At 35.3% G+C, this 288,358-nt stretch overlaps 2 protein-coding genes across 2 annotated transcripts; one reads left to right on the top strand and one right to left on the bottom strand.

Moving 5' to 3' along the window:
- The first annotated feature begins 40,066 nt into the window (after nucleotides 1-40,066).
- Nucleotides 40,067-41,191, top strand: LOC129242374 (lysosomal aspartic protease-like). Its single transcript, XM_054878980.1, has one exon. The coding sequence runs from the start codon at nucleotides 40,067-40,069 to the stop codon at nucleotides 41,189-41,191; it is 1,125 nt and encodes a 374-aa protein (XP_054734955.1).
- A 27,899-nt stretch (nucleotides 41,192-69,090) lies between these two features.
- Nucleotides 69,091-267,750, bottom strand: LOC129240710 (serine-rich adhesin for platelets). Its single transcript, XM_054876668.1, has 5 exons — nucleotides 267,513-267,750; nucleotides 113,087-114,304; nucleotides 112,785-112,964; nucleotides 82,559-82,624; nucleotides 69,091-75,326 (listed from the first exon to the last, which is right to left on the bottom strand). Exons 1-5 carry the CDS (start codon nucleotides 267,748-267,750, stop codon nucleotides 70,405-70,407), a joined length of 6,624 nt encoding a protein of 2,207 aa, XP_054732643.1. The 3' UTR covers nucleotides 69,091-70,404.
- Nucleotides 267,751-288,358: the final 20,608 nt, after the last annotated feature.

Below are 288,358 nucleotides of genomic sequence, written 5' to 3'. Positions count from 1 at the left end.
TCAAAAATCTATAGCATACAATTCTGTGGCAGAGAATTTTTTCGAAGGGGCGGAACTTCGGCGCTAACCTATATTTTATCAGACATTTTGAGCCCTGCAATCTCAGATACTAACAAACAAACTCGATGAGGAATTGTACAGCCTGTCTTTTATGCGCTGGATTCAAGGAAATGCCATTTTGTTGAGCTGGAACCAGAACATTAATGTTATAACGGCAACGATCAGCGAATTTAGGCTCTACTTTACCAGAACCTTTTCGCTTGCTTACCAAAGCTCACAGAAAGAAAGTCATCAAAGACTAGGAAGTCGGGCTCATTCATACGGTGGAGACTGGTTAAACAATTGGTCCTTCCTTTCAGAAGCTCATAAAATAGGCTCCTAACCCTAGATTGAGAAGGCTTATGAACTCTTACGCAGACTGTACATTGTGGTCGTGATTGTTGCAGGAAACTATTATAGAACTAGTAGAAACAAGTCCTACCATTTTGCGAACCGAATAATTTAGATCCAGAGCATAACCCCTGAGAAAGTACAGCTTTCGCAAAATGAATAGCCCTGCACCTAGGTGGCGTAACTATAAATCCATTGGTGATATGGAGCAAAAAGCCTGAGGAGGCGCACGGGTAAACATAATAGACCACATTAGTGGCCGTAGTGCTGCATGGTCCTATAATAATAATAATAATAATACCTATTTATCAATTCGCAACTTTTCGATAAATAGTTGTTGCGTGACTTTCTGCTCAGCAGAGGTATTCCAAATCACAATATCTACATCTTAACGAAAGCTATTAAATGGACGCTTACATTACACCACTCGGCCTTGAACCATTTATAGTGAACTCCTCAAGTCGCATTACAATTGCCTTTGTGGACAGATGGATGGCGGCAAATATTTCCACCCGCTCAGACAGTATTTCCCTTTGCATTTAGGCCCTTAGATAGGCCTGAGTCTTACGGAGCTTATTACTGAAAGCACTGATCTACTCGACTGGTGCTTACAGTCCTTTTTAGGTTCTTTGACCGTGTACCTCTTCTAATTTATGCTGTGCGTCTTGACAAATGGAGGGACCTACAGTTTTATGCAGCTCTCGAAAAGAAGATGGTTATTTTTCATGCAGAGCGTTTTCATGGCCGAAGTACCCTAGGACGTTGCCATTTCCGAGGAGCCAACGCTATTAGAAAAAAAACATTTTTTATTACTTTGCTGTTTCACAGCGGGATCCGAACCTGCACACAACCAACTGGTAGTCACACACTAAACCGTTCGGCTACGGTGGCTCCCACTATACGTGGCTCTAAAATTGGTTCCACATATGTTCAAGATCTCTCCGCCTTGCATTACAGTTTAGCTTAACTTGTATTCCTTAACAATTTTTGAAGAGGTTCAGATGGCTTCTTCGAAACAACTCAATTGTCCAGTCCACTAATTCAAGTATTAAAGATACTTCCAAGAAAGTAAAGTAATAATAGCATCTGTAGTTACTGTCCAAATGCCATCCCGTCCAGGGCAAATTTTCCCTTGTAAAAAAATGAACGACATGTTTCCTTCCAAAAGATGTTTTTGGTATCAGTTTGTCATTAGATACCAAAAATAGAGGCTATCGCTCTGACAACTAATTAAACCACTATCTGTGTCCGAAACTCCGATCGTCATACACCAATCCTTAAGAATGCAGTTGGCACATCATTTTGAATCGCTAAGTCCAGGTGTAACAAATTTATCAAGGCAGATTGGCCGGATGACAATGCACGTCTATTAACCGTGTAAGTTTGGTTAGGGAGTTTACTACTAAAGATGATAGATTACCGGTTTGGCCATCCGTAGCAGACTTGTGAGGGTAACTTCGGCTGTCACATCACCGGGCACTCGGCAGCAGAACTTTGCTCGCTCATTTCACACATAAGAATTGGAATTATTTGTCATAGAGCAAAGCTAGCATTGTCTAAAGCCCCACCAATATCATTTAAGTTTCCCAATGTGTACTTACTTGCTTTCAACACCGATTCGACCCTTATCACAAGGTCACGTAAAGCTGATTCGCTGCACTTACCGCTTTCGAATGCATGAGACTGCCCATCAAAGCTCTTGATCGAATCTGTTTTCGAGCGCGTGCTACAGATCCTTCACTGATTAGTCTCAAGCTTTTTGCAAACGCATAACCATTCTTCCTCTGCTTCAGAGTGAAGACTTTCCTAACTTTCTCGCACGAAAATTTCAATCAAACATTCGAGTTACTCGATACACGAGTTTTAATTCAATTCTTCGAAAGATGGAAAGTAGTTAAAACGGATGTCTAATCGAATCAAAACTTAGTTTTCTCAGTTGAAATAAACCTGTGGGTAAACCTCATAGAAAAAGGGTGGTTGGAATGTCTGAGAAGTTCGCAGTGAAATGTTTGCTGGAAACCCTCTCTCTAAGAAGAGATAAGCATAGTCTTACCACACTGATTTCAGTTATTACGGGGCACTGCCTGATCGGTTGACACTTCGCTGTCACTGTCCTGCTCTATCGAGACGTAGACTCGCCATTTGGGGTAGACAATCCTTTAATGAATTGGAAGATCTCCGCTCTGTCGAAACTAAGGATCTTAGAAAATTTTTGAAAAGTACACATTGGTTTTGTGGAGGGATAAGGGCTAGCTCCGTATGCGATATCACAATAGGTCATGAGCCTGAGTGTGTTCCACAGAGGGCAACCGCTTCAACCTAACCTAAACCGTCAGCGGACTACTATTTGCGTTAGTCAAGGTAAAATTTTTCTTTAAATACCTATCCATGGCCAACTCATTGTATATTTAATTGGTTTAAGTAGTGATTCATCCAGAATTCAATTAGGGCTTCGGCATCATTTTGTTGGCCCATCCTCGCTACCAACTTCTTCAAGGGTTATCATTATTTTACTATATCCAGTGTGTGCGGCTTAAGAACCTTATTAGGTTGTTGTCATCCTAGACGTCCAGACAGTTGTTCGAGACTCTCGCAAAGTGCTCAATTTGAAAATAACTTAAACAAAGCGTCTACCTTCGAGATGCAGCGGTTTGTAACTGACTAAAGTTCCAAGAAGGAGAGAGATGCCTGTAGTAAAAAACCTTAGGAGCATTTTGTTGATAGACCTGCACGAGTTTCCTATAGTTTTCAAATCCAGACATAAAAATTTCTAGAAAATATAATTTCAAGAGCGGTCCCTCCTAAGTTAATAATATTTGGCATTTTCTTAAGATCCACCGATTTTTTTGAGAGAGGATGCATCATACCATTACCCTTTGTAAAAGCAAACATCTAATTCCTTTCGAATTTGGATTCCACATTTATTTATAAAAAATAATAACCTTTCATTTTTCGAAGATTTCTTTTATTATTGTTTTTTTTTTTTAATCTGTACCTTCTTACTGTATGAAATGCCTCAAGCACTTTCAATTTCAACATTTTAACCAACTCTCTTAGGGCACTTCCGCTGAGCAAAAACTACAAATTTTGAGCATAAAATCATCCAACCGCAAAAATAGGAGAGAGTACTCGTAAATATGGAAAACGATTGCGAAATGCGCAACAGGGGCATTAAAATCATACGTACGTTTGCAAAAAGTAAAACCGTCGTCACAACAATTGCAAACAGAGCAAAAACTTATATACAGAAAAAGCAAACAAACAGGGAGTCAGAGAGAAGGATAGTAGGACAGAGAGTTTCGCAAGCATAAATAAGAGCAAAACGGGATAAATGAGCGTAATCTAAGAAGAGAATTTCATTCATGGACATAAAATGTATGTGAGTAAAGTTGCGGAGTGCGCGCCTAAAAGCGCGCTACAGCTGCTGCGTTAAATGAAAACAAAAACAGCGCACATACTAACACATACCTACATATACATATATGTAGCAATATTCAACTGGTTGGCGTGCGAGTGTGAGAGAATGTGAGTGGTTTTTTGCTGAAACCCTGCCACCTAAACTAACACCACTGCCAAGCCTGCTGGCAATGAAAATATATGAGTAGATGCCTAACATTGTAACCTCGATACGCCACAATATGTGAAAGGCTCACCACTGCGCTGCTAACGCTACAGGGATAGTAGGATTTATACAAAATCCGAGCATGTGAGAGTATTAGTAAGCGGACGGGGTGGCGTCTGGTACTGTTGAAGGGCACTCGATATTCGTTTGCATGGACTAACACTATCAGGTTGAGACTTTTGGGTGTTGCGTGACTTAGTGAATTTAAGTAAGAAAATGTGGATGGCACACTAAATATGTATTCGCCTATGCGCTGGAAGTCGTCACAGCAAGCAACAGGAGAAACTGGAAAACTTCGCAAAAACTCAACAAAAATGCCGTTAGTGGAAGCCCAAGAAGCTAGCGAAAGTGCTTGATGATTATGAACTCGTGCACATATACGCGTATATGTATGTGTGTGTATGCTTGCGCTTTGTTTTTTGTTTTTTGCAAGAAATATTTTAAAATTATTTAAACTCGAAGTATTGTAGTATGTTGGCGAATCGCTACAGTTCGTTTAAAGCTACCTTATATGTGGTCATTGTGTATATTACAAATATAAATGAGGGAAAAGTTCTGTAGGGAGAAAATGAGTGGGGCAAAATATTTTATAGCAACAAAAACTGATTACTAAGGTAGTAAATATGTCCGAAAAAAGTGGCGCAGCCGAAGAAATCCCGCTAATTGGGACAATAACTTCGCTGAAGACTATTTTTTTAGGCCAGTAGTTGCTTCCTATATAAATAAAAGAAAATTCTGCGAAAATTGCTTTTGTAAAACAAAGCACAATCAAATTGGTAGGGAGTTAAAAAGTTCACTACAGCCCTCTGCAAAGCCATAAGAAGGGAATGACTTGATTTCATTATACTAAGAACAGTAAAGGAGATTTGATTAAATTGAGACCTAATATTACCCCTTTACCGAAGGGTAGTTAAATTTCAAAGGCCGATGTTGAATGTGAACCAACACATAAACGTCAAGTTTTTTTATGCATTTCATTTGACACTTTTCAATCTCAAGCTAACTCAATTTGAATCATGGAAAGATACACAATCGAGCAACGCGTTAAAGTTATTCAGGCTTATTATGAAAACGGGCGTTCATATCAAAATGCATATCGCGCACTTCATCTTCAGTGATGAGGCACATTTTCACCTCAGTGCATACGTTAATAAGCAGAATTGCCGCATTTGGGCGAATGATAATCCAAGAGTGATTGCCGAAAAAGCAATGCACCCACAAAGAGTGACTGTTTGGTGCAGTTTATGGGCCGGCGGCATCATTGGGCCGTGTTTTACTTAAATAGTGTTCGCTATCGTGAGGAGATAACGAATTTTTTATGGACCAAATTGGAAGATATGGATGTGGACGATATATGATTTCAAAAGGACGGTGCCACTTGTCACACAGCTAACGAAACAATGGTTCTTTTGCGCGAAAAATTTTATGGCCGAATAATCTCACATCGCGGCGATGTTAATTGGCCGCCAAGATAATGTGATTTGACACCGTTGGACTTCTTTCTTTGAGGTTATTTGAAATAAAAGGTGTACGTCGATAAGCCAGCAACAATTCAAGAGCTAAAGGATGAGATAATTCGGCACATTAACGGCATAGAACCTCAATTATGCCTTAGCGTCATCGAAAATTTGGAGCATCGGATGGAAGTGTGCCGCGGCGGCCACTTGGCCAATATTTTGTTCTATACGTAATTGAGCTACCCCAATATTATCATAATAAAGAGGAATGACAATCATTTTTTAATACAATTGTATTTTATTTGCAATCAACACCGGCCCTTAAAACTTAACCACCCTTTAGATCTTTAAATCCTCGTACACTTAAAGGTGCAAGTTAAAACACTTTACCGGTATATTAGAAAGCAAGTATAACAGCTTAGGTATTTGGAAATCTTTTTAAAGTTTGGTTTATAAATTGTTTTATGTCAGACGTTGGACGTTATTTAAGGCAGAAAAAATTGAGCTTCAAGGTGCTATTACTATTAGATAACGCTCTATGCCACCCGCGATATTTGAATCATTCCAACGTCAAAATACTGTTCCTACCACCTAGCACTACTTCGTTGCTCCAACTATTGGATCAAGGCATTATTTATACCTTTAAAACGTATTACACAAGAAGGGCTTTGCAGTGGATTTTAGACGTAATCGCTGAAAGAACTGCAAACATCAACGTTAAATGCGTGTTGGAAGAAAATATGGCTCTCTTCAGTTGAAATAGAAAACTTGCCTGAATCTTCAGATTAGAACTTACTTTGTGGATATGGCTGTTGAGGACGTTCAGGATTTATTGGTGGAAGCAGAAGTTGCCGTATCATGTTTCTACTTGACTTTAGCGAAATTTAAAAAAAAAAATTGATAATTGTAAAAGTTATCGCTGATTGTGTGGAGCCCGTTTCTCCAGAAGTCCCTTGCGGGGATCATCACAAGTCCTTGGAGATTCATCCAAAATCAATCGGACAAGAGAAATTAGTTTTATTAATATATGATCTTATGCCCGATCGAAGCTTTTTTTTTCAAAATTAACAATATGGCGGCCTCAGGAAATATTTTTCAGATTTTCGAGAAAAAAAACCGATTTAAAAAAAAACAATTCTTCGATCAGGCACGAGTTTTTTATGTTTTTCAAAAGCGGAATACATTTTATTGAAATCTACCAAGCGGTTTTTAAATTACAATGATCACCAGTTCAAAAAATATTTTTTGAGAAAAATGTATTTAAAGTTTTGCTATCGAGCTCCGGAGTGCCTGAGTGCCCTTTGTTAATTGTTGAATAACTCGGAAAGTGTTTTCAATATTTTTATTCAAATCAATATTTTTAATATATTATTCTTGCAATGCAAGTCCAAGCACTCAGTCAGGAGATTATTGTACTACACCCGCATAGATTTCAGTAGAAAATGGGTGGTAATACGGATAAATTAGTTTTAGGTCACTCTTCCACAAATCTCTTGGATTCATTGATGAATCTTAAGAGATCCGGAAGAAGAAGAGTATGAACTTTATCCATACTCACTATGTCGCAACTCAATACGCTAAGTCTGATTCTGAAAAACACCGGGCTACAGAGAAAATGGGCGCCCTGGCGTTGTGCCTTGTGATTACACCCACTAGTATTCTCAGGTTCTTCCTGCTGTGTTTTAGGAGAAAGGTGACTGTTTTCCTGTTTGGTTCTTGCAAAAGGCACTTGGCTACTCTACACGATTTCAACTCACACCAACGACCTCTGTGGGTAGACCTCATGGATTCGTCAATCCATAGTTGAATCGATGCGAAATTTACACCTAGAAAGGGTTCAAGGCCTATTGGCATACTTGCAGAGCCTTCGTTTGCCAATTTATCAGCTAACTCGTTCCCTGCAATACCACAATGTCCAGGCACCCAAATAAGACTAACTTTGTTGTGTTTTGCAACACTGTTCAGTTTTGTCTTACATTCACCGACTAACTTCGAAGAGCAGCGTGGGTTAGCAAGGGCTTTCAGTGCAGCTTGACTGTCATTACAAATTCCAATACTGTTGCCCCGCCATTTTTTCTCAATTAGCCAGTACGCCATATTCAAGCTGGCATAGACTTCCGTAAGGAATACCGTGGCCGTCTGTTCTGTGGTATAGGAGTACTTTGTGTCTACGTCTAAGTACCATCCAGATCCGCTTCACACACTGGTTTTGGATTCGTCGGTGTAGAAAGTGTGCTGATATCCCCTTAATATGTTTTCTGGACTTAACCATTGATGTCTATCTGGGATCAAAACATCATACTTCCTACCGAAGCTAACGACAGACACCCCTACATTTATACGTTCTGGATCAGTGACTCCTTTCTTGATGCGAGAGTTTCGAGAACTTCAAAACATTCCCAGACCAACCTTGATTGAAATGAGAAGCTATCTAGCAATTTTTTTTTCTTTTTTGGAGTCGATATATTCAACTTTCTAGGCGGATAATAACTTTGCCGCTGTTCAACTGTTTTGTATACTTTACAACCAATTTTTAAATGTGTTTCCGTAGAAAATAAAAACAAAAACTTTGAAACTTGTTTAATTATTTGCCTTTTAATATATCTTACTGATAATTCAATAAAGCTATTTCCAGCGGGAAGCAATTTTTATTCAGCGCTTTTTTAATAGAAAAGTGATCACCTAATCCAGTGAAACTATATTTTTAATGCGGCGCTTAAAAATCGAATAGATGCTGCTATACAACAGGCAATTCCGAAATCCGAAAACTCAAAAGCTCACACAATTTCTATTGTATTTTTGCACACCGAAAATTTATGTCGGAATTAATTTTAAGATTGCGTTGGCTATTTTAGTGTATATTAAAAAAAAAAAATAAACCACAGAGTTGAATTGAAATTGTAATTTATTTACTAAACGAATTTTTAAAGTTTTTAGAAGCCCTCAATTCGAGTGTTTTAAGTAATATCTTTGCAGCTTGGAAATAGAAATTAGTTTGAGAAAAAATTGTAACCTCACTAAATCTAACTTCACAAATCTAAATCATCACTCATTTCGCGGAGAGTGTAGTTCTTTTTCCACTTTTGTACGACCTCTTCTAATCGCCTACCCACATAATGACAAAAAACTCAAATGTGAACTCAGTGGTACAAAACAAGTGTGTACGTCACAATTAAACGGCCACTGAAAACTACACTAGTGCCTCGGGGACGGGTCTGGTGTAATGCTGCCTGAGCAATTTTAGGCAAATTATATCCTAAACAACCTTCAAAACTACCAAAATTCTGGGAACAATAGTTTTGCAATTGAAAGTGGTTTCAGCAACTTCACTAGAGCTTGGCACATTTTCCTCTAAATTTCAGTTAAATTCACAAAATATACAGCCATACACGTGGTTTTACTTGTTTTCACTTGTATTCAGAATATTTCAATGAAAATTATATGGAAATTCATGTATCAATATCATCACTTTCCAATTTTAAACGAGAATAGCAGTTCATTGAAATTGACAGACATATTGCGTTGCTGGATGCACGCAAATGAAAATAAAAATACGCACAAAAATGAAGTATTTCAGTTTGGTGTTGGTGACGGGCACGTGGCAGATGTTATTTTTTACCTTCTACGCGAAAAGGAATGATGTGAGTGTTCACTACTGCGCGTGCGCTAAATGCCTACGGCCACCAGCTGTTTAACGTGAAGTCTTCTTTTACGAACGCAGCACCTCTCGCTTCTGTAAACAGAAAAACTCAATTAAAACTTGAAAAAAAGGAATTTCACATGCATTGCCCACTGGAAAACAAATTCAGCTGGACCTAATGATTCAAACTGTAAATGACGACGTCAACCCGCAACAGAAAATTAACAGGAAGAAAAGACTGCAGTAATATCGTTCTCACGACAGCCAGTTATACGTAACCCGAACGATCCGGATTTATATCTGGCCAAGGACGGTCCCTTCAGCAGGATTCCCCGAATATGTATGGGCAATGCTGCAACAACACCACAACAACAACTGCAGTGATATACATTTGTTTGCTACGAGGAGGATTGACTTTTATAGTTTGCGCCCAATAATGCAACCACAGTAAAATAATTCCTATTCCTCTGCTCCCAAAAGCTGGTACCGCATCACATACCTTCAGAGCCGGAGCGTTTGTATCCATTCGGACGACAAGACGCAGCCAACGAAACCGCCGGGGTTTTATTCACTGCGCAATGTCTATTAAGCTCATTACATTAGATTCTTTATGAGGTTTGCACTTCGACCTCAAGCCTCTTGTGCACTCTACTCATCACAGTACCTCATCCAAACCCAGTTCCTTTACTAAACTCAGGATAGAGCTGGATTGGATGTGCCTTTCATCTGGTGGCGAATGGGCTGCATTTCGCGCTATAGGGTTGCATTCCAGGAGAATGCTCTGTCTGAAACCTCATTTGATATCAAACGGCTCGGAGAGGTTCTTCCTAATTCTGATGGCGCTGCTGGTATTGAACAACGTCGTCTTGCATATCCATATTAGTTTGTGGGGATACCAAATTCAAACATTGCGGCACACAAGTAACTCCTTTTCGTACTGTCGAATGCAGCTTTGAAGTCGACAAAAAGATGGTGTGTATTGGTTCTTCTTTCATGGATCTTTTCCAAGACTCGGTGTATCATGAACATCTGGTCGATGATGGATTTTCTAGGTCTAAACCCACACTGATAACGTCCAATCAGTTGGTTGACGGTGGGCTTCAGCCTTTCACACAATACGCTCACTACGATCTTATAGGCGATATTAAGAAGACTAATCCCGCGGTAATTGGCGCAGATTGCAAGATCGTCCTTCTTATGGATTGGGCAGAGCACACTTAAATTCCAATGGGCAGGCATGCTTTCATCCGACCATATTTTGCATAGAACCTGATGCATGCACCTTACCAGCTCCTCGCCGCCATGTTTGAATAGCTCAGCCGGCAGTCCGTCGACGCCCGCGGCTGTGTTGTTCTTTAGCCGCGTTATCGCTATTCTCACCTCGTCATGATCGGGTAGCGAAACGACAATTCCGTCATCAACGATTTGGGTATCGGGATCTTCACAATATCGGTGACATGCGCAGCTGTCACTGTTTAATAGTTTCGAGAAGTGTTTCCTCCATAATTTAAGATTATTCTGTACGTCAGTCACCAGATCGCCGTCTTTGTTCTTACAGGAAAACGCCCCGATCTTAAAACCTTCTGTAAGCCGCCGAACTTTCTGGTAGAATTTTCGGGCGTTGTTCCTGTCAGTCAGCAGTATTTTCGGCCTCTCGTTTCTTCATTCAGATAATACGTCTCTCTTCCTTTCTTAGCTTCCGGAAGTGATCATACATAGCTCGCCGCTCCGCCCGATCTTAGCGTGGCTCTAAAGGCAGCATCTTTTATTTCTACGGCAGGATGACATTCTTCGTCGTACCAACTGTTTTTTCGGGCTCGCCGGTATCCGATTTCTTCTTCGGCGGCGGTACATAGAGAGCTAGAAATATTGCTCCATTGATTGCTAGTGCATGCCGGTTTGCTCGGCAGTACTCTCTGAGAGTAAGAGTGAGAGTCGAGTGGCGAATCTTCGGGCTGTCTGTTGTGGTTGCAGCTTTTCGATGTCGAACATTCTTTACGTAAGTAGATATACGTTTTTCGCTGCACAGAGGCGTGTACGTGTTTGGCTGCAACAAGGTAGTGATCCGAGTCGATGTTGGGTCCTCGGATCGTACGTACATCTAAAACACTGAGAGTGTATCTTCCACCTATTACAATATGATCGATCTGGTTTCGCGTTTTTTCGATCAGGGGACAGCCACGTAGCTTGGTGTATTTTCTTATGCTGGAATCTGGTTCTGCAGACTACCATGTTTCGGGCCCGGGCAAAGTTGATCTGCCTCTGTCCGTTACCGGATGTTTCGTTGTGCAGGCTGAATTTTCCGACTGTGGGACCAAAAATTTCCTCCTTGCCCACCATGGTGCTGAAGGGGCCAAGCACAATTTTTATGTCATGGTGGGGGCAGGGTTCATAGGAACATTCCAAGCGCTCATAGAAGGAATCTTTGCGCGAATCGTTCTTCTCTTTCGTAGGGGCGTGGGCGCAAATGCGCGAGACGTTGAAAAATCGCGCTTTGATGCGGATTATTGCGAGACGCTCATCCACCGGAGTGAACGACAGTACTTGGCGACGAAGTCCTTCTCCCACAACTAATCCAACACCGAATTTGCGCTCCTTTACATGGCAGCTGTAGTAGACTTAGTAGACTTCGCATGGTCCTAAGTTTTCCTGCCTTGCCCCGTCCATCGCATCTCTTGAATGATAGTGATGTCAGCCTTTACTCTCACGAGAGCATCAACCAGCCGGGCAGAGGCACTTTCCCCTTTTAAGGGGCCGGGAATTTCAGGTGCCTGCCTTCAAATCGTTATCCTCAGTTCGTTTGCAGGAGTCGTCATCAGTATAGGAAGTTTTTGTCTGAGGCATAGTGAAACTAATAGAAATAAAAAAAGTCGGCTGCAGCTAAACGAAGAAAATAAATATAAGCGCAGTTAGTACGAAAATTCACTACACATTTGTTACTCTGCTATCCCTTATCCATGTATGTCCCAACTGAATCCTCCTTCCAACATCACAATCTTCAGCAGTGGCTTATCGCCAGGTATGCAGCATTCACTTGAAAACGTTTAGGCTCACCATATACTTCATCTACTCATCACCCCCGTCAAGTGGCATCAATCAAATTCAAAACAAAGAAAAGTAAACAAAAAATGTGTTGAAAAAAAAAAAATGGGAAAACACATTTAGACGCTCTGAAGCCGCAACAACCGCATCTTCACTTGAATCCATTTAAATCACTCGCTGCAGCTACGTTCTTATGTACTTGGGGCGCTACGCTTGCCGTACGTAGTTGACTCGTGGCCCAAGGGGAGAAATGTGTGGCTGGCAGACCGACTCTGTTTGTTTTTAATACTTTTTTGCTATTATTGCTCGATGTTTTCGCATAAGATGTTTATCTCTGGACGCCAGCACTCAACAGCTAACCTGTCTAATGTAGTTATTTTATTTATTTTTTTCCATTTGCTTAAGTTATATATTTTGAATCTTTTCTCTAACCTTTTTATACTAATTCATTTTTTTTTTTTTTTTGGATTCTTAGCATCAACAAAATGCCCCAATTTGTTTTCTTTATTCAAGTTATTATTGTAGCAGTTGTAGCGAAGTCATTTCCCACAATTCTACTCTATGGTCAACTGAAATTTGTATAATCTAAGGTGAATTGGAGCAATTGATTTTTTTCTTTTTTTAACTTCAAGAACTGGAAAGATATGTATAAGTTGCGTGGATAAACATGGGGAAATCAATTTGTATTTCATTTTATATTTCATTCGAACGGGTTCAGGCGAGTTGGGGTTCAACATTTTCAACCACACATCTTGACATTTTTAACAAAACGACATTTTAAATTTTGTAAGAATGGCACAACAGTCTGTTTTTTACTGTCACCCCATTTATAGATATTAGAATCAAATTCTATAAGAAATACACATAAACTAATTGGACACGGTATTTGAGGATATGCATGCATGTGGCTATAACTTCCGAAGAAAAAAATTTTCTGCGTGCGTGCAAATCACACCGATTTAGAAATCTCTAATTTCTTCCACGTCCGTTTATTTGTACATAAGGGTCACCGTGAATTGGATCAGGCATCAGGCGGTGAAGTGGAATCTGTTGCAAAACGCAAAAAACATGAGGAACGTTCTGATACTATCCGATCTGCAGAATTTATTCAACAAGTGCAAGCGATCATTAACGACGACCATCCAAAATCTCTTGTTCTTGCGAGAGAGCTTAATGTTTCTGAGAGTCTTACCTGTCGAGTTGTCTTTGAATATCTTCGGTATAAATTCTACTTTATGCACAAAAGACAGTTTATGTCGAAGGAAACACGAGAACAGCGAGCTATCCGAACGAAACACCTTCTAAACAGAATTAAACACCCTGAAGCGCCTCAGATGTTATAGTTTTTTTTCACTAAAAAATTTCTGATCAAGACTTAAAGACCAACTTTTCTGCGCTTTACAATTATTTCGCGGGAAAGCGCAGAAAAGATGGAGCTCCATTTCTTCATGTGCTATTTTGAAAAGCCTTTGGCCCCAGTACAATATACGAAGGAATCAGAAAGTCCTTTAGACACCTCGCCATGCAATTTCCGAACTCGTTGATGTGTTTACCGGTCACTGGACGATCGGCACACACGCGGAAAAGCCATTTAATCGCCATTGCAGAAGATGTGGGGACCTTTCAGAAGAATAAGAAGTGTTCCTTTCTTCGACAGCCTGGGGCAGTGCGCCTACCTAAATTCCATCAATCTTCTTCATTATATCATCAACTCTGGCTGGCTGTAGATATATGGCTGTTGGAGGTCTCATAATGGTATCAAAACGGCGCTTCAATGGCACTTGAGGAGTGCCATACTGGCACTTAAACCATTTCAACTACCTATCTAAAGACCAACCGCAGAAAGAACTGGAATTACCAATTCTGCAGAGGTTACTGTTGTCATGCACATGAAGTTTCCAACCACTGTTATGGTTTTAAATGTTGTGTGCACCAACATCCCACGCCACCACCTTTCCTTACTCAAGGATTCTGCTGCTGCTTTATCGAAGTTCTAGACGCAGTAGTAAAACCTTGGACTGTTAGTGTACGCGGTGACAGCCCACACGTCTTTCAGCATGACTCTGCTTCTTCACACAATACGAAGGCGACACAAGATTGGATGGCTGAAAATGTTCATTACCACATAACACCGAACTTATGGCCGCCTAACTCATTAGATCTCAATCTCCCAGATTACCACGTACGGGCCGCAGTTGAACGTGAAACCAGTAAGCATCCTCATTAATTTTTCTACTCCAAAGCCGGGAATTAATACCGTTATGGTCAATAAGTAACACTTGATTCGGGCATACAATCGTTTCCTGACCCGGATCGAAGCGGTTATTGCAGCTAATACATAGAAATTGCATTGTATGATTTTATAGATGTACAAGGTGATGTCCAAATAAACAAGACTGAGCTAAAATAGAAACGATAGGAACTTTGTTCTGATAACTTCGAATTTATTTATTCAAAATAGTCCCTTCTGGCCTCGATACACTGTTTTGCGTGATCTAAAAGCTTTTTGAAAGAGTGTTTAAGGCCATTCTCCCGGATGCCCTTCAGGATGTCGGTGAAAAGCTTTTGGATGGCTTCTACGGACGCAAAATGTTTTCCTTTCATGACGAAGTGATATTTTCCGAATAGGTAGAAGTCACAGGGAGCCATATCAGGCGAATACGGTGAGTGGTTGATGGTTGAAATGCGATTTCTAGTCAAAAAATCAGTCACAAGAGTGGATCGATGAGATGGTGCATTATCATGCAATAAGCGCCAGCTTCCTCCTTCCCGGTATTCAGGGCAAATTCGACGAATGCGATGCGACAAACGCTTCAAAACGCCAAGATGGAAATTGCGTTGACGGTTTGGGTACTGACGGACTGGTACTAACTCCTTGTGGACAATTCTCTTGGAGTCGTAAAAACAAATGAGCATCGACTTGATTTTTGACTTCTCTAAACGCGATTTTTTGGACGGTGGCTCGTCTGGGGCCTTCCATTCGGCACTTTGACGCTTAGTTTAAAGTTCATGTTGGAAACACCACGTTTCATCACCAGTTACAAGGTTGTAAAGGAAGTTCTCGTCTGTTCTAGCCTCTTTAATGAGGTCTCCCGAATTTTGAATTCTAAGCAATTTTTGGTTCTCAGTTAACTTGTGCGGAATGAAACGTGCACACACCTTTCGTAAGGCTGAATGATTATTTAAAATTTTTGGAGACGCATAAACAGCAAACAGTTGATATTCAACTCCGATTCCATGAATTTCAACGATGATTTCGGTTCATTTTTGATAAGCTTACGAATAATTTCAAAGGAGTCTTCGGAGATTACTGATTTTGGATGGCTCGTATGTTCATTGTTCCTCACAACCATCTCTGAAACGTGTAAACCACTCATGAACTCTGGCACGAGATATACTATCATCGCCATAAACTTTCTTCATCAATTCAAATGTTTTACCGATTTTAAAACAAAATTTGATATTAGCTCTTTGTTTGAAACTCATTTTTGTACCGAGGACACAAACATACTGACACTTTAGACGCAATAACTTCGCTTCCACTGGCAAATTGTTCGACGGTAAGCGCATTGAGTCGAATGCAGAGGTCATCGATGAGACGCTTATATTGAAGACCTCGAGAAATCTTATTATTAGGAGGGCATCACCAAATTCAACTAGCATTGGATCAAGTATACGGAGCAAAGAGGGGACCGTTTTTTAAGAAAATATTATGACATTGTGACGCCGAATTAAGTTTTTCTTCTAATTTAATCTTTCCCGCACTCATTAGCTCACCCGCTACACAATGAAATTGAATGCGAAATAAGGTAGGTGAGGGTCACATTATTCGAAATAAATTAGGTAATGTAAAACCACGAAACCTTCTAAGCGCGTGTATGATGTTGAAATTAAATTTAATACGAAGTAAATATAATTTTAACTGGAATTTCCTATGCAGAAATAAAACACAGATGAAAAATGTATACAAGTTCTTCCATATTTACGCATATCCGCCCAAGTAACTAAGCGCAAATAAGTAAAAAGTGTTGATGAGCTTAATTTTGGTTACGTGTGAATGTAACCTAAATGTGTATGTGTATAATCACATTTATGAATATATATATGTATATACAAATACTAAAGTTCCGGGGTAGAACAAAAGGCCATACGTGTATTGCAATTAAACCAAGCATGCCCTGCAGGAAAAATCACTAGTAACAAATTGGTTATCATTCAGTGAATTTAACCCCAGTTATAGAGGAACCTGGTGGCGGCCGCCGTAGCCGAATGGGTTGGTGCGTGATCACCATTCGGAATTCACTGAGAGGTCGTTGGTTCGAATCTCGGTGAAAGCAAAATTAATAAAAACATTTTTCTAATAGCGGTCGCCCCTCGGCAGGCAATGGCAAACCTCCGAGTGTATTTCTGCCATGAAAAAGCTCCTCATAAAAATATCTGCCGTTCGGAGTCGGCTTAAAACTGTAGGTCCCTCCATTTGTGGAACAACACCAAGACGCACACCACAAATAGGAGGAGGAGCTCGGCCAAACACCTAACAGAAGTGTACGCGCCAATTATTTATTTTTTATTTTTTTTATAGAGGAACCTGGTGGATGAAACTCCAAAAAGAAAGAAAAAGTTGTTTCTAAAAGCGGATGCTCCTCGGCAGGCAATGGCAAACCTCAAAGTGTATTTATGTCGCGAAAAAGCTCCTCATAAAAAATAATCTGCCGTTCGGAGGAGGCACAAAAATGCAGATCTCTCCGTTTGTTGAAAAACTAAAAGCCCCACATCACAAATAGCAGGAAAAGATGGGCAAGCACCAAGGTAAGCGCCAATTATACTTATAAATTTATATGAGCGAAAGTACCGCATCTCAATAAAATACATAGTTCACATTTATCCAATTTATTTGGGTTAAAAAATCTGCATATCAAGAAGATGGCAACCATGAGTGCATTTATGTAAACCAAGCGAGATTAAACGAAGAAAAAACCTTACGGTCATGCTAGTCCATTATTGTGGTAAACTCAGTACACATCGGAGGATTGACTGCACCATCTTTAGGGAAGCCAGGTCCTTCTCCACCTGATCTTTTCAACTTAAAAGAGGCCTTCCTTTTCCTCTGCTACTACCAGCCGGTACCGCTTTGAATACTTTCAAATACTTTCAGAGCCGTAGCGTTTGTATTCATTTGGGCGGCATGACCAAGCCAACGAAGGCGCTGAATCTTTATTCGCTGCGCTATGTTTATGTCGTCGTAAATCTTATACAGCTCATTGTTCCATAGCTTACGATACTCGTCGTCACCAAGGTAAAAAGGTCCAAAAATATTCCGCAGAATCTTTCTCCCAAACACTCCAAAGGAGGCCTCATTGGATGTTGTCATCGTCCAAGTTTCTGTGTCATACGATAGGACGGGCATAATGGAAGCCTTATAACTATTTTCTTCATGGTGGCCACCACAATTAACCACCTTAATTTGAATGTACGATTGAAAACAGCGCCAGCTTACGGAAACGTTGTGTATTTTTGCAATAATTTGACTTTTTCAAAGTGGTTAGCAGAGGTAGCCACCGCTCGGTAAGTAGCTAAACTTTGCGCGAATTTTAGTGAAATACAATATAGAACAAAAATTTTGGGTTTTTAGAGAAAATGGCCACGAAGGAGTTATCTGATCGTGAAATTGAAAACTTATTGATATATGAAGATATACCTTCAGCTACTGATAGCTGTGCGGGTGGAGATGGATCTGATGAAGACGAACCAGGTATCGCAGACGTTCCCCTTGACTCGCAACAGTTTTCACTTGGTGAAAATATTTTTCCATCTGATGAGGGGTTTGACTCTGACTATAAAGCTCCGCTATCCCATCTGCATGGACGTAATCAGCCCTCTACACAAGGTATTCCGCTACTAGCCCTTGGTGTGGACCCTCCAAAATGGCAAAAAAACTTATACAATTTTAGCTCCTGAAAACTTTGCAACTTCAAACCATTTGCCGGACGAAACAACCAGTCTAGCTGCACACCAACAGTTTAAAGGAAGAAGCTGTTTGAAGCAGTACAGGGTTGGCCATATTAAACTGACCCATTGAGTAACCCTATAACTTTTTACTGTAATTTGAAATCTAAGGTTTACGTCAACAAGCCAAAGACACTAGGCGCACTTAAGGCCAATATCCGACGGGAAATAGCCGCCATATCGGCCGAGACGCTGGCCAAAACTACGCTGGCCAAACGCCGAAAAACGGGCACATTACGCTATACGAGCTAAGGGCGACCACTTGCGCGATATCATATTCAAAAAGTGATGTAAACGAATCTCCTTGAACTAAATTAAATGTTTTTCACAATGAAACACAAAAAAATGTTTCTTTTTCCATATTTTTTTAATAATCACATGGGTCAGTTTAATATGGCCAACCCTGTACATATCCAAATACGTACTAAGGGCGACCACTTGCGCGATATCATATTCAAAAAGTGATGTAAACGAATCTCCTTGAACTAAATTAAATGTTTTTCACAATGAAACACAAAAAAATGTTTCTTTTTCCATATTTTTTTAATAATTACATGGGTCAGTTTAATATGGCCAACCCTGTACATACCGAAAAAACCAACAAAGAGGGGTACAAGGGGTACAAAGTGTGGGCAAAATGCGCTTCGACTGGATACTGTTTAGATTTCGAGATATATTCAGGAAAAGTCGAAAACATGGTGGAAACCAATTTAGGGGGTAAGGTTGTCAGAAAATTATGTGAGGGATTGGAAAATAAAAACCATAAGGTGTACTTTACTAATCATTTTAACAGCTATGAACTCCAGGTCAATTTACATCAGAAAAAAGTCTATGCATGTGGGACAGTAAATGCGTAAACATCTCCCTAATTTGAAAACCGATAAGGAATTGAAGCGCGGGGAATACGATTATAGAGTCAGTGACAATCAAATGGTTTCCTTTGTGAAACGGAAAGATAAACGTTTCATTTTCATTTTGAGTAACTTTCATGATCCCAGAGATCTGGTTCATGTACGAAGCACGAAAAATATGACTGTGCGTACTGTATGGAGCTGAAAAATATGCAAAGTACCTCTTTGCTACCGGGAAGGAAAAGAGTGTTTTAATTAATTATCACCATGAACATTTATAATACTAGTTTTGAATAAATAAAAAAAAACTCCTAAATTGTGTATACTTATTTCACAATAGTTACCTCAGCTAACCACCATAAAACTTACGCCCCTGCTGATCTATTAAAAAAAAAATGCATTCAAGGCAAGATTATATTGAAATTTACGATTCTACCATTATCAACGAAAAACTGTGCCGGAAAGAGATAAAGGTTTAGTTTTGTTCGTCGAGAGAGAACTTATATTCCAAATGCCTACTTAGTCGAAAGTAGCACATGTTGGCAAGAGAGATTCTACGTTTAGTTTAATTGAACCATATGTTCAAAAGAGGAATGTTTGTGTTTTTTAAGGGCAATATCACTGTTATTTATGAAACGAAGATATGACTGCAGACTCACGGCAGTGCTAACTGGCTTCTGTCTCATAGGAGAGCAATAGACTTATATACTGTCATAGTTGAAAACCCCGAAGAGCTGGCTGGTATAGACCCAAACAACCTCATAGGGTTTCTCAGTCTCACAGACTGGATATAGTCGTGAAGGAATAACCCGTATAACTTGTTGATACGGAAGATGTGGCAACAAAATTTTGCAAAAGTGCTCATTGGATTCTTGCAGAATCACCACTTTAACGAACCAACCAAACGGGTTCAAACATTAATTAATTTCTAAAGTTTAAAATTCTTACTATGGTATAGTTCCTCACGTGGCAAAGTGCGAATTTTAAAGCACAGATTATATTGGCTGATATTAGGAAAGGAACATAGATTAGAAAGTGATAGCAAATCGAGCCATGCAGTGTTGCATAGTTCAAAGTTTGTGGGGAATGCGGCAATGTTGCCATATTTTCCTAAGCAGCACCTTTACTATCATAATTTGAGTTCAATATTTTTCGCATGCAAGTAGCTGGTGATAGTTCGATAATTCGGATCTAGTAGCAAGTTTGAAAGATCAGAACTAGTGTGCTTAGCACCCTTTTACGATAGTTTCGAATCAATGTTTAACTCAACAAATTATGTATCTATTTGTGAACGTATCCTGTAATCACAACTCGCATTTGGTCAATAACTTAAATTCATTGCAATTGAGAAAACCATGCCACATTGCATATAGACTGAAACCAACAACTCATTGTGTAAAGTCGATTATCATAAATGTTGCCACAGTCGTAATGCAAGAAAATAATACAATAAATGTTTGAAAATAACTTCTAGTTTACAGCAAAATAGTCGGTTGGGGTAGTGAGGTGAGTGTGTGCATTTGATTTTCTGCTTTCACGCTATTAGACTCTGAAAATATTTACCGCTACTCGTACTAGTTTGGAGCCCATCTTCTGATTCACCTGTCCACCAGGGCACTTCTAAACAATACAAGTATTTCACATATGTACCTATATCTAGTAGCTCCAAGCGCAACACGTGCAGCCACCTAGATATTTGGTTTTACGTTAAATAGGGGGGACTGTTATTGCAATAAAAACTAATTGGTTTTATTTAATTAATATATTTACTAGGTAATGCATTAAATGGCAGAAGCAAAATTTGAAATGCTTCCTTATTTATTAAAACAAAAACAAATTATTTAACATGTGGCAATTTTCAACGCAAAAGCCAAACTCGTACAGTGTTAATTTATCAGGCAACAGTGGTTGCAATCACACATAAGTTCATGTTATTTTTAAAGTGGAGTTCCAGGAAGTACGAAACATTAAGCGTTTATATACAGTTAGAATTTTCAAAACATCGACTTTTTTTATTTTATTTTTGAATGTACATATATTTAAGAATGCACACAGAAAATTTAATATCGTTCCGGTGAATATTTTCGAAGTTACACGCAAATTTGAAAAGACGTTTCAGAGTGCTTGAAAGTACAAGGCCGGAGCGGCAGCGCGTTTTTCTCAAAATGGTGTTTTCAAAGTTGGTGACCAACATTACCCGAAAACGGCTTAACCGGTTTGTCTGAAATTTTAACACGAGTAATTGATCCAAGATTTTTTCTCACCGATAAATATTTTTTTAAAGACAACTAGCTGTACCCGGCGCGCGTTGCTACGCCAACAACTAAAATAAATTTAAGAAAAATAACTTTAAAGAAAAATCAGTACACAAATATTCAATTCATTCTAAACCATTTTATTGCTTTTGTTTATTTCGTACAAATTGTGACATTACAAAGTTTAGTTTCAATTCGATGTTTATTGAAGTGCTGTGGGATACACAAAATTTATTGTTTTTCCATTTCCTGCATAGACGAATAAATCAAAAGGTTTTCCGACACGTGAGCAAGCCACATAGAGCTGTCCATGTGAGAAGTATGGATTCTACAAATTTAATCCACACACTTGTAACGATTGTCTTTGTGCTTTGTTAATAGTCTTTGCGAAAGCGAGTCGCACCGGGAACTGTAAACATTTGAATTCGAATGGCATATCTGTCGAGATCTTTGGGATACGTGGCAACAGTACTACTTCACCTTTGAATTTTCCAGTCAAAATTGTTGCCTCGATAACATTGTTTATCATTTTCTTGACTGAGAGTCTGGTTGCGTTGCAAAGTCGTGGTGGTTTTATGTTTCGAAGAAGAGTACATTGGCTACGCCAATTTTCAATGTAAGACCGTGCGCCGGCATGCCTGGCAAATCAAGCAAATTCAAGAATTCAGTTGGATAGTTGACAACCTCGTCTTGATTCTCGATTTATATCTATGGACTTATATGCTGTCGTTTCACTGGGTATTTCATGCTGAATGGTGAAGTTGATGGTATTGACATCGATGTTTTTGGCTGCTAATACAGCACGCGTACTGAGCCACTGATAGTTTTTGTTGGTTTGTGCAATGTTTGGGAAAACTTTTTGCACCAATTCGTCGATGTTTTCTGTGATCTTACAGAAGTTTGCTGGCAGGGTGACACATTGTGTAGCTTCATCAATTTCCATTCGCCCATTTCGCATATCTAATAATTGTTTTGCAAAATTTCCAGCCGATGCATCCCGTTGTAGTTGGACACGCATGTTAGTTTTCGATTAATTTCTGAAATGCATTCAATTCAAATTCAATTTCTGTAAATGACGCCATAGAACTGATGATTTAAGACATGCATTAAGTTCATCAGCGGGTGTTGAACGTGGTATAATGGGCAGTGTTTGTCAAATATCACCAGACAATAAAATGAGTGCGCCACCGAAGATCCGTCTGTTTCCTCTAAAATCTGGCAGTGTACGATGAAGCGCTTCCAATACTTTCTTGAGAGACATTGGACATTCATCCCATATGATAATTTGGCACGTTTGGAGTACTTTTCCCATTCCAGAGTGTTTGCCAATGTTGCATGTTGGTGCCTCCTGGTGGCAAGTTACATCTATGAATATGTCATATTCGTTTCCTCTGTGTATAAGTAAATGGTCATACTAATTTTTGTGATAATCGGTTGAACGGGGCAGAAGTTGCTACTCTGCAACCTGGTGGCGAGTGGCAGCAATGAACTTATTCTATTAACCTTCGGCGTAAAAAAATACATGTATACTTACCAATTTTTATAATAATCGGTCCAGTAGTTTTTGAGTTCATCGATGACATACAGACAAACATTCATTTTTATATATAAAGAAGAATTTAAGGCCGAAATTTTGGTCAAAATCGATTTTTTTTTTTTTTTTTGAGAAACCGCCAGTTTGTCAAAAAAATTTATTTTGCTTATTCCTTCGACTAATTACTAGATCAAACATTACGACTGTTACGAAATCTGTTTGGTTTTTTAATTTCAGAGGATCCAGTTCAGAGATATAGTGGTCACCGCAAAACGTCTTTTTTGAGAGGAGCTCCCGGAGATCAGCTGCAGCTCCTTTCTAAATAAATATGTTTACTAATAGTAAGCCTTAAAATACAGTTAAAAGATAACTTAGTATGTATAAAAATTTTAAAATACATATTTTTAATTAACATCGGAAAAAAATCTGGAAAATTCGCTTTTTTCGGCCTTCTAACCCCTTGAACTTCTTTGCAATATGTTGAATATTGTGTCATTTGCTAATAAAGGGTAATGTTTCGTTCCCGGTAAGCTTTTGCTAATAAATACAAAAGAAATAAGCAACCCTTACATCTGTGGTTATTTAACGTTTATTCACTGAAATAAATTCAAATATTCATATGAAGTTTACAAAATAAATTTATAAATTATCTAACACTTTACATTTTTATACCGGCAAGATTCGCTTACAAATGATAGTTAACAATTCAAATTTGACGTTTGATAAAATGAAAGAAACAAAGACAGTAAATTCAGGGTTGCCTTTGAAGTATCTACAAGTGTGGCACCAGCCATGTTATAATTGATTCGTAGGGTAATGCGTTTGCAACAGATAATAAAATAGTTAAATGGGCAGTCGAAGAGAACAAACCAGTGTTGAAGTGCGAAAATTAGAAATTCTTCATTACGAAAACCAAAAATCGCTTCGGGAAATATCTGAAATTGTAATCGGTACAGAGAGGATAGAAGTGTTAAAAATAGATTAAAAATTGCAAATAACAAAATTTTCTCTCCGAGTGATGAACAATTAATTCTACGGCAAGTCAGAAAGGATTAATTTTTAAGTGCACCGAAACTCGCAATAACCGCCGAAAATGATTGCCCACACACAATTAGGAATATACTCAATAAGGCTGATATCAACGGCACAAGAGCAAGGCATAACCCCCATATCAACGAAGGTAATCGTAAAGCAGTGCTGCGATTTGCCAAGGAACATCAATCAAAAGATTTCTCATTTTGACAAAACATACTCTTCACTGATGAAAGCAAGTTCAACCTTTTTGGCTCAGATTCCAGGCCCTATGTATGGAGGCGATCAAATGAAGCGTTACTTGGCACCTACAGTAAAGTACGGTGGTGGGTCACTAATGGTGTCGGGTTCATTTTCTGCATCTGGGCCAGGAGAATTCCATTTTATTGGAGGTATTATGAATCAGCCTGTGTATCTTAACACTTCAAAAGAAAAATTGCCACTTTGTATAGAAAAATTTGGTCAAGGGAAAGATTTGCATTTTTATCAGGACAATGGCCCGTATAATGTGCGATCGTGGTTGCTATATACAGTCTGTGTCAGTAAAAAGGAACCGCAATTTTAAATGAAGTAAAGGGTGTTTTTTTAGAGGTTAGGTTTTCAAGTTGGCACTACTTTTTTCGTAGATGGTCTTTTTCACAGCTGTCACTTGATTTATGCTCAGTTTGGTTTGCTATTTCATAATGAATAGACTTACACCTGAACAACGTTTGCAAATCGTGCAAATTTATTACGAAAATAATGGTTCGGTTTGCGCGACGCAACACAAGAAAATTTTGTTCAGCGATGAAGCTCACTTTTGGTTGAATGGGTATGTCAATAAGCAAAATTGTCGCATTTGGAGTGAACATAATCCACAAGCCATTGCTGAGACGCCGTTACATCCTCAAAAAGTCACTGTTTGGTGTGCTCTATGGGCAGAGGGAATCATTGGTCCATATTTCTTTAAAAATGAAGCCGGCCATAATGTTACAGTCAATGGAGAGCGCTATAGAGCCATGATTAATGACTTTTTCGTGCCTGAATTGGACGATGTTGATGTGGACGACCTTTGGTTCCAACAAGACGGCGCTACATGCCATACAGCCAACGCAATAATCGATTTATTGAAGGAAACTTTTGGTGAGCGCATTATCTCGCGCCGTGGACCTGTGGCGTGGCCTCCAAGATCGTGCGATATAACACCGCTGGACTATTTCTTGTGGGGCTATGTGAAGTCGCTTGTCTACGCAGATAAGCCCGAGACGATTGACGTCTTGGAAGAGAATATTCGGCGCGTTATTGCTGACATACGGCCCCAATTGCTGCAAAAAGTGGTCGAAAATTGGGCCTCTCGGCTGGAATTTATTCGAGCCAGCCGCGGCGGCCACTTGCCCGAAATAATTTTTTTAACATAATGGCAAACCCTTATCTTTATAATAAACATTAAATTATATACGTTTTATTTCATCTTGAAAACCTAACCTCTAAAAAAAACACCCTTTATAAAAGATATATATTTAAATATATTTTTTACCAGAAAGTATGTACAAAACTACGAGTCGCAATTACTCAATAAGTGTAGTCTTCATCGTTGTCGAGTATAACCTAGCATCTTCTTCATGCTTTGAACTAGCTTTTCTGCGTAGCTCGTCGAGAAAGAGGACCAGATTTTGCGAACTTGAGGCACGAGTTGCTTTAAATCAAGGATTGGCCTTCCGGCAAAATGCATTTAAAATGCGTTTTCATAATTCCGCACACATTTTCAATGGAGTTGGCGTCTGGGGATTGGGAAGGCCAGTCCAATACTGTGACGCCATTTTCTTGTTTTCTTATTCCTCAATGTGTTTTTCTGAGAGCAGTGGTTTTGATGATATAGGACGTTAGGATATGTTCGCCTCCTTCAGTCGACGTTCGATGGTGTTGATACTCACATCTATTCCCTTTTTAGCAAGAGCTGATCGTGCTTGAAAATCCACGTTTGATGCACGAAAATATTGTGATCGAAGTGTTTATGAGTCGCGTATTCTCCCGTTTTGGCGATTTGGTATGACCAGAAAGTTCGCCCGATTTAACAATCGCTGACTTACTTCTTTGGGCCTATGATTATGAAGTAACGGGCTTAAGCCAACAGAGCTCAGGCAATCGCAGGCCTAAAGCAGAATATTCGAAAGGAATGCGAACATTTAGCGAAGACAATCCTGCGAAAAGTCATAGAAAATGCGATAAAACGGACGTAAATGTGTATCAACCCCGGCGGCAGCCATTTGCCGGATATCAATTTTTCCACTTGAAAGAAAAAATTATGAAGGTCAAATGTGAAGTTCAAAAGATTTCCATTACTCAAAGTAATAATTGATTTTGCATCAATTGCGAAATTTAACATAACATAACATAATATTTTTATTTCTTTTTTTTTGTAGATTTTTAGAATTAATTAAATGCCAAGTTCATGCGCTGCCTGAAATGGAATCTGGCATTACACATTCATACATACTTACAATTCAGCTTCCATGCATAAGTCGTCGCCATCGTAACCCCTTAGTTCATTTGCAAACACTTCTCTTCACTTCCTACCACCTTTACTCCCTGTAGCCCATCAACACTAGCGCCTGATGGCCATCATCTTTATAATTAAATCGCAACCTCGCCACTCCGTCACGCAACAGGCATAAAAGATTAGAACAGTGTCCCTTAATTGCTTTGTCGCGAAGAAAAGAGGCAAACAGAAATTAGATAAAGGCTGATAAAAAAATTGCAATACCCCTGAATGTATGGAACGCAACAACAGCATCACGCAATTAAACAAACCGTCTACGCACTCCATTCGGTGTTTACTAATCATCAAGACTTTGCAATGCAGTTCGCCTCATCGCGAGCGGATGCACTTTCATCCGCTTATGCATTTCAAAGATTATTCGTAGTATTTCTTTTTTTATTTCTCGTTGTAATTGTGATTGCGTTGTGGCCTTGTTGTGGGAGTGGCAGAGCTGGCAACTGAGTAGAGCTCTGCAGGTTGTGGTTGTGCAACAATAGCGGAAATTAAATTGGTTAATCTGTATTTATTGCCTATTACCGGATGCTACTGGCTTTGCATTCCTATCTTTGACATTCACATACAAATCCTTAGACATCAGAGAGCTGGACTGAGAGGTAAGATCTTTCTTACATCATATTTTCCGGTAAATAAGAAGCGATGAACTAAATCTGTATTGGAAATTATACTTTTAGATATTTACTAAATAACCAAATTTCAAGTTGGGTGCCAGTGAGGCGATGTTGCGACATATTAACTGGAGAATTTTTTGGTAATGAGACGCATTGAGTTATTTTGCTCCCAGTGCCATTTTGCTTTCAGTTCCTGCGCTGCTATGATTAGTATTTGTGTGGTTCCATATCAAGTGTTTCAAGTACTTTAGACATTGACTACTATTTTTCGTAAAATTCGTTTTCTGTGGGCTTGTATATAATAAGAAGTAAACTGGAAAGGTTTCGAAAACAAAAAAACTGTAATAATTTCGAGATTCATTGAATGCTGTAAATTTTATACACATGCGGCTCCGGTGGTCCAGCGTAAGTGCACTAGCCTGCCATCCCAGAGATTGTGAGTTCGAATCCTACGTGTAACACGGTTCTCGCGCTTTTCCAAATTCACCTACTTTCCCTCTTTCTCAAATAAACAAAAAAAATGCATTCCTCTACCCCAAAACCTTATCCTTCCCATCCTTACTCCCGCACAATAGTCAGCGCATTATTTGCATTGTGGCTGCTAAACCAAGCAAAAAGAAATAAAATCACACAGCTACACATTGCATCAGTGGCGCTCGCAAGCGAAGCGGGCAACCGCTGTAATAGCGCAAATACAGCAATTTAGCGAAATCCTCAACCATCTGTGCGATCCTTCTGGCAGAAAAATGTGAAACACAGGTGGCGCTCCAAACAGTAAGACAGGTGGGTATTCCAGCTATTTAGCACTGTTAGCGGCAGGCTAATCACCTACCCGGTCAGAAATAAAGATAGATTAACGAAACCAACGGAAGACTGAGTCTAGCCGAGGACCGAGATGAGTGAACAAGGAACAAAAAATTTGGTATAGAACTTTTTACAGTGAAATATCTTCGGTTCTTTTTGGCATACTAATATTTTTTGGAAATTTTTTTAAGTATTTTAGAAAACGTGTATTCTTTTGGCAAAAATTTCTAGGAGAAAGAAAAAAATTAAACAAATGAAGAGTTCTCTGAAATTTTTTATTATTTGCCAATAAAAGCTAAGACTAAAAGCCAATTTACACGATGACTTTTCACCCTCGATGGAGCTTGGGATGCGAGTCGAGATCGTGGCAAAAAGTGTAGAGAAGTCAACGAGGGAGGCACGCATGCACGATCACCGAGGGGTTTTTGACATTTTGCTTTAAACCTATTCACATTTTCGTATATTTATTCAAGCGCACTTTGCCCTCGCGCTCGGCGAACGAATGGCCAACGAAAAGTATACACTTGAACGTCAAAAACACGCAAGGAAAACCGCAAACGAAAAATCTTCGTGTAAATGCACGCAGATTTTCGAAAAGAATGTGCAGAAACGCAGAGTGAAAAGCCAGCGTGTAACACATGGACGAAAAAGTTCCGAGGGTAACAAAGAAAATAGATTTTTTTTGTTCAAAATTGGCTTTATTCATCAACGTAATTTCCATCAATAACAACGGAATCATTCTAACGCCGCTCTACCCTTTCAATACTACTTTTGTAGAACGATTTACTTTTGCCTCAAAATAGGTCTCAGTTTCAGCGATAACCTCTTCATTCGAGCGAAATTTCTTACCGGCGCTCATTTTTTAGGTCTGCGAACAACCATTATTCATGCATTATAGTTTTGCCATTGATTTGATTGACTTGTGACACGGTGCGTTGTCTTGATGAAACAAAATTTTTTTCTTTCCCATATGCTGACGTTTCTTTGCAATTTCACTGTTGATGAAATTCCACTTTTCAAGATAGTCGATGAATATTATACCACACATATCCCAAAATACCGAGGCCATAACCTTTCCTGCCGATTTTCATGCTTTCAGGCGCTTTTGACGACGACATCCAGATGATGAACGCTTTGATTCCTGAGTGAAGTGATAGATCCATGCTTGGTCGAAAGCGGTCTATTTCCGAACATTATGTTTTCTGACGAGAAATTTTTTCAAATAGAGCAATTCGTAAACTCCCAAACCGATAGGGTTTATTTGACCGTCCGTTCATACGAGAATTTAAGTCATCGAGTGCTACCTGGAAGCAGCACTCGCCACAGGTAATGGTTTTGGCCGCTGTAACCTCAGATGGGCGCTCTCCAATCGTATACATCGACCTTGGCGTCAAGGTAAATGCGAAATATTACCGCGAAAGTATTTTGGAGGTTGCTTTGAAGCCGTGGGCGAATAAACATTTCGGTGGCAAAACATGAACTTTTCAGCATCGGCATCGTCTCACAAAGCTCAAGTGAACCAAAGTCCAACTTCATAACGCCCACACAATGGCTCTCAAACTCAACAGACACGAATCTGATGGATTACTCACTTTGGAACTTTTGGAGAGCAAGGTCCGAGCTAAAAAATTCACCAGTCGCGGGGCGCTGAAAAAGCCATTGTCCGCGAGTGAGCCAAAATACCTGCAAGCCACATTCGGGCAACTTGCGATTCGTTTCTGGACCGTCTGAAGGCAAAAGTCAAGGTAAAAGGTGGTCATATCGAGCAAAAGTAAATTGATTCTTAATTTTGTTTTATTTTCACACATTTTTTACTTTGAAATGAATAAAAGGAATGTTCCTTACTAAATTTATGGTTGTTGTTGTTGTTGTAGCAGCATAAACATTCCCCATACTTACATACGGGGAATGCTGCTGAAGTGACAGTCCTTGGCCGGATATAAATCCGGGTCGTTTTGGTAACGTAGAACCGACTGTCGTGAAAACGCTAAATTTATGGTCTTTTTAATTGGTTGCACTTCGAGTGCTGGACCCTGTAAAGCACCGTCACTCTCAGAACAATAACTCACGAGCCAATGAATAGAATATCATGTAATTATAACAATGGAGAATGCAATAAAACTTACGCCATTAGGACCGAAACTTTTCAACCCACGTGTTATTTTTAAAATTATACCAAAATGCATGTAAACCAATTCGGGATTTTCGAAACTTCAACAATATGTACAGTTATCGGGATCCCAATAGTACGAGATTACGGAATTTCAGGATTACCGCATTGTCGGTACCTCTTGATTGACATCCCCAATACCCACTCACAATTCTTTGCTAAATGTAGCTCAAAATAATAAATGACCTCTTTAAAATCCATGCAGTTATCTAAGTGATTCTATGAACTTATTCCGCATTCACTACCTCCCAACTAAGCTGATTAAAAACCGATCTTCAAGTGATGCTCATTGGCATTAATGTTGTCTAATTGACAAGTGAAAAGGCTTAATACTCTGAAATTATGACCACACACTTCATAAATGGTTATGGATATTGAAGAGAAAATTACTAAATTAATACACAAACAAAGCCTCAATAACAAGTCGAATATGGGTAGAAGTGGTTCAGTCCCACGGGCGTTCATTTGTACAGTCGTAAGCTGTGGGCTTAATTTGCCACTTGAAGCGTTTACATAAAAGTGTATTTGATATGCAAAGCTTATTAGACGTCAAACAAATTAATATGCATTCATACACTTACGTACGTATATACATACATTTAGTAGGTATAGCATATGAAATTTGGTGTGGCTGTTCGCCTGTTGGCCTGCTCAGGCATGCAGGAAATGCGTGTCTGATTAACATCCGTCGTTTTATATACTTTCATATTCATTTACATACTTCTATGTATAAGTATATATATGTAGGTATGTATATGTATATGTCTAGTACTCGTATATAGAATTTACATTAAGCCTTTCAAATTAATTGAAGTCATATCAAATATATGCACGGCATAAGATTTCGCGGCTTTTGCGCACACACATTCATGCATGTTTGTATACATGTGCATATCCCTATTTGCCACACCCATCCAATTAGCATAAAATACTCGTAAGTACTATGTTTCAAACATTTCCATTTATTGGCAACCGTGAGCTTAACTGCGGTTATGTCAGAACACTGTTTTTCAACTCAGTTTGTTGCCGAAAATATAGGGTTTTCCAATAACAGTTGTTATTGGTGAATGGATTGCGCTATCGAGAGATGATTAACGACCTTTTATGGCCGGAATTGGATGGTATTGATCTGGACAACGTTTATTTTCAACAGGACGGCGCTACGTACCACACAAGCAACGAAACCATTGATCTTTTACGGGAAAAGTTTCCGGACCGTGTCATCTCTCGAAGGGATGATTACAATTTTTTTCTTCGGGGCCACGTGAAAGAGAAGGTCTACGCTAACAGCCCAGGGTCGATTCAAGACCTTAAAGATGGAATTCGTGAGGTTATCGAGGGCAAAATGAAGTAACAATGAAATCCATATATTTTCTTTCCTTGTTCACTTCTCTCGGGAGCATAAGGCTTCGGCAAGACTCTTGAATCGCACACAGTTCTGTGTATGTGATGTCGGCATCTACTAGTTCACGCAACATCGACCTTCTCCAAGTGTGTTTTGGTCGACCTCTGCTCCCTTGTGGGTTCCAGTCCAGTGACATTCTCGTGATGCTATCTCGTGATTTTCTCAATGTGTAACCTATCCATCGCCCCTTTCTGCTCTTTATTTGCCTAAGGATAGATTCCCCATTCGTTAATCTGTACAATGCGTCGTTACTGATTGTGTTTGGCTAGAATATTCTGCAGATGATGCGGAGGCATTGGTTGACGAAAGAATGTAGCCTCTGTGTGAAGGTGTTAGAAACCAGCCATGTTTCGCTTCCGTACAACAATACGAACTTCCCACATGAGCTGGATATTCGCAGTTTAGATCGCCTGGAGATTTATCATACTATATTTATTTATCATACTATATGCATTCGCCAGAACGTCACTCTTGCTTTGTTTAGCCTGCAGTTGACTTCTTTATCTACTCCACCATCTCCCGTGAAGATGCAGCCGAGGAATCAGAAGCTTTAGACAAATACCACCAGGCATCCTTCAACCAATATCTGCCTTGCGTTATTGTGATTAACTCTCATAGCCTTGGTCTTGGTGATGCTGACCTCCAGTCCGACAGTGCGTGCCAGCGCCACTAGACTGTTCGCCTTCGCTTGCGTGTCTGAGAATTTGTAAGAAAGGAGGCAGATGTCATCGGCGAAGTTCAGGTCCTCAAGATGTCTGGTGAAACTCCATGCGATGCCTTTTTTGCAGGGTCAGTTGGCTCATGACGTCATCAAGGACGATGGCGAAGGGAGATAACCTTGGCTTACGCCTGCGTTGGTAAAGAATGGATCGCTGATATCGCCTTTGTGAAGCACTGCCAGTTCGTAGTTCTCATGGAGGGCTTTGATGAAGTGAATTATCTTGGCGGGAGCTCCATTTCTACTCAGAATCCAAATGCCTTCGGGTTGCTCTTCAGCCCCAATATCGCAATTTTGCTTATTGACGTAGCCATTAAGGGGTTATATACTCTGTGAGCCCAAAAAAATGGGCGATTGTCATAATTTTTTTTTTAAATATGTTTTAGAACTTTTATTCAAATGAGGCATATATCATACTGAAGGGTAACTCTTGAAGAGTACATTTTGGTGTTTTTATTTAAAAAAATGTTATTATTTATTGTTGATATCGCCCCTCCCATGAAACGCCGTTTTTTAGAAGAGGCTTGCGGTGATCACGATAGCGCATGAGCAGCTCAACTGAAATCAAAAAAGTTAAATGATGTTTATTTACCCAAAAAATTTTTTTCTCGATATGAAAACTGCTTTGCACCAAAAAAACGATTTTTGAGGGATTGAAAAATTAAAAAAAAAAACTAATTCCAGCGAAATAGGCAAATATTTATAAGAAGTGAACCGTTCAGGCTCACGAAGTTGCAACTTCGAATAAGTAAAAAAAGGTTTATGCAAATCGGTCAAATAGTTTTTGATAAATAATGATCACCGCGACGGTAATTTTTAAAAAACAAGACTTCGAGATAGTCGCGTCTAAAGTTTTGCGTGCACTTCTCATTCCAAGAAAGGTCGCGCGCTTCCACGGTCTGTAACTCTCGTTCTAGTACTCCGATCTTTATGATTTTTTGAATTTATATTTTTAAGACGATGTACCTACTTTTAGAGTATGCCATAAAACAATTATCGATTTTTTAATCCAACACACGGTATATAACCCCTTAAGCCTAAAATGGGCCTCATCGCTGAACACCAAAAGCTGGCCTGGGCGCGCGATGAACACTTTTCACAGAGCGTCGATTTTCCTACTTAAATTGTATAACTTGTCAACGTTGTTGAATCTTTTCATGAATACTGAGCAAAATTATATATTTAATTTGCCAGTAGTCGCGCGTGATCTGTCAAAAAAAAACCCCCTATTGGAAAAAGTGCCTCCAAACCAATTGATATAAATTTCAGCATTGATTTCGTTTTCATGCATTAAACAAATTAATTCTTTTGTTTCCAGAGGGAGTTAAATTCTTTTATTGCTTGTAAATATTTGCATTTTTTGCACTTTCTTTCTTTCTCTTCCAATTCTTTAGCAGTCACATTTGAATAGCAGTAGAAGGTTAGCCAACGGAATCTTATTAAAATTTCTCTTTCCTTGTGTCAGCAACTTTTAATTGCGTTCATCACCTCTCTAAGTGGAGTTTGTGAAATTATCTTTTTTGCCCTTTCAATTTTTATGCTCGAAATCACTTAGGAACTAGCAAAGAAAAGAGTGGGCATGTAAAAACGCAAATTGGTATTCACTATGGGTTTCGATAAGTTGAAATTTTAAACTTAAATTTGTTTCAATTTGCTTCAGAAATTTACTAAAGTATTTATTCTGATACATACAGAGAGTTATAGCAAGCACACAAAAGAAAGTAGGTTTTCATACAAATATTTGACATTGGTCTTTACTCACAACTGAATGAGCAATTTTTTAGCTGGCCTTCAATTAAAGTAAAAAAGCGAGAAATTATAGTTGAAGAATAAAGAATGGGTATAAGGTTATAATGGAACCTCAATTAAAATTATGACATATTTCAGCTTGTAGGTTGGCAAATATTCCCCACTGAGCCTTGCCCGAGGGTGTGGCTGGTAATAGGTACCACATTACTCAAAGTATCTTTAACATGGTCGTTGGTAAGGGGTTGGATCAAGATAGCTTTACCTATGCAGATCGAAGCTATTTAAAGGTGGACATTCTTTCTCCGAAAAAATTGTCTCTCCAAATAAGAAACAAAATCCAAAAGAGGCCAGTGCTCTGCATAACAAACCGATAAGAACGACAAGTTCCTTCGAGCTACAGTCTCACCGAGCTCTTTCAAAACCTCTTATATCGGATCGGCAATCTTGGCGGAACATTAAAACATACAACTGACAAAGCGAAAGCGAAAGCTTGCTACAGGCCCAAGCGCAAGCAAAAGCGCGTTAACCTCCCAGTCTTCTGTGATCCGGCCTGCAAAGTTTGTCCCGGCTGGTAATATAGCTACGGCTAGTTCCAGTATCGAAAAATGGTCGGCTCTGAGATTGGTAGACCCAGCTAAAGCAGTCTGCCAAGATAGCCGAAGTGCTGCCAGGCTTTTACGAAAAATACGTACTAATCCACCAGAGGAGCAAGAACTAACAGCTGAGTTAAATGAGTCAATTAACAGAACAAAAGTGAGCATTCCCATATTTAACCCTGACTTCCAACAAACGCAGTTCACTTCAAGACGGCAAAGCTCTTTGGAAGAAACTAAACTAGCTGCCAAAAGGCCCAAAATTTTAGGTGGCACACCGAAAAACTCATTCGAAAAAACTGCAAAAGATCGCATAATAATAGGTGTTCTAAATGAAAGTCAGCCAAAAGGTATAATTCGAAAATCCTAACGAAAATGTGTGGAGGCGACGTTAACGAAAGTGGTGCTAAAGGTAATCCTGGAAAATCCGGGAACCCCGCCTGCATGCGCAAATTTAGGCTGGCAACTAGTATAAGGCAGACTAGTATAAGACAGTCGATGAGATATACCCAAATGTCAAGCTCGTGGTTGTCGAAAAAAAGAACGTTCCGTCCAGCGCATGGATATCGGCAATCCTAGATGATCCTGTAGAGATTCTGAAGCTCATACGAATCACGAAGCCAAAAATTCCCTTGAGCTGCCTTTGCGTTGTAAGATTTGCCGAGAATTCGTTTTCTATAAAATGATTTTGCTCCGACACTAAATTAGCAAAATGACTTTACATTGATTGAGTGGGGACAGAATGTACAGTTTCGACTGTCAGTAATCCATACGAGTTAGAAGTGGACTGTTAATCAAGCACCAATCAGTTTTTCCGATATCATCAAACGATATGTAATTAATAAAAAAAGCAAAAACAAAAATTCAGAAATCAAAATTTTTCTGAGTAATAGTATAAATAGTGCCAACTACAAAATTCTTCAATATCCTCCTAAAAGTGCCCAAAAATCAGCACCAGTAGTAGAGAAATATTTCGGGAAAAAGCTGGTCCTGAAATAACAAAAAAAGTGCTAAGAAAATATGACTGTAAGGTATCGCTAAGCGAAAAAAAGTTTGTGAGCAAGATCAACATTCGAAAGTGAAATTAACTTCCTAACAACTTATTTGAGTAAAGAAGATGTTTCCTTCTGGGAAAATGTAATATTCCGCAACGAAATAAATTTAACATTCTTCTACAAGGTTCGCTATCATGGGCTAATGAAAAGTTTCAAAATATCCATCTGAATCTAATGGTATATCACGGATAAGGCTTAGAATGGTATAGCGTGCAATATCCACCGCTAAACCAAGTAATGCATATGAAGGAAGGAAATGTACAACTCAAGCCTTTTGAACGTAAATGTAAACGAGATGGGTCGAAAATTCAAATGGGAAGAAGATTTTATCTTTTACCAGCAGAAGAATCCGAAGGGTAAAACACATATTCAGCATAGTTTGAAGCTTCATAATTCTTCTCACGGGCATGGTACTCCAACGCCATCACCGGACACGGCTGCTTCCTTGAATATCTACACCGTTTCCAGCTGGCCGACAGCCCTTTTTGCCCGAGTTGCTCGAATACAGTCGAGAGCGTGGGCTTTCACTGCAGACGTTTCAGTGAAGAATGAGCAATGCTGGCGAAGGTATTCGAACACCCGCCATCCCACGTAAGATTTGTCCAGGATATGTGCTCGACCATCACTAAAAGGGGCGCCGCAAAAACATTCGCGGCTACAGTCGTGACGAGGCTCAAGCGCATTGACTGGGACAGGAAAGTCCAGAAACGACAGCAGCAGTTGCTAGTGCAGCAACAACAGCGGTAGCAGAAGTAGAAGCAGAAAAATAGACTCAGTATTCAATACTATTAAGATATTAAATTAATTAGGTAGCTAGACGAGCTAGATTATTTCTTATACAATGTACTTAATCCAGCTAAGTCATAATTCGACAGTTCTTAGGAGAAAAGGAAGGGGAAAAAATACCAAACAACCTTATAAATATAAAGACTATTCGTTGATTACAAAGTTTTTGGTACCTTTGCTAGCAGGTGGACTGTGGAGATAAACTGTTTTAGACAAACCGAAAAAAAGCAAATAAAAAATAGTTTAAAAAAACTAAAAAACACGCTTTTATTGCTAATCGAACTAAAAAGAAGAAAATAAATTTTAATGACAAAGGGATCTATAATGAAGTAATAGCAAATCGAACGATCAGTCATAGTCAACTACCTCAGAACAGAATTATAACAAAAATTAAGATACAAATAGAGTAATTCAAATTAGAGTTTGAGCATGTCTATCTCATCTCAATCGATTTTCAGGTGTAGGAAAATTTAGAAACATGAAAATTTCAAAATGCGATATCTCAGCGAAAAAAAAAATGATATTAAAGCAAACTCAACGCCATTTGAAAAAAGAAGGTTTGTACTTAAAGATGTCATCCTTTAATTTTGTTGAAAGAAAACATCTGCAAGGCTACATAACCTCAAATATGGGCAAAAACGGTGTTTTTTGCACGTTTAGGTTAGGATATCTCGAAAACCAGAGCTGATAGAGCAATTCTGAGGCCAGATTTGGATTCAGCACATCATATACATTCGGAAATATATAGTCTGGTTTCTGGGTCTGAGATGCTGTCGGCCTGTGTTATTTTTTAATATGAGCTCATCACATTTCATCATCACACAATACATTTTTAAATCATTTGACGCAAATACAAAATCTGGAATTAGATCTGAGATTATTCGAGAGTAGTGTACTAACCACTAAAAAATCGATATCTGACTTAAGATTGGTAGGCAACAGATTGTTACTATGCTATAACCAGCATGATATGTAATACAAATATAGCTCATTCCGCAACAAATATCATTTCAAAGATTCTTAAAAACTCAATATATTCACATCAAAATTGCAAACTTTTTAAAAAGAATTAAAAAAAAAGAATAGTGTACACAGTTTTATAACCATTTGATTTCCTGTAGTGTAGTGAATGTTTACTGCCCATTTCTTCCATAAAAAAATTTCGACTTTTCTTATGTTAAAAAATTATCAAAAATCAACGAGCAGTTAAAAACACTTCACACTCACGCTTATTATGCAAACTTTATTGGGCTGTAAAACTGCATAGCCAATTGATATTTTTTTATTTTTTTCTTATAATTGTTTGCATATTCAGGGGAACTTTTTAGAGATTGTGAAAGTTTAAAATTTTCATGTATGCAATTGGTACTTGATGTAGAACAAGCTAACAAACAGAAAAGTTGTCACGTGACGTGCCTGTGAACAATTAGTGAAAATTTTGTGTTTTTTCTTCAAAAACTCGCATTTAAACTTAAAAAAAAAATATGACATAAGAAAAATACATCTTCATGTAAAATGCTTGTTTTGCTTAAAGCAATTACAATAAAACTCTCAAGTAGAAAAGCGTAGCCAAAATACTTTTAGTGAATCCTTTCTTAACACCCAATCAAATGCCCCTTAATATGAAATTCAGCCACAGAAAAAAGCAGGAAGTTAAGACATAAGGATATTAGCTAAATAAAAAATGCAACTTCAACTCGAGCAAAACTAAAAAATACATACAACTCACCCCAAAGTAAACATATCGAATTCGATCTGAAGTTGCACTGTTGCAAGCTAAGTAATAAAAAGCACCCACAATTTTAGACTTTTTAAAATCCATTATTAAAAAATTTAAAGAATCCATTCAGGAGTATTTAGGCGATAGCCGACACTCACACACACCTTTTCGATAGAAGCCTTACTAATACCAGCAAATATCAGAGCATTACAATAACAAGCTATCAAAGGTGATGGTGATTGCAACTCCAAACGAAACTCATCTTACCCTACCAGGTGTATACCTATGAAATGAGACTTTTTTCAATTTCAAACGTTTATTTACAAAAAATAGCTACAAAATTAATCTTCAAAATAATAGCCATCGCTAGCGACACATTTTTCCCATCTCTCAGGCAATTTGTGGATGCCGCGCCAAAAAAATTGGCCGTCTTTGGCCGCAAAGCAATCATCGAGCCATTTTTTGGCTTCTTCGTGAGAATTGAAGCGCTGCTGGGAAAGTGCGAGGCCCATCGATGCAAACAAATGATAATCGGAAGGCGCCAAGTCTAGTGAGTTAGTCGCATGCACCAGCCGTTCCCAATCGTACGTCTTCACCAATTCCTGTGGCGGTGCATGTCATCAAGAAAAGTTACTTTGTAACGCCGATCGGCATATTCTGGGCGTTTTCGGTGTATAGCGCTGTTCAAATCGGCCAATTGTCGTTGGTAGCGTGCACCGTCAACTGTTTCACCTGGTTTTAATAGCTCGTACCAAATCATACCACACTGATCCCAGAAAACACACAGCATTGCCTTGCGGCCGAAGCGATTTGGCTTGGCCGTAGTTTTTGGCTTGTGGCCGGGCGCACCACGCGTTCGTTTACATTTGGGATTGGAGAAATACACCCATTTTTCATCACCCGTAAAGATTCGATGCAAAAAAGACTTTCGCTTGAACCGGGAGAGCAGCTTTTCATAAGTGGTTTCACGATGTCCGCAAATCGTCGTTTGAAGGCACGAAATTCAACATTTTTAAGAGCGACAAAAATGCATTGTGGTATGAAACGTAACAAACAATGAACTGAATATTGTTGACAAATGACAGACGCAAAAAACAAGACATTTGGAAAGGTTTAAAAATACTGCTAGCGACATCTATGGATTAATAGCTGAAAGTCTCACTTCATAGGTACTATATATACCTGGTATTACTGAAACCCATTCAACCCAAAACCATCGTTCGATGGCAGTTGAACGTTTTCTTGTCAAGTTAAAAACAAACAACTTTTAATTATAATTATTATTTTTTAATTAAATTAAACAAAAAAAAACATTTTGAAGCAAACATTTTTTTTTATTTATTTTTTATTTTTATTTTCCCTTTAATTTTTTTATTCTTATTTTTATTTTATTATTTTTTCTCATTTTTACTCTCCTTAAATGTTCTTTCAATTAAATTTTCAAAACAAAAAAATTATCTTAAATTTTTAAAAATTAAATTTTAAAAAAATTTTCAAATTTCTTACACTTTAATATAATTAATTTATACAAAAACTTTTTTTTCTGCCTTGAATTTTTAATTGCCTTGAAAGCTATGGTTTCATTTCAGCTAAAAACTTACGAAAAATTGTACTCCACCACTTAACAATTTAACAGAGCCATCAAATATTATAGACTCATTGACGCCCACATAAAATTGAAACGTACCTCCATAAAACGTAATCATGGGAATCCCGACATATTTGCTAGTTTCACTTTAAAAAAGAAAAATTGCTTATCAAAAAGATATTCGACCAAAACATTCAATTGTTTCAAACGCGAAAGCAACCAAAACCCGCTGAAATCCATGTATACATAATATTTTGCTTGACTAATTACTTCCAGTGATAAGAAACATTTGATTTCGTATAGCCACCAAGATACGACACCGTATTTCGACTATAAAAGCGATGTGCAAAAAATTTTTAGCATAGATCTATATCATCATCTGGTGCTGTACGACTGTTACACAATCCTCAAAGGTAAGAAATTTCTATTTCTCCATTATATTTAACAAGCCACTGGCATAACTACTTAATAAGGCATTTCTCTTCTCATTCCAAACAGCAAAATGTTCAAGTTCTTGGTATTCCTCAGCATTTGCGCCGCGTTGGTCTCAGCTGATTTGGTGCGCGTGCCCATCTACAAGAACCCCAACTATCGTAGGAGTCGCGCATCTATTAATTCCCAAATCGTTGCATTGCGTTCCAAATACAATCTTCCCAGTGCACGCAGTACCTCCGAATCGTTGGAGAATGACTATAATTTTGCTTACTACGGGGAGATTACCATTGGCACACCAGCACAGGACTTCTTGGTGCTCTTCGATACAGGTTCCTCAAACTTGTGGGTGCCTTCATCCACCTGCCCCACCAGCAACACAGCTTGTCAAGATCACAACAAATACAACTCCAGCGCTTCCAGCACTTATGTTGCTAATGGCGAGACCTTCTCCATCGCTTATGGCTCCGGTAGTTTGTCTGGTTACCTGTCGCAGGATACAGTTTCAGTAGCCGGTCTCAGCATTTCAAACCAAGTATTCGCTGAAGCTACGGACGAACCTGGCACCACTTTCGTCTACGAACCCTTCGATGGTATTATGGGTATGGGTTACCAATCTATCGCTGTTGACAATGTTGTGCCACCGTTCTACAACTTGTATTCTCAAGGATTGGTTAGCACTGACGTATTCTCCTTCTACTTGGCCCGCGCTGGTACCTCCGATCAAGGTGGTGAAATGATTTTGGGTGGTTCCGATTCCAGCTACTATACGGGTGATCTCACCTACACATCTATCACCGAACAAGGCTACTGGCAATTCAGTTTGGATGGCGCCACCATTGACGGAAAAACAATGTGCAGCAGCGGTTGCCAAGCCATCGCCGATACAGGCACCTCCCTCATTGTTGCCCCATACAGTGCTTACAGTGTCTACATGAGTGTTGTTGATCCCGATGATGATGGTGAAATCGATTGCTCACTCATGGACTCTCTGCCTGATATGGAATTCGCTATTGCTGGAACGAATTTCTCCGTACCAGCTTCGCAGTATATTCTCGAAGAAAATGGTGAGTGCTCACCTGCTGTCAGCTACATAGGAGTTGACTTCTGGATCTTGGGTGATATCTTCATTGGATTGTACTACACTGAATTCGATTTGGGCAACAACCCTATTGGGTTTGCACCAGTTGCCTAAATTCGTGTATTTAACTAAGGATACGCTTAGGTAAAAAAATTATAAATAAAAAACTCGGAAAAGAATAGATTTATTTTTATCTTCAACGTGGTTGTTTTCCGACTCAATGCTTGTTTTTGACATTATCTGCTATTCGCTATTTGCTTGACTTGCGAAATGATGTTAAGCTCGAAACGACCCGGTAAAAGTATTACTTTCAATTAGGAAGGTCTGTCTGCAGTCTGTAAATTAACTGAGGTTACTAAAGCCAGTACTTATTTCTAGATATGGTTCATTATACGGTTTACATTTCAATTGTGTTAAATGTTTCTGCTTCTCTGGGGTTATCAAATTTCATAGATTTACAATATAATTTTGGTTAGGTTTAGTTAATTGTTGCGGAGGATCCTAATTCGAGACTAATTGCGTGGTGACTTGGTAGGTGTATTTGTGATTCCACAGGTTTGAGAGTGCAACCCTTGGCTGACAATTTTCATTCCTGGTTTAATATCTAATCTAATTTGTAGCTTGAGTCCCCAGTTGTTCGTAAGCAATTCGGGAATGTCTGACAATTTATAGTTGTAGAGTATAGTTTAGTAGAGAAGGTGAAGCACTGTAAGCCCAATTATGTGGAGTGAATAATGGCATCGTAGATTTTTCTTTTTCTTCTATCACCAACACAGTCTCACTTTTGTCGTAAACAAACCGTCGTCACGTCCCAAGAGACGTCAGCAAATTAGTTGATTACTTTCAAGTTTACTGAGCTGTTGAACGATCTGATGCTCGCTACACCTTCTGAGTTGTTTTCTCCATGGCTTTTATTACTGTCGAATCAATGCGACAAAGGGAGTTTTCGAAGGGAGTTTTCCCGTCGACTACGAGTACAGAGCAGCATTTTTGGGAGTTTCTAAGAAATCGCAACATGGAGTATTTAAAGAACTAAAGTATTACCCAGTTCATAAAGTATACCCAGCTTCGTGGCAAATTTCGCTTCTTAACAATGAGTGGGAAGCTAAGGGAAATAGCATTGCAGTGATTGCATTACAGAAGTGGGGCAAAAGTACAAGTGAGATTTACGAATTGCTGAAAGAACTTAAAATTTCGAGAATGTCAAACGTCTGAAGTGACAGACAGATACAGAAGAGGTGGTGCCTGCATGGTTGGCTGAACTGGTCACCTTTTGACAACGCGCTTGAACAGAATTAGATTCAACAGATTCAAGCAGCTTTTTCGGTGGCACGCTGACAATGGTCATGAGAAAAATTTCACTGTTGAAGAAGTTTTTAATAAGCAAAACGACAAAATCTATGCTAAAACTTCTAAAGACTCAAAAAATGTTATTCCAAGGGTTCAGCGTGGCCTGGTAAATGCGTTAAATCTCTTCATTTCTGTGAAAAAGGAATGAAGGTCTTAGCAAAAGTGTACCAAGAGAATGTCTTAGAAGGCATGGTAAAGCAGTTGAGCCGTACTCTCTTAAATGGAGAGCGTTGGATGTTCCAGCAAGATTCCGCTTCAGCCCATAAGGCAGCGTGACGTTTAGTTTGCAGAGTAAGCAGTCAGGTCGTTTCTAGATATGTAAGTATATGGGAGATCCTCTCAATTCGGTAAGTTTAGAAATATACGAAAAAACGACTGGGGAGTTTGCAATAATAAACTAAAAACTTTACTGCCAAAGATAGCCCCCAAAGAGCCCTCTGCATGTGGGAGATGGATAAATTGGTTAATCAAGTAACTAAAGCAATGAATATCTCTTTAGCAGCTAGCTGCCCGGCTGTCAGGCCCAGAGAAAAGTTCAAACCACCTTGGTGGACCAAGCAACTAACCCCGCTTCAAAATAACCATAGAACGTTATTCAATCTCGCCAAGGCCACGATAAGGTCAGAGGACTGGCAAGCCTATAAGGCCGAACTAAAAAAGTATAAGAAAGCAGTCAGAACTGCGTAACGTGAATCCCGGCAAATTTATTGCAAAGGAATTGAAGAAACTTCAGAAGCGGCCAGATTAAGAAATTTTTTTTCAAAGACGCCATGTAACCTAGGCTATCTACAAGGTCAAGGGAATACATGGACTACGTCAAGTGAGGAATCATTAGGTCTTCTACTAGACACAAACTTCCGAGGAAACAAGCCGGTGGAACAAAACGATTCTGCTAATCATAAAAGGCAACCCAACTTAGGAAGTCTACTAGTGACAAGCACAAAGATTAAAAGGGCTATCAACACTTTTGGTCCTTATAAATCACCTGGACGGTAACTGGAAACGGTATCTATCCTGTGGAATTGCAGAAATCACGGGATATTGCCTCACCGTTTATTAAAATTATCATTAGAAGTTGTCTTAACATGGGCTACATTCCGCTAGGATGGAGAGAGGCAAAAGTCTCTTTCATACCCAAGACAGGCAGGTCCTCACACACTAACCCCAATGACTTCAGACCAATTAGCCTTACGTCTTTCCTCCTCAAAATTCTAGAGAGTGGGCGAGTACATAGGGGGCGCTATACCAATAAATAAGTTCTCCTCGGCGCAGTGTGCCTACACTAAGTGGAAATCTACAGAAACCACCTTACACTCACTTGTCGGGTTTGTGGAAAAATGTTTATCAGATAAAGAGTTTGCCATGGTTGCCTTCATAGGCGAGCGCTAAAGTAGATACTTTGGCAGACTTTGGAGTTGAACCACACGTTGTTGCCCTGATAGAAGCAATACTCGTCAGAAGTAAGGTAACGGCAAATTTAGGCAGCACTACTCTAAGTAGACAGGTCTGCAGACAGGTGGTATCCTCTCCTCTGGATTTTGGCCGTCAACTCGCCATTGCTAACCCTGGAGAGAGGGGGTTGCTACGTCACTGCATACGCCGATGACCTAGTAATTGCTGTTAAAGGCAGATATCCTAACACCCTCATGGACATTCTGCGCTCTAACATGGCTGGACTGAGAGTAGGGGACTTGCTATAAATCCCCCAAAAACTGAAATATTTCTCTTTACAAAGAAACATAGGCTTCCTATAATCTCCCCGCTGGTTTTCAAGGGCGTGGAAATTCCTTTGAGAGAGAATGTCAAGTACTTAGGACTCATATTAGATAGGAAACTAATATTGAGGAAAAAGTAGAAAAGGCAAACGTTCATTATATACTTGCAAAAGAGCGGCCGGTATTAAATGAGGACTAACTAACTGTAGTTAGACCAATCTTAATATATGGAATACTTGTATGGTGGCCATCTGCTCAAAAGGTGAGTTACGCTAAAATCATGAATAAGGTCCAAAGAACAGCTTTTTTATGCATCTCTGGCGCTTTAAGGACTACCCCAAACAAAGCGCTAGAAGTGCTAATCAATCAACGGCCGCCTCGGCTAAATCGAATTATAAGACGTTATCAAGTCAAAAAACAATATTACCCAAGAGGCCAATTGGTCATGGGAAGATGAAGATACATGCGTAACAGCCAGGCTACTATGGCCGCTAATAAACAAGAAAAGGACAAAGGAATTGCTTAGCCTCTCAAGAGAAGACATCTCGGAGGTCGTGGCTTGTGTCACCGGCCACTGGTTATCTGGAAGGCATTCCTTGAGCCTAGGAGTATTCTCCCTTGAATATTGTAGAAACTGTAGAGATGAGGAGGAGGAAGAAACAGTAGAGCACTTCCTTTGAAGTTGTCCAGCCTTAGCTAAAATCAGAGCACATTGTCTAGGTAAACACTTTTTCAATTCTCTTACAGAACTATCTGGCGCGGGGATTAGGATTAGGATTCATGAAAGTAAATAAACAAGGTTCCCGTGTCGCACAGTTGTATCACAACGGACCTGTGAGGTCTAAGTGAGTTGGTCATACGGACCGACTACCACCATAACCTAACCTAACCTAAGTATCTACATATATGGGGAAAGTATTATCACAAATTAGTTAAGCGTAAAGCCCTTTCAAATGAGCTACAGGTGAAATCGCTCGCTTTTTTACTTTACTGAAAACACTTCAAACAATACAGTCGTTTTTTTTTGCATAATTGCCTTTATTTAGCTAAAATTTTCGATTTTATTTCCGAAGAATTTATTTCCTCAATATTTTTACCATAGTTCAGTCGTACTAACCAATGCGCAAATAACAATAATAATTTCATATATTTAATACATTTGTAGGCACACATTCAACTAAAGGGATTATTTTTATCAATAAACCAAATAATCTTATTCCATAGTAGCGTCGTTCTATTTTCTTTTATTTGAAAAGAAAAAACAAAAACAGAAGGCAGAACACAAGCAACAACTCAATCGCTCGAATCAGATAAATAAGATTTATTAAAAAAAAAATATGCGAGTAAACGCTGTCCCCAGGGTTAAGTGGGTTAGCCTGCTTGCGGTATGGTAGGGGTGGTTTCTAGGGGTTAGGGCTGTGTGTGACTCGGTACCCAAAGGTTAGATAGTTTAGGGGTATGGTGAGTCAGCACACTTATGGTGTGAGACAAAATTTTAAGAAAAATAAGACTCAATTCAAGAAAATTAGTAATCGACTATATCATGTCTATGTCATCTCAATCGATTTTCAGGTGCAGGAAAATTTAGAAACATGAAAATTTCAAAATTCGATATCTCAGCGAAAAAAAAATGATATTTGAGCAAACTCAACGCCGTTTGAAAAAAGAAGGCTTGTATTTAAAGATGCCATCGTTTAATTTTGGTCAAAGAAAACATCTGCAAGGCTACCTAACCTCAAATATGGGCAAAAACGGTGTTTTTTGCACTTTTAGGTTAGGATATCTCGAAAACCAGAGCTGATAGAGCAATTCTGAGGCCAGATTTGGATTCAGCGCATCATAAATCTTCGGAAATATATAGTCTGATTTCTGGGTCTGAATATTGGTTAAATTTTGTCGGCCTGTAATTTGTATTACTCTTTCATTTGGAATTCTATAATTTTGATACTAACGTAGATATCCAATCTCAGTAAAGTGAATCATGCGACACTTCACGCGTTTCCCAGTGAAACTGTTGGGATTTTTTTGGACTCTTGCAACAATACCATTAATTCCTATGAGATTATTTGTCGAAAACGCCCATTTGCGGTATCCAACTGGGTCCCATTGAAGCGAGTCGAGTTGCGCAATGCCTTAATACAATATTCTCGAATTTGAAAAAATCGAAAAAACAAAGCCTTCAAGACTTTCCAATCAAGCAAACATGAAATCGATCACTTATACTTTTGAAGTTGAGGGCAGAACTTGTGGAGGCTACAACCTTTTCTTCAAACTGTATATGCTTTCTGTAGAAACGAAGCTAGAATCTAATCCCAAAAGTTTTTACCATTTCACTAATTGCAGAAGAAAATCAATGGTTTTCCTACCTGTTTGGAGTATGATAATAAGACTTCCAACAATAACTAGCACTCTTGTGACTTATTTGCAAGTTTCTTTCAGAAAGTGTTTGAAAAGGATGACTCTAGGCGGAGAGAGGCAGCAGATGAACAAAACTGATGTTATCTATCATGTCCGACCGACTGTCACAAATCCTTCTGTCATTAAGCAGAAAGGACGGCAAACAGCTGGTTGGACTGATGACGAGCCAATTTCTGTGGACGAAGCTCAGGGAAAAGGTAGGCATCTCAGACAGTGTTTTCTACCCAGCATGTATAGAGGGGGACGAGGCGGCGAACTATGTTCTGTGCGACTGCCCCGCTTTCGCTCGAATCAGGCTTGGGGTCTTTCTCACTGATGTGTTAAGAAGATACCACTTTAGCTCCTTGGCATCACAAGATCTACTCAAATTTCTTCGGAAATCGAGTAAATTTAATGAAAATAAAAAGGGAATCCGAGTGCAGTACATTAGACTTAATTGTGTCTGAGTGCTGTACTTGCTAGTTGTCTAGAACAGACAGCGAAGGCTATCTACAAATAGGGTAACCGAAGCAGTGTACTAAAGCAAACATATTCGGCTCGATTATTTACGTGAAGTTATTCAGACTTTGCAGAGGCGTTTGACAAAGTTGATCAGTCAGTTCCACAAGCTCGAGCTTTATGGAATCAGGGAAAAACTATTTGAATTCTTCGTCAGGGTCCGGCACGAAGCGTAACCAATTAAAAGGGCATACATTTAGTTTGGTTACTTGTGTTCTATTCAACGTAAAAAATGTGTGAAAATAATACAAAATTAAGAATCAATTAACATGTGCTTGAAATGACCACCTTTTGCCTTGACTATGGCCTCGAAACGGTCCACAAACGAATCGCTAGCTGCCCAAATGTGACTTGCAGGTATTTCGGCCCACTTGCGGACAATGGCTTTTTCCAGTGCCTCGAGACTGGTGAATCTTTTAGTTCGGACCTTGCTCTCCAAAATGTTCCGAAGTGAATAATCTTTTTGAATTGAGTCTGGTGAATTTGAGAGCTATTTTGTGGACGTTATGAAGTTCGGAATGTTGCTTTTTAGCCATTTTTGGTTCACTTGAGCTTTGTGAGACGTTGCCGAGTCCTGTTGAAAATTTCATGGTCTGGCACCGAAATGTTTGTCTGCCCACGACCCCAAGGCAACCTCCATAGTACCTTTCCGATAATATTTCGCATTTACTTTGACGTCAGGCTCGATGTATTTTTAATAAACTCAAAATTACTTTGATTCTGAATATTTTTTAATTTAATAACTTTTTTTTTGTTCGTTTGTGGAAATATTTTGATAATAAATACTAATATTTTTAGTAAATGTATTTATTCTAAAAATAGTTCTAAAATGTTATGTTGTTTTTTAAATACATTTTTTTTAATGGAAAAATTTTACAAATAGAAAAATCGTTGAACAATTTCTAACCAATATTTTTTTAATAAATAAAATATTCTAAAACTATGGGAAAGTAGTTTTTTTGTAATAAATTTTTTTTATTAAATGTGAAAGTTAAACATAACCTCAATTTTAAAATGTTTTTTGAACCAATATATATATATTTTTTTATGTAAATATTTCAAAAATACTTCTGATTGTAAAATTAAATTTTTTTTTATAAAAAAGATTTTCTTAGTAATATTAGATATTGTAAAAATAAGTTTGACCTTAAGGTGTTTTGATTTTATGTAATATTTCTTTTTTTATATAAATATTTTTATGCTTGAAAGTTTGTCCAAAGATTATTCCTCTAACCTTATCTGCATACCATAAATACATATCACTCATGCGCACCGGTGCCCTAAAACATTGCCAGGTACCAACTACGCACATAGCTAATCAAAGTAATTAATTTTCTTCTTTTTTCATGCAATTCTTATTTTTATTTTGCTACATTTTATTTTCATTGCTAGTAAAAGCATTTAGATAAGCTTGATTCACCATTCGTTTTAATTGTCTTGTCTTGCTTCTTCGCTTTATAGCCGATTTTGTCTGAAGCAAAAGGCAAAAAGCAAGAAATGATGCTGTCAACGCTTTTACACTACCAGGCCACAAAACTCAATGGCGGCATTGAAAATTTACTTATTCACTGCTTATATATCCGCATTTATATCGGTTTTAGCATTGAATGGCGTGGATGTTTACCACTACATATAAATTTTTACATATATACTTGTATGTACATAACTAAGTATGTTTGCATGTAATAAGGCCGCTATCTAGCTTGTGTGTGTCTCGCCTCTACTTATACATTCGCAGCCTTTGCTATGTGGTAGATGCTTTGCTTTGTCTGCCTGCCTGCTCTCGCCTTGATCAACTTGTTGCTACTCGCCATTCATCGCCTTTATACTTGCATACTACGTTTGTCCTTGACTTCCTGCAGCGCTTGTGACATTCATACAGCCGGCACACTATACCATCTCTTCCCCCATCTTCACCAAGCTGACTTTTTTGAAATTGTTTACTCAAATTTCCTTTACGTGCTTTCGTTACTTTGCTTGGAATTGTGAGCCCATTCGATTCTTCGTTCCCACACATTCATCGCAATTAAATGAAGTCAACATTCGCACTCACGCCAGACACACGCATCACTAAGCTAGGTCCACTATGTTCTGTACTCAATTGAAGTGTATGTGTAGGAGTATTTACCCTCCAGTACGAGTGATAGCGATTGTAAATAGTATCTCAAATGTGCTGTAGTCAATCGCCACTGTTGCATTATATGTAGATATAGCGCAGCTTCTGAAATAGAGGTTGTACGGAAGTCCAAGTTTCTCCGCATGAGTTCCGACCACCCGCTGACCGGTAATTGCCGCCATTGGAAATTTAAGACCGAAGGATCGCCGGTACTTTAAGCATCTTGCTTGGAGACAAAGAAAGAAATTGTGCCCTTTCCCTTCAACAACGGTCAAAGAGACAAGGTTGACTGAAATGGTTACAACTAATATCAGTTCTTCAACCCCTTTTTGGCAAGCTCATCGATAATTTTATATCACTCTTTGTTTTTATGCTCTGGAACCCAGAAAGGAGAAATGTGCCTTGCACGTTCGACATGTTTACTTTCATCTTTAAAGAAGTTGACCAGAAGAGAGCTGCAACTTAGCGACTACAGAGTATGGATCGCAGTTTGACTATTGGGAAAGGTATTTATATGTCCCTCCCAACAGCGATGCCTAAGCATTTTGCACGCCTGCAGGATCGCAAAGACTTCTGCCTGAAAAACAGTAGCAGTATTCGGCAATTTTAAAGAGACTGAAATATTAGCTGGTTTAGACAAAACTCTCGCGCCAACTCCAGATTCCATCTTGGATCCGTCGGAGGAAACAGAGGTACCTATATCCGTGTGGAATATCCCTTTTTCCAATCCAGCCTGCATGCTAGCGCAACCCTCATAATCCAATTTGCGGATGCAAAGATCTGTACAAAGTACAGAAGAGGAACAAGAAATCTTCCTCAAATTTCTGTCATTTCCTACAGGAGATTGCCTCCCGCTTTCAACTTAATAACGCTCTGAGAATCAATGGATTGAACTTGAAGATCAATAGAAGATAAGTGCAGAATGGCATTAAGGCGGCAGTGGTGCATGTTTTAAACTAGGCAACAAAATAGGCGGACCCACCAAATTGTACAACCGAGTACGACAGTTGGCTTCAAACCCAATTTTTTGCCGAAATTAGATTTACAGGAGCAGTCAGCTATACTGGAGAGCGTTAGAAACTGGTTGCTTAATCTAGGAACCCTAAAAGGCGAAGGTTTGTATTTTCTCGGGAATTACATCAACTCCCTTTGTCAGACTTGACTCAAAGACCGCAACTCGCAGTCCATCGACTGAGTACAACCAATGCTCCTTCCAAAATTTCAGGGTGTCAGGAAGAGTCCTGAAACCAGTAAGATCAAGTCATCGGCACATGCCTTCACCTTTACGCCACATCTGTTTAAACGAGTTAGAACTTCCTTAATAGATACCAGTCAAAGGAGAGGCGAGAGGACACCACCCTGCGGTGTACGCCAGTAAATAAATTTGGGGACAACGCTAATGTCACTCAAGAATAAGTGTAGTAAGGTATCCTTTTTTTTAATTTCATAAGTTCTAATAGAATTATAAGCTTTTGGTTTCAGAGTCTTTCGTCTTTGCAGAATCATTCCGGGAACAAGTTGTATTTTTGTTTACAAATAAGTAAAAATAATTCCTGTTTTTTATAGCCCAGCTAGGATAAAAGACTTGTTGAATATATTTCCATAAAAAATAGTAAATTATAAAAAATATAATTACTGTACTTCCGAATGTATTCAACTACATCCGAAGGGAAAAGTGTACGAAATGTAGTGCAGAGGTGGCGATTGTCCCTCTGCACATATTTTGCTACCTACAGGCAATCTTGCGATGGCAGTGAAGTTATAGTTGAAGACTAAAAACCAGATATTGAATAGCTCATTGAATAAAAGGTTATATATCGGAAAAATGGCAGAACTAGCCATAATATTTTATTGAAACTGAAGCACGTAATATATTCTCAAGTATATTAGTTTTTAAATTTTTTATTAATTATTAAACTCAATGGGGCAGGAACCTGTTGCAATGCAGGTGTCCAACTTAGACAGATGGCAGCACAAGTCGATATTAAATTTGTATTACTTCACCGCCGAATTGCCGAATTTTATTTTGAAATTGTTGGATATTTTATGATGCCTAATTAGAAAAAACTTTTTCTATCATTTTGGTGTTTGAAATAATAGTCACACACCAACCCATTTGACCATTTTCATGTCCAAGCATATGCAGACGATGTCTGTGCGCTAACATCGGATAAATCCCTAAGAAGGCTTTGCACGAAAGTGCAGAAGATTTTTGACAAAATCGATGACTGGTGCATGAGTCAAGGTCTTTCCGTTAATCCGAACAAAAGAATCATAGTCTTGTTTACGAGAAAACGGAAATTGGACGGTCTCAGTCTTCCAACACTGAAAGGTGTGACACTTGGTCTTTCCAACGAAGTCAAATATCTAGGAGTAATCTTGGATGAGAAGCTGACTTGGGAGACACTCGTTTCACTAAAGGAGAATCGCGCATTATGGATTTTTTAGCAATGCCGCAGAGCCTTTGGGGTCTGAAACCTGCTGTTGTCCTATGGATATACACAGCACTTATCAGACCAATCATCACTTATGCCTCTGTGGTATGGTGGCGACGGAGCATGGTTAAGTCCACAATCCGGATACAGGCTGCAAAGAAGTGTATATTTATTCATTATGGATGCCATGAGTACAACCTCTGGAGATGCCCTAAATGCTATGCTTGATTTACGCCGCCTGGATCTTAAGATACAGCAGGAAGCAATAAAAGCAATGTGTCGACTCCATAAATATGGCTTCTAGCACGAAAACCAAACTTCGGGACACAGAGAAATCTTTAAGTTGCTATATGAGCAGTATCCACTGTTATTGGCACCTAAAGACGACTTGATACCCACACTTTCATTTGGAAGGAAATTTGATGTCAGATTTGCGTGAGCAATGGAGCAATCCAAAATGCATGCAGGGAGGTTTGACGGATATTTTCTTTGCCGAGGGGTCCAACCATGAAATAGGGTCTCGAGCCGGATCGTACTTAAACGATAGCAATAAGTATCACTATGCTATGGGGGAAATGGCAGCTGTTTTCCAAACAGAAGTTTTTGCCATCCTGAAAGTAACCGAATGAATAATCGAGAGGAGATGAGCGGGAAACAGATTGTAGTTTTCAGTGACAGTCAGGCTGCCCTGAAGACCCTGGAGAACGCGAAGCAAACCTCAACGATTGTTCAAGAATGTAAAAATAAGCTCAATTCTGTCGCAATACAGAACAGGCTTGTACTTATAGCGGTGCCCCCAGTGGCCAGTGCCAGTGCCAATAATCGGAATCAGTTCCGCAGGAATCATGAATTGGATCAGCGATTATGTAGGCAATCTACATAAAAAGCGATAGTCTGGTCTAGAACACTTCAAAGCTGCAAAGTGTTTTGTGACAAGTCCAAAGAGAAAATTGTCAAACTTTCTGCTAAAACTTAGAAGGAAAGACGTTCGGTTGATGGTCGGTATCATTACAGGACACAACCCATGGGGTCAGCATATGACCACCATTGGAATCATTGAGGACCCAGTGAGACTGTCGTGCTTGGAGGAGGCGAATAGCACTGAGCACTTTCTCTGTGAGTGTCCTGCTTTTACTAGAGCACGGCTACGAGTTTTGGGTTCCGATGTCATGAGAATGAGTAATATTCGTTCTCTAAAACTGGAAAATATTTACAGATTTGCCAAAGAATCTGGAAAATTCTCACAAATTCTCTGTCTCTATTCTTTCCTTTCTCTTTCTCTGATACTTTTCTCCTTCCCTCCTTGACTATCAACCCCCTTTCCAAAGCTTTAAATACAATGGGCTTTTTAGCATGAGTGTTTTAGGAGCCACCAAATCTCCTGGTGCTCCTTGGCTCGACCTTTTCAAATTACAAATTTCAACCCATTTGACTACGGCTGCCGATTTTTGAAGTAGAATAAACTCAACTTTAATAAAAAAAAAATTATTATATTAGAATTAAAAAAAGAATCAAATTAATTATCACAATTTGTCAAGAAACCTCTGTGCTATAATACTAAAAGTACCCGGGATTTCTCATTCAAGCGAACCACTCAGCCGCCATAACCGAATGGCTTGCTGCGTGACTATCAATCGAAAGTGTCTCGAGACGAAACCTCGGTCACGAAACATCAACTGATTTAGAAAGTTTTTTTCAAATAGTGGGGTCGCCCGTTTGTTAGGCAATGGCAAAGTTCCAATGTTTTTCTGTCGTTCAAAATATTCTCATAAAAGACCATCTGCCGTTCAGAGTCAGCATAAAAATGTAGGAGGAAGGGTCAATCAGTTGTTTAAATTCCACTTTTGCGCTGTAATATGATAAATAGTGTAGGAGTATGCGCAAAGAAGTAATAGTTCAGTGTATTCTGTTCATTTTTTTTTTACGATTGAGGTTTTAAAAATAGAACCCGCAGTGAAACATACAGGTCGTCCCAAAAATGTTATTCCCAAATCAGTGAAAAGTAGTTTGATGAATATAATAAGCTTTGGAATATTTGTATACCTTGTATTTGTATTGGTTACCATGGAGGCTACTCATAATAGCACATAATAAATAGCAATGAATGATGAAACCCTTTCCATTTTACTGACCAATTTCTGACACTTTTCGACCGGAAATTATGTATGTATGTATGTGTGTAATTGCATTGCGGTGCTGCCACTCGTTGCGCTACTTACAAAGTAAGTGGTATGATGAGAGGGTGATGCATGCGCCATCTACTCTACGGCTTACGCACAATCGCAGAACTGGTAGAACTCAAACAATGAAACCTGGCATTCATTCACACATGAACACAATTAAAGGAGATTTTGCGTGCCTTCATACATACATTCTGTATGTAAAGGGATGTATATAAGAGTGTGTGTGTGTGTATGTGTGGGCACATGAACATACGCACCTACATATATTTGTATGTGCTGGAATGGCCGAATGCAAACAACTGTTGCTGCGCGCCATGTAATTGTCGTAATTTGTTTATATCAGTTTCCTTCGGGCACTTTTATGTACTTTGATGCTTAGCGTGTGCGCAGCTCCCTGATGCTGATCTAATTTTAGCATTTAATTCAAGGAAACCAAAGTATATAAATACAGTTGGAATACATTTATTTTTGTTTTTGCCAAACCTTGTGCATGAAGTACGTCCTAAATGGCTGGGGAGGTTGCAGCTTAAAAGACTATTTAAATATTTACATATATGGCTGCAAGCATTTACGTAGCATTTTTCTCAAGTCCAGATTATGCGCATTATTTGAGTCCAAAGTCAATCCGTCTTTACTTTTGTAAGGAGATTTATTTTAAAAACTGTTAATAATTATTTGCTTTTTATTGCCGGAAAAATTTGATTGCAAGATAAACAATTTTTTTTTTTTAATTTTAATAATTTTTTTTTATAATAATACATTTTTTATAAATTAAAATATTTTCATGCTTGAAACTTTATGTTTTAAGTGCATACACAGGGTGAACGATTTGAAGTGTTACCTATTCAAAACGCCATAATTTTTTTGTGTGAAACTAGTGTTTATTGTTCAAAAATGATTACAATTTTAACATATATTCACTTTAGCTCGATGTGACCACCTTTTGCCTTGACTATTCCTTGCCTTCCAATGGTCCAAAAATGAGTTACGTGCAACATGTAACTGTGCTCTTGAGGTATTTTGGCCCATTCTCGTATAATCGCTTTTTTCAGCGCATCCATACTGGCATATTTGTTAGTCCTCACCTTGCTCTCCAAAATGGACCAGATGGAATAGTCCATCGGATTTGCGTCTGGCGAATTCGAAAGCCATTGTGTGAACGAAATGAAGTGTAGAACATGATTTTTTAACCATGCTTGGTTCACACGAGCTTTATGAGACGGTGCAGAGTCCTGTCTACGACCGAAATGTTTGCGTGTCCACAGCTCTAAAGCAGCTTCTAAAAGATTTTCCCGATAATAAGTCGCATTCACTTTGACACCAGGCTCGATAAAAACGATTGGAGAGAGTCCATCAGCGGTCACTGCGGCCCAAGCCATTACTTGCGGTGGGGAATTGCTTCGAGTGGCCATACTTAGGCTAAAATTCTCGTATGAGCGTTCGGTCAAGTAAACACAATCGTTTTGAGTGTTTATGAACTGCTCAATTGGGAAATTTTTTTCATCAGAAAACACAATGTTAGGAAATTCGCCACGTTCGTGCAAGCGCAACTACTCCTTTGCTATTTCTCACCGAATTTTTTTTTGCTGCGGTGAAAGATCGTGTGCTTTTTGGAACTTGTACGCCTTGACCTTGAGCTCAGTTTTCAATATGCGTCGAATGCTGTCTTGCGATATTTTGAATTCTTTGGTCATTTTTCTTCCACTTCGAAGTGGACTTCGTTAAAGTCGAGCCTTCACTTTCCGAACCATTTCTGGCGTTGTTGGGGTTTTCTTTGGTCTACCTCCATAGCGTTTTGCAATGCTCCCAGTATCATTGCAACGTTTTCTAGTGCGATACACAAACATTTTATTCACTTTGAGGTGACTGAGCTCATGAACAATAGCTGGTTGTGATTTTCCAGCCAAATATAACGAAATCACACTATTACGTTTGAATTCCAAAGAAAAAAATAAAGGAAACAAAACTGAGACGCAAATGCTTTTGATGGCTTATAAACAATATATCAACTGTCATTGGAACAATTTTGGCGTGGATGTCATGAGCTGTTTTACAGATACAAGCAGTGCGAAGTTGATAACACTTCATATCGTTCACCCTGTATACTATATAAATACATATATAGGGTTTTTCAGTAAGAGCGCTTCAACTTTTGAACTTTTTTGAATAAAACACAAACGGTTTGACTTTTTTAACTAATTTTTTTTTTATTATCGAGTTTGGACATATATATTTAAGTATGAAATTCGTTTTTATTTGCATGACCACCGCGTGCACGTTTTACGAAGCCCAATCGTTGAACCCAATTTTCGACCACTCTTTTGCATAAATCGGCCGAAATTCCAGCAATTTCGCGTTCAATATTGGCTCTGAGCTCACAAATCGTCGCCGGCTTGTTAGCACACCTATTGAATAACCCTATACATACATATAAATTGACTCCGAACGGCAGATATTTTTGTATGAGGAGCTTTTTCATGGCAGAAATACACTCAGAGGACTGCCATTGCCTGCCGAGGGGCGAACGCTATTAGAAAAATGTTTTTCTTAATGTGTTTCACCGAGATGCGAACCCACGTTCTCTCTGTGAATTCCGAATGGTAATCACGCACTAACCCGTTCGGCTACGGCGGCCGCATACCACAAACAAATATCACTCATACGCACCGGTACTTCAAAAACAATAGCAGGTACCAAACATGCTACGTACACAGCTAATCAAAGTAATTAATTTCCTACTTTTTCCATGCAATTTTCATTTCCAAGACTGGTGGGAAATGGATAGGCTCACAACTAAAGTTGTTTTGCTGACTTTGATTAATGATTTTTGCTCTTTTTTTCCTTGCAAGAAAGAAATGAATATTTAAGTTGTCGTAAAGTGTTCTGAATGTTTGTTGCTATGTAGACGCCTTTAGTGAGTGATATCTCACTACAAATTAGTGTTGTAAATCCCGTAATTCCGGGATACCGGTCGCTTGTAAGTCCTGAAAATTCCGGAATTCTTGGCAAATATTTTGGGTTTTGTAATTTCTTACAAAGCAAATGAAATGGCAGTAGAAATATCCCCTTTAATAGCAAAAACAAGCACTGATTTTATCTTTTGAGCACTTATAAATATGTTTGAAATTTTTTTGTTTTGTGTTTTCTTTTTAATTTTAAAACGCAATAAAAATTTCATTAACTTACTTGATTTTTCACTTAAACATAATTTAAAAATATTTTAAAGCCAACTAATTTTCGCTCGTTTCGCCAATAATGTACGAGATTAGAAAATATACGAACTTCTTTCTTAAATTTTTTTCGGCATATTTTCTATCATTTTATCAGATATGTGCATGCTAAAGTAAAGGGTGATCAATTTAGAGGTATCGGATTTTAAATTGAAATAAAACAACGCAACGGATTGAGGAATCTTTATTATTTTTGTGTAGAACCATTCATGACATTTATTTTTTAAAGATAATCACTTTGGAATATTTGCTGCGAGAAGTGGCGTAATTAGACCAAAAGTAAACAGCAATTTCGAATGACTCACTGGAGGATTTCGGGCGGGATCTCGCGAATAATTTTAGTACAGTTATCTTCCAATGCCTCAATGAAATCTGGTTTATACACCAAATAATTAGACTTTACATACCACCACAAGTAAAAGTCAAAAGGTCCGAGGCGAGAGGTAAGTTGGTCACCGACACGACAACGCAGTAAATTCATTGCTTTACGGGCTGTATGGCAAGTACCGTCGTCTTGTTGCTACGAAATGTTGTGGAGATCCCGGGCTTCAATTTCCAGCATCAAAAAGTCGTTTATCGTGGCGCGAGAGCGTTCGCCAGTCATAGTTACATTGGCGCCATCCTCGTTATTGAAAAAATGTGAGCCCATGATTCCTCCAGCCGCACCAAACGGTTTCTTTTAGTGCCGCATGATCTGTCAAAGAAACCCTATTGCAAAAAGTACCTCCAATCTGATCATTCTTTATTACTGAAAGCACATAAGTTTAACTGTTATTTTTTGTTATGTTCCTAATGAATTAATTTTCATTTTAATGACTTACTCGGGAAATAACGTAGATGGTTGGTTGGTTTAAGTGGTGATTCTTCCAGCTAGCGCTTCCGCACCTTTTTGTTGCCACATCCTCGTTACCAACTTGTTTGCCAGTTATTTATAGCATGACTTTATCCAGTCTGTGCGGTTCAGGAACCTTATCAGGTTTTTGACATCTAAGCCAGACAGCTGTTCCAGACTCTCGAACAACGGTTTACCCAGGGTTAACATTCTGTCCTTCCATAGGGCATGGCATTCGCAAAGGAAATGGAAGATTGTTTCCTTTTTCTCCAGTTGTTTAGAACTGTGACAGTATGTGTTGTGAGGGATGTTGTGGATCTCCCACAGACCAAAAGCCAGTTATGACTGCCGTCAGTCTCCAGGCGTCCCATCGTTTCATGTTCATCAATGTTGACGATTGCTTAAAGTTGTAAGTGGGCCATAACGTTTTGCTTATTTTGCATTTTGTCTGGTCTCTCCATCTACAATCTGCGATTCGGAGGTATTTTAGGGAAATCGCACTCTTGACTGCACCTAGTGGTGTGAATACCGATTCTGCAAGAGCGTTATTCATGGCAGATCCCGCTCTTGCCAGTTCATCAGCTTTTTCATTACCTTCGATGCTCCGATGTCCCGGGACTCAGATTAAGGAAACTTTATGGTTTTCGCTCAATGTAGTGAGATTATTCCTGCTTAGCCCCACCACTTTAGAGGTTGTTGTAGCTGAACCCAGTGCCTGGATTGCAGCTTGGCTATCCGAAAATATATACGTAGTTGTCGGCAACAAAAAAAAACTAAGCGAACTAAAGCAGCCGGAGTTGTTCTGTACTGCTACACAGGCCAATCGAAGACACAGACAAGCAGCCGGGGTCGATGAACAACGCTCGGAATAACCTTCAAGCGGTGGTGTTTACCATCAGTGCAGATTCGGAGATCAATCTGCAGAGAAACTACGGCAGTGAAAAAGTTGCTATTTAATTTTTAATTTTTTACATTGATTTATTAAATTAGTTGAACAATAAAATCACAAAAATCCTCGTAAATAATACACTTTATTATTTTTTAAATTTTGTAATTATATTTTTTTTGGTAGATTCCTCACAAAATCTGTTAAACTCTTCAGCGGCGCACATTTGCATTCATCTGCTATGGTTGACGGGTCTCAATGACATCAGCGGGAAGGACCCAGCTGATAGATTAGGTGAGAGGTTGCGGCAACTACACCAATTGCACTTAGCTCTTTGTGGTCATGAGGTAACACACCATCAAGAGATGCTCAAAGGAGGAGATGGTAGTTACGAAACCTGCACTGGCACCACACCATGGAGCTATTGACAGTTGAAAGGCACCATTTCTTACTGGGAAGGCATCATTTCTAAAGGCGTCGAATTGTTCAAGGTTAGCCTCTTCAGATTTCCAAAAGTGCGAAGAGCTTCATAAAAAATAGTTATTCTGATGAAGTTAAAACGGCAGTTTCTGTAAGTATGAAGAACTGGTAAACAATTTTTTTTGAATGGCCTAAATAAACTTTATAACAAAACTGAGTAATTTATTAGGGCTTTACATACAAACTCAATATAATGTTAAATGTATCTTTAGTGCTACTTTGGACTAAGTAGACAATTGAATGGCGCATGAAGCATCCTTTGGAGTGCTCAAGAAAAAGATTCTCTAGAAGATTTTTGAAACTTCTGCCCTTAGCGACGGCGAGTATCGTAGGGGATGGAAAACGAGCTGTATGAGCTTTACGACGACACAAACATAGCGCAGCGAATAAAGATAGTTGGCTAGGTTATTCGATGTGGTACCAGCTGGTGGCAACAGAGAAAGAGGAGGCAGCAGAAGCTTCCCCATCTGATCTTTCCAATGCAGAGAAAAAAGAGGCAACAGAGTCTTCCCCTTTCGGTCGACAGATCAGATGGAGAAGGACTGGACTTCACTTGGTGTGTCCAACTCGCGCCGGTTAGAAATAAACGACTTGCGCTTTTTGTTAAACACGCGTAAACGGTTATCGCGCCAATCAAGAAGTGCTACATCGTTAAAGAAAATAGTTTCTTATACAATTTCCATTATTCTCTTAACTTCGCGACATTTTTATTACTCTTCTCATCAACAATGGCAACACTTTCACGAAAATGGGAAAGTTGTTGGTATAAGTCCAAGCTCTCTAACCTTCTAAATTGATTTTGTTTCTGCTAATTGCAAGCAGTCTATGCAGGTTGCATTTTCGAAATTGTTAGAAGAAAGTTCAAAATAACTTTCTAATATTCTAAAAGGGATATGGGAAAGTAAAAATGTTCGCCACCGAAATCAACGCAATATCCTCGTCATCCTTATTACCCGCAACCACAACTAAATGCAGCTTTCTCCAATCCCACAATGTTTAACTGCATTCAAGCATCAATCACTTTTTCTTTCCTTCCCCGAGATTACTTTTTGTTCCTAGCAAAAAGCACATTTCAAGCACTTAAATATTCACACACACACACACATACGAGTACGCTGATCTAGAAACAGCCTGTTGCTGATGGCTGCGATTATTACTTTTTTATTGCTTCGGCGCTTGCAGCTGCCAGCTGGCAGCTATTTATATGACTTAGATATGAATGGGGGGATTTTGAGTTTTTACTTTTGATAGAAACAACTCCCCCCCATTGGCGCCTGATGATGTTCCGTAATTATTTGGCATTATTATTCTGTGCATCAACAGGCAGCTCATAATTTTATATAGCAATGCTTTAGCTTCCCTCTGAGCTTTATATATTACGCCCTCTATTATTACATATGTACGTAAATACAGTGTTGTATGTGTGGATGTGCAGCTCATTGAGCTGAGCTAAAAATATCTCCATAGCTATTCAAGATGGTGTTCAAAATAGTATTGTCTTCAGTAGCGTCAGTTGTGAAGTGTTGGAGAGTATGTGAGTAGAATATGAGTGTTGCCATAAATGAGAGAAGAACAAAACCACTTCACGTACGTGTATACTCGTACAATACTCAGTTAGCTGTTGGCTGTAAAAGCTGCTCTTTGACTTTTAGGTAGGCGGTGAGATGTGTTCGCAAATGAGTGTAATTCTGAAATATAATCAATATAATGATTACTTTTTTACGAACAAGGATGTTTATCCATTTTCGAACCTCATTTCCTAAGATGACATTTTTTCGTGATTTGGGTAGGGAGCTCATAAATACATACTAAGTTGTTCAAAACGTTTTGCGGTTCGATTAGAAAAACACAATTTTATGGTTTTAAATATACTTTACAATTCAGTAAAGTCGCCCTGAGCAACAATTCACTTGTTCCAACGAGATTCGAGTTTATGAAGTCCATCCCTGAGCTAAGAATGTGGAAGAGCTGCAAAATATGCATGCACAGCTTTTATGACCTCATCATTTAAAGAAAAACTCTTTAACGCAGGCATTTTTTTAGGTATAGAAACAGATGGAATTCGCTTAGGGCCAAATCTGGTGAATACGGTGGATGCTTCAACAATTCGAACATTAATTCAAGGATTTCAGCCATTGTTAAAATGCTCTTGTGACACGCTGCATTGTCCTGATGGAAAAGAATTTTTGAATTTTTTTCTTTCGCAAACTGGGTCTTTTTTCGAACTTTCAAACTTTTCCCTTCAGTTGGTCTAACGGGTTATAATAATACTCAGAATCCATTGTTTTGACAGTTTGCCGGTAATCCACAAAAAAGCTTCCTCTCTCATAAAAAAAAACAGCTGATGCTAACATCTTCTTCCACGCCTTGAGTAGGAACGAAAGTGCTCCGACACGGAACTCGGAGGACTTAAACTGCGTTGGGGAGGTCACATGAGGCATAACCATGTAGCACTCGGTGTCACCAACTGGCACCAACAAGTAACGAACCGAGCTAGACGGCACAATGTTTTAGATTCGGCCAAAACCGACATACGGTTGCAGTGCCATCAAAGTAAGTAAGTAAAAAAGTTATTTACTAACAAAATTTATGATTAATTTTTGTTTATTTTATTTTTTCTTTTTTGTTTATTTTCATAATCAGACATTCTCTGCGAACTTTTGAAAACAAAGGAAGTCAATCCAAAAAAGAAAGTCAGCCCTGTAATCAAAGGTCAGAGGTTAGATTGCTGATTTTTTTGCATTTCGAACACAGAACAAATTTGGCATCTATTGGTTAGTTGGTTAAAGTGATGATTCATTCAGAATCTACCAACTCGCTACCAACTTGTTTAACAGTTATTTACAGCATAACTATATCTATTCTGTGCGGTTCAAGAACCTTATTAGATGGTTGAGGTCTAAGCCAGACAGTTGTTCGAAACTCTCGCACAGTGGTTTGGCCAGGCTTCACCTTCTCTCCTTTCATAAGGCAGAGCATGCACAGAGGAAATGGAAAATAGTTTACCACTGTGGCAGTTGTGTTGTGAGGGATAACCATTTTGGCTGCTTGTTCCCCGACAGACCAAAAGCCCATTATGACTACCGTAGATCTCCAGGCATCCCGTCATTTCATGTTTGTCAATGTTGACGATTGTTTGAAGTTGTATACCTTTGCCATAACGTTTTGTTAATTTTGCATGTGGTCTGGTCTCTCCATCTACAATCCGCGATTCAAAGGTACTTTGGGGAAAAAAGGATTCTTGATTGCACTCAGTGCTGTGAATACCCATTCTGCCAGATCGGTTTTCATGGCAGATCCCGCTCTTGCCAGTTCATCTGCTTTTTCATAACTTGCAATGTTCCGATGCCCTGGGACCAAGATTAAGATAACATTTTGGTGTTCACTCAAGTTGCCAAAGCTATTCCTTCTTTGTTCCACCAGCTTAGAGGTTGTTGTAGCCGAATCCAGTGCCTGGATTGCAGCTTGGCTATCCGAAAGAATAGCGAAAGATAAAAGAGAAATCTGCGATTAATAACATACTCGTACAAGCTTCCCCAATTGGATGTACTTCCGCCTGCAAGGAACTGCAGGAATTAGGAAGACGTACAGATTTTTCAAATTTAAGTCAATGGGAATATATACTGTTCCTACACCACAATCCATTTTAGAGCCTCACTGTAGTATTGAAGTTCTTCCAGTCGTCCTGAGTGAGAATGAGAGTGACAAAATTTCTGTTGAAAGTAACCATCGGGACTATATAGTCAATCTTCTCTGAGGTATACTGATCTTGCCGCAATAATAAATTGGCGTAACCATAAGTTTTACCTTCCAGCGGCCCGCGCGGTTAACCTAAATGGGAGAGGAGGACCGTTATGAATATATTACTACTCAATCGTCCGTTATTGTCATTATGTTCTGTATATTGTGTTAATGAGCTCTTTCTTGGGATCTACGGGATATTCCCCATATTGAGGGTTCTTCATGATATTTGCGGCCACTGCATATGTCATTTTCCAGTTTTCTTCGCTTTCGCTTATGTGTGGGAAAGGATTATGTTTTCACCAAACGCTCTCTCAAGCATACTTCGCTCATTAATTAAACGCGGGTATTGAAACAAGATATGCCTCGCCGTTTCTTGTTCTTCAAGTTGGAACCTGTGTAGTTACGTTTTGAAGCAACAATGCCCAGTGAACAACTGCGTGATACAAAGATCGATTTCACCGTGTTTTTGCTCATTCCACCTCGCAATTGTTGGGATCAATTCACAGGTCCACCTACCTTTCTCGGATTGATCCCACCATATCTGCCATTCTTCAGTTGTTCGCAACCTTTCCTCTTTCCTAGCCGGTAGGCACCATTCCCACTATTACATGGATTGCGTCATCTGAGACAGTGCGATAGGCACTGGCTACTCTCAAGGCGTGAAGTCTGTATATGGCTTCGTATTTGCCCAGATTAGTACTGCGTACCGAATCACTGAGCTCGTCACTGTTAACAGGAGTTTCCGTATACTTGCGTGAGGGCTTCCAATATTACAATTAGTCTAGATAGCGCGTTATTTATTCTTACGGCTTTTTCACTGACTGACTGTAAATGATGCTTAAATGTAATTTTCGAGTCAATGAGTACTCCCAGGTATTTGATATATGGTTGTGACCTTATGTCATGGTCAGCTACCGTAATTACTAACTCTTCACGTACCCGTCGGGTTGTCAGTAATACGACTTCAGTTTTTTGGTCTACAAGTCTAACTTCACACTTCCTAGCCATCTTCTCATTCTTACAATTGCATCGTTGTATAACGCTTGCAGCACGTTCAGATGATTTCCCACTACCACCAACACAAGGTCGTCCGCGTACCCAATGAAGGTAGGATCTTCAGGAAGCTCAAGCTTAAGGATACCGTCAAACAAAGCATTCTACAGTATTGGGCCAAGCACCGAGCCTTGTGGAACACCGCCAATTACTTTATATATCCCTATGCCGTTATCAGTATCATAAAGCAAGAGCCTGTTATCAAAGTTGTTTGATATGATGTTTGCAGATATGTCGGCACCGCAAAACCTCTCAGTGGACACATAATCAGAGACCAGCTTGCGGAGTTGAACGTATTTTATTTCTAAGGTAACAACAGCGCAGTACTTCTTTGTGCCACCTTTTCATTTCCTGCCCCTAGTGGCCTGGCGAGCAATGTTGATGTTGTTGTTGTTGAAGTGGTTGAGTATTTTCGCAAAAATAATCGTAGTTAATGGTTGAGTATTTGCACTGCAATAATCCTAATTAGTGACCAGCGCCATTTTATTACCACTGCCCTCGTCTGATGATGTCTTTTTTTTCAGTTCCATTTAGTGAGGTCCAAGTATAGCAGCAAATTCTGTATCTCGATGTCTGAGATCTCATTCATTTGCTGTAAGAAAGGCTTACCGAAGGAGCGAAGTCGTGCCCTAGCTAGTCCTGGACATTCACATAAGTGTGGAGTTCCTTCACCCTTTCCGCTTGACAGTTCCTACAGATGGGATTGAATGGGAGGTTGAGTCTGGCTGCATGACCCCCTTCTTTCCAATGTCCTGTAAGTGTTGCAGTGATGCGCGAAATCTTTGGCCGAGAACATCCTAACAGATAATTTGTCCCTTGGATTTGGTACGACGGCCATGTGTTTTTGTTTTAGTACATGTAGTTAATTGCTTTCATCATGTTTCGGCTAAAGCATTATAGTGTGAAGCAATGGATGCTTTTATTGTGTGGACTGGGGTGAAGACACCCACCGCCTCTGCTATGTCTAGTGTCAAAATGTTTCTTCCTAGCTCATCCGCTATCTCATTATTCCTTATGTTGAAATGACCGGGAACCCATATCAGAGTAATTTCAAGCCAATGCCTAAGTAATTCTAGTTCCTCTCTACACTGCAAGACTAGTTCGGATGAAATGGAATTGGAGTCTAAGGCCTTGACAGCTGCTTGATTGCCTGAAAAAATAGCTACTCTTGTATAGTTTTAGAGATTTTCATGCTTCTCTGATCGCTAAAAGCAACGACCAATACTCATTGCAGATTGAATTGCGTCCACGGTTGAACGGCTTTTTCTAAAGCCATATTGGTTTGGGGAAAGCTCTGTTGGTTTCCCTAGAAACTCTTGCATTATGTTATATAAGATGCGCTCTAGTACCTTGCCGTGTGTATCTAGCATAAACAGTGGACGACATGACGATGGATGGTACGACGGCTTTCCCGGTTTGAGTAGCAGCACCAACCTCTGTTTCTTCCACACTTTTGGAAAAACGCTTTCATTGCGACATGAGTTGTACAATTTATCAAAAAGATCTGGGGTTGATTTAATACTTCGCCTGTGGAGTGCCCTTATGTACTCACTTAGTTATGTTGTCTATACTGAGAAACAAATCGTGCCTCGCTTGTATAAAAATGAAACAACTGATTTTTTATTTTTTTATTTAATAATGGAAAAAGATGTTTTATTTAATAAGGTTTATTGTATAGTCTAAATGATGTTTTTCGCTCTTTTTTTTCATTTTGTTTTCATTTATCACTTTGTTATGTATAAGCATGTATGTATGTATGTATACTAGCGTAAAGAGAGTATGTAATAATAATTATGGTATACAATATTGTGTATGTATGTATCTATGTATGTTATGTTTATGTTTATTTAGTAAATGAGCTTAGAAACTTTTTCATTACAAACTATATTAAAATGAGCATAACATAGTAGCACACACACACATTTAAAATGTTCTGCAAGCATTACATGTACATACTATATGTATGTATGTATGTACACAAGTACGAGTATATTTTAATGGTTCATTTGTTGCATAGTTGCGGAGAAAAGTTAACAGTTAACAAAATATGTAGCTATCTTATTATTGTTAAAGTAATTAAACATATTTTTTTTTTTTGTATTTTCGTAAAGTAACAATTTATAAACACACACCGACATATACACATTTTGTTGCATTTACTTTTAAATTGCTTCATAGTGCGGCTGTGGAAACTAACGCTGCTGTGGAAAAGTATTGTTGCTTTTTATTTATTGCATTTCGTTTTTTGTTTTTATGGTTTGCTTCTTCATAGCTCAGCTATGCTAATACATGTCCTTAGTGTGGGTTAATATGTATGTGTGTCCACGTGTATGTGGGAACGATGAGGAAAGTTGCTATTGGAAATTGCTGCACTTTCCGTGGCATTTCACTCGCATTCGCATAGTAACTGCATATGAGTGAATGTAGTATGTGTGTGTGTATGTGTGTATTTGATCAAAATAAACCGTTAGCAAATTTTTTAGCACAGCTTTAAGCCTACATACATATTCCTAAAATGCATACGCTTCAAAAAAACGATCGCCTTAAAAGGCATGCAGCCCTTAATAAGCACTAAGTGTTTGTGTGTATGTATGTGTATACATGTATGTGTATATACATATAAATTATTATATTAAGTAATTTTAGCGCAACGCTGAATTCGTGTCAGACATCATTTGACCACTTTCCATTTCTTTTATGCTAAGCATTTTAATTTACCGTTATTTCGAATAATATGCATTAGTATACATATGTATATGTACATATGTATATATTATTATGCATATTTTTCATTAGTACACGCATGTATCCATATTCGTATGTGGTTACGCTAAGCTTATATTTTACTGAATGTTTTATGAAAAAATTGTGTTAAATATATAAAAATGTATTTTATGCTTGAATACAAGTATTAATATTTTATTTAAGTGCGTGTTTGTTTTTTTTTGTTTTTTTCTTTAGAATGAGCATTTTTTGCGATTTATGCACGCAAAGATGACTCCAATGGTTTTAAGTATGCAGTTGCTTCACTTTTTAATTTTTATTTAATTTTTCTATTGAAGTTTTATATTTAATTCTTTTATTTTATTTTTAATTTCATCTTGTTTTTAATTTTATTTTTTATTGAATTTTTTTATTAAATTTTTTACTGAATTTTTATATTTGGTTGGTTGGTTTAAGAGTGACCCGCATCGGAGTGCCACATAGACCGCAAGTTGGGTCCGTTGTGTTGCCCTAGAGCTCATTATATTTTTATATTTAATTCTTGTATTTTATTTTTTTTTTAATTTTTTTTTTAATTTTATTTTTTTATTTTATTTTTACATTTTTATTTCATTTTTTTATACTGCTTTTTTTATTTTATTTTGTATTTCACTTTTTTATTTTACTTTTTCCACATTTCATTTTATTTTATCTTTTATTTTACTTTTTTATTTTACTTTTTTATTTTAATTTTTTTTATTTCATTTTTTACGTTTTTATTTTATTTCTTATTATTTTATTATTATTTAATTTTTTTAGTTTATTTTTATTTTTTATTTTACTTTTTTATTTTGTTTATATTATTTTTTTTTACTTTTTTATTTTATTTTTTTTTTTTATTTTATTTCTTTTTGTTTCTTTTTATTTTATTTTTTATTTTATTTTTTTATTTCCCTTTTTTATTTTATTATTTTATCTTTTATTTTACTTTTTTTATTTTACTTTTTTATTTTATTTTTGTATTTCATTTTTATTTCATTTTTCATTTTATTTTTTCATTTTATTTTTTTATTTTATTTTTTTGTTTTATTTTTTATTTCACTTTTTCATTTTATTTTTTATTTGACCTTTTTATTTTATTTTAATTTATTATTTTATCTTTTATGTTACTTCTTTTTATTTTTATTTTATTTGTTTATTTTACTTTTTTATTTTATTTTTGTATTTAATTTTTTTATTTTAATATATTTAATTTTTTTATTTTATTTTACTTTTCTATTTAATTTTTTATTTTAAGGTTTTATCTTAGTTTTTATTTTATTTTACGTTTTGATCTTATTTTTTTTTTATTTTACCGCTTCACTTTATTCTTTTATTTCTATTTTCGTAATTTATTTTTATTTTGTGTTTTTATTTTAGTTCTTATTTTATTTTCTTATTTTATTTTCTTATTTTATTACTTATTTTATTTTTTTATTTTACTGTTTTATTTTATTTTTATTTTACCTTTTAATTTTACTTTTTTGTTTTCCTTTTTTATTTTTTTATTTTTTTTTTTATTTTTTATTTTATTATTTTATTATTTTTTATTTTACTTTTTCATTTTATTTTTTTATTTTATTTTCTGATTTCATTTTTTTCTATTCTTTTCTTTGATTTTTTTGTTCTACTTTTTTATTTTTTACTTTCGTTATTAAGCATCGAAAATGTTTCTAAAAATAAATTAAACTAAATTGTCAAAGTGTAAATTTATTTAAATATCATAATATGCATTCAAACATATCTACATTTGTATGTATGTCGAATAAAAAATACTTCATTTATGCATTTTAAAGAAGTGAATAATTAAAACGGAATTATTTTTAAAATTTGCAGGTGTTTTACGCGCCCATTAAATTTCAAATTAATTCTGTGTACGCACAAAATTATGAGAAAATTTTCAAAATTTAAATACATTGGTTATAAACAATTTACAAGTATTGCATCTAAAATCTGTTAAAAGATTTTTTAGCTTATTTTTTTACTTATTTAATTATTTGTTTTTTACAATTTAACTTTTTTTTAATAATTTTTTTTAAATTAATTATTCAATTATTTTTTAACTACTTGGCATTTTAAATGTTTGACATTTAATTTAAATAGAAAATTTATTTTTTTATTTTCCACATCAACATTTTATGCAAAACTTCACTTTTATATTTTTTATTTCTTAAGTTGCGCACTTTCTACACTAAAATTAATATAAATATTCTCATACACTAAATCGAACATGGCCTTGTCATCGTTGAATTAACAATGTAGTTTTTTTTTTGTAATTTAGAAAAATTTTATTAATAATATAGTTTGCAACAAACATGTGTTTGTTACATTAAAAAAAACACTTACATCAAAAAAGGCTTTTTCTTTCCTCAAAGGAAATACTTTTCACATGATTTTATATATTAACCTTTATAAAATGTATGCATATTTGCATTTTTTGTTTTTTGTTTTATATAATATAATATGATATTTTTCGCTTAATTCTTACATGCTTTTTAAGTGTTTATTACAAATGAGCGCTATATAATTAATATAAGTTTGCATATGTATGTAGTTAAGTATTTTTATTCACGCGTTTAGTGGTAAGTATTTTTGTCATTTTTCAATTTTTTTTCTTTTTTTTTTTGTTTATTGTAAATTAACGTAATTATTTTAAAAACTATTTAATTTTTCTTGTTTTTATATCCTTCTGCATAAAAACTTAAATAAAAGAATGTTTCACGACACGCTCTGGGACGTCTGTATGAGCTTGTTTGTATGCACGCGTATAAGTATGTGTTTGTGACAGCTTGGCCGAGCAGCAATTCGAGAAATAACTTTTCGTAAGCTTCTTATTTTCTTTTCTTCTGCAACTGTCCTGCATTTACTTCCCCCCATATTAATTCAGCGCTTTTCAAAAACGCTCTTCATACTCTCCACTGCTCACTTTCGAATTAAATTGTTTTTAATTTTTGGAATGGTCTTGATTACTTGCACTCCCATTACATGCTTTCCAGTTACTTTTTGCTTCTCTTTCAACTACTTTCCCTCCCTCACCACCCACTACTTACGAAATGCCTGCGCACTCGTTCTTTCACTCATTCCAATAATATTTTTCTACACATTATCAGCTGCTTGGCTACAACATGGAAATTTGAGCTTTTTTTCGAAAGCCTCATTTTGTTTTGGTTTTATTTAATTGATTTTAAATGCATTTTTTTCAAAGTGGGGAGCTTCATTTGATAGTACAAATACAATATAAAGTAGTAATAAAAAGGAATAAGTTTGAATGTACGCATATGTTTTGGTGGTTGTGAAGCCAACTTAAGCGCTGATAATGTGTACTAAAACATTTGTTTTGTTTTAGTTGTGGCAACAAAAATACCTCTCACTAATCGAGTGCCCTTTAAAGCTTGCGTATGCGCATAATAATTGCCTAATAAACATGTACACAGCCTTTCCCCTTGCAGCAGTCATTCGACTTAGATTTCTAACGCAACGCAAAGGCTCGGCACAAAGCCGCCCGTGCGCTCATCCCGAGGTCAGCACTATTCAACAGTTAACGGGCCAGTAAATAAACATGTAACACACACTATTCTTCAACCGCACGTTTACTGCTTTACCACACACTTTCTAACTTTCTCTTTCGCTATCTCTAAACCATTTTTACACTGCGAAATCACCCTCACCCCAGGACATCTTATAGTCGTCCATGTTGAACAAATCAAAGATGTCACCAGCAGCCCCAAAGCTATCGCTACCCGTTGCAGTCACTGAGCTCTCCCCCATAACGCCATCGCCGCCGCTGCTACCCAGCATTGCATTGCCTTCGCCAAGGCCATTGGCGATGCCGCAAATGGACATTTGTTCGCCCACACCCATGGCGTTGTTCGCTTGCATGCCACACGTGGCAGATGCTGATGGCGCTGCGCCAACTCCACTCACCATATCGCCACCTAAGCCAAGTCCCATATTGGTTTCACCATTTATGCAACCACCATTCAATATAGCGCTGCTGCTGCTACCATCGCTGCTACCGAACGGATGCGGTGGCGTGTTGATGTTAGAATCTGGCGAGAATGCAGAAAAACTGAAACTGCCCAGCGGATTATCGAAATCATCGCAAACATCCATAGGTGTGGCACTAAAGTGGTTATTGCTACTGCTGTGGCTGTGTCCACGTACATTTGTGAGATGGTCGCCGCTGCTTGATACCTCGCTGCTGTTGCTACTGTGACAATTGTTGTTGTGTGGACTGCTAGCGCTGCCCATGTTGACGAGGCTGCCTCTGCTGCCGTGTTCTCCACCACCAATGCCACCCAATATGCTGCGATTATGCGAAAGATTGTTGTTGTTATTAGCCATACCATCATGGCTGCTCACTTGAGCCAATTGCGCCACAAAGCTTTCTGCATCGAAGTCAACGTCAACAGCGCTCATCACATCACTACTATTGTTATTGTTGTGTTGCAACTGGTGGTACGGTTGTTGATGGCTATGATGGTGCAATTGTTGTTGTATAAGCTCATTGATCGATGGCTGCAAGCTTGGATTCATGTCACGCCGCAGACCGTTCAAATTTTGGGCGCCTACATTGGCCGACGAGTCGACGTTGTTGCCACTCTTGCAATCATCGCTGGAATGATGTAAGTGCTGATGATGATGGGCAGCAGAATTAACGCCAACATCGACGGTCCCTGCGAAATTACTTGTATCGTCACCAATGTCCATCTCCAACTGCTGTGACATCAACTCGAGCAGCTCAAACTCATCAAAGTGATTAAGTTTTGCATCCGGGCTGCCCATATTCCGTGCCATAGATTTCTCTGGCGAACTGGTTGCCTTGCTGAGCATATCGTGATGTGTCGGCGACTGATGTTGATGTTGTTGGTTGTGTGGGTGGTGTTGGTGCAAAGATATGCCTGTAGCCGACGTTTGTGGCGGTGGTGTGGAATGATGTTGCTCCAGGAAGATGCCTAATGACTTAGCCACACTTGCAGCATCAATGTGGGCGTCCGGCTGCATTGGCGAGGCCATATCGATATTCTCAATGAAGCCGCTAGTCAGTGGTGAGTTGATTGATGAAGACGGCACATCACCGTCACTGCTCAACATCTGGAAAACTCTGTCAATGTCGCTCTCCGCTCGCTGCTGTTGTGTCTGCTGCATTTGGCTCTGCTGTTGGCCACATGGTGTTGTGTCCATGGGTTGAGAGACCAGTGTACTATCGGGCATTGGACTGGTTTGTGGCTCCAGCTTAGGCACCAGTGCACCCGAGGCAGCCAAATCGTCAGAGGGACCACTACCCGAAGAGCTTGTGTTAAATATCAAATTGCCACTCATGTCTGTCATTAGCGCATTACCACCTCCCGGTGTTAGAGGTGTCACGGGCGTTATGGGCTCTAGAACGCTTTCAGGTAATTCGCCCTGCTTAACAAGTATGTCCAGCACATCTGTCACCTTCTCTGATTTCACAGCGTTCTTGCGTTTGCTTGTCGTTTGTGTGGTCACTGAATTAATTTGTGTTTGTGGCGTATTGCGGCCGGTATTGGGCTCCTCTTTGATTTTGACCTGCGCCAAATTGGCTTTAGCCGCCAATTTTTTCGTAGCTTCCTCATATTGTGGTGGAGGGGGTGGCGGCGGTGGTAAAGTTTGTGGCTTAATGTCCAATTGTATAATCTGTTGTGTCGGCAGGAAGGTGTGATTATGGTATTGCTGTTGTTGTTGGTGTTGTAGTTGCAACTGCTGTAGCTGTTGCTGTGTAATGACTGGCTTCGCCTCAATCAGTTGCTGCGGCTCATGTCCTTGAGGGGTTGTAATAGGGAGTAGTATACTTGGCAGCGAACTGGTACGCTGATGTCCATTCAAAAGTTTCTTAGTAGCTGGACTCGCATTTGCCAAAGAAATGTTACCAATCGTATGTGCCGTCATGTGCTGATCGTTCAACCCAACCAGAAAAATCGTCTGATTGCCCTCGTTCCATACGAGTCCCAAATTATTATGCGTTTTTGCGGTCAACGGTATTTGATTAGCGAGAATAGTTGTTGTAGTCCCGTTTGTGTTGGAATTGGCATTATTGCCCTTACTATTAGTGTTGATGGAATTCTTTTGCCGCGCTGCTGTGGGCAATTTCTTGTCCTCAATCTTTTGTGTCGCCGTGACTGTTGGAATGAGTAAAGTTTGTGTCTTTTGTGTAGTTGTCAGCAGTCGTAATTGTGCGTGGGCCTGGGCTTGAGCTTGCGCCAGAGCATGAGCCTGCACTTGCTGTACATGTTTCTGTGCCTGTTGTGATGCGGCTGCCGCCGCCGCCGCAGCTGCCGCTTGTTTCTGTTTTTGTATTTTCGCCTCCAATTGTTGCTTCACAACCATTTTCTGGCTCATCGCCTGTGGTGTCACAGTTGTTGTATTATTGGTGTTTGCTTTGTGAGCAGCTGCGTTGGCAGCATTCGCTTTCGTAGCTTGCGATTTTACCGTTGCCTTTGTAGGTAACGTTATGTTTTCCTTTATCTGTGGTAAAACCGTGAGCGGCGCACAATGGGGCCCCGTTGTAGTGGTGATAAGTGTTATTTGCTGAGTTGGCAATGCATTCACCACCTGTGCGGTAACAGTTTGTTTCTGGGGATGCAGAAGTTGCTTTTGTTGCTGGTTAGTTTGCTGTTGCTTTTGTCGCATCTGTTTCAATTCTTGTTGTGAACGCTGCAACTGTCGCTGCAGTTCATCGATTTGCCGCTTCTGTTCCCGCACCAAATCATCATTCGTTAGAATTATGGTGGCCGCTTGTGGTTTCGGTTGTAGAATCGTCTGAAATGGTACCGGGCGTGGGGAATCTGCTTGCTGCACTATGTCCATTTGTTCGGGCTCCAGATTGTGTCGCTCCGGTGACATCGCAACGGTATGCGGTGAATTCACAATCATGGCAACTGGCACATCGGGCACTGCCGAATTAGTAGCATCCATAGCTTCACCCACTGAGCTGGAGATAAGCTCTGAAGAAGCCGTTGACGCTGGCGTGTTTACTATTGTCGAGCATTCGGTTGCATCAAGTGGCAAAAACGGTTTGAGACGCTCGATCAGTTGCGGTTTTGGACCGGACACAGGTAAATTGCGTCGCTTCAGATGCATTTTCAAATCAGAAACTTTCATCTTTTCCAATCGCGAGATGTCTGTGGTGGAGCATGTGGAGTCAGCGTAGCTGGTTGCTGGGCTGGGTGGTATGGAAGATGTCACGGAGAGGGCAGGTGATGGAAGTGGCGGTGGGCGTGGAGTGGAAATCATTGAAAATGTCGAATTGGCTGGCGAGGCTGTGTTGCTTGCACCATCACCTACAGCCGTTATATTGGACAATGGTGTGGCAGGTGCAGGTGAAGGCAGAGCAGTAGACATCTTGGCAGCTGACGATGCTGTTGTTGAAGCCACTGCATTGGACTTAGCCACGGTTGTCACTAATCCACCAACTGTGTTAACATTCGAGCTCGTACTTGCTGTCGCGCCCGTAGTTGCGGGTACTATTGATTGATTTTTATTCAGAGTCTCAAGAAACTTGAGCAAACAATTTTGTTGCTCCAACATTAATTGATATGAAGTCTCCTCAGGTTGGCTACTTTCGCTGCATGACATTTTCTGTGCCGCGTTCGGTGGACCCTTATACTCGTGAAATTTAATTGTGCGCGCCTTACAAGCGGGCTTAGACTTAGACTTCTTTCTATTCTTTTCTTTACCCGGCGCATCAGATTTTCCTAGTGAAAGCTGGCAACTCAATGGTGGAAGTGGAGTTAGGGATTGTGATGGCGAGGCAATCGAGGAAAGGGGGCTCAATGTGGAAGTAGCCGAAGTCAAAGATCCCGGTGAAGATACCATCGGTAGAAAATTTCCACCAGGACTAGCCGTTGGTCCAGCCACAGACTGACATAACTCCTCAAAGAGATTTGCAGTCTCTTGCTTCACTTGTATGTTACACACCATTGGCGCAGGAGGCAGTGGTGGTGGTGGAGGCACTGTTGATATTTTCGTTGCTGGCGTGCTACTTGGCAACAATGGTGCCGATGTCACTACGACCTGCCCACCGCTAGTGGGTATAGTTAAGGCTACCGTAACAATGCCCGCCGAAGCGGCAGCGGCCTGCAACACATCACTCTGGCCACTTGCAGATATCTCGTCTACACGTGGTGGTGTCTGACGTGTATCACTCTCAGAGCTTTGTGAGTCCTCTTCATAAGTCACATAACTATGCGGATGTTGAGGCCGTGTTAGTAGACCTTCGCTTGTGGCTTTGAATGATACCAAACCTTCTTTGACAATCTTCTCGATTGGTTTTTCGGTGTGCAAAATATTCTTTTTGATCAACTCGAGTGGACCAGGTCGGTGCTGTATTTGCGAATTAAGTTGATCGGCTAAGCGTGCTTTCTTCAGCATACGCTGTTTCTCCGCTAAACTCGGATCGATATGACATTCATCCTCCTCCAAAATATGACGACGCTCTAAATCTTCCCGATTTGGTCGCTGTTGTATCTTTGCTTTCAGCAAATCGCTGGTTTTGGCACGTTCCAATTGTTTGCATTGCTCGTGTATGGCGGGTGAAGTTTTTAGGGCTGTAAGGTAAATGCATAGGATATTATTAAAGGCAAAAAAAAAATAAAAAATTAAAAAGCAAATATTCCTAAAAAATTAGCATTTTTAATATTTACAAAACATATTTGAAATGCAAAGTGCAGTGAAAATAAACGTAAATTGAGAGAAGAAAAAGCGACGCCTACTGAATAATGTCTTGTCATGACTTATGCATAACATATTTGTAGGAGTGACGCCTTAAAATATGCCCAAAATATATCAGTGGTAATGCGTACAGCATAAATTTTTCATCAACCGCTTTGCTGTGTACTCGTGAAAGCGTGTTGCTGGTAATTTCAATTCAACTTGACGTCGAATTTCAGTTATGTACACACCTATTTCCTGTGGCAGTACGATTGAATAGCTTTCGCGGTTACGTCTTTTTTTTCCTATTTAAATAAACATTATATGTAAACTTTAAGACATAGCAGCGAGGTATCACGATGAAACGAAGCTGAATGTCGTATCCTCAATATACCAAATGTGTTTATTCGGATTGAAAAGTGCAAAGCTGAGTGGTTCCACTACGCAGAAAAGCAATTTCATGTTAACGGAATCTGTATTAGTGGAGTCAATTGAAGTGAAAGTGTATTTGGAAGACACAATACCAGCTATAGGCATCACATCAGCCACTCGCCAATGTTTTTGACAGTGGACTACAAGAAAAGGTTCACTGTATGTCGCCAAGATACCCATATGGAATTGGATGTTAATAATACACAATCAAGGACTAAAGTCCTCATAGCATACACACAGTGCGTTTAGAAACTATAGCACAGAGACTTATTGACAAGTTTTGACTATTTATTTGTTTCATATTTAATTTCAATAATTTTATTTTTTTTTTTGTTCTTTTTTTAATATAATAAATTTTTTTTTTTTGGAAAATGTAGCTCATTCTGCTACACAAACCTCATAAATTCAAGTTTCAAACAAATTTTCAATAAATTTATTCTTAATCAGAATTTATGAAATTTTAAGAAAAATTTCAAGTTGCTATTTTATACCCCATGGAATTTTGGCTTAAAATGGCTCAAAACTCGTGTTGGTTTTTGACAATTTTCGTTGCTAGCGGTCTTGTGTATTTTCCCTTGTCCACGAATGCTCGCCAAAAATTATGAAAAATAAATAACAAACAAATAATTTGACAAGAGTTGTCAATAAGCCCCTGTGTTATAAAGGGTGATCAGATTGGAGGTACTTTTTCCAATAGGATTTTTCTTGACAGATCACGCTTAACTAATGTCAAATTAAGTACATAATTTTTTCCAGTATTCATTACGGAAAGACTTACAACAACGTTGACAAATCGTAAAAATGTATTACGAAAATAGGCGCTCTGTGAAAAGTGTTCTGCGCGCGCTCAGGCCAACTTATGGTGCTCAGCGATCAGGCTAATTTCTGCCATTAACGTCAATAAGCAAGATTGTCATATTGAGGCTGAAGACCAAACTGAAGCCATGCAAGAATAATGGTTGTTCTCTATTGAAAACAAACGTTTGGTGCGGTCTATAAGCTGGAGGAATCACGCACCCATATTTATTCAAAGACGAGACTGGCGGAAATGTAACAGTGAATGGCGAACGCTATCGTGTCCTGATAAACGACTTTTTGATACCGACAATTTAAGCCCGAGATCTCCACAACTAATTGATTCCAACAAGACGCCGCTACTTGCCATAGAGCCAGTAAAATAACGCATTTATTACGTCGTCGTTTCGGTGAGCAATTTATCTCTCGTCTCGCACGAGTGGATTGGCCACCAAGATCGTGTGATATCACATCTTTGGACTTTTACTTGTGGAGGTATGTAAAGTATAAATGCTTTGTGGATAAACCAGCTTCCATTGAGGCATTGAAAGCCAAAAGCACTGAAGTTATTCAAAAGATACCGATCGAAGTCCTCCAGCGAGTCATTCAAAATTGATTTTTATGGATAGCTGAATTACGACGCGATTCCGGCCAACATTTCAAAGGGACCATCTTTAAAAAATGGTCATGAATGGTTCTACACAAAAATAATAAAGATTCCTGAATCAGTTTGAATTTTAGTTGTTTTATTTCCATTTAAAATCCATAACTCTGAATTGATCACCATTAATAGGTATACATAGTTATTAAACGCACTGTAAGTGCTGTACGTAAATTTTAGTATTATTTACAGCGATTTTCTCTGCCCTGTTGAAACTGCACTAAAACTATATATCAGTGCCGAACTCAATATTTGTGGACAAATTTCTCTTCGAAAAAAACTCGACTTTTTTCCTATTTGGGCATTTGAACTTAAGAGTGAAAGTAGAGGAAGCTTAAAATAGTTTGCAAGGGCTTACTAAAACATTTACCATTCCTATTCTAATTTCTATTCCGTGCAACTATTAAATTAAAAAGACCGAAGGAAGGATACATACCTCGGCGCCTTAATATCCAATGATAACAACTGAAAAGTCACATATACCTCTGTGACTCACCCAAGGGGGTTTGCAATTATGTATACCAAAAATATGTAAAAAAAAAAACATGAGATAATTTAAATTTTCGTTTTTTTCTCTTCTCCTTTTTAAAATTTTGGATCGCTTTCAGGTTACCTATTACCCTTCATTTGTGAAGGGAAGTTACAAGAAGAGATTAAAAGATCGATACGTAAAGATTTTAAATCAAATGAATGGAAAAGTGTATTTTTCCCATGAGAATTCTATGATAAATTTTAAATGGTGAGCGTTGGCGGTCAGTATAAATATTAAAAAACAAAAAAAAAAAAAATTGGTGGCAAATTTTTTTCCATGGAACAAATTTATGAGGTCGCAACAAGAATATTTTTTTGGAATTGATGCCTATAGCCAATCATTTTCTTAATTCATTTGAATTTATAAAAAAAAACTGCAATATGGCTCTTAGTATTACGAACATTTAAAACGAACTGCATGACATAAACGTTAGTGTGCATCCGAGTTCAAACTTTAGAGCATTTATTTTTATTATCAACATTTTCATAAACAAATAATATTTTGCTTATTTATGGTTTTGTTTATTTAGCTAAATGGCTAAACAAATAAATGTAATCGTGCGGTGTGAACGTAGAATATTTGAAAAGCTACCAGTAAGAATGTATGTGTGTGGTTTTTGCGGGAATCATTTTGACTTTTTCACGTCGGGTGCTTTTTGTTTTTATTATTTCTTTCTATTATTCTTTGCTTTACCAAAACATCCACGGAATGTGGCCTACTAAAAGGTTTTCCAATAACAGGTGTTATGAATGAATGGATTGCGCTATCGAGAAATGATTAAGGATTTTTTATGGCCGGAATTGGATGGTATTGATCTGGACAACGTTTATTTTCATCAAGACGGCGCTACGTGCCACGTTTTATGCGAAAAGTTTCCGGGCCGTGCTATCTCTCGAAGAGGTGATCACAATTGACCACCGAGATCTTCTGATTTAACACCTTGTGACTTTTTTCTTTGGGGTCACGTGAAAGAGAAGGTCTACGCCAACAGCTCAGGGTCGTTTCAATACCTCAAAGATGGAATTCGTGACGCTATCGAGGGCATAGGGCAGCCACTTTGCAATTCGGTTATGGAAAATTTCATGAAAAGAATATTGTCCTGTAAGCATGGTCGTGGTGGTCATTTGCCTGATGCTATTTTCCACTTTTAACGACATACCTTCGCTTTTATAATGAAATAAATTTCCGACCATTTATGTAAAAAAAAGCATTTTTAAATTTTAAAAAATGCTTATAAACAAAAAAAAAAGTATTTCTGTGTTTTTTTTTTTACAGTCAAGGCTTTTTAGGTAGCAAACGCATTGTAAGATTGTTTTTACCGCGAAAGTAAAAAAGGTATTAATAATCTAAACAAAATAATTAAAAGGCTTGAATGACAACCGCCACAGAAACATTTAACCAGAAGAGGTATGAAATCATAACATATTCCGACCATGGAAGACTTGGGTTGACCAAAGTCATAGCATCTAAAAACATTTGTAAATACAGCTAGAAGAGGTTCCAATTGATGGGTAACTAGATGATGGAGCCGATTTTGAATAGCTTTCTTCTACATCCAGGACCTACAATTGTTTACCTTTGTTGGGAGATTCTATGGCGAGCAATTTTGAATAGATCTCTTTTTTAATTATTAGTAGTAATTATACCTTTCATTACAACTAAAACGTAAAAAACATCTAGAACTAAAACGTAAAAAACGTCTAGAAATAAAACGTCTGTATATGTGGCTAAAGCCATGCGATGCCTTAGCCTATCGAAATCCAAATTTAAATGGAGTCCAGCTTTGTTATCACTGGAGAGCCTTCCCAAGTCACCTAAATAAATAATTGGCGCATACACTTCTGTTAGGTGTTTGGCAGAGCTCCTTTGCCTATTTGTCGCGTGCGTCTTAATGTTGTTCTGCAAATGGAGAGACCTCCTCGGAGGGATCTCCGAACGGCAAATGTTTTTTACGAGAAGCTTTTTCATGACAGAAATATACTCCTGCCGAGATGCGACCGCTATTAGAAAAAGGTTTCTTCATTTTGCTGTTTTATGTACGGACATGCAACCCATTTGGCACCTATTTTACCTGGTGACACCTTTACTTTACTACGCATTCTGCTACCCTAAGTATTAAGGAACGAAGATTATCGGAATAGGCGGTATTTCATTTATATTGGGTTGGGGAGTAAGTTCAAAGCGTTTTTATATTTTCTTAAACAGCGCTTTTTGTACCAAGTCGTCACAAGAGATGAAAAATGGTGCCTATACATCAATAAGAAGAAAAGAAAGGAGTGGGTGGCTCCAGGAGATACGCCAAAGCTGAGAGTCAAGCCGAAAGAAGGTCATGATATATGTTTAGTGGGACTGGAAGGACATGGTGCACTAGGAAATGCGCGATAAGAATGTCACGGTCAACAAGGAGCTCTTTATTGCCCAGCTGCACAGCGTAAATGAGGTTATTCCACTCCGTCTCGACAACGCCAGGCCCATGTTGCACAAGTCGTCAAAGCCGCACTCCAAGAGCTAGAAAGAGAAGTCCTTCAGCATCCGCCGTATTCTCCAGACATTGCAATGGCCGATTACCATCTTTTCGACTCCCTGCCAAACCATATGAAAGGCGTTACCTTCGGTAAAAAAAAGGTCCTTAAAACCTGGCTCAGCAATTTCTTTGATACCAGACCAGGTGATTGTTGGCGGAACGGTATGAACAAATTGGTCGAGAGATGGGAAGAGATTGTAAACAGCAATGGCGAATTTATAATTGTTTAACTTATTATAATTATTGTTTTTTGTTTAAAAAAGTATTCGGTAAACGCTACGAACCTATTCATCAACCTAATAAATTTATATTGTTTTTAATCAATTTAGTTTTAAGGTGTACACCGACTTAACGGGCTAGGTGTACATAACATTATACCTTTTTCAGTATTTCATTCTCTCACCAGTTCAAGTACAAGTTGATTTTTGAAGTGAAAACTTCTTTAGAATCGTTGGGAGTGATTTGAGAAAAAGTGAAACGAAAAAAGCGACCCTCTTGGCTTCGAAGCGTTATATTATATGTTGATATAAACGTAGCGACGAACTAAATAACTTTTATTTTTTCTTGTGATTCGAACCAAGGATTATGGATCGGAAGCTCACATTGCTAGTCGCTCGGCTACCGCGCCATGCTGTCGGCGCTGGCCTAAAAGTTATTTAGTTACGAAGCGTTATATTATATGTTGATATAAACGTAGCGACGAACTAAATAACTTTTAGGCCAGCGCCGACAGCATGGCGCGGTAGCCGAGCGACTAGCAATGTGAGCTTCCGATCCAAAATCCTTGGTTCGAATCACAAGAAAAAAAATTTTTTTATACAGTTATTTTATTTTATTTTATGATATGTTTATGAGGAGCTTTTTTTCATGGCAGAAATACACTCGGTGTTTTGCCATTGCCTGCTGAGGGGTGAGCGCTATTAGAAAAATAGTTTTCCTTAATTTTGGTGTTTTCACCGAGATTCGAACTGACCTTCTCTCTGTGAATTCTGAATAGTAGTCACGCACCAACCCATTCGGCTACGGCGTTTGTTTAATTTTACTGATGCAAAAATGAGGGAAAATATTTAAATAAGGTTTGCTTACTGTTTACACATTTTCCAAAGGTGACGGAGAACCAAAAAAAAAAGTCGATTTTCAAACAAATACGAGTGCATATGTGTAATTGTGTTAGAGTTTCGGTCACGCCCCAGCAAAACCTGCGTGCATATGTGTTTGTATATTAACATTCAAAAAAATGTAATTGTGTTAGAGTTTCGGTCACGCAGGTTTTGCTGGGGACGCTCATAATAGCAACCGCGTGTGTATTTTTATATTCGTAAATATTTTCATTTTTAAATATTTACCGCAATTATGCCGAAAAATAATGCAGAAAGGTGTCGTGAATATCGACAGAAAAAAAAATCAATAAATAGTATCACGGAATTCATTCACGAAAATTTAATAAAGTATACACCAGAAGTATCGCGGATACTTAGAAAAGATTACGATAAAGTTCCAATGATTTTAAGTGGCGATTTTAACGTAAATTTTGCATTGGACACAGCGGTTCCTTCAATTGACTTTCTCAATACAACATTCAATTTAAAAATGTGTAACAATCGCACTGAATCGACAACACGATCAAAAACAACATTTGACGCGGTATTTCAAAGATATGTTGACAACATCGAAACCAAAGCATTTGTATCATATTTTAGCTATCATAAGCCACTCGTATCATTTGTTGAAATTGAAAACATTGAGGATGAATAATAATAAAATGAAGAAAATAAAATATGAACTTTATAGCAATATTATAATGAACCTATAATTATCCCGCCCCTAATGCTGCTTTCGTCTCATTCTCTCTCAGTTTGTTTTACGGAAGGTTTCACTTCTATCGCGTCTAACCGTTAGACTGGTATTTTTTTTTTTTTTGTGTTTGTTCATGTAATTCCTCGATAGTATAGTGGTTAGTATCTCATTCAAAGCCTTTTCGCACTCCAAGGTGTTCTTCAACACGAAGTGACATTTTCATACATTACAAGAATACAGATTTTCGAAGCACAAATGCAAGACAAATATAAATTACCCCACAAAAAAAAATAGTCAAACCACAACCGTTAGCAAGCAATGCAAACAAAACACTACGTTTGGATGTGTGCAACTACAATAAAAAATCAAATCTACTGTAGATACTTACGTGGTATGATTCCTTGTTCGACGAGCTGTGAATGTGGTCGTCTCACCATTAATTTCACTTTAAGTGCTGCATCGACCAACCAAATCGTAACCACATATCAAAAGATTTGCGTTGTAAGCCACGCCACAAGTGACCGATCAGCATCGTACGATGACAAGCCAACATTTTTCATTTGTTGTATTCGATGTAAGCGAAAGCGGCGGAAAGCAGCACATTAATGAAGAGAAAGAAGAGAGAAAAATAGTAATGTATGAGTAACATAAGCGGATACACAAAAGACCTCTGAAATAACTATTATCTAAAATATAAAGTATATAGACACGAAAAAATGCATATACCAGTAATACATCGAAAAGTCACTGTGAAATAATTGCCCGACTACCAAAAGCTGAATTTCAAGTTACTTAAATTGCAGAAATTGTGATAAAAAAAAGAATTCTCCAGTACATAAAAATAATATTACAGCAGGACGGTGTAAACGTGACAGCACAAAATGAGTTACAAATAAAGTAAACATTGAATTTTGATGCCGGGCCAAACAACTTGTGGATGGAATAAAAGCCCACAAATGAAGGTCGATACATGTTTACATATATACACAAATGCACATGAAAATTTTACTAATGATTGGGGTATGATTTATCAGAGCGCACCGGCTGTGTGGGATGACAACAACCAAAAATTGTGTAAACACAGAGCCACATTGAGCAAAGCAAAAGCAATAGACGAGAACAATAGCCTTAAAAATGTGTACAGGGTGATAAAAAAAGAATGTAAAATATTTCAGGAGGTTATAGTATGGATCAAAAGAAGCAAGTGCAGCAGAAGCAGCTGAACAAGTCCTAGTGAGAGAAGCATAACATCTATGTATGTAGTAGAGTACGATTTCGCACCAGTTTGGAAATGACAATTACAGATTTTAGCCAATTGACAAAGGACCTAATTGTATAAGTATATAACCGATGTTTTTAGCTGCATGAGAACTATCGATATCGCTAATGATCTGTGTTGATATTTCTGTGCAGTAAGTTGGGGCAAGTCATGACGAATCGTTTAGCGCCAGGAGAACGCCTCCAAATTGTAGCATTTTACTTCGAAAAAATAAAAATAAATCTGTTTAAGAAGTGCATAGAGCACTGCCTCATCGGTCCTTATTTCATTCGAAATGGGGAATGGCTGCCGAAACGATGAATAGCGAACGCTATCGATGCATGCTGACTGAATTTTTATTGCCAAAAATTATTCAGCTAAGCAAGTTGTCCTACAGTTTTAAACCGCCGCCGAACGGCAGACAGTTTTTTTATGAGAAGCTTTTCTATAGGAACAGAAATCCACACAGGGGTTCATCCTTGCCTTTCGCTACCAGAAGAAATGTTTCTTTTTATATAAAAAGTAGGCATCGAATGGTAGTTGCGCACAAACCAAAAGGGGGCTAGGTTTAACCACATAGATATGTATATGAGGTATGAGCAAGGATTTTAACGACCCTTTAGCCCATCCGAGCAATTCCACGTCAAGTGATCCAGGCACATCGGCGTAAATAAGTTGAAACTTTGAGTTATTTAATGTTTTGAAATTTTGATATACATTTTTTCAAAATGAAATATCTTTGGTCCTTTTTAACTGTAAAAAAGAAATCAATTGTTTTTTTTTTTTTTAAAGAATAAAGTTTGCAACAAAATTTTTTTTATGAAAGAATAAAAGAAAAAATATCTTTTTTAAGATTAGATATACAGTTAGTTTAAAAAACAAATATTTTTTGAAAGTTTTTTTCATGAAAGAATTAAAATAAATGTTTTTTCTTAAATTTTTTTTTTGTTTTTGTTATTCGGGAAAGTTGGAAAGTTATGAAAGAATGACAAAACAAAAAAACAAAAAAAACCAAAGTTTTTTTTTTATTTTTACTGTTTTTTATTTTTATTGTTTTTTCTTTAAATTTTGCAAATTTTTTCTAAAGTTTGTTTTTTATGAATGAATTGGTGTTTTTTCTTAATTTTTTTTTTCTTTGTTTTGTAATTCGGGGAAGTTGGAAAGTTATGAAAGAATTACGAAACAAAATTTTTTTATTTTTATTGTTTTTTTCTTTAAATTTTACAAATTTTTTCAAAAGTTTTTTTTAAGAATGAATTGCTTTTTTTTTTTTGTAATTCGGGAAAGTTATGAAAGAATTGGAAAACAAAAAATCAAAACTGTTTTTTTTTATTTTTATGGTTTTTTCTTTAAATTTTACAATGTTTTTTTTTTCAAATTTTTTCTTCTTAATTTTTTGTTTGTTTTATTTTTATTTTTTGTTTTATTTTTTTTTTTTTGTTTTTCAGAACAAAAAAACTTCACGAAAAAAAAATTGTTTAAAACTACATTTTATCTTAAAAAAATATTTAGAGAAAAAGTTATTTTTTATAAAGGGTTTTTCAATTGGCGCGGGTCGATTTTGGCGCCCTGTGGCAGCCATTTTGTTTTGGTGACATCTGTCAAATCTTTTGTTTATTATTCAGTTGTTTATGCCAAATCAACATGGCAAGTTACACGATTGAACAGCACGTCAAATGATAAAACTTTTTTATCAAAATAAGTGTTCATTAACGCAAACGTTGCGTGCATTGCGCCCATTTTTCGGTAGACGTGGTGGCCCTTCCAATTTCTTATGGCCCATATTGAACCAGACGTCCAGGAGGACGGCGCTACGTGCTACACAGCAAACGCCATTTTATTCCATTTCAACATCTACCCGCCCTTATTGAAAAACCCTTATATAAAACTTTCATGAAAAAAAAAATATATCCTTGCTAAAAAAAATATATTTTTTTTTTAGTTTCGTTTTTGGGAAACTCTCCTCGCAGGTTTTTTATCTTCTTTTTTATTGATAGCTGAGACTCAGTAATCACTGATTCTCAGTAATCACTGAAAGTTGCTGTTTGGGAATCCCATAACTTTGGGGTTATATTCAAATACGTACAGCGAAAAATTACATGGATCTGCCTCACGTCGACTGATTTGCAAACAGATGCAAACAGATCAGCGCTTCGCTTTTCCACTGATTTTTCAATTTATAGTTATGGGAATCACACTATGAAACTTTCAGGTTACTACGAATAGTCAAAGCTTTTACTGATAAACAAATGAAAAACAAATTTGAAGAACGGTGGTTATCAAGAAAAATTACTAGAAAAAAACTTTTTCACCAAAATTTTTAACAAATAAGTTTTTGTTTAAAGTATATGTTATCCTAAACAAAAAAAAAATTTAACATTTAAGCAAAAATCTAAGATATTGCGCTTTAGTAATCTTCAAAGCAAAATTTGCAACAAAAAATAAATCTCAAAATAATAAATTAAAAATAAAAATAAGAAAAAATCAAAAAACTGTATGAAAATGTCCCGTATACGTCGGTATCTTGGCATGGAATCGCTGCTCTACCATTCACAATTAGTCGTACCTCATCTAAACTTCATAAAAAGTATGTAAATCTGTGCGATGATAGCGAACGTAGATGTCTTAGCTTTAGGTTTGCCAAGCCAATATATTTCTCCCGCCTTCTCGATAAGGCGTCGCAATCTAGAGGTCTATGCTCAGAGATCTGCGTGGCTACATCACAGAATCGAGGTTTGTGGATGTATATCTAGACTATGTATAGAGGTTCTCAGTCTACAGTGGCCTATTTACCTAAATGCCTGTCAGCATTGTTCTTAGAGAGCTTAATGAGTTCTTGAAATATTAAACAATCCTTGCTACTCACTTCTGTGGCAGGGTAGATTCAACTATTCTTTTTTTATTTTTTATTGTTTCTGGGAACCGTATAAAATCAAAATTAGTAGTAGCCAGCACTTGAGCAAAGTACTTCACTTCCCAATACAAGAAAATCTTAGAATCGGTAGGATTTCCTTGCAAGGCACTAAATGAAACTGGCACTAAACAAAAACCTAAGTTTGGCCGGTAGAACCATATTTATAATTATCTCTGCTAAGAAAAATAGTACTTTTGTGAGGATTTACAGCACCACAAAACGAGACAAAATATAATATAAAAAATACGTGGAGGCAGTAAGTAAAATAAACAAAAATTTATAGCGCCTTTCTCAAACGAAGCTTCTGCCAAGCGCTTTGAAATTAACAACTTGTACGCAATGTCAATAAAAAGTATACAATAAAATAACAGATTGTGGAAAATGGGTGCAAAGTTAGAGCAAAAATTAAACCAAAATTAAGGAATTAAAAGACAGTAAAAGAAGCAATAACACACATTTACACAAGCAACAGAAATGAAATGAAAACAAGCAAATGCTACGAAATATTTAAAGCAGGCGTTAATTTTCGAGCCACAGTCAGTGTCAAGTTTTTAATTTATTTATTTAGACTGCGTTAAAATAAATTTAATAGCGCAGAACGAGACAGTTGTGCATACGGAAGGCAAGTTATGAACTTAATAAATTTCTGCATGGGAAGAGAACGAGTAGCAGTCTGTAAGTGCTTATTTTTAGGGCATATTAAAACAGCGTCCCAACGTGGCAGACTTCTAACTTTCTTCTTTTTTAGATTAACAAGGTTGAGGAGCATAAAATAAAATGAACACACACTTTACTTGGTATTTAAGTTTATGAAATTGAAATTTATAAGTATTCGTTTTAGTACGAAGTGTTTTTAGGTGTTTTTGGGCATTTGTGGGCAAATATGAAGTATGCGTATGGGTACTTTTGTTGGGTTTTATTTCTGTATTTGTTTGTTAATTATTTAATTGTTACTTTTACTGGGCGCAATAATTCTCATATAAAACTTGAAATGATACACTAAAGAAATTCATCATACGCCATGTCGCACATCTCCTTTACGTAGCGTCAGCGTCAAAAGAACGTGTGCAACACATATTGATAAATTGTGACTCTTTACTTTCAAATATTATTATTTTTTTTTTTTTTAAATATAATTCATACTACAACAGAAGCTAGCCATATAAACCAAAGTTTCGAACTTTGCATAAAATTTGTACAAATTCAGCAAATTTTCATCATGTTTTATTTTTTTACTTAGACTTTTTTGATGCTGACAGTACCATATATAGTATGCACAATATGGCGTATGGCATTTCATGTTTTTTGTGACATAGCATAACGTGGCACGGAGAAATATTCAAAATTAAAATTGAAAAAAATACAAAAACAAAAACAAAAAAATATATATTTTTTTTAAATACAGAAAAAATTAAAATTAAAGAAACAAAAATTAAAAAAAGAAAAAAACAAGTAAAAAAAAAATTAACAAAATTTTAAGAAAATTTTTAAAAATTAAGCAAAAAAAGTTACAATTAAAAAACTAACAATTAAAAAATTTTAAATTAATAAATAAATTTAAATATTAAAAAAAAATAAAAGAAAATATTAAAGCAATAATTTTTTAAATAAAAAAAAATAAAATAAAATAAAAAGTTAAATAAAAAAACGAAATAAATGCTAAATAAACAAAGGTGGAAGTTAAATAAAAGAAACATTAAATAAATAAAAAACCCGTGTGCTTGACATTAAAACAAAAGGCTAAAATTCTCATCTGTGACGATTTTAGCAAAGAAATATAATGTTGCTAAATCAACACTAAATAAATTTGTAACATTAAAGCGAATGATTTTAAAATGCGTAAACAACACGTATTGTGGACCTGGAATTAGAAAAACACTGCGTTCTTCAGAGTTGCCCAAAATGGAGAGAGCTCTTTATCGTTGGTTTATCCGAACGCGAGATAAAAACTGGCCAGTAAGTGATTTAATGTTGAAAGAAAAGGCAAAAACACTGCATGCAAAATTTAAAGAAAATTAAGCAAACTTCTTTGCTAGTAATGAATGGCTCCCAGGATTCAAGAAGAGGTTCGTCTTCTTAAAGTATCAGGCGAAAAACTGTCTTCGCAACCTCAGCTAGTAGATCCGCTTAAAGAAAAACTTAAAGCTAAAATGGACTGTGCAACAATCAGTTATATAATATAATGCTGATGAGTCGGGGTTATTCTGGAGACTTTTGCCGGAGAAAACGTACGCGTCAAGTTTGGAGAAGAGAGCCCCAGGGGTAAAGTCCGAGAAGCAGCGAATCACGTTTGTATGCTGTTCAAACGCCCCTGGATCCCACAGCTTTTAAGCTTTAATAATTGGTAATTGGCTTTTGGTAATTGGAAAGCCGAAGAATCCAGGCTGCTTTAAAACCTTTCAGTGTCCCACCGACTATAATAGCTCGAAATCCGTCTGGCTGACGTCGGCTATTTTCAAGCAATGGTTTCATGAGTCATTTGTTCCATAGGTGAATATTCCTTTTAAGTTTTGACCGGTTTTTAAGGTTAACTGGTTATTTTTTAAGTTTACATCGTTTTTAAAGGAGAAAGTCTTACCAATTAAAGCTCTCCTCCTAATCAACAACGCTCCGTCTCACCCAAATGAAGCTGAACTGACAACAGAGAATGGCCAAATTTCGGCCACTTAAAAATGTTCATACTTTCAGTGTTTCCATTACTGCGCGTGCACTGTATTTTTTTTAATATCTCAAAAATTTACAATATTCGCACAACTTTCACTTATATACAAATCTGTAAAAATTTAAGGGAATGGACATTTGCCATTTATACGGATGTGTATACGTGTGTGTGTGGGTGTATGTCATATTACCGTACATACATACTTGTGACACTTACGACTTTGTGCGAAACAACAACAAAGCTCTTTTCACTTAAATTCCATGTCAAGACAAAATGAACAAAAATGTCATGAGTACTTAAATTAAAAAAAAAAAATAAAAAAATTACTTAAGTGGGAAACTTAACCACAGGAGGACGCTTTGCATGAGCATAACAGACGTCTCAAGGAGACACAAAACCAAACAATAAAACAAGTATTTGAGGCAAAACAAAACATGAGGCAAACCACATATCACGGGAAGTATGCATCGCTTTGGATAACAGCAAAGAAAAATGGAAAAGACAACAGTTGAATAGGGGGAAACAGACTACTACAATGGGAATATAGAAAAAAAAACCCCCCGGTTGAGGTTCCATCAACATAGAACACGTGTCTAATTTAAACTTGACGTCAATGAATACAGCAAGACTACGAGCGGACAGGTGAACGACGAGTGAGGTGAGTGAAGAGTACAGCACTCGTTTGCCAGTGAGTCAAACAGCATCTGGCGTTCTTTGGATAAAGATGTTGCCTAAGAAAACGCCTGGTGAAATTTTTCGGTGAACAATTTTTTAAAATATTTTAGTCTTCTAACGGCCTCACAAATGTCATTTTATTTAAATATTCCAAAATAAGGATCTAATCGATCTTTTCGTGAGAGAGCTAAGAGGTAAAAATGGTTTACAAAATTATTTCGCGGAAAATTGTACTACTGAATACATTTGCTTCAAAACGGATTTTAACCCTACTTTCCACTTATTCTAAAAGCGCGCAGGCAAAAAATTACAAACTAAATATGGCCATAAACAAACTTTACTGTGAGACTACACACGTCGGCGTTGTGCGGAGCCTAGTAAGGGCAAAGACTGCCGGTTCCCGGTATTCATTCCCATTTTCCTTTTCCTATTCTGAGTTTTCCTCTCCCTTTTCTTTCTGCACTAGGCTAGAATAAGGTGCAATACGACCCTTGCCGAGACTCAACCTGGCTGGAGGCCCAGTTCACCAAATAGCCCAGTCGCAAACGGAGTATGCAGAGGAGCTGGCCTTACTTGCACACAAAAGCGTCTGAGCAAGTAGATCATCTTTTGCTCTACACTCGTGAAACCAAAATGAAATCATTTAAAAACATTAAAAATGCAGAGTCCGGATTTCTTAGGCAACCGCAAGAGGAAACCTCTCTAATCCAGCTTCCGCCAATATTCAATTTCTGAGTTGTGGCGTTGCTAAGGTTTTGGTAGGGCCTGGCCTTGGCACTCCTGAGCAGTCAAAAGCGTTAGGCTTGACTATTTCTGCAAGTAGTCTAAACAAACCGACTACGAGTTCTGCGGTAACAGCGGCAATCGGGGTGGCTTGATTTGATAAACTCAGGCATCCTTTTGAGCAGGGCTACATAAAAAAGCAGCCAGCCGATCACATTCTGCATTCTGCGGCTGTAAACGAGAATTCTTTATTAAATCAGAGAAGTTTCGGCACCACAAATGAGCAAGAGTCTTCGGCCGCACTTCTTAAACTGGTTTGATATTTTAAGGAAGGAGCCTAAAAACTTTTAACCCATACTTCGCAACAATGTGAGCTAAAAGATGCTCAATTCCTTTGAATAGTACGAAATCAACTAAGTTGACTAATCTTGAATTAAATGAATTGCAGCTGCAATTTTCGCGTTACCTCCACACGTTATCTCACCTGTACCAATCCATGCATGTCTTTGAGCATAGACTTGCCAGCTTGGGGCCACTTGTCGTATGAGTAACATTGAAAGAATTAAATTACTACAACAGACACTTAAGTAATATACAAGCAAATTTACCAATATGCAACCGCTGCGCTCATACTGCTAATCGCATCACATTCAAGGAAATGCGGGGCCCATGCGACGTGTTAATGCCATCAAATATTTGCTAATGAACGCCACCTTTAACACAAACAATCAACTAAATTTTCAGTTAAATTTTATGCAAAAGTTCCTACCACTTTATGCGTGTAAACAATAAAAACACAGACAAGCCATATGTTTATGCATATATGAGTCAGGAATGAAAGTTCATAAATGACAGCAATTCCAAAATTTTGTTTTGCACGTGTCAAGAGATATAAAATCAAAATAAGATATATCAACTGCTTGCAGTGAGTAGAATGAGTGCCGTAGGCGGTTTCTATGTGCATGTATGTGTATGACATGTTGGCATATTTTCAGTTCAGCTGAACGCAAGCTCCACATACTGCATGCTTTGATCTACGTTTTGTGAGGGAAAAAAGATTTCGTGCGCCTGAATGAATGAATTTTAATGGAATACACAGCCAAAGCTGCCACCAACTACGCGAGCCTCATAACATTGTGATGTGAAGCTGTCAAAACTGACGCTGATGACAACCAACTGGTAGAGCGCGCAGACATCCAACTACTCAGTGATAAGGCAAAAGTGTAAGAAATGTATTTCTTGATGGATATAGAAATTTAAAAAACGAAAATAGGCAATGAATTTAAGCCAAAAGCTAGGCAAACAAAGTATTAATATGGCGGTACATTTAAAATAGAGCACGCAAATGATAGGTTGCGCGGAAAATGAGTGCGTAAAATATTACGTTTTCGTTTGTGGGCAAAAAAAAAGTAGAACCCAGGGCGGATGAGTAATGAGTCAAGTAAAGAGGATATTTGGGCTCATACTCATACCTGCTGTAATTCGAAACAAAAACTAAACTACTTCTTAACAGATATTTGCACTACTCTGAATTTGAATGAGCATAGCTTGAATTAGGCTTACTCGACTAAGAGACTGGAACAAACTGTCCAACAATTACAATATCTATGGATTTTTAACAAAGCAACAGAAAGTGGCCTGCCAATACAACATTTCATTTATTATAAAAAGTGGTTAAATTTCAAGGGCCGATGTTGAATGTGAATCACACCTAAACGTCAAGGACAGCGTTGGCCTTCTTTCTATGACGTTATTTGAAAGAAAAGGTGTACGTCGACAATTCAAGAGCTAAAGGATGAGATAATTCGGCACATTAACGGTATAGAACCTCAATTATGCCTCAGCGTCATCGAAAATTTGGACCATCGGATGGAAGTGTGCCGCCGAGGCTGCGGCGTCCACTTGGCCGATATTTTGTTCCGTACGTAATTGAGCCATACCAATATTATCATAATAAAGAGAAATGACAATAATTTCTTAAAAAAATTGTATTTTATTCAAAATCAACACCAGCGTTTGAACTTAATCACCCTTTACAAACGCAGCTGTAGCTTAAAAATAGACTCCAGTAAATCAATACCAAAAAATCATAGATATTTCTATGACAGATTTTCCACTACTTATTGAGCCGAAAGCACAAGCAGATAAAGCCATGGATATGGAGCCACAGCTATGGATTTTCTCTTCGGACTTTGTCTCGATTATAATACATATAGAACAAACGTAGCATGCAGACAATTCACTGCTTGAATGCATTGAATACTAATCTATGCAAACATTTCATGAAGAGGGAGTCCATGTCAAATAATCGAACTGTTTTGGGCGTAATTTTTTCTGTAAACTGGTTATCAAAAAAAAGTAAACATAAAAATAAAAAAAACAAAAATTATAATTTTGAAAACTTTGCTTTTGCGTTTTTTAAAGTGAAATCTCAAATACCTCAATTCTTTTTTAACATCTCAATTTTATTTTACTTGAATTTTTTATTATTTTATTATTTTTAAATTTTTTTTAATTTTTGTTATTTATTGTTTCTTTTTAATTTTTTGTTTTTTCAATTTGTTTTTTTTTTTAATTTTTTTTTAATTCTTTTTTAATTTTTTTTCCGTTTTTTTTTTGTTAATTTTTTTTATTAATTTTTTTTTAATTTTTTTTTTTGTAATTTTGTTTTAATTGTTTAACTTTTTTTTTATTTGTTTTTTATGTAAATTTTAAATTTAAATTTTTATTTTAATTTTTTTTTGTTTATCTTATTTCTAAGTTTCAAAAAATGTTTGCACAAAAATATTGTATATCGTTAGAAAAATATTTTAAGAAAAAATTAATTTTTATTATTTTTTGAGATCGGAAATTTGTTCACAAAACCAAAAAAAAAATGTAATTAGTTTTAGTTGTTGAATTTTGAAACGTATTCTCTAAAAATTTAAAATTTTGATATAGAGCTTTTTAACACAAACAATTTATTTATTTTTTTTATTTTTTGAACAAAGCATTGCTTAAAAAAATCTTCTGACAAAAAAAATTTCAATTATTTGGTCACAATCTTTAGGAAACAATTCTTTTTTCACAAAAAAACATGTAATTTATTTTATAAAATATTATCTTTAAATAATTTCTTTTTGGAATAAGGTTTTTTAACATTTAACATTAAGAAAACATTTTTTTTGTTTTTAATTTGTTTACACAAAAATTATATTTATTTGGTCAGAAGTTTTAGGAAAACATGTATTTTTGTCATTTTTGAGACAAAACATTTTTTCACAAAAAACAAACTTGTCATAAATTTTAATTGAGGAGTATAGCTGTAAAAAATTCTTTTTGTATTACTTTGATTAAAATTTTTAGAAAAATATGTATTTTTGTTCAGCAAAAATGTCGCCCTAAAAGTGTTAGTACATTCCCGATGTGCGGCTAATTTTTGAGGCTCTTTAAAAGAGGTATTTTTTTTAATTGCATTTTATTAGAAAATTCTAAAAATTTTACTGTCAATTGATGACACTGAGGCCTGAGAAACTGTAATAATATTTTGCAAAAAAAAATGTATATGGAGAATATTTAATAAGCTATAAAACTGCTGGAACTTCTACTTCAAAGCCGTGGAATTGTGATACAAGTTTGTGAAAATTTTATAATTTTGTACATTATATACTAAATTTGGCGATAATAAGAGTTTTGTTGGGCAACCAGCTATACTTATAGAAAAAAATAAAGAACACTAAACATTTAAGAAAACCAAATATTTTCCCCCCTTTGAATTTTGAAATTTCATGAATTTTCTTCTTTTCAGCGGCAAAAGAAAAGGATAAAAAAGTTTCAATTACAAGAAAATTTTAAGCAGGGTTGCCAAATAACTTATGACTAAAAACAAAAATAGAAAAAAGTTAATTGACTATCAATAAAAAAAATTCTAAAAGCATAGAGACGCTACGCAAGGTGGCGCAAAATTAATCACGCTATCGGAAGATTTATTTTTGCAAATGGCGTCGTACTCCAATCATATTTGACACTCGACAACTGCAGTATTCAAGCGGACAAGCAGTAGAAGGTGTATTGGTTAAAATAAATGATTTCCTACATTTAAACTAAAAAATAAAAATAAAATTAATAAATAAAACAAAATTTAAGAAATAAAAAAAAATTCGAAAACAAAATTGAATGATTAATTTTGCACCTAATAGCTGATGGCTAAAAACAGAAATAATCAAAGAATTAAATGATTAAATGATTGTCAATAAAAAAAAATTCTAAAAAAACAACATTGGATGATTAATTTTGCGCCACCTTGTGTTATTCCGGAAATGACTACTGAAAACGATTGCTACATTTTTAGTAATATTAAAACTTTTTTTTATAATTAAAGCGCAAAAGAAACATTTAAAAGAAATATCAGTGCAAAGACACTTATGGGTTAAATATATGTGTATGTATATAAAGCATTGTATGTATGTATGTATGTTAATTAATCATTACACCCAATAATTTTCTCCAACAAAAATAATCATTTGAATTATAAAGTTCGCTACCTGCTGAGGACAGCCGATTGCTGTCAATATACAGCAAATGCTGCACGCGCACAACAATAGGAAAAGTGTATGCCTTCGTACGCGTCAATGATGCGGAAAACGAAATAAACCATTTTGAGTGAAATGAAGAACTGCCTTTCGATAGTTCCAACTCGCCTTTGTTATAAAATGAATGTATATGTGTACTTGCGTTACACGGAAAAACATGCTTTTATGCCGTTGTAATTTTTTATTTTTTTATTCGTATGGACAGAACACGGCAATAAAATCCACATTAATTACGAGGCGCAGAAAACGAGCATACACACATTGACGCACACAAATATACCATTTGCCCATTTGCCCATTTGCCAATAACGTAATCGATTACGTGATTTACATGACAGCCGAATGGACAAGCAAACAACAACAAGAAAAACCGCTACAAACGAAATGCTCATAAGAAATTACAATAATGCCTCCGATTTCATTGTATTTATTTATTTATTTACAAAATAGTGTATAGGTAATATTAGTGGCACACATATATATTAGGGCGGACCGATTTAAAAATCGCTCATTGCTCTGTGAAAATCGTATTCTAGGGATCAAAAAAGTTTCTTAACTTTACCAAAGGAACCATACCTCTAAAACGAATTCTGATGCCCCCCAATTTGGGTCGAACGAAAAATCCCACTTTGACCCATTTAGAGTGCTCCAATCGAGTCCAAATATATGACCGACCCCCACTAACTTTGGACGGCCGATCCACCCATGCCAGTGGCACACCCCCTGGAACTCCCCTGGGGGGTCCCCACACAATCATTTCAAAATATCACCATTTTTGGCCTTTACATGAGAAAAGAAACTAAAAAGTTCGACCCAAATTGGGGGACATCAGAATTCGTTTTAGAGATATGGTTCCTTCGGCAAAGTTTCTTATTTTGATCCCTAGAATATGATTTTCAATGGGCGATTTTTTGCCTCCCCACAAATCGACCCGGCTTAATATATACGTATATATATATATAAACGCGTGCATGCGTGTGTGTGTTGTGGAAAATCGTAAAACACCAGGAATGCGAAAGCGTCTAAGGTGTGGGAAAACCGGAAATTGATCAATGAAAATTTGCATTTATATGGAATCGCGCGAATTGTAACTGCCACAAATTTTCATTCGCAATTCAGTAATAAGGGAAATGCATGAAAATCTGGCAACAAAAAAGCAAGCACGTATGTATGTATTCCTCGTATTCCAAATATACAGTGGTGGACAAAAGTTTTCGGCCATACAACGTACTAATGGAAGAAAAATGTTCTGAAAAGAACTTAAATGTATTGCCTTTCTTTCTGAATGCTTTGAGAGTTAGTGGAAAATAACTTGCAATTTAAAATTGATGATTATGCGCTTTTAAAAGTTTGGAGCGTCGTGAAAGACGACGTTAGATACATCTTCAGTTTGGTCTATAATTTAAGCATGAATCGTCTTACAAACGAACAATGCTTACCAATCATTGAATTTTATTATAAAAATGAGTGTTCTGTTAAGAAAGTTTATCTCGCGCTTCTTCCATTTTATGGTCAGTTTAATCGACCCACTGAAGCGGCTATTCGAGCTATTGTGACTAAATTTAGAACCAAATTTACATTATTGCACATCAAACCACCAACACGTTTACGTAGAGTGCGAACTGAAGAAAATATCGCAGCTACATCGGTCAGTGTTAATGATGACCATCAATTATCGATTCGTCGCCGTTCGCAGCAATTGGGCCTCTGTTACTCAACAACGTGGAAATTTTACAAAAGGATTTAGGTGTGAAGCCTTTCACAATACAACTGGGCTGGAGGTATCATTGGAATGCACGAGCTTGACTTGCATGACATGTGGTTTCAGCAAGACGGTGCCACATGCTACACGAAACGCGTACCAATGGGCTTTTTGAGAGGCGAGTTCAGTGAACATTTTATTTCACGCTCGAGGCTTGTCAATTGGCCACCCAGATCGTGCGATACAACGCCTTTAGATTATTTTTTGTGGGGATACACATACCTATGTTAAAGCTCATGTCTATTCAGACAAGCCAGCTTCAATTAACGCATTTGAAGACAACATTATATAATATATATATATATAATTGGCGCGTACACCGTTTTTGGGTGTTTGGCCGAACTCCTCCTTCTATTTGTGGTGGAGACGACGCACATGTTGTTCCACAATTGAAGGGAACCTACAGTTTCAAGCCGACTCCGAACGGCAGATATTTTTATGAGGAGCTTTTTCAGGGCAGAAATACATTCGGAGGTTTACCATTGCCTGCCGAGGGGCAACCGCTATTAGAAAAATGTTTTTGTTAATTTTGGTTTCACCGAGATTCGAAGACAACATTAAAGCATTTATATGTGAGATGCCGGCCGAAACATTGGAAAGAGTATGCCAAAATTGGACTAAGCGGATGGACCATTTGAAGCGCAGTCGCGCTCAACATTTGCATGTAATAATATTCAAGCATTGAATTATATGGACTGTACTATCGATTTAAATAAAAATTTCATGCATTTTCCTGAATTCTACGTGTATTTTTTTGAAAAACTTTCCTATAGCTCTTAAAAAATCACCCTTTAGTAAATAAACAAAAGCTGGCAGCACTGAAAATGAGTTGCCAAGAATTACCTTTGCCTGGCAGCACTTAATGAGTATTAGTAAGACCGCGTTCACAACATTTTTTGTTACAATTCGTTACTTCGGATGCTCGGACTCTGTCTGTCCACACACTTTGTGTTCTCGTTCTACCCAATGTTATTGTAGACTAAAACCTAAACCACTGCAAGCAAAGCAGCTTGACGGGCGGAAAAGAGGATTCGCAAAGTTCAACCAAAAAATGTGCCTGTATGAATGCGATCTTATAAAAATTGTTTAATATCAGACAATAGAGTTGGCAGCAGTGAAAATAGTGAGTAGTAGTACCAGGCAGCTAGTGACGAATCTTGTGCATATGCAAATTTTTCGGCAAGCGAGCAGAGCCCCAACATAGCGAACGGAGGAGTGACGAATCGAAGGCACCTATTATCACACAAGTGGTTTACATGTAAGGGAGAAACAATGTTAAAGGGAGCTCGCATATGAGCTTAATTTGATTCGTTTCCAATAAAAATATATAAAATTTCTCAAAAATTAGAAATCCCGCGAAGAAGGATGATGGATATCAGATCGAAAATTATAAGTGTCTTAATAAAAGGCAAATAAAGTAATATTTTAGTCATGAAAACGTTGCTTCTTGATTATAAATTGGATTGCCATATAATTTTTCAGTAGAAAAATTAAAAGGTTTGAATTCAAATATATATTTTAAATAGGATTGTCACATAACCTCAAAAAAATATTTTTTTGCAAATAAAAAGTGTATTTCTAAAAAATAATCGTTTTTCAGTACAAATTAAAAAATTGATTTATAGAAAGCTGTTTTGGTTTTTTTTAATAAATTCAAACTACGTCAATACAAAAACTAATTTATGATAGCAAAGTTTTAATATATAGTCAAAGGTTCCAAATCCGGAAGAAAGTTTTAGATATCAACTCGAGAAATACAAATTTCTTGTCAATGATTGGAAATCTTGTAAATTTTCGTATATACCAACATCAAAGTTGAGAGCTGATAGGAACAGTGATCATCAGATTTTTCGTTGGCGTACATGTAATATATCGGCGTGAAAGAGCCTGCTTTGAAGGTCATATAATGAATGGATATGAATAATAAATACGTATTTAGTGTTTTATTGACTAATTTTCGGTATTTTTTTGCAGATTATTATATATTATATAATTCGTCGTAAAATGTCGACTTCCGGACAGCTGCCATGTCTACCAGTCATATGGGGTGAACTGTGTACCTTAACGCACACGCCGCAACAAAAACTATGACAAATATCTTATCGAATATCCAGGCGGCTATCAAATCAATGGAGGCAGTTATACTAAAATCAAAGGTTGTTCAGGAAGGAGCCTGCCAGCTTTAAATGATATAAGTCAAAGAAAGTCGTGGCTTGTGTCACCGATTAGTGGCAGGCAGGCACTCAGAATACTAAAAGTTGAGTTGCCTTATGCCGTTGAATTATTTTCACTTTAATTTATTTGATATTCGAGTAAAAGAAGTACTGTATTAGTTTTTTTGATATATGATCTCACACTACCCTACAGAAAATAATAATTAATGTCCTTGTTTTATTTTTTTCGACGCTTTTATTCTACATAATACGAAGCAATGTCGAAAACTTTTGTCCCTTACTGTATGTATATACATAAATTGATATGCCCAGTGCAATATTTCACTTGCTATGATTACTCAGCTTTTATATATGTACATGCATACATATTTTATATATGCATGTAAATAAACCCACATCCATTGTTTACTTCAAATTTGTTCACCCAAAACATTAATAAGCTGCCAACTTGCTAGAGGTCCCAGTGTGATTCCCGCATATATGTGTATGTCTATGTGTATGTGATATGCTCATGCATGTTTACGAATTATATGTTTTTGCATACATAAAGTAAATACAGCCCGCGACAAGCAATAGCACCTCACCGAATTTACCTGGTTGGAAAATTTTTTGTTTTTCATTTTTTTTTTTTTTTAGATATGAATGATCTTAATTTCAAACCATTAAACAAACTCCAAAACTTAAAAAAATTCCAAATATTTGAAAAAATCCAAAATTAAAAAATATTATAAATTCTAAAAATTAAAAAAAAAACGAAAAATTAAAAATAAAAATTAAAAAAAAAAATCCAAAAATAAAAATATTACCAAAAATTAAAAAAAATTTCAAAAAATAAAGCAAAATTTCAAAAATAAAAAAAACTCTAACAATTAAAAAAAATCTGAAAAATTACAAAAATTTTTAAAATTAAAAAGAAATTCAAAAATAAAAAGCTCCAAAAATTAAAAATTAAAAAATCTAAAAATTGTAAAAAAATTCAAAAATTAAAAAATAAAAAAATACCATAAATTAAAAAAAAATTTCAAAAATTAAAAAAAATCTAAAAATTATAAAAAAAAATCCAAAAATTAAAACAAATTCAAATATAAAAAACTACCAAAAATTCATAAATTTAAAAACACACAATTTTTTTTAAGAAATCAAACGTACTTCAGTTTTTTCTTGTTTTTTTTTTTTATTTTAATATACATTAAAAAGTAAGCACAAGGCTTTGAGGACAATTTGATAAAAATTAATTTTGTATTTCCTAAGTGCTACATAACCAAACAATATATCCATACGAAATTAATAGTGTAAAAAATACTTGGTGAAGTTGATAAAAGAAAAAAAAACAATTTAAGAAAATTAAAAAAAATTAAAAAAAAATATTAAAAAAATAAAAAAATAAAAAAATTATTGAAAAACAAGAAAAAAAAATTCAAAAAATAACAAAAAAATTAAAATAATAATAAAAAAAAAGTTTTAAATAAATAAAAAAATTAAAAAAAAAATATAAAAAAATTTTAAGAAATAAAAAAAATTAAAAAGGTAAAAGAAAAAAAAAAATAAATAAAAAAAAAATAATAATTTGATAGTATGTGCTGCCCCCACCGCTACAAATAATTAATTTAAGCGATTGGGCATTCATGAAATGAATTTTAGATATATTATACGTAACTTCAATTTTGTGTTACTCTTCCACAATAGTCTTTTTTTATCAATTAGCCGTTCAAATTGCCGTCTGTTTTGGTAAACATAACTAAATAGTAGTACCCAAATATTTTCAATGGGTTTAAATCCAGGTTACATGCTGGCCAATCCACACGGTCGATTTTGCTCTTTCGAAGAAGGCAAGACTCAGTTGGGACAAGGTAATGCGGTTTGAAAATTAATACAAATAGGTGACTTCCAATGATGCCCAAAAGCTGCTCATAAGGGAGCCGCCGCCGAAATTTCGAGCATACCAAGTTGCTCTTTCGCGGCCTGTGTCCATCCGATACTTCATCTTTCCATCTGGCTTGTCCAAGTTGAACTTTTTCTCATCACTAAAAATGACGTTGAGCCACTCTTTTGACCAAAATTTATATTTGTCAGCGAATTGCATTCGAGCGTATTTATGACACGTTTTAACTTAGGTTTATGCAGCTTTGTTTTTCGTATTTGATGTTATCGTCTGTACTCAAAATTTGCTGAATTCGCTGAGGTATTTTGAATTTACAACGAAATTTTTTATTAAAAAAAAATATGGAAAAAAGCAACACATCTGCTAAAAAAATACAAAAGAGATGCCGTTGATTTTTAACAACTTTAAAATTGCACTTTATTACACTAAAATTGAATACATCATAAGACTGCAACTTTGCGTCTGCAAAAATCTTTCAAGAAATTATAATTAAAAAGAACGAAACTGTAATGAAAAGTTTGTGGAAATTTTCCGATTTTTGTACTAAATTTTATATTTGGATTTATATGGATTTTGTTGAGCAGTGAGATGTAAAAAAAAATAGTGAATATTTCAATCAAAATAAAACTAATCAAAACTGGTCCAAATGTGGAGGGGCTATCGTTTTGTCACGGGCTGTATGCGTATACTTGGCTGTTTGGCATTGAAAATTTATATTAACGGAAAACCTCATATGCGTTATAAACAAAAGTATTTTACACTTTACTATAACTCAGGTTTATTATAGTCGTGCATAATTGGAGGTTTATGTTTACGTCAAATTGTCTGAAAATGCCAAAAGGTGGCAGCTTGTACAATAAATAGTTGCGCGCCTCGAAATAAATTAAATACGTTGAAACAGTTTCTATTCATATACACAGACATATGTGCATGTATGTATGTGTGCATGTATATTTCATTTTAAAATGGAATAAAACAATATAAAACCTCTGGCATTAAAAACCATAAACTATACAACACCGCAGTCGAAATGTGAATTGAAGGCGAAAAATGTCAAATAGCAATTTTGAGTAGTGAAAAGCTGATTAAACCAGTGTCAACAGCACCGCCGGCGAACTCAAATGCCTAAAATTGAAAATTCAAAATCCGCACTTGAGGGAAATACGTGGATGCTGGATGATATCCCAAGCCCGGTGAACTACATCAGGAAGCAGACATTTAAAGAAGACATTTAAAATAGAGACTCTCTCGTTCCCGCTCTCTTCTTTATTTTGATTGGCGCGATAACGGCTTACGCGATTTTGGCCGGGTTTAATAAAATGCGCCAGTCATTTCTTTATCGAGCTAACCGGCGCCAGTTGGACACACGTACTGAAGCCAAGTTCTTACTCACCTAATCTTTCTAACGCAGAGGAGGTCTTCCTCTTTCTTTGCTACCCACAGCTGCTACCGCCTTGAATACTTTCAGAACCGGAGTCTCTGCATCCATGTGCTGTTCCATAGCCTACAATGTTCGGCGCCACCAACGTACAAAGGTCCAAAAATTTTCTGCAGAATCTTTTTCTCTTTCTTTCACTCCAAGGATTGACCCATCGGATGTTGTCACGAAAAAAAATTCCAGAAAATTAGGAAATCATCGCCTTTGGTGCTGGAATGATAAACTGATGAGCTCTGCAACAGCTGCTACCGCCTTGAATACTTTCAGAACCGGAGTCTCTGCATCCATGTGCTGTTCCATAGCCTACAATGTTCGGCGCCACCAACGTACAAAGGTCCAAAAATTTTCTGCAGAATCTTTTTCTCTTTCTTTCACTCCAAGGATTGACCCATCGGATGTTGTCACGAAAAAAAATTCCAGAAAATTAGGAAATCATCGCCTTTGGTGCTGGAATGATAAACTGATGAGCTCTGCAACGATACAGGCATAGCTGCAGGTCTAAAAACTCTCCTCGTCCAACTCGAGTCCATTGTTCTTGTCGTCAAACTATTTCTTTAAGAAATGAGGCTGCTCGCGAAGTAGCCCAAAATCGCTTCAGTGGTGGGAGAACCTTTTCAGATGAAGGTCGAGAAATTGGAAACCTTTCAACAATTACTGAATCTGCGGCAGTTAGACCAGAGTACAACTCCACTAAGCCAGATATCGTGAATTTGAGGTAATACGAGCCCACACCTACCGTTACAGAAACGATGAGCCTATGGAATATGGACATATCTGAAACAGAGCCATACGATTCATCGAATAATTATAATTTAGAAAAGAGAAAAAAGAAATCCAACGGGCTTGGAAAAATGGTCAACCTGCAGCTGCGCTATATGAACTATGTAATGAAGCAGTTATCTTGAAGAGCAATTTGCATAAAAACCCCACTTAAAATTTCAAATTATTTTTAATGTCACTTTTTTCAAAGAGGGAAAAAAGTAAGAATTATAATTAAAATCATTAAAACACTAATTGCTGCAATTTTACAAGATAATTTTAACCACAATTTCTGCCAAATCGTAATGGATATGTACATATGTACGTAGTATGTGCTCAAGTGCATACAACTGTGGCATGCCACAACGATGAGTGAGAGTAGAGAAGAATTTTTACGACACAAGTTCAAGTAAATTAAAAGTTTATTTCGATTTTCGCTAATACTTTTCCTGTGCATATTCGCCAGACGTTTGGCTTCCACTAAATATGCACATACAAATATTTGTATTTATGTACGTACACGTGTAGGTATAAAGATTTTTAATTACCGGCAAATGTTTCAATATGCACGAATATAAATTTTCGAAAACTTTCCAGGCAAAATTTAAAGAATAGAACAATCAACTGCATTTGTGCGATTTACATTATAATTCGACTTCCGACCACGAAAATAACGGACTTCTATTTAACTTTTAGGACCTCACTACAAGAACACTATAATGCAGAAATCCACCAAAATCAAGGAGTGCATCTTCTGTGCAAATTATATTATATCATATTGTACAAAAAAGTAAAAAAAAACGATTAATTCTTCTAATAAAGATTATTATTTTTTTTTTTTTATTGAAAATCTGTTTTAAATTTTTTTAATCCTAAATATTTGAGTTACTTTCCAAAAACATGTTAAAAAAATAGAATTTTTGGAACCCTTTGAGAGCCCCTATAAATTGTTTTTGTGGATATATTTTTTGCATAAACTATCAGCAATAAAAGCACACGATTTTACTATCGCTTTTTTCTTTTTGTTAGAAAACTTTTTTAATTTTGATTTTTTTTTTCATTAAAATTGTTTTTGTTTTTATTTTAGTTTTATTTAAAAATTAACAATTTTTGTTCTTAGTTCTTAATTGAAAAAAAATTTATGGTTTTTTTTGTTTTTTTAGTTTTTATTAATTTTTTTTGTTTGCTTTAGTTTTAAACTTAAATTTAAATTTAATTTGAAAACATGTTTTTAATTCTTCAAAAATTCTAAAAAAAAGATCAAACTCTCAAAACTTTATTTGAGGGCCTCTATAAATTGTTTTTATATTTTATTTCCTTTTTTCAGTTTTACTTTTACTTTGCTTTTAAATTTTTAAACTTTTACAATTTTTAAACTTATTTTTAATTTTTTAATTAACTTTTTTTATTTCTAAAAATGTTTAATTAGGTAGGTAGGTAGGTAGACCTTCCGCAGGTCCATTGTGATACCACTGGAGCTCATCCTTACTCTACGTGTTCCTTTTCAAACCATCCGTTTGCTTTAATAAACGAGGAGAGCTTCGTTAGTTTTATAGTAGATGAGCTATATCCGCTACATCGGTTAGAAATGCTGTATCAAGAGTGCGCAGCCTTCTCATAGCTAGGCTTTCACACTCACATAAAAGGTGTCTGACTGTTTCCTCTTCTTCTGTATTTAGACAGCTTCTACAGAAATCGAAGTACGGGAGTCCTAACCTTTTAACGTGGCTGCCTATTAAACAACGACCAGTTAATACACCTATCATTTTTCTTATAGATTCTCTGTTGAATCTTAGCAAGATCTTTGATCGACCGCTGTTCCAGTTCGGCCATGTCTGTCTGCTTAGTTCGCATGTTGTGAGGTTTTGCCAGCTTGTATTTACCTTTTTGATGGTTTCCCTGTCAATAAAATTTACAAGTGGCTATCAGCATGGGTATCAGCGACTTATCCGGTTCGAGATCGAGCGTTGTACCGGTTCTTGCAAGTTCATCCGCCTTACAGTTTCCTGCAATGTTCCTGTGGCCTGGTACCCAGATAAGGTGCACCTTGTAGCACTTAGATACGTAATCTAGTAGTTTAAAACATTCTAGAACTGTTTTTGACGAGTGCGTTTTTGAGTCCAGCGCTTTTATTGCTGCTTGACTGTCCGAGTAAATGAAGACTTCATTTGTGGATAATACTCTCGTTTTTATTTCTTTAAGTCCCTCTTTTATGGCAGTGACTTCCGCCTGAAATACACTGCAATGATCAGGTAAGCGAAATGATTGGCATACTCCGAGTTTGTCGGAGTAGACCCCTCCACCTACTTTGTTGTCTAGTTTTGAGCCATCTGTGTAGATGTTTAAGTCATTTATCTTAACAATGAGCCCGTTATCCCATTCTTCTTTGGAAGGAAATACTGTGAAAAAAGGATTTATTAAAATTGATGTCCTTGGTGCTACAGAAATCCGTTGTGCTGGGAATGCAAGGGAATTGTTCTAAAATTGAGGAGTGTCCTCTTTGGTTCGTTCTGAGTAGGCCGATTTCTCTTAGTCTGAGAGTTCCTTTGGCAGCTGTTTGCTTACCGTATTGCTCTATTGGTAAAATGTTAAGCATAATATTTAGTGCATCTGTGGGTGTGGTTCTGAGGGCCCCGCAGATGCACAGACTGGCCATTCTTTGTACGTGTGCCATGGTTCTTTTAATGTACAATTTATCTAAAGCTGGCCACCATACTAATATGCCGCATGTTAGGATTGGTCTGACAATTGCCGTGTAAAGCCAGTATACGATAGATGGGGAGAGACCCCAACTTAGTCCTATCAGCTGTTTACAAGAGTATAGTGCTATTGTCGCCCTTTTTACTCTATCTTCGACATTTGCCTTCCAAGTTAGCTTTCGGTCTAGTATTAGACCTAAGTAGTGGGCCTCATCACTAAATGACAGTGTCGTTCCACCTAGAGTCGGAGGAGCTATATTAGGAATTTTGTGCTTCCTGGTAAATAGGATGAGTTCAGTTTTGTTGGGGTTGACGCTTAGCCCATTTGCTTTTGACCAGTTTTCAACCATGTTTAGTAAATCTTGCATGACTTCTCTAAGTGTATTGGGAAATTTCCCTCTTACTACCATTGCAACATCGTCCGCATATGCAACGACGTGTTGTCCTCTCTCCTCTAGGCTCTTTAGCAATGAGTTTAGTGCCAGCACCCATAGGAGAGGGGACAGCACACCGCCTTGAGGTGTTCCTCTGCTAACTTTTTTCTTGATCTCTGAGGCCCCTAGGGTTGCGATCAAAAATCTGCTCAAGAGCATGTTTTTGATTAACTCAACTAGAGCGCCAGAGATCCCGAAATCCGTCAGTGCCTTTATTATGGTATCCGGTAGGATGTTGTTGAACGCGCCCTCGATATCTAGAAAGGCTACTAGTGTGAATTCTTTATTATACATTGACTTCTCGATTTCTGTAACAAGTGAGTTAAGTGCTGTTTCAGTTGATTTCCCTTTACAATACGCATGTTGTGAGATACTGAGCTTATTAGGGCTGATGTTAACCCTAATATGCTCTTCTAAAATTCTTTCTAATGTTTTTAGCAGAAAGGAGGATAGGCTAATTGGCCTGAAATCCTTAGGTGTTGTGTGTGAACTTTTTCCCGCTTTAGGGATAAAGACCACTTTTACCTCTTTCCATACTGATGGGACACTTTTAAGTTTCAGAGCAGCCTTAAATATGGCCGTCAACCACTCCATGATGTAGCTGAGTGAATGTTGTATTTGGGCCGGGAATAATCCATCTGGACCCGGTGATTTAAATGGTTTGAACGTGTTCACTGCCCAGGTTATCCTAGTTTCAGTGATTATTTCTTCAATGTCAGAGTTTGGTCTTTCTGTACTATTGTTGATTAATACGTTAGATGATTCGTTGCTGGGAAAGTGTGTGTCTACTAGCATGTTTAATTAAAAAAAATGTATTTTCCAAATTGATTGGTAGGGTTTTTAATTTTTTTTTTCGTATATATATTTATTTGCGGTCTATCAAAAATGAAAATAAAAAAATATTTTTAAACAAAGTTAATTTTTGTTTACTTTTTAGTTTTTAATTAAAAATTTTTTTTAAAGGTTAACTTTTCTTTTATTTTAAGAATTGTAATAGGACTATGAATAAGTTCCTTGCGGTTTTACAACAGATGGCGTAACTTGATTATTATTCCATCGATCCACATTTCCAAACATTCATTGGAGAGCTACTGTCGTAAGGCACAAACGTCAGTATAAGTTTTTTATTTGAAGCGTAAACAACAATATTTTTACCACACTTGAAAATGTCGAATTTCGTGCCAAATAATGTGTTTTTGCGGGGAATTCTTCTTCATTATTTTAATATGAAGAAAAAAGCAGCCGAAAGTCATCGTATCTTGGTGGAAGTTTATGGTGAGCATGCTCTAGCTGAGCGAACGTGCCAGAAGTGGTTTGCACGCTTTAAAAGTGGTGATTTTGGCTTGGAAGACGAAGAACGCGAGGGTGCGCCGCCAAAGTTCATGGATACCGAATTGGAGGAATTGCTCGATCAAGATCCGGCTCAAACGCAAGAAGAGGTTGCAAAAACTTTGGGAGTTGATCAATCAACCATTTCCAAACGTTTAAAAGCCATGGGAATGATCCGAAAGGTAGGCTATTGGGTGCCGTATGAATTGAAGCCAAGAGACGTTGAACGCCGTTTTATGGCATGCGAACAACTGCTTCAACGGCACAAAAGAAAGGGTTTTTTGCATCGAATTGTGACTGGCGATGAAAAGTGGGTCCATTACGACAATCCAAAACGTCGGGCAACGTATGGATACCCTGGCCATGCTTCAACATCGACGTCGGCGCAGAATATTCATGGCCTGAAGGTTATGCTGTGTATCTGGTGGGACCAGCTGGGTGTTGTGTATTATGAGCTACTGAAACCGAATGAAACGATTACGGGGGATGTCTACCGACGACAATTGATGCGTTTGAGCCGAGCACTGCGAGAAAAACGGCCGCAATACGCCGATAGACACGACAAAGTTATTTTGCAACATGACAATGCTCGGCCACATGTTGCACAAGTGGTCAAAACATACTTAGAAACGCTCAAATGGGATGTCCTACCCCACCCGCCGTATAGTCCAGACCTTGCGCCATCCGATTACTATCTCTTCCGATCGATGCAACATGGCCTGGCTGACCAGCACTTCCGTAATTACGATGAAGTCAAAAAATGGATCGATTCGTGGATTGCGGCAAAACCGACCCAATTTTTCACAAAGGGAATCCGTGAATTGCCAGAAAGATGGGAAAAAGTAGTAGCAAGAGATGGACAATACTTTGAATATTAAATTTGTAACCATTTTACGTCAATAAAGTTTCAAATTTCGAAAAAAACCGCACGAACTTAACCATAGTCCTATTATTAAGTTTTCCAAAAATATTAAAGAAAAATTTTTGAGCGCCTCTTTAAATTGTTTTTTATTTTATTTTTTTTTCAGTTGTAGAAACTTTTTTAATTTTTAAACTTTTTTTTTAGACTTATTTTTAGTTTTTCATTAACTTTTTTGACTTTCAAAATTTTTTATTAAACAAATTTAAATTAAATTAAATTTCTTTATATTTTCAAATCTTGTTTAATCTTCAAAACTATTTTCCGTTCTTACATTTTTTTGTAATTCTTACAATTAATTTAATTTTTAGAACTTTTTTAATTTTTAATTTGCTTTTGTTTTTTTTTTTTAATCCTTAAAGTTTTTTTAATGTTTAAAGGTCTTTCTTAATTGTTTAGTTAGCCGTTTTTTTTTTACTTTTTAAAACTTTTTAATTTTTAAAACTTTATTAAGTTTTAAAGCCTCTTTCATTTAAAACAAAAATATTTTAGTTTTCAAAACGTTTCAGCAGGACATTTAATTGTTTTTTTTTTTGTTTTTCATGAAAATATTTATTTGATCAAACTTCACAAAAGCCTTCAGACTTCCAGACCTCTCTAACAATAATTCAGGTTGATAATAAATCAAAATAAAAGTCATGTATGGGACGGTTTATGCTGCTAAAATAACAATATCACGATTATTCACCTACCTTATACTCTACCCGAGGAAAAAGGAATTGCGGGAGCGAGTATTAGGAGGACGTAGAGGACCTAACGTATTCATTACCAAGTATTTAGAGTGCAAATACATTTTTTGAAACGGCTTACAAGCTCTCATCCGCCACTCACTTACTCACCCAACCACCCACTAAGAGCCAACGCCTATGACTCGCCATGACTTAAATATATCGGCCCACATTTCAGTTGCAATTCACAGCAAAATATGTATAAAACGAATATAAACGTACGAGTATACAGCGATTTTAGTTCATAAATTGCATGCAGTGACGTGTACGTGATTCGCAAATCATATTTTAAGGCTATGAATTGCTGAAAATACTTCCTTGCTGACAAAGAGCCGGATGAGTAAATATGCAAACCAAGTACGAGTACATATATACGTATGCATATGTATATGTGTATGTAAATGAGTAAACTTGATTTGTAATGTCTAGAGGAATAGATGCATATGACAAAAATAGGTACATACATGCTTTAAGATATGTGGAATGTACATGTATGTGTGTGTGTGTGGCAATACCAGTATCTGTATGGACTATGTTGCACAGTCCGAATCTGTTGACGGTTAAAATGCCTGATGACACAGATGGTTTACATTTGAGTCCCTTCAAAATTATTAGTTTTTATAAATGAGGCAGCATTTTAGAGGCTTTAGAGAACTATTTTTAGACTAATTTGCAAAAAACGTAAAAAATAATACAAATTCATGTTTGAAATATTAACAAGCATTTCAATTCGAAGCAGTGCGAAAATGTCGGGTTCGTAATATGAAAATAAGCTATTATTAAAGTTATCTATTAGGTTACTTTAGCTAAATTTATACCACAAAGGTTTAGTTGGAATAAACTTTCTGAGGTTCGACGAAATGCTAAATTAACTGATTGATGGAATTTTTCGTAATTTGTATTGATTTATTGAGAGTTTTCCAACAATACCTTCTACTCAAATATGAACGAGACGGTATCAATAAAACGGTCCGCGGACGACATATGGCAAAAATAAATTTTTTGTTTTTTGGTAGGACTGTTATAAGCTTACATGGCGAATTTCAGCGTGATATGTCACATAGTTTGTTTTCTGTGCTACTGTAAACAAGTCAAGCTCGAGCAAGATGTGATGTGTGAGCTGGTGCATTATCGTGATGCAAGAACCATGACTTGTTGTCCCACAATTCCTTCCTTTTAAGACGAATGTTCTCGCGCAAACGCTTTAAAACGTCTAAACAATATTCAGCGTTAACCGATTTTGCGATTTGTGCGATTTTCAAGCACAATTTCCTTTACTTTTCCGATGTTTTCGTCGTTTACTGATGTTGCTGGACGACGTTCATGAGGCAAGTTTTCAACCGATGTACGGCCCTCTTTGAACGATTTGTACCACTGGAAAACACGTGCACGCGATAGAGCAAAGTCCACATAGGTTGTCTGCAACATTTTTAAGGCGTCTGAAGCCGAAATTTTGTTGGAATAACAAAATTTCAAACAAATTTTTTGTTCAACTTGAATTTCCATCGTTAAATTCGAAAAACACACTCGAGCTTGACTTGTTTACAGTAGCACAGAAAACAAACTATGTGACATATCACGCTGAAATTTGCCATGTAAGCTTATAACAGTCCTACCAAAAAACAAAAAATTGATTTTTGCCATATGTCATCCGCGGATCGTATTATTGATACCGTCTCGTTCATATTTGAGCAGAAGGTAGATACAAAAATTTTTGTAATCATGATATGTAAACTTTTATTATTGAAAATACAATAATTAAGCGCTCGAAAATATGAAAAAGCGACATGAAGAAAAATATGTAAACCTATCAGCCTATAAACCTAAAACCTGATAAATGTATACATTTATAAATATACTCAAATATATCGTAAATGGGAACTAAGAATGAAATTTCAAAAAAATTTTAAATTAAGTAAACTTTGATGGAGCACAACCGGTTTCCTTCAAGTAAATAATTTATATTTTTAACTTTGTAATGAGCGGTAGTTCGATATTTTTATCGAAAAGTTTGGTATTTTTTACCAAAAATTTACATATAACATTTTCACTGCCGACCTTTATTTACTCTTCGTTCAGTGAGTTGAAAACTTTATCAGGCCCAAAATATGGAATTTGCTCAAAATTAATTCAGGAATGGATTAATCAACTTACTTCGAATTGAAGCATCATACCTGGCTACTGTAAAAAAAATAAAATGCGCGCTCAATGTGTTTGAAAGTTTGAAGAAGCGTTTGAAGCCTATAAAAACAGCTCACGTGACGAAAGAGCTTTGAAAGGCGAATGTAAAAGTCTATTGACTTCCATGAAGAAAAATTTCCAAAACAAACAAAGCTTTTTCCATTTTCATTTATTAGACTGCCGGCCGAGGAACTATTGATCTCCTAAGTAGTTATAAAGGGTTTTTTAATAAGAAGTGTTATTTTGATATTCAAAGAAAAATGCTATTTCTTAACATAAATGATGGGATGTTTATTTCATTATAAAGAGCAAGGTATGCCGTTAATAGTGAAGAATAACATCAGGCAAATGACCACAACGACCACGCTTACAGGACAATATCCTTTTCATGAAATTTTCCATAACCGAATTGTAAAGCGGCTGCCCTATGTCCTCGATAGCCTCACGAATTCTATCTTTGAGGTCTTGATTCTACCCTGGGCTGTTGGCGTATACCTTCTCTTTCCCGTAGCCCCAAAGAAAAAAGTCACAAGGTGTTAAATCGAGAGATAACACGGTCTGGAGACTTTCCCCATAAAATATCAATGGTTTCGTTGCTTGTGTGGCACGTGGCGCCGTCTTGTTGAAAATAAACGTTGTCCCGATCAATACCATCCACTTCCGGGAATAAAAAATCATGAATCATCTCTCGATAGCGAAAGATAACACCTGCTATTGGATAATTCTTTATAAGTATATACACTGTAGATTTTTTTATATTTTTTATTTTTATTTTTTTATGTCCGACGCGTTGTGTAAATGCAAAAATTATCTATTTTTTATCCATCACACAAAACATCAAAGTTAGTGAGACACCCTCCTTTCTCTGCCTTGTTATTTAACTTAAATAAACTTATTTTCATGAATTAGAAGTTTCCCAAAGGAAAAATAGAGAACGTCAAAAACTTAATAGACCGCAAAAAAGTGCCACTTTTTACTCTACTCCACTGCTTGACGCTTTCCTGTTACGGGCAATATTTCACTGCCTAAAAACTTTGTGCAGATTACGCCCACGCATATCCACATATACATTCATATGAAGAAGCACACGTGTATTTACGTATATACATAATTGTATAGGAAATAAAAATATATGGCCGTTTAAAAAAATGTGAAAAATGTCCAGCATTGTGGACAAGCAAACGTAGAGGAGAAAACTTTTTTAAAGAAGTTGCAAACGAGCAAGTAAACCGATGACTTTGACACTTGACTTATTAAGGAAAGCGAAGGGTTGCGTGTGTATGTAATAAAAAGTTGTTTCTACTAAGTAAAGGAAAAAAATGCGGGCCGAGAAAGAAAAAAAAGAAAAAGATCCAGAAAAAAATCAGCTTAAGGTTATGGAGTAAATACAAATAAAAAACAATCTAAATATATCACAAATCGAAAAGTCGCAATTTACCTCCACTTTCCCTTAATTTAATATATATTTACAGTTTTTTTCTTTTTAATATAAAATGCAATACTTACATTCTTTATTCTTATCCATTGCCGGTTGCAATGGACTGGAATCAACGATCGCCTTCGGCGGTGATTGCCTCGGATCATAAGCATCGGAATTTGTGCCATCATCACTGCTAATACCACCACCGCTACATAGGAATGATGGTGCTGCTGCTGCTGCCGCTACTGCATTCAAGCATTGCTCACCTGTTACAAGAATCGAAGGCAAGAAAGAAAAACAGAGCCGAGAAAAAAAATGTCCGTTATACCCATCACATCTCCCATCAGCATCTGAACCCACTCAATTTTTTTTTTTTTTGTACACTCACCTTCAGACATGTCGTCGTTTGCTTCCTGCAACAGTATAACGTTTTGAAATGTATGCCCGAAGCCCACTTTGCCACCAAATTGAGACTCTGTCAGGAGCGCGTTACACGACGTATCCGATATAATCTCTACAGTGGTTGCAGTCGATCCGGGCGACGAGAATGTTGCGAGTAGTGAAGCGGAGCCGGAGCCGGAACAGCTGCTGAGTGAGTGCAATGAAGCTGATTTCGTAATTGCCTTCGTTGACGACGACGACCCTTTTAAGTTTGCGGTCGCTACTGCTGCTACCGCCACTGTTGAAGACGCTGAAAGCGTTGACGCTGCTGACTTTTCACGCGCTTTCACCACCGACTTGACAGCCGATTTCACAGCTGCTTTTGTCGCTACGCACTTCTTCCCCGTTTCGGCAACCGCGGCGTTCGAGCTTTTGTGATGTACGCCGTTCGCGGCGTTGTTGAATTTCTCAGATGTTGCCTTCACGGATGTGGAAGCGTTCGCAGACGAATTTGTCGAACTAGCTGAAGTGGCAGAGGAAGACGATGATTTCGAGGAAGATGATGATGACGAAGAACTACTGCTACTGCTGCTGCTGCTTTTATGACTCGATATGGATTTCTTCGAGGAGACCGCAGAGCAATTCGATGCTATCGACGAAGCAGGTGAAGCTGATGATGAAGAGGATAAAATAGATGAATAACTGCAACCGTTGAGCTGTGGGGAAGAAATGTTTTTGCCAATGTTGTCGCTGTTGTGTCGCTTTAAGCTGTTGCCGTTGCTGTGATGATGCAAATGGTGATGGTGTAGATATGGCAGTTGTTGATGCAGATGGTTTGTGGTGTCAACAGTGATGGGTGTCGTACAATTGTTACCACTTTTGGCGATGTTGATAATAGTGTTGTTGTGATGAGTATTCGTGTTGCTATTACCGTTACAGTTACCGTCACTGTCGCTCGTATGTTTGCTTATCTCACCGACGGTTTGTTGGTTTACGATTACTGACTTCCCGTTTTCAGTTGGTTCCGTGATTTTTGATCTATAGGGCGTTGTAGCCGGTGTGATTGCTGTTGTTGTTGTCGTTATTGAAGTAGTGGTGGTGATGTCACTGCTGGCGGACGCTTGAAACCAAGTTGGGAAACTACGTTTGAGCGTGTCAATAAGATCCTGATCGAGCGTTAAACGCCACGATACAGGGGCGCCGTCCACGCCGTGCTGCGTAGATTCTGTGAACGAGAAAGGAACGAAAAAAGTATGTGATTATAAGTAAGTGATTCAATATTTTTCAATTATGAAATAAACCATTGTTATTGTTTTTTTTTTTCATTTTATACAAATATATGGATATACTTTCCGAAAATGTGAGAAACAGATTATTGACGACCGCCCAGCCCACATCGCAGTATAGTCTAGGAAACACCTTTCACCGATACTATAGACTTCTCATTGCATATCAGTACCAAAATATAACAAAATGAATTACTTTGCTCTACCTTTCAGAAGGATATTTTCTAATTCATGAAATGCTTTATGGAACTAAAGAAATGTTTGGCCTAAAATAGGCTTTGTATCTGACCAAGAGTAACCAGTCCCCTTTTTCGACTAAGCAAAATAATACCATAAATTATAAATACAGTTGTGCCTGAGAAAAAATTAGTCGGATTGTAGAGGGTGGTGCATATTCTGATTATTTTAATCATGTGCTATTTTGAAAGAAAGCTTGACATCTTGACAGAAAGTCAGTATCATATCTCCGTGTACTGAAATGAATCGCTTTATGCTTGAAAAACGTTTGCAAATATTGCAAACAAAGTCAATTTTGCATAGACCAAACAGCGCGTTTTCAAAGCAAATTAAAATAAACGAAGCTTATTTTCATTCAGCGAAACAAAACTGCGAATCGGGAAACCCGCACGTGATCGTCGAGCAGCTAAGGCATCCTCAGAAACGACAGCTAGGTGCAGATTTTGGAGCGGTGACATTACTGGCCCATTTTCCATTGAAAATACTGCTGGAGTGAGTTAACAGTGAAGTGATAAACGATTTTTTGGGGCAGGAAATTTAAGACAAAGTAATCGAGGCCCCAATTAAATGCCGCTAGGCTTTTTTTATAAGATGCCATGAAGGGCCATGCGGTTGTCGTGAATGTTATGCGAAAAATGTGTTAACCATTCAGGCCCTTAAGGCGAATATTGAGCAAACCCATCCTGAAATAGAGAGGCAGAAACCTTCACAAAAGTTTTGAAAAACTGGGTTACTAAAATGCGTAACTGCCGAAAACCAGCTGAAATAGTCAGATGAATGAAATTGTGTTCCAAAAATAAAGAAAATGTTTACTCTTTCGTCCATGCCACCAAAACGGGCATAACATTAGGATCTGAAGTGCATATCGACAGAAATGACAAGAAATTTTTTTTTTTTTTTGTGAGATACAATGACTGACTGGTCTATGTTGAGGTATAGGCAACCCTTAAAATGGGAACAGTGTCAGAATTTAATGTGCCTACTTATACTGATAGCCAAGCTGCTCTTCAAATACTTTAAAACTAGGCACACCACCACTTTTGGTCGGTCAAAAAATGGGTGAATAGAAACACCCTATCAGTTAATGTACTCTAAATTTATGTAAATCGAAATAAACAAGTGAACAGAAAGTGCTGAATTAGGTCCGGAACGAACTTTATAAGCCTGCGCACTTTTTTCCGCTTTTTTGGAAAATTACTATCTTATGAAGGTGAACGTGGTTATTGATCGATTTTGTCCATTTTCAATGGCAATCTACCTTGCACAAAGAGTAATTTTCGCACTGAGTTTCGTTGAAATATATTAACTTTTTTTAATTTTTGCTCGAGTTATCATACACACGGACGGACAATCACAGCTAAGTCGACTCCTCTCATCATTCAGGGCCCTATGGTGTGTCTATAACAGATGGCGCAAAATGAATCACCCTATCGGAAGATTTATAATTCTGGCAAATGGTGTCGTGCATCAACAATATTTGAACTAGACAGCTGCAGTATACAAACAGACAAACAATGGAGCGCATAAAGGTCCATCACTTTTTTTTTTTTGTAATAAAAAAGTAATTCATAAACAAAATTGGATGAATAATTTCGACCCACTTTGTATATAGTATATCTACATCTGTCTCGATTATTTATGCTGTTATATACAACCGTTATGTCAACAAAATCAGAATACCCCTTTGCACAATTGAGCGCGAGTATAAATGTGTCTGATGCGCTGTGTAACTGAAAAGCAAAAATTTCAAATTCCTGCATGCATTTGCTGGATTGTCTGAATAATTGAAACTATTGTAAAATTCCTTTGAAACCATTATAAATTTGAGCACAAGCGATTAACAACCAAAACTGTGCAAAAAATAAACAACAAAAACAAATAGGTATGTGGCATGAGTAACACGATAAATAATTTCACACAGCCAAAACAAAAAAAAATGTGTGCTTAAAAATCACGCAAAAAAATCGATAAATAAATAAATACTTGAAATATAAATAAAAAAACAAAAACTTTATTTCAATGCGTAAATTTCAGGAACGGCGCATCATTTTTTAATTGAAATAGTTGAAATATTTATAGTTTCATTGTGTCTGTGAGTGAGAAGCAATTGAAAAAATCAGTTCTAACATTGAAAATGTTGACTAAAAATTTTGAGAATTTATTAACGATGCTCATAAAATATTATATAAATTAAAATAATTTTCCCACTGTTAATAGAAAGCAAAAAATTTACTATTGTGTAAAAAAAGGGACTGAATTGGCTTCAGAGACCTTCTACCCAGTCATCCCTTTAACAATTGTTAAAGGGGAACTGCACAGATTATTTCTCAGGAAAGCGCAGAAAGGATGGAGCTCCATTTATTCAAGTGCCATTTCGAAAACCCTTTGGCGCCAGGAAAATAAACGAAGGACTCAGGAAGTCGTTTAGACTCCCCGCCATTAAATTTTCAAACTCGTAGCTTTGTTTACCGGCACTTCAACCATTTCACCTACCTACCTAAAACAAGTAATAGACAAGCAGAGCAAAGTAAAGTCTGATTGGATGGCAGAATAGATTTGGAAAACTTCTCATGACAAAATTCTGTTGAAAATTTGTCTGAGACCAAATTTTATCAAAATGAATATGAACGCAAATGATTTTGTATATTTATTTAGAAATCAAAAATTTTAGATTGTATAATTAGAAAAAAATAATTATATAAAGGGAGTATCGTGTGCGGTAAGGGTGAGCGTGGCGAAAATGCTGCAGAAGTTGCAAGAACTGTGAGGCGGAAGAAGCGATTTTGCACCTCTTCCGTAACTCTGGCTAATTAAGGACAACCAAACTTGGGTTACGGCGAACCTTGACAAAGGTGTAATTAACAATGTAAGTTACTACCGTTTTCTAGTTACACACATGTGTTTCTTGCAAAGTTTTGACTATTTATTAATTAATCTAAAAAAATTATTATTTTTTTTTTATTTAAAAAAAGAAAACTTTTTCCAATTTTGATTTTTATTTGTTTCTTTATTACTTTTTTTTATTTTTTTATTTTTTATTTTTTCTGTTATTTTTTTATTTATTATTAATATTATTATTTTATTATTATTATTTTTCTATTAGTTGGTTGGTTGGTTTAAGGATGACCCCGCATCGGAGTGCCACATAGGCCGCAAGTTGGGTCCGTTGTGTTGCCCTAGAGCTCATTATATGATATGATTTCCCCACCTAACCGAGATTTTTATTATAGATTTTGGTCAAAGATATTAATTCGTTTCGAGAATTTTATGAGAGATTCGATTTTCAAGTCCGAGAGTACTGAAAGATTGTCAATTGTTGGAGAGCCTAGAAGAGCGAGTCGACTTCTGGCTAGACCGGGACAACTGCACAGCAAATGTCTGCTCGATACTTCCTCATCTTCGTCCTCGCAGTATCTGCACAGGTCATTTTGAAGAACCCCGAGCCGACGTGCGTGAGTGCCCAAAAGGCAGTGGCCGGTGAGAGATATTATATGCCTTAGTTCGTCTTTTGAAAGACTTAAAAGGGGTTTTTGTCTGTTTCAGATTGTAAGATGGCCAGATTTGTCTGGTCGTAACGCAAGTAGTTTCCACTCAACACCTCCGATCAGCAATGGTGTGAAATTCTCGATGAATGATTTTATTTATTACTATTATTTTTTGATTATATTATTTTATTACTATTATTTTTTTGTTTTTATTGCATCCCAATAAAGGAGTGATTTACATTAATTGGCGACAGCTTCGCTGCAAGCCAATAATTTATAACAGGTACAAAGATTACAATTAAATTAATGTCTATAAATATTATATAAAATAGTTAAAAATTTTACAAACAAGAAAAACGTTAACTGTAAAAAGTTTCGGACTATTTTTTTTCTTTTTCGACTATTTATTTATTAATTTTTTTTTTATATATATTTTTTTTTAATTTTCAATTTTCGTTTTTGTTTGTTTTTTATTACTTTTTTATGTTCTTTTTAATTTTTTTCTTTATTTTTTTATTATTATTTTTTTATTAAATTTTTTTTTCTTTTTTTTTATTATTTTAGTTTTTTTATAAATATTTCAAATTAAAAAAACCAAAACAAACTTAAAGGTTCAAACTTCGTAAAAAATATTAAAAAAGGCTGAACTCAACAGGCTTTGATTAAAATTTAAAATTTTTCTATCAAAAATTTAATGCGCTATAAGTCGAAATACTCGTGAATTTTCTTGCTTTATAAGTTTTAAATTAAAAAAAAAAAATTTTTAGTATTGCGCAAAGTTTGAAACCTGATTTATATGGTTTTTGTTGTAATATTAAGAAATAAAAAATAAAAAATAATAATGAGCAAAAATAAAATAAAAACAAAAATAAAACTACTACATAAAAATTAAAATGGCAAATTTAAAAATAAAAAATTAAAAACGGAAAAATAAAAGAATTAAAAAAACTTTAAATAGATAAAAGATTAAAAAAGTAAGAAAAATATGTAAGTATAAATTATAAAATATGAAAATTGAAAATTAAAAACACAAAAAATTAAATGATAAAAAATGGTAAATAAATAGCCAACTTCACTCTACAGCACACGACTGGATTTTACACCAAACCAATATTTTTTTACAGATTGAGTCACTAGTAATAATTTAGTATAGTATTACTAATTAGTAATTTCTTTTTTGATAAATTTATTTTTTATAAAAAAAGGTTTTCTTTGTTTAATTTTTTTATACAAAGTATATAGTTATGCATATCAAAGGAAAGAGCATTGAATCCCTTCATAAAACTATATTTCTTTTTAAAATCAGTAAAAAAAATTACATATTTATGGATTATAATTTTTAGAATAGCTGATCTTTGATTACTAAAAGCACCCGTAATAAATTTTTTTTTTTTTTTTTTTGAAAATTTCCTTTTTAAATAGATGGAGTAAGCTGATCACGACCATATTTTTCCTTTTTTATTATAGTTAGTTACACACATTAATTTTAAATAATTTTTTACTAAAGCCCTGATTTCGAACTTCGTAGGTCCAAATTTTAAAAATGGGAGGCTAACTTTGAAAATCGGAGTAATCGTTTTTTTACTTAAGACTTAATATTTAAAAAAAGTTGGTCTGGTCCAATACCCAGAAATAAAAGTTGATTTTGGGGTAATCAAGGTTGTAAGCACTTCAGCGTTGCCTTTCAGTCACAAACATTGGCATCATCTTCATTACAATATTATTTGAGAACTCCTACTGACACATCTTCGCAGCCTCGTTTAATTTTCCAAACAAAAGAAAAAAAATACAAAAAAATGCAACACAAGAATGCATTGCATTTCATTCTATATGGAATTCGAAATGCTAAAATATTCCAACTATTGAGAATTTCGCTCCAGCAATGAGGCAGCAGCAAATTGCTTACATCAACTTAAGCAAACGTTTTTTATAGCTATGAAATTCCAGTAAAACCACAAGCCTCAAATTAAATTGCTACTTTTATATTATAATCTCCAACTTTCACAAAGAGACCACAGACTATGCCAGCGGCTGAAAAGCAAACTAAGCATTCTGAGAAGAAGCAACAAAATAATTTCAACTCACAGAACATTAAATTTATACAATAAAAAAGTTTAACTGCAATTCTGCAGTTCTTAATTTGATGCTGGAATAAATTTTGGTACGCCACGAAATTATTAACAAGACAACTCAGCTAACAAGCCACTGCAGCTCAGGTATTTCTTAGCATCTCCTTGCATTCTAATCAATGTGAACCTGGAATGTCATTTAATTGACCAATTCAACCTCACTATGCACCAAACCAAAACTAGCTATTTCCATTGAGAATTCTTTGCTGTATAAATATAAACATAATTTCTAATTTTAAGTCATCAAGTGACCAATAGTACTCACAGAGCCAGATGGCTAAATAGTGAATGAATTGGTACGAAAAAAAAATTAGAAATAAATAAATAATTGGTAAGGGGAAGCAAGTGTAGCAAATCAAAATATTTTCTTTTACACTAAATCCGAAATCCGTTGAGATTAGGAGCGGCTACTTCAAAGCGCGCTGATGATGCACTCTTCAATTTCGTTTTTAATAAAATAATAAGCAAATTTTATGAACAGGAATGTAACTTAGCACAGGTGGGCAATTAAGCAAATATACTAGACGGAGGTGAGTGTATGTATGTGAAGAAGTACAGCTGAACACGATGATGCTGATGACGTTGAAAAGAAATATTTCTCTCTCTTTACTTTTGCACAAAAATATACAAATATGAATGACACATAAGAGGGTTTCGCCAAGACAGGACCGCCGTAACTTATCAAACTTACACAGCAGACCACTAAATTAATTTTCCATTGAAATTGATGATAGATAATTTGTCAATTACTGTTCACCCATCTGCTAATCAGTTGAGCGATCTGTCAGCAATAACAAGTTTTTTTAAAGCCAACATTAATATTTCGTTTTATCAATTGTCACTACATTAAAGAGTAAATAAAATAGGATATAGGCAAGATAGTCTAGCAGCAAAGTAAAGAGCGGAAACCTATAATTAAATTTCACTGATAACAACCGTGAAAATATTGCTAAATGTAGGCAATAAAAAATACCACTAAATAATTCTCTTTGATAATGATAACGAAAAAGGTTCTGGGGCGAAAGAATTGGAGGCCGACTGGGCAAAAAAAAATTGGATTAAGAACAATACATTTCCTAATATATTTATAACAGAATATACATAGATAATAGATAATAGATAATAGATAATAGATAATAGATAATAGATAATAGATAATAGATAATAGATAATAGATAATAGATAATAGATAATAGATAATAGATAATAGATAATAGATAATAGATAATAGATAATAGATAATAGATAAACAGAACAGTAAATATAATAATTTTTGGAAATATACCAGGAGATTTTCTATTGCGTGACTAACGACGGCCGCTATTAAAATAAACCTTTTCTTTCATTTGGCGTTTCGTGCCAATAAGGCGTTTCGAACCCGGCTCCTACCTACTGTTGGTCACGTGCAAATATGCTCGGCTAGGGCGAACTATAGATAAGAAATAATGGGCATTTCCATTACAATTTAGGGCATCTCCAATTCGATTTCTCTGCTCATGAGTAATGGCGCATAAAAAAAGGCATAAGAGAGACTAGGTCAGTTTAATTTGGATGGTCAAGGGAAACATAGTTTTGTAGGAATAGTTACTAGCTAATTGTAAGATGTAAGATCATAAAATGACCGTTAGCTTAAAATTTTCCAAAAATCTCTGCCTCCTAAGCTTATTGCAACTGCTCGACTAAGACACACAAATTCCTATGCAGGCTTAAGAGGACGCCGAAGAAATGGTCGCCCACCGCAAAAAAGGTTTAAAGATAAATTTATGCGGAAATATTTTTTTTTTTTCTCCAATACAACTCAAATATGTTATGGAGTATAACATTCAAGACAAAACTGTACTGATTAGTCTCACAACGCTTTTACTGACGTCTGGTTGTACATTGCGTATGAGTAACCTTTCTCACTTCACAGCCCTTTGAGCACATTTGTTTATTGATTTGTTGGCACAAATTTTTGTGAAATTCATCAAATTGCAAGACACAGCAGCAACAATAACATCAAACCTTTCTAGAGAGTAAAAAAATACATCTAAAAACAGCAGCAGCAACAAAAATAACAGCCTCACTAACAAAAGCAACAAAAAACAGCGTTAGTGGTGGCACCATGGTCAACCTTGAACGGTTTTGTTGTCGATTTGTGTTCTACCCGCTGGTACCTTTTCTCCGACTACTATCTGCTCTTATTTACTATATTTATACTAAAGCTTTTTTTAGCAAATATTTTTGAACGTTATTTTCATTTTCTTTTTCAGTTTTGTTGTATTAATTTTTTTTGCGCAGGATAGCCATTTTGCCCTCAACATTTTGCAGCCCATTCAGTCGTGCAGTAAGTGGCATGCAATACTTCGCACAAAATACAAAAGCCGAACGTAGATGTGTGTTCAGCTGCCCACTAGCCGCACTACACGTCGCAACATATTGACCACTGCCAACTAACCCACTTTCCCACGGCAACGCGTCCAAACCAATTCAGCCTGTTTGGTCACTTGGCGTGGCGTGCACAGCTCAACGATCCACAGCGTCGAAAAGTGCTTGTATGTCAATATGTATGTAGCCATTTCTCTGTGTGCTGTGATTTGCGGCATGTCTTACAACGTGTGCCATTGCTACGGCATTGCGGCACGTCACACTGTCACGCAGACGATGCACATGTGTCGAACCTATTTTCGTTTTTATTAATTTAGTTTCAACACCTTCGTCGCTGTTCAGCTGCTGCTCCTATTTACGCATTTCAATTTCACTTCCCTTGCCAATAATTTATATTACAGACAAAAACAACTACAAAAATATTCGAGGAAAAACAAAACCGCCAGCGCGATATATGGTAAATACAACTTTTAAGTTTTTCTTCTCATCTCATTTCATAATATTTTTTTAGTTTCGAAGGGTGTGAAAAATAATTAAAAATTTTTAATGAACCATGGTGTAAATATAATTAATTTTGGGCATTCTTACAAAAAGCGTCGCCATCCTTTGGCATCTTTTTGCCAATGCTTTTTATAGTATTTATTGGTATGTGCTGGCATTTTGAACTACACTGAACTGCACTGATAGCTGTTGTGATGAAAAGTAGTTTTTGTGTTTTTTGTACTTTTTGTAAATAATTGAATTTGTATTTATTTAATAGTTTTCTTATATTTTTGTTTTTATAACAAACTCGATGCTTTTTTTGTGTGCTAAGTAACGGTATGTTTCCTAAAATCTATTCATTAATTATTAAAAAAAACACCGGCCTAACAATTCATAAGACCAATTACGGCGATTACATATTTTCACATAATATAATACAAATTAAATAATGTAATTAACTAAAACCCACATGGCACTATTCGCAAAGAAGGTGAGAAAAAAAATACACTCAGCCGCGGTAAATTTTTTAATGAAACATAAATACCAAATGGTGGATACAAGATATAAAGATAAGAGATAAAAGATAAAAGATACAAGATAAAGATACAATATAAAAGATAAAAGATACAAGATAAAAGATAAACGATAAAAGATAATAGATAATAGATAAAAGATAAATATAAAAGATAAAATATAAAATATACAAGATAAAAGATAAGAGATAAGAGATAAAAGATACAAGATACAAGATGAAATATAAAAGATGAAAGATAAAAAATACAAGATACAATATAAAATATGAAAGATAAATATAAAAGATAAAAGATAAAAGATGCAGGATACAAGATACAGGATACAAAATACAAGATTCAGGATACAGGATACATGATACACGCTACAGGATACACGATACAAGATACAAGATACAAGATACAAGATACAGGATACAAGATACAAGATACAAGATACAAGATACAAGATACAAGATACAAGATACAAAATACAAGATACAAGATATAAGAAACAAGATAAAAGATACAAGATAAAAGATAAAAGATACAAGATACAAGATACAAGATTCAAGATACAAGATACAAGATACAAGATACAAGATACAAGATACAAGATACAAGATACAAGATACAAGATACAAGATACAAGATACAAGATACAAGATACAAGATACAAGATACAAGATACAAGATACAAGATACAAGATACAAGATACAAGATACAAGATACAAGATACAAGATACAAGATACAAGATACAAGATACAAGATACAAGATACAAGATACAAGATACAAGATACAAGATACAAGATACAAGATACAAGATACAAGATACAAAATACAAGATACAAGATTCAAGATACAAGACACAAGATACAAGATACAAGATACACCGTACTAAAAGCCAATAACTTCATGTACTATACTTGGCGAGGAATATACATTTTTTTTATTTACAGTATATATTCCAAAGCAAGAAAAACTTCAAACGGTAATAAGAATTTATATTTCTGAAGTAAAAAGAACCTCAAAGTCTCAAATAGATACTTATTCACATATTAGATCCTAATAACTTTACAGCTGGTAAGTAATTCAAATTCACTTGTAACTCAAATTTTAAATAACTTTGCCGAAATCTAAAAGTAAACCTAGACATTTGCCTTTAAAGAGTGTGCCAAGGGATAAGATTATGCTCAAACAGCTTCAAAATTTCCTGGACCTGCAGACTCTACGCTGCTTGGTAATTTCTGTCAAAGTGGAATGCCATCCAAAAAAGGTTCAATCGGGCGGCCGTTTTTGGTCGAACAACAGAATGAAGATTTTGGCTATTTTTTATGAATTCACGCACAACTAAAATTTAGTTCATGCACAACGGAGCGTGATGACCGGCACGGCACAATTACAGTGTTTCCAACCCTTCTTCTTTTCATCCACCTTTTAGTGGCTGAAACCGCTCAAATGTAGGACGAGATAAATCCTTATCACAGTACATTTTGTATATCATTTGAAGCATCTCGGACACCGTTTTACCGAGCCTAAAATAAAATTGAATATTGGTTCAGATCTTATTTCTATACCGTTGATTCAAAAGTACTGTTCTAACTCAGCTGCTATTAAACCAAATTCCATAAATGGATGTAGAATCTTATGCGCAAAAGATAGTGGCATTGGTTACTGAAATATGAACGCAGTCCAGGAACTTTTGCTACAGACCTCTTAGATTAAATGCTGCCAAGCAAATAGGCAAAGATACATCTTGTAAATTGGCTTTTGATGCATTAGAATATATGACATCGTCTAAAATATCAGCTCAATTAATTATACAAAATCAGAAACGCTTTAATACCATACGAAAATAGCGAGAAAAAAAATGTTGGCAAAAATGTTAGAAACAAAAGCTTATATTCGTTCCTCTTCACGCAACGCTAAAAATGCAATTATTTATACTCATATGAAACTAATTAAAAATGCTTGCCAACGACCAACTACCTAATACAAAATGGTTATTCATATATTATTAGGAAATAAATGCAAATAAAATATTTTTATGCAATGGTGATTCATGCAAAAATAACTCTAAAATTCAATAAGAACTTTTTAGACATATTCGGCGGTAGCAAAAAACAACTCACTTTTGAACTTACGCAAGCGCGACAAAATATTCTCGCGTATGTAAGTACACACGATAGTTTTTTCATGCAACACTAACCATTTCCGGCTTGGTTTTCAGTCCATAGCGACTGCACAGCAGCGCATCCTCACTAATTCATCGCTGAGCAGCCACAAATGTGTCGAACTACCTGCAGTATAGCCCGATAAGTGTAAATGTTGTTGCTAAGTGACACAATGGCCGTCCCTTTCAACAAATACTACAATGCAACTAAAAAAAAAGTTGCAACATCATTGGTATGCCAAGCAGCTATGGATGCCAGCAACAACGTCCCTATGCATTTTAATGACAAACATTCAGCTAAGAAATAGGAGGAGGACAGTGGCGGATAGACAACAGACAGCTGGTCGATTGCTGATACTCACTGGGCAGTCTATGTGTATTTTTTAGCCTTTAAGCTGCGCTCGTATCGTTAACACGATCACTAAAAATAAGATATTTCAATTTTTTTTTCATCTCATTCGTTTTTTATTCTTTATTCTGGTGCAGTGCTTTTCTTCAATTTTTAGCAAGGTATAAAATTAAATTGATAGACAGTGCTATATTTGTATTTTGTTTATCCTACAATTGTTGGTGTTGCTATAAGCTAGTGCTTTTGCTTTTCGTTTTGGTAAATGGGTAAGGAATTCGTTGAGAATTTTCCGCACGTAGCGTGCAAAAAGGCTGCAAAATGTGTTTTATTAAATAAAACTAAGCAAATTTAAGATTATTATTTATGTAGATAACAAAATGAAATTGTCAAAATAGTTTCAAGACCAAAATAATATAATAGAATAACATAAAATTAGATTTAATGAAATATTAAATAAAGTAATAATAAAAGAAATAAATATAATACAAACAAAAATAACGACAAAAAATGCGAGAAAATAAAAAAAATAAAAATATAGGAAAATTAAATATTAAAGAAAAATAAAATAAATAAATACAAACAAAAAAATAGAAATAAAAATAAAAATAAAAATACGAGACAAGTATAGAAAAAAATTAAAAATTCAATAAAATAACAAAAACATCAATAAACGAATGAAACAGAAATAGAAAATAAAAAACGAGATAAATAAAAAAAATATAAAATATATGAAATATATCAAAAATTAAATATGAAATAAAATAATAATAAAATAAATAAATAAACACAAATTAAATAGAAAATACAATACGAGAAAAATAAGAAATAAAAAATTTACAGAAAAAAAAAAATATTAAATAAAATAAAAAGAAAATCAATAAGCTAATGCAAAAGAACTAGAAAATAATATACGAGAACGAAAAAAATAAAAATAAAAATCAAAATATAAATATAAATAAATAAAAAAATATAAAGAAACAATAAAAATAGAAATATATAATTTAAATTAAATACTAAAAATAATAAAATAAATATTGAAAAAAAAACATAAATAGAAATAAAAATAATAATAAAAAAACAAATAATAATTTTCACAGCATTGCTGATCGGAGGTGGTGAATGGAAACAGACAAATCTGGCCATCCTACAATTTGAAACAGACAAAAACCCTTATAAGTCTTTCGAAACACGAACTAAGGCATATAATATCTCTTATCACCGGCCACTACCTTTTGGGCACTCACGCACGTCGGCTCGGGGTTCCTCAAAACGACCTGTGCAGATTCTGCGAGGACGAAGATGAGAAAGTATCGAGCAGACATTTGCTGTGCAGTTGTCCCGGTCTAGCCAGAAGTCGACTCGCTCTTCTAGGCTCTCCAACAATTGACAATCTTTCAGTACTCTCGGACCTGAAAATCGAATCTCTCATTAAATTCTCGAAACGAATTAATATCTTTGACCAAAATCTATAATAAAAATCTCGGTTAGGTGGGGAAATAATATAAAATAATGAGCTCTAGGGCAACACAACGGACCCAACTTGCGGTCTATGTGGCACTCCGATGCGGGGTCACCCTTAAACCAACCAACCAACCAACCAACCAAGTAATAATAAATTAAAATAATTTTGGTTTAATAAAAATAAATAAAAAAATAAAAATATAAATATAAATAAATAAAAATATATAAATGAAACTATAAAAATATAAAAAAATGTATGAAAAACTAAGACAAAATAATATTATAATACATGGCATTGTAAAATATAGTTCAACTAAATATTAAGAGAAAATGCAGAAAACAAAATTACATAAAGCAAAATAAAATAAAATACAATTGAGTCAAAATATATATTAGTAAACTAAGAGTTATTATTAAAAAAAAAATTAAATAAAGGGTGGTTAAGTTTCAAGGGCCGGTGTTGATTTTGAATAAAATACAATTTTTTTAGGAAATTATTGTAATTTATCTTTATTATGATAATATTGGATACGTATGGAATTGACGACTTTTGCTTGAGTCTTGGCGACAAAAAAAAGTTTTGACGACAAAAATGATTTAGCGACTTATCTGGTGACTTTTGGAGAGCAAATCAAAATCGCTTTAGACAATAGATACTTTTCTGTCACCTTGATTACCCGTGAATGCGCTTTACCTTCCATACTCCGGAGTAACAATTTACTGACTATAGATAAAATAACGCACTACCTATTGGTGTGTTATCGTCGATCAATTATCGATCGTTGTATTAAGAAATAATAAAATATATTCCAATTCAATTACACCCTGTTTCACACAATTGTAATGAGTAACCAAATTATTTTTACCACTGATCACATAAGAGCAATGCGGTCGGGGAATCCCCGGATTTTATTATGTTCTGTACGGCTCAGTTGATTGTTTACTATCCTCTAGCTTACTTACTTTTTAATTCATTTTAAGTAAATATAAAATATTTAGATCTATCTCGAGGTTGCTTAAATAATGGATTTACCTCTGAAAAAAGCAGTATTTCAGAAGATTGAAACTAACTTCCGTTGATCTCAAATTTCAGTAGACTTGGTATTACTGGTTTGATTATTATTCATCTAAAAATTTTAAGACCGCTGCTGGCCTCTTGTGCACCTCTCAGAATGAAATTTAGGATCCGCCCCTGATGGAGTTAGCGACTTTCTAACGTGTCGTTGACGTTTAGGTGTGGTTCACATTCAACATCGGGCCTTGAATTTTAACCACATTTTATAATAATACTAAATAAAATAAAATATTCTAAATTTAATTCATTTAAATTGAATACAAAACTACACATAAATACAACAAAAATAATTATTAAAACAAAATAAAATAAAATACAAGTAAATAATAAAATAAAATAGAATGAAAATTATTATTTTAAATATTAAAAATATAACACAATAAAACTAAAACAAAGTAAATTAAAATAAACTAATTTATTGTAAAACACAATTAATTTCAATTAAGTACTAAACTACACGTTAATACAAAAAAATTATAATTAAAAAAAATTAAGAAAAGAGATATAACAAAAAAAAAATAAAAAAGTTTAAATAATAATAAAACTAAAATATATATATATATATTTTAATTGCAAACAAAAACGTTTTCAAAATAAAAATAAATAAAACAAAATAAAATAAAATACAATACAATAAAACAATTAAGTATTAAATGAAACAATAATCATATGAGAAAATTTATAAAAAATAATATAAAACAAAATATTGTAAAATAACATTAATTTAAAATAAACATTAACATAAAAATAAATGCAAAAATAAACAAAAAAAAATTAGGGTTGTTTTATTTTACGAGTCTGACGATAAATCGGATATCTTTCACTTTTATATACTCGTAACAACTATAACAAAGCATAATATTTACAGGTTGTATGCGAATTTTCGAACTGGATGTCTTAAAATTTACGCCTCAGTAAGTAGCGATGAAGACAATCTGTGAACCGCATTCGTTTGGATTATGTAAATTTATGAATGAATCAGAGTGAAATTTAAATTTAGTTAATATTATTATTTCTTTTAATTTAATTTATTTTATTGAATTTGTGTATTTCAAATATCAATGCGGATGTGTGTTATTTTTTTTTCTTTTCTCTACATAAATATTTTTAAACATGTACGACGTGCTTGAATGTGCGCTCGTATATGTAATTTTAGTGCGGAAGCGGCACGCGCAAAACAAACACACACTAATCATGAAATAAACAAAAAATATTGAAATGCATATGTAAGTATGTCTGTATGTGTGCGCATGTAAATAGTCAATAGCGCGATAGCCAACACATCCGCCAAAAACGCCAAAGTTGAATTGCAATTGACAAGCGAATGTCAACAAAAAAGTATCACGGCCGCTCGACCACTTCTAAACACTCAGTATTTGCAATGCAGAATTTAGTGAATTCTTTCTTAACAAAAATATAAATTATATTGATTTACAATAAACTTTTTGCAGTGTGTTCGGCCATCCACTTAACAAGCATAAGAAAGAGAGAACATAATTTTTAATTCATTAATGCGCCATCTAACTGCAATCTGTAACTTGATTTCAATCAAGCATCAACCTTTATCAACTACTTTCCCTCTTACACACTACTCTAACAGATTGTTCAAAGATAGAGAGAGAGAGAAAGGGAGAGAGAAATAGAAAAAAATTGATAGAAAGAGAGAGTTTAGCTCTTATATTAGAGAGTGTTAGTTCATATACAATATTTAAAATATGTATGCAACTATATCTTTCGCTTAATATGATAATTGAATGCCCTGTACTTGGCCCTAATATTGTACCAGCTCAGTATTGTGTGGCAATTCCTCGAGATATACAATTTGGGAATTTACTTAAGACCTCAGAAATGATATGAGTATAGGAAAACCACTAGAAAAGAGATTGCATTAAGATATTACATTTTAAGGTTCCTCAAATCTCAGAAATCTGTCGCGGTATAGCCGGCAAAATACAGTATATAGGAGTCTATAAATTTCTTCCTCCAGACAGCAGACACATACAAAGTTACTTATGATAAATAGCTATGATGGCCACGTACTGTCCATATGGATTGCGTTTTATGTACTATTCACAGTTTGATAAGGGATTGTCCGTTCCATCATTGAGAAACACTTAAGTAGTTATTCACCAAGTCTTCAGTTTTATTTTGATCCAATTAACATATCTCCCTAAACTCGGCCTTATATTCAATCTTTTCGCCACTAATATAGAGCCACAGTTTCGTCAATTCGTCAGCTTTCAAAGTGACTATATTAACATACATGGCATAACCAGCAATTTAAGAGTGCTCACTTCACAAGTGTTACTGAATTTCGCTTCACGAAAGCTCGCACAAGACTTGTTATGTAGACTTGTATGTATACAATAATATACATTTGCGTTTACAAATAAAATAACATTTAGTATAATAGTAATAAAAAAAATGAAAATATGAAATTAATATAAATTTCTTTTTACCAAGACGAGAGAGAAACATATCATATTTTTTAAGAAAATCCTTCAAAAAAAGGATATCGTATTTGCAATATTTTACGAAACAAGAACTGGGGCGCCATTTTTTCAATGAGTTAGTGCTTTGGAAGTTACATCCCTAGCTGACTCCAGTGAAAGCTTGGTGACATTCGGTTCAGTGGAAGCGAAGTTAGTGCAGCTAAAGTGTCAGTATGCTTGTGTCATCGGTGCAAAAATGAGTTTCGAACAAAGAACTAATATCAAATTTTGTTTTAAAATCGGTAAAACGTTTGCCGAAACATTTGAATTGATGAAAAAAGTTTATGGCGATGTCTATCTCGTGCCAGAGTTCATGATGGGTTTACTCGTTTCAGAGATGGTTGTGAGGACATAATTGACAATGAACATACGGGGCGCCCAAAATCAGTAATCACGAAAACTCCATCGAAATTATTCGTAAATTTATCAAAAATTAACCGAAATCATCGTTGAAGTTCATGGAATCAGAGTTGAATATATCCAAAATATCGATCATTGGCATTTATGGCACTTGGGCTTACGAAAGGTCTGTGCGCGTCATTCCGCACAAGTTAACTGAGGACCAAAAATTGCTCAGAATTCAACATTCGAAAGACCTCATTAAAGAGGCGAGAAAAACCGGTAACTTCCTTTACAATATTGTAACTGATGATAAAACGTGGTGTTTCCAACATGAACCTGAAACTAAGCGTCAAAGTGGCGAATGGAAGGCCCACCACAAAAATCAAGTCGATGCTCATTTGTTTTTACGAATCCAAGGAAATTGTTCACAAGGAGTTCGTGCCAATGACCCAAACCGTCAATGCAATTTTCTATCTTGGCGTTTTGAAGCGTTTGTCGCATCGCATTTGTCGAACTCGCTCTGAATACCGCGAAGGAGGAAGCTGGCGCTTATTGCGTGATAATCCAGCATCTCATCGATCGACTCTTGTGACTGATTTATTGACCAGAAATCGCAATTTAACCATCAATCACTTACCGTGTTCGCCTGATATGGCTCCCTGTGACTTCGACCTAGTCGAAATACTGCATTTGGCCATAAAAGGAAGACGTTTTGCATCCGTAGAGGCCATCCAAAAGGCTTGTACTGACATCCCTTCGAAAACCTTTTAAAACGCGCAAAACAGTGTATCAAGCCCAGATGGGACTATTGTGAATAAATAAACTTGAAGTATTTTAGCTCAGTCTTGTTTATTTTGGACTTCACCTTGTATGGGCAATTCTGCAGGAGATTGCGAGTTTTCATATACATAGACTGTACTTCCAGGGTTAGTTTCTCTTCTAATTCCATCTTCAAAACTGAGAGTGTAGGATATACGTGCGACGTACTCATCCGGTAGCCTGCCTGAGCAAGCTCATAAACAATGTCAAATTTCAATAGAAACTGGATTAAATTTTTGCCACTTCTTTGGATTCATGTGGTTTTTGTTATATGTATAATTTACGCTAATTAAATAATTTGAAGTACCATTTTTTGGTAACAGGTTACAGGATAAACGGAAAACCCGATTTTCGTCGAAATTTCAGCGTACATAGCTTTCAACCCCACCAGAGTGTTCGTGTCAAAAAATATATTTTTATAACAAGAATAAAAAAAATTAATTTCAAAAAAATAAACACACTTTCCATTGAGCCTCTGGCACTTTGCAAAAGTAATTTCACACATTTTATGAGCAAAACATTAGTAACGGTAAAGTCAAGCATATAGTTTAGTCAAAAAAAGTGCGATATCTGTATAACAATTTTTAATTTTTTAATAAAACCAAGTAACCACAGCAATTGGTTGCTCCATAGCTCAAAGGCAAATTCATAAATGAGAGCTGAAAAATTTTACAGAATTTTTTCGGTCATCACTCGATGTCCACAGCTTTTTCCTAAGGCATACAAAAGATTCCGAGCCAACTGCTATTCGTATTTGAGAAATCTAATTTCCGTTTGATGTAAAATGAACAGCACATAAAAGAGCAAAAATACTAAATAAGCAGTAATAGAAAATAAAAAAAATGTATATGTATGTATATGCGTGCGAAATTGTAAAGAAGTGCGCTGTAGAGGGTAGCAAAATCGATAAATCTTAATAATAACTGATTTTTTTTTTATAATTTCTTTTCTGAAATTCATTTTTATAGCAAAAAATACTACTTGCAATTATATTACAAACACACACACAAAAGAAAAACAGACAACTAAAAAACGGTTGTAAAAGACATTTTCAATGTCCTTGTGCAATCAAATTCCAGTTAAGAAAAATCATTCAATGTTCTGCTGTATCACTCATAGCGTCATGCACAATTTTCTGTAAGGCATAGCAAGTTTGGCGTTGCTGCCATATTGCATGTCAGCCAAGGCATTGCAGCATAGCCATCAATAATACATATAAGGCGGAAATTGACAGGCGCCAAAAAGAATGTTCAAAATGAGTGATGCGAATGTGAATTGTTGCAACAGAATGTCAAAAAATATGTAATCAAGTTTTCCATATACTAAATATGAGTATTCTGCTTGTTACAAATAGCTACCAGCGTTTCGAGGAAGAAAGTAAGAAGACGACTGCTTTAGTTTGCGTATATAAATAACCAAGCCATGTATTGAGAACCAAACCATTCTGGCGCTATTATGCAACATGGCATTTTTATTTTCCCCTTTTCTATTTTAGCCCGTATTTACTTTTATTTTGAGAGGGTGTCTACGGTATGCCAGCACATATTGTATTTATTGGCGACATATAGTGATGCAACATGGCTGCATGAATTACATCAACGGCATGCATGGCGCAAACACACACACACATACACACCACACCAAAAGAATTTGTGTGTATTCAGATGGGTGCGCACTCGCATCAAATGTGGCGTGTTTGGCATTCTAATTTTTTGGCAGCCATTACCCAGCAGGATACCACAACTGTGCCACTTAATTCTTTATTTGAATTTTTTGGTTTATTGCTTTTTTTGGCTCTTTTTTCATTTGCTGCCGCTGCTATGGCACTGATAAACAAATACTTAAAAATGCATTGACGATGTGACTGACGTTAATGGTGTTTGTGGTGGCATGCTACGCTTTGGGCTATAGCATATTTGGGACAAATTTCTTTGTGCGTAAGTACGTAGAAAAAAGGGAACGAAGAGTAGGTAAATGCAGCCTGTTACACTTTGGTTAGCCTAGACCAGGGATCGAGAAGATTTTGAGTAGGAAGAGTCAAAAATTACAATTTACAAAATTTTAAAGTTTTTCAAGATAAATAAATAATACCCGCTTGAATAAAGATTTTAGATAAAAACCAAATCTTTTTTTTTTCATAAGAAAATTCCTGCGCGCTAAAAAACTTGGCATGGACAGAGTTGCTTAACCGGAGTGCTGACCCTAATCTACCTTTCTAATTAAAGGGTTTTCCAAGAACAGGTGTTATGAATGAATGGATTGCGCTATCGAGAGATGATTAACGATTAACGATTACGGCCGGAATTGGACGGTATTGATCTGGACAAAGTTTATTTTCAACAAGACGACGCTACGAGCCACACAAGCAACGAAACCATTGATCTTTTATGGGAAAAGTTTCCGGACCGTGTTATCTCTCGAAGAGGTGATCAGAATTGGCCAACGAGATCTTGTGGTTTAACACCTTTTGAATTTTTTCTTTAGGGCCACGTGAAAAGAGGTATACGCCAACAGCCCAGGATCGATTCAAGACCTCAAAGATGGAATTCGTGAGGCTTCCTCGATAGATAGGGCAACCACTTTGCAACTTGGTTATGGAAAATTTCATGAAAAGGATATTATCCTGTAAGCGTGGTCGTGGTGGTCATTTGCCTGATGCTATTTTCCACTTTTAACGGCATACCTTCGTCTTTATAATGAAATAAACATCCGATAATTTATATTAAAAATTTAGTATCAAAATAACACCTCTTACCCTTTATCAAAACCCTTTAGAAGATGAGCCGATATCGTGATGCTGGCTCGAAAACTGGCTACCCTGAAAGTCGGTAAGTGGAGTTGAAGAGACCGTCTTTATCAGAACGCCTAGTTGCATATTTTCTGTATGCGATGAAATGCTACCATAATTCCGGTGCAGAGGAAACATCCAAACGGGGAAGAGTAGGGATTATTTTAGTGGCAGACCACTCGACGCAGCAGATGATGGTCACTGCAAAATGTAAAGGCATTTTAAACCCTATCTTACCGCCACAAAACAAAAACAAAATCGATATTTTGGTAATCACGTATGCTCCGGTTTTTCTACAGGCAACCCACAAGCCCATAGTTCCGGGCTCTCTCCCAGAGAAAGTCTTAAAATATTAAATTGTTTTTGTATAATTCAGTTGAGAATTACAGACCTGCTAGGCAAATTAAATAAATATAACTATTTTTAAAGAAGGGCAGAAAATTGGAAAAAATTGGGGAGTTTCATTACTCAACCTACGATACTATTTTTTTTTTTTTTTTTTTTTTTTTTTTTTTGTTTTTTTTTTTTTTTTTTTTTTTTTTTTTGAGAAAATTGTAAGAACAGCGTATAAAACCACCTGGAGAATTTATAGCGACTCTCAATGCTAAACGCACACAATTTCTGCTAAGCCAAAATAAGCGCATTCTTAGTACGCTGATTTCCGTTAAAGTCGGACGAAATGGGCACATACGCCCAGCGAAAGGGCATGCAAAACATATTACTTCTGCAGAAGCTGCCTAAATGGGGAAGAGGAAGAGACGATATTGCATCTTCTATGTCACTATTCTGCTCCATCTAGACCCACATTCACCATTTTAGGCAGAAAATTTTTACATTGAATTAGAAGATCTCAGCTATGTCGAAATCAGCGACTTTCTAAGGTTTCTGAACGATTCGCAGTGGTTTTAGGAGAGATAAGGACAAGTTCCCCAATGGGCTATGGAACCACCTAAAAACTTGGAAAAATACTTAAAATGAAAACTTAAAATTAAATTAAATTTATTAACCCTCCTGCCAAACTGAAGGTTTTAAAAAAGTGAGCAACGAAAGGTTAAAATAAGCTCTAGAAACCACATAAAATCACTTTCAAACTTTATAGGAATTTCAAAAAATTATTTCGAAATAGTTAATTGATTAAGCTGTAGATGCGTGAGTGGAACCTTATAGAGCCGTATCAACCTAATTTCCTTTAGAAGTCAATAGAACCTGGGCATGAAATACCAAATGCTAGAAAAGATTCTTTCTACTGCCGATCGTCCCACGGTAAGCAATGAAAACTCTGCGCATAAAAAACCATCTTCGTTCGGAGGCGGCGTAAAACTGTAAGTCCCTCTATTTGTGGAAAACATCAAAACGCATAGCACAAGTAGGAGGAGGTGATCGACCAACTACAAAATTTTATAAAACTTTCTAGAATTCTTATAGAACTTTCTACGATAAAAAATATTTTACAACTGGATAATACTTTCCAGCAAAAACATCGTGAGTTTTTTCACAATAAAAATAAAATGTTGAGGAAAGGAAACGAAGGTATTCTATTTGGGTTCACTGTATTGGGGTTCAGCTTACACTGGCACAATGCATTCTGAAAAATCTACGAGTGGCAGTTTAAACTTGAAACTTATACTTAGTTGGAATTGACTACGACAATCTTAACATACAAATATAAGGGCATCCGTTTGTAGAGGATCTGGCATGCTCCTAATCATATCTTCAATTGCGCTCTCTCTCTCAAACCAAACTAAAATTTTTTCGAGCGTTATTGGCACGACAATTATAAAATATGTAGCTCGTTTTATATCCTCTGCTACTTGACGACAACGATTACATCGTTATAACGAGTATGCAACATTTTTTTTTTTGTCGGGAGCAAATGCGCAACACCGTGAGTGAAAAAAAATTATCAAAAACCAATGAGAATTTTGACCCACTTGAAACTTGCACTTTATTATGCTAAAATTTCATGGATTATAAAAGTGCGTACCCAAATTAAAATTTTTTTTTTTAATAATATTGTAATTAAAAGGTTTTAGATTTTTAAGAAAATTTGTGGTTTTTTTTAGTTTGCACACAATTTGAAGCTTTAATTTGTATGGAATTTGTTGTAGAATGAACTATGTTTTTATAAAAAACTACTTAGATTAGTTCCAAAGACAAGAAAATAGTCAAAACTTATTCAAATGTTGTGGTAACACAGTTTTTCCGCATGCTGCATTGCTCTCAACTACCATTTGAAACCATTGAGGCACATCTTCATGGCCATAAATATTGGAATTTTCCTTCGTTAGTTTTTTTTGTATGCATTTATTATTTTTGTGTAAATATAAAAGGATTTTCCACACAAAACTAGGCAAAGCACAAACTGAGCAATTTAATTAAATCTGAAAATAAAACGTACTCACAGGCTTAACAATAATACCCTAATCAAGGCTAACTAGGTCAAAGCAGCATTGAGAACTACACACACACACACGTATGTGCATACAAATGTACATGAAAAGGACAGCACGTCAAAAAGTAAAGGAAAGAATACATACAAATGAGCAAAAACAAAAAATTCAAGGAGGAAATTCGTACACATTTTGTTGAGACTACTGTCCGAATGTATTCGCAATCAAATAAAGTATTCAACAGAAATTATATTCATATGCTTACGTATATTTACAGAGGGGCATGCCAATTTCCGGTATCCCGAGATGCCGGTGTTTGTTAGATTATGGAAATTCCAGGATCCCGAAAAATTTTTTTACTGCAAAATTGTATTATAAATATACAATAAAAGCTTTTGCATTTCAGAGAAACTTGATTTACAGCCATTGAAAAATACTTAAGAATGATGGGTTTGCAACCATATACGCGCATGTTTTATCGCATGCGGTGCCGTAAGGGTATTGCTTGCGCCTTAATATATTTGCTGCGCTCATTTATCAATTTCTCTTCAACGGTTCGTATTGATTTTTTTTTAGTTTTAGTAGGAACACACACATTTTTGTGAAAAATATACTTAAGAACGATTATGCTAATTGTTTGCTCTTTTATATTCCAACAGTAAGTAAGCAAAAATTAAGTATCTGGATCCGATTTAATATTGTCAAAAGCGAAAAATTGCACCCCAGCTCTTCGAAATTTGTAAAAGACTGGATTATCCTACACACCACAAACACCATCAAACGTCTGGAAAACGATGGTTTTTAATGCTTTATTTTAAATATTTTTCTGAGTATAAAACAGCAGAAAACGGTCCCAGAAAGAAGAAAGCGCGAAAGACTATTACCCCGATTGATAGAATGATGGTTAGATTGTCAAAACAGGATCCCAGAAAGCATGCTGCGGACAACCATCGGGACATTTTCGTTCACCTGGAAAAGCCAAAAACGAAAAGAACTGTTCCGCTTCAATTGGCAGAATAGGAGCTTCACGTTCAACTGGCATGGAAGAAACCATTGGTTACAGCATCGCAACGACAACGCCGAATTGAGTTTGCTCGAGAGCACAACTTTTAGACTAAAAATCAGCGGCGTAATAATTTATTCAGCGATGAAACGTAAATAAATAGAGTTTGTCCAGAGGGTAGGAAGTGCGTGCGGCGGCTGAAACATGTCAATGCGTTCGACCCCAAGTTCGTCACACCGTGGCACGGGAGAAGCTTAATAATGATGTGTGACTGGCAGACTTCAATAAGTCAATAAGGGTCCGAAACACACGTCTCGTGTAGCAAAAAAGTTTTTCGATGACAATTCGATGACTGTTCTGGATTGTTCTGGATCTTCCGAGTGCCGACTTAAATACAGTAGAACATCTTTGGAACGACGTAAAAAATGTGTACGGGGCACACTTTCGGAAGACGAGCTGCTGGCTTCTTGCCTGGACAAAGTGGTCGGATCCAGCACGTTTACTGCTCACCATAGCATTCCACTGCCGAGACCCAGCCATCTACAGCCAATAACTCAACAAACGCAATCCTCTTCTCCCCCGACCTCTGTTAGGGATGCTAAGAAGAAGAAGAAAAAATCCTCTGGGTTGTTGCTCAAAGTGCGCTAGCTGAGAACCAAATTATTCCTGGCTAGGATAACTGAGAATGAATTGGCTGGTAGACCAGGTGATCGCGATGGAGGGGACGAGGTCAGATATGAGGCCGTAGTTTCGGAACCAACCAGCGGCTAAGCGTAACCGATCACAAGATGTGAGCGGGCGTGCTACCAAGAAAATAAAAAAATTTCTCGACTCAAGACTTTGAGGGCCCTACAACAAGTGCAGTGGCTGCGGCTGCAAAGGTTGCTTATAGCGAGTTGGCCAAAGATCACCTCCAAGTTTCCCGCGTTTACGCAAAATCCCATAGTGGTAGGGAGGTGCTGGCCCATTGGTGTGCCTTTAAGGGGCAGCTGTCAGAAATGATTGTCGAATACCTCATGACAAACCAAGGGCAGGTACCTCATTTCGACTGATGAAGTGTGCCGATGAGTTCTCCAAGGATTTTCCGGAGAAGTGCATTGCTGAGCTCAGCAAAATCTGGGAGGGAGTCTTGCTTAAGCTCATCCCAGCTTCGGAGATTCCTAGAAAACCCAAAAGGCGCATTTGAATCACATGATTTTATTAGTTTAAAAAATATATTACGGAACGAATACCAAGACCACGGGGTTTCTTTGAAAAATCCCGAAATTTCGGCATCAAAATTTCCGCTAATATTGGCAACACTAGTGCAAATGTATAAATTACTTTTGTTGTATAATTCCAGCGCACATACTTCATTTCGTGTTTGGCCATGTTTTTACTCCAATTTGTGGTGCATATCATTATTTTGTCCTACAAATGAAAGGACCTACAGTTTTATGCCGCCTGATGCCGGCAGATAGTTTTTAATGAGGAGCTTTTTCAAAGCAGAAATACACACGAATGTTTTCCAATTTTATATAAAAAAAATATTTTCCTTTCATTTAATATTTGTTGTCCGCATCTAGGCTTTCATTGCAAACATTCATACGGCTATTGCGGCCACAAAAATTTATTTCCCATTTAAATATGGTTGGAGACAGCATATAAATATATATACTCACGAGTATGTAGGAGTAATTGGCAATATTTGGGCTTTGCTAGCAAATATACAATAAGTCTATACAAACACTATAACTAAATAATTAGGAAAAGGAGATTATGCTGCAAACTTGAAGAGAAAAAAGAAAACAGGCTGATAGCGAAAGTGTGTAGTCAGTCAGCATACATACATTGAGACACATACACAAGCCTAAGCACTGCCACGCAGCAGGGTATCAAAATTACTGTTCAAAGTAAATGATGGCCCTACTAACTCATTATGCTTACAGCTTTTAATTAGCCAATTGCAGGCTTGAGTTGAGCGAGAAGAAGAAGATATGGTTTTTCAAATTCGCGAACCAACGAAAAATATGGTACTGCAACGAGAATTTTGTATGCCAATTTTCAATAGTTCCTGACTGTCCCATAAGAGACGCCGCAATGATGATACTTCCCTGATCGTCGTTCTGCAAAATTGCTCAATACTCAAACTCACTAGACGCGCACCAATTCGGCACCAGTGCATCTCGCTACAGGGTTAGTATTATACCTATTTGTATACATATACTCGTACATATGTACCTATACTAACATACATATATCAACTATATCATAAGCATTCAAGTAAGCCATGCGTGTACTGCATGAATATAAGTTCTCTCCATCCCTAAGGCGTAAACGGAAATAAATCATAAATGCTTGAACGAGCGCTGCAACATGATGGAATGAGTAACTACTTGCAAGTAAGGAACTAACCGCATAATTGGTTTTGCCATCAAAGAGTCGGCTATCCGCACAATTCCAGGTAGCAAACACAAACACACAAACTTTCCGCCCATACACAACTTTGACCTTTGCTCAATAACAGGCGATAAGAGGTACCATGTTGCCACTACAATGAAATTCTCTTATCCCCGACGGGCATTTTGTATTCTCATACAAAGAAATATACGCACACACGAGTATATATGAAATTATGTTAAAGCAATTACAATGGAAGGTGATTGAACTCATACATCGCTTTAGCCATTACACTAAACGGCAAACACGCAGGCCTAACATGGTCATGTAAATGCCATATTTATTACCCCTCTCTTCATCATGTTTCGAGATTGAGATTTAGTAGCTATAGAGGAAGGCTGCACTGCTACTCCTTCTATGTCATGTATCCTTCCATTCGGCTTAGAATCGATTATGGCAGCAGATAATTCAGTAAATCTGCAAATTCAGCTTTATTCGATCGATTAGGAGCATTTAACACTCGAAGGCGAAGGAAGTGAGAGAAGTGAAACTTCTACGTCTCTACTGTATTTATGTATTACATATGTGTTTCACTATGTATTGCACGGCTGTGGTAGGGCACCACATTTGGCATTGTATGCGTAGCATTGCTGAAGTGCAAAACATACCTTTAAAGTTTCTGTAAAAGGGCATGAAGACATGGGGGTGCGTGAATAGCTACAATCATGCAGAAGCTTAAACAAAATTTTATTACTAGATTTTTATGGCCAGTAGAAACGTGCATCGGATCTGGGGTTCATAACGAATATAGTTATGTACAGGGTGGCTGATGAAAGCCGCTACCAAAAAAAATTGAATAACTTTTTTTCTTTTTAAGTTATCTGTTCCATTTTTGTTTTAATTTGCAGATTGATCTTTAAAATTTATTAAAATGGATAACTGGGACACGCAAACAAGAATTTGGATAGTCCGCCGCTATCACGCACTGGAGTCCGTAGTTTTGGTACAGAGAGAGTACAGGCGGATGTTTGGCGGCGATCCCCCGAGCAGATGGACCATAATGAGACTGGTGAATAATTTTGCTGAGCAAGGAACAGTCGCAAGAAGGCCTTATCATCGAAACCCACCAGTTCGGACGGAGGAAACGATCGCTGCTGTAGCTGCAGCTATACAAAGCAATCCAAGGGTTTCAACAAGAAGCTTATCTGCTCAACTTGGTGTCAGCCGACAGTCTTTGCAAACAATAATGCACAAAGATTTAGACTTATTTCCCTACAAAATTCAAATGGTTAACAAACTGAATGCAGCAGACTTGCCGATTCGCTTGGAATTTTGCCAGAAGATCCTGCAAATGGTGGAAGAAGACCAAAACATGTTAAACTGCCTTTTCATGTCTGATGAGGCCCATTTCGATTTAAACGGCAATGTGAACAAACAAAATTGTCGAATATGGAGTACTTCTAACCCACAGATACTCCACGAAACGGAATTGCATCCTCTTCGCGTGGCAGTGTGGTGTGCGGTTTCTTCACGCTGTATTGTCGGGCCTTATTTTTTTGAAGAAAATGGTCGCACCGTTACGGTTACTGGAGACCGTTATTTGAAAATGCTGAAAGAATTTTTCTATCCAGAACTACGCCGAAAGAGAATTCCTTTCAACTCTGTGTGGTTTCAACAAGATGGGGCAACGTCTCACATAGCCCAGATTGTTATGACAGAGTTGCGACGAAAATTTCCCAATAAACTGATTTCAAGAAACTCCGGATTTCGTTGGCCCCCCAGGTCGCCTGACCTTACTGCACCTGACTTTTTCTTGTGGGGTTTATGTAAACAAGAAGTTTATAAAACAAAGCCAACAAATTTGGATGAACTAAAACAATCCATTCGGGCAACAATTGCGGCTATTCCTGTCGCAACTCTCAAAGCAGCAATGAACAACTTTTTACTAAGATGCCGCACTTGTGTCAACGAGCATGGGGGGCATTTAAATTCAATTATTTTTAAAACTAGTTAAGCTACATTTAATAAAATTTAATGACCTTCAACTTGAAAAAAAATAAATGAATTCCATACACTAAAAAAAAAGTTATTTGAGTTTCTTAATGTAGCAAAATTCATCAGCCACCCTGTATAAAGATTTTTACTTAGGCGGAATGAAGTGAGAATTTATTGCAAAAAAGGAAAGTGCATGAAACGAGTGGTCCATGGGAAATGCAAGGAAGTAAGCTTGCGAAGCTTGCGAAGCTTCTCCTCCTATTTGTGTTACGCGTCTAGATGTTTTTCCATGGCAGATGGTTTTTTATGAGGAGCAAAATAAAATGGGATGAAAATAATATAAATAAATTTTAATTAAATATAATAAATTAAAATTAAATAAAATAGAATAAAATAAAACATAATACGACACGCACAGCAACGTATAAAATATCACAGCATGACACTACATAGGTACATAGTATATTGCAACATAGTTTAACTTGCAACAAAATACAATAAAATATTATAAAAAAATAAAATAATACATAACATAACTTGGTATAGTATATTTGATGATGTATTATGCTATGTTTGTAATGCTATGTTATGTTATGTTATGCTATGTTATGTTGTAACACGTTACGTTAATTTGTATTATGTTATATTGTGATATATTATGTTGCGATATGTTATATTATGCTATGTTATGTTCTGCTATGTAATGTTGTGTTGTGATGTAGTATGTCATTTTATAATAAATTATGCTATGATATTTTATGTTATGTTATAATATACTGCGTTGTGTTATGCCGTGATATTTTATACAGTGACATGTTTCTTACATTGTTTTTTTAACTTTTTTTTATTAAAATTATTATTTAACACACAACATAAAATAGCATAGCAGAATATACCACAGCGTAACGCAACGTAACCAGTTAATCGCATCTGACGTACGAGAATATACAAGATGGCGCAAAAGTAACCTTGCGATGTTTTTTGGCTGTAATTTAAAAAAAAAAGAAAAACTTTGATTCTTCTTGTGGATTATTTTTATTTGGTCTTTTAATTTTTTTTTACAACGAGTCGAGAATATGATGTCATGTAAATGGCCGCCGCCACAGTTGATTGCCATTTGAGCCCTTTTTATGGCATTTTCCATCACTTTAGCCAAAACTTCACATTCTTGACGGATATTGTCTTTAAGAGCTGCAAGAGTCTGAGGCTTGTTGACGTAAACCCGCGACTTCAGAAAGCCCCACAAAAAGAAGTCTGGAGCGGTCAAATCAGGCGATCTTGCTGGCCAGCGCAAATCGCCAAAACGGGAGATTAGACACCCGGGAAATGCATCCTTCAGCATATCGGTTGTGGCACGTGCAGTGTGTGCCGTTGCGCCGTCCTGTTGGAACCACATGTTTTCCAATCCCAATTCATCAAGTTGCTGCAAAGAACTCGCGCACCATTCACAGTAACCGTTTGGCCCGCGACGTGCTCGAAGAAAAAAGGTCCGATGACTCCTCCAGCGAAAACAGCACACCAAAGAGTGACTTTGAGCGGGTGTAATGGCTCTTCGTGGGTTACACGCGGATTTTCAGTGCCCCAGAAGCGCTTATTACGTACCCGCTAAGATAGAAATGGGCCTCATCACTCATGATTATTTTTGATGAAAAATCATCTTCCTCTTGGTGGTGATTAAGGATGGCTTGAGCGTATGTTAGACGCGATTGGCGGTCAGCAGCTAACAGCTGATGACATATTGGAATTTACTGGAGGTGTTTCAATATTCAAAAAAGTGATATTTCATCCTAGCATAAACTTTTCAATTTAATATAAATAAAAAACATATTTAAAATTGTATAGTAGGCCTCTTTTATTCGTCACTTCTCTGCTCGGCTAACTTGACGAAAAATTTGCATGTGAAAGTAGCAACAAAGTTATCGAGCAAAATCCGTCACTAGCGAGTATGGCTATACCTCATAAAACTGGTATAACTCACTCATTTTACAAACAAAATTAGTTTTAGGCAGCTTTATTCCAGCGCAGACATTCTATCTTTATTTATACCAGTTGCTTCGTCTATTCGCCGCTTGCTTCATCTGGAATCAATCCCACTCAATACTCGAACAAACATTTTCATTGAAGGGCAAACAATTATGGCTCCTTGGACTAACTCTGAATGGGTTCCACAATACAGATCCAAAATGGGTAAACTCAGCGCAAATGGGCAGGTCGCTATTTACTGGATATCAGGACATAGAGGAGTAGAAGATAATGAGAGAGCCGAGAGAGAGAGAGAATCGCTAAGGGAAGTATTCGTTTGCCGAGATTGAGCACGTCAGATATGTACCCATCTCTCTCCTTTCTGAAAACAGAACTAAATTCGGAACTAGTTCTGAAAACACACTCGATATGGGAACACTAAAACTCGTACAAAACTGCCAAAATTATGATTTATATTATATATATATATTGAAAGAAATGTAGCAAATATTAACTGAAGCGAAATACCTGGCTAGCCCAGGAAATTTACTGAAATGGAAGCAAACGGCATCAAATACAAAGAAAAGATTCAAATTGTTTCGCATGGAGAGTAGAGGAACCACATCAAATTGAAGGGGCTTACTAAGTAGGAAACCTAGACGAATATGTTGTGCCACAGACCAGCACAAAAGTTAACGAGTTGCGTGCTGCAATATTCTATTCGCTAGCAAAAACGGCCTTAGACTACTCTTAGCACAATACAGGGTGGTGCAGTGGTAATTTGTGTGTAAGTTCACCAAGAAAATACCAACGCCACCCATAAACGAAATCAAGCATCTTACTTAGAATTTAATTTACGTGGGATTTTGTTTGGAGGCTAAGCACATACATACATTCATACATACATACATACATACGTACATACGAGTACCTATAGGAAGCAGCTTTTGTTTACCGTTTGAAACTTTGAGCAAATCGAATTAAAACATCAAATTCGAATGCGAAAATGACTAATTACAATAAAAACGAAAAATTCAGAATTAACAATAACTATCAGGTGTCTAAGTGAGGAAAACAAAAACACCTACAAAAACAACAAACAAACAAAATAATAAAAAACGGGCATTCGTGTAAACATTTTTTGTTTAGACAACAGTTTTTCAATTACCAAATGGACAGCAACAAAATAAACACTCTCTATGCCGAAAATCAGCAATAAAAAATTATAAAAAATAAAATGGAATAGCATATCCGAGCAGCTGTGTTGTACAGATATATCCAACTTGAATATGATATTTGGCAAATTTGTTCTCTTTTATTAATTTTTAGTAAATCCATCAGATCTACGTCTATTCAAGGCTGGCAACAAGAATGATGGCCTATTTCCCAACTATCTACGCTGTCAAAGTGGTTTGAAGATATTATCAAATAAAAGTAAGGCGTTGCATATCCAACTATCAGCAAAGTTTCATGACTGGCAGGTCAACCGTCACTAATCGCGCTGAATTTCCAGAATTTTTCGCATCTACTTTTATTGGCAAACTTCAAGTCGATACAGTCTATGTGGATTCTTCTAGGACTTTTGACAATGTCAACCACTCGAAATTTCATAGTTTTAGCTTTCACTCCTATTGATAATAATTTTAGAAAGCGAAAATACAAATCCAGGTAAGAAGCCATATCTTCTGGCAATAGCGCCTTTGCATTCACGTAAGGTTACTGTTACCTCCCTTATACCTCTCCTCAGTGTTGGGTTTCCACGTTAGCCTTGAAGCACCAAAATGATAGAAAAAGTTGTTTCTAATCGCGGTCGCCCCTCGGCAGGCAATGACCAACATCCGAATGTATTTCTGATATGAAAAAGCCCTTCATAAAAAACCATTTGTCATTCGCAGTCGGCTTGAAACTGTACGTCTCTCCATTTGTGGAATACCATCAAGGCGCACGCCAAATATAAGAGCAGGGCTCGGTTAAACAGAAGTGTAAGCATCAATTAGTCCAACTGTTTGCGTTTCTACGTCCAGTCCGCGAAGACTCCAGCACACCTTATTTTTGAACGTGACGCTACAGCGCGAAAAAAGTTGAGACATCTCGGCCGAAAATGACCGGAAGAAAGATAAATACGCTACGCATAACCAAGCACTATCTAAACCTAAGATAGAGAACTGAGTTTGGTTGGGATGCTGTGATGAGTAGAGGGCACAAAATACCATGTGGTCGAAGGTTAAATCTCGGTTTGATTCATTCATTCAATTCATTAGTGTCACGTCATACATATAAGCAATAATCCCGCAGCTGCTTCTCAACAGCTCCTGCTTCTAGGAGTTGGTAGACAACGGCAGCCCAGAGAAATGATGAGAGAACACCTTCTTGCGAAGTGCCCTTAATCGCCTGCTGGCGGAGCGAGGTGCAGCCCCACTTTATAATGAGCATTCTGTCGCTAGGCATTCTGAAGATAAACCTAATAAGCTCGATTCCGATACCCAGTTTAGCTAGAGACTTAGTGATTGCCTTGGGAAGCATATTATTAAAAGTCCTCCCTTAAAAGCAAAATAAATTCTGTCGTAAACTTTAAGAACGAAGTATCAGAGATAATTCATTGGCCCTTTAAGTATAAGCTGTTGTTCAAAAATCATTAATCCTCTTATGTTTTGTACAGTGAAATCATCAGACTACACCAATAGTAATGGGCAGCTATGAAAAACTAGAAGCGAAAACGATGAAAAAATCATTTTTAAGGTCAACTGTAAACTGGTTCGAAAAACAAATGAACTACGGACGAGACTGCCGTGGCACGAATTAACGCCGGCTTGAATGAATGCGCATAGAGACATCACATTCAGCATCTCTGCTAATAAACTTAACTACTATAATACTCGAAGGCGATAGCTGTTTACTCATGACTGTAAAAAATTAAAATTAAAAATATAAATCGCTCATTTGCTGCAAGAGTGTAATAATTCAAAAAGCGAAAATGTCGAGAATAACAACTTCAAAGTTTTCAATTTACTCTGGCTCCCTAAGTAAGAGACGTATGTATAATATATGCGAAATTGTTAATTGATATCGCCATGAATTTCTTGCACAGCGTAAAATAAGGGCCTGTGTTCATATCTGCATACATATCTTCATTTTTTTTTTTTTAATTTTGTTTTTTTGGATTATGAAGCGCGATTTGTATTAAATCTATCTACTGCCACACGACCAAAGCCAGCTGCGCGCACGTTGTTGCCATTTGCATGGAAAGTAGTTGCCATGCAAAAAGTAGAATTTCCTTTTTGAGAAAACAAGAAAACTTGTGGCTGCAAGCAAACACAAAAGCGACTGAAAAGAAAATAAAACTTAAGAAACACTTGAAACCAGCCAAGTGGTTTTTTAGCTGAACAACAATGGATTTCTAGTAGTCGGCGTCAGAGTGGAGGCTGTGTGCTGCAGGCAATAGACAATGGCTTGGAACAAGTATGAAATTATAAACTAAATAGGAAGATTGAGTTCCTATTTTTCTATTTGTTAAAAATGTGACTACTGGTGAAAAAAAACAACGTAAACAGTGCAAGTAGAAAGGAAAATAAATATCCAAAGATGTGAATAGATAATTATAAAGATCAAGAGGAGTTATGAGATGTCTGAATGGCAAGAAACATTTTACGATTAAGCCAATTAAATAGATGGCTGATACAAACTTAGCAATCCCGAGCCACTTCGTGTTACCAGATGTGTTACTGATAGCGCCAATCTGTATTCAGAGTACGATTGGGTCTAACCAAAAGCACTTCACGCATTGTTTGATGGCTACCAATTCTGAATAATTGCCTGGTTTGAAAAGGCTGGCAGTTCTTGCGCTTTTTTTCTAATAACTGCACAGTAACTACTTTTCTTCTTCTTCTTATTGATTGGCGCAATAACCGCTTAAGCGAATTTGGTCTAGTTTAACAAAGCGCCCCAGTCGTTTCTTTATCGTACTAACCGGCGCCAGTTGGAAGCACCAATCCAATCTCCATCTGATCTTTCCAACATAGAGGCGGTATTTCTCTTCCTCTGCTATCACCAGCTGGTACCGCAACGAATACTTTCAGAGCCGGACTGTTTGTATCCATTCGGACGATATGGCCCCGCTGGATCTTTATTCGCTGCGTTAAGTCCTCGTAAATCTCATACAGCTCATCGTTCCAGCGCCTGCAATATCCGCCGTCGTCAGCGTGCAAAGGTCCAAAAATCTTCCGCATAATCTTTCTTTCAAACACTCATCGGATACTATGTATCATCGTCCAAGCTTCTGCGCCATACAATAGGACGGGAATGATGAGATATATACTCATACACATCTTTTTTTGAAAGTTCTCTGTGCATTCCTAAAAGATTTTTGCACCATCGTTTTCAGCGTTTTCGCCATTTGTGTGATGGTAATTGTTTGGCGGCCGCCGTAGCCGAATGGGTTGGTGCGTGATTACCATTCGGAATTCACAGAGAGGTCGTTGGTTCGAATCTCGGTGAAAGCGAAATGAATAAAAACATTTTTCTAATAGCGGTCGCCCCTCGGCAGGCAATGGCAAACCTCCGAGTGTATTTCTGCCATGAAAAAGCTCCTCATAAAAATATCTGCCGTTCGGAGTCGGCTTGAAACTGTAGGTCCCTCCATTTGTGGAACAACACCAAGGCGCACACCACAAATAGGAGGAGGAGCTCGGCCAAACACCTAACAGAAGTGTACGCGCCAATTATTTATTTATTTATTTAATTGTTTGCAGAACACACAACTACACTCTTCTACTTGGGTGTAACTTCCTTTGGCCACCGACTTCTACACGCTTTTCCACATTTTCCGAGTGCTTGTAATAAATGCATCATGATGACCTTTTGTCTTCTTTCACATTTCCTTTTTGCCAATTTCGTTGAGGTTCATATTTTATGAGTGAAGATTTAGGACAACTGCACTTTTGCCCTTTTAAGATTTGTAAGAAAAGTACGAAAAGTATTTGCATGTGATTTATATACTTGCACAGATTGAATAGAAAACAAAGTCACTTTAGGAGAAATTTATAACATTTCCGCTTTCTATTTCTACGACCATACCTTTTTTATTTGTTTTTTTTTTTCGAAGAGGAAAATTTCATGAGCACTGCTATAATGACGGTATGCACGACTTGTAGCCGCACAGCTACGCCTACGCACTAAACACCTCTTCACTATCTACCAATCCCTTTGCGGAGCTGCCAAAAATGCATTACCTCACTGGGATGGTTAGCTCATGGGCTGTTAGTTATTTTAGTTTTTGTTAGTTATATTTTTTAAATGGGCCTAAATTCTATTCCGGCTGTCAGCTGATTTCCGCATAAAATCAAAAATATTAGTTTAGTGAAAAATAAATCGATTATTTTTATTTTCTACTTTTATTTTACGCAAGTGGTTTAAAACTGTTTTATGGTTGATCTTTAGCTCCTGGGCGATGTTACGACTACTACGTAGCGACATTTCCTTTAGCATCAAACATACCTGAAAGGGTCGACGAAACCAAAATTTCACGTCATCAGCTGCATAGGTGGGCACACTGCATTATAAATTTACTGCATTACAAATAGCAGTAATCAGTAAAATTTTACTGATAATGAAGTTTAATTTGCATTACCAGTAAACTTTTACTGATTACTAAAACAAATTGCAGTAAAAATATTTTTTTACTGATTACTGAAAAAAAATTGCAGTAAAAATATTTTTTTACTGATTACTGAAAAATATTGCAGTAAAAATATATTTTTACTGATTACTGAAAAAAATTGTCTCGGCGGTCTAAATTTCGATGATGGTCCAAATTTTCGATGACGCTGAGGAATAATTTAGATTCTATGCCGTTAATGTGCCGAATTATCTCATCCTTTAGCACTTGAATTGTTGCTGGCTTATCGACCTTTTCTTTCAAATAACTCCAAAGAAAGTAGTCCAACGGTGCCGTTGAGGCTTAGGTGTGGTTCACATTTAACATCGGCCCTTCAAATTTAACCATCCGTTACAAAGTTGCGCAAAATCATTCACGCTATCGGGAAATTTATAATTTTTGCAAATGACGTCGTTTCTCAATCTAAAAACTGCATTATACAAGCGCACAAGGAATGCCTTAAGGGTCAAAACGAAGATTTTCATCACTCGAAATCGTTTTTGTTTTTGATTTAGCAAAACAGTTATTCCAAAACAAAGTGTATGATTCATTTTACGCCACCTTGTGTAATCTGTGCTTACTAGCAGTACGGTAGGCACTTCAATGAGACGAAATGTATTAATAGCCGTAGCTGAATACTTGACCTTGACCAACTGCATATTGTATATAATAATAAATATTAAAAAAAAAAACAAAAAGTCTAGAAACCACTTTCAGCAACAACAAGCCATAAAAGCGTTGATGTAGAGAGCAGCAACTTGGTGTAAATATATTTGATAATAACCAAACAATAGTAGGTTAAGAGCAAGAAGAGCGACCGAAGCAAACTCGCTGAGCAGCTGAAGAAAATAAAGTGGTAATAACTTGCTTATCGGGAAACGTGCATAAGCAATTTGCGAGCGAGCAAGTTTAGAACAACAAATAAAACTATATTTTACGCTAAGAAACAAACAACACTGCAAGAATATTAATGAAGAGGCAACCACGGTAAACACATTGAGTGGTGAATGAAAACATTAGCTGCTGTGGCTGATACTGAGACTGAGGCTGCAACTTCAGATGAGGCTGCTTGGCTGTTTGTTTAGGCGATAATAGTCGCTAACAGTCAACAGTGTTGTGTTTACTGTTATAAAAATATATGGATTTTTAAATTTAGCTATAAGCAGTGGCTCCAAGTTACAAAGTATGCGTGTGCGCATCTGCTTCTTTCAATTCTTCGCATACACACACACGCACACACACACACAGACGAACACAAAACAGTTAATCTCTATCGTGCTTTATCTTCTTAGGCTTGACTTCATCAGCGCTATTTATAGCGCTGTGGTGTACATTGGCGCTAGAAAAGTGTTAGAATGTTGAAAATCAACATATCGTACAATAACAAAGACAGAAACAGCTGCAGAGCATATTTCTCTATGCTAAGCTTGAGCTGTAAAATCAACATATGCAGAGTAAGAAGATAGAAGCAGCATGACAATTAAGTCATTGTTTTGCTTGGCAGTGACATACATATCTATACGGCTACGGTCAACTAATTAATGACGACCACGGTGGGCACTACTATTAGCACTGTATACATTTTTCAAGTAACGCTACGCAAAAAAATCAAATGTGTTTTTTTTTTATTGATTTTTATTTTATTTTGTTGATTTTTGTTTCTTTCTTTTTTTTTTTTTTGATTTTTCGTTTATTTTATATTTTCGTTTTCATTATTTTTGTTTTTGTTATGTTGTTTTATTTTTTCTTTTTGTTTGATTTTTCGGTTTGTAATTTAATTTTATTTTCTTATTGGTTAATTTTTTTTGTGAACTCTTTGTTTTGAATAATTTTTTTTTTTTTTTTTTTGTTGAATTTTTTGTTTTAAACTTTGGTTTTTTTTTGTTTCTTATTTCTTTTTTTGTTTAATTTTTTGCATATTTTTTTTCGTTTTTGTGATTTTTTGTTTTGTTACTTTTTTTTTGTTATTTTTTTTTTTTTTGTTATTTTTTTTTTTTTTGTTATTTTTTGTTTTGTTTTTTATTTTCATTTTTTTTTTTTTTTTTTTTGATTTTTCGATTTTTAATTTAATTTAATTTTTTTCTTTTCTTTATTTTTTTTTCTTATTTTTTTTGTTTTTTGTTACTTTTTTTTTGTAAATTTTTTTTTTATTAATTTTTTGTTTTTGTGAATTCTTTGTTTTTGTTGAATTACGTTTTTTTTATTTTTTTCTTAGTTTTTGTTGTTTTGTTTTTTCACACTTTCCTTAAAACATCGTGTGGAAGACGTGATCCTAATTCCGTTTCTAAAATGAGAGCCTCGTATCAGAATACCAGATCGTTCTTACGCACTAGAAAAGCTTTCATCGAAATTGGCACTCACAATCGTCGATCGCTTCATAAGGCAAGGGTAAATAACAAGGTTTCGCCAATAGAATGCGGCAAAAGAGGGCACTAATAAATGCCATACAGTCAAACTTCCCCAACTCCGAAAGAGAGTCACAAATTTCATTTTTTTTTTTTTTCAAATTCATTGCAACTTTTACATATCGCTGATTTACTTCAACAGTGTCATAATCCAAACACTTTTTTTTTTTTGCATAAGAGAGGACCACAAGCTTTTATTTAATGCTGTGTAAAAAATCATGGCGATATATGTATATTAATAGTACCTCATTAGATGAAAATAAGTATCTACTTTTACACAGGGAGGCATAGTAAATTGAACTGCTTTAAAATCAGTTTTTCTCGACAGTTTGGTTTTTTGAGTTATGGCACTATTAAAGTAAATGAGGGAATTAAGTAAATAATGCACTTAATTTCGAACTAGTAAATAAGTTCATTATTTAAGGTTTAGTTGCAAATTTACAAAAACAAAAATATATTTCTTAGCTCGCGGTTTCCAAAAATCGGAGATTTTCATAGAATAATGATGATTCAAATTAAAGAAGTTTTACTGTATACATTTAAAAAGTTGATGTCTAAATTTTTTTAGAGTTGCCAAAGTTTACCCCTTCCTAGTAAGGAATGGGCACACGAAGCCATAACACCCTTACAACGGAAACATAAAATATTAAGCATTTTTTGTGAAATATTGTTGGAATAACTTTTTTTTAAACATATTGCCCCCGTCCCCCATATGCCAGAAGCAAGAATGTGTAAACATGAAAATGTAACAAATAAGAATGAAAAAAAAGAAATCAAGTTTGAAAGTTTATTGCTCTCGTAAAACTAAAAGGTTGGTTTTCTAATATAAAAAAATATTTGTGATTTCCTAGAAGGCAATGGATTCTGGGTTTTGTTATAACAAAGAACATCAAAAGGCTGATGAAGTAAAACCAATAACTAAAAATTGGAAAATTCGCAAATTCATGCTTCTGGCATGAAAAAGGCTATATTAATTTTCTCCCTGCTTGACATACGAGCCCATTTTGTGCCCTTTACATAATATAGTGTGAAAAAAATGCACAAAACTGTTACATAACAGCCTGAAATATAAAGGAAAACTGTTTGTCACAAAATTTCGATGCATATGTCTGGTTACATAAATCTACTTGTAATGAGTTTTAGGCTAAAGTATTACTTTTCAGAAAAATTCCTCGCAAAGTGTCTTTGCTTAAAGAAGGAAATCGCCACCAACGATTACTCGTTGCAAACATCGATAATATCTGGGAGGTGAGTAACTCAGCTTTTAACCGATATTTTAAAAAAAATCCTTGGACTTCTTATTAAACGTATTTTTGTATCTAAAAACATAGCTAAAGTTAAATAAAAGCAAAAAAAATTAGAAAAAAATTATGTTAGCAGAGAAAATACACACAGATGTCTTAAGTTTTCTTAATTAATATATACACCATTTGAAAATTTGAATTCTCTTCTTTCTAGAAAATCAGTTAAATCAAAAATCGGTAGAAAATAGACAATCAATTCACCATCAACTAAGTAAAAGTCTTATAAATAGGCAAAGGTGCGAATTTGGAATGTTTGGAAATTTTCTAATTTCGGTTTTGATTTTACTCAACAAGACCTATAGAAAACACAACATTACTTGCCAGGTATTTACACTTAATTCCATTTTAAGGTAAAGTGATTTATAATTAACAAAAATGTAGAAAAAAAATCATCCTTAACATCCTCAAGAGAAATATTTAAGTATTAAGAAAAACAAAAAAAACTCCGCAAGCGCACAAAAACTATTTTAACCGACTCTGCTCTTATTTAACCAAGTAACTGCATGCAAGCCCTCATTTCCTATTCTCTATTTGAAAACGCTGCAATGGACTGTCAAACACCTAACTTTAAACAACTTTGACTCATTTTTTCATCAATACCTTTAACTGTTTGCTTGTGATTCAGTCTAAAATTCTTCGGCACTCCAAACGCAAATATGATAAGATAAATTATTTTTTAATATTAAAAAAAAGGACAAGTATGAATTTTATTCAATATACCTATATGGGCAAGCACACATACAGTATAGTAGTTTCAACAAATAATCGGATATAGAGCTGGAAATTGAACTTTCTTATACTAAAAATCAATGGGGTATACAACCACATACCCAGAAAAGTTTCGCCAATTCTGGTTAAAAAGCTGAACATTTCGATGAAAATTTGAGAAAAAAAAATTTAAAACAAAAAATTTGAAAACAAACACATTTGAAAGAATACAGAAAGAATTAAAATTTTTTTTTTAATTAAAAACAAAAATAAATAAAACAAAACCAGAAAATTCAAATAAATTTAAAAAGTTGAAAAAAATTCTACAATTCCTTTTTCTTTTCGTTTTTCTAAAAAAATTTTTTTAGTCTTTGAAAAAAAATCTTTAAAAGAAAACAAAAAAAACATTAATAAGATAATATTAAAAGAACATTAAACAAAAACAAAAAAAATTATAAAAACAGATAAAAAATTAAAAAACTAAACAAAAAAATTAAACAAAAAGCAACAAAAATTAAAAAAAAAAATTAAAAAAAAAAATTAAAAAAGAAATAAATTAAAAAAAAAAAAAATTTTAAAATTCAGAAAAATTGTAAAAATGATTTTTTTGTTGTTTTTAAGCAAAAATTAAAAAAATAATAAACAAAGAATTAAAAAAAAAGAAATTTAAAAAAAATTAAAATATTAAAAAAAAAAACAGAAAATTAAAAAGGAATTAAAATATTTAAAAAAATTGTAAAATGATTTTTGTTTCGTTTTTTTATTTTTTTCTTTATTCTTTGAAAAAAAAAAACAAGTAAAAGAAAACAAAAAAAAAACATTAAGAAGATAATTTAAAAAAAAAAAAAATTTCTACAAAATCAAAAAAAATTAAAGTATATTACATACAAAAAATTATAAGAAAAAACAAAAAAATTATAAAAATTGAAAAATTATTTAAAAAATTATAAAAATTGAAAAATTAAAAAATTAAACAAAAAATTAAACAAACAAATTTAATAAAAAAAATTAAAAAATTGAGAAAAATCGTAAAATAATTCTTTTTCGTTTTTTTTCCAATTTTTCTTTGTTCTTAAAAAAAAAAACATTTAGAAGAAAACACTACACATAAACAAAAAAAAAAATTAAAAAAAAAAACAAACCAAAAATTTTAAGAAAAACAAAAAACAAATTTTTTTTAAATTTCTAGAACAACAAAAAAAAAATTAAAAAATTTGAAGGAAAACAAAAAAAAATGTTAAAAAAATTTGAAGAAAAAAAAATTACAAAAATTTCAAGAAAAAAAGGTAAAAAATGTTTATAGAAAAAAAATTATTGCACGTAAAATAATGCAAGTATTGTTAAAAGACGTGGGGACTACGTTAAAATGCATGATATTCAAACCAAACGAACAAATCTCTATATTGACTGCCGAAAATAGAAAGAAGTGCATATATTTCATCTTTCATTTGAGCACACAAAATATTTTATTTCGATGTGTCCATTCATTAATTATTGCCACATTATCGGAAAATCATCACACAGCTGGTATAAAATTGTTAGGATATCCATATACGAGTATATTTTTCGTTGAACTCAATTGGGCGCCAACCCTTACGCTTCTTCGCCAACGGACAAGGTTTTGAGCTATATGTATATCCCAGGGGATCCATGGAATATGTATATTGAAGTTGAAGAAGATTATATTGAATACGAAAAAATTTTAGATTTCAATGCCAAAATTTTCACTTCAATACTTTTCAACCAACCTGTTGTTATGACATACCAACTCCGATTAAACTCACTGAGTGAGATTAGTATGTTGTATCATATTTTAACTGTTATATGCCATGACAGCCGATGCAAATCAAATCGAAATATTCAGCTATAATCCGAAAAATCCCTTGTCACCGGGATTTTCTTTTCATAATCCCAAAATATCAGAATTTGACAACGTGATTAAGTGCTACTGTGACTATGTACTAAATTTGTATGCATTCAAAATATCATAAATGCTTTTCATGATTTAAACTGTTTTAGAAGCCTTCAACATTCAGTTTTCATATTCCTAGTTTGTGTGCCGAATTAACAGAAAAATAACGAATTAAATCATTGGCTTTTTTACTTATTTTATTTACTTGTCTCTATTGGAAGTAATCCTCAGAAACAATTCGCTGTGCCTGGTCAACATTTTACTGCACTAATTTCGATGTCGCCGATATACTTTATCACAACTGGTAGAGAGTCGTAAATTTATCTTATATTAAAAATCAAGCGATTAAGTGTCTAAACTCGATGAACTACTTAAAATTGTGCAAATTCAGCAAAGCAAAATTATTTCATCTTATCTCAACGTAGGCGGCCAAACTATTTTAACGCTGGCGTGCCTCTCGGCTACGTCTTAACTTCTGCGGTGGGGTTTTCTCTTCACAGCTTCAATGGACTGACAATTTATTTGCTTTTTAATGTAGATCCCAAATGGTTAGAAGTGGACAGGCTAACAAGACATATGACCGGCATAAAACTGAAAAGCAGCACTTGGCTAGAATCTTTCGGCAGACACTGCGGCATGAGCCTTGCATTGATCGGGAACCTATGACACGTCCCTAAGCACTGAGGATTGCTTTTTCTTTATTTTTCACGCAACTCAGCAATACGTGGAAATATTAAATACTGATTAATGGTGTGAAATTCAGCAAACCCCATCAAAGTGACCTTATTTTTTAAATTGCATGTGAAACTACAACAATTCATAGCTATACTCACATGCAGGAGAACCCAAAATATGTTTTTAAAAACTGCCATTAAATTCAAAACACGAATATATGCTCCAAAAATGCTTGTAAAATCCTTACAAGCCTTAAGATATGCTTTTAAATTGCATATACAGTGCGTTCAACAACTAAAGCACGGGGACTTATTGATAAGTTTTGACAATTTATTATAATTTTTATTTAAAATTATTAATATTTTTTTGTCAAAGTACTATAGTTCATTCTCCTATAAGAAACATACAACTGAAAGTTTCAATTTTTGCGCAAATTATAAAAAAAATTCAATAAATTTTCATCAAAATTTCAAACTTTTTAATCGGAACTTTTAGAAAAATGTCAAATAAGCAGAATAGCTCAATGAATTTTTGGCTTTCAAAATATGTGTTCCGGTTGTCACACAGACTAAGTTTTGGCAATAAGCTTTGTAAAAATATGCTGTGCAATGTACGGGGTGTCCGGTATGAGAATAAAAGTTTATTTCAATAACTAATTTACAAAGAAGACAAGAGCGGATTTTAATATTTTCACTAAATGTGAACTGATTTTTATAATTTTGGCATGTTTAGAAAGACTGAAACATTTACTCTCGTGTGTCAAAATTTGAGGGAAATCAAAAAAAAAAAATTGACTGATCAAAAGCAGTTTTACTGAAAGAAGTCATCCACAGGGCAAGTTGAAATGAGTGAGAGTTTTCAGAGAGAGAGTGAAATTATGTAAACCTGACGCGCTAGATATGTGATGTCGGGATACCATTAACCTCGCGAATGATATTTTCTTTTAGTGCTGAGATGTTCGCTTAGTTTGTTTCATAGACTTTATTTTTAAGATACATTAACAGAAAAAAATCACAGCTAAGCATAACATAGGGTAAACTAGATGGGCAGAAGCTTTCACCGAAACGCCTTATCAGGCTGTTAGGGAAGAAAACACGAAATCTCTCTGACCGTGTGCGATGTGGCACCGTCTTGCTGAAGCCAGTTATGTGTACTTAAGGAGGGATGTTTTCTTGTTATTGACAGAAAATAATCGTTCAGCATGTGCCGATAAAAGGCAACAAAAAACATGCTGGAACATATTATATTTAGGGTTACAAGGCGAATATGTTTATTCTAAGCAGTTGGTGGTCACTGGCGTTTGCCACATGTTCTTATATATCGCTTCTATAGCAGCGGAAATCTCGTTAGTTAGTAGCTATATCTCGTACATAAGCCCAACGAACTAAATATCGGAAACTTGTACATATACACCTTTGTACATCCGATTTGAAACTTTCTTATAAGCTTACCTTCTAATCTTTATAGAAATAATGGAAAACAGCGCCGTCTTTCTTTTTACACTTTCTTAGAATTGGTTGTCTGCGTATTTGTTGCCCCCACTGTATGTTTCTAAGTCACTCAGCGTGATTTGGATAAACACTAATGCTTGTTTATATGTATGTATGTGTATGGTATGTAGTGGAAACTTACTGCTGCAAAACAGCTGCGCATTTAAATGTTGATAAATTTAATATATGTAGTTTCAACAAATTGCATGAGTCGAAGTTGTTATTGTAATGAGTACTTGTATTTGGTTAATTATTAAAATTTTTTTTGTAACTGTTTATATGGAAAGCGTCGTTTCCCACAAAATATTTATTAATTAAGTTTCTTTCTTTTTTTTAATCTTTTAAAATTGCTTTTGAGTTTTATATGCCGAATTTCATGGTATCACTGCAGACACTATAAATATATTTCGTTGGTAAAATGCTTTTGCGAATTCTAGCAAAAAATTAATCATTTTTTCATTAATACAATAAAATATAACATTTATTCCAAATAATTTTTCTTTACTTAAAATAATTTCTCTTCCTCCTTTTGCACAAACAATAAGAATATTGCACAACAACTTTTCTTTATCTTAACTTTTTATTTCCATCGAACTCAGCACTACATACAACACACACTTGTGACTAGAACTTTCAAACACTTCATCAAACTAATCCAGTAAACATTTGCATTGATTAGCAAAGCTTATCTGCGCACTCTTTCCGTTTTTCACTAGTGTTCTTTCTTTCTTTTTTTTTTGTTTGCTCAGATAAACATAAACAGCACTGATCGGCACTCAATACATTTCCACTGGATAGGTAATAGACAGCAACTACTTATCAATCAGTGATAAACATCGTTAAGCCAGTGAATCATGCACACATACATGGGCACACAGGTATACCAGTGCATTTGTAATTAGATATGAACGTATTACTGCACACCCACTACCAAACATTAAGACGATTTTGCACTTGAACCAATACATGTGTGTGTAATCTTTAACTTGTAACTAATCGTCATAGCAAAATTATAATCAAGTGGATCTTTTGCAAAAAAGGCAAGAGACGAGTAGCACTACAAAAGTGGTTGAAAACAATTTATGAATAATACTAACATTTACACTAAATACTTGTATGTACATATGTGTTTACAATATACATATGTATGTATAGTGTGATTAATAAAGATAAACAAGCAGTACCGCGTATTTCAAAGCGAGGCATTTCGTCGCGCGACTCTACTCGCCACAAAACGGTCGAACACACTAACTGACCGCCGGCATGAACGGCAATGGCAATGGTGATTGACTTTTGGTTGGCCAGCGGTTTGTTTGTATTTTGCATGAAGTTGGCTGCGCTTCAGCATGCCGGCACATACGCGCGTCTGCCCGCTGCATGGACGAGAGCTGTCAGCGGTAGCAAATAATGTCATGCTCATTTAAACACAAACTTTATTTGTATTGCAAATGTTATAGGGTTGACTGGACGTTCAGTTACGGTAATATTTTTAATTCTTACTCAACTCTACTTTACACTGCTTTTTGCGCGACATGATTTGATGATGTCAGCAGGGAGAAAGGAGTAAGTAGCTTTGGAGGATTTATGCGCGTAAACAGAACTCAAAAACAAACAGAAATTGATAAGAAAAAGTAAAAGATTCAAACAAAATATAAACAAAAAATTTAAAACAATAATAAAAAAATATGCCAAAATAAATAAAATATACAAAAAATAAATAATAAAATATAACAAAATATAACAAAGTTCAAAAATATATAAAAAAAAATATTGAGCAAATTAAAAAAAATATATAAAAGTATAAAAAGGGTGTATAAAAAATAAAAAATATATATATTTTTATAAAAAATAAAAACAATATATTTATAAAAACACAAAAACAATATAGAAAGTACATATAATATAATACCTAAATATCAAAATATTTTAGAAATATACAAAAAAAATATATAAAAAAAATTTTAAATTTTCCAAAATATCTAAAAAATTTATAAAAAATAAAACGAATATGTAGAAATGTACGAGAAATATAAAAATACAGAAAAAAATATTAAATAAATTTTAAATTTTTTATATACATCTGAAATAAAACCGCATATATCTATAAAAATATACAAGAAATATACAAAATATAAAAAAATTGAAAAATGTACACAAAATATACAACATAATACCGTATATACAAAAATATTATAAAAGTATATTTATAAATTTATAAAAAAAATATTTAAACAAATTTAAAAGTACATAACAAATAAAAAAAAATATATATTACATATGTATGTATATAAAAAAAATTATACAAAAAAAAAATTAAATAAAAAATAAACTAAAAAAGATATAAAAATATAAAACATATAATATAAATAAAATATTGTATAAAACAAAACACTGTTCAACATAAAAATTGTATAAAAAATAGAAACAAAATATAAAAATAAAAACAATATATACTACGATATATATATAAAATTATAAAAGAAATATAAAAAATATACAAGAATTATAAAATAATATAAAAAGTAATTATATAAATTCCCCTATGTATGTTTATAAAAAAATATAAAGCATAAAAAAAGCAATATGTAAACCTGTAAAAGAAATATAAAAATCTTATAAAACGCAATATAAAACTTTTTAAAAATATACTAAAATAAAAATATATAATAAATACAATAACAAAAAATAAAAAAATATACATATATAAAAATATAAAAAATTAAAAAATATATACAAACATATAAAAAAAAATTTAAGAATATATAAAAAAATTTTAATAAAACAAAATTTAATTACAAAACACATTAAAAAATAAAACAATAAAGCTACGAAAGTGGTATATTAGGTATGTGTATTATTATATAAAAAATAAAAACAATATGTATAAAAATATAAAAGAAATATAAAAATATATAAAAACCTTATAAAAAACAATATTTAAAAAATATGCAAATATATAAATATAGAAAAAAAATTAAAAATATACATATATAAAAAATAAAAAAATATATAAAAAATAAAATAATATATAAAAAATAAAAAAATATATAAAAAATAAAAAAATATATAAAAAATAAAATAATATATAACAATTCAAAAAAATATATATAAAAATTCAAAAAAATATATATAAAAATTTCAGAATATAAAAATATAAAAAATTTATAAAAAATTATAAAAACATTTTAAAAATAAAAATTTAATATACAAAAAAAAAATTTAAATAAAAAATGCTACGAAAATGGTATATAAGACGATAAGCTTCTATGCATCGCAAGAGCCATTCAAAGTATTCAGGCGCGAAGTATAGATAACTGCGCATGATTGACACAAATTTTATATGTTATCGACGATTGAAGAACGGACTTCTGACTTATATACCTATTGTCACTATTTAAATAGTATTCGAGTATACTAAAATTTTTAGTAGCTAAACGCCAGTCAATTGCTTCTTTGATGGTGGCTACCTTTGACCGATCAATAAATAAATTGTAAAATGCGAAAATACGACAAAAATCGTCCAATAGCTAAATAATATACATTCAAACTAATCGGAATTTTACTTTTGACTAATTCAGTTGCAAGGTCGAACTTAATTTATCTATCGCATATTTACACGTATGTTTTGAAGTAAATAAAAAATCTAAATTTACGTAGGCTGCACTCGACGACGTCATCAGTTACAGTATTCAGGCATTTTAATAGATAATAAGCAAATTAATACTCGCACTTGACTGACGAGCTACTTATGCGTCGTATAGTACATATGCGGAATGTAGGAAAAATGTATACTGGTATGCCAGTATTAAATTCAACTAATTCTATACTAACCTCACCTAAACCTATACTCACCACAACATTCGAGCTAACGAACAAAAACAGCTGATCGTCAATAGTCAATAGCTGGCGCAAAATTGTTTATGAACTGATCATTCACGATTGGGAGCGAAATTTAGAAAATTAAATAAATGTCTAAACGAAAAACCTTTTTCTCTCATATCGAATAACTGTTAAAATTGAGTTGTGAAAAATTTCGCACCATGCTGGCTTTGGAATATTTTTGAATTGACTTAGGTTGGATAAACAAACTTAATCTTGCTTTTCCGCTCCTGCTTTTCACTATCAGAAATACAAAGTGAGTACTTGAAATAATAATAAAAAACAGAAAAATTGTTGGAATGTATTTTTGATTATAATCTGGAAGATAATGTCATGGAATTTATTTTTTTTAATATTATATCCGGCATATGAACGCCAGGGCTACGAGTTGGTATGAGTTGGCTATGGTGAATGCGATCAGTTCAATTTTTCACTACTTTTTTCCAATAACTCTGGCCGTATGGCGTCAATGATGGCTCCAACATTGCAATAAATCGATTCGTAAGTGTATTCGTATTGTTAACGGCATTATCGTCCCCCATTTCGAAAGTAATAAAGGACGATAATGCCACCAGTGCTCTAAGAACTTCACGGGGATTTTTTTTTCTTTATTTTTTTCAAAGTAAACTTCCATAATTTGGAAGCATTTTTCTGGCGTCAAACGATTCATGATGACGTTCTAGTGAACAAAAATGTCAACACAGTTTGCCAATCTCAGCTGTCAAACCATAGTTATAGATATCGATAGTTCTCATGCAGCTAAAAAAAAAATTCACGATACTTCGAAAATTACATAGGGGAATTCTAATGTTTTCATTTCTGTAATTTTTGGAGTAATTTTTCCATTGGTCGAGACCAAATTTCTAGGCAAAATTACGCAAAAAAGCAGCTCAGAATCGAAAATTAAGGAAATTGAAAATTAGACGCGCAATACTGCGACCAAAATTAGTACATTTTCATTTATTTTTTGTTTTTCTTAATTTTCATTATATTTTTTATAAAAATAATTTTATCAAACCCTTTAATCAGAATAACAAATAAAAAAATTTATATGCAAATTTATAGTTTCATATAATTAACTGCCGTTTTGAAGTTTCTAAAAATTTAGCATTTATTTTCGATACTTGTTCCCCTGCCAGTGTTTCGCATTTTCTGCATAGATTAGAGTTTAAAACATCCCACTTAATACTCAAAGGTTCGCAACCAAACGCAACTAAACTGATTAGCTGATATCGCGCCGATTTTGTTTCTTTGGAGATATACCGTTCGCTAAAAGAGGGAGCGAGTAAATCAACGCTGAACTGATATTCTAGTTGGCCCTCCGAAGCAAAATTGTGAGAACAACTTTGACCTTTAAGTCACAGAAATTTCGTCAAGAGAATTGTGTCTACTCATTTCACACGCATTTTTAATTTTTTTGAATATCACTAACACAATCGTAGTATTTTCGGACCTCTATCGTACACACACTGCTGTTATAATCCCTGTAACGATAGCAAAAAAGCTGATGTCTTCGAATTCGCTGCGAGCCGAATAGCTGTTAGATGTTGAGTGCTTCGAATGTAGCAGTCGATGCGAGTGAACGATATGAAATTTGGTATTGCCGACCTTAATTTTTCCCTTTCTTAGCTTAAAAAATGTTTACTACCAACTGTCTTTCTTTCAACTTTCTACCCACTTATAGTCGAAACACTGTGCGAAGAATACGAAATCACGATAAAATTAAGATTTACCGTTGATATTAAAACTAAGCGATAAAATAAGAAATTAGCAATATACAAAAAAAAAATAGTTGTAAAAGTACGAAGTGGCAAAAGAATTTAATATTTCATTTACTATTTATCTGTGTATACTCTTTTTATAGCTTTGCACAATACAAAGCATTGTTCGAAGTAGACTGGTATCAACTCGAAATGAACTAGTTCCACGCTAGAGTGGTGCTTCTTCGATTTCTTGCAAAATATTCACATACATTTTTATTAATTTATTTCGCTAAAATGCAGAGGCGTTTGAATTCATAGTCGGCACTATTCTATAAAGGTATTTTATTTACGTGCAAATGATTGGACATTTTTTTACAGAGTTGAAATCTGTTAGAAAAAACGAACTGATCAGTTGAAGTTAACAACACAGCTACAAGTTGTTGAGCTGACAAGCTGACAATTGATAAACTAGTAGTCGTCATGCCGCATACCACTACTACAGCGTATATCAGTCTAAATATAACAACAGCAACAAAGCGATTAGTTTTTAATTGATTGACAAATGTATTGATTGCTGGATATTTACTAATAATTCGTTATACGTTTCGGTTTTATTAATGAAAAATTAATTCTTTTCAAAACGATTCTTAAATTAAACCAGATTTTACTGCTACTTTTCTTTATAAATGGCTCTCAATTATATCTAATATAATTCTAAAAATAGTTTGAATGAATCATTGAATAATTATTTTACTGCATATTTTTCCGCGTACAAGTAGATAGAATGTGAACTAGTCCTTTTGACTATAAAAAAAAATAATACCAAATTGTATTTCTGAGTACTTTCTTTAAATTTGTGCTCATTTGAGTTTGATAAATAAATACAAAGGCGTCAACAATATATTTTTTTAATTCAAAATTAATTAAGTTTTGGCATTTATGCTTAACTAAACTAATTTTTCAGTAATTGTAGAGAATTCATTGCACACAAAAAATTCTTTGTATTTTTCTGCTCGGCAAAATTGTATGACTCAATTCGCGTAGATTTTGAAATGGCGTCATTACAGCATTCCTTTTGTTTGCGACCAAAAATAAAATTTTCTTCATGAAACTCAAAGCAGATATACTATTGTAGAATATAACGATTATTTCAATTTCAAAGTGAAATTCGCAACCTTTAATGCAGAGTTTTTGTCTTTAAATAATAAAATTAGTTAGTTACGAAAAAAAAAACACAAAAGTATGCACCGGGCGCCACTACTCTGTCAATCAAAATATAATCGCTTGAATAAAGAAATAGAAAAGATAAATTGTGGGCAGATACTTTGCTAAAGGAAATAGTTAGCAATTGAAATAATTTCAGATTTTCAGCCATTTTGGATACTTACGAGAACGCATATGTTTGAGAAAATGTCTATCTTTTAAATAAAGATCTAAAACAAAATTTTTTTAAAGTAATATTTCAAAGTTTTAAACATTAAAGAAAGGCTTTAAATAGAAATACATACAAAATTTTAGACAACTCACTGTTTAGCTTGTGAGCTTGTGAAAAGTTAAACAAAATCAAAATAAAAAAACAATTAAACCAAAAAAACAAGTAAAAAAATTAAATAAAAAAATTTATATTTTAGACCATTTTAAATACAAATTGTGATTTTATTTTATTTTTATATTTTATATATTTTTACTTTTTTATTATTTATGTTACATACCTGTTTTTTCGAAAATTTTTTAAGAATTAATTATTTTAGAGCACTTCGAATAACTCACAAAATATTTAAAATATGTCAAATATTTAAAAAAACATTTAATTTTCAAAAATAAAAATTTAAATATGAATAAGTGTTTATAAAAATACAAAATTTTGTCCAACAGTTAGGAAAAGAAAGAAAGACAATTAATTTTGAATAAAGAAAATTTAAATATAAATAAAAGTATTTTTAAATATAGATAAAAGTATTTTTAAAAAGAAATAAAAGTTTGTAAAAATACAACACTTAAGAAAAGAAGGAAAGACAATTAATTTTTAAAAATAAAACTTTAAATACAAATATAAAAATTTTGAAATACAACATTTAGTTCAACACTTAAGGAAAATGATATATTTCACAAACTAAATAAATGTATGCATGTACAAGGTGGCGCAAAATTAATCGCCCTATCGGAAGATTGAACACACAAGCAATGAAGTGCGTAAAGGTAAAAATAAAGATTTCCGTCATTCAAAATCACTATTTTTTATTTATTAAAAATTTTAAACAAAAACAAAATAGGATGACTATCGTCACCCTGCATTCGCAAACCAAAAATATACAAAAAAAACTAATTATTTCAAACTAAAATGTTTGAACAAATAACAAATAAAAAAGTGAATCTAAAAAATCATTGATGATTTCCGCCATCCTGTATTCACAAACAAAAAAATATACAAAAAACACTTATTATTTCAAACCAAAATGTTTGAAAAATTAACAAATAAAAAAGTTGATCCAAAAAAATATTGGATAATTTCCGCCACCCTGTAATCACAAAAAACGAAAGAATCTAAAACAAAACTAATGGTTGCAAAATAAAATACAAAAATAATAATAAAAAAAATAAAAAATAAAAATAAAAAAAAGTTTATCTGAAACAAAATTGTATGATTTCGCCCACTGTATTCACACAACAAAAACAAAATAAAAACCCAATAAATATTTGAAAACATTTATATTTGAAAAATATTATATTAAAAAAAAACTTTATTTGAATTTCAATTTGTATATTTCAAAAAAAAATTTATTTCAAAACATCTATAATTCAAAAAATTTATGTTTCAAGACATTTTAGTTCAAAAAATTTATATTTCAGAATATTTATATTTTCCAACAAAAGATTACAAAAGAATTAATACTCCAAAAAACTAATATTTGAAAACAATAAATACTTTAAAACAAATTATAGAGTCAGCGTCAAAAGATAGTGTATACCACATATTGATCAGTTTTGACTAATTATTTATTTATTTTGTAATTAAAATTTTTTTATCAAAATATAGTTCATACTATAACCAAAACTGTATAAAGCAAAGTTTTGAACTTTGTATAGAATTTGTAAAAATTCGGCAAATTTTCATCAGAGTTTCATACTTTTTACTCAGAATATTCAAAAAAAATTCAGGTTTGCACATTTATAGATCATTAAATTTTGGAGTAATGGAGTGCAAGCTTTAAGTCATTCAAAATCTCGCATACATTAAATTTTTTTTAGGAATTTCGCAATAAAAAGTTTGAAATTTTAATGAAAATTTGCGGAATTCTTACAAATTATGTACAAAGCTTGAAACTTAAGTGTATTTGGTTTTTGTTGTAATCTGAACTGTGATTTTATAAAAGAATGATGGAAATTGAAAAGTAAATAAAAACACACTTTCTTTTGACGTTGACTGTATATTATAAAAAATTATTTATTTTTAAATAATAATAAATTTTACAATAGTTTTTAAATACCAATAAGAAAACATTAAAAATACAAAATTCAAAATTTTCGGCATTAAAATTCAAAATATTTTAATTTTATAATAAAATAGTAGAGGGCGACTTCATACGTCTGGCTCACATTGGCCAAATATAAAGGGCTTTCCCTATATGGCTTTAAACCGATGTTCTTATAAAGCCAATCAACCTCATCAGCTAGGTTTTTGTTGGTTTGACGACACAACAGTCCAGTCCTCGAAGCAGTGGTATTTAAAAATCTGAAGCCCCAAACATTCGCAAAGGAAGAGTTTAAGGGATTGTGATCTTCCTTATCTCATATGTTGTGGTCCAGCGACCAGTTGTTTTTATTAAATAAAGCTTTCAAGCTAATATTTAAGAAAACTCAACTTTTTTATAACTTCTACAGTTAGGACTAATTTAATATGTGTTATATTATATTTTTTTCTTTTTTTTAATTTTATACATTTTCTTTATTTCTGATTTTGATTTTATTTTATCTATTATTATTAGTTTTACATAATTTTTATAATTTTTTTTTAAATTTCTTTTTAACTAAAAATTTAATTTGAATGTTTCTCCTTAGAAGACATTAAACAATTTGAAGAGTATAAACAAGAGCAAAAACGCATCACAGTAAATATCATCCGAATATTTTGTCTAATTTCGTTATTTTTCCCTACAAACGTTTATTGCAACGCATCTGCGGGTAACGGCACGAAATTGGCAAATAAAATAGTTGACAGCAAAAGCGCGTCGCTATTGGGACAGCAGTTCGTCGCGCTTTCCGCTTAACTGAGCCAATGAATGTATGTATGTATGTCATTTATAATAGCATACAGCTTCTCACACACATTTATGTATTCATACATACGAGCAAGCCCACGTAGCCCAAATCACAACGCTGATGGTCTACCCCAAACATTCAATAATACGCCCATCCGACCGTCCATCCATCAACTGATGCACAAATACAATCGGCCTTACACTGAATACTTTGTATTGAAATTAAATTCTTTATACAAAAATTTGATTTACTTATTTAATTGTGTCGTGGGTGTGACTGCCTCTACCCGATAAACGCAGCATTGATGTTTCGAAGAAAATAGTAATTTATGTATTACAAAAACTGATATTCTCTTCTTTTTTTATGCGCTCAATGCAACGAAGGGTCGACTGAATGGCACCGAATTTTCGATTGTATTGTCTTTTGGCGAGTTGAGCGAATCTTTTTTTTTTTAATTTAAATCTGAAATGTTAGGTATATTTACACAATTTTTGATTAACCTTGCAAAACAATGCTAATGTTGGCATGCTAAATATCATGCAAAGGCCTTGTTTTGAATGCATTTAATTAAAAAGTTGTCGAAACTAATGAAATATCTATGGTGGGTTAGAGAAAAAATTAGAATAGATAAAGTAAAAAATTGTGATTGTTTTCCGCTAAATGCCTTTAGTGAGTCATGTCTCAAGATGTATGCATATATTGTATTGGATCATATGGCACTCCAACAATATGTTGTGACGGTCTAGTGTTTGACGAAGCCAGTTGTCTTTTACAGCGTTCCAAAATGGAGAGAAAGAAGAATGCATTCTTCAGCACCACTACAACAAAGGTAAAAAGCCAAAGACGCCCCAAATAAAGGAAATTTTCTTTATTATATGGTGACTTCTAATGAAATGTTTTATCTCTAATAAGGATCCAAAGTGCCGAGAATAAGCGGTCAGGCAAGCCGCATTTAGATCAATGCAATATGAATGCGCACAATATCACACATAGATGGCGCCAATATATTATATTTAAGTTGCTCTATTTGCAAAGTTCGGTCTTCTCTAATATACATCTAGCAGTATATTCGTGAGTTTAAGACCAATCCCGAGCAGCAGATTGTATTGAACCATCTGTCAGAGCCCAATGAAGCTGTTCAGCAATGGTTTGAAGTTGGATGGAAAGCTTGGTAAAGCTGAATTTCGGGAGCAGCCTCTCGCAATAAGCTTAAAATTAGGCGTCCGGATTGTAGCAGGGTTTCCCAAATGGAAGTAGTTACTACCATAAACGCAATCGGTCAAGACTTTGTTGGAAGCTGTATTGCGAAATAGCTAAGCTTGGCGTTCGAGTGAGTTTGTAAAGCCTGTTATAATCAATGCTATTTTCAATGTACGAGTATTCCGTTTGATAGACATTTTGTAAGTTATGTTTTAACTCTACAACTAAATTAATTAATTAAAAATATGGCAACCAAAAATCGAAATATTTCCATATTAATATTGTAGTTTTCACACATTTTCTGCCACTAACTGTTTTGACGTGATAACGTCTTATAATTCGATGTAGCCGGCTGCACGTACCAAAAAATGCGTCGTTATCTTGCTCATGCGTCGTTACCTTGCTTAAACTGCAAGGGAGAGCGCGGAACGAACGACAAAGACGCACAACCGGCCCCCGCGTTCGGCAACGCTCGACATCTGGCTCTGTACTACTTGAGTGAGCATATATATGTATGTATATGTATGTATATTCGCATTTGTATATAAATTCACATATTTGTATTTGCATATGCCTTCTTCCTGTGTGCATTGTAATGAACCATTTCTCTGTTGAGAATAGGCCGATGATAGGAAAAGTAGGAAATGAAAGGGAGTGTTTCGAGTGTAATGTGTCTTGAAAAAGGCAAATCGATGATGGTGCCTCTTAGTGTTGTTGACTTATTAAAGTCTGATGCACAATCGAACAAATTGAACATATCTTTCATGAATTTGATAAATGTTTCGTCATTTTTCACGTTTGTGTAAATGTAGCTTGATGAATTCAATTGCGATTCCATTTACCTCCTTCTCTATATCCATACAAAATATCTATCAAACAAAACTTTACAGACAACCTCTTTTTTTATAATTCGATGATTCATCGGCTGATTAATTTTCATTTATTAAATAAGTGGCAGCCCCATATAAATAATTTTTGGCGTTTTAAACTCTAGAACCGAAGTCAGTGTGTCAGAGCAGCGGAACAGAAAAATTTCATATACACGTGGGCAAGGTTATAAGATTAAAGACTTATTGATGCCCATACTTGAACATTTTGCCTAATTTTTCACTTTATTGAATTATTTTCAATTTATTAGATATACATATGGCAACCCTGTTAAAAAATTTCGATTAGAAAACATTTAAACACCTTTAATTTTAGGGCCGAATTGGAAATATAGTTCTCAGCCTATTGAATCAATTTCAATTTATGATATAACTGCCAACCCTATTCAGACAAATTTATTAAACGGTTTTTAAACACTTTGCATTCTGATGGCCATATTAAAAAATTTAAACTGGAAAGTATAATAATATGTTATGTGCATAGCTCACTGAATTATTTTGCGATTTCTGAGATATGTGGCAACCCTGCTAAAAAAAATTTTGATTAAGGAGTTTATAGATATCTATCGTATCAGAGCCGAATTGGAATATATTTTCAAACTTATTGAAGCGACTTATACTTATGATATAAGTGGCAACCCTATTATAAAAAAATGATTAGAATGTTCCGAAATACTTTTTGTTCTGATGGCCATATTAAAAAAATTTAAATTGGAAAGTATTTATAAAATGTTATGTTCACTGCTCCGTGAATTATTTTGCGATTTCTGAGATATGTGGCAACCCTATTAAAAAAATTTGATTGAGTAGTTTATAAATACTTATCGTAACAAAGCCGAATTCGAATATTTCTTCAAACTTATTCAAACGATTTATATAATATTTTTGAGATAAGTAGCAACCCTACTAAACAATTGTGGACAAGCCGTTGTTAAACACATTTCGTTTCATTTCATTACGCCGAATATATTAGTTACTCGTTTTATTGAATGGATTTCTATTTATGAAATAAGTGGCAAATGTATTAAAATTTTTGATAAGAAAGTTTTTAAATGCATATGAGATAGCTGGTAACCGTATGCAAATTTCGATTAGGAAGCTTTTAAATGCATGTCTTTAGATTAGTAATATAATATACAATTTATTGTTTCATATTCAATTTCTGGGATAGCTGGAAGCCATATAAAAAATTTCGATGAGGAAGTTTTTAAATGTCTATCGTTTGATAGTCGTAATAAAATAGTAATATAATACACAACTCATTGAATAATTTTCGTTTTCTGAGAAGTGTGGCAACCCTGTAAAAGAAATGGGTTAAAAAGTTTTTAAATAGCTTTCATTATGGGGCCAAATTATAATATTGTATTACTCAACTTCTTGGATCAATTTGGATTTATGAGACAGGTGGCAACTCTGTTAAAAATTTAATTTAAACATTTAAGCAGTCATTTGATTAATTATATTTTTTTAAACCCATAGGTGTAGCCAATACGCGAGGAAGTTTTCTCAAACTCCTTTCGTTTGATACCAAATTTGTACCACATATTGTAACTTTTTTTTTTGCTGGAAGGTGTACCATTCAGATTAACTGGGACCATATTTTGACCAAAAGTATTGCAAATTCTTAAGAATACAAAAAAAACTTCTGTTGGCGAATTAAATAGTTCAGCGAGCACAGAAACATAGGCAAAAAATAAATGAGATCGTTTTGCGATTTTGAAAATATGCCAATAATATTATACGAGAATCAAAAAATACGTACGCATAAATCGAAAATAGTTTAAATAAAATTAAGAGTGTTAAGAATTATAATAGAATGCAAAAATAGCACTTCGTAAGATTTACGCAGCCAGCCACAGTGGCAACAGTCGAAATGGTAAGAGATGAAAAAAAAAATAACAAACATACACACACAAAAATAGAAAATAGAAAAATCGTGATGAAGCGGATAGGATTGTGGTTGCAGCAAAATGTATAAAATCATTTCAAAGAATTAAATAGCGATCAGATCAGCGCGTTAGCGGCATGATTAGCGTAAACAAACATACACATGGGCACGCACACATGAAATACACTTACATAAACACATGGATTTGTTTACTGAAACACCTAAGGATGTGTGTATTGATATATATTTACATATGTATGCACACTCGAAGGTGGGTGACGCAGTTGGGGCTCGATTGTGCATTTCTTGGCATACAATTCATGGCTAAAATGTGCGGTGTGCATAAATTTATTTCATTGTGCCGAGCACACGCGGCGCGCATAAAAATTCACAAAATGTAACATTGATGTGCAACGAAGAGAAAGGGATATATTATATGTAGACAAGTGGCCGCACAAATGAACAATCATACAGCCGAATAAGCGAGCAGTACATCTGAATGAGCCGATGCTTGTTGTCGGTGCCGTTTGATGGCTGTTAACTTTGATTGAAAATCACTTGATAGTTGACACACGCAGCCCTACAGGTGCACACATTCACTCACTTAAACATATACGCCTACGAAAATTGTTCAAGTGGCAGTGAAGGAATTAATAGTTCGAGATGCTTAGTTTAATACATACAGAGTGCATCATCCATCTCATTCTGGTCAATGGAAATATTGAATAGCTGTGACAATTCTCTACCGATCAGCGATCTTCACTACATCGTTCAATTGTATACTCTTTTACCTTTTCTACATCATATCGATGAACACCGAAAGAATGCGAAGAAAGCGTCACTGGATGTGAAGAAAAAGTTGAGTCGAATTTTCGGGAAACAAATCCTACATTGGCTGAAAAGTGCGGGGCCTAACACATAGATGGCACTAGTTTTATTGCAATCACCTCTTTTTTTAGTTAGTACTAACCCTAAAAAGACGGATGTTAAAATTCTTCGATATTCTATTCATTAGTTCGTGAGTTATTGAGCTAAGAGTTATTTTTCAAAACAATCAATACAGATCAAAAAGAATTTTGAGTTTTACTTTTACACTGCTTCTTGATAGAAAAAAATACCCTTCAAGCGAGGTAATGCCTTGAAAAGTGTTATGGGGACTCCGCCCCATCAGAAACAAAAATAAAGCGATGGTTTGCTGACTTCAAATGTGGTCATGGCCGTAGAGACACCGATGATGCAAAACGCAGTGAACGTTCAAATGAGGTGGTAACACCATAAAACATCAAAAAATCCACAAAATCGTTTTGAATGATCGAAAAATGAAGTTGCCTGAGTTAGCTGACATAGTAAAAATATCAACAGAACGTGTTGGCTTTATATTGCATGAGGATTTGGCTATGAGAAAGCTCTGTTCAAAGTGGATGCCGCGTTTGCTCACTGTTTTGTTTCATCAAGGCAACGTACCGCGTCTCAATTCAATCAAAACTTTGGCAAAACAATATGAGTTGAACTTCGAATTGCTCCCACATGCACCGTATTCGACAAATTTGAATCCCACCGACTGTTCACAGACTTAAAAAACAATGAAAGAAATTTCGCTCGAATGAAGAGGTTATCGCTGAAACTGTGGCCTATTTTGAGGCAAAAAATAAATCGTTCTGCAAAAGTGATATTGAAATGATAGAGCGGCACTGGAAGGATTGCGTTGTTCTTGATGGAAATTACGTCGATTAATAAAGCTAATTTTGAACAAAAAAAATCCGTGTTTTCTTTGTTAGGCCTGGTACTTTTCAGCTCACGTATTAGTATATGGGGTGATACGAGTATAATATTGAATACACCACTCAATTATCACTCGCATAATGCTGTTGTTATCAATGCAAGAGCGATTTTGTCGGAATCCCGCTTATTGTTTACGTAGCTTACTATTTATTAGCTCAACAATGTGATTAATATGAAATGATTTTATTAAATATTTTGCCCATTGCCAATACCCCTCCAATTGCTGCAATCCGATAAGTTACCCTGTTATGGCAACTTTGACAATATCGCTTCATTCCATTCATATGGAATTATTAATTATTTTCGCATTCCAGATATCTTAAAAAAGGCGACATAATATTTTGGCTGTGGCATTCGCGTCAGCTTTTAGGCACTCAGCTGGAATATTATCAGTACCGGCAAATTTCTCATTTTTTGTGATCTCACAGCTTCAATAATCGCTTCTTTAATGGAATGGTCTGTACAAATATTACGTAAAGGTCGCCTGTATTGCGATCTGATTGGTGATATAATGCTATTGTTATCTACATACTATATGTTAGCGTTGAAATTGAAAGCCTTTTCAAAATGGTCCCGCTTCACCTCTAATTGTTCTTCTTTCATCGCGATGACACGACCTTTTATAGAACTTTTATAGAAACATTGTGTTGAAAGTTGTTAAATAGCCAATGTTCTACAATGCGAGCTCAAAAAGTCGGTGCGTGAATGAGGACTTATATCTGTCTACATTGGTCTCAGCCCGCCTACTGCGTGGATGATTTTGAGAGATCAAGATCTTTTGCGCTCTCCACATATAATACCTAACTGGTACAAAGTTCGAAGTCAATAAATCAGTGTTTGCGTTGGGCATCCAGACTATTTTAACCGAATTTTTTCCGTGAAATCCTGTTAAGCGATGAGACTCATTTCTGGCTTAGTAGTGCATTCGCTGAGTGAATAAAATGTCAGTATTTGGAGTGAGAGAACACTCTGACAATGCTGACAAATTTTTCATTATACTTGTTTTGTTCTTTTGGTTTTTTATTTTTCTTCATTTAAGAAAAAAGATTGCATAATTAAACAGAAACTGTACATTGTGCGTGCTCAGTGCACATGGATATACATTATATAACATCGTGTACACACATACATACAGACACAACAACAAAAGTAAATGTTTATCTGGTTTTCTGGTTTTCACTGCCGCGGTTAACAACAATAAGACAACGAAAATTTGCAGCACAACTCAAATGCCGGCGTTGATTGAAACAAAGTTTAATTTTTTTTGGTTATTTTTTTTTTTGTTTTTTTTTTTTCAGTTTAATGAAGTTTTTTTGCGCAGCAAATAAAGTTTTTTTGCGCAGCAAATAGATTTAGTTTAGCACATGAAACTGAGTAAAAACTAAATATACAAAATGTTTACATTTGTGCACACCGAATTTCACTTAAGTTGAAAGAACAACAAACAAATTATTTAAAAAATAAAAAAAAAACAAAAAATAATAATTTTTAATAAAAAAAATAGGAAAATTAAAAAAAAAAGTTTTTTTATACTTGTCCGTCTAAAAATGTTTGCCCGCCCGCTCATATAAGAGGTTTTTTTCTTTTTTTTAGTGTAATTATGGGTTTATTGCGAAGCTGAATAGACTTAGTGTGGCAGTTAGGCACTTGAAGCTGCGTAAAAATAAATATACCTAAATGTTCAGGTAAATTTGATTTCAGTTTGAAACCTAAAGAGAAGAAATATGTAAAAAAATTAATTTTTTTCTTTTTAGTTTACGTAATATATTATTTATTATTTTACTGTTTTTTTAATTTTTCTTTTTTTTTTAATTTTTTTTTTTAGTTCTTACATTGAAATAAATTTACCAGAAATTTATTTAAATACAATTTTTTTTTTAATTAATTTTGAAATTTTAAATGAAAACAAAAAAAAAAAACATTAAATGAAAAAACAAAAATATTAAATAAAACAAAAATTTAAATGAAAAAAAAAATAGTTTACGAAAACCAATTTATATAATTATCAGTCTAAAAAATTGTATCCGCTTATGTAGGAGTTTTGTTTTTTTTTATACTCACTCACAAATATAACAATTCCGACAAAGCGTATTTATGTAGTTATTGGCATCAAACCTACCTGAAAAAAAAAATAGTCAAAATTAATAAAATACAAATTACAGTTATCGTATCAAAATAAAGGTAACGAAAGAGAAAGTTCGATACATGCTTCGATACCACCAAGGCCAAGGAGAAAATTCAGAGCAGGCGGAAAAAAGTGTGCTGCTTATGGTTCTTCGCTGTGGCTTCTGCTCTGGATGCATGGACGTTAAAGATGAGACATGTGCCCATAGCTCATGTCGACAATGTCGATAGAATCATAAAAATCGTAGAGTCTGACTGGTGTTTGAGCACTTATTGTATTGTACAAAAACTATCCAGGAAATCACCCAAAACAAAAACTATTTGAAACTATTTACAAGAAGAAACTCAAAGAACAAATTGAGACAAAGAAACTTCTTCGATCGAATTGACGCCTGTGTTTCTTTGCTAAAGCGTAACAAAATTGACAAGTCGATTCCTTTGCAGTGAAGAACAGTTTATTGCATACGAGAACAAAACCTGAAAAAAATAGTGGCCAAAACGCCAGCCCAAATTATCGAGTCAAGCTCGAATTAACAGCTTAAAATATTTTATTGTTTGTATATTTCGAGAAATTGGAAGCCAATTGCCACTAGGTTCTACTCCCATCCGGCCAAACAATCCATACAAACCACTGCAGTCAACAGGGCACAGTTAATCAACCGAAAGTGTTGATAACTAACGAATAAGTTGGGTGTTGTGCTCCATAGCGACAGCTTCACTTGGCATACAACTCTAACCATGCGCCAGTAGCACTGACAACTTAGATAAAAAATTACATCGGAGGTCTGTATAATCCAGACTTAGCGCAAAACGATTAACAACTCCGCATGGATTTGTCATCAAATTAGTTTTATGTTACTGAAATTACTTCGAGAGTGGCTTATGAAAATTAGATACTCAAGTTTTTTTCCAAACGAACAAAAGGAGCACTAACTTAGATCAGTCGCATAGTCCAACGCTACGTAAAAAAGTGTATAGGACCTTTTAAAAAATAAAAATAAATAATTGGCACTTTTATCCTTTTCGGGTGTCTGACCGAGCTCCTCCTCCTATTTGTGGCGCGCGTCTTGGCTTTGTTCTACAAGTTTTAAATCATCACCGAATGGCAGGTAATTTTTAGGAGGAGCTTTTTCATGACAGAAATACACTCGGAGATTTGCCATTGTCTGCTGAGAAGCGACCGCTATTAGAAAAAACTGTTTCTTAATTAGTTTAGTCTTATTAGTTTTGGTATTTCATGCATGGATATTCGATTATTTAGGGCTTACACACTGCGTTCAACACTGTTCTACTTTGTTGATCCCTTCCGAATAATAGGCTTTGTTCAAAGCTGAAAAATAGCCAGTCATTTCTCTAGTTACCTTCTCTTTTGAATAACGTCTATTTCCCGCCAGCCATTTCTTCAAATTAGAAATTGAAAGCGTCCTGCTGTTGTCGTACTGAGGCCAAAGTGTTTTTAAAAGAAATTATGCAGTTTCCCTTTAAAAATGGTCAATTGGACACCTTTGTCTAAGACGGAGGCAACTGAAACTGGTTTTTTCGACCCCTACCTGGCAACCTCATCGGTAATTTCGGCCCTGGAACCGAGATAAAATAAATATTTATTGCACGTTCGAGACGTTTGATCTCTTCCTTACAGGAGTTGACCAGCAGAGCGCTGCAACATGGCGACGACAGGGACTTGAACGCAACTTGACTATCGGAAAAGCTATTAATGTCTCCCTTCCAACAGCGATTCCCAAGCATTTTGCTTGCCTGCAGGATCGCGAAAACCGTCGCTTAAAAAACACTGCAAGTTTTCGGCAATTTAAAGGAGACTAAAATATTGGCTGAGTGAAAGATGGCAAAGAGAGAGATTTTATATGCAGACTACAAAAAAATAGCACGAAAATATTCTAAGTGACATTTCTGCAGTCTACAAAGTATGCAAAAACATTCGCTTGAGACATTTGAAGCTAATTCATTTGTTACAGCTGTCGTCGGCGCAATTGCCCGCAAATGAATAAATCATCTTTCATACATTGTTTCACTTTAATCCAATAAAAATTATTTTTCTCTGCATCTATTAGCATGGACGGTAGAAATTTGTCTGCAACCAAAGCAGTGTACAAATATTTTTTGCAATAAAAAAATGAAATTTAAATATTTACATAAAGGCGAAATTGGAAATTATGCACGAGCAGGAACTTATAGAAAATTTAGCACTGAAAAAGTTAGTTGACCGAAAAGTATAGGTGCATACTTGCATAAGTGTTTATGTACATACACATGAGATGGATATATGAAAAGTATACAAATTTTTGCAAAATATTTTCAACTATGGCCTCATTAAATTCCTTTCAATGCCGAACTATGCGCGCCATCAATAGACGATAATCATCTGCTGTGAGGTGGTGATTATCTACTTGGCATTGAGGTAGAGCAGATAGCGAAACCACATAAAGTATAAATTAATATGTACGAGTTTATATATATATATATGTACATATATTTATAGCTGTTCTTTTGCTAATACGACTTCCGTCTTTCTTCCTTGCCGGCTGCTGACGGCATTGAAGAGAAAATTACTCGCATTTGCTGTATTTACTGTGGAGATGCGAGTAAAAACTATTACTTGGGATTGGCCCAAATTTTGTTTATGTTCGAAAGATAATTGTTGGGGAATGCCAAAAACGAATATAATAGAGGTAATCAGCAATTCAAAGGAAGCCACCCAACAGTGCAACATACAAACAGCAATGAGCCGAGTTCGTACGCAGTTCGAGGCGCGATTTATGAGCTTTTAGAGGGGCACGCGATGTAGTAACGGTGGGTACAAAGTAATTTGCTGTATTTAAGGGGGAAAAAATGTTTCTTTTGTTTTTGGAACGCAAGCAGAATTTGGAACAAGGTTGTTCATTAACAATTAATTGCACACCTTTTCTCATCTGCGCACTGAAACATGGAAGAGAGGGGCGAGAGCGAAGAAGACTGAGTGAGTGTTAGGTATAGAAATGTGTCAGTGACATTTTGTACGCATTAAATGGCACAGATATTTTGGAAACTGTGGGCATGTATGTGCGTTTGTCGAGGCAGCCAAAGCTATAGAGACACGTATTTTTATCAACAGTTTGTCTTTAGGCGCTTGCTTGTTGTTGTAGCGGCATTTATGATTTGACTGACTGCAAGCAGCTGTCACGTTGACATTCACTAAGCAGCTGAGCAATGAGCGTCTGTCTTGTTTGTCGCATACATATTTTTCAATCTGTTTGAGCGGCAAGACCTTATGTACATACATACACGCACAAACAGACATGCATAGACGGTGTACACATGCATAGCCTATAGAAAATCTGAGTGTCTCCAGCTAAACACGAAAATAGACCTATTTAGTATGAAAAAAATTTCAAAAAATCTTCTTCCAAAAACAGGTATGTCGCTGGCGACACGGATTCCGGCACTCACAGTCATCTGAAATCAAAAGGACAAATAGATTCTTGTTTTGTATGAATGTCGTTATCTGAACTACGATCTTTAAAAACAATTCACAAAATGGCGGACGTTTAAAGATGAAAAATTGATTTTCGACACTTTTTTATGCTTTAAAGGTCCGAAAAAAAGATTTAAAAAATTGTTCCCGAATAACCGTAATTCACATGATAAAGACATCAATTATATGTCATTTAAGTTTCGGTTCACTAGAACCGGCTTTATCTGTGTGTCCATTTTTTGAAGACTGACAACTTTTCGAACGAACCTCGGATAGCCACAAAAAAAATTTTATTTTTTAACAATAGACCAAGAAATTAAATACTGAAAACAAAAATAAAAAAATCTTTTCCTGTTTTCCTTTTACACGCTTTTAGAGAAATACCCAAAAGCACCATTTCAAATGAGGCGACGACGGCCTTAAGTGTCTGTATTAAGTGAGTCGTAATATACATAACGGCACATTTTATGTTGATTGCAGTTACCAACTACCAAAAAAATTATTAAGCTTACCAACAAGATAGTTCGGTAATCGGTAAACCAAAATTAAAACAATTTTATACAAGCCAAACACACGGGCAAAATTGACCGAACACCGAGCTATCGAGTTCCAAGCTCGGTGTGAAGATCCCTATTATTTTTTCACATACATTTATCTATAAAGCTTGGATATTTAAATCTAGGTATTTTGAGTTTGGGGATTTTAATTTTAAAGATTCTTTGTTTGAGGTTGAGATAATTTTCAAGCTGGGGATTTTATGTGTGGGGATTATATTTCTGGAGATTTTAAGTCTCGCCTGTCTGGTAACCACCTGCACATGTAGCAGTGGTAGTTGCCACGTATTGGATTCCATTTGGACTACAGCCCGCGAAAAAAAATAGCACCTCAACATTTTTACAAGTTTTGAATATTTATTTTTTTGATTTAAATTATATTTTTGTAAATATATAGTTTTTTCTAGGATGAATTTTTAATAAGAATTTTTTTTAAATTTCGGTTATGCACTTTTATGACCTATTTGAAAGGGCTGAAATTTCTCGGTGATTTGTGGTTATATTTTTCTCAGAAAGTGTTTCCAGCATTTTCCCCATATAGAAAATTATTTCATAGGTTTGTTATTTTATATGGCGATAAGATTTGTTAAAAAACATTTACGGATGCATCCAGTGATGCGATAGCCAATGAGTATGAGTTCAACGGCTCCCGCTCTGAAAGTATTCGATGCGAAAAGAAAAAGGGTAAGTCGAGCGTGGTTTTTCTTTCGACTGTCTTCTCTCATTAGACATGATGCCAAAGTATTTCGGTGCAAAAATAAGCTCTTTATAAAGCGAGTTGCATTTTTTCTATGCTCTCTTTAACCGTAGGTATTTTGAGATCTCTGTGGATTTGCGGATTGGAGACATACCAAGGCAATTTATTATCAAGTTGAGTACTTGAGGCTGAAATATCTGTGTAGTATTTCGATATTCTGTAATCACTATAATTTCTACTGTTATTGTTAGAATACGAACTAAATTTTTATGAAACAAAAAATCTAAAATTAACTAACCTTTAAAAATATTGCAAGTAATGGAAGATGTACGATTTTTACAGGCACTCAATATATGTAGGTGCTATTTTTCGGAAACTTAGTTCAAAAATGTATAGCTACTCATTCCACAAAAACCTTTTTTCGAAAAGCGTAAATTACCAAATTATATTACACAAATAAAGTAGTTGGTAAACGGTCCACACTTACTCACGCGTACTTAATACACGTGCACGCAGATGTTTAAAAACTTCTAATTATTTGCGATTAACCGCAAGGCATCCGGTAATGAACGCTTCAGTTTGCTGACGGCAGCAAACTACCACAATGCCTGCAGCAAATGAGCCACGAATACACTGGCACACGTACGGATGCATAGAAAACAGCTCGTATTATATGTAAACACTGCATGAAATTGGAATTTTCGAAATAAGATACAAAATACATATTGTATATGTATTGCATTTATGTAGGTACTAACTAGACTGCACATTTACTGGTATGCGCCGGAGCGTATGAGTAACATTGTGTTAAGAAAAAGAGTTCCTAATGACTCAGAAATAAGATAGGAGGTAAGAAGGCATTAAATGGCAATAGAAATTATCATATAGAAAGCAGTTAAAATCTTTGCCACTGATACAAGAAAGCATTAAAGAAAGTAGGGTTGTGATTTTTCATAAGCAATTTTGTGCTTTGGTAAGATTTAAGGGTATTCAAATAAAAGCTAAAAGCACCCAAAAGGGGTGTAAGCTCCACTTAACTTATATATCATCAGCACAAGCAGTTTTTCATTTTATCGTCACCATCCCAATTGCAATTATCAGCATTGTCACCCTGATCACCATCATTATAATGATTATCATCATTAAAATAATTACAATCAGCATCATCATTACCATCAAGAAAAGTATTCTTATATATAGTCTAAGTCCAAATTACCATTACCACCCTTAACAATCAAAACTAACATTACTGGCAATATCATCGTCTTCATCAAGATCCTCAGCTTCGAAATCACTTACATCTGCTTGATGGTATTCGATATCACTGATTTTAAATTAAGTTTATTTGCATCGTCACCACCTTGTCACCAAATCGGCAATCAACATAATTTAATTTTTGTCATTTTAGTTTCTTTTATTATTTTTTTGGTCTTTTTTTTATTTTTTATACAATATTTCTTTATTTTTATATAAAAAACCAATAATTTTTATTTTTTCTAATTTTGTTTTTATTATTTTATTTCCTTTCTTTAATTTATTTTATTTTTTTTAATTTTATTATTAGTTTTTTTTTTTAATTATTTAATTAATTTTTTTTATTTAATTATTTAATTAATTTTTTTTCTGTTTTCATTTTTAATATTATTATTTTTTAATTTTGTTTCTGTTATTTTATTTTCTTTCTTTAATTGTTTTTTATTATTTTCTTTTTTTTAATTTTAAAATTTTTAATTTTTTTTAATTATTTTATATTTTTTTTTACTTTTGTATTTATTATTTCATTTTCTTTGTTTATTTCTTTTATTATTCTCCTTTTTTTAATTCTTAAATTTAATTTAAATTTAGTTTTTATTTATTTTATAGTTTTTTTCATGTTTTATTACCTGTTTTTATTTATTTTAGGTTTGATTACTTGTTTTTATTTTTTTTAGTTTCTTTCAATTATTTTTTTATTTTATTTTTTTTTTTAATTAATTTTTTAAATTTTTTTATATTTTTTTCAATTTTTTTTTTTATTATTTTTTTCAAATTTTTTTGGTTTTTCAATTTCTTTTATATTATTTTTTTTAAATTTTTTTTTATTTATATATGGGGCATTCTTCGCCAACCGGACACCCCCATCTGCCCAGAACAGTTTTTATAAAAAAATTTTTTCCCTATGCCGAAATAAAAGCTTATGTCATGTACTTTAATTTGTCATGTGGCACTTTTTAAATATTCAAGATGGACGACGAATATTGACAAATATGTTGGAAAACACCAAAAAAAATGAAGTAGTTTGTTAAGAAAAGTAGAGAGAGAGATTCTGGTGCAACGTTCGACTGTTTCATTAACAGCACTAGTTCTAGATGTATTTCACATGTCAAACGGTACAGAAATAATTTGAACAAATTATAGAAAAGTCTAAACGAATAAACTATTAAAAATAAATCTGTCGAACAGTTCTTTTTAGAACTATTATCGCATCTGTTGCAGAACGTCGTACGAGATTCTGGTGCAACGTTCAACTGTTTCATAAACATCACTAGTTCTTGATGTATTTCACATGTCAAATGGTACAGAAATAATTTGAACAAATTATAGAAAAGTCTAAACGAATAAACTATTAAAAATAAATCTGTCAAACAGTTCTTTTTAGAACTATTATCGCATCTGTTGTCGATATCGCTAAACTTCGTAAAACATTGTTTAACAGTTTTATTGACAGCACAAGTTCTGTATATGTCTTAATCGTTAAACTGTCTGGAGATTATTATAAAAAATTCTGAAAGAATAAATTAATATCTAATACCTGTCAAAGAGTTCTTTTCAGAACTATTATCGCCTAAAAAATGTCGGGAAAATCGAGAAGAGATCGATGCATTAATCCCTTTAGAAAAGTAGGTCCATCTTGAATATTTAAAAAGTGCCACATGACAAATTAAAGTACATGACATAAGCTTTTATTTCGGCATAGGGAAAAATTTTTTTTATAAAAACTGTTCTGGGCAGATGGGGGTGTCCGGTTGGCGAAGAATGCCCCATATATTTTTTTAATTTTTGTTTTTTATTTTTTTTGTTTTTGTTTGAATGCTTTTTATTTGTTTTTTTATTCATATTCAAGTTTTTCATTAATGTTTTTTATCACATTACTCGTATTCGCATCGTATTATTTCATCCACCTTTCTCTCCTTCTATATTTCCAAATCTTTAAACTTTTCTCTCACTCACAGTTGCTATTCCTTCTTCTTTGTTTTTTACTTCATTTTATTCCTCTTTGTTGAAGTTATGTTTCTCCGTCCTGCATTTATTTTATTCCGATTAGCTTACTCCTTTCTTCCCTTCCTATTTATTTAATTTATTTCTCCATTGTTTTCTACTATAATCTTCTTTCACTTCAATCGACTGATATTTTTAAGTTGTAGTTTTCAAAAATCTTTTTAATAACTAGAATTGAAAAGTGCTACTTTAATTAGCATTTTGTATTTTATTTTCTTCCCTTTTCCTTCGGCTTCGTTACTTTCCTCTTGCAACCAACAAAAAAAAAAACCCACAAGTGAGTTATTCAACACCGAATGCGCCCCACACCTTTTCACCACAAACGCCTATGATAATTAGCTCCCTATTTATACTTCACTGGGACAATAAATATAGGATATGTATGTATGTTAAAACGACCATAACTCGATGCATCTACACCTATTCAGATGTGAGCGTAAATCCATAAAAATATGGATACATAATTCACATCAGCTGACGTGTTTTGCACGTTGTGTCTGTCGTGAATCGAATGTACGTCTGACGACTTCATGGAGACTACTGCTTGTAAACACAATTTTATTCCTCAAAAGTTATATTATCGCCTTCACTCCCATACTCTCCATCATCTGTAATGAAACATTTCTGGAACTCTATTTTCGGTATAGCCATAAGCGCCGGCTTCGGTTTTTCCATTAACTGACATAAAACAGAAAGAACTCAAATCAATTGGCTTATAGAGTCACCCATCGGCTGTTTCGGGAAATTTTTGATCAAGGTTGTATATAGGCGAATACATATTTTTTTAATAAATACCTGCTAACTAATATATAATTTTTGAATGTTTCATATTTTAATTTAACTTTTATCTATTTTTAATTTTTGTATATTACCCACGTGCAAATTCAATGCATAGTTTCTATTTGCCATTTGGTGGATGCGCTTGACACAAAAATCCACAAAACGCTTAAAAACAAGCAGCTGCCACATCCATCCATACATGCATACATACACATATACAAATACGTATATACACAGGTACATGGGTACATGAATGTGCCCACAAACAGAAAGCCAAGCATGCCCCAGATGCAGCAGTGGGCGAATGGGTGTGTGAAAAACGAGCCTTGCAATGGCGAAATGAATATGCAGATGTATAGGTTTGAGTTACCCGCATAAAGAGTACTTTCATTTGCGCACACACATATTGGTAAAATTTAATAGCAACCACACAAATTTCAAAAGCAAATGCCAAACGCCTCCAACAACACAAACCGCAACGAGCGCTGCATCCAAGCACGGCTGCCGTTTATCGTTCATGCAACAGTCATGGCAAACGTGCAATAATAATAACAATCACAACAACAACTACTGCAGCTAATATATTAAAACCAACAATAATAATATGTAGGGGAAAAATAATTTTAGTTTCTGCAGCTTAACCGCCCAGTCGTTGTGGTTCATTACGGTTGAATTATTGGCAAGTGTAGGGAGGGTAAGAAGAAAACTCAAAACACTCTAAAGTGGCTGCGATCATAACAAATGAAATATTTTTGCGTCAATATGTGCATAGAGTCTAGCGAAAAATAAAATAAAAATAATGGAAACAGAGGAAAATATGCATGTATTTGTGTATGTGTCTGTGTGTAGGCATAAGTGAGTAGCGCTTGACTCATCGCAAAATTATTGCAAAACTCTGTATGTACCTAAGAAAATGCGATAATAGCAGCACGCCGTACCTGCAAACATCTAAATATGTAGCCGGATCGGCATTGATGGGAGGTGGGAATAGATATTTGATGAAAAATATTGTTAATACAACTGTTCGTACGTTACCTATTTGGTTAAATGTGGGGCAAAAGTGGCTGACTATACTCTGGCATGAAGGCGGCGTGTAGCTTTTGCGAAAATGAAAATATGGACAGCTAAGCTGAATTATAATTTGTTTATTGAATTTATGAACAAGTAAAAAGTAAATTATACTTAGTTTTGCCATAAATTCTGTGACAAATGTTACAATGCATACGGTGAGAACAAAGTTCCGTTATTTTTGCTTTTGTTCGTATGCATTGTCTACTCATACACTTTCGTGGCAAATTTCGCTTAGTAATAATGGAATTTGGAGGTAAGGGAAATCGCATTGCAGTGATTGCATTACAAAAGTGTGGTGAAAGTGCAAGTGAGATTTAAAAATTGCTGAGAAAACTTAGTATATCGGGAAAGTTTGTTTACTGCACGATGAATTGTTTTTCCCAAGCGTTTCAAGTGACAGACAGTGAAAGAAGCGGTGGTCCTCACTTGGTTCAAACCAATGCAGCCATAACAGGCGTTCGAGAAAAAATTCGAGGAATCACCTTAGAAATCAGAAAATCATGTACAGAAAAATTAATGTATTGACCAGATCCATGTCAAAACTAATTAGATATGATCTTCAGGTGAAAGCCTTCCGTCGCTTGAAGAAAATTAGGATCGACAGATACAAGCAGCTACTTCGGTGCAACGCGATCAAAGGTTCATGGCCGTTCTTTTCACAGATGAGCAAATTTTCACTGTTGAAGAAGTTTTAATAAGTAAAACGACAAAATCTATGATAAAACTTCTAAAGAGACAAAAAATTTTGTTTCAAGGGTTCAGCGTGGACACCATCCAGCCTCCGCAATGGTTTGGTGTGGAATGTCTTGTAAAGGTGTTACATCTCCTCATTTATGTGAAAGGGGTTAAGACCGGAATAAAAGTGTACTAGGAGGAAATAATAAAAACATTTTTCTAATAGCGGTCGCCCCTCGGCAGGCAATGGCAAACCACCGAGTGTATTTCTGCCATGAAAAAGCTCCTCATAAAAATATCTGCAGTTCGGAGTCGGCTTGAAACTGTAGCTCCCTCCAATTGTGGAACAACATCAAGACGCACACCACAAATAGGAGGAGGAGCTCGGCCAAACACCTAACAGAAGTGTACGCGCCAATTATTTATTTATTTATTTTTTTTTTTTTAGAAGGATATCTCAGAAGACGTCGTGAAGCAGTTGAGCAGTACATACTCTCTTCAATGGAGAGCGTTGGATCTTCCAGCTAGATTCTGCTCGAGCGCATAAGGCAAAAATCACCCAGCCCACCCAGCAGCGGCTAAAAAATTATATTCCTGGATTCATATTCTTAGAAGATTGTCCGTCTGGAAATCCAGATCTGAATACATTGTACTACAGTTTGTGGTCAGAATTAAAGAACATATAACTGTATAAGCTTTTACGGCGGCATAATCATAGCGCAGCGAATAAAGATCCATTGGCTTCGTTGGCTAGCTCATGTCGGCTCTAAAAGTATCCGATAAAGACATCAGCGGTGCTTGTGAGGAATATCTTGACTTCGCCTTGGCTCGCCCATTAGCACGAGAAAGAAAGCGTGCTTTGCTAAACTCAGCTAAAATCACTTAAGTAGTTATTGGGTCAATAACTTTTCATAGTCACTCTTCCAGTTGTTGCACTTAGATACGCTAGTGCCTCCACCAGCGGAAGTCGCCGCTACTACAAGCGTTAATAAAGAAGAAAAAGATCAGGGATTTTTTTATTATTATAATTCACTGTAATCCCAGGGAGGAACAAAGGGACGTTGCTTATACTAAAAAAATATTGAAAAATTGTAAAAAGAATATTTTGTAGCTATAACAGCTTGTAGCTGTAATAAATATCGGCGACGTTGCGAAATGAAAAATTTAAGCTATATTTTCAGCAAAGAGAGGGAACTTTTTCTACTTCTTTCTCGTCATGATCCCTTAGTTGTGGTCGACCCTCCTCGTACGCAATCTCCAGATTAAACTCTCCTTTGCTTCTGCTCAGTGAACAGCGGCCAGCTGGGATTGAGACAACAGTTTTAAAAATTTGTTTCTAATTTTTTTTTGCAAAGATATATTTCATACTAGAACAAAAATCATATATGTACTTATACATAACTCGAAACATTAGACTTTCCACAAAATTTAAAAAAAATGTGAAACATTAAAAAAAAATGTGAAACATTAAAAAAAAATGTATGAAAATTTCAAAATTTTCTATCAGAATTTTGATAAAAATTGAAATATGCAGTTTAATAAACCATTGAATTTAAACATAATAAGGTGGAAATTAGTTTGAAGTCGTTTAAAAATTGCGTTTAATTTTAATAATTCTTTTTCTCTATACACAATAAAATTCGTTGTATAGAAAAAACTGCATGACGCGGTCAACCAAAAAAAAAAAAATCACTAAGAAACGCAAATTTTGAGTCGCCTTAAACTGGCACAATATACTCACTCCACCAGTAGCTAACAGCATTTGGAACACTCTGTAGTGATGTAGAAAGCCAAAGTCAAGCTTAGTGCGGCTCCTCTCATAGAAGACTTCTCCACCAACATTTCGATTCAGCCTCTTACTTTCAATTGATGTTTAGGTTAACAACTTATATCAAAGTTGCCAAAACGTTTATTAGAATTTTTCGAAAACTGAAAAATGCGAAATGATTCCCATAGTTAAATGTGAATATATAATAGTAAATCTGCATCTTTACATTTTTAAAAGGACGGTCACGAAGGGTATCGAAAAGATGAATTAATCGAATAAGTAAAGTGACACTTCGATAAGGCTACAAAATCGTGGGGCTTCCTAGTAGAATAATTCGTGTATGACCCGAAAATATGCTAATATAGAAAATTTCATAATTGATCTGACGGGGCGTATGATGAACATTAAGTTGTTAAATTCAACTTTTCCATTAAATTCTTTCCTTTCCTTACAGAAACAAATCCCTCTCATAATATTAAATAAATGCCATCAGGTGTTTGAGTGTTTGACATTTGCTCTCGGGTTTATATAATAGTGCCATTCTGTACGGCCATCATAACGGACGGATTTACAACCGTTACAACAGCCCGAGGGGACATATAAAATACTAAAGCTTATGATTTGAGCTACACAAATTATTTTAATACTTATCAACCATAAGAAACAAACAAAACGAATGGAATGGTTTTTTAATCAACAAATTGAAGTTTGCAGGCAAGAGATGCATATGTAAATACCTGTAAACGGCCATATTTCCCCTGATTTTCATTAAAACTATTTAAAATGAAGAGGTCAATATATAATATTTTCTTCAAAATTGGCATACAGTTCATTTATACATTGAAATAATATAATTTTTTTTTTATTTTAATCATTTAAAATGGCGGATGTACACTCCATTCTTTCAGGAAGGTCGCAACGGGCTTCTCAATCGGCGGGCATTGTAGCATCGGCGTCATACAAATACATGAATACAAGAAACCAAAAATTTTGTTTGGTTATTAATGCCATAATTTCTATATGAATTAAACCAAAATGAAAAAAAAAAATCGCGGAATAAAATGCTTGAAAAAAAAATGAGTTTTGGGGCGAATTTTCCTACTATTTTTGCTTCGAAAAAATTTTTTTTTCTAAAAAAATTTCGAAAACTTGTAAATTTACATAGAAAGAAATATCATAAAAAAGATGTGTGCAAAATTTCAGGGAGATCGAAAAATATTGTTTTGAGAAAAACGCGTCTTAAGTTTGAATACAACGTAACTATAACAAAGAATATAATCGTCACGTTTGACGATCTATAATATAAGAAATACCTAAATTTATGTTCTAAAAATTTGTTGACATATTTTTAAAGGATTATATTAACATTTTATGAAAAAAAAGAAAATTTTTTTTCGAAATTTTACAGGCATCTGTCCCCTTAATCAAATAAAAAAAATATTTTTTGGAAAATCTTCATTTGTATCGATTTTGCATTTCTCTAATTATTCTTTAACCAAAATGCTCTTAGATTTTTAATCTTTATACGAAGTGGCGCAAAATTAATTATCCAATTTTGCTTTTAAACAACTTTTTTACTAAATAAAAAAAAATATTTTTATTGATGAAATTTTGTCTTCGCAGGTTCCATATTTTTTTTTTGTTTTCTTATTTCCGTTGTTTTCCGCTCTGTTTGTGTTCGGCAGCTGTATGTCTTCTTCTTATTGTTTGGCGCGATAACCGCTTACGCAAATTTGGTCGGCTATCTGTCTATCTCAGTATTAAATAGGATTATAGGATTGACGTAAGACTCCACTCATCACATCATCATGTGCATCTTCCAATCGGGTGATTAATTTTGTGCCACCCTGTACCAATTGAAATATTTTTTTAAAGGTTCTGTGAAGTTTGTAGACTTTAATGTCGTTATAAAATTCATATCATTTAAATTAAACTAAAATTCATCGCAAAGCCTTCATAATTAAAAATCAAGCAGAATAAAGTTAACAAACAGACCAAACAAACAGACAAAAGTATAATTAAAAGCAAAAGTTATATTTAATCTTATTTCGAATATATCTTTCAGTTGATATGTCCATAAATTTTGTATAAATTTTTGTAAATATTTAAACAATTTTTGGCAAAAAATCCTGACCACCCTAATGCTGTCGCATATAAAGGTCAAATGTGTAAATTAACAAATCAATAACACTATCCAGCATAGTGGGTAAGCGGAGTGTTGATAGAAATTTTAATTAGAATATCAGATGTTTGGTCTGCAGTACAGCCAAAAAAGCAAGTGCTTAAGAACCAACTGAATCGCAATTATTATATATATATATTTTAATTTTTTTTTTGTAAATTATGTATGTATGAAATTATGTAAAATTCTGTTATCTAATCTAACTAAATCTGTACGGGGCGTTCTATTAGAATAATTCTATTTCAATTAAATACGCGGTTTAGTGACTCGTCAGCTGATCTATTCTGACTAGGCCAGCCATTTTAACCGATACTGACTTAAAGGACGCCTGTCTGTGAATAAAGACTCTCGCACGAAAGTTAGAAGTGACTACGAACTTAGCTGCTTTAGTTTCAGCGTAGATCATACAAATTCTGTAGAAATCTGAGTTCCCGTACGAAAAACCGGGTACAACTCACTCAGTCGTTTTAGAAAGCTGTTATTTAAAGGTATCTAATTCACGCTTAGGGCAAAACACTTAGGTAAGATTGTAGCGGTTGTCCACAATGGACTCAGGCTCAAACCAATGGAAGCGTGAGGAGCTTATTCTTATCTCTCCCAAAACCCGTGTGAACTTATCAATGGTCTACTCAAAAGGGTAAATATAAGTCTGGATAGGGAATAACAATGGCATGGAAAAGGCGAGATTGTCTCTTCGTCTTCGTCCAGTGAAAACGTAGGTATTATCTCTAGATAACGCTTCGCACTATACCAGTGTCAAGGCTCTTGCTATTTCCATCAGTTCCAACTGAAAGACAATGCAGTAGTCGGGAAGCCGAAAAGTAAAGAAGTGTGTGTAGGTAACATCTCTGATCTAGATTCCAGGACAAAGGAACATGGAGGCAAATGAAATTGCAGATGAGCTTGCCAGGAAGGGGTCGACGGAATCGGTCTTCCACTGGGTCATCTCCTGTTGCTAAAGGGGAATTGCACAACTTATATCTCAGGAAAACTCAGATCAGATGGAGCTCCATTTCTTAATGACTTATTTCGAAACCCTATGGCCTCGATATAATATAGGCAGAAAAGCTACGTTTACTATTTAATCCCCATTTCAGAAGCTGCGTGGACCTTTCAGAGAAGGATAGTGCTGAGCACTTCATTTATAAATGTCCGGGTTTGGCAACCACTGAAGGTCACTGGGTGCTCCTTTCTTCCACAGCCTGGAGCAATGCTACAACATAAATCCCATCAACATTTTCCGTCACATCAACAGTTATGCTTGGCTGTAGTTCTCTGCTCGTCGGAGGTCTCAAAATGGTATCGAAACGGCGGTTTAGTGTTACTTGGGGAGTACCAGTCTGGTACTTGAACCATTTGACCAACCTACCTGCCAATACAGAAGAAATGATGCCACCAAAGTAATGATTAACACTCAGCGCATTGTTAGGTCAATCAGATCCCAATTTTTCTATATTTTGCGCAAAATTTGGACTTATATTCAAAGAAATAGAATTATTGACGTTTTTCGTACTTTTCTAACAACCATGCACGACAGTTGGAAGCGTGTAAAGAGGCCGACATAATACTCGTATGAAATGATTTTCAATTATTTATTTAACGCTTTGGCGAACGATGCGATGATTGCATTACACCGCACTGTTTCAACATCTGTGTGGCAATTACCCACTCGCAAAGCATCAGCGGCAACGGCAACGGCAACAGCAACACCACCAAATGGTCCATCATATCACCGGTCGTGTTGCCAGGTTGAGCGGCATGCAGGCGGAGCGACACTAACGAGCTGCGCGCCACAACGACACAAAAACGTGCGCCATTTCAAATAGTTTTGTGCATTTTGATGGCAAAAATATGCGAATTTTTCACGTACGAAAAAACTTTGAACTTTCATGCGAGGTGTTGTTGTAGTTATTGCTGTCAGAAGCGGAAAATTTAAATAAGCGCGAAAATATTGTAAATTGCCATTTCTGATGGGCGCTACGAGCACTACAAACGATACCAATGACGACATCAGTAACAGCAGCAGTCGCAGCAACAACTGTTGCGGCCAACCGCTCGATAGCCGCCTGCTCGTCGCCCACCGTATGCCTGCTAGATAAATATCGTACAAACGTAAATTCACTTGGCAATTAATTGGATTGGGCGAGAATGCGGACGCTGGCCACGACAGACGCGCTGCTGCTGATAAACACCTTTTTCGCGAATTGCATTACCGCTGGCGCTGATGAAGAGTCAATTTACTGCAACACACCGTTAAGCAGCATTTGTGAATGAAAAAATTAATATGCGTAATTGTTGTTGGTTTTTTCTCCTTGAATATTTCAATTTCAGTTGCAGTACCTCGATGACGGTGGCTGTGGCTGCGGCTGTGGCTGTGGCTGCGATTGTGCCAGCAACATAGAAGTGCACCATTTTTAGCAGTGGAAGTTATGGAAAAATTATGCATAAACAATATGAGTTAAATTTAGCGAGCAAATACATGGCACACATTTTCCAAATCATAAAACCAAATGTATTATATTCCCCAGCATTGCTTTTGGACATTTTTCATTTAAATTTATATTTTTTTTTTATGAATTTGTTTAATTTTCTCCATTTGATCATTAGCAACGACTAATTCAAATCAAAACGTGTAGCCACAGCAATAAATGCAACGCACATTAAATGCTCGCCAGCAATGTGGAATGAGTAGAGGGGGAGCGCATGACATGGCAGGCTAATGTCAGTGAAAAGTGTGCGCATATTAATTAGATGTGAGTGAGCAAACCTTGAGAGTCCAATGAACTTGCCTGCAACAGTTTGGCCAAATGACCACTAATCAAGACGACATCACTCACCGCACGTAACCGTAACACCGCACACTCACCAATGCACAACCACATACATATATATATGTGTGTGTGTATGACCTAACTAACACACGTCAGCATTTATTAGCAATACCTGTGCAATTCACTCTTCTTGATGTTTGCATTCCTCGCTCCTACCTCCCTCCCTCCTCCAACAATTCTATTTTATGGTCGAGGAAATTGATTCAATAAATTAATTTGGGGATTTTAGCTTGCTAGCAAATAATGCAAGAATAGCTATCAAGAGAAACTCAAATGCCAACAACAACAACAACGTTCTGAAATTTGCATAGCATTTACGTCTATTTTTGCGCGACAATCGTATAAATAAAATTTTGAATAAGAGGATGTATTTTTATTGCATTCCTTTTGATTTGTATTGTTTTTTGCGTTTGTATGGCAATTTTTTTCTTTTTCTTTAAGATGTCCGCTTTTAACGAGCGTCACCACATAGTAACCAATTCACGGCTGAAGTACTACCAAAGCCATTTTTTTTTCTAAAAAATTCGTGTATGTATTTGATTGGGGAAATGGAAATCCATTATTTCTCGGTAAATGGCTGTAGTGATCCATATCTCGCAAAGTATCAATCAAAAAATTTAAAGTTTAGGTTCCCCGATGATGCCTTGACACACATTAAAAACAATATTTTGCTGTTTTTTGTTTGTTCTATTTAGTTGTGAGTTACAGGGTGTTCACAATGGAAGTCAACAAAGAGAAAATTGTGTACATTTTACAAATTTGCCTTGATAAAGGCAAGTGTGCAAGCCATGCTTATGGTGCCGATACTGTAACAGTTAATTATGTACGTGCAATTTAGGTTTCGTCCATTCCGTTCAGGCATTTTTGATGCTAACGAAGGTTAGGTTAGGTTATGGTGGTAGTCGGTCTGCACGACCAACTCACTTAGACCTTACATGTCCGTTGTGATACCACTGTGCTGCACGGGAACCCCATTTAACTTCCTTCGTGGAAGCATTTTGTGGCTCTTATGAACCGTAGAATTTATCCCAACCCCACGCCAGACAGTTCTGTAAGAGAATTAAAAAAGTATTTACCTAAACAACCTGCTCTGATTTTAGCTAAGGCTGAACAATTGCAAAGGAAGTGCTCAACTGTTTCTTCCTCTTCCTCACCTCTACAACTTCTGCAATATTCATGGGAGAAAACTCCTAGTCTTGAGCAATGCTGTCAAATAGTCAGTGGCCCGTGACACAAGCCATGAGATATTGTCTCTTGAGAGACTAAGCAATTCCTTTGTCCTTTTCTTGTTTAATTGCGGCCATAGCAGCATACATGTATTCATCTCTACACATGTATCTTCATCTCTCCATGGCCTATTGACCTCTTTAATAATGTTGTTTTTTATTATTAGTTTACTTGTGGCCATGGATATTCCAATGGTATTTTTATCGCTGAGCAGTTGAAGAGCAGTACTTTTTCTGGCTAGCTCATCAGCTCTACAGTTTCCTGTGCTCCGAAACCCAAATGAGGCTGTCCTTGAATACGCCACTAATATCATTTAGGGCTGCCCGTCATTCCTGTGCAACCTTTGATCTTAGTATAGCCGCATTCATTGATTTAATGACCACTTGGCTATCCGAGAATATATTTATAGTCGTTTTTGTTACGGCATGCGTGTTTAGATATGTAGCCACTTCTTTTATAGCTAGAACCTCTGCCTGATAGACGCTGCAGTAGTCTGGTAGTCGAACGGATAGTATACAAATTTAATTCCTCCCTTCTCCATGGCCTTGGTGTCTGCCCCTTCTTTCTTGATGATATGATGCTAACGAAAATGTCGGTAAAAAAAAAAAATAATAAAAATAATGAATTTCTTCTTCCCTAACTAATATTGTATTGTTTGGAAAATTATATTTTTTTTATCTAATTTTAACTTTTTTTAATTTAATTGTAACACTTTTTTATAAAACTACAGTTCATTCTACCAGCAAAACCATATAAAACAAGGTTTCACCCTTAATACATTTTTTTTTTTTAATTTTCGAACATTCGTTATACCACCTTGATCAAAAAGTTCCCGCAATATATTCAAAAAATTCAAGTTTATTCCTCAAGAGGCATCGCCTTCCCATCCATTGAAATGCCAGCATTGGATCTAATTCTCGAAACATTTCTGGAACTCTATTTTCGATATAGCCATCAGAGCCGTCTTCGATTTTTCCATTACTACCTTTCGGCTGTTAAAACGCCGAAGTGGTTGTCGTACTCATAAATTATAGAAATTTCGTAGCAAATAAGAGCCCATATTGGGAATACCATTTAATAGATAGAACACTACTCAAAGGAGCAAATTGTATATGATTGCATTTTGATATACCGACATACTAGGTTGTTCAAAAACCTAGTCGTACAAGCCATGAAAACGATCCACGTCAAGAACGTCCAAACAAAGAAACAACGTGGAAAAAATACAGGATATCGTATTGGAACGTCGAAATCGTCCAGTTACTGAAAGAGATTTAGTAGAAGCCCTAGGTATCTGATTGGGCAGTGTAAGCAATATTCGACTGAAGTATTGGGTTTCAGAAAGCTGTGTGCCGCATTCGTTAACAATGGAACAAAAACACATTCGAATGCGACTTTCCCAGCAACATTTAGAGGGTTTTCGAAAAAATAAAGTGGATTTTGTGCGTCGATTTATCACTACGGATAAGCCTTGGATCTAGCGCCAAGATCCTAAATCATAACTAGAGGCTAAAGACTGGTGTGAGTCTGGTGCTTCGGCTCTGAAATGAGTTCCTGTGCAGATAACGGCTGAGAAGATGTTAGCATAAATTTTTTAGGAAGCAAACGGGCAAAACAATAAATTCTGAATATTAATACATACAACCTTTTAGACCAGATGAACAAAAAAATGCATGAAAAAGACCCAGTTTGCAAAAGAAAAAAATACTCTTTTTCATCAGGACAATGCACCGCGTTACAAAAGCGCATTTGAACAATGGCTAAAATCCGTGAATCAAAATTCGACTTGTTGGCGCATTTACCACCATTCACCAGATTTGGCCCCCAGCAGCTCCCATCTGTTGCCAGAAATAAAAAAAATGATAAAAAATATTTTTTGATTAATTTGATTATATGAGATATTGTCTAAAATGTAATCTCGATTTTAAAAATGATTTCATTTCTTCATTCATTTTGATTCATTTCATTCTAGTTCTTTTGCTATCCGCTTGTTCTTAAATGTTAGTTCTAGGGTCTGATTTTTTTCTGTTTTTAATTAAAGGGTATAAAAATCATCAGCATAATTTAAACCAAGCTCTGACAGCTCAGAATGGCTGCTTGAGGAATTAATGCTTGAATTTACTATTTTTCACTAAGTAATATTTCCAAGTTTACATCATTAAACCATTTTTTTTTTTTATGGAAACTTTTCTGGAATTATTTTCAAACTAGTAAGTCTTTTTAGCCATGCCAAGCAAAGCAATTGAGGCATAAGCGGGTTTGTATCATAATATTCTACAATTCAGCTTATCGAAGTATGTATATCAAACATTCATTTTCATGCGATTTGAAGCAAAACAGGAGCTCTCCTTTTCTCTCGGCAGAATAGTTGATACTTCGTCCCACATCTTCACGTCATTATTACGTGCTGTATTCAATTTGTCTGCTTTTGAATCATTCTTAGTATTCATAGTGACAATTTGTTCCAATACAAAAAATAGTTGAAGGCAAATTTCTCAATTTTGACTTTTCAGACAAAAATTTAACCTTGAAAGCGAAAACATTACGATAAACCTATCACATAAATTTACGCCCACGCAACCGCCATTTCAGAGAGATCCAAACAACTTAGCGCTTTCGGCTAAGCAACTGATATAAGAGAGCATACTCGCTGCTGTGGTTTTTCTTCATAAGGTGTAGTTGTTGTAGCGCGTACCAAGATGGTCCAGTGGCTACTAACACAGCACACAGCGCACACACATACACACACGTGTACACAAGTCTCTGACATGTTCAATATTTTTAAATACACCAACAAAAATGTGCCGGCCGGCCGGTAAGAGCGTGATGTTTATGCTTGCTCTAGCCAGTGCATTGATGTGCGTATTTATGTACTGTACTAAATATATTGAGCTGTTGAGTATACGCCATGTATTGCCTCAACGCAAAGTCATTAAGATCAACAACGAAGCAGCAAAGGTAGCACAGGCAGCAGCAAAGTAGATACTTTATTAACATAAACTGACATTTTTTGCCTGAATAATTTATACATTTTCACAATTTTTATTAATTTTTCGTGGATTTTTGTTTTTGGTTTTTGGTTGCTTAATTCGTTTCGCTTATTTGCTTGGCGCTGATTCTTGTGAGCTGGGTTTTTTTTTTGTTTGTTTTTTAGGTACTTACAAATTCACTTTGGTATACTTTCTCAACGTCTTGAGTTTACCTTAACCATTAGGTAAAACAACAACACCAACTAGCATTGCTCTAACGTTTTTATAATTTTCCAATTTAAAATAATTTAAATTTTGTCCGCATTTTTTTTTTTTTTTTTATTAAAAATTTTTTTTTTTTTTGTTTTGATTTATCTTTTTCTATAATTTGTCTAAGAGCATAAAAATATTGTCATCAGCCTACAATGTCACAACGGAAAATTTATCACATACCTAAAACTCTACGTCTATGCGGCGCAAACATAATTAGCGCGAGCGAGTTGGCGGAAGGATGGCACAAAGTAGCAATAATCAGGTTAAAAATGTGAATGCCTTACCTTGAAAGAGCAAAACACAAAAGGCGAGTGAAATCACTCAACGAATGAAAAACTGAAAGTGAAAAGTATCTCCACTAAAGCGTTAGACTGATGGATTGACAAATGAAAAGTTCAAAATGTCACACTAGAACTAATATGTATGTATGTAATTGTATGTACGCATGTACATACTATATACCCTAACAGGCAAACACAGTAGTTCTGAACTACTTTATTACCACCTTACTTTACAGCTGAACTGCAAGCAGTCCGTATTTTACAAGTTGGCACAAAATTAATCAACCTATCCGTAAATTTACAAGTTTGCAAATTGCGTTGCACTAAGGCAGATAAGCAATGGATCGTCTAAAGCTCAAAAAATAAAGAGTTCTATCACTCAAAATCATTTTTTTTTTTTTGTTTTAGTAAAAAAGGTATTCAAAAACAATATAAGATTATTAATTTTGCGCCACGTTTTATTTAATTTTAATGCTAGCAGCTGGCGTTTTTTACATGATGATGCCCTACCAGGCAGCGGGGCATCGGTGCCAACAAATTTTTAACTCACTGAGCCAAACGATAACAACGTCAATAAAAATTGCAACAGCATCGTTCTCAGACAAAAACTTATAGGAAAAACTCAAAGAAAAACTACTTTGACCCAAAACTTCTTTAGTACAGAACTAGCCCAAATACATACTTATAAGCGTCTTTCTACCTTTATCTTGCAACGATAATGCAATATCTTAGCACGGAATACTGTTGAGAAATAAACAGAGTTAATTAAATGTAGAAAAAAACATTCCAACTTTCTAACAAAAAATGAAGAAAGCTATTTTTAGTTAAAAACGCCAGTGCAAAATGAAAATAATATTTAATGTTAAAATTTGTTGCTGTTTCTTTTGGCCTTTTCTCCCTAACCTGGATACGGAGCATCCATCTTCAAGGCGCCCAAGCGCGCCAACTTAATCGGGAAGTTGACCGATCGATTTTTTTTTTTGCATGTTATTGTAGTAAAACATTTCAAAAATACCGTGTTAAAATTTTAAGTCAATCCGAGCAAAACTTTTTAAGTTATAGAGCATAAAGCCGAGCCGCCTCAAACATCTGCCGAGACGCAGCAGTTGCGCGCGTAGTCCGTTACAAACTTTAAACGCGGTTTTCTCGAACCTTTTTTTTAAGTGCGTAGTCATTGGCATTTGAAAACTACTCAACCGATCCTTTTGAAATTTTGCACACATATTTTACATATAAAAAACCTCCTCCCAACGTTTTTTTTCGCCATTTTTTTTTATGTTAAGGTGGTTTTACACCTACAAAATGGCGGCATTTTTTCGTCAAAAATCACTTTTTACTTCAAACGACTACCAAATGGCTGAAAATGAAAATAAATCGTCAAAATAAACGTTGGGGGGGAGTTTAACTCATACTTTAACTAAATTATTCGATTTTTTTGATTTCAGATGATTCAACGCTGAGATATTCTGACTACTGCAAAATGTATTTTTGAAAAGACGTCTACGTAAATGTGCTCTCATTCGCTCATTTTGCAATATTTTTACATAAAAATTTTATCAAATATTCTTGAAATGTTACTTTATAATATGCAACAACTTTTAATAAACTGACTTGAACCGTTTCGCTACAATAAGTTCATGAAAAAAGTGTTTTTTTAGCGTTTATCCCTTACCCCAAACCCTTTATCAAAAAACTTCTTAATCAGTTTTTCAAATATGCCAGCGATAAATATGAGTTATTTATTGGCTAACAAAAAAGTAAATTTTTTTCGCACGTTGTAATAGGCAAACAACAATTCTAACCCAATTTGTATCGAAAATCATCAATTTCCGACGAGTCGAAACAGTGAGGAAAAATTAATAAGTGAACGTTTTAAAAATTAAATTTCAGTAAGACAAAAACTTATTTTTTTTTTATTTGTTATTGGACCTAAAATAATTTTACTTTTAAGGCATATTTTTTTTTCTTTTTTTTTAAAGCAATTGACGGCAAGCTCAATAAAAAATTTGTTTAATTTTTATATTTAAGAATTTTTTTCCACCTATATTCATCCCTAACTGACCATTTTCCAGCTATTACAACACTAGCCCCTCTCGAACTAGTACCAGTTCTTCCACCAAATACCAGTTCATGAATTGCATAGTTACAGCCTTCATTGTAAGGTACATATGAAACGAGATTTATGCAAAGCATATATGCATATATGTGTATATGCATATGTTTTTACAGCCAAAAGCTTGTAATTAATGTGCAAGCAATGCCTTTCAGTAACGCCTACGCAGAGTGGAGCGAAAAATTGTGTGGAATATTTTAAAACATTTAACATGGCAAATAAACGAAAAACAACTTAGTCATTCGTTGATTGCAAAGCTACGTGTATATTTTAAAAAAATTTGAAATGCACCCGCATTATTTTGGTATTCATCAACTGATTTATTTTTGTGCCAAATGATTTATTTGGCCGGCGCTTTGTGCTTGCACGCGAAATTATTAATTTCAAAGCAATCGTTTGCTTACTGGTTACTCAAATATGAGTACACATATACATATACACAGTAACATTAGCACTCACATATACAAGTGTATTTATGTATGTATATAAATGAATGCAAGTAACATCCATACACGCCTGGGAGGCTAGTATGCGCACAATGGATATACTGCCGGCAGAATGCAACCTCATTGACCAAAAATTAACCGTTTTGTAATGGATAACTCTAGCAGAATGGGTGTTGTTCAAAAGGCAATCAACCGATAAGAGCTGGAGGCAATATTTAGTTTACGACTGCGTGGGGAATTTAGACGTTTTCCTTCATTCAACCTGACATCAATCAGAAAGCTTTAGCTATTATGAAAATAGAGAGTTTTAGCAAAGGGCATAGAAATTTAAGATTTACATCCATTTGAAAGTTTGCTTTAAACTCAAGATCAAATTATAAAACTCAAACTCAAAAAGTAAAAAAGTTGGCAAGAGTTGCAACAAAATAGCGACCTAAAGCAACAATAAATTTAAATAACAGCTGGAAGAAGGAACGAACTTAATCTATGATTAGGCGATGAAATTCGAGCTAAAATCTTATCCAGAATTACCGTAAAACCCTTTTTCTAACTAAAACTATACCTGAAAGCAGAGCCCATAGGGCCTTTGGGCCTAGCTCTGTGTAGTGCACCTTATCCTACCCTCGTATCTGTACATTGAAAATATTAACAAAAAATATCTGCGTTAGGCATAAGGAATGTGAGAGAATAAAAAGCGACATAGACAGGGACTCGAATTTTCTGGAAATTTGATCAGGCTTGAGCATAATAAAAAGTAAACTGAAGAAATTAAAAAGCATTTAAAGAAAGATTTTGTTAAGATTAAAAAAAAAATTACAAAAATTAAAAAAAAAAAATTACAAAAATTAAAAAAAAAATTTTAAAAATAAAAAAATATGTAATTTAATTTAAAAAAAAATTACAAATAACTTAAAAAATTACAAATAACTTAAAAAATATGAATAGAATTACTTAAAAAAAAAAACAATAAAAAAAAAAATTAAAAAAAAAAAAATAAAAAAAAAATTAAAAAAAAAAATTAAACAAAAATAAATAAAATTAAAAAAAAAAAAAATTAAAATTAAAAATTTATAATAATTAATAAAATGTATACCTAATAATTAAAAAAATGACAAATATTGTATAATTTTAAAAAATACATTTGGAAAAATTAAAAAACTTTGAAAAAATTTAAAATTTTGGAATAATATTTAAAATTTTGAAAAAATTTAAAAAATTTTGAAAAAATCTTGAAAAAATTTCAAATTTTTTCGAAAAATTTAATAATTTTGAAAAAATTTAATAATTTTAAAAAAATTTAATAATTTTGAAAAAATTTGATAATTTTGAAAGAATTTAATAACTCTGAACAATTTTTATAATTTTGAAAAAATTTAATAATTTAAAACACAATTATTTAAAAATTTAAAAAAAATTTAAAAGTTTTGAAAAAATTGAGAAATTAAAAACAAAGGTGAAAAATTTGGATAAAAACTTAAAATTAAAAAAAAAAACTATTTCAAAATTTTAGAAACAAAACTAAGAAGTTCAAAATTTGTTTAAATATTTAAATATTGAAAAAATTTAAAAATTTTGCAAAATATCTAAAATTAGAAAACAAACAAATTTTATTGAAATTCAAATATTTTGAAAGAATTGAATAATTTTCAAAATTTTTTTTAAAAGTTTGAAACGAAAACAACTTTTTACATTTAATATCTAAAAATTTTTGAAAATTTATATATTTTGCAAGAGTTTAAAAATTATAATTATAAATTTTCAAAATAAATTGAATAAATTTAAAACCTTTCAAAAAATTAAGAAATTTTTAAAAAACTTAAAAAAGTTTAAAATTTTGAAAAACGTGAAAAAGCTTGATTAAAACTAAAAAATTTTGAAAAAAAGATCATAATTCAATTTAAATTGAAAATTTTATTGACATATTTCAAGAAAGATGCAAAAGTTTAAAAGCTTAGAAATATTTAAAAGTTTTTAAAAATTGAAAGAATTGAAAAATTTTGAAAACAAACTGGCAAAATCTTGGAAAAATTTAAAAAAATTTAATTTAAAAATATTGAAAAATTTGACAAATGTTGAAAAGAAAAAGGAAACATGTAAAAAAAAAATAATTCAAAAATAATAAAAAATTTTGAAAAATTTAAACATTTTGAAAACTAAAAAAAAACAACTAAAAATTTTGAATAAAAAAATTAAAAAATTTTGAATAAACAAATTTTAAAATTTGAATAAAAAAATTAAAAATTTTGAATACAAAAATTAAAAATATTGAATAGATTTAAATACTATACTAATAATAAAAATTTATCAATTTTAAAAGGATTTAAAAATTTGTCGATTTATTCAATGTTCAAAATGTTTATTTTTATTTTAACTTTTTTATAGAATTAAATCACTTTTTTTTGATAGTTTTTAGAATAAAACATACTTTTTAATCAAACCTTTTTTTGTCTATTTTTTCGTTCAATAATTTTTCAACCATTTGTGACAAACACTTCAGATGTTTCTTATTTTTTTCATAAGTAGCTGGGACTGTACTCAGTAATTCTTCAAATTTCATACAAGTTAGGACAAGTTATTATAAGCCCTAAGTCTCTAAAATTTACAGTGCCGTTATTATTAAAAAATATATGGCCACTTAAGATTGTTTTGCGTTTGTGCATCAGTACAGCACAATTCTTAAGTGTATGCCTGCCTTTCTGTTTCGTTCACCACTCTGCATAAAATCTGTAGATTTTACAACAAATAAATTCCCAGCTAACTAAGCTGATAGTTCAGCCCGCAATGACCGGTCGATGTCCCCTGCCTTGTTTGTGACAGCGTGTGACGCTTTTTCAAACACGCGTTCAATGCATATGACGGTGCAAAAGCTCTAGTCTTATTTTCCTCGCTATGTTGACTTGAAGAAATTTTAATCAGTACTTCTCGTAGGTCCTGCTCAAAGTTGGAGATAAGCCACACATACAAACACACAATGAGCTGAGTTATCCATATAGGCACGACCACTATAAAATTATGTAGTTTCGACCATGCTGGGGAGCCCTTCCAATATACATAGAGGATAGTCCTACTCGCTTAAGTTAAGGGGCGAGACTGGTTGTTAACAGAGTTGAAGGCAGTTAATCTGCCTTTATGGGTGATCGTTTTTATAGAGCACTGTATCTCAGAAGTGAATTCATTTGAACTTATTGGCTTGAAGCCTTAACTATTAGAATTTGGAAAGTAGCTTTTGTATTGTCGTGAATAATAATTATAATGGGAAACTAAGGGCCTTGTAAATCACGTCAGTATCACAGTTGCATCTAATGCAGGACTAAAGAAGTTTTTCAAAATTACAGTAAGAAGCAGTTGCGATGGCCACTTCTTTGGCCCCGAACCTCGTATCGCCGAGCGATTTCTCCATAAATGTAAACAAAAATGTTTGCGGGCAACTCCCTCAATTCGTAACTTAACTCATTCAATTTTTTTGTTACTACAGCGGACTTTTGTCTCCCAGCTTTGTATGTATTGCTGTTGGTTTTACAGTTTTCAAGGTAATAGACGTGAGTAATATTGTACGTATTTCAAAAACTTGCCACCTTGTATGCCGACAGACCCATCTCGATCTTCTGTAAGAAGTCGCCTGTCTTTATTCATCTAGAGTTTTTTCAATTTTTCCGTTTATTCAAATAAGAAATATTGTTAATTGCGCACAGTTTCCCCCATTTTAACCAAAAATCAATGTAGGACTCAGTTTAGAATTCTTGAACAGACCAGTCAAAAAATTAGCGTTCGTCCCTATGAAAGTGTTGGATTTGAGGTTAAAAACATTCCTGCTGAGGCATTTTCCAACATTTGTGATACACAGAATTTCTGAAAAATGTGTGTGCCCTAGCTTTGATCTTATGAAACAAACCAAAAATGCCAACATTTTTATGAGTCTGCAGATAAAATTTGTTTAAGGTACATAAAAGCAAGCAAAAATTTATCGTAAAAATCAAAATTTATCACAAAATTAAAAATGTGTGTGGCTTTAGAGCTCCTTGGACAACAGCAAGAAAACTTTTTTGTGAATTTTTTTCTGAAATCTTAGCTAAATGACAATTCCGATTGCCAATTAAATATTTTCATTTATAGAAACGTTTATGCTTAAATGGCTGTGTGCATGCACGACTTGTCATGATACATTTCGGATTTTTATTTTTTTGTTTTCCAATTGCAAAAACAAACATGAAAACAATATTTTCATTTTCAGTCAAATAGGAATATTTTTTCACACGACTTTCAGCCAATTTTCAATTCGCGGCAATTTTTCATTGCTATGACGCAATCCAAATACAAATATGCACTCATATTTTGCTGTCAAGCTTTCGCTTTTCAAACCGAATTACACTACACACACTAACACATGTGTCTCTTGCATACGTGTAAAAGGGCGCATAAAATATTTGCAGCACAAAATGGCTTTTCGCTATTAAATGTCAAATAAACAGGAATTTACACTATTTGCCTACGTTTGAAAAAATATTAAAAATTAATAAATATATTCCAATTACATTCCTATTTGAAGCAATTGGCTTTTCGCATGGTTACTGATTTATACGTTATCTGGCGTTATGCTAATTCTAATATTAAAAAAATAATGGAATTCATTTCACTGCATCTATAAAATATAAACCAATATAATTATTCAATGCGTAGTTTATACATACGTACATACTGATATGAAAGGGTGGAGCGGTTTTGTAAAAATAACATAATTGGTAATGATTGTAAGTCGAAAATGGCTCACCACCCCAGCAAACACCAAATGAGTTGAAAATCAAGGTAAAACCAGAACTAAAAACAGAGTAAATTGCATGTTCGTAAATAGTATTTAGCATGTGCTGCGATCATCGCCACCATAGCACTACTTGTGGATAGCAAAATACGTGCACCTTCTCTGCATTACATTTCGACGGCAAAATAGCTAACAAATAATGAAAAGAAATGCGCGGTCACCACTCTAATTTGATGATGCTTGCATGCACATTGCACTTTAAAATTTATGTTTACTGTACTTAAAGTGCGTACAGTGAAATGTATGATCAGTGAAGCATTAATATTGTACTTTTGTGGGCAATGCGAATGTCATTCAAAATGAGCTTTTTAATTGCATTTTTTTATCATTTTAAATTAATTTTTATTTATTTAACTAATTTTTTATTTTTAAGTTTTTTTTTAATTTAATTTAGCTTTTTTTTTAACTTAATTTTATTTTAATTTAATAAATTTTTTTTAATTAATTTAATTTTTGTGTTATATTAATTTAAATTTTTTTTATTTCATTTAAATCTTTTTCGACTTTCAAAAATTTTATCACCTTAATTTTTTTATTTAATGTTTTTGTAATTAACTTTTTTTCTTTTTCAAAAAATTTAATTTACTATTATGTTAGCTTAATTAACTTTCATGTTGCTTTAATTAACTTTTTACCAATTTAACTTAAATTTACTTATTTAATTTACTTTTTTTTCTCTTCAAAAAAATTTAATTAGCTTTTTTGTTACTTTAACTGACTTTTTCCCCATTTACTTTATTTTATTTACTTTTTTCTTATTAAAAAAATTTAATTCACTTTTTTGTTACTTGGTTGGTTGGTTGGTTGTTGTGTTGCCTTAGAGCTCATTATATTATATGATTTCCCCACCTAACCAAGATTTTTATTATAGATTTTGGTAACTCGTTTCGAGAATTTAATGAGAGATTCGATTTTCAGGTCCGAGAGTACTGAAAGATTGTCAATTGTTGGAGAGCCTAGAAGAGCGAGTCGACTTCTGGCTAGACCGGGACAACTGCACAGCAAATGCCTGCTCGATACTTCCTCATCTTCGTCCTCGCAGTATCTGCACAAGTCGTTTTGAGGAGCCCCGAGCCGACGTACATGAGTGCCCAAAAGGCAGTGGCCGGTGTTTCGAAAGACTTATAAGGGTTTTTGTCTGTTTCAGATTGTAGGATGGCCAGATTTGTCTGGTCGTAACGCAAGTAGTTTCCACTCGACACCTCCGATCAGCAATGCTGTGAAATTCTCGATCAATGATCATTTTACCTGTTGAGAGCGGAATGGGGATTGTGGGTAAGTTACTAACATTTGATTGCGCAGCTCCCGCTCATCAGCTTTGCGGTTACTTTCGAATCCACCATGACCCGGTATCCAGATAACTTGGACAGAATTCTGAACACTTATTTCGTTAAGAGATAAGAGACAGGATCGAACCACATCTGAGTGGGTATAAGAGGAGCTGAGTGCTCGAACGGCCGCTAGACTGTCAGTGAAAAAGTGGATATTCTCTAGTGATATTCTCTTTTCTAAGAGAGTTCTCGCATACTAGATAGCGGATACTTCCGCTTGGAATACACTACAGTAGTCGGGTAATCTTAATGATAGATTAATGTTAGGGGAATTGGAAAAGATTCCAAATCCCACTTTACCGTCTTGTTTTGAACCATCTGTATATATAATCAGAGGGCCATCGATTTCGGTAAGATTTGTCTTCCATTGTTCCCTAGTTGGGAGAATAGCAAGGGTGGAGATGGAAGACTTACATGATAGTCTATGTCGGAAGAGATAACAGTGTTCCTGTTCAGTATGGCCAAATGATTATTTAATATACTTTTTTCTAATTTTGTTTAATTTTTTCCAATTTAACTTAATTTTTGTTCTAATTTAATTTACTCTTTTTCCAATTTAATTAATTTTTTCTATTTAACTTTTTAGTTTAATTTTCTTTTCAATATGTTTTTTTTAACTATTATTATTTTTTAATTTAATTTTTGTTTAATTTTTTAATTTAGTTTTTTATAATTAACTTTCCAATTTAACCAAATTTTTATATTTAATTTACTTTTTCTAGTTTTTGTTATTTAATATTTTTTAGTTTAATTTATAAATATTTTTTTTCGAATTTCAAAAATTTCCATTAAAATAAGAAACTTTTTTTCAGATCCCTCTAGCAACAGCGAAAAATTCGAGATCTAGAGCATGCAAATGTTAAATACAAAGCATTGCAAGTAGATTGGACTGGAATTACTGGTATGTACCAATCGGTTGAAGATTCCTCAGTCGGAGAGTGGTTGCTGGTAGCAGTGAATGCACCCTAGAAATATCAATAAAGGTGTTGTACATCTTCTGATTGATTTCGCTTTTATTTGTGTTGTCTTATTTTATTGCTGATTTATAGCCTAATTTTTATTATCCCCGTTTATTGTGCGCCTCTTTAAATTCGTATGTGTGGATTTTTATGGGTATTCATATGGCGACTTATGTCTAATCGCTTTCCTTTTCAATGAATTGACAACCTTTCAAATTGGAGGCAGGAAAAGTAATACAGAGGAGTGCATAAAAGTTCCCGTTACTTATAAATTTAAGTGCAACAGTTCCTCATATTTGCTGCACCAAATTTCCCAAAGCAGGTTATTGCTATGCTATTTATGTGTCAACTTTTCTATGTCGGTATACTTGTGCATACTTACATATATGTAGGGATATAAAATATAGTAGACATTACTCAGCAAAGGAACAACGAACGAATCACCCACAGCAATGAATAACTAGGAATTTGGCAGAGCAACACTCACCTGTAAAGAAATAAAAAAGACAAAAATGATGTGTTAATTAACGGCGAAAGTAGGCAATGAAATAAAACGTATATTTTTAGACAAAATTAATATATTGAAGCTACACACAAAGATGTGTTTAAAAATATTTAGAGATTGTGGAATATATACAATGCTTGCACATACATGCAAATATCTGTTGGTGTTTAAACATGAGCTGTTAAATTTCTATTACGATTATTACCCAATAAATTTTTTGCCTTTTTTAAGTTTGCACTAGGCTTGCGCAAGTTCTTACAGACATCGTTAGATGTACTTGCCATTACTTAATAATTTCACAAACAGTTTTATAGAGGAGGGTTTGTTGTTAATCAAAAATTTTCAGAAATCAATTAATAAGTTGATATAAGTCATGTAAATAAATTTCAAAAAAAGTTGAAAATAAACAAAAAACAAACATCAAATCATTATGCCGTTAAAAAACATTAATGAATTTACTATTTACTTTTATTAATCGTTAAAAAGTGCAAATAAACCGTTTAACAATTAACACCAAAACATTTTTTTTATATTAAAATTTTTTTTAATTAAAATTTTTTTTATTTTAATTCTTTTTTAAATTTTTTTTTCTTATTCTTTTTAAACATTTTTTTTTAATTTTTTCTCATTTTTTTTAGTTTTCTTTTTTAATTTTGTTTTAATTTTCTTTTTTAATTTGTTTTTTTATTTTCTTTTTTAATTTTTTATTTTCTTTTTTAATTTTTTATTTTCTTATTTAATTTTTTTTTTCTTATTTAATTTTTTTTTCTAACCCCGTTTTGTTTTCTAATTTTTTTAAACTTTTTTGTTTATTATTGGGAGGTTGAATTAGTTTTAAAGGTGACACACAGATGGCGCTATTTATCACTTTATCGCGTTGGCAATACTGAATATATATTCATGACAAAGCCTCATCCCTAGGCTTTGTTTATCAGTATCTGTCATTTCGCTGAAGTATAAACAACGCAGTGTTTTCGTGCTCGAAACGCAATTTGCGGGAAGCTTTGCTTTTCTGCTTCAATTTGAAAAAAAAAAAATACAGCCCAAGCCCGTGAATTGCTGCAGGAGGCCTACCCAGACCGTACTCCGTCGATTTCAACATGTGAGCACTGGTTTCGACGATTCAAAAGTGGTGATTTTCACACCGAAGACAAGGAGCGTCTTGGCCAGCCCAAAAAGTTCGAGGACGCGGAATTGGGGGAATTGGTAAACGAGGACTCGTGCCAAACCCAAGAAGAGCTTGCTGAATCATTGGGCGTTGATAAATCAATCATTTGCAAGCGTCTAAAAGCGATGGGAATGATCCAAAAGCAAGGACATTGGGTCCCGTACGAGTTGAAGCTGCGCGACGTCGAACGGCGATTTTTTACGTGCGAATTGCTGATCGAGCGACAAAATCGGAAGGGTTTTTTGCATCGGGTGGTGACTGGCGACGAAAAATGGATCCACTACGATAACCCAAAACGCAAAAAATTATGGGGTTTGCCCGGCCACGCATCAACGTCGACGGCCAAGCAGAATATTCACGGCAAGAAAATCATGCTCTGCATTTGATGGGATCAGGTCGGCGTCGTATATTTTGAGCTGCTCCAACCGGGAGAAACAATCACGGGGGATCGTTACCGACTGCAATTGATGCGTTTAAGCCGGGCATTGAAAGAAAAACGGCCGGAAACGGTAAAAAGGCACGACAAGGTTATTTTACAACATGACAACGCTCGGCCACATGTTGCTCAACCTGTCAAAAAATACCTTGGAACGCTTGGCTGGGAAGTGTTACCTCACCCACCGTATAGTCCAGACATAGCTCCCTCCGATTATCATTTGTTCCGGCATATGAGTCTCGATTTGGCGGACGAGCGGTTCTCCTCGTACGAGGCTACCAAAATATGGGTTGAGTCATGGATAGCCAAGCAGCGGCCAGAATTTTGGAGAAACGGCACCCGGAAATTGCCCGAAAGATGGGCGAAAGTTGTAGCTAGCGATGGCCAATATTTCAAATAAAATATTTTGTACCGTTTTTTCACAATAAAGCCCCAAATCTTCGAAAAAAACCTTTAAAACTAATTCAACCTCCCAATAATTTTTGGACTACCATTCGGAACTCCCAGAGAGAACGTAGGTTCAAATCTCGGTGAAACACCAAAATTAAGAAAAACCTTCATAGAAATATCTGCCGGTCGGAGTCGGAACATTTGAGGAACAACATCAAGACGCTGGCCACAAATAGGAGGAGAAGCTCGGCCAAACACCCAAAAAAGGGTCTACGCGACAATTATATATATATATTTTTTTTTTAATTTTTTTGCTACTTTTCCTATTTGTATTATTATATTTTTCTTTCAGTTGTCTTAATTTTTTTATTATTTTCGTTTAATATTTTTTAGTTATTATTATTTTTATTATTATCTTTATTATTACATTTATTATTATTTTTTTTTTTTAAGAAATAATTTATTAATGTCTTTTTATTATTATTTCTTTTATTATTTTTATTTTCTTGTATTTTTTTTTTTTTTGGCTGACTAGACAGACCAGCAAGACTAACCTCTAATTGTGTATTTTTGTTTACCAATACCATAGCGCATTAGAAAACCACAAACAGCGGGAGTCAGTTGTAGGAGAAAATACTTTTAGCAGCTATCAAATTATGCAATTAATATCTAAACCTGATACCAACTTTGGACGCTGACTGTACGTATATACAAACTTTCTTAAAACCAATTCAAAGCACAATTCGAACGTCGAAAAAAAGGCTTATAATTATAAATAAAAGATAATTTTCCCAAATACAGAGCAGATACAAGAGAATTTTTTGGCGACGAAAAAATATTAGCGTCACATCTTGGCACCCCTCGAAAACTGAAACAACAGTTCCAAAAAGAGAGGAAAGTGAAGTGAGAATGACAAAGCGAACGATGCAACATAAATTACAGCAGAGACAGCAACTAATTCAAAAACACATAAAATGTAAAATATTACGTTTGTAAACTTGTGTAGGAAAGAGCATGAAACGTGTGCAGAAACCCAAAAGGAAAAGCATCAATTATGATAGTTTTTAAGCCTTAAAATGAATCTAATTTTACCTACTTGGCATACTAAGTATGTAAGTTAGCGGGACAGTGCCAGATTTTTTTATAAAAATCTTCTGCGCCCGGAAAATATTACAACCAGGATTTCCATTTTTATTTATTTTTGTTGTTTTTGTATTTGTATTTTTCAACATACATAGTCTGCCTTTGGCTCGCTACACTTCATTCAGCATTTTTCCAATTTTTCTATGCTGTTTAAATAAAACGGTAACTTTAGGGCTTCAAAATAACGGCCTGCATTCAACATGAAGCCGAGCCATTGCTTCATATTACGAGCCAAATACGAGCCTTGGACGGCTAAATCAGGAGAATAGACTGCTTGACTAACCAATTTCAAGACAAATTATACTCTATAGTCATTTAAATTAAAAAAAAAAAAAACATTACGATATAAGAAAAGTGTGCTTAAGTGGTATTTAAGTCTTAGCAAATATTGTATTCGCCTTTAGATCAAGTCTCGTCATTAAAGAAAAATACTAATTCCCATTTTAAATTTATTAAATATTTTCGCTGATTTTGTTGTGTAATAACTTTTCAGATCACTTTGAATGCTTTAAGCGCCTTAACTATTGGCAACATCAGCTTTTGTGGAGCGATGCTATTTAAGAATCTGTGAAAAGCAGCATTAACATATATGCCAACGTGTGAAGGAAACAAAAGGAATTCAAATGCGAAAACTTTCAACAACATTCTTCTACAAAGTGATATGGAAAAGTCATAAAACTATTTCGAACAAAGGGGGAAGAGAAAAAAAATTATTTTAACAAAAGAAAAAATAAACGAAGGAAAACATAAAAAAACCCACGCCTAGAATATTAACAAGAAACTATAGTGGATTTCATAGATTTTTTCTGGTTGAAGGCGCCAAATACTAATAAACTAATCCAACGTTGGTGTGCAAAATAAAAGTTGTAAAAGAACTGAGAAAAGTACGATTTAGAAAAAAAAAATGAAACATTTACTAGTGCAAATAAATTTTTTTTTTTTTTCAGAAATAAAACATGAAACGAAATTCTGCAAGTTTAGAAATAAAAAAATAAAAAAACATTTATATACACGCGTGGAAGCTTAAAGTAACAGATTACCCTCAGGCCATAGGCAATTCGAATCATAAGGATCGAAAGTATCTGCGGGTGTTTTTTTTTTAACTGTATGAAAACTGTCGATATCGCTAACTATAGATTGAGAGCTGAGAATGTCAAACTGCGTTGACATATCTGTTCAGTAAAGTCATCATGAATCGTTTAACATCAGAACAACGTGTTCAATTTGTTGAAATTTACTTTGAAATTAACAAATCTGATTGCGAACGAACCACGAAATATCGACTCGTCGTCCTTCTCAAATTGTTGGAATTTGTCTTTCGGCTACATGTAAAATTTTACGTAAGGATCTTCGCTTATGCCTATAAAATACAGCTCGTGTAAAAATTGAAGCCAAATGACCATCGATTGCGTCACATTCTTGCTGATTGGGCTCATTTAGATTTATTATTCAGATTTATTAAAGCCAACAAATTCGATGCCGGAAAAAAGGATAGATTACAGTAAAAAGATCGATAAAAAGTACAGTTCAAAAAATGTATTTAACACAAATGGTGAAAAATCAATACCTTTTTTGTACAAAACTCAAAACAATTCAAAAAATGTTCGTAAAAGTTGCAAGTTTTGTAATCAGAAGCTCTGTTTTTTATATGTTTTTTTGTTTTGTGGACCAGCTTGTGCGGTTTTTCTATAAAAACCAATTAACGAGCAATCGCAGTTGAACAAATGGAGAGCACCCTCAACAAAAAATACATAAATCTACGCGAATCTCAAGGCACTTTCAGCTAACACTTTGTTGGACCAAAACTTATGAGCTACGAAAATACATACGTAGAATTTTTCCAAAAATTCTGATTATAAAGTTTCAAATCTTGCTGAAAATTTGTCGAACTTTTAGAGTTATACAGTTTTCGTCGTGTGATAAACTATAAGAATGTAACCAAAAATAAAAAAATTAAAAAAATTAAAAAAATTAAAAAAATAAAAAAAAATTAAGTATACTAAAAAAAAATAAAAAAGAATTAAAAAAAAATAAATAAAAAAAAAATTTTAAATAAAAAAAAAATTAAAAAAAATTAAAAAATTAATAAAAAATACAAAAATTAAAAAACAAAAATTAAAAAACACAAATTAAAAAACACAAATTAAAAAAAAAATATAAATAAAAATATTAAATAAAAAGCCTGTTATTTGCTTAAATTTTTATTTTTTTATTTTTATTAATTTTTTTTATTTTTTTTTATTTATTTTTTATTTTTATTTTTTTTATTTTTTTTTTTGGTTTCATTTTTTTTTTTAATTTTTTTTTTTATTCAGTTTTTTTTTTATTCTTTTTTTATTTGTTTTTTTATTCTGTTTTTATTTTTTTTTATAATTAATCAAAATAAATAAACAACTAAAAGTTATTATTGCAAAACCTGCGATTATTATGTACACAGGTGTACATATCTTATTTTATATTTGTTTGAAGTCTATAAATTCAGGCGATGAAGGAAACAATACTGATATCATCGACCCGCGTCATTGGTATCTGCCTTCTCCATATTGGACAAAGAACGAAATACGAAGTATTTCCTGTCATCTAACAAATAATCAGCGCACTCGCGTCTCGGAGCCCACGGGCGTAACTGTTGACTGCTATAATTTTGAGGTAATCAGGGATTTCTTTTATATAGACCCTACTATCATACTTTAGACTAAGTAGGCAATTTGAAAGTAAATTCCTTTCTCGATAAACAAAAACCTCATATTATGATTATCTTATCATGCCCGTCCTATTATATAGCACAGAAGTATCACAATCCAAAGAGGCCGCCTTTAGAGTGCTTGAGAAAATGGTTCTACGGAAGATCTATGAACCTTTTCGTATTGCTGACTGTGATATAGGCAAAGAGCAACGTCTTTGCTGGCTGAATCATGTCGTACGAATGGATACAAACGCACCAGATCTGTAATTTTTCGCTTTAGTACCTGCTAGTACTAGTAGAGGAGAAAGGCTTCTCTTGAGCGGGAAAGATCAAGTGAGAAGGCCGAAGCTTCAATTTGACCAGATCGCTTAGGAGACAATCAAGAAAAGGGGAATAACTCCACTAAAATTCTGCAGAGAACCTGTTGTGAAAATTTAATAGAGAAATCGAACTTCTTTTAGTAAACTGCAGACTTAACTGCTCACTTAACATCTATTAAAAGGTACGCCATTTAACTATTACAGCTGTCAAAACAAAACATTGCTGGAAAGGAAACTCGAATATGAAAAACTGCGTTTTTGCCTTAAGCTAATAAATAAAACCCTTTTTTACTTAAAAAAACACTTTAGTATCAGCTTTTTGTAAAAAAAAATTAAAAAGAGCTGAATATTGCACGCATTTTTTTCTTTATTTCACATTTGTTTCATTTTATTTCGCACAGCAGTGTACTTGCATACATCTGTACCTGGAAACGAGAGAACTATTTAAAGCATTATTGAAGCGTAGGGAAATAATTTTGAGTATGTCAAAGGGACACACTCCGAACTGGGACAAATTTTCAACTAAAAATATAAGTTTAACGCGCAGTCATACGCACATACATACATACGTATGTACACCAACGCCAGGCTGACTACCACACCAAATGTTAATTATGTGCCGCTACTTTGTTTATTTTTATAGCTTTTGAAAGCTGCTGAGTGATGCTAAAGAAACGTAAATGGAAGAGAAGCAGCGAAAAAGTATTTTTGTTTTTGTTCTCTTTTGTTCTTTGGTCTCAGCTATGAAGGTGGTGTAAAAAGTAAAACAAGGAGATCTGCTCATTTACTGATTCCCAATGGAACAAATGCAAGTAACACAAACGCACACAAATGAGGCGAACATCAACGGCATATGCCGCATCTGTTGCAAATGTTGTAATATTTCCCTTTTTCTTCTTGCTTTTGCTTGATTACTAGGTTTGTTTGGTATTCATTTGCAAAAATGTAAAATCAAAATTGAATGTGAAACCCATCAATTTATATCACCATTGTTGCCAATAGGCTAAACCAATACTTTGGCACGCTCGAATTGGGTTAAGTAAATTTTTGTGGGCAAAACTTGTTTACACATTTAATCAGACTCACTTTTCGCACACACTCACGCAAAGTACTTTTGTTTCAACGCAATACTTGCTTGTCTCAGTACAAATCGCTGCGGCCCATTTTTGTGTTGGAAAACATGAAAAAGTGCTCGTTTTTGTTTTAGTTGTACCTACGAATAAAAGCCCTGTGGAAAAAGCATCAAGGCCTATGCATACATGTGTATGTATGTATTTTATGATGAATGACTTTGCTGTTGGTGATGTATTGACGCGGTTTGGCGCGAAAATCATCAACCGTCAGCGACACTTTGTAATCACAGGTTTTGATGAATTGAGTTTTCGTGTTTTACGTTTGCTTTTTTTTTTTGTTTAATTTTTTTAGTAGTTTAAGTAATATATGCACGTACTTATGAGCATATATAAGAAATTAATGTTCGACCTAGTGAAGAAAAACAGAGGCATTCATTATTCTGCTATTTTGGGTGTTTGAAAGGCTCACCTACTCACGTAGGTTAGGTTAGGTAGTAATGGTTCCCATAGAGTGGGCGCACTTGGACGAAAGAAGTTTGGTTCATCCTTTGTGATAACATTGCAAGAGGGGAAAAAGAGGTGAAGGAAAAAACGATAGGACGAAAAGGAGAGGGGTGGGGAGGGAGTGTTGATTATATATGTAGACTATGAACGGTGACTAATTTGCGGTTATGTTAGCCTCTTTATGCTGCTGATGAAGTTCATCAGATTTTTTAAATCAAGACCTGCTATATCAACAGGCGCAGAAAAGAAATGAGAACCAAGATGCTTGAATCTTAGTCTGGCTACAGCTGGCCAGCTAAGAAGCAAGTGCTGAGATCATTCCATCTCATCCTCCGAACAGCTGACGCAAACAGGACTCGGAGTAATTTCGAGTCTCACGGCATGTATAGCCCGCGAATAGTGCCCCGTGAAGATGCCCACGAAATTTGAAAGATGAGATTTTGTCATACTCAGAATATCCCTCAAACGCCTCCTATCCAAACGTGGCCAGAAGGACTTCGCGACCTTACACGTTCGTGTACTTGCCCAGCACTCGCTGAGCTGGTGGAAAGCCTATCCTTCCAGGAGTAGAACGCAGGTTGTCAAGGGGATCCCGATCCTCTCCTTTCGTGGGTACACTACCTCACAGATCCCTTGTCGGCTTCGCAGTTTTCAGCAATGCCACAATGATCAGTTACCCAAATTATCCTTATGTTGAAGAATTCTGATGCAATCGAGAGAGAGACCAGGCATTCCCTACTCACGTAAAAAAAAAAAAAATCTTTCGAGACCAGTCGAGGACAAATTTTAAAATTTGATTTTTTTAGGTTTATAACAAAAATAAAAAAGGATATAGCAACTAATTACAAAAAATAAAAAAAATGTAAGTATAGATTTAAAAACATAAAAAATAAAAATTAAGGAAATTAATTATAAAAATAAATAAAGAATTGTAGAGAAAATAAAAAACAAAAACAATTATAAACCGAAAAATATTTATAGAAATTAATAATAAGAACACAAAAAATAATTTATAATAAACAGAAAAAAAAAATTCATTTCATTTTCATTCCATTTTATCACCCGTCTAATCACCCCTCTTCGAATCTTACTAAGGCTGCTTAGTCACAATTCTGTGATATGGATTATCACAATTCTGTGATATGGATTTGAAAATTGAAGACCAATCCGAAATGAATATTCAAATAAAAACCTAGATCTCATGTTACATCTCTTCAAAACTGTTCAAAAATGGCTTTTCAAGTATTTCGAGTTAATATACCACAAAATCTTGGACAACGCACTCTCAGGCGACCAAATCTCTCAAGTTACAATTTTTGATAAATTTCTGTAGGCCTGTGCTTTTCATCATTTATTAGCAGTGACGACTTCTGTTTTCCCATTTTCGGATTTCATAAAATGTATAGAATAACTAGAAAGAACTACGCTCCTCTTTTAGAGGTTTAGGTAACATTATTTAGTTAAAAATTTTATTTTAATTTGAATAAAACCCGGAATGAGGCTGCAAATGTATGCGGGTTTACTGATTTACACGTCAATAGCAACCTCAAAAATCTGAATCGATTTCGTTCAGGTTGCAGTAAAGACGTCAATTAACTCGTAAGGGCAGGTTTAATGTTCTTGAACCACAACACGGAGGCAATCGATGTCTATAGTTTGTTTAAAAGCTCGAAAGATTTCATGGACAAAATTTCTTAGAGATTTTTAAAACGTTCGATAAAATTGAATCCTTTTAATTGTTGTTATTCTTGTAGCATAAACATTTCCGTCACATATTTGGAGAGTGCTGCTGGAATGGCAGTTCTTGGTCGGATATAAATCCGGTCTGTACCGGTAACGTAGAATCGACTATCCGTCTTCTTTTTGATCGGTGTAATAAACACATAAGCGATGTCGCTTGAGTTCGCCCAAGTTCTCTAAATCACCTCAAATTGTATGTGAAATTTAAAACAAAAATTATAAAAATAAATAGAAATCTAATCACCCACATTCGAGTCTTACTAGGAGTGCTTTATTTTTCATATGGCTTTAGAGCGAACAATGTACCAAAATTATATCACGGGTCAATACGCGACGTGCCGAGATTATGCACACTAGAAAATTTTGAAATTTCCACATTTTCCACTAATATTGGCATTAATAAACCAGACTGCAGTAGATTCCTCGAAATGGTGCATTTCTTGCTTTTCCCCGCGTCGATATGATCACTACGCATAAGCCAACTTTGAATTTACGTATAAACTGAATTTATAGCAAACCCTCGCTTTTCAGCACCGCCATATCCCCAGCGAAATTCACGAAATTCCCTTTAACTTAAGCAAACTGATCTTTGATTTGCATAACAAATTTGAAATTACACTGATACGAACTTAAAATTCTAAAGCTCGAGGACGCTCTGGCACTGACGCTCTCCTATCAGATTTTGGCACTTCAAAATAAAACTAAGAAATTTTTCTTGCTGGTTGTTTGTGTCAGAACTTTTACTATTACAACATAACAAAATTTCAGAAGTTTTCAGCTGGGTTCAAAGATACTTCAATAATAATAATTGAAAAGATAATGAAAACAAGCTTTTCATCTTCTTTCGTGACTTGTTTGCTTTTCTACTTAGTTTAGATATTTTCACGCCGCATATTTTTGCTGGCAGAATGTAACAAAGTTAGAGTTGCACTTGGGTGAATATCTTAATGTTGCATGCCACAAATGTTGCTTATTTTTACAAGACCCGCATGCATTTTACCTAGTGCTGTTTGACTGCTATTTTAAACATTTTTCTCCGAATACATTATTTCCATTTGACCTAACAACCCGCAACTTTTCTCTACTTAGAAAATCTTTTTAACACAAAAAATGCCAACCAAAGCAATGCCTTAAGCTCTGCTAAAAATGTACCGAACGTGTACATACATACGTATGCTACAAACTAATAGGTACAAAAAATGTTTCTATTAAACGAACGCAATTGCAAAATATGTCAACAGAATTAGAAAACTGCCTGCCAACGAAAAAGTATAAACCACGCGCCGCGACCGGGCATGCAAAGGCATAAAAAGGAGCATATTTTTACCCAAATTAGATGCAAATCGCAACAAATCTTCTACCAAAAAAAAAAAAAACAAACAAAAAAAAAAACTCGTGGTAAAATAAGAAAACGCATGCTATAAGCACCGAAGAGGCATTGAGCATGATAACATTTAACAAAAAACAAAACGCATCAATACAACCAGCTTACAAAAATATGGCAACCAGCCACAACAGCAGCAACGAGCACTCAAAGGCCGGCAACGCTGCATGGGACACAAACTAAGTGCCACTTCTGCGAATGTAAATAAATAGAGAGTGCGTCGTCTACCACAAAAAGTCAGAAGCCAAAACAAAGTATAAATACATACAAAGAATACGCTGCAGCTACCAAAGTAGAATCAAAGCAAAGTAATGTGGAGCAGCCGGAGTAAAGGCACCGCCAAATGCCCATTTAGATGCGTAAATAAAGACAACTTAAGCTACCGGCACGCGGCATGCAACAGATGCAGATGAGTGCCGACAAGAGATGTAATTTTTTCGATTTTTACGTTATCGGAATTTTCGGAATCTCGATACTTTAAACCCGTAATTTCGGGATTTGCAACGGGATTTGGATAATCATTATTTTGCAACAACTTACACCGAAAAAATTTGCAACATATTCTTTGAAAAGCTCTCCTACCATACAACAGATACTAAAAATGACTCTTAACCCTTTGGGGTCGTATGTCTACTCTCAGCCACCACAGCGAGGTACCATACGAATTTTAGACTGTATTTATATATTATATATATATAATTGGCGCGTACATCCCTTTTTGGGTGTTTGGCCGAGCTCCTCCTCCTATTTGTGGCTTGATGTTGTTCCACAAATAGAGAAACCTACAGTTTCAAGGGGAAGAGCTTTTTCATGGCAGAATTACACTCGGAGGTTTGCCATTGCCTGCCGAGGGGCGACCGCTATTAGAAAAATGTTTTTCTTAATTTTGGTGTTTCACCGAGATTCGAACCTACGTTCTCTTTGTGAATTCCGAATGGTATTCGCGCACCAACTCATTCGGCTATGGCGAACGCCGTATTTGTTTTTAGAATTAATAAATCTTGTTTATCCTTCATAGTCTTACATGATGTGTATCACTCTTTCAAATTAATTCCGACCAGTACGATACCCATGTCCAAATTTAGTACGACCACAAGGAGGTAAATATTCTTTTTTATTTAAAATGAAAATAATTTAATTTGCAACATCACAAAAGATAAAAATTAAATTCATACGCATTTAATAATATTTTACCGTAGACATATAAAATAACATATGAAATAACAGTTAAAGCAACTCGATGGAAAACCCCAAAAAAGTAAAGAAATGTATTTTTTGATTGAAAAGAGTTCATACATAAATTTAGGCGCGGCATAGATGGAAAATAGTATTCTTTAATAATTATTAAATTATGTTAGAATAAAAATCCAGTAAGTAAATGTAACTTTTTAGCTGCATACATACAGCCCGTGAAAAAACTATAGCACATTGGCATTGCAACCAATTTTGACTATTTTTTCAGATTAAGACTCAGATGACACCTAACAACGTATACTGTCTGAAGGTAACGGAAACAATGCGAACGTGTAGCCAAACGGTCGGCTGCTAGTGCAGCCCTAAGGCCTTCCTTTAAGAAGGCAAGCTTACAGGGCGGGTAAAAACTCTGTGTTCAATCCGAACTCTCCGTTCTAGACGGTTTGTGACAAGATGGAAAGAAAACTAGAATTCTCCATAATTTCCAAGGTGGTCATCAGTAATCGCTCAGTGAAGAAAGTTTGTTACTCGGATGTGGGTACCGGGACATGAGAGAGGCGAAGGGAATGAAAATGCGGACACTTTACCGAAAAAGGGTGCAAACACTCTCTTCATTGGTCCTGAACCTTTTTGCGGGATAATCAACAGCTTCACAAGTGCCTTTTGACGTGATCGGGAACAACGAGGCTTAAGCGAGTAAAGCAATCGCAAAAAGACTCATTAATCCAGAACGTATAATGGCAGAGGCAACCCTTAACCTCAGCTAAAAAGACTAAAAGCTCTGCACTGAAAAAATTGGTGTGGAAGAAAACGATTCTTGTAGACTCTGTAAGGAGACACAAGAAACAACAGCACAGCAGTGCCCAGCAATAGCACGACGCAAACAAACGCGGGCTTATAGATCCAAACCTCCTGGTAGAAATTAAGCCTACAGGAGTTTTAGGATTTATTAATGGCCTAAAACTGTTTGAGTAGGCTTCTTGGCTACACAATATATCTTTTTAGGTCACAGTGCACAAATAGCCATTTTTTATAATAATAATCAAAATTAAAAAAGAAAATTTTATAGCCCACGGAATTTTAGTATAATAAAATGTAAGTTTGAAGTTGCTGGCAAACCTCGTTGATATTTTATAACTTTTTCCCATTACGGTATTGTGCATTTCCTCCATCTCTGCAAATCCGAAATTTCTTTATATAGAGAAAATGCGGTGCTACGTAGAGAAAAAATTATCAAAAATCAATGAGAGCTTCAAGCCACTCAAAACCTGCGCTTTGATGTACTAAATTTTTTTGAGGTATATGTACAACTCTTTTTTTACTTCTAAATTTTTTTTTTTAATTATTTTTTTTTCTTTTTATTTTTTTTTTTTAATTTTTTTATTTTTTTTTTTCGTTTTTAATTTTTTTATTTTTTTTTTTTTTACTTCTTAAATTTTTTGTTTTGTACTTCTTAGTTATTTATTTTTTTTTCTTCTTAATTTTTTTTTGTTTGTTTTCAAATTTTGATGCAAATTTATCGAATTTTTTATAAAGCTGGTACAAAATATAAAACTTGGACTTTTTATAAAATAAAATACATTTAAAATGCATAAAAAAATTAATTTTAATTAAAAAATAAATAAATAAATAGGCAAATCATATCAGAATGTTGAGGTTGAATGCTTTTTTTTGCTGAAAAAAGGAGCTAAAAATTTAAAGGGGATTTTTCTGCCTGCATTTCATGCGTTCCGTAAGAAATGAAAAATCCCGAAAATCACAAAACTGCGGTCAAATATTCCCGAGATTTTCGCTGCACAAAGCAGACAAGCATTGGCATCCCTAGTGCCTAAGCACACACACACAAGCAGTGCTTTGAATGCACGCCGGCATTAGAACAACATTGCAGCACAACAATACATGCAAGTATGTATGTTCATTCGTATGTATGCATGTATGTATATGCGCACAGTATGAAGCACACATCAGTAAGCTGACTGCAGCATTTATCTGTCTATCCGTCTGTCAGTTGTCGAGCCGATTGGGGCATTTTTCTATTACGCACGCCAAGCTAGTTGAACGCATGCTTGCACTAGAAAACTAGCATCTACTCACACATACACATGTACGTATGTGTATAGATACCAGCAAGCATGCAATCGTGTCCTATGCATATTTGTATGTCGGCTTAGATGTTTTTGGTAATTTTTGCGCCTATTTGGGCTTAATATCTGCCACAAATGCCAAAGCATTTCGTGCCAATTTGCGCCGCCATCGAGGCGATGCCGCACGCATTTGAGAGCATTTGAATTAAAACTGCAATGCATGTATGCATGTATGTATAAACTATGTATGTGTGTGTTTACACACATGTACACTCACTCATGTTAAATGATGCTATTGCCAATATTTGGATTTAGTTTGTCAATTGCACTGTCGATGGTATACCATAAATTCTAAAGGGATTTCAGCAATGGTATTTATGCTAAGAATTTGCTATGTTGCAACTTGCTTTGGCTATTTTTATTCGACAGTGATGGTTTTTATATCCGAGCGCACTAGTGCTTAAGCGCATGTATTATAATTCTGGTCACATAAGAGTTGTTTGTAACAGCTTAACGGAACCGCGGTAGATACCATATACTTGTACAAGTTAGGTGAATTAAATGTTCTGCATGTTTTCCGGTAGATATGTTCACTGAATCACATGTCACGAAAAGTTCTTTGGCAGTTTTGTGTTAGCAGTTTTTGCGCAGCTCTATGAAACTACAATCCATTTTAGTCGCTTCACCAACACAGAAACTTATCGCGTCCCGTGAAGTCATTCATTGTACCACTAGATATTCTACGTAACTTTAAGCGCACAAACTCATTGAACTGGTATTCATGAACTACTGAAAGTCGGCTTGTCTGTTGAAAAGTTTAGTTTCTTACTGTTCTGTCCATCTCCCTGCAATTTAGTGTATCTAAACTAGTACAGTGTTTCTCAGCCTGCCAAGTGAAAGACTATTTTTTAGCTATCCGTATAAGATCTGGTCTGCCTAGCTACCACTGAACAAAAGCATGAAGTTCAAGCCACTTAGTTCATATGTCCTTAATTTGTATGAAAAATTCTTGGCGGTGGTAAAATTTAAATAAAATTTACAAAACTTGACAAAATGTCATGACAACAATGATAAACCGGAATTTCTTTGCGCCTGCTAACCTGAAAAGCACAGAAACCTTTCGTAGGAGGTCTAATGAAGGATATAATGAAATTTCTCTCGTGCGAAAAAAGAAAAAGTGTAATTGTTTACACCGCCAATTTTAACGTACGTACGAAGCTCATCTGAAGCGCTTTAATACACTAAGCTGGGGAGGATGCAAAGGACTGCTTACATTGACATCAACGGAGCATGTAGAACTTGTCCCAGTGCTGCCTTTAATGTCGTTTTTCACTTACTTTCCATCGACATCATTTCCATCGCTGCTCAAGCTCAAGAAGTCAATCTTCTCTGGAGGCAATCTCGCAATGAACATGGTAGCATTTTCAGGCAGTTAACGCCGCATTTCTTAGATCTTTCCATCCGCAAACAGCCCGAGAATCTTTCCAAGTAGGCAGGATTGGAACGAGGAGCAAATCTGTACAGATGTTGGTACCTGTATCTTCACTGACGCGATGGAATCGGGAGTCGCAGCAGAAGTTTTCTCTAAATCCGCCAATTTATTTATATATTTCCTTAAAACTGCCGAATACTGCCTGGGTTTTCAGACAGAAGTCTTTGCGATCCTGCATGCATGAAAAATGCTTAGAGAATGCGGGAGCGAAAGAGATATTAACCTTTTTTCTGATAGTCAAGCTGCGAGCAAGGCAGCCAAACTGGCAAACTCCTGTAAGAGGAGATGAAAACTCTTAGGTGTGCAGATAACATTTCTCTGATCTGGGTTCCAGGACATATGAACATAGAGCGAAATTAAATTGCTGACAAGCTTGCCAGGAAGGGACTGAATTGGTCTCAGAGTTCTCCTACCCGGTCATCGGCATCCGCCTGGCTGTTGTTAAAGGGGAATTGCACAACTCATTTCTCAGGAAAGCGCAAAAAAGATGGAACTCTATTTCTTCGGGTGCTATCTCGATTTTGACGCCAGTAAAATAACCACAGGACGCAGAAAGTTCTGGCGACCTACGCCATTCAATTTCCAAGCTCGTGGCTATGTTTACCGGTCATTGGACGATCGGCAGAAGCTGTGCGAACCTAAGCGTAAAGAAAACTGTTGGCCACTTTCTTTGTAAATTTCCGGGTTTGACATATTGGACGATCGGCACACACGCGGAAAAGCTGGGTTTACCATTTAGTCCCCAATACAGAAGCTGTGTGGGCTTTTCAGAGAAGAAGACTATTGAGCAGTTTGGCAGCTAGACGATTAAGGTCACTGGGTGGCAAGATCGTCAACAGCCTGGGGCAGTGCGCCAACCTAAATCACATTATATCTGTGATTAGCTGTAGATATCTGCCCAATGAAGGTCTCAAAATGGTACCAAAACGGCGTTTTAGTGCTACTTGTGGAGTGGCAGACTGGTATTTCAATCTTTTCACCTACATACCAACTGTTATTACTCAAGTTGTCTAATTTTTGACTCGTACGATGTTCGCACAAAAGTATTTAGTTAAGTGTAGGTTCTGACTGGTCTTACAATCGTTTTATGGCAGTTATCACTGGTTTCACTAATCATTGGAGAGAGAAAGGCTGCGCTATAAGAGGGTTTGGTCCATCAAGTACCGTCAGTTGAAATAGAAGCATTGAGTTGATTTCTTTGCCCTTCAGCTGAAAGTCAAGGCTTCATTTATCTAGCATTTTTGCGAAAATTTATGCAAATAAAAATTATATTTTCATTGTAGACGACTACGCGTAGTGGCAATGCTTCGCTTGAGAATTACTAAGAATTAAAAAATAAAGTCAACGAAAAAATGGACGCAGAAAGTGAAACATAAATACATTAACATAATTTGTATGAAAAATATACAAAAACAATTTATGAAGCTAATGTCAGCCAAAACATTAACGCATACACACACAAACATACATATGCACAAACGCAATCAAGTACAAAAATACGGTGATAAATAAACATTTTTCTTTTCTCTTTGCTTAATTGAAAAAAATTTTATTCGACTTGCGCTTTTGCTAATTTTCAACAATAGCGCAATACTAAAAAATTTCTAAACGAGAAAACAGCAGAAACAAAAAGTTTTATGAAAACAAAAGAAAAACAACAAATAAGCAAGCATATAAATCAGCATGATTTTGACGCTATTCTTGAAATTTATGGAGCGGGACACAGAGAGGAGGCTGAGATGAAAGTGAACAACGAAAACGACGACACGACTACGCATTTACACATACAAATGCGCTAACTAATCCGTCACAACGAGGCTAGATTAGTAATTGGCTCATAAGCAAAAACACAGTCGTTGTTTTTTATTTGTACGTATCTACATTTGTACATATAAACATACATACCTACATTAGAGCAGGTTAAGTTGTTTTTTTATCTACATAAAATGCTGATACGGGAATCTTATATTGTAGAATGAGAACCTTAATATTTGTTGACGACCCACACGAGGAGTATTTGACATTTCACATCAGCTAACTGATACGCAAAACAGCAAAGGTGATTGTTTGGTTTATTCTACATGGGGACTTTAAGATAGAGAAGAGAATTAGTGGCCAAATAGTGGTACTTAAACGCAGAATATTTAACGTGGAAAATTTACAATGTCAGCAGGGATTTAATGACGAAAAAGGCAAGACAACAGAATGATATTGCAATTTAAATAATGAAGCGATCCTCACTTGTACAACGAAAGAATTTGGAGAAAAGCGTTTAACGTAGGAGCTGTCACTTGTACTACTTAAATGTAGCTGCTATGAACTAACGTAAAGCGGGCACGAACTTATACTCGGAATGAATGAAACTGAATAGTTGGAGCTTAAATCGGAGACTGCACACCAAAAGGGTATTACGGCAGTTTGCTGAAAGGAGAATCACGGCTGTCAAGTTTTTATACTCTTCACAAAAAAAATGTTGGTAAAAATTGAATTTATTAGATGAAAAACGATCGAACAGCTGGAAAATAAAAAAAGTAGCAAGAAAAACATGAAAGAAAAACTTAATGTCAACAGAAACTTCATGTGTTGAGTACGGTACGTTAAGTCTTAACTAAGTGGGTCTTGAAATCAACATTTTTCTTCGTTTTGTAAAGCAAAGTTATGTAAGTATGGAGTCATCATACATATGCTTTCCATTTAGCTGTTAAGTTCAATAACATTAAGTTAATTTAAATTCAGTTCATTTAAGTTAAATTAAAAAAAAAAATAATAATTGGCGCGTACACTTCTGTTAGGTGTTTGGCCGAGCTCCTCCTCCTATTTGTGGTGTGCGTCTTGGTGTTGTTCCACAAATGGAGGGACCTACAGTTTCAAGCCGACTCCGAACGGCAGATATTTTTATGAGGAGCTTTTCCATGGCAGAAATACACTCGGAGGTTTGCCATTGCCTGCCGAGGGGCTACCGCTATTAGAAAAATCTTTTTCTTAATTTTGGTGTTTCACCGAGATTCGAACCTACGTTCTCTCTGTGAATTCCGAATGGTGGTCACGCACCAACCCATTCGGCTACGGCGGCCGCCAAGTTAAATTGATTTAAGTTAAAAAAATTAAGCTTATGTGAATAGCGTTGACAACACGTTGTACTTCTGTTATTGTCATATATTTCTTTAGAGAAATTGGCCTCTTAATATATCATAAGATACTAATATGGAATGACTAGTAAATTAAGTAATAGTTGTTTATTCGTGATACCAATGATAAATGGTAACCAAATACCAAAAATTAAGGCGGATCCACACAACATGGAAAACTCGAAGAGAAGAAAAACTTTGCTGCGTTTCTTTTTATTTCACAGCGTTACAAAGCGAGGAGCGTTAAAGCTTTCTTCACAATGCTCCTCCAAAGCGGTAGATCTTTAGCTTTTACTTCGTAATTACATATTCCCAAATCCATAAGATTGGTTTCCACTGCGTCTATCCATCGGTTCCTCCGCCTGCCTTCATTAGCTTTCCTGTCGTGGCTTTCTTCGCAAACAGTTGCCTCATTCTGAGTGAGATCGTTTAGTTTGGAGTTGTACCGGATTCTACATACAGATACCATCATCCATTCTTACTTGGTCAAAAAGCTTTGTTAAAATCAGCGCGCAGTCATCAACTTTAAGACTCCATACCTCACATCCAAACGGTAAAAGGTCCTGTACATAGTCAACTTTGTAGTTTTAGACAAGAGCCGGGACTTGAGCAAATTAAGGAGGACGTAGTACGTTTTGTTCGTGGCGATGATGTGATCCCTGACTATAGAAGTTGAATGACCGTTACATGCGAACATACCTCGGAATTACTTAAAATGCTGCACTACTTCAAAAGTAAGTAGTAGTAGTAGTAGTATCGTGTGGGAGAAAATGCTGCCCCTGTGTAAGCTGCCTCAACCAAATATTTGGTTTTGCTTTCGTTTACAAACAGACCAATACCGTTCGCATTTTTGTTAATTTTTAAAAAGGTTTCTTTTAAATCGTTCGTATTCCTCGAAAGAACAGCAATGTCATCTGCGTAAGCACATATTTGGGTTGTTTTAATTAACAAGGAACCACCTTTGTTGACTACCTTTACGACGAAGTGCAGCATCAAATTAAATATGACAGTTGAAAGGGATAAAGTAAGTGTATCATACAATTTAGAAAAATTCTTCAGTGCTTTACCTTTCAAATCATTAAGCATTTTTTATAACTGCATAATTTTAATTTTTATTTAGCTTTTAACAGATTCGTTTTTATCGTTTTTTTCTTGTCTCTTTTTTTTTGTACGAACACAAATATGTGACAATAATTATTATTTTTTATCTACGTATTTCGGCACGAGTATCCATGAGCATTAACAATCTTCACATTTCTGGAATTGTATACTTTGTTTTGTGCGCTAAACAGCCAAAGTGTGGTTAATTTATAGCGATTTAATAAAAGCATACTAGAAAATTTTAATAACGAAGGCACAAAAAGAAATTAAAAAAACTGCACGCAGTAAAAAGAATTGGAACGCCTGCCAAGAGAATGGATGCAGTCGAATATTGAAAGTCAAAGTAAGATGGAGGCGACAAAAACTTCAAGCGTTGGTCGATTGCCAAGTGGTGAACGAAAGGCTTTGGCTGCACAAATTCTAGCGACTTTGTTGTGGCAACAAATATTTCGCACAATAGCAACGTGAACACAACACCAATGTGAACAATGCACATAAAGTTCATAGTAGAGCGCCGCGAGTGTGTAAGACTACGGATGTGAGAAACGAGAGAAGTGCGAAATGGTAGGCGAACATACAAACACTTATGTACATATATATGTATGTATGTATTAAAACATGTGCATGTACTGCTACCATATGCGCACTGTGATGACATGTAATGTTGCATATTGTTGCTGACCACGGGCGTGGCAACTAACAAAACGCATAAAGTACGCATTCAAACATAGTGGAAGAGAAAACACACTGAACAATCCTATAATATCGTAGCAATAAATTCGACGCACAACTAGAAAAATGACGCTGACATAAAAGCTAGTGGACTCTAATACATAAATAATGTACGTTTTGGTATGTATGTATGTGTGGTGAGTATGTAAATGAGTACAACAGCTGTTTACACCAAAAACAAAAACAAAATCAATATTTGTATTTGTTTTTCATTCCTTTTGTTTTCGTCTAGTTTTTATTTGTTTACAATAGTCAAGGCAAAGTAAGGTGGTCGGCCGATTAAATGGTATGTGCGTGAGTTTGTATGCATGCCATGGCGTATGCGTAACATTTTAACAAGTGGAAGTGAGGTAATTTTCGTAGTACGCAGGTTATCATGGCTGAACGTAATAGAATAGAATATTTGGATATTTTATATTTTTGAAAAATAAAATAAAATTATTACATGCGCACTTGTAAACAACGATTGCTTTTAAGGGTATACAAAAATTCATAGTCGAAAAACCGGCAAGCACTGCAAGCAAATATATATTTACAAATACAGAAAATCATAGATACAACCTGGACACATTTGTGCGCTAAAAAATAGAAGGTGAAAGCCTAAGGCGGGAAGTAGGTTTAGATTGCTTAACACATTGACGCCTGGGAACGAGATTTCTCGTTTTCATTAAACAATTGTAGGTGACCAGGAACGAGAAATCTCGACTATTAGACTTACTCTGACTAAATAAAAAAAAATTTCTTGAAATATACATATATTCGATTTCAAAAAGTTTTTTACATGTCTCTCAAAGTAAATTTGAGGTCTAAAATCACCGGTCTTCTAGTAAACTGCAGCAAAATATTACAGGGCGGCAATGCGTTAAGAAAGTTTTTTGTTTTTTCATTTGTGGCAAAACCGAAATTCATAAATTGCTAAATAAATTCACAAAGTTTCTAATTAAAATCTCAATTCATTTTGAAGTAATAGGACCAGTTAAGTCTTCTTGTTAAAAATGAAAATGCGGAGTATGTATAACGGAGATTAGCATGACTGTTTTTAATTCTTGTATTATAAATTCCAATTTGTTCTATTATTTCTTCGTACAAAATGGCCCTTAGTGAATCATTTTTTAAAATCGTAGGCAATTTCTATGCACATACATATATACCGTTTGCATGTGGAATTGCGGCATCGAGCAGTATTATTGGATGATCCACTTTTTTTCGGGAAACCATGAATTCTTTAATCCTTTGCGGCATATGAGCCCATATGTAATATGATATAGCAGTTTCCATTCAATCCTATTTCCAAATTAAGTATTAAATATTGATTATAACTATTTTATCCAAATTTTAGTAATAATAAAACGCAAAAAAAATGTGTCTACAATTTTATGACATTTCGAAAAAACCACATTTTTGCTGAAGTGGGTAAAAAAGCAGAACTGAAGTGCGAGTGATTCATTATCAAAATACGAAGAAGAGGCTAAAATGTTAATACCTTTAAGAAACAAACCAATTTCCTGCTTTCGATATACTTATCTTTCCTATACTTCACAACTAGTTTGTATTTACGGTTCCGTAAAAAACAAAAACAACAAAAATATAAAACTTTTTCATTATTTATCTTTTAATATGTCTTATTGATAATTAAATAAAAATATTTCCGCGGTGAAACATTTTTTTTTAATAAACCCTCCGTTGCGTTGGGCACACGGATCTTTCCAGACCTTTTTCGACTTTGGAGGTGACTCTAGAATATTTCTATGAAGCTAACGACATGAGCTACCTGGTAGCTTCCTAAAATGTAATTTTCAATCGATTGTTGGATATAACATTTTAACACTCCGTTCGACACCTTTTTTACAACCTTCGGCTGGGCATCCGGGTCTGGTCAGATCCCTATGTATTAACATGCATTTGTAAGGAAATATGTGCCACATTTGTAATTCATTTTTAGGTATTAGTTGGCACCATACGAACCAACAAATGTTGCATTCCACCAGAAATGAAAAGAAAACAATTCTCGCCCAGTGCTTGCGTCATTGTTAGGTTTTCGTGAAAACCTTGTTGCAAAAAACAGCTATGTACCAAACAGGAATAGAGTGGTTAACTGACTTTTCACCGTTCATTATACAAAAGTTTGCGAAAGCGAAGCAAAAATACCTCACTTGGCTATGGAATATTTTTCAACATACCAAATACTATTCCTGGAAATATTTCAGTCAACCCAACAACCGGAGCTGACACACACACAGCGAAGAGAGATTATCGTCTTTGTCCACAAGGTGGCGTAAAGCTTCGTGGAAAAACTCGTTTCTATTTTATTGTATCCAAGAATCCAGTGTGACAAGAGCGCTCAACATGTTTTGTTTGCCTTACGACGAATCCATCATTCCATATTATACCATGAATTTCATTGTAATCAACACTTTTTTCTTCAGCGCTCTCCGAATTGAGTCAAAATAAATAACGAAAAAAAAATCTCTTTTATCATAAACCTACAAATTTTAGCGACTATTTTTGCTGGAAGCTTTGTACGTAGCTCAGAGCTCAGATTTGGGTAATTTTACATAAGAGCATTGAAAAAAATAATATTTAATTTTTAAATGCAAGTCCCAAGCACGTTCCACTTGCTAGAAAACAATTACATTTAGTTTTTGAAAAAATAATAGAATAGTATATTTCCACTAATTCCCTTTAAAGTTTACTTTCACAACACTGACTTTCATTTTCATCTAATGATGATACATAGAAAAATTCATAATCGTTGCATTTTGCTCGAAAATATACGCGTAAGTATGAAATGCATACAAAAGCCAAAAAAAAAGAATTGGCGAGCAAAGAAAAGCAGTTCTAAACCTAATTGAAATAAAATAATCAACCAATTCGACCTATAAGGTGCTATCAGGCGATGTAGCAAGAAAAGCGTTTTCATTTTTTTTTTTTTTTTGTTAAATCATCACTGTTTACAACAATCAATCTCATGGAAAAAATTAAATTCAACAAATATTTCAATTTTTCTAAGTATGTTTATATATGTGTGTATGTATGTGCGTACATAAATTAACGAACATATTTACAAACAAATAAATGTATGTATGTATCACGCATGAAGCAAATCGTTATGGATCCTCGTATATTTTTCCATTACAATGACAACACACAAACCATGTTTGCGACCAGAAGAAGCGCGAGGAAAAAACTATTAACGTGTCAAAGTTACTTATTGAAGCTTTAATTCATGCCGAAAGTCATATATATTTTTATATGTAGGCATTTGATTTGAACGTTTGTCCACATTCATGCAAATTTTTTCATTCATGCAAAATTTAAAGGAGGAGAAAAATATACAAAAATTCAAAAATATAAAAAGTGAACTATTTGAATAAAATTTAGAAATCATATGCACACACACATTCTAATGTATCTATGTATAGACTCTTATGAAATATATAATAAATTTTACTATTCTACAGTGACCACAGACAGTCCCAGAAACTTCAATGGACTACTAGGCAATGTAGAAATATGTGCGATGAAATCATTCACCTTTTCGATGATTTTAAGAGCATTTTCCAACAAACAAAAAATGAAAGAATGTGTGCGAAAATATATTAAAATAAAGCACTAACACTTTATTGGCTTCAAAGTTATTGCTTATTATTAGGCGAGATCAAAAGTGATGTGAGTACTTATTTTTATTTGATTAAGATTGAAAGATGTCACATCAATTATGCACATCTTTTTTGAAGATTTCATTTCATTCCAATTTTTTGAGTAATTTTTCATGGCCACTGGCTGAAACACGAAGTTTTTTTAATATTTAAATTTTACCGTTGCATGGAAATTTTACGTAACGCGAGCCACGACCTCGCAACAAATCATAGCAACGGCTGAAATGTCAACAGCGCGGCTTGCAACAGATTGTGAAGTTGACAAAAATGTTTGCTCTTCTTGCAATCGGCTGCGAAATTGACAACTTTGGTCATTTTTTTTGAACTTTCGAGCAGAAAAATGGCAGCATTTAACAAAACATTTATGGGAATACTAATAGGATTGTTTAGAAGTCAGATTTCAGTGTGGAAAGAGAATAAATAGAGAAATATTACGTTTTTTTATCTTCCTTTTGCGCATAAATAAACGCCATGTATGGACATTATTTTCTTTCTGCGTTCCATGTTTACACGGCGGCGAATAACGGGACATGAAATCGTCAACCGATCCCCAGTGTATGGCGAAACGGATTTCAACCAATTGTTATGATTTGCAGCGCCTTGGTTTTTTTGTCCTTATACAAAAATTCCGAGTGTTCGTTATATGGAGAAAATGCACAGTCAGCAAAATGAAAAGGTTAAAAATCCACTTCGAGTTTGCACCGAAATTCAATTGGGCTATAATTTTTTTTTTTTTACACTTAAGTTTTTAATTTGAGTTTTCATATGGTTTTTGGAGGAGAACTAAATTTATTTCTATAAAAAAAGTTAGTTTAAAAAAGTTTTCTCAAAGGAATGAAATCTATAATTCAAGACCGAAAATTCCCCCAAAATCATCAATTCCGCTTCAAAAAATGGAACGGCACCATTGAAGAGGTGCAACAATCGTTGTTTATTATAAGGCATTGCCATAAATATGGGTCTCATACATAAACAGATACCATAAAATGTATCTGCTCTCTAAAAAAGTTTTTTCAGAACCAAAACAAAAACTGTGTTTAACGCAGGGCAACATCTGCCGGATCTTCTAGTAGGTTACAAAACTGCATTAAAACTTTTAATGAAAAGTGTCAAAGTTTTTAGAAATTTGATGGATGTTTAAATATTTGGAGCAACGCTTGAATTGAATTTATGTGATTTTAATTATCTATAGAATGAGAATCTGTCTTAAAAACACCCGAGCTGATCATTTCATAGGAAGGCCGGAAGTGGCAATTCCTATGTTCGTTCCTATAGTTCCTGGAAAAACTCAGTCCAAACCGGCCTGGTACAATTCTAGGCTCATTAAACTTAATAATAAAAAAACCAAAGCATACAAACTATACCGCAAATCTAAAAGTAGCGCAAAACTTTATGAAGCTTACAAAAGAGTTCGATGTTCTGAAAGAATTTTTATATCAGAACTACATTTCTAAAGAGCAGAGTGGTATCAGGGAAAATAGTAGATCTTTTTGGCAGTTTATTAACAGTAAAAAGCAAACTACGGAAATTCCGCATATAATAGATTATTTGGCGGGATCGTTGTCGGACATTAAAAAAATTAGTAACCTTTTTGCAGATTTTTATCGATCTGTGTTTTGTGTTTGTTAATCTGACACCGAATAAAAAGTACATAATATATTTTAACAGCTCACGAACAAATAAAGGCTTCCATATCTCATTTAATGACGTACTAGGGGCCTTTCGGCCTTGAGAGATGACCCAACTCCTGGAGAAGATGGCTTTATATTAAATACCTAATTAAATATATAAGTCAGGAAGCAAGTCGGTTGTCCAAAATTCGACTTATCTGCAAAATCTCTTGCATACGTAAACTCTTTGAAAAGCTAGTTCATGATTTGATTTTCTCTCAAATTTCAGATCTCATAACACAGCCATGCTGATAAGGCGATATGAGATCTGAAATTTGAGAGAATATCAAATCATGAACTACCTTTTCAAAGAGTTTAGGTGTGCAAGCGTTTACCTTTGTTAAGGTGTTACGAATTATTACTTTGAAACAGGCCAACAATGCAATGTCATATTCACCGGCTTGTCGAAAACGTTCCACAGAGTCAGCCATGGTATACTACTTAAAAAGCTGGGTTCAACTGGTCTTCATCCTAGCTTACTTAAATGGCTTGCATCTTATCTAACAGATAAAACTTAATTCGTTGGTTTAAGGAATATAAAATCCGATGCCAGCAAAGTTACCTCAGGCGTACCTCAAAGTCCAATATTGTACTTAATATTTGTTAATGACATTCCAGACGTTTTTGAGACATGACGTTGTCTAATGTATGCAGATGACCTGAAAATTTACAGTCGGATAGAGGGCATAACTTCTTGCATAAGACTTCAAGAAGACTTGACAAGATTGTAAACTTGATGGTAAATGCCAGCACTTCTCCTTCAGAAAAAGCAAAGTTACGATTGGTTTTGATTACAAGCTGGACACTACCACCCTCCAAAACATGTATGAAAAGAAAGACTCGGGGGTCATATTTACATCGAAAATGTCGTTTTCTAAACATATAGACTCTATAATTGCCAAGTGCTTGGCTTTGTAATAAGGAATTCAAAGGAGTTTCAGGCTCGTTCTATGTTGAAGCATTTGTATTTTTCTCTTGTTAAATCAAACCTCGAATATTGCTCCATTATTTGGAATCCATTCTATATGGGTTTATCTTTAAAAAGTGAGCAGGTTCAGAAACGTTTCACTAGATTTGCAATTCATACCCTTTGTGGGCCTTGTAGTTTGCCTGAGTATAAAAGTAGATGCCTTTTGTTAGCATTGCCAACTTTAGAAATGCGGAGAGAAATTTTATCGGTAATATTTATAAGGGACATAGCTACGAACCATATAAAATGCCACTTCTTGCTACTAATGCGTTTTAATTGCCCACTCGTAACCTTTGAGTCAGTATGTGTTTACCTTATCACAAGACCAATTTTAGTCGTAATGAACCGCTTGAGCGTTGTATTAGGCAGTCTAACCAATTATATAAAAATTTGAACATATTCTCTAACTTACGAAAGACTTTTAAGTCCAAACGGAATTGGATGGTATTGATCTGGACAACGTTTATTTTCAACAAGACGGTGCTACGTTCCATACAAGCAACGAAACCATTGATCTTTTACGGGAAAAGTTTCCGGACCGTGTTATCTCTCGAAGAGGTGATCACAATTGACCACCGAGATCTTCTGATTTAACACCTTGTGACTTTTTTCTTTGGGGTCACGTGAAAGAGAAGGTCTACGCCAACAGCTCAGGGTCGTTTCAAGACCTCAAAGATGGAATTCGTGAGGCTATCGAGGACATAGGGCAGCCGCTTTGCAATTCGGTTATGGAAAATTCCATGAAAAGAATATTGTCCTGTAAGCGTGGTCGCGGGGTCATTTGCCTGATGTTATTTTCCACTATTACTGGCATACCTTCCTCTATATAATGAAATAAACATCCGATCATTTATAAATATTAAAAAATAGCATTTTTCTTTCAATATCAAAATAACACCTCTGTTTGAAAAGTAATTAGTAATTTGTGTTGTAGTTATTTCAATTGATGAAAGAATGAATAAATAAATAAAATATATTTTTATAAAAAAAATAATTTAAAAAAAAAAAGTAATTTAAAAAAAATTACATTTTTATAAAAAAAAATTATTTTTATTTTATTTATTATTATTATTAGAATTAATTTGAAAAACAAGAAATTATCAAAAGTGGTTATCAAATGGCGGAACTGTCTGCTCCCGCACAGTCGTATTTTCATTTTAGAAACGAAACAGTTTCAATACTCAACGTGTATTTAAACCCCAAATGTGAAAGCTCTAAACAGGCAACGACACAAGAGGCAAAAGCTTCTTATCAACCAGTAGACACAAGTGGCCGGATATGAAACTCTCGTAGGGCATTTGTGTGTCATTGGCTGCAGCTTCAAGGCTGATAAAGAAGACACAGACTTTATTGTTGCTAGAAATTTATTGCTAACAGCTAATATTGCCATATATCGCCTTAAATGTAGGTATATTTAAAATTGCTTTTCGACAGCATAAGCGCTTTACTATTTTTGCATTGCAAAGATATGTAAATTCATAAAGCTTTAAAAAATTTTAAAAGCCAACAAAAAAGATGGGCAACGAGCTACTCGAACGTGAAACAAACAATTAACGCTTGTGCGCCGAAAATGTATCTAGCGCCTGTTTGAGTGCAAACGAGCAGACTTATCAGCGAATCGGAAAGACGGGCAAGCGGATGCCAAGTGGCATGTGGCAAGTGGCAAAGTGCCGCTTAATTGTTTGACCAAATTGCCACGTTGACTGATGGCGATACAAATATGAGTGTATGTGTGTGTGAGTGTGTGACGGGAGGAACGTGTGCTGCCATATACTCGTACAAGTAAGCATCCATAAGTGTTTTCTTCCTTATGCAGCGTAAAATAATGGTGCCCTATTTTTTTGGCGCGCGCAAATATCCAGCGTGTTTTTATTTTCAATTTTCTCCAGATTTCAAAATTAAAAAACTATGTCTGCTCCATGCAAATGTTTGGCTATTTAGTGTACTGCACACATACATACACATACATATGTTTGAAAGGTCATTGTACTATTCACGCTAAAAAGTTAACGAACAAAAACTCGACACGAATTTTCAGTCATAGTTTTCATATGTTTCTCTACATTTTTTTCTTCATAGCTTTCGCGTGCCCGACGCAATTTTTGCGCTGCAAACCAACAAATTGAAATATTTTTTTCTGCTCTACTCGCCGGTCGTATTTATTTCTCCTAAGAAGCGCAACATAATTTACCAATCGGCGACCATCCATTACTGTCAGAAATTTATTTTACAGCATCCGCGTCTACCGCAGGCTGCCTGACCAACCCACATACACACATAGTATGCGGACTGAGGTCATTGGGGTCAGGCAGCTGTCAAATTTCTAACAGCCATGCAATTATTAAATTTCCCAACAACAAAACAAACTTTTCCTCTTTTTTAAATTCATGTCTGCATATTTTCCATGTTTTTATGTATGAATAAATGTTTGTATGTATGCATGTATTTGCTTGCTTCTGTTTCCTCTTCTACTATCATATTTCTATTGTTACATATTTATCAGGTTTTTTATTCCGTAAATTAAAAATCCATGTTTTGCCATTTTAGAAGTTTTCCAATTTAGCGCATATTTTTATTCGGCTGTCAGAGGCCATTGACTGCCGCGGCGACCCAGATGTTGAACGAGTGCGCTGGTGAATAGGTGGAGTATGAGATATAAAGATCGTACATATGTATGTACTCTTATTTGAAATTCGCATTGTGATTGAGATAGAAATTATGTTTTTGGTTGTCTTTTACTTAGCAGTTGCAAAATTAATTAAAAAAAAAAAAAGTGATTAATGGCTACACTGTGCTGGCTCATGACCGCGACATCGGTATGCATACCTGTCAAATATATTTAAGGTAGACTAAATACGAGGTGTGAATTATTTTTCTGGATTCGTTCAAACGAAATTTTTTTAGTTTTTTTAAGACTTTACGACAAAAGTTGTTCGTGAAAAAGCACCTCAAAGCAAATTGTCCTCAGATTTTTGGAAAAATCTGCTCATATCGTTACTGTATCACTAGAGAAACTTAAAACAGTCAATTATGAGTGGTATTCAATCATTTATTTGCGAAAAATTCTCGGAGAATTAAGAAAATCCAACCGCCGAAGACGAATCTATCTTCACCAAGGCAACGTAAGCTCTCACATATTGGCTCACACAAGAGAGTTTTTGAGCCCTTAAAAGATCAAATCAATGGGTTATTCGCCTCTGATATGACACCTAATGATTTCTTTTTGTTCCCGAACATCACAAATAAAATGCGAGGTGAATGTTTTTCATCGTCTAAAGAAGCTGCTTTTTTAAAGGTATTCACTTATCCATGACAAAATTACTTTAAAAGTTGGTTCAAGCGAATGTAAAAGCGTATTTTTTGTATGTTAAATTTTTTCCACCTAATACATAATACCAATTCGAGTATTTCCCCTTACACAAACTTTTTTCAAATTAGGTAGGTTTTACTCTATTTCAGTAGGAAAGAAATTAGTCAACAGTGTTGCGTAACGACAAGCATTCTCAGCGGCGGAAAAGTGATTTACTCTGAAAAGTGAAGCATTCCGATAACCAGATTTTGTGAGCAACAAAAACAAGTAGAACTTATTGACACTGCGCCGGTGAAGGCGCTTAAATACACTTCACTTCTACTAAATTTAACTACAGTGCAAGTATTGACTTACTGCTAAACATATTTAAGATCTAATTTAAAAAAAGGATCAACCCATTTCAGAACGGTGACAGCTGTCAATAAGTGCAAAGCTCAAAGACACATTTAAATTCGACAACAATTTATAGCTAGGAAGGAGAAATCGCATTCTTAAAACATGAAAAACAAAATTCAGACATAAAATTTACAGCAAGTAAATAAAAAAATATGCAAGGCAACAATGCCGTAACTAAAATAAAAATGTGAAAATTACATAAATACACACAACGCCGAAACCGATGCTAAAAATTAAAAAAAAGACACATCTGCTTGCAGTTATGCCACCAGGTTGTAAACGCAGTCGGTGCTGCTCCATAACTACAGGGGCTTTCACGATCGAGTTTCTTTTTTTTCTGAATTATATTTTTTATTATTCGCATAAATTCCAATATCGCAATCCAATGAGAGCAAACACACTACCACCACCGTACCACAATGCGCAAGAGACATGACTTGTGGTGGACTTTCGAATACCCAAATATGGACATTTCTTTTGTTTACATTTGTGTTCAAATAAAAATGAGCTTCTTCTGAGAAGTTGATTTATTCATCAAAAGAAGAATGAAAGAAGATGAAATTAGGGAATTGTCGCCGCTGTCGTTGGTCGTTAATGGTCAAACACTTATGCACAATTCGCCTTGTAGTGGTTAGAACCATAGCCTGGCATACTACGATCTGGTATGACAGATATGCGCTGCATATAACAAGCCTAGAGGCCAATAGGCCCAGTTTCTGTAAACACCACTCGATTAACAAAATGTAATAATCCTCGATATATTCTTTTCATATCCCCCTTACAGCAGCGACGCTTGCACTTGAACGGGCGGGATGAACCTGCACAGATGATTTTGTCTGGTGACTAGACTTTTTCTATTAATTGAATATTTGACTCTATTGGATTATTATAACGGTCGCAAATATCCATAATTTTCTGAAATATTCAATTTTCACATATCCTCCATTTTCGAGTGGGGTTTAATTACATTTATAGATAAAGTTCTGAAGCGAAATCCAAAAAACACTCGCATTAAATAACTCGAAATAAAATAAGCTTGAACTTGAAATACCCCATTTAAGATTGTTTACATGCATACATATTTATGTACAATTTTTTTTTATAAATTTTGAAATGCTTACTAAAATATGGAAAGAAAAAAGTTGTAAAAGCGCGATTATCAATTTTTTTGGCACATTTTCTCCTTTTCTTATTTGACCTGTGAATTTTCGTGAAAAGGTAAAAGGAGTATTTCAGTTCGGTACTTTAGAGCTTTGGTTTTGTTTTCGCCAAAAAATAAACGAAAACACCGCTAACAACTATCGACTTGAGAAGCATTACAAATTATGTAAAGAAGTATTTGTATAAAAGCCACTTTAACCGCCTACGGACTTTTTAAAAGGTTGCGGAATCGCACGCAACATTTTTTTCTTTCTTGTTTTCCCGATTTACCTACCATGAATATATATCGAACTTATGCAAATTCCTATGCGCTATTTCCCCCCACCACCCAGTGCCACAGATATGTAAATTGATGCTTGGAATTTATATCGCGCCTATGACCTTTACCTCCTACGCGAACAGCTGGAGCTGACAGGTTTATACTTAGATACAAATTTGATATTAAAATGGTTTAAAAGCGCGTTTTGAAACTGAATTGGCATTGATACTGTCAAATGTGTAAATTACATATAGAGCAAAAAAGCAGAAAAATAGAAAAAATACCGAAAGCGAGAAAAAAGGTTGGCTGTGTAGCCAATCATTTGAGTTACACTTTTTTGGAGCTAAGTACTTACATACATATGAACATATAACGCAAAATAATACGTAAGTATTAGGGATGTTTTAGTTTATAAAAATTAAGTTTTGATTGTTGGCAAATAATCCCGGAATTTTCGGGATTTTCTATTTTTTACGAAAAATAGGGCATGACAAAAATTAAAAAAATTTCATTTTTAGCAAATATGAATAAGTTTGAACGCTTTTGTTTTATTTTTACATTAAAAGGCGTTGCATACATAAGCATCTGTTTTAAAACGTTCAACGACCTACCTGATTTTTTTGTTTTCAACATAAATCAATACGTATTACTTTTCGATTATTCCGCTTAAATTTAGAGAGATTAAAAGATGTATGAACTTCATTGCTCCCCAAGAAATATTTGCTTACATTTCATTTTTTGTTTTGTTTTTGCAGCGAGGTATGTCGAAGGTATATACCTGAAGTTACTTTATCAGATATGGACCAGCTGTAGTATTATTGAAAATGCGTATAAATTTAACTCCGGAAACTAATATCAGGATCCCGAGATCACAAAAATCTCAAACTATTACCGAAAATCCCGGGGCCACAAAAATCTCAAATTGTTGGCTGTTATTTTATTACTTTACTGTTGCAAAATAATTAAAATCTATGTCCCGAGACCAATATTGGGACCCCGAAAATCCCAGGATCGTAAAAATCTCAATTATTGTCTTTTGTTTTATTACTTTACTGTTGCAAAATAATTAAAATCTATGTTCCAAGACTAATCTCGAGATCGCGAAAATCCCGGGATTATAAAAATCTAAACTACTGTCTTTTGTTTTATTACTTTATTGTAGTAAAAATAAAATAATGAAAATAACGAAACTAATATCGGGATCTCAAAAATCCTGAAATCATAAAAGTCGAAAAAAAGTGTCATTCCTAATAAGTATTATATCTACGTGTATGAGTACAGTAATAAAATTTGTAAATTAGGTTTGCATATAATCAAATTGTGAAGAGCTAAAACGAAGGTAGTAGACAAAGAGAACTTATTGTTTCCCTCGTCATGTAAGTATGCCTGGACTGTCACAATTAAAGTCCTAAATGCTTTACGGATATTATGAAGTTGAATGCGAAAAATGTAATTGAGCACAATGGGTAAAATTATATACAATATATATATGTGATTTGGTCTATGAAAAGGTACCTTACGTGTCAAAAAATCATTTTTCACTTTTTTGTTGATTCGAATAGTGTGTGAAAGGCTCTTTAAAATGGTGAAAACCAGAAAGTCATAATTTGTTTAAAAGTTTGTCAAAAGCAAAAAAAAAGAAAAGTACAAATACGAAAAATACAGATTTTTTTGTCATGATACAAATTAGAATAACGAAGACAATAATTTGTGCAAATTAAAAACTGAACCCTTCCTGGACAGTTTGAGGTGTAATGAATACGATACTGAAGTCTGTTTTCAAAAAATTTTGTCACCGGGTCTTATAAGTTTTTTTTGGCATGGATGTCGGTAGAAAAGCTAACTTATTTTTTAAAACGATTTCTGCGATTTGCATTAACTTTTTCTTATTTATTTATACATAAAAAAAATGTTTTTCACTGCTTCTGTGATTTTATTGATACTGTGATCTATGCTGAAGAAAATAAGCCAAACCGGATTGAAAAATATTAATATTTAAAAAAGTTACAAGGGGTACAAGGTACCTTTTCGTAGACCAGGTCACATATATACTTATATGTATATATAAGCCTGTGCTAAAACTAAGATGAGAGCGGCAAATTACGATTTTTTAACTATTTTTGTTTTTTCCTCTTAAATTCTAATTCAAGTTTTTTTTTGTATTTGTTTTTTGTTTTTCTTTTTTGGTTTTATACTAAATATAGATCATTCTACAAGAAAAAGCTACAACTTTTTACAAAATTCACAACAAAAAAAGCTTAAAAAAAATTATTTCAAACTTTCCAACTTTTTATTCAGAATTGTCGTTGAATTTCTTGTTGGGGCTCCCAGGCATTTTAAACGCGTTTTTAATAATGCTGGACAAACGCATCTAAAGCTTCCTCAACATGCTCTCTGCATTTGTCCGTGTTAGCAACTCCTATCTTGTACGAATGTACAGCCAATAGATTGTGACATGTTAGCATATCTATGAAAGTTCTGCAGTCTTTTCGTGAGAGCGTAAGTACGAATTGATAGACCCAATATAAATCCCGGTTATACCGTCAACCCAACATCGACTGTCGGAGAGAAGCTGGTTTGTATGTCGAACAGGTTAAATCTAAACAGGGTCCACCTTCGTATGCAATCTAAGACTATTTTCTTTAATTAGGAAGCTGTATCTGATTTTGCGGTTTCGTTTATCTAACTAATGTGCCATTTGAGTATAAATGTCGAGGTGTAACTCAGCACAAATGGCAAGTGAAACAAGTGTCGTGACTGTTTCTGTGGCATTAGACACCTGGCAGATCGCCGGGTTTGTTTCAAGCTCCTTGCCTATAAGTTAATGATGTGGTTAAATGTGACTGAGACAATTTCCCTCATTGCGTCCCAGATAGATCTGAACTCAAGCCTCAACCCTCACATGACCTCCTTGCTTCGGCATAGATACCCGTGGCATCATTTAGGAACGATTGCACATCCTAGTCTTGGAGAATAGCTCCCAATGAAGCCCAATTAAATATGAACCGGAATAAGCAAAACCCATTTGAAATGCCTGATGAATTAACAAATTTGAATATTCGGCGCCTGCGGTATTTTTTCTTGTTTGTCACATCCATAGTTCCTTTGCGTCAGCCTTCAAATACATCCCTTAGCACTTACTCTTTTTTCCAGTTTTTTTTTTTAATGGTACTACAATGAATGCATTGAATTCACCGCCGAACTCAGCTGTCTCCCTTCGGAGTAATTGCATATTCAACTAACATCTCAACCTCAACAACTCCACCCTAACTTCAACTAACCTCACACATTCCAACTTTCTGTTATATAGAAGATGGGCGTTATAGTAGGCCAAGCACCGCAGTCTTTTAGATTTATATTTTTCCAATGAAAAGTGTGCATTTGATCTCCGCATCCAGACACACCAATGGAAAATCGTCTCCAAAGGGTAAATGGTTTTTATGAAACACTTTTTTATAGTAGACTGCGCGTGAAGGACTACCATCGTATTTTCTGCTAATATGTCAGACACAAAAGTGGCCCCGCCTGTGATCTACGTATTCAATTTAAAATAAAACTTGATATGAAAAAATAGCATAACAACACATGAGCGTCAGTCAATAACTTTCAAAGAACAGCAATTTATTTTTGCCATAAATTTTAATATCACTTCTAATGTGATTTCGGTGACTCTCACAAGCTCACAGATGCAACAAGCAGAAACAAAAGCAAATGCAGAAAACTACGTATGAGAATAGAAATGAAAGTCCAGCTATGGAAAATAGTGTCCATGCGCATTGCAGCGGCTGTCATTAAAGTAGTTTTGTCGTAGATATAAATATAGAAAAAACTGCATTTAAAATAAATTTGCACCACATGCCACATACAAATGCTAAAAGCCACACTTCACTTCCCTTCAGAACCACGCCGACGAAGAAGCCATTTTTAAAGCGCTGCTGGTTTTGTGGCAATGCCTTGCGGCTGCAAACAGTTGGGCACCCCATAGGGCCATCAACAAGTTGAAAATTTGTAGTGCTGCGTTTAATATTACTTTTTTCTCTTTTGGCATTAAACTTTCAAATGTAAAAGTTTACTCATTTACTTGCACACACACACAGAGACTACATATAAACTCATACAAATATATTCTACTTGTATATACCCATTAATATCCCTAACGGTAGCTGCACGGAGCAGGGGTGGATTTTTAGTGCGGTGAGTTGACAGGTATGTCCCACACTTCCCACAGCTTTCCATGCTTTGCGGAACCTCTACAAAATAAAAATACTCAACATAACAAACACCCACACACATCAGCAAAAACTGAAAATTTGAATTCCCCAGCAAAGCAACAGAGTGTGTATGTGCGTGTGAGTATATTTGCAGACAAGCATTGGTAATTGGAAGGTGAAACTATTATTTGCCAAGGAATAAAATTGAAAAACTTGACTTATGGCAAATAAGTACTTCTTGTTCTTTTTGTTTTTTTTTTGTTATTTTTGTTTTTGTTCATATGTTGAAAATAGAAACCTTGACTGACTTCCTTATGGACTATAAACGAAACCACAAACAAAACCGGAAAATGTTTGATAAAATAAATGCGGTAAACATTTCATGATAAAAAGAAATTGAACTGAATAAAATAAAAAAAAATATTAAAACTAAATATAATCAACTAAGGATAAATATCAAAATTAAATTTGAATTAAATTAAATCAGATAAACTTGTACAAAACTATCAATATAGCATAAAATTTAATTTAAAAAATATTAGAAGTAAAATTTGAATTAAACAAGATTTAACAAACAAAGCCAAATACAAAAAATAAAAAAAAAATATATGAAAATATTAAATAAATTCAATGAAATAAAAAAAATTAAAATATTATAACATAAAATAAGAAAATAAATTAGAAAAAAAAACTAATTGGATTAACTAATTAAAATAATATATACAATAATAAGTTAGTTCAGCTAAAATAAAATAAGATACAAAAAAAACTAAACAAAATAATAAATAAAAAATAATAAAGCATTAAAACAAAAATATACTATATTAGAAAAACAAAAAACGTAGGTAAATCTTTTTCAAAGCAAAATATCATGAAGTAATGTAAGCAACTAAAAAGAAAATTTTACTTGTATCAGGTCAGTCCATAAGCTCGTGCGTTTTCTAAAGGTGGTTTTAAAATTAATAAAAAAGATGTTTAAAGTGTCATTTTTATTAATCAATAATATATTTTTCTTCATTATTTACAATGTCTTCCCAACGTTTAGGCAATTTTTTAATTCCCTGCTCAAAAAATGTGTTGTCCTTGGAGCCAAAATACGCTTCGATATCCCTTTTTATAGCTTCTTTTGAGGAGTAGTTCTTGTTACTCATATGGTATTGAAATCCACGGAAAAGGTGATAATCACAAGGTACAATATCCGGAGAGTATGGTGGATGCGGCATAGCTCCCATCCGAGCTCGTTCAGCTTGCCTAATGTTTGCCTTGCCGTATGAGGTCTTGCGTTGTCGTGGTGAAACAAAACTTTGCGTCTATTCAGTAAAGACGGTTGATTTTTGTTAAGTGCCTCATTCAGGTTTGATAGCTGATGGGAGTAATAATCAGCAGTTATCGTCTGGTTTGGTTCCAGAAGTTCATAATAAACAATACCGGCCATATCCCACCAAATAGACAGGAGAATCTTCTTGGGGTGAAGACCATCTCTAGGGGTCGGTTCTGCTGTTTCATCATTATCTAACCTTTGCCATTTGCGAACAGGATTATTGTAAAGGACTCATTTTTCATCACCAGTAACGATGCGGTTCAAAAAACTTTCATTTTCAAGCCGTTGCAGCAGCTGAGAACACATATTCACTCTCTGCTGAAGGTTGGCGACGGAAAGTCTATGCGGAACCCATTTACCAGCTTTGAAACCTTTTCCAACTGAACCAGGAGCCTATAAACTGTTCCATGCGATGAATTTAACCTCTGAGCTATCATATCGACTGTCAAATTTGGCTTAGCTTCCACGAGTTCGAGCAAGGCGTCGGAGTTAAAGACTTCAGGACGACCAGCGCGCGGGGCATCCTCCATGTCGCAGTTACCACTTCGGAATTTTAAAAACCAATTCCGCGCAGTCCTTACATTCACGGTATCCTCTCCGTGATCAGTGTTTATTTCTGCAGCAGCAGTTTTTGCATTTTTACCACTTTTATAAAAAAAATACAAAATATGCCTCTTATACGCGTTCGAAGATTCCATTTTATTTTTTAACAACACGTGCTTCTATCCGCGATTGAAATCACTTGTTGAAGGCACAATATATCAGAGAAAATATAAATAGTTCTGTTATATTCCGCGAATAATGTTTTGTATGCAAAAATCGTACAAAAGTGAAATTATGGGTAAAATACGCACGGACTTATGGACTGACCATAGATTGAAATAATGTATATATTAAAATAAAAACTTAAATAAACTTCAATTAACCTAATTAAATCAAGTATTATTATTAGCTTACAAAAATAATATAATGTAAAACAAAACAAAGTAAAATATTTAAGTAAAGTTTAAATGACATTTTATTAAATTATAATAAATTAAAATTATATTAAATAAAACAAAATTAAACTAAATAAAACTATAATACATAAATTATACCAAGCAAATTAAATTAAGTAAAATAAATACATAAAATAATATGAAAAAATTGTACAATACACAAAAAAAAATGTTATCAAATTTAATGAAAAAAAAACTAAAATATTAACGAAAAATTTAAATGTTATATAAAAACATTAAATTAAATGGAACTAAATTAAATAGACAGGAAACGAGGCTGGATGTTGTAGCAAAGGCGAATTCATCCATGTATAGACAGATGGCTCAAAGCTCGAGGGCATTCGATCAACCCAATTTTCAAGCACATTTTCAATTGTTTGGGCGCCAATTTCATGAATGGCAACTTCGATTTCGTGTTTTAAAGCATCAATCTCTGGATGGTTCCCATAGCATTTGTCCTTAACGGCTCCTCACAAAAAATAGTCTAACGGGCTTAAATCACAGCTCCGAGGCGGCCAATTGATATCGAAATTTCGGCTGATTATTCGGTTTTCAAAAAGGGTAGCCAAAAGTTCGAGTGTAACTTTGGCAGTGTGACAAGTTGCACCGTCCTGTTGAAACCAAATATCGTCCATATCATCCTCTTCAATTTTTGGAAACAACTCGTTGAGCATGTCACGGTAACGCTCGCCATTTACTGTAACCGCGGCTCCTCGCTCATTTTCGAAAAAAAATGGCCCGATGATGCCGCCAGACCAAAAACCGCACCAAACAGTGACTCGTTGTGGATGCATTTGCTTCTCTACAGGAACGTGTAAATTTTCTGAGCCCCAAATCGACAATTTTGCTTATTGATATGTGAGCTTCATCAGAAAAGATGATTTTTCGGTAAAAATGCTCATCTTCGGTCAAACGATTTTCTGCCCATTTTCCCAATTTTGTTCAAGCGTGTAGCGTCCCATTTCGTAAATGTCAAACCTTTAAGTAAATTATGAACACATTTGACATGTCATTTGTGTTACCATTCTCAAAAAAATAGGTGGTTCAAAAAGCAAACGCTTTATGGCCCATCCTGTATTCCGTACATCTGTGGATCTCCATCAGTTTTCGGCTCCCCTATTATGGCAGTGCTTTTCAGGCTGAACTGCTGACAACGATTCAGGTCGTGACACTGCAACAGTGTCTACATTTTCGCGGAGATAAAATGCCTTACAAATCAGTTGACAATTTCTAAGATAGGCACGAAATGCAGCACATTTCTTATGGCAGATGGCTTCTGGGTTCCTGGCCATTGTGACATCGACGGGAGTTGTAGGGCCGATAAACCAGCCAACCTGGGCATTAAGCTGACTGATGAATTCACAGACAATGACATTGACATACCCTTACAATCTTTTAAGCAACTTATTTTTGAGAAAATTGTAAGAGCAGCAAATGAAAGATGGCGTAATGTACCCACCTGAAGAGTCGCCTAACAATGCTGTGCGTTTAGCATTCTTTGCATCCCTGGAAAATCAAAATAAAAATAATCCTAGCCCACTGATTTCTGTTATAACGAGACACTCTCTTATAAGCAAACACGCTCAGAGAATGGACGTGCCGACACATGAATTCTGCAGGAGCTATCTAAACAAAGAGGAGGAAGAGACGATCTCGCACCTCCTGTGCTACATTGCTGCTCTATGCAGACGTAGATTCACCATTTTAGGCAGACATTTTTTAATATGTTGGAAGATCAGCACTGCGTAAAACAGAGACGTGCTAAATTTTTTGAAAAGTTCACATTGCTCTGAATAAGTTCCCCATGCGACTTCATAACTAACTATGAGCCTGAGTGTATCTCATAGTGGATCGCCGCTACAATCTAATCAAACCCAATAAATTGAAGTAAGCCTAAAGAAAGCAAATTGCTGGGAATATATAAGTTAAAGCAAAATATAATAGATAACATAAATTGTTATACTTATACAGATGTATGAATTTTTCCAAGGAACGGTTTGTTTTGATTAGTTTGAAGTGAATTCATTATAAAGACGTTAGAAGACGAGAGCAGTGGCTTTGCCTGCAGGAAAAATGTAGCCAATAGCCACATTTCGCTTTCTTACAACGTTACTTGCCACAAAAGACTTGACCTTTCAATGACGTAGGATCATCATTGTGGCCATCATATTTCTATGCAGCAATGACACTTCCATATACAAAGTGCGCGCACACACACATATTCATATATGTACGAGTAGTATGTGTGCTTGCATGCATAAGAGGAAAATACTCATTTCTAAACAGAAACGGAGCAAACGGCTTGCTTATAAAACGAACATTCATAACATCTCTATGTATGTGTATGTATACATTGGGCCAGTGGCATGCCACAACAAAAAGAACACTGCAAAAGCATTGCTCGGAAGCGCACCTGCTGCGGTAAGATCAACATTTCTGCCATTAATATGCGGTCGTTCCCCACGCGGCCTTCTCCCAAATGCTCGAAATTCCCTGCACTTCATTCGCTCTGCTGCCGCTGCTGCTGCTGCTTTTGCCTCTCCGTTATATATTTGACCCATATTTCAGTATAAGCATGTGGCTTAAGTTCAATTGCATGCCACATGCTGATTACTTGCTGCCCTGGCATTCATACTCGAGCACCAGCGTCAACGCACACTTTACCATTTTGCCGCCGCTGTGGCCCCACCAGCACCTTGCCACCCATTGCAGACACTCCTCCAACGCAGTGCGGTGTTGCATTCAGTCGTTGTTGACAGTTTTATTTATTGGCAGCAAGTCTTTGTACAAGTGCACGCCAACACAAACACATACACATACAAGTGCATGCATACATACATGCACAATTTAGCCTGTTGCTCTTTTGGCCCTGGTTAATGCACATGCGAGTACTCCCAGGGCACAAGAATTTTCAAATTTAAGTGCAATTTCCATTTTTCCACAATTTCGCTTTTTTTGTTTGTTTTTTTTTTTTGACGTTGTTGCGTTGGTTCATCTTTGCATTTTTCACTTTCTGCGTTTATTTATATTTGTTGCATGGTTTTTCTGTAGTTGTTGCTGTTATTTGGTTGACTGGTTGACTGTTGTCACACTCAAGCGGAAGTGCAATGGTGCAACGAAGAGTGTTGTTGTGTCAGTGACGATGGCGATGGCGATGGCAGCGTAATTCATGCCAATCTGTCGCTGCACAGGCATTTGTAGGAAGTCAACGCAAATAGTGTTCACACACACACACACACAAACATATGCGCACGCCAATAATTCGCCAGAAGCAAAAGCTTATCACTGACATATATATATTAATATTTATAATACATACATACAAACACACACATGCACACATACATATATCTATATATAAATAAATAATAGGCGCTTACACCCTTTTCGGGTATTTGGCCGAGCTATACTCCTTCTCTTTGTGGCGTGCAGCAAATCGTTTTTTATGAGGAGCTTTTTTTCATGGCAGAAATACACTCGGAGATTTGCCATTGCCTGCAAAGGGACGATCGCTACTAGAATTTTTTTTCTATTATTTTGCTGTTTCATGCACGGAGATTCGCACCTACGCAACCCAATTGGCTACGGCGACCGTACATCTATATATGAAAAAGTGTTGAGAAAAACTTGCTGCGGAACCGCATTGAGGCATAAGAAATCAAACCAAATGGAAAGTAAAGAAAACTGTGTTAATGGAAGTTGCGAACATTACAGATGCAGCTGGTTTTTTTTCACTTTTTTACAAATGATGTACCTATGTCGCTGCAGGCACACGATATTGAAATATTTAAGTCGAGCTTCTCACTTTAATCTGTGATACACGTTTTTTTGGCTTTGGCCTTTCTGCGCTAAACTTTAAAAAGGACGGTTTTATTCGCCGAATTACCATTCGGGGAATCTTTTTCAAAGCAGATTATTTCTGAAAGATTATCCTTATTAAGAAATTCGCCAAAGCAACGTATCAAGTGCGCCACATTTTCGTCTAGCGTGCATTTCAAAACAATTTCAAGGGCATTAAAGACAACTAAGCCAATCTGGCAAGAACTAATAGCACCCAGTTGTTCAGCAGACCTTAAATATCGTTGTAACTGTATGCGTCGAGTTTCGCACAACAAAATGTGGTCCTTTAGTACATAAAATTTCACGATCCGTTGATGTTAACTTCTCAACGGGACCATGTCATTCAATGCTTTTAAATTTGTTACACATTAACTCACTTTCAGAACGCGGTTAACTAACCTCTACTAGCCAGACAAAAAATATTATGTTAAGGAGTGCAGCTCTTCCAGATAAGGAGTTTTTCAATAATGGAATGTATAGCCTCTTGTAATCAACTGAAATCAACCAGACACATATTTTTTGGCATAATTATCCCGTCTAATTCCCGAAGTGTTTGTGTTTCGAATGAACTATAAAATATTGTAGATAATTGCAAATTCCAAGTCTGTCCGACATCCAAAGAAATAAGAATTTCGACTGTAGCAAAGAAAGTGAGAAAGTGTTCAACATTCTCCCCTTACTCCTCCTTTCTGCGCTGATGCCAACCACTATAATAATGCAAGGGCGGTCTAGATTGACCAGTAAAATAGTTCTGCGTTCACTCCTTCTAGGCCAGACCTGTCTAGTTACCTCGCAAGTGGGCTCCGCGTTCTTTAGGATCTGAAGAGCCTTGGAGGAAGTAGAAGGCAACCCACCTATGATAATCATGGATGCTGTCGTTTATAACATGTCTAGTTTACTCTTGGGTACAATCAAGAACATCTAGAACACTAGATCCATTCATCAAACAGGCTATCTCGAATGACAAAGACAAAAATATTTTTGGAACTTCCGACAAAAAAAAATATATAATATATAATTGGCTCTAACAACCCTAAATCGAGGATATGATCAAACAGACAATCGCGAAGAGTTCGCGTTTCATGCCTTAGATGCATCAATAGTTAAGTTTAAAGAAAGATAGCAATAAATAAGTAATTTCCAATCTCATCGACGGGGCAATTTAAATACGGGAAAAAATCTGACTCATCCTCTGGGTATGTGCACCTGTGGAAAAAATAATAGAATCGCGACACCAGAGTTTACTACTTTTCTTTAGTACTCGTGTATTACTATAAGTAAAGTGGCCAAACCTGGTTTCTTGTTAAGTTTTTGTTTAAATAATAAAAAACTAATAAGTTTTTTCGTCAAACATATTTTTTTTTTGGCAAAATTTTCTTTATTTAAACAAAAGCTTAACAAAACAAAGTAAAAATAAAATTTATTTTTTGGTAAAAAAAGATTTTTTTTAACAAAAACTTAACACAAAACTGAAAATAGTAAAAACAAAAACATGTTTGACAAAAAAGCAGAAGAAAAAAAAATTAATACATGAAAACTGTAAAATTTATGGGAATTCCACCATGAAACTTTCAGTGATTACTAAGCTATCTCAGCTATTAATAAAAAATACGAAAAAACTCTTAGGAGCGGTCTTTTCAAACTTTTCAGAAAAAAAAATCCCCAAAAAATTTTTAAAGTTTAACAAAAAAGTTACAAAACAAACAAATTTTAACAAAAATATTTATAAAAATCCTTAAGAAGTTTAACACGAAAAGAAAAAAATTTTGAACAAAAAAATTAAAAAAAAAATGTTTATGTATGTACATATATTTTATGCTAAAAAATTAACAAAACAAAGATTTCCGTTTTAAAAATAGAGAATCGAGGATATTTCACTTTAAATATGTGAAATAGTTGAAGTGCCGGTCTGGTACTCCTCAAGTAGCACTAAAGCGCCGTTTTGATATTACTTTAAATAACTCTATAACAAATTTTTTTCACTTCACTTCTTATTGTACCCAAGCCTACAAGTAAACCAATTTACGACTATCAAGGCGCATCTATTAAAGGTGATATTGGTAAATCAGCTGACTTATTTTTTTTTTTTTCGCCGTGTCAATATGGCTGTCAGCCTATTTCATTCTTTGTTTTCTACTTTTCCAATACTTTGCTTTGACAATCAAACATACAAAACATCTTTTCATCCATGAATGCAGCTTGACAACTATATTCGAAATACTTTGAGCACTTGAAATATGAAATGCGCTTATATAATAAAAACTATGTCGTTTTTTTTTTCGAAAATATTCATGCACCGAAATCGAAACATGCTTTGGCCTATAATATTTTTCAGACACATCAAAAAGGTCAATTAAATTGCAGGGCCATAAAGGTAAAAGCAAAAATAAATTCGTAAAAGCAACCACAACAACTACGAGTATAATAGGTACTATAAATAAACACAAAAGGCGACTAAAAATTGGAAGCAACCAGAAAAATAGCATAGAAGAGCAACAACGGTTTTGTCCAGCATAGCATTTAAGCTAGTTCGGTTCATAGTCAACCGGCCGAGCACAAAAGCGAGGACAGCGTGGACATAGACAACGATACGGCCGCACATAAGTACACAAGATTTCTTGTTCTCATTGCAGCAGCAAGAAACGCTGAAAACAGACGCAGAGAATGCAGCCAAGTCCAATCCGAGCAAGTAAAAGGACTGATTTTCGAAGAGTGGTAACAGAAAGAAGGGCTCTTGAAAGACTCTTCTTGGAGTGTAAGAAATACATGTCGCTGTTTTGCTAGAAGAACGTCATAATTCAAAACAAGATTTTTTAAATAAGAAAGCAGAAATTACTACCTACAACTATTATTTTATGACGAGATCCAGGATCTCACTAGATGAAAATGTGTCTTTTTGTGGAATTTTAAATATTTTGATTTATGACGTTCTACCTTCCTGGTTTTAGAAACAAACAAGTCCGACTCGGATGTTGGATTGGCGACAACATTTAAACCATTTAAGTATACCACAAAATACGCACACAAACAACCAGCACTCCGCACATACACACTCACAACAGATAATAGTAAAATGGAGCCACAAGAGTGCTAAAATAAATTAAAGAAAATTACTAAAATAAAATTGATAAAAAAGCTAAGAGTTTGCCAACTACAACTAACAAAGCGAAGAAAAAAGAAGAGTAGAAAAATATATTAATATTTTCTCCCGATTTTTCAAGAAAAGTTTTTTAATTTTAATTTTCTGTGATTTAAGCTTGGAGGCCAAAGAAAGGGAAGCAAAAATATTTGAATGTAGAAGTGGTAGAAAAACTCACCATCAGCGCATGAATAGTGCCGCACTTACGCTTAACTTCATGAAATAGATTGCCGAGTGTAAACTATGAGTACCACAAAAAAATACTAAAAAAAGAGGAAAAAAACGAAAAATAAATCATTTAAGTTGGAAAATGCGCTTGAGCGCAAAATTATGTTTTTCTTCGCACTCATGCGCTGAGTTAAGAACTTTAATAATAATAATTATTTTTTTTTTTTTAATTTCTTTTGCAGCATCTCAAACGAAAATCATTTCTGAACTTCTCTACCCTAACCTCAAAACTGAAGTGCGACGCGAAAACCAACAACAGCTGCAGATGCTTAACAGTTGATACCAAAATCGCACCCACCACAGCATCGGCAGCCGTTAGAATCGGCATTCGAAAGTTTGTACGTACGAGTATAACTGCATGCAGCTTGTCAATGTGTTAGTGTGAATGATGAATGATGTCCAATTTGTTTGATGAGCGCAATGGAATAATCTTTGGCAGCACTTCTTTCGCTACAAATGGAATTTGATTGCTTACAGGATTTGGATTACGATTCAATTTGAAGTGGACAAATATTCCAAAAGCAAGCGCGATTAGAATCGTTTATTTTAAGTAAATTTGCGATTCGATTCAACTTTTTTTTCAATTTTAATAAATGCAAGCAATTTAAGTGTTTAAGCATGAATATATTAAGTGAGCGAAGAAATAAATGGCATCTGAGTCATTAAAAAATCCAGTATCAATCTAAGAAAATTGAAAATAGCTCATATGTACTGCGTGAGAATGTGGTCGAGGAGTGCTACTCTAACAGCCAGCAGCAAGTGATAGCACATCAATATTTGGCCAGTTTTGAATATTTTTAGTTTTGAATGTTCATTATTTTTGTTTAAAAACATAGCCTATTGTCTAAGAAAAACCAAATAAATGTAAGTTGTAAACTTTGAAGAAAAATTATGAAAATTCCTTTAACTTTACATCCCAGTTCCAAGCTTTTTTTTGCATATTTCAAAGGTATAGGCTTTCAAGAACATACTGTACAATTTTTCGGAAGGATATTCCCAGTATTTTCGATTCGACAGCAGTTTTAGCAGGTGGAGTCAGATTCGTCACGTGGCCACGAATCAAAATTTAATTTAATTTTATCAAAAAAAAAAATAAAAATTAAAAAAAGATATAAAAAAATAAAAAAAGATATAAAAAAATTTGTTAATACTTAAATTTGAAAAACATTTTAAATTTTAGTTAAAAAAATTAAAAACAAATTTAAAAAAAAATTTAATAAAAAAAATTCGAAGAACTTAATTTAATGATTATGGTGCTTATGAAGCCGGCTTTATCTGTATATTTAAAGACCACGACAGAACTTTTAGTGTTTTCTACTTGCACTACCTTACCCTATCACTAATTCAGGAAAAAGTTTTAATGAGCGACTTATCTTAAACAACACAAATCTGTATAGACAGGACAGGTACCAATGAAGTACTGAATGTTTTCTCCAGTTACTAGCTGGACAAGCGATAGAAAATACTTTTTTACAAGGCCTTGCATTTAGATTAAGGGGCCCTCATTTGGCACGAAAGATCGCACTTGCGTGTACCATAAGCAGACAAGTCGTCACTGAAATAGTTGATGTTTGTATGCTATAGACCAGTATACAAATTGTGAGTGTTAGATTTTTTCTCTGAGTTTAACTGCGAAATATATGCCGTCAGGGAAGCAGAAGAAAAGGCATTTAGGAGCTCCATGCTCAAAGTTTGCGCAGCGAACAGTCGCTTTAGCAAGGATATGCGGAAGTCTGTCGTCTGGCAGAGAAAAACATTGCAAAACATAATAGGATATCTGAGAGTATTCGAATAGTGCGGAAGCAGATTGGTTTCAATGTGGATCCTATAGTTCAGTGTATACCCTCGTTTAGTCCAACCGGAACCTTCTCCACTTATATTCCGTCAAGGGAAGAGTGGACGGAGGGCTACACTTGGGGGCAGGGCTTGGTGAACTTGTTCACGGATGGATCGAAGTTGGAAGGAAAGGTTGGCGGAGGAGTCTTTTGCGAGGAGCTCCCCATCAGACTCAAATTCAGGCTACCGGACCACTGCAGTGTGTTCCAGGCAGAGGTAGCCGCAATCAAGGAGGCAGCCGATTGGCTGCGCAAATGCGTATTAACGGTCAAGAAAGTAAATATTTACTCCGACAGCCAAGCGGCAATAAGGGCCCTCGGGTCTATGACGGTGCATTCGGAATTGGTCAAGGAATGCTTGGCCTCGCTTTCGACTGCGTCCAAATTCTTTAACATCAGCTTCATCTGGGTTCCTGGTCACATCGACATTGCTGGAAACTGTGAGGCAGATGAGCTGGCCAGACAAGAGACATGCGAGGTGATTTCTCCGCGAAGGGAGAGAATCGGGATCCCCCTGACTACCTGCGGTCTGCTTCTGGAAAGATGGGCATCGCACCAACTCAGCGAGCGCTGGGCAAGTACACAAAAGTGTAAGGTCGCGAAATCCTTTTGGCCACCTGTGGACCGGAGGCGCTCGGGCGAGCTTCTGAGGCTGACAAAATATCAGCTCTCTAATCTCGTGGGCTCTCTCACAGGACACAATGCGCGAGGAATGCATGCTGTGAGACTTGGAATCGCCTTGAGTCCTTTCTACGCTGGATGTATGGAGGATGAGGTGGAATCAACTCAGCACCTTCTCCTTAGCTGCCCTGCTCTGGCGGGGCTAAGATCTAGGCATCTTGGCTCCTACTTTTTTGCCACGCCTGCTGATAAAGCTGATGAATTTCATCAGCAGCATTAAGCGGTCGACGCAAACATAGTCATCGTTCGTAATCCACACGCTTCTAACCATCCCAGCACCATCTCTCCCCGCCCTCTCCCTGTATCCCATCGGTCTTTCTCTCCCGCCTCACTCCTCCATAATGGCATCACAAAGGACGAATCCTTCTTCGTCCAAGTGTGCCCATTCTCTGGGCAACCATATCAACCTAACCTAACCTAACCTGTAGTTCAGCGTGTTTTCACGCAAAAGTATTCGTTTTTTAACAACTAAACGCAAAAGTCTCTCTACTAGCTCATATTTGTGCACGCATCAAAGATTTAAAGTTTTTTAGAAACGGAAATCTGAGGGTTATTTATATATTTTAGTCATGTGGCATTTGGCCTATGCACACATACAAGGCGATTGTTGCCTTCCTCACTCTTTCTTCAATATTGGGCTTCCATACAAGCTTGCTGTCAAGGATAAAATGCTCGGTGGGCAAGGAAGGAATGCTCGGTGTAAGACAGTTTATAGTTAATCCAGATATTTATATTCATTGACAGTCTCTATAATTTTTTTTTCGTCGCCAAACTTTCAACATTATGAAGCGGGAATTCTTGTGCACTCGCTAAACACGAAGCATTTAGTCTTAGACAAATTAACTTTAAGGCCCCATTGATAATAATATAATCTCATATTGCAACGACCATAGCCTGTAGGTCGGAGACCCGGCAAGAAGCACTAAGTCGTCGGCGTGCATTATAAACTCATTGCAACGATTAGGCAGATTTATTCCACCCGGTAAAAATTAGTTTAAGTCATTTAAGTATTATATTTATACAAGGAAAACAAGATCGGACTAAACAGACAAGCTTGTCTAACTCCTTGATTTACAAAGTTTTTCTTGCAGCCAAATTTGGTTTTGTAACTTTTCATGTAACTTCTACCTTTATGTAACCTCTAAAAACATTCATTAGCTTTTGTTGCCATGTATCCTTACCTTTAAAAAATTACCACAAAAAAGTATTTTCCAACTTAAAAGCTTTTTTTAAGCGTACCCGAAGGCCTGTAGCGTCGCAACTTTGCATATAAAAGCAAAAGAAAAACAAAAATGATAAATGATGAAAAAGACTCAAGCATTTGAAAAAATTGTTCACGCAACAATCTTCGCAACGAAGCTAGGCTGAAATACACAACCATGAACGAAAATCACTACAACTACGAGCATTAAATTGGGCCATCAAAGCCTGCACGAAGTAAAATATTGAATAGAACTTTATTTTCCATACTGAAACTATTATGCATACACAGAGTGCACATATACAAGTACATATATATATGCATAAGTAAGCATATAAAATCTATATACATATTATATAAAAGTATGTGAAAGTTGAGATAAATTCTAACTATTACATTAATTTATTACATTTAGATTTCCTTACACGTTTTTTGACACTGAATTTTCACGCTAAACATGCACTTGCAGCGTACGTAATCGTAGATACATATACATACCTACGTACGAGTACATATAAGCGTATAAATTTCTAGTCACGAAAGCGCAATAGTTTCTAAGATCAACCATAAAGGCCCGGTTGTCTGTCCTTCTTGTCAAGGAAATGCAAAGTTATATATGCACTTATATAAGAAATAAACATTTTAGTGAAACAGATATATATAATATTTTTACAAGTAGGCGTAGATGTTTATACTACTAAAAATTGTATATGTATAGAGGATCTTTCAAAAGTGACGTCTAGATGCCAGTAGTGATTGGTTTCTATACGGTGCCTTTTCTAAGTCATCTTTGACATTTTTCAAGTAGACAGATACACCATTTTACACGATAGAACAATTATTGAAAACTTAGTATGAAAATAGCCGATCTTTAAAAGCAGCATATCGCAAAATACGAGATTTTTTTGGTGGAAATAATCATCCGAGTTGACAAATTATTATAAAAATAGCCGATCTTTAAGAGCAACATATCGTAAAATTCAAAATTTTTTTGGTGGAAATAATCATCCGAATGAGTCGACAATTCAAAGGTTGGTGAACAAATTTCAAGAAACTGGTTTTGTCGAGTATAGAAAAAGGACTTACAGACCTAAACTGGGCAAGAAAAAGTGTTGCTGAACAACCTACAACATCGATAGCTCGACCTTCTCAAGAACTCTCAACATTCATGACTGGACCGTTTGGTGGATTTTACCTATAGAAGTGCTCAGGGCGAACATTTAAATGATGTCATTTTTCACATAAAATTCTGTATTTTGAATAAGAATAGTGAAAGCTTAATTCTTACATGCTTTATTTTATACCAACATCTAGGCGCGTCTTTTGAAAGACCCTTTACTTGCATAACATAACACAATATGTAATATATTTCACACATCTGCGCGTATGAAATTGAGAAAATTTCGCAATTAAATGGCAAGCGCATAAGTAAAAAAAAGAATGCATACACACATATACACATACTACCATATATGATAGCGACAAGGGCATTAATGAGATGAAATTTAAAACGTCGAGGCATAGACATAAACGACGACATAAAAATGACAGAATAATTTTTTCAAATAAAAATTTTAACGAGGTTTCAAAAAATTTGGTTGTTTTAAAACTTGCTAGGGAGAGATAGAGCACCTATTCAATTGTAGGGTTGTAGGAAATCTCAAATACAAAGGTAGTTTGATTACACATGCAACAAAATGTATAAAAATGTTTAACCGCCCTGGAGTCTCATAGTATTTAGTTATGAAAAATCATAAGGCACATATTTTATCAAATATTTGTATTACAAATTCTTTTTTTTTTAATATTTAAAGTTTTTTCTAAAACCGCTCGCCCCTCGGCAGGCCATGGCAAACCTTCGAGTGTATTTCTGCCATGAAAAAGCTTCTCATAAAATCACTTGCGTTCGGAGTCGGGTTTAAACTGTCCCTCCATTAGTGGAACAACATCAAGATGCAAGCCACAAATAGGAGGAGGACCTCAGGCAAGCATCCGACAGAAGTGTAGCACCAATTATTATTATTTTCCTTCAGTTTATATCACCTCAAAATTTACAGTTTTATATGAAATTCTGAGATATTACGGCAAAAACCATATCTGAAATCATTGAAAACTATTTAAAATATTTTTAAATATTATTTTGAGTAGTTGATTATTATTATTATGAGAAGATCTAGCATTGCGACCTGAAAGATTTATTATGTCACCATCATGGATTCAGTGTTTTTCTCTGAGACAATAAGTTCTAGTAGTTGTTCTATTTTACTGAGTGTATTTCCGTCTCTGTTAAAATATTTTTGCCGAGATATTTATGCCGCTTTTGGATCACGATGCCAGCACATGTTTTGGGGTTTCATTTTCCTCCCGGCAGAGCCTACAAATGCCATTGAAAAATATTCCCAGTTTTGCTAGATGATGATTCATTCTTCAATGTTCTGTTAGAATTCCTGTCATGATTCTAAAATAACGCTTATTTAATTGCATTGAATCGGTTTAGGAGAAAGTTTGGGACTCTAACGATCCTCACCTCCTTTTCATTCAGAAGCCATTTTATTCGATTCCCATGTGTTCCTATGTAGCATTTCCCGGTGATCACGCTGGGACCGGCACTCGAAATAATGTACGAAGTTGGCTAAATGACAGCCCAGAGTATTGTTCACAAGCGCGCGAAAGCATTTTGCCGAGAGTAAACGCGAAAAAAGAAAATCAGTAATGGATTTCAAACTTAATAATGTGATTGCATGAGCTCCAGCGCTTTAAAGTAAAAAAAGTTTTTGTTTATCGTACCATTACTCTTTACAATGGTCATCAAAACACTGTAACGTCACTTGGTTCAAAAAGTGAAAAAACGACTTTAGCGAAATCCCCGACGAAGTGTCAATCAAATGGCGAAAACTTAAAATATCTGAACGTAGCTTTCGCCGCATACTGAAAAATTATCTCAAAGTCAAGCCTTACAAGAACCAAAGGCGTACGATCTCACACCAAAGCAGCAACAAGTCAGACTTGAGAGAGCTAAGAAGTTGCTTCGCTTGGCCGAAAGCGGTCAATTTCCGAGCATTGTGAGAAGACGAAAAAATTATTCAAAGTGAGCAATACGTAAACTCCAAAAAAGAGAGGGTTTATTTGACCGACCGTTCGTACCAGAATTTGAGTCATCGATTGGCCACCAGGGGGCAGCACCCGCCAAAGGTAATGGTTTGAGCCGCTGTAACCGCAGATGAGTGCTCTCCAATCGTTTTTATCGAGTTTGTCATCAAGTCGGATGCGAAATATTATCGGGAAAGTATTCTGGAGGTTGCTTTGAAGCCGTGGGCACACAAACATTTCGGTGCCAGACCATGGACGTTTCAACAGGCCTCGGCACCGTCTTACTCGAGTGAACCAAGAATGGCTAAAAAACAACGTTCCGAACTTCATAACGTGCACACAATGGCTCTCACAATCACCAGACGCGAATCCGATGGATTATTCACTTTGGAACTTTTGGAGAGCAAGGTCCGGACTTAAAAATTCACCAGTTTCGAGGCGCTGAAAAAAGCCATGGTCTGCGAGTGGGCCAAAATACCTGCAAGTTACATTAGGGCAGCATGTAATTCATTTCTGGGCCGTCTTAAGGTCATAGTCAAGGCAAAAGGTGGTCGTATCGAGCAAAAGTAAATTGATTCTTAATTTTGTATTATTTTCACACATTTGTTTGCTTTGAATTGAATAAAAGTAATTTTCCAAACTAAATTTATGGCCTTTTTAATTGGTTACACTTCGAGTGCCGGACTTTGTAGCAACCACCGTACTAATGGAAAGCCGCCTAAATTGATGACGGACCGAATGATGTGCTCAATCCTTCTAGGCCAAACTTGTCTATTTAACTCGCAAGAGGGCTCCGAGGTTAATCTTCGGTTGGCTGCGTGATATAGACCAGCCTGATCCAAAGCTTGCTTGAGGACAAAGAGTTGTCCACATATTGGGTAGAATTCACTGATTTCAGATCAGTTCCCCTGCTAGCCAGCTCATCTTCGAGGCAATTTCCAGGAATTCATCTGTATCAAGGAAGTATTATTGCACTGCCGAGATTTTATGGTAGCTTTACTCACAGAGTTGATAGTGATCGGTTCCTAACACAGATGAGTACATGACCCACATGCGTTATGTATTTTAAAGCTATTAACTCAGCTTGAAAGATGCTGCAGTAGTCAAGTACACGTAGGCTTCTGAGTGGATGCCATTAGCGACCTTATGGACTTTAGACTTAGTAATAAGACTAAGTATTTTGGTATAAATTTCAGCGAGATAAAATAGATAAATAAAAACTGCAATAAAAATTGTTTTTAGTTTAGAAAGGTTTTTCTTTCGACGAAAACTTTCTCGAAAAGCGGAAAGACGCATGTAAAATTTTCTAATCAGAACTCCTCGGACTAATAGAGGCTGGGCCAAAATTCAAAATAACAATATTTAGATATTTTCCCACTTGAGACCTTTAAATATGCACGAAAACCTTAAAAATTACAAAACTCGATCTTTGAAAGCTCAACGCCTTAAAACAAAAACTACTGCTGAAGCGAATGTAGATAAGTACTTTAGAATGCATACATAAATATGTATGTATGTAGCAACACACATCAAAACAAAGAACTCAACTAATGGCAGAAAGAAAAGCAAAATTTCGCCAAACTTAATTCAAAAGTAGAAAAGTAATGGTCGTGCAGTGTTAAGTATTTCGGCCGAATTATGCACATTGACATTATGACAGCATACATAGGTACATACATGTACATACACACGACGTATGCACATAAAAACAAGTTTCACATTGAAATGTCATTTTCGCGAATGCAATGAACTCGCGTGGTATATCAGCAGCAAATATGAAATTCTACGCACCACTAAAAGCTAAAAATGAACGCTTCGCACATTCACTTACGCATTTGAGTTCAAAAATTAGAAAATATATCTACATATAAACTACGTGTATACGAAAAAACAAATTATGAAAATACACACTCTCTTACATACATACACTCGCATACATTTCTTGCGGCCAAATATCGTGTCTAAACGTACGGATAGTGACTAGTTTCTCACCAGCTGAAATGAAACCGAAAAGAGGAAATTTAATGAAAATTAAGTAAATATAACCTCAAAAAAGCAGACTTTTTCCAAGCAATTTTTGAGGAGAAAATAAAAAATATTAATCATGGATATTAAAAAAAAGGAGATTTTTAATAATCGTACGAGGTTTTATGTGAGAGAAGACCCGTAGCGAAATTATTCAAGTAACAGATTAGTAGAACTTTTAACCTTCTAACTCCATTTTCAACAGCTACTTTTTAAGCGACTCCCGCTTAAATCTTTTCCCGTATGCAGCTTTTGCTTATCTTTTCATTTGCCAAGCAGATGGCTGCTTCTCTTAACACGTCGTCGCGCTAATAATTCTGACATTTTCCCTCGGCCGGCAGAAAACGGTCGCGCTCTAAGTATGCGATAATGTAATATTTTAAGCAATCAGTTCTCTGTCCCTCTTTCAAGCAATAACCGAAAAACAAATATCCGTTACGGAATTTCGAAGAAAGTTGATAAATGGACTGCAACAGCGAGTAGATGAACAAATTCCACTTCGGGAGAGAAAAAATGTTCATAAATCACAGAAAAAGGCAGGAGACGTCCAAAAAGTTTGGAAATACTAAGTTGGTTGTTCTGATGAAAATTCAAGAATATTTGTGTCTAAGAAAGCCAAAAATTTAACAAAAAAAAATTGCTGCATTTTGTTAGATGTGCGAGTCCCAGCCACACATTTGCCACATTTTATGCTCCAATAAAGCTCATTGAAAGTATATTTGACTATTTTAACTACTTGACATTTATTCAGGTTACAATTATCTTTTAACTTTAATACTGGCGGTCACATGAAAAGTGTACTACATAAAGGGTGGCTAAATTTCAAGGGCCGATGTTGAATGTGAACCACACCTAAATGTCAAGTTTTTGTCTGCATTTCATTTGACATTTTTCAATTTCAGACTAACTCTATTTGAACTATGGAAAGATACACAATCGAGCAACGCGTTAAAGGGCTTATTATGAAAACGCGCGTTCAAATCAAAATGCATATCACGCACTTCGTGATTTTTTCGGACAATTTAATCGTCCAAATGTGCGTACAATCGGAAAAATGGTGCAAAAGTTTGAGCAAACCGGGTCTGTAGGAGATGTGAAAACACCAGTGCATTCTATTACAGCTCGTACTGCAGAAAATATTGCTGCTGTTCGCGATAGTGTGGTTGAAGAGCCGTCCACATCAACTCGTCGTCGTGCCCAACAATTGCACCTCTCACGCTCGTCGTTGATGAACATTATGCATAAAGACTTGCATTTACATGCTTACAAGGTGCAATTGACTCAAGAACTAAGGCCTCTTGACCATTTCAATCGTCGTCAATGATCAGAATGGTGGCAGAAAATGGCAACAGTGAATGACCAATTTTCGAAGAAAATCATCTTCAGTGATGAGGCACATTTTCACCTCAGTGGATTCGTCAATAAACAGAATTGCCGCATTTGGGCGAATGATAATCCAAAAGTGATTGGCGAAAAACCAATGCACCCACAAAGAGTGACTGTTTGGTGTGGATTATGGGCCGGCGGCATCATTGGGCCGTATTTTTTCCAAAATGAGGCCGGTCAGACGATATGTGGTTTCAACAGGACGGTGCCACTTGTCACACAGCTAACGAAACAATGGCTCTTTTGCGCGAAAAATTTGATGGCCGAATAATCTCCCGTCGCGGCGATGTCAAATGGCCGCCAAGATCATGTGATTTGACACCGTTGGACTTCTTTCTTTGGTGTTATTTGAAAGAAAAGGTGTACGTCGATAAGCCAGCAACAATTCAAGAGCTAAAGGATGAGATAATTCGGCACATTAACGGCATAGAACCTCAATTATGCCTCAGCGTCATCGAAAATGTGGACCATCGAAAAAAATGGCCGCGGCGGCCATTTGGTCGATATTTTGTTCCATACGTAATATTATCATAAACCAAACCAAACCAATATTATCATAATAAAGAGAAATGACAATAATTTCCTAAAAAAAATGTATTTTTTTCAAAAGCAACACCGGCCCTTGAAACTTAACAAGCGTACACTCCTTGTTAATTACAGTCATGCATTGCCAAATAAATTAATCTGTGAACGAACTCACCCAGAAACTCAGACAAAACTCCTTCGATCCTCGGATCACTCACTCTCTCTAAGCTAGGCAGTACTTGTCAATTGAAGAGTCAAAATGACACAGTATGAGCGAAAATAATAGGTTAAAATGTTTTACAAAAAAATCGCTCCCGGAATTTTAAAACAAAAGAAGCATCGTATAAATTTCAGCAGCATACCTTTTTCAACTGGAATTCAAACGTATTGAAAGTCAGTATAGGCTTCTTTGCTTCAGAAAATGAGGCGCAAAATTAATCATCCTACCGGAAGATTTGTAATTTTTGTGGTACATCGATCATATTTGAGACTTGTGAACTGGAAAACTGCAGTTTTCAAACGGACAAGTAAAGGAGCGCATAAAAGTAAAAATTAAGATTTCCATCATTCAAAATCACTTATTTTATAGTGAAAAAATTATTGAAAATCTAAGTTGGATGATTAATTTTGCGCCACCTAGTAGTACTTCAGAACAGTCTACAGTATTTCAGAAATTTACTTCAAATGCATACTCCAAAATAAGTAAAGTGTGAGTGAAATTAAAGACTTGGATGTAATATTTGATTCGCAACTTACTTTTTTTAGTCATATAAATTTTATTATTTCCAAATCTTACGCCAATCTCACTTTTATTAGGCGTCATAGTTTCGATTTCTCCGATCCTTATACGCTGAAGCTTCTATATACGGCGGTTGTACGTTCCAAACTTGGGTATGCACCCTTCATTTGGTGTCCGCGCCATGCTGCTAAAATTGAACGAATCCTGAAAGTATTCTTAAATTTCGCGTTGCGTAATTTACGCTTTTCGGATCCAATCCCTACCTGTGAAACGCGATTTATTGATTAACCTAAAATCATAGCAGAACGGAAGAATAATCTTATCTTTCTCTTTCATTTTTGATTTGATGCGTAGTGCTGTTGACTGACTTCAGAGGATTTGTTTTAATACTCCGACGAGAGCTCTTCGTAGTTTAGAGTTTTTCTAAGTTGGTATCTCAAAATCTCTTTATGCTCGAAATCCTTCTATTCTAAAGCCTTAAGCGAGTTTAATAAAATCTCTAAATTTGTTTACATAAATTTTTCTTTTTCAAAAGACCTCGTATTAAAGATTTTGATGATGACAACATCCGATGAAGCGACGCTTGGAGTTTTTGCGAGAAAGATTCTGCGTAAGATTTTTGGACCTTTGCACGTTGGCAACGGCGAATATCGCAGGCGATGGAACGATGAGCTGTATGAGCTTTACGAAGACATAGACATAGCGCAGCGAATAAAGATTCAGCGGCTACGTTAGCTGGGTCATATCGTCCGAATGGATACAAATGCTCCGGCTCTGAAAGTATTCGATGCGGTACCAGGTGATGGAAAGCAGAGGAAGAGGAAGGACTCCTCTGCGTTGGAGAGATCAGGACTTGGCTTCACTTGACGTGTCTAATTGGTGCCGGTTAGCACGCTTTATTAAAATCGCGTAAGTGGTTATAGCGCCAATTAAGAAGAAGAAGAAAAAGTTTAATTGTACTTCCTTCTTTTTAATGCTAATATGTCCATTTTAAGGTTAATATGTCCATTATGTCCTAGTCATTCTCCCGTCGTTACTCGAAAGTAACCAATTCGTTACTAGTCGCTTGCACTACAGGGTTCTAAAATGCATCGTCTCACACAATCCGATCGCTTGCCACGCTAGTTCGCTGGTCGTCCGGTCGACGACTGCTCACTGTGTCTAGCCATGGTCATTTTCGAACGCACAATTTTGGCAACTACAAATATTTGCGTGTAAACAAAATTGCAACAAAAATCAAATAGCATTTGTGGCAAAGAAAAAAATAGTCAACGCTCACTATAGTGGCCATAAATAAGCAATTGGTAATGAGTAAACGGTTGCAAAATGTTTAATTCTAATAAAAATAGTAATTAATAAGTGAACGCGTGAGCTGAAACCAAAAAAAAAGAAACAATCTGAAGAGAAATTGCCAAGAAAATCGAAATTATTCGCATTTTTCGTTGACATTTTCATATTTTTGTTGATGCGATATGAGCCGCTTCCAACTACTCGTACGCGTATCTGCAAAAATGCTGTGACGTTTACGAGCCGCAGAGTCATAGTCGGTGAAATAATAATGATGTTGTTAATACTACATGACGATGCTGCGGCCACTGCTGATGGTGTTGCTGATGTGGATGCTGGTGTTGATGTTAATGTTGATGGCATTAGACGCTATCAGTACTCTACAGCTGCTACAGCTAATGGTGTTTTTCTTTTTAATTTTTATTTTTTTTAATTTTTTTTTGTTTTTTTTTTTCTTTGTAAAGATCTTTTGCTAATGAATTGTTTGACACAGTTTTTGTCACAATTTCAATTATTACACCTAAAGAAATGCGAATACTCGCATTACAAATATTGAAACTATTTAAAATCACGTCTGCTGAAAAACGATTTCAATTAAAATAAACGCGTAGGAGGCGCAAAAAAAAACAATCGAAATTAGGTAACTGTGACAATGGACAAAGTCTTGAAATTGAAAAAGACAAGAATACTCAAATGGAATGTAGAAGGAGAAAGATGTGATTAGATGACAATTAATAATTAAAGTACACAGGTGAAAGCCGAGAATTATCATAAATCAAATGGAAAATGTCTAAGGACTAATTTCGTTGCAGCCGAATGGGTTGATATACTAGTGCTCGGGGTTCGAATTTGCGGACATCAAGCGCCAATTGATAGAAAGTTGTTTCCAACAGCAGTCGCCCCTGGGCAAGCAATGGCAAACCTCCAGAAGTGTTTCTGAGCTGAAAAAGCTGGTCATACAAATTTTTCCGCTGTTTGGAAGCAGCATAAAACTTTAAGTCCCTCCATTTGTGGAAAAACATGAAAACGCGCACTAGAAATAAGCGGAGGATCAATAAAGGATGTAAGCGCCAATTATGCAAGGTAGCCCAAAATTAGTCACCTTAATGAAATATTTATACAATAATTTTTGCAAATGGCGTTGTATGTCAATTAAATTGAGAGAAAACCGCTTGCACTGGTACGGGCGTATTATGAGAATACCGGAACAGCATGCAACAAAGAAATTGGTAACAGAGCCGGTACCATCAATGGGACGTGGCCGACCCTTTAAATACTGGTTCAACACTATTAAAAATGATATGTCAACGAGGAGACAACCCAGAGCCGAATAACCTGTCCATTGCGTACGAGGAGAGCCGACCCCTACAAGCAATGGAGCGCGTAAAGATCAATTTCGGTCTTGACTTATTTCTTCCATTTAAATGGAATATTAAGCTTTGGTTGTTATAAGAGGCATATAAAAATTGTATGGTTAATATTTTTGTAGTACATTTTAACTCACTGCATAAGAGAATACTTCATCGATCAGGGGCAGACAAAGTGGGATTACTCAAAAACCGCATTCCCTATCTAAAGTTTGGGCTAATAGGCTACACGAAAAAGAAGACTTTTCCTAACCCACTTTTGAAGTGGAAATGGCTGCTACAAAGCATATCTACAAAGCTTCAACCACTATGCTCGCGCTTCCGTTCTCCAAGAAAAAGAACTTCACAGAGCCTGTGGAGAACCTACCTCACCGGAAACATTCGTACGAAATACCCGGGCTCAAAGAAAATGTGGAATGCGCCATGCGATTTGACTATGAAAGGCGTCTGGAAAAAGTGAGACATAACAGCGGCGGATAATCGCCTTCCCACCTCCGCGAAGCGAATACTTGGTGGTAATTCCACGGGGAGTGGAGGCTTAGCTTGGTTTCAAAAGGCCACTTGAGCGTAGTGCGCTACCACAACGCATATGCAAAAAAAAGAAAAAACAAAAAAAAAGTTATACTGCATACTTTTCAAAGAACTGTGCCTCTATTGATTCGCTTATTTCCAAAATGTTTACGCGGTCAGTTAGTTTTTCTTCTTTCTCTTTCCTTATTTGTTGTTGTTTCCCTGCTCGCCGTTAATATTTTCGCTGCTTTTCCCAACTCTATGCCTTTGTACTCAGTAGTAAACAATTTTCCCCCCTATGCCGGTGTGAATTTGTTTACACAATTTTTGGCTTATTTTTTCCTTTTTGTTTTTCGCTAGCCACTCGTGCAGTAAGAGCGAACGATATGGTGCAACAAAAGCAATAAGATCTGAAACCATTTTAAAAATATATGATGTGCTGCAAAAGTATGCAGACGAAAGAGGAAGTAGGGAAGAATTTTTAAGTAACTAAATTTAAAATGTACATCATTTAATAAATCGGTATGTACATATAATCATTCTGTGTAATAAGTGTCCAGGATATCAAAATTTATTATATCGTTCTCAAAAAGTAAGTTCCTTTTAGTGTGGGCGGTAGCGATTGCCTTTTCGTAAATAGAATTGGATATGTACTGCGATCAATCGCCACCGTTGCACTATTTGTGGATAGCAGTGTACGTGCTAAGGGTCTATCGGCCTCCCTGCATTAGATTGCGTCTGTCCTGTGCAGGTCACAAGCGGAAAAACCACTGCACAAATAGTGAGAAAAAGTGTGCGGCATTGTTTTTAAAGCTAATATTTACTTTCTTCTTTCTGATGAAGAAGAACTCAAAAAAATTCCGGTTCGTTTTATTGTTGGACGTTGTTCTTGGCTTTAGTTAGTTTGGGACCAGTAAAAGAGTAAAGTTATAATTATATATACATATATCCTCGATGAAATACATGCGTAAGTGTTGTTTTTGCCTTTTAATTTCGTAAATTTGTATTACAATCATAATTATTTTAATTCGAGGGTTCTGAATTATACGAAAGAAAAAAATTAAATGTAAATTTATATAATTTAAGAACAGTTATTTACTTATTTAACTTAGTACTGGACCTAATGATGCATAAACTAATAATTCATCGCCTAATAGTTGTATATCATGGGAACTGAACAGCAACCTGGAAGGCTTAGATTTATTTAGTTTTTTTCTGTATTTGTTTATCTATTGTTTTATATATTTTTTTTTTCTTAATTTTTAAATTTCTTTTTATTATCATTTTTTTCTAAATTTTTAAATTTTTTTGTATTTTTTTTATTTATATGTTTTGAATTATTTTATTTTTTACTTTTGCATTTATTTATTATTTATTTGTTGCATTTATTATTTTATTTTTTGTTATTTCTCTATTTATTTCTTTTTTTTTGTATTAAGTTTTTTTTTTATTTTTTTTATGTTTTTGGTTATTTATTTATTTTTATTTTTTGTTTTTTTTGTATTTACTTACTATTATTCGGTTTTGATTTTTTTTCTATGTGTTATATATTTATTTATTTTTTTGTTTTATTCATTTTTGTATGTTTTATTTATGTATTTTTAGTTCATGTTTTTGGATTTATTTCTTTATTTACTTTTTGTTTGTATTTATTTTTAATATTTTTTATGTCATTATCTGTTTATTGTTTTTATTTTATTTTATTTTTTTATTTATCCACTCTTATTCTGTTTTTTTTTTGGATTTATTTATTTAGTCATTTAATTCTCTTTTTATTTATTTGCTTTGTTTTTGGTTTTTTTATTGGAGGTTGAATTAGTTTTAAAGGTTTTTTTCGAAGATTTGGGGCTTTATTGTGAAAAAACGATACAAAATATATTATTTTATTCGAAGTATTGGCCATCGCTAGCTATAACTTTCGCCCATCTTTCGGGCAATTTCCGGATGCCGTTTCTCCAAAATTCTGGCCGCTGCTTGGCTATCCATGACTCAACCCATATTTTGGTAGCCTCGTACGAGGAGAACCGCTGGTCCGCCAAATCGAGACTCATATGCCGGAACAAATGATAATCGGAGGGAGCTATGTCTGGACTATACGGCGGGTGGGGTAACACTTCCCAGCCAAGCGTTCCAAGGTATTTTTTGACAGGTTGAGCAACATGCGGCCGAGCGTTGTCATGTTGCAAAATAACCTTGTCGTGCCTTTTTACCGTTTCCGGCCGTTTTTCTTTCAATGCCCGGCTTAAACGCATCAATTGCAGTCGGTAACGATCCCCCGTGATTGTTTCGCCCGGTTGGAGCAGCTCAAAATATACGACGCGGACCTGATCCTGCCAAATGCAGAGCATGATTTTCTTGCCGTGAATATTCTGCTTGGCCGTCGACGTTGATGCGTGGCCGGGCAAACCCCATGATTTTTTGCGTTTTGGGTTATCGTAGTGGATCCATTTTTCATCGCCAGTCACCACCCGATGCAAAAAACCCTTCCGATTTTGTCGCTCGATCAGCAATTCGCACGTAAAAAATCGCCGTTCGACGACGCGCAGCTTCAACTCGTATGGGACCCAATGTCCTTGCTTTTGGATCATTCCCATCGCTTTTAGACGCTTGCAAACGGTTGATTTATCAACGCCCAATGATTCAGCAAACTCTTCTTGGGTTTGGCACGAGTCCTCGTTTACCAATTCCCCCAATTCCGCGTCCTCGAACTTTTTGGGCTGGCCAAGACGCTCCTTGTCTTCGGTGTGAAAATCACCACTTTTGAATCGTCGAAACCAGTGCTCACATGTTGAAATCGACGGAGTATGGTCTGGGTAGGCTTCCTGCAGCAATTCACGGGCTTGGGCTGTATTTTTTTTTCAAATTGAAGCAGAAAAGCAAAGCTTCCCGCAAATTGCGTTTCGACGGCACGAAAGTTGACATACTCGGAGCACGAAAACACTGCGTTGTTTATACTTCAGCGAAATGACAGATACTGATAAACAAAGCCTACGGATGAGGCTTTGTCATGAATATATATTCAGTATTGCCAACACGATAAAGTGATAAATAGCGAGATCTGTGTGTCACCTTTAAAACTAATTCAACCTCCAATATTTATTTTTTTATTTTTCTGTTTGACTTATTTTTTTTGTCTTATTTCATTTTTACTTATTCATTCATTTTATTCATTTCATTTTATTTATTTCATTTTTATATATTAATTATTTTTTTTTTTTAGTTTTAAGTTTTTTTTAAGTTTTATATATATTTTTTTCAAGTTTTATATTTTTTTATTTTGTTTTATTTATGTATTTTTAATTTTTTATTTATTTATTTTTTTTAATAATTTTTTTATTTTTTCATTTATTTATTTTTTTCATGTTTTTTCATTTATTTATTTTTTGTTTTCATTATTTATTTAGTTTTTGTTTTTTGTATTTATAATTTTTTTTTAATTTTTTTTTTATTATTTATTTAACTATAATATTATTTAATCCCTGTTTTTATTTATTTAGTTTCTTTTGTGGTATGTATTTTTTCCCTCTATTTATTTTTTTTTATGGATTTATTTTTTTTTTCGTTTTTATTTATTTATATCGCATTTATTTATTTTTTGTTGTTTTTACTTATTTATTAAGTCCAATTGTGTGAGAAGAATTAATTTAATAGAAGAAGAAATAAATTTGGTGCTAAATGTATTTTCTCAGACTGAATGTATTTAATTCAAATTAACTGTAAAATTCATTTAAGAATATTATAAATTCAGACTTAGAAGCAAATAGCTGATGGCCTCTGCAGCCAATGCTCAAACATAATTTTAGTACTGGTATTCATACCAGTCACTAAATAATAATAATAATAATAAATACTTCTAATTGGCTTCAAGAAAAAAAGTTCATTTTACCGAAGTCAGAGTTGACGGATGCGAAAATTTATGAATTTTAGAATACATTTTTGCACTGGTAATGGTTCATATGTAGTTACTGTTCCACTGCATGTTTTTTATAGCACATTGTGTTTTTTGCTTGTTTTGTTTTTACAGCTTGGTTTGGTATGTAAAGAACCTTTCGCACCGCCCTGTATAATTAGTTAGCAAATGTCAACAAATTCGATTCACTTGAAAACATTGCGGCGTAGTGACACAAAAAAACAATATTGGGGCAATAAAATTTGCATGCGTATGTCAAAAGAGAAATTTCGTATACTTCTTGCACAGAATGTGCGATTATCATTGTGTTTATTGTTATTACTTGGTTCGCCAAAGTTCAATTTTCTGTAGCTGTTTTATTTCAACACATTTCCATCCAGCCTGCGTGTATCGATTAAGTTGAATACACACCACCACCCTAGGCTTCTAGTACAATAACAACCCAGCTTTATTGTTTCGGAATTTTGATTAAAAGCTCAATGGGGCTACAAACCCCACCCCCACTCATCGCCAACCATCTCTTGATCTACTTCCCTCACATATGTATGTGTGTTAGTATGTGGTATGTGTATCATTTCGGTGGCTGCCATATTTTATAGTTATTTCTGTTATTATTGCTAGGCTTGTTTTGGCCCGAGTTTTGGCTGTTTTTCACGACTTCCCATAAAATGGAAATTTTTTTGTGCAAATTTGTTTGCCTTGTTCCCCGAATATTTACACCCACAAACACACATACGTGAGTTATTTCGCAATTTTTTGTTGCTCCTCTTGTTTAATATTGTATTACCCATTTTTGTACAAAACACAGCAACAGGCTGCATTCAAAGATTTTCGCCAAAACTGTTTCCTAAAATACTCGTATTCGTATAGCTCATGTTTTTCGTCTTTGATGAAAATAAACAAAATGAATTTTTATTATTGTATTCCCTTCGCATTCCCCATTTGTACTGAGCATTGGCAATGCATTTTTGTTGTTGCCACTTTAATGGCTACGAATCGAGGATGACTGTATACTTAGCCGCCGTGGCACTACGTCCTATTGGCGTAATCAACAGCTATGACGAGGTAAGCGTAAATTTTTCACACTAACGGGTGTAAGCGACTACAATAACAAAGTTTAGCCTAAAACAAGTCTGTAGATATCTGATAATTTATTGCTCTTTTTAGGTGTTATGCTGTGGTATTTGTTTTTATATATATGTACATATATGTGCATGTGTATGTAAATCGATTCTTTTACTTTGCTGCTTTATTTCTTCCAGTTCAATTCCATGTGTTTTCGTAGGCGTTTAGAACGAATCAATGCCTGATTTCGATATATGTACATATGTATGTGTATGTACGTATTATGCATTACGCGAACAAACATATGGATGTGTAGGTGGGATTTCACGCAAAATTTTTCAGAAAAAGTTGGTATATCAATGGTGTGTTACTTTGCTGTTTTATAGGAAGAATGAGAATTAGGGTGGAATGAAATTTGTGCACTGCCCAGATCAGAACAGAATGGCTGGCAGAGGAGCTGACTATGTATATTTAGCACGATCCCAATAACATTGATAACACTACGGACACTTGTGGTCTATGTAAGATCTATAGGGATCAGCCGGATGTACCTAACTAAACCTAGCATACCTACATAAAGTTAACTGTCTAGCCTATAAATAAGGCTGTAGAATCGTATTTTCCACTCATAATTTTTTCAAAAAGCGAACAAAATCAATCATACCCACGGACAAGACAGAAAATACACGATATTTTAACCAGTTTTCACTACCTTTCTAGTTTTTTTATTTTTGTTTTGATTAATTTTTCTTAAAAATATAGTTTATTATTAAAACTAAAAATTGAAATCTTTCTGTCTATTTATGAAAATTCGAGAAATTTCCCACAAAATTTAAAATTTTTATAAATTTTGTACAAAGTCTCAAACTTTTATTTTTTATGCCATTTTTTGTCAAAAGAAAAAACTAGAAAAGTAGTCAAAACTGGATTTATTAAAGCGGGTAATTTTTTTCGACGTCTTTCCTAACGGATCCGGATTATACATAAAATTATAAGCGCTTTGAAATCAATTTAAGCCCTAACAGCAGTTAAATGAATCTTAACGAGTGGATACACTAGAACGGGTCAATTTGTATGGAACTACTTTTTGGACATCGTTCCTAGCAAATTCGGACTGTACATAAAATTGTAAGACAAAAGTCCACCAGAGCATAACTCTAAAAACAATTTTGAACTACCCAAATTTAGTGCTATTTCTGATTTTGTTGAACTCAAATAACTTTATGTGACGAACTTGCATTGTAGGTGGTAAGTTTGATTTACACGAATTTTATTATTATTTTACTACTGTATTGAAAAATAAATCTTACACATAAAACTTAAAATTGCTAATTTATGAAGCTTCGAAAAATTTCGTTAATTTGCGCAAATTTGATTTAAGGGCACCTACAAATGTTATACTAAGAAGACAACTCTTTGAAATCTTTTATTAAGTTTTATAAATGCATCTTTTCATTGTTATGCCATTACAAAATAAAACAAACAAAAATTTCCATACACTATTCGTCCACCCTAATGCGTATGTTTTCATACATTCATGCATACAATTACATACATATCAATTTAGCAACAGGTAAAAATAAAAAATCCGTAAAAGTTTTAGATAAACTTTCGACCCCGATTTTCGACATCATATCACACTTAAAAAATAAAGTTCGTAGTTTTTGGCACGTGTCTGCTACATAAACACATAAAAGGCTGGTCGTTTAAAAGCACTCCGCTTAATACCCGCCCCGCCGGTAAGTATGCAACAAATCGCGCTTTTTGCTTATCAATTCATTCGCCAAGCACATCTTTGAAGCTCTCAATGGATAAAATTAACATTTTTGATTTTCTCTAAATTTTAGCACTATTTTGAAAAACAAGTCGAGGACACAAAGGTTCATAGGCTCATACCTGAAACAGCAGACACGGTTTATCCAATCTAGGAGTGTTGCGAAAGTCCTCAAAGAAGTAGTCTGGAAATCTGAAACATGCAATTCAAAAGATCTCCGTTGAATGGACGCTGTCAGGTCCTCCTCTTTTAAAGAAAATTCTGCAGAACATTGAAAGTGACGTCCAATAATTAATGATTCGGCGCCCATTAGTATTCCCGTAGAAAAAGCTTTAGTGAATTCTCTGTAGATTTGTTGTTCCTAACAGTGTTGCCCAAATAAAAGTAATAATCTACTCGTGACAAGGCAAGCCACTTTCTAGCCTTTCACACGACTTGGGTGTACATACGGCAAATTCAAAGTGAGAAAGTGGCTTGGAGGAGACCACAAGTCATATTCTGATATCCACTTTTAAACTTCTAACTGAAGTTTCGAATAGAGCAATTCATGCAAAGATAAATAAACTGAAAACATTTTGAAAACTTTGGGGAATTTGAAAATTTTGGAGTTATTCAATTTTTGAAAATTTTGTTTAAAGTTTTTTGAAGTGAAACATCCTCTGTGCTTAATATTTAAAAACAAATGTTTGCGAAAAAATAAAATCCATAAAAATTAAAAAAAAAAAAAACAAAATATAAAAAAATAAAATATATAAAAAACAAATAAAATATATAAAAAAAATTAAAAATTAAAAAAATATTAAAAACGAGAAATAATATATACAAACAAATATTAAAAATTAATAAAAAAACAAACAGAATATTAAAAAAATATTAATAATCAAAAAAAAAAAAAACTATTAAAATTAAAAAAAATCGTAAATACAAATAAAAACATTAAATAACAAAATCATAAAATTTAATTTAAAAAAAGAATAAAAAAAAATTTTTTTAAATTAAAAAAAAGAAAAAAAATATGTTAAAAAAATTAAAAGTTTTTAGAAAAAAAATATTGGAACAAAATGTTTAAAAAAAAGTTTTTGAAAAAAAAATTCTCAACATTTTGGAAAAATAATTTTTTTGTTGGTTTAAAATCTTTGAATTTGTGATTTATTATGTTTGAAAAGATTTGTTTCTTTTTTTGCTGCACTAATTTTTTTTCGTAATGGAAAAAATGCACAACACTGTCAATGAAAAAATTTATAAAAAGTCAACCGGCATTTTTAACAACTACAAACTTGTTTTTTATTATTCTTATTAGGCTACAAAACTGCATACCAAAAATCTTCCGAGAAATTCTAATATAACACTAGAATTACCACACCAGTAAATATTGCTGGTTTTGAAATTCTATTGTAAAATTCCTACTTCATGTTAAATTTTTTTCTGGCAACAATGTTACGACTTTTGCAGTGATTACTCATAAAATAGTATAACATAATAACAATTTACAAAAGTAAGCCGAAGAAAAGAGTTTTTATATTGAGTTCGAAACATAAATTCGTCAGAGTTCAGAAAAGTAAAAAGTCCTTACCTGAAACCGTTGAATTTTATAATAAAACTAAATTTGGCATAGGCATTGCCGACCAAACGGCAAAAAAAAAAAAATAGCGTAAAATCAGGATCGAGAAGATGGTCACTTCAAGTCTTTTTTAACATTTTAGATTTATCAAGCATAAATTAATGGAGAAACAACAGAAAAACAACCGGGAATTTCCTGATTCCTTTTTTCCTATTAATTATTGGAAATATTGCAACAGAAACTTTATGTAATATTTTTCATTTTATATTCAGAGTGCGAAATTTACAAAAGCAAGCACAAAGTAGCAATGAAATAAACTTCTTCCACACTTCGCAATAGAATACAAAATAGAATATAAAAAAACTATAATGAAAGTAAAAAACCACATGATCGCAGCTCACACTTTCTAGCTCAAAACCTCACTTACATTGCTGGCTAACTGCACCTGTTCTGCAGAGGGAAATTGACTGTCCTCTTCTGAAAGCGAAAACATGGTTAACTAGTTCTCCTTCTCACAGAAAACTTTGTAACAAAAAGAGAACGAAACTAACCGTGTATGCATATATTATATGTATGTATATGAGGAGTGTATACACACGTACATAAGCATTGCTGAGAACTGAGAAGTTCAGGGTTTATTGATATAAAATATAACCAGCTGTTGTGTGTTTCTTATTAGCAATTGAGCAAGCATATCTTGCTTTCAACACTACAACAACAAACAATTTTTGGGTAAGCAGCCAGACGGCTCTATAAAATGCAGCAATTTATATTCATGGCGTTGATTGGGTCAATTCGAACACAGTTAACCTTGATTTTGAACTATTGTTGTTGAGATGCCAATACAAATACAAGCATCTCTCTCCAATCGCGCCCATCGCTGCTCCTGATGCTGTAGTTGCAGCGCGAAAATGAGGCAAAAACTCAACATCGAATAATATTTACGTAGGTGAGGCAGGAATTGAAACGAAAGAGGCTGATAGGCGTGATTTTGAAATCAAACAAATCTTCTATATTTTGAATTTTTTATTTTTTGCTTTTGATTGTTTTGATTTACATAAGCGTTGATACCATTGCATCGAATTCCTTGCTGCCTTAATATTTTGTTAATACTCCTATTTGGTAACCGTCTCGTGCACTCGCAATAATCGGCTATACTATTGGCTAAGCAAGCTCGCAGGACAGAACTCGTATATGGAATAACCGAAAATTTTTAGAAGTACCCAGGCAATATTTCCGCAATGGACTTAAGATCAACAGAGAGGATTTGAAGAATAAGTAGGGAGGGATTGGGGGGGTGGAAACTTATTGCTCTTTTGCAAATTTCCCAGAATTTTTTTATGAATCTTAGCAGTTTGTCAAGAGAAAGAAAATGTAAATCGTCCTTTTTCAGTACATACGCCCCAAAGATGTACCGCCTAAGTCTGGCGAAAGCCAGACATCAACGCAGAAAATGTTCTGTACAATCCTCATCCCCCAAATAAGATGTAGATAATGGCTCGTCGATGATGCCTATTAAAGTGGTGCACAAGTCGACATATATGTGCTTTCAAGTCATTTGCTAAATTCACACAACAATGCAGTGTTTTGTTCTTAACTAACAGTAACAGGCAATAGCAGCTAGAGAGAAAACCAAATCATGCTTTTGTATGACTTGTTTCTCTCTCAGCATTATCACAACACACATATTTCGGCAAGATAGCAAGAAAAGCAATGACACTGAAAGGCAATGAAAAACAATTCAATTCAAACAAGTGAATTGTGTCAAATGTGGATTATTTACTTACATGAATTCCTGATATTTTAAAATCAAATAGGCAGTTAATGTTTGGTATGATGGTTTTGTAGAATAAAAATTAAATTCTGATTAATATTTGAATGTAACTTACACTTTGCCGCTAATATACACTACGTACATACATACATATGACACCAATTCACACATTGTACTTGATGTCTTTCGGCAAAGCTTGTATGAGAATGTTTTTCTACCATTGCCATGCAAGCATATAAGCAGCGTCGTGCAATTCGTGCACTGTCGATAGAGCCGAAGTAGTATTGCTTGTTGAAGACAGTTTTTCTTCGTTGCTGTTCAAGTTGTGTGCCTACATTGCTTTTTGTCTTCACAAACAGTGTCACATGCAATGTGTGACTTGTTGCTTTGTAATAAGCAAGTCATTTGTGCACCACTTTAATGCCTATGGTGACCACATGTTGTCCCTTATAATAGCTCGTAACTCACTATTCCTCTGTCTGAGAAGGAAACTTGCTACTACCCTATCCGTTCTTTTCATAAAACGCTTGGTTGTTATGCGTATGTCAGTACTGCGCCAGCGGTTCTCATGAGCTTTGTTACCCGCCTTGAGTAACCGCCTGTTTCTGCGATTCCTATGGTGACCATGTGACCCATGAAGTGTGTCCTGCAAACAGTCATATCAAGGCTCGTAGCTCGCTCCTACCCTGGAGGAATTTTGCTACTACCCTGTTAGGCATCTCCAGGGAACGCTTGGTTGTTTTGCATGTCTCAGTATTGCACTAGCGGTTCTCATTAGCTTTGTTACCCGCCTGTTTTCGCGATGCTTGGGTCTAAAATTGGCTCCAGTTGAATTGGGCGCCCCAAAGAACCGCAGTTTACCAATTCATTAGCCAGTTCGTTGTGTTGAACACCACAGTATTCCGCCAATCACATAAATTAAAGCTCATTCAGACTTTTAACAGAATTCGGCTTCAATTGGTATTCCTGGAAAATTTTTGAAAAGGTGCGAGTTGTTTTTAAGTATTTTATTTTAGAGCCGTGTGGATATCACTATAGACCTCAGTCTACTTCTTTAAGTATTGCAAAGACTACCGATTGAGACATCGTGTTTACTATACCTAAAGCATCTGAAGTTAGTGTCCAAATGTCAGCCCTCCCCAGCACCATTTTCAGTCTTGGAGTTGTCGATGTAGAAAGTTCTTGCCGAACTTCCCAAAATAGTGTCTGGATCTCTCCAGGTTTTTCTTGTAGGGAAGTTTTGGAAAATTTTCAGCCCTACGGAGATGTGGGCGAAGTCATACTATTGAGAGGGAAAATATAGTGAGAATGATTGCCATTTCATAAGACGGTTGAGAGGTGCAGACATATACCAGACGAATGATATAATAACCAAATATTGCAGTTGTTGCTGCTGAGAGTTGCATATTTAAAGGCGCGAGGAATGATTGGGTTCCGATTAAAAAAAAAACGAAGTGCTAATTGATAGCTATTGGCTGATATCGGCTGAATTCAAGCACAAATTTGAAAAAAAAACGACGCACTAAATACATCCACAACAAAATCAAACGTTCATTCAGCTTAATGCTATTGTATACCTTAAACCAAACACTCTCACACCCTACAGCAACTTACTCGTATGACTGCTTCAAACTTGTTTCGCCAATACGCACTCACATTTTGTGGCACCCAGAGGCTGCAAGAGAAATGAAGTGAAATCAACGCAGAAAACTTTGCCACAACAATTTTGCCAGTAATGTGACCACATTGCCACAACTACTTAGTCAGTCAGTCCGTCAGCCAGCAATTGCAACGCAACCAGGTAAGTTATGTTGCCCGTGATGTGCCGATCTAGCGGAGGAGAGAATGCGGGCGCGTGCAAGGCAGGTGCGTAGCCTTCATGTGGCAGATTGCAAGCAAATGTTTTCAATTTATCAACAACGCCCCCAAACTAGCAGCAGCAACAATAAAAAAACAACCACGAGCAATGGGTAGCAATGGCAACAACGGCATTTGGCCGTTTGTGGCAGACTGTTGCTGGCACTCTGGCGCTTGTTAGAATCCGCATATAGTATGAAATAGAATGGCCACTAGCATTGTTGCGTATACATGTGTGTGTGTGTAGTACTATGTGCGGCTGGTATTCGTATGTATTTGCATTTTGTTGAACGCCACAGCATACGGCGAGTATAGTGACGGCGTTCGCACATCCGCAAAAACGGGAGCAACCACGAAAGAAATATTGTGCTTGTAACTGCATAAGTTTTTACTTATGTCCATATGTGTGTGCACATCCATACATACCACGCACATACTTAGTATGGCACGTACATGTGTGCGAGTGAAACGTGTAGCCCAACACACCCACACATGAAACTCAGACACTACAGCACTTGATTATAACTTTTGGTTGTTATTGTTGTTGATTTAGCTTCTGTTTCTGTTTCTTTTGCTGTTTTCTTTTTTTTTTTCTTTTGCTGTTTTCTTTTTTTTTCTTTTCTTTTTTTTTGTTGTTGTTTTTTTTGTGATAGTATGCCATCCCCTAGCGCGTTAGCTGTCATAAGCCATAAGTGCACGCATACATACACACATAGCGTCGTGCAATATGTGTGCGGACGACATGCGAGATAAGGCGCTCATAATTGTTTGTTTGTTTATGAAAAGCTAATTTCTTGTTTGTACTCGCATGTTGTTCTAGATTGCAAATTTTCCTCACATATTTTGGTAATTATGCGTGGAAAATAATTTAACGGAACGGAAAATTTATGTTGCAAGCCAACAACAAAACGAATACGAATAGTTTAGTGTTGCATCGTCCAATCCAACGGCTATGTAAATATGTATGTATGTTTGTATGGCCAAGTGACATTTCTATTTTAGTCAACTGCACTCTTAACCCCTTTAGGAACTTAATGGCACGTTGGCATTTTTAAAATGCCAGAATTCAAAATTTATTAGTAATTACTTCTGCACAATAAAGGTCACTTACAGAGGAGGTGAATTACATCTCTTCATATTAGACAATTTTCAGTGGCTGTATCCTCACTTCTTACAGAATACGTGCGTGTTCCAAGCTCGTTTCTGATTCCACTTCGAAGTTCGGCTAGTTATTCACCGATACCTGCACCTACTCGATACTTTTTTCCCGAAGCAATTCGTTTTTCTACTCGATGCTTTTTGTGAGACTTGTACTTGGTCTTGATACTTTTTTGCAATATTTGTTATATGGTAACAAGAAAAGGATCAAAATAGTTTGTTATGCAGACGATGTTGTCATCCTGATGACAAGGAAATTTCTCTCGACTCGGGCTTATGCAATGATCGTCAGGAGAACTCTCCAAGTGGGCGACCTCAAACGGTCTAATTGTTAATCCCGCCAATACCGAACTAGTTCTGTTCACTAGAAGATATAGATACCGAGTTTTTAGTTACCGTCTGTAGATGGAGTAATACTAACCTTATCGAACGAAGCCAAGTAGCTTGTCATAATTCTGGACTGAAATCTTTCTTGGAAAAAGAACACCAAGGAAAGCATAAAGAAAGCTCGGCAAAAAATGGGGCTTGAAACAGTACATCAATCTCAGGGCGTACAATACAATCATCAGACCCATCTTGACTTATTGAGCTTTCGTGTGCTGTGAGACGGTGCAGACACAATCCTACCTAAAGAATCTCATAAAAGTCCAACGATTAATTTGTGTAGGAATAACAGGTGCGCTCCGATCAACGGCTCAGACTGCGCTGGAAGTGATCCTACATATTCCACCCATTGATATATATGTATGCTAAACGGTTATGTATCAGTTCTATCATCTGTGGTACACTTGCATGACGCATTGAAAACAGACTATCTGGTTCCCAAGATAGATCTGAACACAGACTATAAAATACGCATATCTGACAGGAAGGATTATATATACATATATATAATTGGCGCGTACACCCTTTTTGGGTGTTTGGTCGAGCTCCTCCTCCTATTTGTAGTGTGCGTCTTGGTGTTGTTCCACAAATGGAGGTACCTACAGTTTCAAGCCGACTACGAACGGCGAATATATTTTTTATGAGGAGCTTTTTCATGCCAGAAATACACTCGGATTGCCTGCCGAGGGGCGACCGCTATTAGAAAAAACTTTTTCTTAATTCTGATCTTTCACCGAGATACGAACCGATGTTCTCTCTCTGAATTCCGAATGGTAGTCACGCACCAACTCATTCGGCCACTGCGCCGCCGACAGGAAGGATTGGTCACCATATTTATACTGTCGGCTTAAAGATGGATGGATGATAATTAAATTGTTCCTTTAGACTCCCAAACCGGTGTAGCGTCTTCCAAGCTGATATCTACGCTATAGACAAAGCAGCAAAAACGACTAATGGACTTACCTCCAGCAACCCTTACTATTTTTGTTGATGGTCAAGCAGCGATGAAGGCGCTGGCTTTAGCGTGCAGCAATTCATGATGTGTTAAAGAATGCAGGAGATCGCTCTCGCTTATCCAACAACACAACACCACACTTTGTTGGGTTTCTAGCCACTCTGGAGTGGGGGAAATAAAAGAGCGGATGAGTGTGCAAGGAAAGGCTCTGAGCTTGATCTTCAGCAAGTGATTGAAGACATAAGCATTCCTCTACACGAACTGTATACCGCGATTGACTTGAGCGTAATCGCGAAAACCAATGGTAATAGTGCAACCACGGTGATCTCTGACTACTAACTGCAGAGTCTTAAAGCGCTCTAGCCAAAACTGAATCCGAAAAGAACAAAATGTCTGCTTGCAATCAGCAGATCGACTACCAACGTCCTGACGAACCACTGCGCTGGAGGGACTACTTGCCTTCCTAGTAGCATAAGCAACTTAGTTAGGGGATGGAAATCAAATGCAAATATCACAAGGGACCTTAGAGCCACCGAGTGTCATGTCTTAGACAAGCAGCCTAACTCAAGCTATAGGTGAATAATTGTATAATGTAGCGAAAGAATGAGCCTTAGCTTCATCCACAAGCTTTTAAGCTCATTTAGTCTTTGAGGTGGAGTTTACATTCAGGTGTAGTAAACAGTTAAGACTACAGCATATTTTTGTGTACTACCTCGTGACTGCGATCTTATTTTTTTATTAGAAGAAGATAAATGTTTGCCTCCTTTAAGAAGCTGGTTGATGTCACATTAAATTAAGTACTGAGTGTAGGTAGCGCAAAAATTCGAGAACTTTCTGTAAGTTTAAGTTAGCCGGGCTAATTAAGTAGGAAATTCCACGTCGCTCACAAGAATTTAGAATTTGATCTCTCAGCTCACATTGTAGCGATTTTAGCATAAAGTTATTGGATTCAACGCGTAAATATAAAAACAAGTTAATTGAAAAAGTGGAGCCTCTTCATCGTTTGAAGGGACAAAACTGCACTTACTGCTCTCAAAAGAAAAGTTATTTTTTTATCTTATTAAGAAGCCTTATATACATATATTTATAAACTTTTTGGACACTTATACGGCGACATTCATACGAAACAAATTAAAATATTAACTAAACTTTTATACCAAAACATTAAACATAAATCATTTTTGAATGTCCTAATACACACGCACACATACACTTCACACACTGGCGCGGCTTTTCTCCCACAGACCTGTATAAAAATAGGCCTGTCTGCAGCCCAACCTACACCAGTATTTAGATGACAAACAAATTACAGTGCAGTTGAAAGAAGAATATCGAAAATGTTACACTTTCTAAGTGGCATACGTGGGCGCGTAGAAAGTCGCCATGGAAACCGGTAATAGAAGGGCGCAGGCGATAGGCCGCGTTATAGCAGCAATAAAATTAAAGACAAAAAAACTCGGGGCATATGCCAGAGGATGTTTCGAAAATTAGGTAACTCAATAATTTACGACATGTAAAAGACTATAAAACTGTAAAATGTGTCAGAAAATTCCATACGCGCGAGTATGCGAGTATTGAAGTGTTGTCTGCAGCAACTTCCCCTTGACATCAGGCATTGCTTTATTGTTGGAACACGGTGGTAATATTCAAATGGCATTTTCAAGAATTGCGAGAAAGAATGTTTTTTCTTCTCTAATTTTTAGTTTTTATGTCGTGCTGCGTTATATTTTTAAACGTAAGAACAAAAAACAAACAAAAACAAAGTTGACGAAATATTAAAGTGTGGGTGGGAGCTGAATTTGCCTTGGATAAGAATTTAGTTGGCTTGTAAGCATTCAAATGGAAAATTATTACTTGATATATAAGTATTTTTTTTATTTTTTTAATAAAAGCTACGCTATGACTAATAATAAATATGATAAATTTCAAATTTAATCACTTTGTTTGCAGCAATTAATTGCAGCCGATTTGCGAGGATTTCGCGAGCTTTTGTTTGTCGTCTTTACAACGCCAGTGACGGTGATGGTGATGGCAGAGTGGCAGGCAGTGGCTGCAGCTGACATAGATGCTTAGACAGATAAGTATGCCATAAACATGCAACTGGGTGTTGTTGTTGTATATTGTTGTATTTTTTTGTTGTTCTTGTGATTTACTAGCGCGTTTCTATAAGCCTTTGGCACTTTATTCATTTTAACTGCTTGTTTTTGTGCTTTGCTCACACTTAGCCGAAATTAGCGAAATCAAGTCAAGGTTTTCTTCAAAGTTTTTCTCTGCGTTGCTTATGCTTGTAAATGTATTCACATACATTTGTATGCACGTATGTATATATGCACGTATGGATTTGTTGACTTCGCATGCGATTACTTAAGTAATCCGCTTTGTAATGCGTGAGCATGTGAATGCCGTCGCGTCGGTGGCAATTGGCAGCGCACTAATTGGTTAGCAACACGCCTACACAAGCAACACAGCTGACGGGGTAGGGTAGACAGCATTTTAAAGAGCTACCTCAACAGGGTTCGGCTGGTGTTAAAAATATTATTTCTGTGAATTGTTCAACGCAAAGGCGAATTAGGCTAAAGGAAAACTCCCAGAGAAGACACAGAAATTGTTCGTGCATACATACAAACATACATACAAGGTGGCGCATAACTGCTCATGAGGTTTGTTTTTGAATAACTTTTTAACAAAATAAGAAGAAAATGATTTTGAGTGATGGACTTTAAGAGCTTCCATTGCTTGTCTAATTGCATACTGCAGAAGGATTTTGAAAAATTATAAACTTTTCGTTAGGGTGATTAATTTTGCGCCACATTGTGTATGTATGTATCAGATTAACTAAGCAGAAAAGTTTGGACATTCCTAACAGATTGGCCTCCTCAAACTGCAGCAGACCAACTATGAGATAAATACGTATGTACATCTCGTGGCATATCCCGATTCCCGACAAACCCGCCTGACATTTTGGCAAAAGAAATGAAGACAATATACAGCGGCAAGACCGGTGGAACAGATCACCCAATGGTAGGTGGACATACAACCGAATACCCACCCTTAAGGGAGTATGATCCCATGAGAGAATAAATTGCTACCTAACTCAATTCGTTTCAGGGCTCGGGATATTTATAAAATACCTCCATATATTTGGTCATAACAGTTCACGAAACTGCCTAATTTGCACGGAGAAGTAAGAAGTTGTTAATCACGTCTTGTTCCAATACCCACGCTATGCTCACGATAAAAATTGCACAAAGTTTGAAACTACAGCTCCAAAATGGAATCGGAGGAGGGCGAGATCAAATCTATTGGTTATGCAGGTAAGATTTCTCTGATTTGGGTTCCAGGAAATAGGAACTTGAAGGTAAATGAAATTTCTCATGAGCTTGCCAAGAAGGTGTCGACTGAATTGGTCTCATAGAAATCCTCCGCGGTCATTGGCATATCTCTGACCGGTGTTAAAGTGGAATCGGACATCTTATTTCACAGAAAAGCGTAAAAGAGATGAAGCTCCATTTATTCCTGTGCTATTTCGAAAGCTCTTTGGCCTCAGTACAAAAGGCGGAGGACACAGAAAGTCCTGTGAACTCCACGCCATTAAATTTCCAAATTCGTGGCTGTGTTTACCGATTATTGAACGATCGGCATGCACGCGCAAAAGCTAGATTCTTCATTTAGCACCCATTGTAGAAGCTGTGGGGATCTTTCAGAGAAGAAGACTGTTGAGCACTTTCTCTGTAAATGGCCAGGCATGGCAGGTAGACGATTAAAGTCACTGCGTGCTCCTCTCTTCGACAGACTGGAGCAGTGCCCCAACCTAAATCCCATAAATCTGCTCCATTACATCAAGGGCTCGGGCTGGCTGCAGATATCTGCCGGTTGGAGGTGTCATAATGGTATCAAAACGGCGCCTTAGGGATTAGGGGTAGTCAGAGGACCGAAAAAATGATGATTTTCAATATATATATATTTTTTTTTGCTAGTCAATTGTTTTATTTTACAAAAATAAAAACATAGCATTAATACATCATCTGTCGACTTGACTTTAGCAAAATTTAAAAAAATAATATATTAATAATAATTGTAAAAGTTATCGCTGTTTGTGTGGAGCCCGTTTCGCCAGAAGTCCCTTACGGTGATCAACACAAGTCCTTGGAGATTCAAATGAATCGAACAAGAGAAATTAGTTTTATTAATAGATAATCTTGAGTTTGATCGAAGCTTTTATTTTCAAAATTAACAATATGGCGGCCTCAGAAAATATTTTTCGGATTTTCGAGAAAAAAACCAACAATAAATTGTTTAAAAAAAAATCGAAGTTTTTGAAAAAAAAAGAAAATCCTTCAATCAGGCACGAATTTTTTTATGTTTTTCAAAAGCAGTATACATTTTATTGAAATCTACCAAGCGGTTTTAAAGATACAGTGATCACCAGTTCAAAAAACATAGTTTTGAGAAAAACGCATTTAAAATTTTATGAACGATCCGGAGCGCCCGAGCGCCGTTTGTTAATTGTTGAATAACTCGAAAAGTATTTGTCGGAGATTCACTTCAAATTTTCACGCAAAATTTTTAAGATATACTTTAGAAACTGCAAACAAAATCCAATTTTTTGAAAATTCTCACTACTCCCAAGGCAGTGGCTTTGACTGTTGATAAGGT

This window comes from Anastrepha obliqua, chromosome 3, assembly GCF_027943255.1.
Source record: "Anastrepha obliqua isolate idAnaObli1 chromosome 3, idAnaObli1_1.0, whole genome shotgun sequence".
In the NCBI taxonomy this organism is placed as follows: Eukaryota; Metazoa; Arthropoda; class Insecta; order Diptera; family Tephritidae; genus Anastrepha; species Anastrepha obliqua.
Note: the sequence above shows the minus strand (reverse complement) of the source record. Positions and strands in the feature narration are given on the sequence as shown.

Excerpts from the sequence above, each read along its gene's own strand:
- LOC129242374 (XM_054878980.1), top strand. The coding sequence starts at position 40,067 with ATGTTCAAGTTCTTGGTATTCCTCAGCATTTGCGCCGCGTTGGTCTCA.
- LOC129240710 (XM_054876668.1), bottom strand. The coding sequence starts at position 267,750 with ATGCCATCAACATTAACATCAACACCAGCATCCACATCAGCAACACCA. Across the intron at positions 82,625-112,784 it reads AATGGATAAGAATAAAGAAT|CACTTAAAGTGAAATTAATG; the intron begins GTAAGTATTGCA and ends TGGTCGATGCAG. Across the intron at positions 75,327-82,558 it reads CGAACAAGGAATCATACCAC|CCCTAAAAACTTCACCCGCC; the intron begins GTAAGTATCTAC and ends TTTACCTTACAG.